At 40.4% G+C, this 223,548-nt stretch overlaps 15 protein-coding genes across 21 annotated transcripts; 4 read left to right on the forward strand and 11 right to left on the reverse strand.

Moving 5' to 3' along the window:
* Positions 1-1,569: 1,569 nt before the first annotated feature.
* Positions 1,570-7,268, reverse strand: si:dkeyp-77h1.4 (uncharacterized). Its single transcript, XM_053326953.1, has 10 exons — positions 7,223-7,268; positions 6,883-6,903; positions 6,488-6,763; positions 5,069-5,189; positions 4,742-4,917; positions 4,168-4,310; positions 3,237-3,384; positions 2,877-3,058; positions 2,348-2,440; positions 1,570-2,256 (listed from the first exon to the last, which is right to left on the reverse strand). Exons 1-10 carry the CDS (start codon positions 7,266-7,268, stop codon positions 1,570-1,572), a joined length of 1,893 nt encoding a protein of 630 aa, XP_053182928.1.
* Positions 7,269-13,953: 6,685 nt separating this feature from the next.
* On the reverse strand, positions 13,954-23,630 carry mdc1 (mediator of DNA damage checkpoint 1). Its single transcript, XM_053326388.1, has 11 exons — positions 23,495-23,630; positions 22,780-23,391; positions 22,611-22,689; positions 21,189-22,456; positions 20,967-21,029; positions 17,106-20,839; positions 16,492-16,620; positions 16,145-16,327; positions 15,902-16,027; positions 15,298-15,408; positions 13,954-15,167 (listed from the first exon to the last, which is right to left on the reverse strand). The coding sequence occupies exons 1-11, from the start codon at positions 23,628-23,630 to the stop codon at positions 14,964-14,966; spliced, it is 6,645 nt and encodes a 2,214-aa protein (XP_053182363.1). The 3' UTR covers positions 13,954-14,963.
* Positions 23,631-27,628: 3,998 nt separating this feature from the next.
* Positions 27,629-32,047, reverse strand: tubb5 (tubulin, beta 5). The gene is made up of 5 exons (XM_053326458.1): positions 31,953-32,047; positions 29,293-29,401; positions 28,957-29,067; positions 28,618-28,862; positions 27,629-28,519 (listed from the first exon to the last, which is right to left on the reverse strand). The coding sequence occupies exons 1-5, from the start codon at positions 32,007-32,009 to the stop codon at positions 27,707-27,709; spliced, it is 1,335 nt and encodes a 444-aa protein (XP_053182433.1). The 5' UTR covers positions 32,010-32,047; the 3' UTR covers positions 27,629-27,706.
* A 5,362-nt stretch (positions 32,048-37,409) lies between these two features.
* flot1b (flotillin 1b) lies at positions 37,410-46,281 on the forward strand. The gene is made up of 13 exons (XM_053326460.1): positions 37,410-37,508; positions 38,815-38,877; positions 39,563-39,638; positions 40,122-40,212; positions 42,905-43,048; positions 43,217-43,336; positions 43,705-43,800; positions 43,960-44,112; positions 44,205-44,386; positions 44,570-44,615; positions 45,287-45,424; positions 45,866-46,030; positions 46,142-46,281. The coding sequence occupies exons 2-13, from the start codon at positions 38,835-38,837 to the stop codon at positions 46,169-46,171; spliced, it is 1,284 nt and encodes a 427-aa protein (XP_053182435.1). The 5' UTR covers positions 37,410-37,508; positions 38,815-38,834; the 3' UTR covers positions 46,172-46,281.
* Positions 46,282-49,701: 3,420 nt separating this feature from the next.
* Positions 49,702-88,129, reverse strand: ddr1 (discoidin domain receptor tyrosine kinase 1). 2 transcript variants are annotated; one of them, XM_053326402.1, is made up of 20 exons: positions 87,812-88,129; positions 75,550-75,707; positions 72,897-72,999; positions 69,865-69,940; positions 69,376-69,528; positions 68,515-68,662; positions 67,156-67,258; positions 66,196-66,382; positions 62,232-62,481; positions 58,234-58,386; positions 57,580-57,636; positions 56,372-56,538; positions 55,395-55,602; positions 54,287-54,388; positions 52,634-52,935; positions 52,416-52,543; positions 51,427-51,624; positions 51,064-51,331; positions 50,681-50,830; positions 49,702-49,866 (listed from the first exon to the last, which is right to left on the reverse strand). In XM_053326402.1, exons 2-20 carry the CDS (start codon positions 75,647-75,649, stop codon positions 49,726-49,728), a joined length of 2,994 nt encoding a protein of 997 aa, XP_053182377.1. In that variant the 5' UTR covers positions 75,650-75,707; positions 87,812-88,129; the 3' UTR covers positions 49,702-49,725. The 2 variants fall into 2 exon arrangements, with proteins under 2 accessions (XP_053182377.1, XP_053182378.1); XM_053326403.1 differs by lacking the exon at positions 57,580-57,636.
* A 10,865-nt stretch (positions 88,130-98,994) lies between these two features.
* Positions 98,995-108,944, reverse strand: gnl1 (guanine nucleotide binding protein-like 1). The gene is made up of 12 exons (XM_053326429.1): positions 108,761-108,944; positions 107,388-107,535; positions 106,658-106,794; positions 106,380-106,531; positions 104,721-104,792; positions 103,898-104,090; positions 103,636-103,734; positions 103,314-103,493; positions 102,616-102,794; positions 101,470-101,656; positions 100,106-100,246; positions 98,995-99,997 (listed from the first exon to the last, which is right to left on the reverse strand). The coding sequence occupies exons 1-12, from the start codon at positions 108,831-108,833 to the stop codon at positions 99,732-99,734; spliced, it is 1,827 nt and encodes a 608-aa protein (XP_053182404.1). The 5' UTR covers positions 108,834-108,944; the 3' UTR covers positions 98,995-99,731.
* A 1,268-nt stretch (positions 108,945-110,212) lies between these two features.
* On the reverse strand, positions 110,213-119,993 carry znf384b (zinc finger protein 384 b). 5 transcript variants are annotated; one of them, XM_053326433.1, is made up of 11 exons: positions 119,908-119,993; positions 117,213-117,280; positions 116,869-117,097; positions 116,099-116,209; positions 114,624-114,778; positions 114,447-114,538; positions 113,480-113,704; positions 112,174-112,341; positions 111,974-112,052; positions 111,696-111,854; positions 110,213-111,551 (listed from the first exon to the last, which is right to left on the reverse strand). In XM_053326433.1, exons 2-11 carry the CDS (start codon positions 117,276-117,278, stop codon positions 111,165-111,167), a joined length of 1,671 nt encoding a protein of 556 aa, XP_053182408.1. In that variant the 5' UTR covers positions 117,279-117,280; positions 119,908-119,993; the 3' UTR covers positions 110,213-111,164. The 5 variants fall into 5 exon arrangements, with proteins under 5 accessions (XP_053182408.1, XP_053182410.1, XP_053182405.1 ...); XM_053326435.1 differs by lacking the exon at positions 113,480-113,704; XM_053326430.1 differs by having other exon boundaries at positions 110,213-111,854.
* Positions 119,994-122,644: 2,651 nt separating this feature from the next.
* si:ch211-154o6.3 (uncharacterized protein LOC563854 homolog) lies at positions 122,645-131,163 on the forward strand. The gene is made up of 13 exons (XM_053326440.1): positions 122,645-122,866; positions 125,901-126,019; positions 126,473-126,723; positions 127,105-127,228; positions 127,512-127,633; positions 128,177-128,263; positions 128,444-128,533; positions 128,826-128,914; positions 129,574-129,796; positions 129,914-130,036; positions 130,185-130,350; positions 130,557-130,642; positions 130,800-131,163. The coding sequence occupies exons 1-13, from the start codon at positions 122,777-122,779 to the stop codon at positions 130,898-130,900; spliced, it is 1,671 nt and encodes a 556-aa protein (XP_053182415.1). The 5' UTR covers positions 122,645-122,776; the 3' UTR covers positions 130,901-131,163.
* An 808-nt stretch (positions 131,164-131,971) lies between these two features.
* pianp (PILR alpha associated neural protein) lies at positions 131,972-140,696 on the forward strand. Its single transcript, XM_053326488.1, has 5 exons — positions 131,972-132,291; positions 132,491-132,900; positions 133,979-134,057; positions 138,857-139,003; positions 140,208-140,696. Exons 1-5 carry the CDS (start codon positions 132,281-132,283, stop codon positions 140,227-140,229), a joined length of 669 nt encoding a protein of 222 aa, XP_053182463.1. The 5' UTR covers positions 131,972-132,280; the 3' UTR covers positions 140,230-140,696.
* A 2,379-nt stretch (positions 140,697-143,075) lies between these two features.
* cops7a (COP9 constitutive photomorphogenic homolog subunit 7A) lies at positions 143,076-155,359 on the reverse strand. The gene is made up of 8 exons (XM_053326478.1): positions 155,298-155,359; positions 150,723-150,845; positions 147,428-147,503; positions 146,612-146,700; positions 145,584-145,786; positions 145,381-145,486; positions 144,964-145,133; positions 143,076-143,627 (listed from the first exon to the last, which is right to left on the reverse strand). The coding sequence occupies exons 2-8, from the start codon at positions 150,843-150,845 to the stop codon at positions 143,588-143,590; spliced, it is 807 nt and encodes a 268-aa protein (XP_053182453.1). The 5' UTR covers positions 155,298-155,359; the 3' UTR covers positions 143,076-143,587.
* A 2,802-nt stretch (positions 155,360-158,161) lies between these two features.
* Positions 158,162-169,172, reverse strand: cldc1 (C-type lectin domain containing 1). The gene is given in 9 exon segments (XM_053326954.1): positions 158,162-158,197; positions 158,199-158,328; positions 160,073-160,238; positions 160,322-160,418; positions 160,420-160,460; positions 163,191-163,301; positions 166,754-166,796; positions 166,798-166,842; positions 169,155-169,172. Coding segments are annotated over 9 exon segments (687 nt in total).
* A 2,622-nt stretch (positions 169,173-171,794) lies between these two features.
* Positions 171,795-175,751, reverse strand: cd4-1 (CD4-1 molecule). Its single transcript, XM_053326477.1, has 9 exons — positions 175,691-175,751; positions 175,432-175,599; positions 175,161-175,313; positions 174,596-174,844; positions 174,115-174,495; positions 172,952-173,209; positions 172,703-172,803; positions 172,480-172,523; positions 171,795-172,255 (listed from the first exon to the last, which is right to left on the reverse strand). The coding sequence occupies exons 1-9, from the start codon at positions 175,746-175,748 to the stop codon at positions 172,225-172,227; spliced, it is 1,443 nt and encodes a 480-aa protein (XP_053182452.1). The 5' UTR covers positions 175,749-175,751; the 3' UTR covers positions 171,795-172,224.
* A 14,621-nt stretch (positions 175,752-190,372) lies between these two features.
* Positions 190,373-194,531, reverse strand: cd4-2.2 (CD4-2 molecule, tandem duplicate 2). The gene is made up of 9 exons (XM_053326955.1): positions 194,424-194,531; positions 193,334-193,375; positions 192,560-192,730; positions 192,298-192,435; positions 191,286-191,522; positions 191,137-191,202; positions 190,870-191,015; positions 190,659-190,726; positions 190,373-190,445 (listed from the first exon to the last, which is right to left on the reverse strand). The coding sequence occupies exons 1-9, from the start codon at positions 194,437-194,439 to the stop codon at positions 190,382-190,384; spliced, it is 948 nt and encodes a 315-aa protein (XP_053182930.1). The 5' UTR covers positions 194,440-194,531; the 3' UTR covers positions 190,373-190,381.
* A 449-nt stretch (positions 194,532-194,980) lies between these two features.
* usp5 (ubiquitin specific peptidase 5 (isopeptidase T)) lies at positions 194,981-209,352 on the reverse strand. 2 transcript variants are annotated; one of them, XM_053326413.1, is made up of 20 exons: positions 209,129-209,352; positions 208,493-208,621; positions 208,270-208,333; positions 208,038-208,165; positions 207,471-207,616; positions 206,900-207,084; positions 206,689-206,783; positions 205,549-205,742; positions 205,243-205,314; positions 203,781-203,868; positions 203,513-203,638; positions 203,274-203,427; positions 202,495-202,657; positions 202,313-202,401; positions 199,526-199,654; positions 198,913-199,056; positions 198,670-198,812; positions 197,452-197,602; positions 197,219-197,303; positions 194,981-195,831 (listed from the first exon to the last, which is right to left on the reverse strand). In XM_053326413.1, the coding sequence occupies exons 1-20, from the start codon at positions 209,234-209,236 to the stop codon at positions 195,738-195,740; spliced, it is 2,487 nt and encodes an 828-aa protein (XP_053182388.1). In that variant the 5' UTR covers positions 209,237-209,352; the 3' UTR covers positions 194,981-195,737. The 2 variants fall into 2 exon arrangements, with proteins under 2 accessions (XP_053182388.1, XP_053182387.1); XM_053326412.1 differs by having other exon boundaries at positions 208,270-208,336.
* Positions 209,353-211,564: 2,212 nt separating this feature from the next.
* On the forward strand, positions 211,565-219,764 carry p3h3 (prolyl 3-hydroxylase 3). The gene is made up of 16 exons (XM_053326419.1): positions 211,565-211,853; positions 212,580-212,764; positions 212,874-213,032; positions 215,019-215,211; positions 215,293-215,424; positions 216,008-216,150; positions 216,254-216,343; positions 216,423-216,475; positions 216,567-216,646; positions 216,741-216,868; positions 216,955-217,050; positions 217,184-217,334; positions 217,483-217,600; positions 217,693-217,768; positions 217,864-218,004; positions 219,378-219,764. The coding sequence occupies exons 1-16, from the start codon at positions 211,565-211,567 to the stop codon at positions 219,534-219,536; spliced, it is 2,193 nt and encodes a 730-aa protein (XP_053182394.1). The 3' UTR covers positions 219,537-219,764.
* The last annotated feature ends 3,784 nt before the right edge of the window (positions 219,765-223,548 follow it).

A 223,548-nucleotide genomic window follows, 5' to 3' on the forward strand; every position in this document is an offset into this window, starting at 1 on the left:
AACATGAGGTAGAGACATGCATTGTGTCACACGAAAATGTATTTGCACACCTCCTCTGTACTATACAGTTTCAGGTTTAAATTGTGTTGACTGAACATCTACATATTTCCAAACTCACATGGAACAGCTCTGGATAGACAATGTGGTGACAATGAGAACGACCTCATGGGACTATTTTGGAGCCATTAGATGCTAGGTATTAACATTAGCCTTATAAGCCATTGCCAAATTTCAGTATAGGGCCAAAGATACAAGAAGTTATCTTTTTATTGTCAACAACACCTAAAAATACATAGGAGAAATTAAGATTTAATCTTTGATATAAGTTAAACTTAAGTATTTAAGAAGTCTAAAATGATTCCCAGCAAAGGAAAGGATAAAAAAGGGTCAAATCAAGGAAGGAATGACGGAAAAAGGGGGTCAGAGAGTAGACAAGGACGGACAATGAAGTAGAAAAACAAACTTGTTCTATCTATTTGAACTTACCACATATATTCAGTCAGTATTTCTGCTTGAGAAAGCCCAACATACAGCAGGAACACGACAGTCCTATTAAGAGTTTCTGCCGCCATTAGCTTCCTATTAAATTGCAAGAATAATGGGATTTTTATAGAACCACTGGAACTCCAGATCAAAGACAGTAAGTGGTTGATCCAGACATGAGGGATCAGTCTGTAAAACACATTTTAATCATTGGAAATGTCTACTGGGAATCTCAATCTCAATCTCAGAGACTATAAATAGTAGCGTTAGTGTTATTAGTATCTTTCCCTGTGTGGTTAAAATTATGCAAAAACGTTTTTTTTCTTTTTTTATGTGGGACGTTATATTGTAGATGTTTTTGAGGCCAAAAGGCTGGCACAAGTATTTCATAACATCTACATTTCATATATACAAACTGACAACTACAGAATGCTGTTCTGTGGACAAAAGTGGCTTTCATTTACAATTTTTGACAAGAATGTCATCACACACATTAGTAAGTTTGGGATGACATGGGCTCCACTGTGGGGGACTGAAGATTTCATGCATTTTATTAGTTTTAATCACATGCGGATAGAGGAACAAGCATTCATATGGAAAATGTTAGTTCAGGTCAAATACGGACATGTGGTGGTTTTAGTTGTAATGAAATGTTGTAAACCTTTCTGGCTGCCTCAGTATGTTAGAAAATACCTTATTTGGAGTCAACATTTTAGTTGTAAACTCTGCAAAGGATTTCATTTGCAGTCTGGCAGTTTTACTGTGGAGTTACCAAAAAAAAAAAAAAAAACACAAGGCTGCAAGTTGTATACAACTAAAATGTTTCACGAACCAGGAGCCGCATTGGTTTTTATTAAGTATTTCAGAATCAAAAAGTCTCAAAGGTTATGTGTTTGAAAAGTACGTACTGTTATCTAGGTAATACTGTGTTCAGGCATTAGACAGGTCAAACTGAAGTCCTCCCTCCCTCCTCCGCCCCAGTTTCAGTGGTTTCTTCATTATTTGGTAGGGGGTGTTCGATTGTCTACTGTGGTGGTAGATGGAGAGGATCTGTGGGGCATCCTTGGGTTTTTGCAGGGGCAGTTCTCAGGTTGTGGTGGTTGAATCTTCAGCCACAGTGCCCTCTTTGCTGGCATCCATTTTGGCCTCTAGTATGGCACCACTTGATTTGAGCTCCACTTCTGGGGTTTTAGGAGGGGCTGCTTTTGGAGCTGAGCCTTCGATAAGATCAGCATGATCTGGGCCTAGCTCAGGTGTACCATTGGTAATAGGTTCTGGTGTGGTCAGTTTGGGGGTCTCAGGTGTGGGGGTCAGGGCACTCTTACTTTCAGGTGTTGGAGTTGTGGCTTTAGGAGTAGCTGACTTGGGTTCCAGACTTGGGCTGGGTGCAGGCTTTGGATCAGCTGGACTACGCTTGGGTTCAGGGCTTGGGGCTGGGCTAAGCTTAACATCTGCTGGTTTGGGCACATCTAACTTCACTTCCACAGGCAGATCAGGGGTTATCTTGATCTCAAGTGCTGGGCTGGCTTTAGTTTCAGCTACTGGACTGGGCTTCATTTCCATCGCTGGTGGAGCACTTGGCTCAGCCTCAGCAGCAGACGGTGGACTTGGCTTAGCTTCAGTGGCAACAGAGATGCTTACAGCCTCAGAGTCAGGGATTTGGTCAGGGGCCTCGGTGTCAGTGTCCAGAGGCAGGGCGGTGTTAAAGCCAACACCAGAGTCACTGGTCTCTAGGTTACCAATGCCAACCTCTTTAGAGGAAACCTCCAGACCCTGAGTTCAGAAAGAGAACAAGAAAAAAAACTCAGACAAATCACAACTTGAAACAGTTTCAGTTTAAGAGAGAAATGTTACATCTTCTCACTTTAATGTCCACCTCGGTGCTCTGAGATTTCTCTGTAGTGTCAGCCTGGGAATGTTTGGATTCCTCACTGAGTTTGGTGATGTTCTTTACCACCTGGGAAGAGACACACAGATAAACACAATAGTCATTGATTATGTCAGCGTACTACTGATTACTCTTAATATTAACTGTTAACTAGATAATTTCTGCATTACAACTTCTTTTGAAACTTGGCTAAAAGTAAAAGAACAGGGGAACCTTCTTCGCTGTGCCTTGGTCTACCGCCACAACAGTTATTAGGTCCTCTTCACTATCTTATTTGCAGCGTATCAATCTGCCAAACCAAATAAGTACTAATGCTACTAAGTTCCCCATCTACAAAATAATATGGGTATTCTGAACCAAAAATATATATAGATAACATAAATTAAATCATCCCAATAAATACTGAAAAATATCGGAAAAATTATCCACAAATATGAATTGAATTTTACATCAGGATACACATCATCAGCATCAGCATTGCCATTTGTATATTTGTCCCTCTGACCTGTCTGAAGGCTTCTCCCTCATCCTCTTTGCCAGCGTTCTCGGCAATCTTCTCCAGGGCAGAAGACCTCTTGGCCCTCTTCTTCACTTTGATCAGACAGGACAGCAGGCAAATCAGCAGAAGGAAAACCAGCAGGCCCAACAGGGCGATGATGGCCACATACAGTGACTCCAGCTTGTAGGCTGCATGACGGGAAAGGGGAGAGAAAGGCAGAGGTGGGAGCGTAAATATTTCAACTGACCTTTCATTGACTTGTTGAATGCATGAATACAACAGACACAAGGCTCTTCTTTTGTCCCAATGAGTCACAGCTTTAGTTCAGTTTTTAATCAGTCCTTTCTCAGCCCAACCCATCCTTACGTTGCACTTCCAGTTGGATGATGGACACAGGGAACCCCAATATGTCAGTAACTTTGAACTGGCCTGCATCTGCACCCTTGACCTGATCCAGAAAAACCAATGAACCCTCCATCGACAGACGATCCTCAAAACCCAGGTCTGTTTGGGCCTTGAGAGAAAAGACAGACATTCATATCCTTACCTTAAAGAAAATAATCATGATCAGAACAGCAAATATAACTTTAATGAATATCAGATTAAATCTGTGATATAGATTTTAAAAACATATTATATATTTGGCACATGGTAGCTTTCTGTTTTCTAACCACACAGAATTTTGTAAGGATATGTTATTAAACTATGATATAGAAGAAAATAGTTGTTATTATTAACATAGTATAGTATACAAGATTTCCTCCAGGAAATTATTTAGTTGAGGTTGTAATTCTGAGACATGTCATTCTGATCCATTTAGACAGTAGATGAGACTCTAATTAAAAAAATATATATAAAAATAATGATAAATAATGTGTGAGACAGCGTCTTATGTCTATTGCCCTAAAGGTTAATGTCATATTTCACAATAGTGTATTCATCTTTTATGATGTTGGCAGAGACAATTTCTAGCCAGGTGGCCCTCCTCCACTATGAAACACTTCAGGCAGGAAACCCTGGCATAGGTTTATGACTAAATATAAAATTACTTATTAAAGGGTAACATTAAATATTTACAAAAGCGTATAGCTACATTTTCCAGTACACATTATATAATTTTTATACATGTATTTGTGTGAAACTAACCAACACAGACATGGAATCTAATACTTTTGTTGTAACGTTTGTGATTAATATTATTATTAGGCTCTTTTGATGACTTTTCTATCCCCACTATTAAATACAGAAAACAAATAATACCAAGTAGGACTTAAAGGAAAATAGAGGCTACAATTACATTTGTGAATTCTCCCTTGTCCATCAGCAGATGGGGTGTGGGGTCACGGTCGCGGCTGTAATAGAGGCGAACCAATGAGCTGTTGAGTATCAGGTTGATCTTCAGTCTTTTTCCATAAGGCAGGGTTGGAAAGGATTGATGCTCTGAGAAACGCAAACAGAGAAGCGAAGACATAGAAGAAATTCATCACAGCTTTACAAGCCCCTGAATCATCTAAAATACATTAGCCTTGTAGAGCCCATTAACATTTAGGTCTTTAAAAAGCCATTATGGCAGACGAGATGGGCGGAATAACTAGCAGGAAAAAATACAATAACATCCTGATGGAAGGTGCGAGTCGTTTAAAATAGGTCAAGCATGCAATCCAAAAAAATATGACCTGTCATTTTTTTTTAGGATGAGGCAAGTTGCGTGTGTGTGTGCATGCGTGCGTGCGTGCGTGTGTGTGATCGTATATATGTGTACTAGATGTATTGTATGTCAAAATGTTGTATTGTTACTGTGTTACAGTATGTGTCTTGTGGGGAGAAAATAAGAAAATGACAATAAACAATTGTGAAAAGTGTGCTCTCACCTCTGACGTTGAGACATACTTTCCTTGTAATGTCACCTTCTTTATCCCTGACAGTGTAACTGCCCTCATCTGCACCTGTTACAGTGTTAAGAATGATGTGGCGATCGTTGACAGTAATGCGACCCACGTAGCCCTCACTGGCTACCCCTGTGGTGGTCAGCAGCATGTTAGCAGGTCTACAGGACAGAAAAGTCAAAGAATATGAACTTTTCTCCATTTTCATGGTTAATCTGAGACAAACTGTCTCAGTGCATGGACATCATGGTGGGAAAATGTCATTATAGATTCTCTTTGGTCAAAATATTAGTCTAATTTTGTTGACTCTACCTAGATGTCAAGTTGGCCTCCACAACAATGGACCTGTACTCCAGGGTGAGGTTAGGAGTTACCTCCGACAACGGAATATGGAAGTCATCTCCATATTTAACACTCACTTCATGAGAGCAATCTAAAAGGTAAAAGCAGGGTGGTAAACGGGTTGTTCTTGTGTAAAAGGAAGCAACAAAGTTAATTACAGTGGGCAGAAATTGGCCTGACATTTGAGTAGAAAAGAGTGAAGGAAGAGAGAGAATTAATGTGCTTCAGGTAGAGCAAGAAATGATAGAAACAGCGATCTAGTGAGAGAAAGGACAGTTAGGGGTGAAGGACAGAAGAGGGACTGCTTGACAGATGTGGCGAAATGGGGACAGACTGCAGAGAAACAAAGGAGCACTGATCCAAAAATATCGGGGTAGCTAGAATAGGAGGGTAGGGATACAAACTGTGAGGGAAAGACATAAAGACATGATAAAGACAGGAAAACAGCAGGGAGAGAAGGAAAGAGGAGTAGGGTGGCAGTTAAAGAGCTGCATAATTACTGCCTGGCAGCTTCTGCATGCCCTCACACTCAGAGAACACATGTGATTGCACACACAAACACACACATTACTGGCGCCATATGGCACATCTTCCACATATTGCTACACTACAGTCGCCTTTATACATGCTCGGTTTGAACCCACTCCTCCCTCTTTGGTCTTGAACAATTCACTCCTTTCATCATGTTTGTGTGTGTGAACGTCTTGTGTCACTGGTTTAAGAATTACAAGTCAAAGTACCAAGTCAACACTGCATCAACTTGTTACACTTGCAGGACAACAGGATGTTTAACTGTGAGGTTTTTTTTGGCTGCTGACTGTAAGATTAAAGCAGGAGAAATGACAGCTTCTATAGACCAACTCCTAATCAGATATAAGAGGTCTATTCTTTGAGGTTTTATCTCTGATGTCACTCATTTATTGTACATGTTGGCAATTACAAGTTACAGCTTAAACAATTAGACAATTAATGGATCAACAGCAGCCATTTTGATTAATAAATAATGTTATGGATGATTTTTTTTTAGTAAAAATAATGTGATTTCTTTAGACTTTTATGGTAGTAAACTTCGGATTTTGGACCACTGGTAAGAAAAAAACAAATTTAATAGGCAGACTAATCGATTCACTGGCAGAAGAAGTTTGACTGTACTCGACTGGTTAATAATTTGTCAAGTGAAGAAAATCACCAAAATCAAACCTTGACCCGCCCCCCTCACATTTATTGTTGTTTGAATAAATGCAAACATGACTGCCTCTTTTTTTCATTATAAAGTCCAGTTCACACATACTCCACGCAAACCTTAAAAACAGATTCATTTATTCTAGTAAACCTGTCTGTGGACTCATTACCATTCCTAATGTATCAAACATTTATGTCATCTCATACCTCGGACTATAAGGGTAATACGTCTGATGTCCTCCGGCTCCTCAGGGTTCTTCACTGTGTACACACCCTCATCTCCCTCACCCACAGAGTCTATAATAAGGTGGCTGAGTTGGCGGTTGAGTTTGGCCCTGCTGTGGACCACGGTGCCGCCCTGCATCAGGATCACATCAGGTGACCGCGGAGAAGATCGGTTCTGAAATGTGACCTCCGACCCAAGTGTGGGCAGCATGATGTGGAAATCCTCCGCATGGAACAAGGTCTTGGAGTCGTCATTGACTAGTTTACATTATGAGGACAGGAAAGTATCGACAAACACATAAGAGGGCAAAGAAAGTTCATCATTTGTAACTGATGAGTGTTGAACTTATATGTGATGCGCTGGTACACAGTCTTACCTTTCACTGGGGCAGAAAGAGCTGTAAACAAAGATAAAAGAAAATATTAATTTTGACAAATATTCTCAGATAAAATGATCCTTTCTTTTCATTAGTTTTTTCTGAAGTGGAGTGTTATTGTTTTTTGGTGCCTTCAATGCAGTGTTGTCTCCTTTTGTAGATTAATTACTTCATTATCTGCTAAATAAATTGACTGTGACTGCACCACAAACTGATCCCAGACTACTAAAAACGAATTTCAATGTAACACCTCAGTAAATTACAAGGAGTGGAAAAAGACATGATTATATATGAAAATTATTTTAATAGGAAACAACATCTCTCATTTTCCTCAACATACCTGTGGTGAACAGAAAGCTGAGTGCGATCACACTGACTGTCCACATCTTGGCAATTTTTTTGTGTCTAAAGAAAGAAAGAAGAATTAGGCAAATTAGTTTTACTGCCTCCACATCTGTACACATTCATCATTATGTTGTTACTCATTTTGTGCCCTTTGTTATCCTCTACTTAATTCTTCTTATTATTAATCAGTAGAGAGGGAATATAACAAGGCACACAGGCACCCTGATGTATGAAGTGAAACTGATGTATGACATCATCCTTGGATGATATCACCCCTGGTGAGACATTGAATTGCAGTGAACCTCCCTGTCTTTTGGAAACTGAATGAGTGCTTTAAAAAGAGCTGGCTGACCAGTTAGCCTTTAAAACCATAAATCCCTCCCCCCGTTTACACCTGGCATTACCATGCATTTCGAGCTGAGGTCATCTGGGATGCATTTGACCACCTATCGTTTGTAGTGTAAACCCTAATATGTCTTGACGCATCCCCGAAAAGACTGTAATAGGAAAATATGAAAATGTATGCAGGAAGTGGTGGTTATTGTAGTAAATGGTTGAAATAGTGGAGATGAGCACAGATGTATGTGTAGACGTATATTACTTCTTGAAACATTTGTCTTCGTTCTTAGCTCTTTAGCCCACACAAATCTGGTGCTTGTCTCACTTAATAACGGTCAGCGGAGCAGCGGGGCCATTTGACCTTGTCGAGGAAGTAAGTTAGGCAGCAACCATTTATGTACAAGACATAGTAATATCTTACAATGTCTTATAGCAAAATATTCTAATACATCCACAGCAGCAACAGAATCTGGATGCAAGTGGTCAGCTCGAAATTCCTCAAGACACACAATAGAGACAGGTGTGAATAGTAATGTGTCTTGGCTGGCCACTTACGATCAGACCACATGAGACGGGTGTTAATGCCACATTTAAACAGGGCCTCTGAGATAGGATTTTCAGTTTAAATATTCTCTACGAGCAACAGTGTTAAAGATCCCCTCAAGACATGTTTTAAGAAATATAAAAAATACTCCACTTTGAATCATTTGTGTCCAATTACCTGGGTTAAATCCCTAAAATTACATCTCCTCCTTCTCCCTCATTAAAAATCCTGAATCTATGAATATGCAAATATTTTTCACTTCAAAGTTTAACTGCTGGCTGCGAGATGTCTCCTACTTCATTGGGAAGTCCATTCTCACTGTGTGTGCACTGAAGGTTTCAAGTGTTCACATCACACCTGTTTGAGTTGTACACTGGACCAGGATTAGCTTTACTAGTTGTGATGTCATGAATCATGCTTGTAGGTGCAGATTTTAAACTGAGATTTGAGGTGAGCTCAGAAAAACCATCTCTGTGCATACATTCATTCTGCAGAATGAAACTCAAGCATCAGAGTTTCATTCTTTCATTCTGCACCGATTGACACATCATTCTAAAGTGGTCCTCCATTTAGTAAAGCCCCTGTCAAAAATATAGGACTGTCAAATATAATAACATAAGCTCTGACAATCGAGCTATAAGACAGACATTAATCTCTTCAACATAATTTATTCTTTGTTACATTCAGTATAAAATGTTACGAGTGGAAAATCATCTATAAACATTCTTCTCAGCAGGAAAATACTAAAATAAGCCTTTGCTTAGGTGAGCTTCAAACAGGAAACGTCCCCAGCAAAGAGGAAACATAATTTCTGGCGAGACCGTGTGAAGGTTCCTGAGAAGAATCCTGATTAATTGCAGCACTGAGGGGATACTGATGATGTGAGTGGCGTTCTTCTGTGCTGAGACATCAGAGGCAGCACATCAAGGGGTTTGTAGCACAAGAAACTTTCCTGTGGTTTCCATTTTAAAGGCCCAGGAGGGTACCAGGAGGAAACACCTGCAGTTCTCACAGTCAGACGGTGATGCAGCTAAATGACATGCAGTCAAGGCTGTCTATATGCAGCACATGTATCCTTATAAAGTGCTGTGATTCAGCCTCATAATGCTTAATGCACAATACTTCATTATTCATGCAAGACACTCTCTTTCAAACTACCACGTCTTTGAGGCCAGAATTGTATTTCTTTCTTTCATCTTATCCTATACATGTACCGTAAGGTGCACTAACAATTCAATTAGACTATTAATCACACACACAAAATAAAAAAAACCTTCCTGAAGAGACAATCTGCAGAGAATCTTGCAGTCCGTCTAAATTCAATTTATCTGCCACTGCCTGCAGGTTATTATTGGACTTGAGACAACTAAACTGCTGCAACTTTTGTTGAAAAAGTCAATGACAGTGCCTGAGCTCAATATTAAATCAGGTCATTAGTTGATTTCTGAGTAAAAGTGACTGTTGTTTAAACACCATACCAGCAGGAATTTATGTGTTAAAGAAGCCCAGACATTGTCAGAGTATGTTCATGTTTACCAGGGCCACCATATTTTGGATCGCTGTCAAGGATTATCTATTGATTATGTGCCTGAATTAAAACACAGAATAATTAATGAATCTCAAGATAATTCAAATGACAGTGATCTGAATAATGACTTGGCAGAGTTCACAAGGGAATGTGCAGAATGAGAAAACATACAGGAAAAACATCTGTACCACAGGACACTATGATGCTTCCTGAGAAGAACGCTGATTTAGTGCAACATTCGGGGGATTATAATGATGATGTCAACTGTCTCCTGCTAAACTTTAAGGCAACATCTGAGGAAACACATGAAGAGGTTTGTGCAAAAGAGATTTTTGCTGCAGTTTTCATTTCCAAAGCCCAGGTGGGGCCTGGGAGGAAACACCTGCAGTGCTCAAAGTCTCACTGTGCAGCAGCTAATAAACATACAGTTAAAATTAGAGTGTCTCATTGCAACATAACACATCACATTACTGCAGGAAACGATAAAGCACTGAACCATCTTCACACTGTAAGATGCGTATGTGCACTGTCACTATGTCTGCCACCTGTCTGTCTTTGTATGCATGCAACAGAGAGGAGGGCCGCCATTGTTACTTGATATTTAGGGAAAATAATTAACATTTCACAGAGTCATAATCTAACAACCAGCGTTTGTGTTTCACAGAAGGCCCTTAAACAAACCCGCTTCACTGTGTCTGTCACATTCTTGCAGCACACATCAGGAAGACAAAGAGCCTAAAAGCTCACTGATTTCATTGTAGCTGAAACAAAATATGGAGCAAACCTGCGTCACACAGAACAGCGTCTCTTGGAAAACAAATGTTTTGTGTCCTTTGTTACAGTCATCTATATAACTCAGATTACACTGTAATTTTATTACTGCAGTACTCATCCTTTTTCCAGTAAATTCACACCTTCCTAAGAGTTTGAACCTTTCTTTTTGGCCACTGCATCATCATAGATAATACAATTTCAACAAATAAACTGTTGACCCCTGTAGCCATCTGCATTTAATTAATGCAGCAGTCTGAGATGTGGGATTGATTGGCCATGAAGAAAAATAAAAGTGAACCATATCCATCTGCTTGTCACAGCAGTAGGCGTCTTGGAGTCACTGCAGCCAATCTGGTGTTTCAATGCAGAATTTGTGAAGCGAATAGTTTTTCTTCCTCTTACTCTTTTTTCCTTTGTGATTTGGAGCATTTTGAGCTAAAAAAAAAACACAACCCCACATGGTTCACTTCACTGAGCACAAACATGCAACCGTATGAAAACTCATGCAAACCCACGAACATGCTTACTGACACATTGTCCTTTGGGCTGTAAACCACGGGCTGCAGGCACAGACAAATATGCCATCTGCTATCCTTCTTTACTCCCCTAGCCTCAGTCAGTCTTCATTCTACCTCACTGGGTTTTAACTCTTTCCTCTTTTCCTTTTCTTCCATTTTTAACACTTGAACATCTCTAAAACTCTCATATCTCCAAGTTTTATTATCTACCAGCATCATGTCTCTATTCTTGTCTCCTTGTCTTCTATGTCTCAGTTTGACAGCTCTGCATCATCACTCAATTTCTTTCCCCTACATTTCGACTCCTCTCAACCTGAAACCCCTGGTCCCTCATTTCGGGCCATCTCTCTTGCTTCCCTTTTTCTTTACGTTTCTCTCTATATCTTGCTCACTTTTTTATCATGTCTCTTTCATCCTCTCCTCCTCCTTATCTTATATAATCCAAGCCAGTGCATCCCACTCTGAAATCAAAGCCTGTGCCTGTGTTCCTTCTAACTACGAACTCACTGGTTACTGGAAGGACAGACAGGTCTTTGTCCGGTGCTTTAAAGAGGCGGAAATGCCTTCAATGACTGCAGATGTGGGGGACTTACAAAGCTATCTCTGTGTCATTATAGCCTTCATCATTTCTCTTTCATTTTCACTTTCCTCTCTTTTCTTTACATAAGCACAGTGATGAGGACAGATGACTTCACATGAGGTAAAGTCCCTCTGACGATTAGGAGGCATGCTGGAAGGGAGATGCAACACACACACACAGATGCACATATTGTACACTCCTCTTGCAGCGCTAGACATTTATAAATCATGAGGCATCAAAAAAAGAAAAAAAAAAGATCTTTGCACCAAGAGACACACATGTGAAAGTGTTTACTTAGGGTGTGCATACTTTCAAAAATGACAGGGTTTCCCTTTGCTTAAACGAGGTGCATTCAAAAATTAAAAATTAAAAAATGTCCACCGGTATGATGTTAGTGGCCTAAACTAGGAAGCATTACATCCATAAAACACATCTCATGTTTCAGATTAACCCAGCAGAAAGAGTTAAAACAACCAGACAAACTAAAGACAACCAGACAAAATCTAAATGTCTAGCCTAATGGTTAATGTTCATTTTTTGAGATGTCGCCTGTAGCAGCTGACTTTTTCATCTCACAATATTTTTTTTCCCCCACCTAAACTGGCTGCAGTAGGATATAACATGTTTTATATGGCTTTCATCTGTCTGATCCATTAAAATCAGTGGACATGAAGGAATAGGGAGTCAGGACGTGGGTGGAGTAATGTACAGTATTGACAATCACACTGGGAGAGGTGATAAGAGCACAAAATAAAGAATGTGTGGATGATAATGATATTTATGCAAATTGGAGTGGATCTGCAGACAATATCCGACACTGTCATGAGTTGAGGCCTTTATGCAGCTCCGGCCACAGTCTATCAGCAGCACACTGCAGGCGTAGGCAATACAGCCATAGAGCATCCCATCATCTAATGGATGCTATTAAGCTTTTAAGTGAGAGCATATAGTCTACTGGACCTTAACTTCCTTATATAAAGATAATATAGCCCCTGGGGAAGGAAATGTATGAAACATCATTTTCTAATGATTGACAATGGTAGCAGGACTAATATTAATGATTTCATTCTTTTATTCAAGATGGACAAATGCAGCTTAAAATGAACCTGTTAACATAGGTATTGGGCTATAACAAACAATTAACATCATCTTGCATCCTACAAGTCTGCATTATATTTTTTTCATCGGTTGAATCCCACCAGGAGGCTGAGACATGAATGAAATCAGCCTAAAATACCCAATGAAGGCGATGCCGGCTCCATCCCGGGACCGTTCAGTCAGTTAATGGATGGATGTATTTTAACACCTTTCCTGACTATAACTATGACAGTCTAATGTGCAGCTGGCGATGAAACCTCACACCCTAAAGTCTAATCAGTCACAGGGATAGCAGACAAACGCATGAACCAAAAAACTGCAGAATTTAACCCGTAACGCACCGGTCACATTTAGGGACCTGCGTCCGAACAGACGCACCGATGTGAGAGAAGAAAAATCAGCGCTCAGGAGCTCACCTTCCTTTAATTGGCCGGCGGGACGTGCGCTGCTGTCCGCGGAGGTGTCAGTGATGCTTTCAGGGGCGAAAATCTGCGTGAATGTCGCCTGTTTCTCCTCCGTCCTTCGTCTCCCTCCTCCCTCTCAACCTCGCCCCCCTCAAGAGCAGCACTTCACGACTCGGGCTTAACATTTGGAAGATGTTCAGGATATGTCGGGCTCGGGGCCACTCGTCTCGTGTCGGGAAACACCGGCCACCCCTCGCCCTTCACAAGTCACCTGACAGTGAGGTGGGGGTTTATTTAACGAGACTGGCAGTTCACAGACGATGCGGATAGATAAGTTCATCCCAATATAAAGTGTGTAGACAACAGTAGGTGTGTATAAACTGCAGGGATGCTTTGATGCAATTACTTCAGCTTTGCATCATTTCCTCAAAAATAACACAAAATATGTTGAATGGGCAACTGAAAAACTACAAGTTTAACCACACTATAAAATCCACAGGGTGCTCATTAAAGGAACTAATTTGAAATCTTGGCACTAAACTTTAAAATGTTGAGTTCCCTGCACCTGTTCAGTACAACCCAAAAACCCACTAGAACCTTTTGAAGCAGTTTTCAAGAAATAAATAGGACTGACAGTGATGTTAGAGCTTATTTAATGACTTTTAAAAACTGACTGACTTTAAAGGAATACAAGAGATGTTCTTCAGTCAAGAGTCTTCATTGATGAGCCCCAAACCTCAAAAGAAGCACAATCTTTACAGTACACTGTTGCAAAAGTGAACACACATCTGGTTAAAGGTAAAAATAAATGATTTCATGTTTTCATTGCTAATAAAGACACATATCATGATTTGGTACACAATTTAGCAATTCTAAAAAATATAGTCCCAAAGACTATATAAGAAGAAACAAAATATGACTTCTGTATATATTTTTTTTATCAGAAGCACATGTGGTTGTGGACGTAAAGGTTTATGCAAAAAAAAAGAAAAAGTGAACAGACAGTGGACAAATGAATGGCAAGGACAAACGCCATAAGATATTGATGGAGAAGCAGCATCAGCAGTCAGGTGCATATATTGTGTCTTGTCCCCGACGGTAATGGGATTGGATGAAGCCTTAATGGAGTAGGTGGTGGTGCTGGTAAATGGAGATAGCAACAAACACACTGCTAGGTTCATGATTGCCTCAGTATGAAAAGCCACTAAGTGCTTCTTATCAGGATGGAATAAGCTTTCTCATCTACTGGCCATCGAAGATTACAGATTTCAACACACCTATCGTTTCTACCGTTGAATGTTTTCTACATTTTTATCATATTTCTTATAACTCCCACTTCATGTCTGGTTGCCAAAATAGTTGATTGCATCAAACCTCTTGCAAAGTGTAGAGAGCAGCAACAATTCAACAATCTGATAATTCCTATTCCGCTTGTCATTGTTGTACAGAGGGAGGGGTGGAGCACAGGGGAGGAGCAGAGGGGAACGTGACATGGATGGTTAATGAGTAATTATTCCTCCTCTCCCTTTTGCTTTAGTAACTTCAAAAACTACATTTTCTTGGCAACAGAATACATGAGAAAAGAGTGGATTTGTCAAGGCTAGAGACAATTTTGTCCTTTTATCCCTAAATTTCATTTCTCACATCAGTCTCTTGACAACCAGGCTGCTGTGCATATTAAATGAGATTTTAACATTAGACACTAACACTGTAAAATGACATGTACATACAAAATGTACAAAATGCAAGTAGACATTCAACATTTTTGCTTCATATGGCTGATACATTCTCACGTCTTTCATTCAGACAGAACAACTGAGTCACTAGTGTTTCTACCGGTCTCTGATTGAAAAGGGAATCTATCTGTGATGAATAAACCCTGCTAGCGCAGATTTCACACACATAGACGGTGACGCACAATTGCACGTTTTCACAAGCAGCCTTGTCGACGCTATGTCTTCTTCCTGCCCCTCCCTTTGCCTCCTGCAGGTTGCAGGTTAGCTGTAGGGCCAGAGAGCTTATGGGTCTCAAAGTCAAGTATCTGCTGGAGGATCCCTGTGAGAAGGAACTCCGCAGTGACGACTGGGAGAGACGCCAAGACAGCCGGGCCGCATAGCGACCAGTCGTCCTCGCAGGAAATCACTACAGTCTGGGGCTAAGAAGGGAAGGAAGTTTTACAATTACAATTAAGATTTTTCAAGGTTTAAGATGGGATGACAGAGTACCACAATTTAATGCTAATCAAAGTGAGACCTGAGTGACAAGGGTCTCAGTTTGACTGGTACCTTGTGTGTAGAAGGCATCTTGGGAAGAAATTTGGCTCCGCTGCATGAAATGATGTCTTTCATTTGAACTGGCTCTGGCTTCACTGACTTTGTAACGTGGATCTCATATCCCTGAGAGACAGACACATGGAAAATGCAATATGTAAACAAATATGATTTATCTCTATTTTTATTTAAAACCTCAGAGAAAGATTCAGAAAATCAATACTTTGCAGCTTAGATGAAACAGTACAGGCTTGAAGGAGTATGTAACAGAAGCAGAAACATTGCCTGCTCTAATATGAAACATAATCAGCACATTAACAGTAAATGTCAAATCACTTCCCACAGGCTGCAGTGTAATGGTAAACAATCAACAATGTGCTCTTATATTGCACTGCGTCATCAAGTACAGACATGAGCCTGTGCAGTATCAAAGAGGCCGGGCTACGAGCCATGCGGGGACATAAACAGTCAAGGTGTTAAGATCTGTTATGAGCCGAGAACGATTCAATATTACCCACCACACTTGTGCCATCTGCCATGGGAAATACCACACTGACAACCTCTCAATCGGAAAAAAAAATTGAGCACAGATATAAATGGAATGAGTGAGTTAGAGTACCTGTAAGAGAGGCTGACTGCTGGCAACCCTCAGAGATTCCTGCAGGCAGAAATTGAACTTCTTTTCCTGCTCTGGATCATTCACAACGAAAGCACTGGGACACAGGAAGCTCCCAGCTTTACCACTCTGACACAGAGAGAGGGGGAGGACAGGAGTAGTAAGTGTCTCTGTATGTGTGTAGAATTTGTGTCTGTACTTCCACATTCATTTTTTTCAGTTTTTACTGCTAATATAGGGGCTAACCTTTTCCAGCCAGTGTGTGGTGACAATGGGGACTCCTTTAGCCACTGCACACAGGAACTTGACAGTCCGCCGCACCTTATCAGTGACCAGACAGTTCATGTCCGCTACGCCTTTAGCCATGCAGCCTCCTAAACGTGCCAGCACTCTCTCTCCTGCTTCATCCATGACCCCAGTGAACAACACCTGAATGAACACAGACAGGTTAACCCACAGGAGCCTAATTGGACAGATTCTGATAACCTCTCATGTAAATTAGTTCAAATTAATCGGATTCTGGTCCACTTAACTGTCATGTGCATCATTTTTCTGACAAAAATAACCACGGGTTTACAAGGACAGACACAGACCTTGTAGGTTTGGCTGACAGCTCGTAGTCGACCTCCAGCTGCCGGAGAAGCTGAGGAAGAGCGAGGGGTCTTTGCCATTGGAGAGGAGTCCGCAGGGGCCTGTCTTTTCCGGCTGGTTGGAGTCTGAGGCTGCTCAATAGGAGAGGGGAGGGGAGGATGGGGGATAAAGAGAAAGAACCAAAATGGAGCAAGAATGAAGAAAGATGAGAATAAAAATGAGGTAAAGAATAAAAACAGTAGAAACAGTCTGTATGACCACTAAACTGCTGAAATCATTAGTGTATTAATGGTGATGCAGAGCAGGTTGTACTTCTCCTGTTGCTTAGAGAGAGAGTGGGAGAAACCTAGAGAGTCCCTGAAGGTGATTGTAGTGCATTATGGTAGTTGGAAAGGCTGACTCAGAGAGAAATGCACTAGGGCCTTTAGCCAGGGTAAAAGCTTTCCTTCTCAAGGACAGACATTCCTGGACACTAATTATTAAGTACTAAGCTCTTCATTTTTTCTTACCTATGATGTATGCATGTGTGTATGTTCCTTGATGTATTTTTTGTTTCAAACAAATATGAAACTACAATATTTCCAAAGCATGTGGAAAACAGAAGTGATTAAGTTACCTCTGATGTCGTATTTGTATCCTGGTTGACACTTTTTTCCTGCACTTCTTTCTTCTTTTTTTGGACCACTGATGTCTGGCCTCTGGCTCTCTTCTCAACAATCTCCACCTCCGTTTTCTCACTCTCATCTTTCACCTCCACTTCAGGGGGGGCATTCTTACTCCCCTGTACACTGGATGCTCTGCCTCTTCTCATAGCTTGTGTGGTAGCCACTTTTGCATCTCCCCCTGCTGCCTCAGCTGTCTGGGCAGCCTCTGCAGTTGCCTCCAACTCTTTCTTCTTTCCTTTTCTTTTGTCTTTAGCCTCACCTTCATCACTGAGTGCAGGAGCGAAAGGTACCTCTACACTTTCACCTTTTAATGCTTTTTGGCTTCTTCCCGTGACAGTCCTTTTAGCCAGAAGTGAGTGTTCGTTGGCTCGTCCTTCCTCCTGACTTGACTGGCCTTCCTTATATGCAGCTGTAGGTTCAGGCTCATTTAAATTAGCTCGCCTCCGCCCCCTAGTGGTACTAGGCTGCTGAGACGGTGCCTTCTCTTCATCACCTTCATGAGAAACCTCATTGGAGGACACCTCTGCTTTCCTGCTCTTCCTGCCTCTGGCTGCTGTGGGTTTGGGAGGTGAACTCTGATCACTCTGACAGCTTACAAGAGGAGTGGGCTCGGGCTCTGTTTTCCTCCCTCTTCCTCGCTGCCTGCTTCCTCTTCCTCTGTTCTGAGAGCTGGTGCTGCTGATGGAAATCTCAGAGTTGAGGGAGTTGGAGGAGTTGGACCTTGAAAGGATTCCTTGAGGAGAAACATCATTGCTGTCCTGTTCTGATGTTTGTCCCTGGCCAGACAGCTCTGCAGCCACTGTCCTCCTCCTGTTGTTGCCTCTTGGGAGGGGGGCCTGTACTGGCTCACTGGTCCTCTTTGCTCCTCTACCTCGGCCTCTCCCTCGGCCTCTCCCTCTACTCCCCTGGGTGTTGACACTTAGAGCGGACCTCTCAGAGCTGACAGAGCTGACAGAGTTGGAGCGAGATCTGGTCCTCCTTGCTGGATCATCATCGTTTGGTGTTTTCACTTCTTCCTTGATATCTTGAAGCTCCTTTCTTAGTTTTTCTTCTGCTTCCTTTTCTTGTTTTTCTTTTTCCAGTTTTTCCCTTTCTTCTCTTTCCTTTTCTTCTGTCTCCAGCCTTGCTTGGTGTTCTCGTTCTTTCCTCTCCCTGTCAAGTCTCTCTTGCTCTTCTGCTGCCCTCTTTGCTGTTTCCAATCTTTCTTTTTCCTCTTGTTCCTTTCTTTCCCTTTGTATTCTCTCATTCTCTTCTTTCTCTAATCTCTTCTGCTCTTCTGCTGCCCTCTTTGCTGTTTCCAATCTTTCTTTTTCCTCTTGTTCCTTTCTTTCCCTTTGTATTCTCTCATTCTCTTCTTTCTCTAATCGATCCTTTTCTTCTCGCTCTGCTTTTTCCCGCTCTAATCTCTCCTTTTCACTCTTCTCTTTTCTTTCTAATTCTTCTTTTTCCCTCTGTATCCGAGCAGCTCTTTCCCTTTCTTCTTCTTCTAGTCTTTCCCGCTCTATTCTCTCCTTTTCTGCTCTCTCCTGTTCAAGTCTTAACCTCTCTGCTTTTTCGGCTTGTAATCGTTCTTGTTCTTCCTTTTCTTGCCTTGTCCTTTCTGTTCTTTGCTGTTCTTCCCGCTGTCGTCTCTCTGTTTCCTCATTAATCTTCCTCCTTTCCTCCTCCATTTGTTCTCTCACTTGTTGTCTGGGCTCTGTAACATCTTTCTCCTCTCCCAACATCCCTTCTTGTTGCTGCTGCTCATTTCTTTCAATATCAAGCCTTTCTTCTTCTTTCCCATCATCTCTCTGTTGCCTCATGGATGCTTTCCGTCTAGTCCTCTTAGGCTGCTCTACCTTCTCCTCTTCCTCACTCTCATCAGGCCTGGATTTTTTCATCCTTCCTCTGGTACTTGGAGCAGCTTTATTCCCTCTTGTCTGTCTCCTGGGAGGTTCAGAACTTTCTGCCTGCTTCTCCTCTTCTCTTAATCTTGCCCTTGTCCCTCTTCTACTTGTAACACTGATGCAACTGGTTTGAGCTTCAGATGGTCCCCCCTCTCCTCTCTGAGTTTGTGGGTCAGTATTTGTTCTCACTGGCTTAGATTCAACTGTAGAGGACTCAGAAATTGTGAGCGACTGTGTCTCTTCTTCCTCAGGTTGCAGTGGCTTTGCCTTTCTTTTTCGTTGACCTACAATTGACTCCTCATCATCACTTTCCACATCTTCACCTATGAGCACGGCTTTGGTTCCATCAGCAGGAACAACAGACCTGGTGAGGGACTGTGTCTGCTCATCTTCCAGCTGCAGCGGCTTTGCTTTTCTTTTTTTTCGAGGATCTGGAATCAAGTCCTCATCATCACTTTCCTTATCTTCACATGTATCCATGGGCTGAGTTTCAGCAGCAGAGAGCGCAGAATTTAAGAGTGCCGGCGTCTCTTCTTCTTCAAGGTGCAGTTGCTTTGCGCTTCTTTTCCGTGAACCTGGAATCAAGTCTTCATCCTCACTTTCCTTATCTTCACATGTATCTATGGGCTGAGTTTCGACAAGAGAATAGTCAGGGCTAGTGAGGGGCTGTGTCTCTTCCTCAAGCTGCTTTGCTTTTCTTTTTTTTCGTGGACCTGGAATCGAGTCCTCATCATCACTTTCCTTATCATCACATGTATCTATGGGCTGAGTTTCAGCAGCAGAGCGCTCAGAATTTACAAGCATCTGCGTCTCTTCTTCTTCAAGTCGCAGTTGTTTCGCTTTTCTTTTCCGTGGACCTGGAATCAAGTCCTCATCATCACTTTCCTCATTTCCACTTGTAACTACGGGATGACTTTCATCTGCACCTACATGCATGGGCTGGGTTTCAATAGCAGAATAGTCAGAACGAGTGATGGGCTGCGTCTCTTCTTCAAGCTGCTTTGCTTTTCTTTTCCGTGGACCTGGAATTGAGTCCTCATCTTCACTTGTACATATGTGCTGAGTTTCAGCTATAGACAAAGCTCCACTCACAGGCCTCTCCTCAGGTTGAGCTGCCATCCCGTGTACCACCATTGCTTCTGTTTTAGAGGAAATGTGACTCACTGTTGCCAAACTCTCCTCTTCCCTATAGGCACACACTGGTTGGGTTTCAGCCATGGCAAGAGTAGATGAGGTGGGAAAGTCTAAAGGTAGAGTCTCAGCAGTAGTAAGGTTTTTTCTGTCATCTTCCTCCGTTTCATCCTCTGAATCACTGCAGGGCCCAGAAATGTATGCCTGTGTTGGTTCTAGAGCCAAATCTAGCTGACCTTCCTTCTCAAATGTCACTGGACTGCTGGCAAGCTCCTCATCCCCTCCGTAGGCCTGGGTGGCCTCCAGGTTTGGATCATTCTCCACTGATGTTCTGTCTGAAGTTGAGGTGGCTGCATAAGCTTGGGTATCTTCCAGATTCACACCTCCATCCACCGAGACAAACGATTGGGTGCTCTCCATGGCCAGAGCTGCAGCCTGACACTGCAGGTGGCTGCTGTCTGACAATCCGAGCTGGAAAGACCCTCCTCTACTAGGTTGTCCATCTCTTTCGTCGCCAGAAGACTCGAGACAAAAAGCTTGGGTGGGGTCCATGGCATGGTCATTACGGGTCTGAAGAATAAAGGATTGCGTCTCAGCCACAACAAAGTCCTCATCTAGGCTGTCTGAGCAGGAAGACACTACAGGTCTTACAACAGGGCCCATTGCACCTGGACGACAGAGAAGACAAATTAAAGATGGTTTATCCAAGGATAACATTTAAAAAAAAGAATCCCTCTCTTTAAACACACAGAAAATCAGGAGTAATTAAACTATATTAAAAGGTAATCTACTTACGTCTAAATGGACCTGAAGAGGGACTAAGGAAGGCCTGAGTTTCCATCTCTTCCACTTCTCCTTCTGAAACCATCCCAAAGTGAAATTCACAAAATGTAACTTATGTTTAATTTTATAATTAAAAAAAACCTTTACTAATGATCAAATAATGTGTTTTGAAATAATAACACAATATACAAGGAGTACATCATTCATTCCATTCTGTTCTCATTTCAAGATTACCTGAAAATTGCACAGGAGTAGAGCACTTTTGCCATAGAGAACCCGGCAATCCAGATGTGTTTTTTCTGTGTAGGCTAGGGATCTGGTCCTCTCCTGCCCCTCCCAGGTCCACCTCCTTATCCTCCACATTTGTATCACTGTCCAGTTTGAGGTCAGCTGGATTGTGCCCATCTCCAGCAGGGGGCACGCTGGGCTCATCCACATCTGTTTCTGCATCAGAATCTGACTGAGCGTCTGCTGACGTGGAATTGGGAGTGCCTGACAAAGCTGTGATATTAATGGGTATAACCAGAGGAGAATCCTCTTCTGCATCTGTATCACTGTCACTTGCTCCTGCAGCTGCAGTGGTGCATGATTCTGTAACAGCAGGCACAACCAGTGGTTCATTAATAGCAGGGTCAGAGATCACCTCATCGTCTGTGTCACTATCTATGTTCAGGCTGTGAGGAGCAGCAGGGGCAGATTCAGACCCAGTGGGCTTTAAATCTGTCCTGGTGGGTGCTTCATCAACTTCAGAACATGTGTTATTAGTTCCACATTCATTTTCCTCTTCTTCATCAACATCTGTGTCACTGTCTAGGTGGAAATCTTTTGGCTGCGTTAGAGGAGCAGAATCAGCTGTGTGTGCACTCAGTAAGGATGTGGGTTTTGCTTTTGCAGCAGTGTCTGACATATCAGCATCATCATCCACATCAGTGTCACTGTCCATTGTGATGCCCTCAGGCTGAGTAACTGGGACAGCATGAGGAGGTTTGGTATTGTCACAAGAGAAAGGCACCGATTTGGGACCTTTGTCAAAGGTATCTTCATCCTCATCAACATCTGTGTCGCTGTCCATGTGAAACTGGGCCGTGTTTGGTGGTTGATCCGCTTGTTGATTTGCATTCAAGGTCACAGGAGCCACAGAAGCCCCGTTTTCCTCCTCTCCCTCCACATCAGTGTCACTGTCCATGTTAAATGCAGGGATCACATCTGTGGAGACTGCTCTTGTGGACAGAGGCAATTCCTCTTCTCTTGTAACACTGACAGTGTTTTCCTGCTTCACTAGCACATCTTGTCCACTCTCCTCAAGCAATGTCCCTCCTGGTGTTGCTCTTTCCTCCTCCCTCCCTCTCTCCTCTTCACTGTCGTCCACAATCTCAAATGTCCCTTTTTTCTTCAGTTGCTGTCGCCCCACATCTATGTCTGGCAGCTCCTTGCTGAAGCTGACATGTCTGTATGGCCTATTTTTAGTGGAGGAGGACGGTGTGATGGGACTTTCATCCTCGCTGTAATACAGTGGGAAATAATGTGCCAAGCATTATAGTTCAGATATGCAATAATGAATAAACTTTATAGAAGCACATACCCAGAGGATTTTGTTATGTCTGTGTTATATATACACAAACAAGCAAAGCAATGAGTAAAAAGTTACTAACATACCTTTCAGGAACAATTTTGTTTGTGGGACTCAAGAATGTAGAACAGGTGGGACTGGATTTATGAGAGTCAGCATCTGATACTGTAAAGGATAATGAACCCATAGAACATCAGGACGATTAAAAAAATAAACGTAGAGATAAATGCCTGTATGTTTACAAAATGTACATACCTTGACACTTGCGCCTTCCATCTTCTCGCCCCCCTCTTTCTCCATCTGAGTCTGAGTCAGATTCTGGGACCAGGGACCCCTGGGGCTGGGTCGGAGTTTGTTCAAGAGACAGGCAAGTGGTTCTGGCAGGAGTCTTCCTTGTTTCCTCTGGATCACATAATGACACTATAGCTGATGGGTTTGTACCTCCATTGACACAATTCTCACTGCCTGTACTTGTGTCAGCTCCGTTTTTTCTCGGGGCATCTGGCAGCATGGCTTTTACCCCTGAATCTCTGCTCGCAGGAGTCCTCATGTCCCCTTGAGAGGATACTGTGTTTACAGCACAACTCACATACTGACATGGGATGTCTGCTACCACCAAACGGTCACCTTCACTAAGGGCGTAGCGTACATTTGGGGTCAGCTTTAAGCGGCCCTTGCGGGTCCCATTCATGCTCCCTATGTCCCAAACCAAAGCCTCCATATCCACTTCACTGTGAGATCCTCTTCTCCTGTGGACAGAGATGCAGATGACAGCGTGCTGCTTTGATACGGAAGATGCTGGAAAAGGCAGGGTGCAGGTGTTGGGGTCACGACCAAGCACGTTTTCCCCCAAAAACAGGGGCAACTCTGGGTGAAGAAAACATCCATCATGAGAAATACATAAACAAAGCCTGTTCATGCAAGTCAGAAACAAACACATAGATGTAATAATAGCAGATTAACTACTCACCTGCTGCAGGGATGTGCTCATTTTTTAGGATGCGCAGTTTAGCCAGTGGTTGCCCCCTCTCATCTTTATTCTCCTCTTCATTTTCTTCTTCATCCGACTCCAAGAATGAGTCACTGATCATCTGAGTAGCCTCCATTCTTCATACAGAGACAAGATGACACATAAAAATAGATAGAAGACTATTTAGGAGGTAATAGTAACATCCAATCACACCAATGTTAGCTTTGTAAACTTAGCCAGATGTGCGTTAAGTAGCATATGTTACCACGGCAACTGCACGCAGCTAACGTCGCAATTTAACGTCATAACAAAACGTTGCCATGTTGTATATTTTCGTTTTCTTGTTAATGAAAATACTTGATTTCAACTTTTTTTAAAAACAACTATTTGCTACAACTCATGGCAACTGCCTTGCAAACCATAAAGGAAGTTGACGCGATTATGGGAGCAGATTGACTGTAATTCACCCAACTGCATTGTTCAAAGAAGCTCAGAAATGTATTAGCAGTGTGGGGGTGAACTGTGATTCATTTTAGGCTGCAGATTTTAAGGTAAACATTACAGCACAACACTTACCTCGACACCCCTTGCTCATTGGAGATCATGCATGTATCCTCTTCCTGTGTAGAAATGACCACGCCCCTCAGGAGGCGTTTTAGCCACAAGCTATTGGTCAACGCAAACATCACTCAATCCAAGATGTATAGTGATTGGGTATTTAAACCTCAATCTGAATTTTAAAAAGTCTCTGATTGGACCAAAAATCCCCAACGCGCCAAAAGATACATATTCGCGCCGCACACCCCTTAATGCCCTGTAGGCTTTCTTTGTCAGCTGATTTGTGTATTAATGGATATATGCAGCACTAAAGTACCCAAATCACCTGCCATAATAAGGTGGCTAATGCTTCACTGTCAGACTGTATTTACTTTACCACCATGTAAATGTATACATCTCAGATTTTCTGCACACTACACAATTATTTTTTATCTGTATATGAGGTATTCTGTATGTAAATCTCAGGAACATTCACATGTATTAATCTCAGGAACTTCTGCAGATTGCACATTTATATTTATTATTTACATAAAGATCCAGTTAACAGTATTTTATTCATTTTATTTCATCCTATTTATTGTTGATTTTATTTTTAGTACACTTTCACCCTCACACTGCTACTTTTTTCCTCTGTACTGCTGTTTCAATTAGAATTTTAATAGCCTAAAGATACATTTTATCTTATCTTGGACCATGTGGCACTGTCTTGTGCTTAATGATGTATGCCCTCATGAATATGATCAATTAAATTACTACATTGTGGGAGGAACAAGTGTTTATAAGATCCCTTTATGCCCCTATAGCAAGTTAATTCTGCCACCTGCAACAGCCTGAGGTCTTCACTGACCTAACAAAGTAACATAACCACTTGTTATATCGAGTACCACTGTAAGGAATCTGAGAGTTACCTTTGAGCCGGATATGTCCTTTAACCCCACATAAAACACATTTCAAGGACTGCCCCTTTTCACCGATGTATTATCTTAAAAAGATGCACAAAAACAAGTCCATACATTTGTTACTTCTAGGCTGGATTGTTGCAATTCCTTTATGTTGCTGTCTTAACAGGACATATTTCTCCCATTTTAGCTTCTCTTCGCTGGCTCCCCTACAAAGCCCTAAAAGGTCAAGTGCCATCATCTTGAAGAACTCATACCCTATTACCCCGCTAGAAAACGGTGCTCCCAGCATGCATGCTTACTTATGTTTCCTAGAGTATCTAAAACTTTCCTTTTTGATAAAGCTTATGGTTAGGACCGGCCCAGGCTTGCCTTGGACCAGCCCCTAGTTAAGCTTCTGTAAACCTGGACTGCCAGGAGACTTCCCATGATGCACTGAGCTCCTCTCTCCTTATCACCTTCTCCACCTGTATGTATTTATGTACCATTGATGCAGGTTGCTAACTTGGCTTCTTCCCCTTTCATGCTTTCTCGTCTCACAGGTTGCCCATGCCTATTATCATTAGTCATATTTCTATTATTATTATTATTGTAATTGTTTTTTACTGTTGTTATTGTTGCTTCTCTATCTCACATTCCCCTCTTCCCCTCCCTCTTTCTCTCTCAACCCCATCAGTCAAGGCAGATGGCCGCCAACCCAGAGCCCTGTTCTGCTTGAGGTTTCTTCCTGTTAAAGGTGTTTTTCCTTGCTGCTATTGCCAAGTGCTTGCTCATGGGGGAATGTTGAGTCTCTGTAAAATAAAGGTTATGAACTCTGAGTCAGTTACCTTGGCAACATACTCAGTGAAACTAACCTGCTCACTGGCAGGTTTTATTCAATTAACCCTGCGTTCTCTTCTATTTTAGCTGGAACGTGCAGACTGAAGGAGGTGTCAGACTGTGAATAGACCCCTCTGGGATGTTTTATCATTCTCTGATGATGTTCTGTTTGAGTGTTCCCATTTTTCTGTACAGTCAATCATTTATCTGAACAATATTTTCAGCCCTCGTATTGTCTGTACAACACATTGTGGATATGCTCTCAGTACGGAACAAATTCTTTGTCTTGCACATTGTTTTTTTGGCAGTTTTATATGTAACATTGGTGACGCTGACTGAGCATGTTTCCAAGGCAACCCTCTGTGGGGCTGTCAGAAATAAAACATTTGGAGGGTCTTGGTAGCCAGGTGGTTATTGAGCATTCCTCATAATAACAGTGTCCCTGGTTCGATTCCAGCAAGGGACTTTTGCTGCAGGTCATTCCCCCCTCTCTCCCTGTTTCCTGTCGGCCCCTAGCTATACCAGCTACTGTTAAATTAAGGTGAAAGTCCCAAACATAAATCTTTTAACAAAAGAAGAAGAAAAGAAATTTGACTCTTCCACTGAAATGTTTATTGTACACTTTTGTAGTTGTTGTATGTATAAAGGCATTTAGGTGTTGCTTTCAAATATTATATACTGGCAGTGCTGGGATGGCTTAGAAGATTTCACTAACTACTGAAATATATCACATATTGAATAGCCACTGAATGCTGTTTAATGAGGTAGAGCAGGCTAAACAACATCACAGTTGCTTGTAATGAAATTATACCTTTGTTGTTTGAGCTATATTTTTACATTTCATCATCAGTTGCTGCCAAGTAGGCCTACATTTTGTACCTGTTGGGGTCTGCATTAATATTAAATGCGCTGCGCACACACACGTACTCAGAATATAAATGTTGAATAAGTGAATCACTCAAGACAAAATGTTTCTTTTATTCATTAATACTCACACACTGACTTGGTTAGTCGCCAACTCTGAGTTTCCCATCTCTGAGTCAGAGTTTGTTGAACCTGCTTCCTGAAACAGGCCCATGCTCTATGTGAAAAGTGCCCTGAGATTTTGTTTCTTTTGATTTGGCACTATATGAATAACATTTAACTGGATTTAATTGTTTGGTTCTCCTGCATGCTCAACCAATTAACTAGTGTGCCTAAGCTGATGAGTTCAAGAAAACAGCATGAGAAAGGTCCAACATTTCTATATGAGTGTGCTTTCTAATTTTAATATTTCCCAAAATAAACACATACAATTTTGAGAGTGAGATTTTAGTAAAGAAATGCCTTGCTGAACTTTCTTCTTGAGTTGTACATTAAATTCATCATCATGAATGTTGTGAGGTTTGACACACACCCAGCCCCGGGATAGTTGTGGTAATATGGCCAGACTCCCCTGTATTGTAATTGGCTGTGCACCCTTAACAATCACAGTGCATGCCAAGTGGTTAAGTAGAAACATATGTGTTATCTATTACACATAATTTAATATTCCAATAATATTTGGTAACCATGTGTGGTCTACAGCATGCCTTTTGAGTTTTTAAGGAAACGATGTGTTCATATGTAACAAAAATGCCATGACGCAGTTATTTTTTCATAGCTGTAGGAAATAGCACATTAATGCACCAATACCCTCTACTACAGAAACTGCTGACTGAAATGTAAAAGCTGGATTGTAGTTTGTTTCTTGTCAGACAACACATAATCATATATATGCAAGCATTAATAACAAAGAACACAAGTTTTAATTTGGCAACTTTATTTGAAATGAATGACAAGGGGTATCTAATGTACTCTAAGGTTTTATTCTAGTAATACTGACACTAGGTTTGTTCCTTGCTTAGTCGTGTGCATGTTCCTTTATGATCATTTGTGTTGACCATCACAGCTATCTTCAAGCATCGTCTTCAGCCTCCTCCTCAAATTCACCCTCTTCCTCAGCAGTGGCATCCTGGTACTGCTGGTACTCAGACACCAGATCATTCATGTTGCTCTCCGCTTCAGTGAACTCCATCTCATCCATACCTTCACCTGTGTACCAATGCAAGAAGGCTTTACGACGGAACATGGCTGTGAACTGCTCAGAGATGCGCTTGAACAGCTCTTGGATAGCTGTGCTGTTGCCAATGAAAGTGACAGCCATCTTAAGGCCACGGGGTGGAATGTCACACACGGCGGTCTTCACATTGTTGGGGATCCATTCGACGAAGTAGCTGCTGTTCTTGTTCTGGACATTGAGCATCTGCTCATCAACCTCTTTCATGGACATGCGCCCACGGAACACAGCAGCAACGGTGAGATAGCGGCCGTGACGAGGGTCACATGCAGCCATCATATTCTTGGCATCGAACACCTGCTGGGTGAGCTCGGGAACTGTGAGGGCACGGTATTGCTGGCTGCCCCTGCTGGTAAGGGGGGCAAACCCGGGCATGAAAAAGTGCAAACGTGGGAAAGGCACCATGTTGACAGCCAGTTTGCGGAGATCAGCGTTGAGCTGACCTGGGAAGCGCAGGCAGGTGGTGACCCCGCTCATGGTGGCAGACACCAGGTGGTTAAGGTCTCCGTAGGTGGGTGTGGTGAGTTTGAGAGTACGGAAGCAGATGTCATACAGAGCTTCATTGTCAATGCAGTAGGTTTCATCTGTGTTCTCTACAAGCTGGTGGACTGATAGAGTGGCATTGTAAGGCTCCACCACTGTGTCTGACACCTGAGGTAAAAAAACACACAGAACAAAACCTTTCTTCAGCCTTATGATCTAAAATTACATATAAAAAGCTCTCATGTTCAATCACAAGGGGATCATACCTTGGGGGAAGGCACCACACTGAAGGTATTCATGATACGGTCAGGGTACTCTTCACGGATTTTGCTGATGAGCAGTGTTCCCATACCAGATCCAGTTCCACCACCGAGAGAATGGGTGAGCTGGAAGCCCTGTAGGCAGTCACAGCTCTCTGACTCTTTGCGGACCACATCCAGGACTGAGTCTACCAACTCAGCACCCTCTGTGTAGTGACCCTTAGCCCAGTTGTTTCCAGCACCGCTCTGACCTGGAGGGGAAGAAGTGACATACAGGTGAGCCATGCTTTTCTGTGTTCATAAAAGACATTCAGTAACATGAGAAAACAGGTTTATTCCACCCACCAAATACAAAGTTGTCAGGCCTGAAGATCTGCCCGAAGGGTCCAGACCTCACAGAGTCCATGGTGCCAGGCTCCAAGTCCACCAGAATGGCACGGGGCACATATTTCCCTCCTACACAAGAAAGTAAATTAGCGACGACAAGGAGAGAGAAAGAGAAAGAAGAAGAGGAGAGAAAACATAACTCAGTAATGCATGAAAACAACAGTCTTCAACATGAAGAGAGAATATCCATGCCTGACGACAGAAATATGTTGTTTACTGCTGTATATCTAAAATATATTAAAATAAAAGTGTCCTTCATGTGTGTATCAATCAGTTATTTGATAGGTAGCTTACCTGTTGCCTCATTGTAGTAAACACTGATCCTGTCCAGCTGCAGGTCACTGTCTCCGTGGTATGTCCCTGTTGGATCAATTCCGTGCTCATCGCTGATCACTTCCCAGAACTGCAGACACAAAATGGAAGGTATCACATGACAGTCACTTGCACTGGAAGTACACATATACCCATTAGCACTGTGGTTTATGGAAGTCAGAGCTTAAAATGAGAAAAACAGGAGTGGGTTTGCATTTTTGGATTCTGATGAAAACGACTGGATTTTTTCCCCTTCTCACCAAGCCATATCTTAACCCATTTATTACAATGCAGCTGTTAATATTTCCATAGTAATAGACTGATGACTGAGCAGAATACAGTTCTTTCACATTTTAAATGCAAAGGAGGAAAGCACAAAGGAGCCACAGATCCCTCCATAGGCAAAACTAAAACTACACTACAGTGAAGAAGCAGATTGTCTTCAGATCTGTATTCATGTCTTGTTCACTCTTTAAAGACCACACTTGGATTCTTAAGAGGTCGCATGTGCATTAAATCCCATAAGCAGGCGTGACGTAAGCAGAAATTTGCATGTACATATAAGACCTTCCAACTCATTTTTTCCCTTTTTTCGGGTCGTATACAACCTCTGATTTTCTCCTAACAGCAGCAATAGGAGGATTTACAGTAATCTGGATAAGCGGGTTGTATTGCAGCTCAGTACTTAAGAGATTGGGAGTCATCTGTGGACTGAATATCATGTAATTTAAATAAGACCATGTAAGGCAAAAAATGACCAAATGACCTTAATATGGGAGGGATTGCAGTACAAAAAGCACAAAGAGTAGTACAAAGAGTTGATAAGGAGCAACAGAGAAAATTAGAAATTTGACAGTGACACGATAGATAGCTATCAGTAAGGGCAGAAAATAATCATAGTGAAAGAATGAGGACAATAAGCAGGAGAGATATGCCACACCCTGACCCAATTCACCACAATGTAGCCCTTCAGCGGTTCTGTCAATCATATCCACTGGACATCTGAGTCAATGAGTCCTTGGGGAATGGAAACAAATGAGGATCTTTACTGCAAGGCCACAAGTAGTTATTTTGACATCATAATGGGAAGACACAAAGACAAAAAAAGCATTGAGCAATCAAAAAAGGGAGATGTATATATAAGCTTTCTGCACAAACTGTGATGTATGGATTTATTAACTGCAGATGGCATTCTCTGCAATAATGCAGTTAAATTTAAGAATAACTGTTGTTAGGTGTCGTATATATTTTATACAGCTGCTGTGCAACCAAGACATCGCCAGCAATTGCACATTAAGTCAATTGAGAACCCAGTGACTTCACCCACTGTGCATCAGCTGTTTCCTCCATTCCTCCCCCACCCAACCCCTAATTTGGTTAGGAGAGGACAGACCTTGATTACAAAGCCAGGCCTAGCTTTATTGGACATTACAATCTGAGTCAGCAGAGCATCACAGCCATAATGATGCATCCTATATTATATGGACCATTGTTAATGAGGTCTCCAAACTATGGTTGAAGACCAGGGCAAGATTACTGTGTGTGATGAAGTCCTATTTAAACATCTGCTGCCTGTAGCAAATGATCAGTTGTAAAACAAAAGGAAATAATAAGACAGCAATAATAATGGGCCAAGAGGATGTGGACTGTAGCAGACTGCAGTTGTTAGGCTGGGTGGGTGGTAAATTGATGCGAGCCAGACTATGTGGCCCTTGTAAGCAGAATGGTACTGAATGCATGAAAATTAGAAATAAAATGACAAAAGAAATGAACGGGTGTATTTCATTGTTCAAGTCACTGATGATGTACCTAATAAAATGCACGTTATCAGTCTTTTTAAAAGGAGAAAGTCTTTCTTTGCCTATATTATCCATGCCACACCCATGCCACAGATCCTATTTCTCACCAGCTGAAACAGAACAGTCTGCATCTACAGCCTGCAGGAATAAAATCTAATCGATGTTGGCTATTGATCCATCATTTGAGTGGAAAAAAAGAACTAGGCCTATTCATCCCAGCTCCCACTCATTGTCTGAAATACCAGTCATCTCTGCCTGTGCCAGACAAAGGGGCTGTAGGCTTGCGCAAGACACTGAAGGGCTCTGACAAGTGAAGAATAGACACTTTTTTCCCCTCCTTCTTCGTCTTCTTCTTCTGCCCAGACAATGTCTTGAGGTCTGCTGAATGTGCAGTGTTGAGACGCAGAGACACGCCCGGTGTTGTGTGAACAAAAACCCGTCGAGACACAAGAGCCCCGTTATAACGTTATTTCAATGGGAGCACGGTCCGCTGCTCCACACCCACCCACCAGTTACCGCAGTGCATAATATTCAGACAGAAAAGCACATAAATGAACACAGCAATAACTATATTACAGTTAAGCTTCACATAATGTCTGGTTTATATTCATCTTAAACTGTTGTGTGTGATAAACTAAATAAAACTATAATGTAAGAGATGGATTTATTTAATTATGCACACAAGTGAGTCCTTTGTCTTTATAGGCCGATATATCATCTGCTAGATAAAGTTGTTTTTTTTATATAGGAGTGTCTCCTGCATAATCTATCTTTATCCACAATGAAAATGAAACAGATTTATTTTAAATCAATGAATACATTCTCAATACTTTGTTTTCTTACCTTGGCACCAATCTGGTTACCGCACTGGCCGGCCTGGATGTGCACAATCTCCCTCATTGTGGATGCGAAACTTGTAAAAGACGAGCAGAAGCAACACTTGGACCGCACGAGGAGCCGACCGCAGACTTCAGCGTAAGTGCCGGACAATGGATTTATAACCTTGGAGGTTTTCCAGAACGAGACTGGGGCCGGGAAACAGGCGTGGCTAGACCCATACCCAGCTGCTGTGCGTGGGGATTGGCTGAGAGGACTGATCCGGGAGTTGAGAGGAGGGGCCAGCTGCACACAGGGAGTGGAAATGAGATGGGGAGATTGACCAGAGGTTTTACCAGCTGGTGTCCAGAAACACCCCATTAGATGTCTTTAGTTCTTTATGTTTCAGATAAAATTGCAATCAGACGAGAAAAACTAATCGGCAGTTTTATATTACTGCCAGATGACTTCAGATTTCAGTCTCAACAACCAGAGACAAGATGTAGACAGTCAGCTGAAGCGCTGCACTGCTGCTCTTAGCATTGCATTTCGTTGGGGGTAATTTGATTAGCTAATGTCTATCTATGATATTCCCAGAAGAAATGAGCTGACACAGCATTAAATTAGAGTCAGCAACATATATAATGTATGAAGCAGCATAAAAGTTACCCATTTCAGTTTCAAGATCACCTTCCCTGAATTAATACAATACTGTTGGTGCAATAGAGTTGTGTTACTACTGATGCCAGTTAGCTACAACTCTCTTCAGAGCATTTATTCTCACTTTTTGTTGAAAATAGTTAAACCATGAATGTAGTTGCAGGGTTGAATGTTAACGCTCAGAATACTAGCCAGACAGCTGCAAACAAGGCCTCTTAGTGCAGGAAGGAGCCTTGAGTAACCGCACTCATGCTGACTCATCCTCAAAGACACATGAACAAAATCTTTGATCCAGGAACAAAACCACCCCTGTGACTCAGAGCCTGATGTGATGACTGATGCCTGGTCAATCAGGGGGACAGGGTAGGTGACCCAGGCCCCTGTTCCCAGTCCAGCCCCCATCAGACATTAGGATGGGCATGAGCAAATCCCAGTCCATGCATGACTTCAAAATGATCAGATTAAAATTTTAACAGTGGATTAGAGAGTATGTAGTATAAGTGCACACCGCTGCTCTAGTGAAAGTGGGTGTTTTTTATTTGTATGAAATAGTCGACTTAGATTTAAGTAGTTTAATAGCTGTGTCTTCAATATAAGATATAATGTAGTGAGTGATGCTTTTTTTTCAATGTCAGGTTTATCTTTCTAATAACAGTAACAAAGTGATGTATGCGCTGTAATACATCAATAAAGAATGAAAAAGCATTAGAGAAAAGATTAGAGTAAAAAGTAAAAAAAACCTAAAGATTCAAAATATTATAGAACCATTAACTTTACATCTGTGCAAATGGATGGAAAAGATTTTGGTCTGAAGACTTATAGAACAGAGAGGACTAATAGCATCGTATCAGAATGGATTCAGAAAAGGAAGATGTACTAAGGATCCTGTAGTTAAAGTTAGTGTGATGAAGTAGGAAAATCACTTAAGATAGAAGAATTGATGGCGATTGTCTTCTTTGATAATGAAAAAGTCTATGAATCCATGTGGAGGGAAGGAATATTAATTCAAATGAATAGGACTGGCATTGGTGGAAGGTTATATTAGAGTTTATTTTTATCAGAGAAAAAGACTTAAAGTGGGGCAGGAGTTATCAGATGAACATGATGTAGTCACTAGTCCAGTGTTATTAAACATTATGATTAACAATATTTTTTTGAACAGTTTTGTCCGATACCTGCATGGGATTGAAAGATAAGAGGCTACATTTGCAGACAGGGTGGCTAAAAAGTATGAAAAAAGTATTTATAAAGTATTGGAACAATGGCAGAAAAAATGGGATGAGGACAGTAAGGGGAAACACAGAATACAAATGACAGAGCACAGAGTGTTAAAAGGAGAAATTGAAGAAAGGAAGTAGTATCCAGATTAAGGTTTGACCACATTGGTTAATATTAGACTATGTTTCTGTTGGGGAAAGTAAATTCACAAGTATTCATGTACTGTAATATCGCTGAAAAATGTAAAATACATAATAAAGCATTGTGACAAATATTAAGAAGAAAGGCTAAAGTTGCAACAAAGGGTGAGACAGGCTGGGTAGGGATTGGACTTGGAGGGGATATTAGGAGCAAATGAAGATAATGTAATGAATAAATACATGTTTAATAGAATTTAACATAAATTATTTGATTTAAAAAAAATCTGAATAATGTAATTTAATTTCTATTCTAAGTAGGTGGCGGTATGCATCTTTAAATTGGGAAGAAGAACAACAGGTGAGAGGACACCTGTGCGCATGTGCAGTTTCCCAAACGTTATTTCTCGCTAGAAATTACTAGAAATTTCTAGATGATCGGTCATGAAGCCATATAACTCTACTCCTGAGATAGGACTACCACAAAATGCACAGTATGTATGGTAAAGTAATGTTACTTTTATATTACTACTATTTTCGGGTGCTCATGGCCGCAACACCTGGTGAGTTCTGTTGCATTTACAGGTGTTTTATATAAAATGTCTGAAAATAATGAAAATCGTGTTATATTATTAGAGCTCATGATAACATTATCCCGTACAGTTCAATACAATCATAGATATTCTGTATCATCAAAGCATGAATAAATGTGCTATTAAATAGGCCTAGGCATTATTACCGTTATATTGCTGAAGGTTGAGCTGGTTTGAACTACTTTAGTAAAGTTAGTTTGGTCCAGTTGTTCGATATTATATCGTGAACGATTAAAATGTCTCTACTTATCGTTAATATCGTAGTATTGTCCCAAAGTTTACATTGTAGGCCTATCAGTTCAGCTTCGTGACGCACCGACTCGCATCTCCAGTTTGGTGGTAAAATCTGCAGCAGTTTTAATGTCCTGCTAGGAAACTAATCTGCTGCACATTATCTTAATCTGACAGCTGGGTTGTCTGTTTCCCTTTTAGCTGGCCTGCTAGCTGTTAGCACTAACATTGTGCTCGTTAGCGTGTTGTCAGTGCTTTGTGTTGGGCAAACTATCAAAAACTTTTGCTTTTCAGCTGTGAAATGAATTTGGTTTTACAGCAACATTCATTTTAAACAAGTCCAAATAGTGCAGCTTTGTTTAAATGTAGGTTTATGTGAGTCTTTCAGTGGTGTTAATATGTTGTTTGTGAGCCCCTAACCTAGGATACATTTCTGTCATTATGTGATAGACAATAATGTTTTTAAAATCTTGAGCACTGTTCATTAACAAAATAGCAAAATAGTAAACCAATATGGAAAAGAGTCATAAGATCCTGGATCATGATCCTGCCTGAAAAAATAGTGATATAGTTTTTTCATATGGCCCAGCCCTCCAAAGGGTCAAAAGGAGCACATCCTCACAGCCCTCCCTCACCTATTGACTAACCGTTGCAGCTCAGTATAGCTTTGTCTAAGAAACAGTCACAAACACAAAGATGTTGAGTTTGCTTTCATGGAAAACTGAAAAAGTAAAACATCTTCAGATATGAGAAGCTGCTAAAAGATGTTTTTTTCTAGCACTTTTACGTGAAAAAATGACTTAAACAATTAATCAGTTAACAAAATTGTTAACAATGAATTTTCTGTTAATATAGTAATTGAAAAAGTTCTACCATGTGTAGTGGGGCTCCATGGGAGGACATGTGCTGTTGAATTTTGAGTTTATATTTCCAATGAAGATTTTGGTCTCTGTCTTCCAGAGGTGGGAACCAGAAGGCTGTTCTTGGAGAACCTGTCTGGCTGATATATAGGTGTGACATCAACAACAATATAATAAAAACACATTTGTTCATTTCAGAAGTGGTGCTCTGTCACGACAGAGGTGATGGTGCATAATCATCTAACCCCTGCTCAGCCTGGGTGGGTGGGGTCATCACCTTGGAGACAAGCGGGTAATTTCCTGCAGTCAGAGGAAATTATAAAGAAAATGGAGATAATGTATCAAATATCAATAATCTGAATTGATTGATTGGGTGTTGCTAAGTATCTGTAAGGTGAGTGCATTATTCAGAGCATTACCTGTGGCCCTTGATATAAAGACACCAAGAGGAGAGTGGAGATGAAGTACGGACAGAACAACACTAGGTGGCAGATCAGCCTGAACATGAGCTGGAGAGGAGCTGAGGCAGGGGATGGAGCTATAGAGACAGAGGTCAGTTGTAGGTTTACCTACAGGGAGAGTAACGGTCAGGTGAGCATGTGAATGAAATAAGTGGTGAAATCAAAGGTAACATCCTCACTTGTGACAGTAATCCAGCTGGGTGGAGACTTCCCATGACTGCTGCTGTGACACGCCTTCATCAGACTTGGAAACATGGTGGATAGTCATGTGACCTGTAGGCTCAGTCCTGATGTGGGAGCCATCTTTATAGAAATCAGCTGAGACTCTGGAGGTCTTTGTTTTACAGTATGACATCATCTCTCTCCATCACAGGGAGGACAGGACTCTGCAGGATCACAGATCCACCTCAACACAGAGACAAACCACAGCATTTCATCATATACATTCAGCTTCATCAGTGCTAACTCCAGACTGATCTGACCAGTGATAGTAATGCTGATGCTGTGTGAAGGCTCTTGTAGTCTTATACTAACGGTATAATATTCACTGACATTGAGCTGTGATAATATGATACTGTTTAGACATGCAAGCAACATTCTGCACACAAATAAAGCATTAGTTTAATGTGTTAGTTTAATTGTATGACATATTCTATGAAGTTCTATTAATGATGATATGTAAAAAAAAAAAAAAAAAAAAAAAAAAAATCAGGGCCCCTGTCAGTCACTGGCCCTAAATGTTCACCCTCTTGAGTATATAATTAATGTCTCTTGGAAACCATTTAGGAGATAAAAAGGATTTGTTTCTCATGAGTATGTCAGAATTATTCCAGATATCAGAATTATGTTGCTTGCATGTCTAAACAGTATTATGTTACCACAGCTCAATGTCAGTGAATATTATACCGTTAGTATAAGACTACAAGAGCCTTCACACAGCATCAGCATTACTATCACTGGTCAGATCAGTCTGGAGTTAGCACTGATGAAGCTGAACGTATATGATGAAATGCTGTGGTTTGTCTCTGTGTTGAGGTGGATCGGTGATCCTGCAGAGTCGGAGGGAGATGATGTCATACTGTAAAACAAAGACCTCCAGCGTCTCAGCCGATCTCTATAAAGATGTTTCCCATATCAGGACTGAGCCTACAGGTCACATGACTATCCACCATGTTTCCAAGTCTGATGAAGGCCTCTACAAATCTCCTGTACATCACACACGGTGGAGCTGCAGTTCCCCGCTCCGCCTGTAGGTGGCGGTAGCAGTGGGTTTAAATGGGCGTGGTCAGAGACACTCTGTTCTAAACATTTTTATCATTCCAGTTTGACGGCTGACGGGAAACGGCTCACCGTGACCGTAAATACACAAACCCGACACCTCAATACTAAAAAGGCTTTGCGTTTGTCTATTGGCCGAGTATCGGTAAGTTGAACTTTATGATCAACTTGTTTCGCTGCATCGTTTGGTCGGTAATAGCTGTAGTATAAACACTGGGCTCTGTTTTTTTCCATAGACAATCTCGAGCCCTTTTATATGCTAACGGCTACGCTAGCTAACCGAGGTTGATGTTGCTTTGCTGTAAAACTGTAGCCCGTTATTCGGTGTTACACATTCGGACCGAGATGTTTATTAAAGGTCAGACTACTATTTGACAACATAGTTTATCTTATATTGTGCGGTTTTGCACACGGAGAGCGGTTTTTGCCCCACAGTGGCCCGACTGCTCCAATGGAGATGAGGGAAAATGAGGAGGAGTAATGATAATTGAGGCTTTCTGCATGAATGAGTGACACAGACATGTGTTCGTTGTAGTCTACTAATAGACATGTTATTGTTTGCACAGCTATTTTACACCCAGAACAAGCAGTTTGTCAAAAAGAGCTTCATCTAACTCTTTGGATTTAATGTTTGAATGTGGAAAATGCAGGATTGTTGTAGTTAGTTTATTTTATGGGAGTGGCATCGATTACAAATGCATTTCAGATGCGCCAAAGTCAAGAAAATAGTGCGTGATACTGTCATCAAAGGACGGGTTCACAATTTTTCAAGTCTGTCAGGTGCCCATATGATCACCTAAAAGAGGTTTTCCTCTCTGTAATCATTCATCTTGTTCATACATGGCTATTAGAAGATCCCCTTAATACAAGCTGTCAATGTAAGTGATAAAGGACATAATACGAAGTCCACTCAAGTAAAAATACTTTAAAAAGTTTATTTGAAGCTTGTAATAGGTTTCACCAGTCTGAGTTAATCATGTTGATATCCGTCACATTGTTTTAGCATCAGATTCCCTCTTTGTGTTTCGCCAGACAGCGTTTCCTCTGTTGAGCTGTGGTAAAAGTATAGTAACAAAAAGAGGCACTAAAAAGACTGTAATGTACAATATATCTGCTTAATTTGATTCATTTGGATGGCTGAAGCTTCATATTAGCTTCATATCAACTTTTGAATACGTTTTTGCACAGAAAGGGGCTTGTGGACCCCCCCCCCCCCCATAACTTACACTATAAGTGCATTATGAAGGGCAAGAAAGCAAGAAAAATCTGTTTCAATGTTCATTTGCACTATATGACTATTGTTTTAAGACGGACTTAAAAAAATGTGAACCCTTTCTCGAACCCTTTCTTCAAGTTGAACACACAGCTGTGCACAATTAAGCGTATTTTTATAAGAGTACATAGTTTTCCACATCTTAGTTAACTGTTGTTCATTTGTGATAACATTTCAGCCTCAAAAGCTTGAACCAAGATGTTTTACACATGTGGACCTAATGAAGCCATGGTGGTGTCCGGTAAGACATTTGCTTGATTTATGTTGCAATTATACTTTCTCACAATAACACAGGATGTTTAGAAATACAAAAGATTCCCTGTTGGGCAGTGAAATTGTCCAGCCTCCACAATGCTGTAATGTCGTCACAAGCTTTCAGGAGGTCACTGTACTACTATGTAATGAGTCATAATAATGTTGTAAAAGAGATGTTTTTAAATAGTACGACTTTGTCATGCGGGTGATTTAATCATCATGTGTCCTGTGATAAGATGTTATTGAGCAACACTTGCTGTCACTTTTGAGTAAAATCAGTTTCCTTTGTGTACTTAGCATCTTAGGCTCGGTATGATATGTGGGAATATTGGATTGGATCGCCCTGGGCAAATATTTTATCCTTCCAGGCAGATAGTGGACATCTGTACATACCGCTGCTGGAATACCAATTTTAATAAGTGACTTTTCCTTTTAAAGTTTCATAGGAAACACTGTAAAGATATCTAGAGATACATACAGAGTGCTGAGATTACAAACATGGCTACAGTACAGTAGGAATGTCCCAGTTAATTTGTTCAACTGGCTTCAATGTGTTTCACAAAACGTGTTATGATGAATTGCGGTACTTACATTTTTTATAATGTGAGATTGCAACTTTACTGTGACCTCTATCTGTTGTGTTTACCTTGACCTCCTCTCTTGCCCTCCAGGCTTTGGCCGTTCTCCTCCTCTAATGATTGCTGGAGGACGAGTGTTTGTCTTTCCATGTTTTCAGCAGCTCCAGAGGTGATCCCATTTCCACTCTCTTATTGATATTTACCTGTACTATGACGGTACTGTAAGCTGCCTGATTTCATGTACTGGAAGGGAGGGATCATTTTCAACAAAAGGGCACATTTGTTACTGTTAACATTAACAAGTAGATGCATGCCGTATCTGTTCTGTTACTGGGCAGCTGCTCATATTACGAGTAGGGGAGTGGCTTCTGTGGCAGATAATTCACTTACTTTCCACTGTCTGTCTCTGTTGCTCTACTTATTATATTACATCCATTTCTCCCTTCCTTTCAGTTTTAACATTAGGCATGTATTCTGTAACATAATTGTGTGACGCTGTGTGTGTGTGTGTGTGTGTGTGTGTGTGTGTGTGTGTGTGTGTATGTATTTTTGCTACACATGAGTTTTTTATCCGGTGTATACTGTGTGAGTCACGGTAAAAACTAATTTCCATCAAAGTTTAATGACTCCGATTTTATGCCCTTCGTTTTAGGATCACTCTCAACACCCTGACTCTAAATGTGAAGAGCGACAAAGTCTACACCCGCCACGGTGTCCCCATCTCCGTCACTGGTATTGCACAGGTATGATTTGAGGGCTGGATGACTGAATAATACAGGGTGTACAGTTGCAATCAAAATTATTCAACCCCCACTGCAAATGAGGTTTATTGGCAAAATGTACAAACTAGCAGCTGTTTGCAATAAACAAATCAAACAAGAACTATTTTAATAGCCCAAAACAACTCATATTACAAGTGGTTTCTCCAAATTCAACACAAAATACCACTTTTAATGACTACTGCAGTCTCAGAATTATTCAACCCCCTCATGACAAGCATCTTTAGTACTTAGTAGAACTAGAGCATCCTTTTGCTGTTATGACCTGCTGCAAACGTGATGCATAGCCACACACCAGCCTCTGGCAGCGTTCCTGAGGGTCTTGGCCCCTTCCTCATGGGCAAAGGCCTTCACTTCACTAATATTCTTGGGTTTGCGTGCTGCAACTGCCTTTTTCAAATCCCACCAGAGATTTTCAATGAGGTTCAAGTCAGACGACTGTGATGGCCACTCTAGTCAGGACTTCTTCTGAAACCAAGCCTTGGTGGACTTTGAAGTATGCTTGGGATCATTGTCCTGTTGGAAGGTCCAATGACGTCCAAGCTTCAGCTTCCTCACAGACGGCATGACATTTTCTCCCAGGATTTCCTGATACTTGATTGAATCCGTCTTGCCCTCCACACGCTGCAGGTTTCCAGTGCCAGAGGAAGCAAAGCAGCCCCAGAGCATTGATGCACCGCCATGCTTCACTGTAGGCAGGGTGTTCTTTCCAGTGTGTGCTTCATACGCTGAAATGTTTTGGACACTTCTCTTGATTCAGCCATATTTCTAACATGCAATGAATTTGCTGATTTGCAAATGTGTGCTCTTATGAGGAATTCTATTGGGGTTGAATATTTTTGAGACTGCAGTAGTGATAGAAAGTAGGATTTAGTGTTGAATTTGGATAAAATCCTTGTAATATTAGTTTTATTTAACTATTTAAACTGTTCTTGTGTCATTTGTTTATTGTAAATTGAAAAAAACTGAAAAATTTAAAATTTTGCCAATAAACCTAAAATGCAATGGGGGCTGAATAATTTTGATTGCAACTGTATAGTACCACAAGATAAGATATTATAATGTATTGAAAATACTTTGTATAGACTGAGAGAAGAGAGGCAGCTTGTAGAGCCTGTCTCAAGAAATCGGCTGTTGCATGTCAGACCTGGTGCTTCGTGTGTGACCAGCATATTAATGAAGGGTTTATAGTCTGTAGGGGTAGGAACCAGTTATGTAGTGTGTAGAGCAGTAGAAGCCAATAAAATCAGTTTAAACAGTACTGTCTGGCCAGTACTACAGTACTACAGTACTGGCCCAAAGATAAGACAGCTCTCCACCCTTTACCAACACCTGTCTTCAGATAAGCACATTATCACATTTCCTTTTGGCAAAGTTCCCCTAAGATGCTATTTATATAAGGAGAGTCCTAATCCCTGAAGCCTTTTCTCTGTCTTTCTCTTTTACCATTAAAGCAGAATGTAAATTGCACATTTGTGTAGCTTGTCAATTAGTCACACTCTCTTCTGTCTGTCTGTTGAAAACACTGAAATGGATTTCTCTCGCATATTCAATTTTCCAATCCAATCCTTTTGTCTTTTTGAGCTCCTCATCATCTGGGACAGAATTCAAGGCTGCTTGACAGATCGGTCCTCAATTCATTTCTGCAGTAATGATGTGGGAATATGTTTTTATTATTTCCAGAAAAACAGGTTATGCAAGCCTTTGGACACTCCTGCATGTTAAAACGAGCTAACAAAGCACTTTTAGGGCAGACTGACTCTAACAGACGCACTATAAACTTAGAGAAACCTGCTAGCCTAGCAACATTAAGGCTACATAATGCAAAACTCTTTCAGAGAGGATCTTTGATCTTATGAACATGTCATTGTCTTGTCCTTAAACATGAGACAACTCCCATCTTTTTCTAATGTAATTTTCTGAATGAAACATTGTCCTATATTTGAGACAATAGAGTATTTGCAGTATTGGACACCCCCATAAGTAAAGAATTTAAATGACTAATTGATTGTTTATATAAGGAAGTTGCATGTTGATTTTTAAACAACTTGTTGAGTTTATTAAATTATAGATGGCTTAAAGATGTTTATATTTCTGTCCCTGTTGGGATGGTTTTATGTTGTATCATTGTTCGAGCTATCGTCTTTTTCTTGCCTGATATCAGACACAATTGTAACTCGTTATGCTCTGTTTCCATCTTCAGTCTGACATTGCCTCCGCTCTAACTGGTTTCTGTGGTGGACAGGGTTTCAATTTGATCACCACTAAAAGCGTTGGCTGGTGGTGACGTACTGCAAATTGGAGCAGTGTCTGGTTTTGGCTTGTCTGTTTTCAACATGGGTGCTGGGTCACAAACTTTCTCAGAGCTAAACAGTAACTAAAATTTGTTTCTGAAAGCATTTGAGGTAAAATAAATAGGCAAAGTAGTAACAGAAGCATGATTCATACTTGAACAGCACTGCCTAGTTTAGTTCTGGCGCACAGCTTGACAAAGACGTAAGTTGGCTAATCGTTAGTCCTCTCAAGCTGCTCAATTAATGAAGAAACCGCTGTTTTCATGTCATGATGCCAGACCAGAAGACTCAGTCAATTTGGTGGAGTGGGTGGATTCAAAGGTCTGGACTGAGCAAACTTTTGTTTTTTCTTTTTTTTGCAGGTGAAAATCCAGGGCCAGAACAAGGAGATGTTGGCCACTGCCTGTCAGATGTTCATGGGCAAGTCTGAGGCTGAGATTTCCCACATTGCACTAGAGACACTGGAGGGACACCAGAGAGCCATCATCGCCCATTTGACTGTGGAGGTTGGTGCAATGACACATTTCCTGACCCTAAAATATAGGGCAGGAGCGATCTTTGAAGTGCATTTCCTGCCCATAAAAGATGTTTCAGAGGCTTTATGATTCAACACCATGTTACCCACTGAGTGCTGAGGTGTGCAGTGACAGTAATGACTGTATCTTGTTGTGCAGGAGATCTACCAGGACCGTAAGAAGTTCTCCGAGCATGTCTTTAAGGTCGCCTCCTCTGACCTGGTCAACATGGGGATTGGTGTTGTCAGCTACACGCTCAAAGATGTTCATGATGATCAGGTACTTTATGTCTGTTTATGCCACTATTAATGACAAAATTCAGATAATCAAGACATCAGAATTATTGGGGCAGCAGGAAGCTGTGTGTCAGCATCTTTTTCATATGAAAGCTTTTAGTCTTCAATTTGCTCTATTAGAGTAATGCATTTCAGTGTTTGCTATTGACTCACTGTCTCTTACTCAACTGAACCCCCAACTCCTCTGTACATTAGTGATGAATCAGGCTTAAGTGCTTTTATGGTAACCATACCATCTCTTGTTACTGTTTGTATGATGTGTCTCCTCCCTTTTTACTGCTTGGTCTGTGTTGTCTCATGGTGCACCATCACTTTTCTTTTTCCCCCTCTCTGTCTCTGTCGCTCTCCCAGGACTATCTTAACTCACTGGGTAAAGCCAGAACGGCACAGGTGCAGAAGGATGCCAGAATTGGAGAGGCTCAGTACAAACGAGATGCTGTCATCAGGGTAAAATAAGTTATACGTTAGTCTGTATGCCCATATGGTCAATGTATGAATACTTACAGAAGGGATAATTATGTTTTCTAATTTAACTGTGCAGTATAACTTCATCATCATAGTGATAATCCAAAGTTTGAAAAAATCCCTCTGTTACTGACCATACAGGAGGCCCAAGCCATGCAGGAGAAGGTTTCAGCTCAGTACAAGAACGAGATTGAGATGGCAAAATCTCAGAGAGACTTCGAGCTGAAAAAGGCAGCCTACGATGTTGAGGTCAACACCAAGAAAGCTGAGTCAGAGATGGCCTATCAGCTTCAGGTATAGTGCTCTTGTGCTTTTGTTATGCTGGTGAAATTTTGGCTTGATTAGATTAATAAAGGAATTTTCCTTTTCTGTGCTTTGCTCGACAGGTGGCCAAGACCAAGCAGCGCATTGAAGATGAGAAGATGCAGGTTCAAGTGGTTGAGCGAGGACAGCAGATTATGCTGCAAGAGCAGGAGATCACCCGCAAGGAGAAGGAGCTGGAAGCTAAAGTGAGGAAGCCCGCAGAAGCAGAGAAATACCGCCTGGAGAAGCTGGCTGAGGCGCAGCGGTGAGTGCAAGAGCATAATATTGTTGTCTTATATACGTAGTTCTGATGAGAGTTGAACAATTGAACTGCATTAAGAGACATAAAGTGAAACGAAAGAACATCAGTCATTACAGTTGAACAATATGCAGCCACAAGAGCTTCAATTTGTACGATTCAGCTCAGACTTTTCTTCTCTCCTGGCAGCCTGCAGCTCATCATGGAGGCTGAGGCTGAGGCCGAGTCCATCAGAGTGAGTCCTGTATTATATTATGTTTCCCTTCTTTTCTTTCACTTCTTACTGCTCTTTGTGAGAAGTGTAAATAATGCTCACCCTTTTCTCGTTTGATAGATCTCACATTGCATTTGTAGTTTGTCACCACTGTCAGTGCTTGTAGTTCTGTTGTGACCGTTTGAGTGTGATTATTCTGTCTTTAGTTTTTTTTTTAATATAAATCTGAGGTGCCAGCCAGGTCTCTCTCCTGGCATGTAAGATTTTAATTCTCAAAACGTCACACAAGGATGAACCTTTGTTTTAGTTACACCCTTAAAATAAACCACAGTGATATTTATATACACACAAACTTATTTTTGAAACAGAAAACCACAACAAAATTTCTTTTTCTTTCTATATATTATAAGCAAACAAAGAAAAAAATAGGCAGTTTGTACTCCCCAATTCAGTTCTTCAAAAAACTTTTGTTCTGGAAGGGGGTATGAATGATGTCCGCGGTTCTCCTTTTGTTTTGTATATATCCATGTAAGAAAGTTATGGCGTGATGAGGTTTTCTGCTCAAACTGCCCGGTCCTCACAGCTCCTCTCTCTCTCTCTCTCTCTCTCGCTCTCGCTCTTGCTCGACTCCTGGAAATATGTCACACTGTGCACGTGTAATCTTAAATTTGTAAATGTATGTGTGTGTGCAGATGAAGGGCGAGGCAGAGGCATTTGCTACGGAGGCTAAGGGCCGTGCTGAGGCAGAGCAGATGAGTAAGAAGGCAGAGGCCTTCCAGCAGTACAAAGATGGAGCCATGGTGGACATGCTGCTGGAGAAACTGCCACTGGTTAGTATAACCTTTATGGATGGATGGATGGATTTTTACACCTACCTATATCCTCCTGCGTCATTATTATTTTTTACATTATTTTGTCATTAAGTAATATTAAGGTGTTCGTTTTTTTTACTTTTCTGATATTTCTAAAAATACATTTGTTTGTCTCACAAATTCCTCTCTTGCTTCAATGAAGCCTTGTAGCTCTCAACATGTCAATAAAATGTTCAGTTCTAGAAATGGTTTCCCATATTAAACCCCTTTTTTCTATTTTCATTCATACAAAATTGAAATGATGTAATTTCATTATGTCAAATTATGTCATTTCATACATTGTTCTCATCACATCCTTCATATGGGAATAATTTAGATTTTCTCACATATTACAGTAATCTGTTCTCACATGTAACCTCTTAGAACATCCTTTTCATTGTGCTCTTTCTTGTCCTGCAGATGGCAGAGGAGATCAGCAAGCCACTGTCGGCTGCCCACAAGGTTACCATGGTGTCTAGTGGCGGCTCAGAGGTGGGAGCGGCCAAGCTGGCTGGAGAGGTGCTTGAAATCATGACCAGGCTTCCCGCCGCTGTGGAGAAACTCACTGGGATCGACATCTCCCAGGTACATTAGTGTATGCATTTGAGTGTGTGTGTGTGTTTGAAAAACAGATAAAGTATCAGACTGAGAAATGAAGAAGGGATTCATCTCATATTTCTCTTGATGACTTCACAGGTTTCAGGAAAACCCATCCATGCACGTTAAGGAGAGAAAGAGAAGAGGTGTCACCAATATTCAGACGAAGAGCTCCACATCTCCTCTTCGTGCCTGTAACCACTGTTGTTTCACTCTTCAACACTGTTCATGCATGTGTATCCCTTGTGTGTCCTCCTCCATCCTTTTCCAGGGATGTGAGTTCTCCTCCTTTACGTGGTTTCTAGTCATGTCCCTGATGAGTGCTGGTGTGCTGTGGGTGATAGCAGAAGCAGCTGTAAGGGATATGATTATTAACCACTCATAGTCCTTGTGGGAAATCATGTCTTTGTCGCTTTATACATAACCTTCAATATGCAAGATTTTATTTTCCTATCGCAACCAGCCTCATTCTCCCTGCATAGGGACTGGGTCAAAAACTATCGTTCACTTTAGAACTTTTTTATGTAGAAAATGTTTATGTCAGTTTCTTTATGTGCCTTTCAATTCATAAAATGCTGCTGAGATCTCTCACCAAAGCATCACAACATAGTGTCTGCTAGTTCTTTATACATAGACAAAGGGGGGTGATGCTAGTTTCTTTCATTGGTTATATTGTAGTCTCCAGTGCACTGCAGATTAACTGACTACATTATCGAGCCCCGAAGTCATATCAGCTGTCCTACATTTAGAAAGATTTTGTTTTGAGTTTCAGATTGAAGGGTAAGGAAGTGGTCGATGGGAACAAGAGTATGCTGCAGGTGTACTGTGTGTAGGGGTTTCCTGTTGAAAGCAATGAAAGTGTTTTGTGGTGGAAACATCTGTTGCAGTGTCTTCTGGAGTTTCAGCTTTTATATATCAAGAGTAATGAAGGAACATCGCAGACTAACCAACCTTCTGCTTTGATTTGCTTGCTGCCTGAAGTTTAAACTAACATAGAGGATAGTATGCTTTTTGTTTTCTTTTGTTTTACTAATTGTCCACGATATTTGTGATATTGTATATTGTAGATTCATTGATGTGGGAGATTTTGAATGACAGTCTAAGGGACTTCTTATCATGTTCTCTGCCTCTTTTATCCATTATTTTCACTAACAGTCCAAAGTTTGACAGCTGCCAAGCCTTTTGCAACTCGTTACCGCCAAGTGCCTGGTTAAGATACTCCAGACTCTTCAACTGTTAAAGTAGACTTCTCAAGTTAAGCCTATTGTTACTCTGTCAGGGAAAACGTCTTTATATCCAACCGTCATAAGCCATGTTGTAGACGAAAGCCAAATCAGTCTCTACTCCTTTCGTATTTTCTTGGGACTAATCTTACACCTTTATTAATAAAACTGTGTTGATGCATATCTATCCTTTTTACGTTGACCTAAGTAGTTAAGTATGAAAGCTGTATGCTACTGCTAAATACTCAAGATGTACATACAGTATCTGTAGTGAAAAGCTAATGGAGACAATAAAAAGATCATTTAATTACTCAAACCTTCTGCTGTCTTTTGTTCTGTCATTCAGGTGACTGATTGAATACACTGTGGAGCACATTTGTTTTTATTTGAAAAGGTTAACTTTATTAAAACATCTACAAAAATAGACAACACAATGAATTACAATAGCATCAAGGTAGCAAGCATTCTACAGAGATACAGAAGACCCCAAATGTAGCAAAGAGTTTTCCATATATTAGTAAAGGATATTACAATTCTGTCCTTAAAATATGTACATACTATTACGTTCAGCTTCAAAGACAAAAAGGACAAAATCAGACATCAAGGAGTGTCTAAGTACATACAGTATATATAAAAATATGGGTTTAGTTGAACTACAGTGTATCAAAAATGACTCAAATGGCACAACCATTTGCAATCAGTAAACATGTATTACTTGATAATCTCGATCATGTCAGGACTGATTTACAGTGCTATACAATCAGTAAGGTAGACTTCTGATACTACCGCAGTCAGCTTAATGTACTAATGTGGGATAACGCCAAGGTTGATGTTGACTTTCACACAAAAATTAGGACTCCCAGCATTTCCTGTGTGAGTAATGCAATAACTTTGATTTTAAAATACAGCAATGCATGTGGATAAGCAGAAACAGATTATTCGATGAGTAAACATGTCTCAGCACACTGAAAGTTTCAGAACAAAGTTCGTCATACATTTAAAATGAGATGAAATGGTGCCATTCCATTTTTTTAATAATATTTTACATCCAATGGTTTGGCGATGCCTTGTAGGGAAGGATTTTGAAATCAGACTGTGTCTAAAATACATCTGAGATGCGTATAGATATAGATCTCCCTTGGCAAATATCTGAAATCACTGTGAGCAAAATGCATTAAAATCCACATCGACAGGAATCATATCAGGCCCCTCACAGAGAAGGATTTCATCATGGCCGGGGATATGCATGTAGGATTTAAAGTGCAGCTGGTTGTGGAATTTTTCATCTATACTTTGTGTCTGGGTCACAGCCAGATACAAAAAATTGCCAAAACACCTGAGCAGGCGCATCTGAAGATGTCCCGTCCACTGCCCTCGCTGGCAGCAATGTCTCTGCTTGGAAAATCCGTTCCAGTTTGTGGGTCATACCTCGTTGGCAGCAGCAGACTCTCCTCTTCTGTGCCTGATTCCTCAGGTTCGAGAAGTCCATTAGGCACAATGGATGCAGTTTTTTTTTCTCTCTGGCTCAAAATCTTGAACTTTTTGATGGGGGTCGGTGGTTGAGGGGCTGCTCTTGTCTGGTCCACACCATTTCACATTAGCCCACTTAAAGTTACAATTGTGGATGTGGGTCTCTATATAAGGTTGTGGGGCTCAATAAGTGGATTGATAAAGGGTAAAATAACATAAGATCTGCTGTCACTCAGGTTCAGCAGAGTAAACCCGTCATTGATGTCTGATAAGATTTTTTTTTTGCAGTGAATGAACATGTTTTTTGTGTATGAGATGGGCCACAGGGGCTGAAACTGGGAGTAATTTTACTGAAATACGTGGCTTGAAATGTGCACAGTAGGCTGTACATACCATAAATACTAAGACAACAATCCTTGTGTGCAGTTTGTCTCTGTACCACAGGTGCACTGCTCAGCCACAACACTGCATGTGCACCATCAGCTGTTACCCAGCATGTAGCATTTGAGATGTTGAGTGGACAAAGTCATGTACCTTCAAAACTGTACATTTTCTAGTTTCCTATGGTCAAAGTAATTTAGCCTCTGCAACATCCTGTTACATTAATTTAACACAAACTCTCCTCATATGTCAAGTGTCTGTGAAGATAGAAAGTTCCTATGCAGACTGCACCCACCACCAACCACTGTGAAATGTAGCTCGGCCTGTTATCTATCTAAAGCTGGGTTTAGTTTGGCTTTGGAGTCGGGGTCTGTCATGGAAATAAACCGAACCAGCGGCATTTCAGCCCCATCCACCCAGTATAAGAAGTATAAAATATGAAAGCGAGCAACCCACTCTCCCTCCTCATCTGCTTCTGCTGTGCAGCACCTCCACCACACTCATTCAGACACCTCCCCGCTATAGCAAGGATTCATGAACGTGAAAGACCATTTCTGCTCTTAATGTTGTCTCTCTCATTGTGTTTCTGTGATTCTTCTCTTTGCATCTTTACACCATGTTCATGGCGTCCTCGGTGAGAAAGGAGTGGATGTAGCCAAAGGATGGGCGGAGCTTGCAGTCTCTGTTCCAGCAGCTCAACATGAGCTCATAGAGACCCTGAGGACACACAGCCGGCTTGCTCAGATACACCTGGAGGGGAGAGAGGGAGGAGGATGCATGTAGGTAGGGATTAGTGGCATAGTTTGATGATAAGACCTTTTTCATACTTTGTGGCATCTTTTCACCTCTTTCATGCCAAGATAAAGGGGTCAAGACTCAACCAACATAAATGATGTAGTATAAAGAACAACTTTTTCATGAGATCAACATGTTTCAACTCTTGGTCTTCACTAGTGTCAGGCTAAGAGTCTTGAGTCTTGCTGGAGACTTGACCTCTTCAGACTTGTTTCTTTCTCCACCTTAGCAGTAAGTGACGTCCCAGAAATCCCTATCATGCCATGATAAAGGCCATTAGGCCAACACGTGGTTGGTAAATCTGGGAAACCACATTAAACAATAACTTTAACATCAAATTATTACTGAAAAGAAATATGTGAGTATGTATAGTAACAGCTGAATAGGAGCTGTGGGTGTGAAACAGCTGCCAGTGGGCCTCTGGTATCATGAGCCTCCACACATTCTGTCATATGTTGTTTGTGCTCTGGTTGCTACTTCACTTTCAGTAGCATATATTACATTATGAAACCCAACAAAAGTTCAGTATGAGAAAGTCAAACTTTTAATTAGTGCAGTTATTATCTGAAAAAGTGACTGACAGAATATCTTAACAAGGCAGTCAGTGTCAGTTTGAGCTTCAATATATTTTAAACAAATATCTGATTAATCCGTATTTAAGTTATGTCTACACGAGAAGCAAGAACATGCCTTCTGTGTACCCTTACATACTAGAGTGTGTGTGTGTGTGTGTGTGTGTGTGTGTTTGTTTGTTTGTTGTGTGTTGTACCTGTCGGCCCTGGTCTCTGAAGAACTCCCCAGCGTTGTCGATGACTTGTTCATCTGTCAGGTTTGAGTACGGCTGCTCCTGACAAACGCTCAGCATCTCCCACAGAGTGACTCCAAACGCCCACACATCACTGGCTGTGGTGAATTTTCCCTTTGAACACACATCAATCTCCATCAGTATCATCATCATCAGCAGGATTATCATAAAATGGCAAATAGCAGATTATTTTAATCAAAATTCCTCTGTTGTTTTGAATTTTTAATAAAAAATAATGAGCTGAACTTATTATCAATATAAATGAATCTATATTTTTAATTCTCATTAACAATTAAAATCATCACACACCATCAGATGCACAAACACACACGTTTCTGTCCTCTTACCATGAGTATACACTCCCAGGCCATCCAGCGTATTGGCAGCACAGCTCTGCCTTGGATCCTGTAGTAGTCTCCAGCATACAGATTCCTGCTCATGCCAAAGTCAGCTATCTTAATATGACGCTCGCCGCTCGGATCCCCTCCGCTCTCACCCCGCTCACCCCCAACCAGGCAGTTACGTGTGGCCAGATCCCGGTGGACAAAGTTGAGAGAAGAAAGGAACTTCATTCCTGATGCAATCTGGCTGGCCATGGAGATGAGAGCCGGGTAGCTGGGGGCAAAGATTACAGATAAAAGGAATAATTAATAAATCTGAGCTCTGTGTATGTATATTTTAATATGTGTACATTTGTATGAATGTGTTACCTGATGGTTGGTGTGTTGTGTGAAGGCCCAGACTTGTCCAGAAGCACTCGGTGGGACAAGTACTGGTTCAAGTCTCCACACTCCATGTACTCTGTGACCATGCAGAGCGGGTCGCTGCTGACACACACTCCCAGCAGTCGGATGATGTTCGGGTCTTTCAGGCGAGACAGAATCTTTACCTCTTTCAGGAAGTCATTTCTATCACGACAAAAAGGAAGAGTGACGTGTCAGAGAGATGGAGAGAATGTACCGAAGAGGAAACTGGTGGATTTGGACAAAGAAATAAAGTTAAGAAGAGGTAAAGAGTGACAGATGCTGATCTTGGGCTCCATTCTGGTCCTGGTGTAAAAATAAATCACTTCAATATTGAATGCATGGTGCATTTTTTAAAATATTTCAATCAAATGACTCCCTGCTAAGTGAAATGGTTGCTCATTCCACAGTCTCCACAGTTTTCACCTCATTGATCTGTTTTGCTGGTCAATATGTTTGTGTTGCTCCGGCTCTCACGACCCCCTGCACATGCTGATTTCACCTGGCCAGCGCAAAAGGGGCTGAGAGCCAAAATAAACAAGCAGCTGGCAAAGTGAGTCAAACAACTAGAAAATCACAGAGGCCCCAAACATTTTTACTGTGGAGCTGAGGGACTCAACCAGGGATAAAATGTGAGAAAATAATTTGTGCTCTGCTTCTTCTGGCTATGTACATAACATCAGGTAATTACTTACTAACACAGCGGATATAAGAAACTGACTGATGTAGAATTTGAAGGCCAGCTGCTCTGAGTTTGTTTTGGAGTCTAAACTCTGCCCTCTAGATATCAAAACGACCTGAACCTAAAAAGTAACATTTCAGATTTTAAAGCTTAAAAAAAATTGTTGAATGGTGAATTCCTGCAAAATTACCTTTTTTTTTTTGTACCAGGACATACACTGTAACTGTGAACCGAGTTCAGGCTCAGCTGTATCTGATTACAAGTGAATACAAACCTGGCGTTCTTGGAGGCGTCTGGGCGCAGTATCTTCACTGCTACCAGCAGAGGGCGACCTTTTCTCACATTGAAGGGGAACTCCAGGTTGGGAAGGTCCTGAGGGTTCTCGATTTCACACAGGTGCACCTTTCACCAACAAGACAAAGACCTTGTTACAACACAATCACCCTCGCACCCACCCACAACACAGCTGACTTTTTCCATCACATTCCTCACCTCGCCAAACTGTCCTTCTCCCAGTTTCTCCTTGAAGATGAGAAACTGTCGAGGCAGCTCTGGCAGCGGGGAGGCATCAGCCCCAGGGCTCGAAGACGCCAAGGCTGGTACAGCGTAAGTGTTGTTTCCGCTGACACCCTGCAGGCTCACAATGTCTGCCTCAGCATAGTGGGGGACGCTGGGAGGCAGTGGAGGAGACACGGGGGGAGACAGGGAGGGGTAAGGAGGGGAGCCAGGGTAAGGGGGAGGCTCATCTTGTGTTGGGGGGAAACCCTTCTCCATGTCCATGTCCAAGCCACAGGCTGGAGGGAGGAGGAAGAGACAGACAGGGTGGATTTTATAGAAAGATTACTTTAAAAGAAGAACTGTGAGATCAAAACAGCTTTGTTTTCCTTTAAGCCTCTTTTGTGATTGAAAGGATCACCTGATATCACTTCTAGACAACTTGTTGTAAAGAGATAGTTTGGACTCGGGGAAATTTTATTAGACTACAACAACAAAATACCTCTTTGTACAACTTAAAAAAGAATAAATACAACTTCTGTTCTACAAAAATAAACCTAATACAATACATCAAGATGACAAAGTCTTGGACTATAAAGCCTAAAATAACAGCTAGAAATTTGAAATCAAACAAAATTGAGAATGAAACTAGATCAAATGGTAAAAACAAACTTTTAGCATACATTTCTCTACCAGTTCAGCCTTTCTAACCTTGTATAAGGTTATTCATCATTGCTTCCTTTAGTTTTGAGCTTAATGGTGAGTGTCAAGGAAATGCTGAGAGCTGGTTAACCCAAAGTGAAGAACTGGATGTCTTCTGTAGGAACACTGTGCAGTGCCACTCAATTCTGCTGTCTAGTAAAGAGTATTTAAACCCCTCACCAGATCCTTCCCCTTACTACCTCCAAACTCACACATCTATGCCTCTGTTGGTTATTCAACTATAAACAAGACACTATGACCAACATTAACATCCTGTAGTCTGCACACAAGTCAATTACTACCCATTCTATGAAAGGATCAGTCTGACTGTATGTACCAAGCACAGCTCATCTTCACCTGACCTTCGTTACCATAGGAGACAGACAGCCTCATCACAATGGCTGCATACCCCAGCTAACCTCAGTAAACAGTGAGACGAACTGCTCTGAAAGAGACAGGTTATGACCTACTGCTCCCAGGACAGAAAATTACTAGTGAACGACCTGGTGAATACAAATATTTCACCCACAGCAAAAAAGGTTTGGACTCACTGTTGAACATACTACAGACAGAAAAAGACATGTATGAGTTTGTCTCACTCTGGGTAATCAAAAATGCATCATTCCCCAAAAAACAAACTATCCCTTCAAACAAAGCATTGTTAGTTATTTTGAGAGATGAGTGGATGAGAGTGATTAATGATGTGAGTAGCAGAAGGGTTGATAAAAATCATAAACATGCAAAATAGACTCATGATATCTGAGAAGTATGTTTTTTTAAGCTCGAGGCTTCTAGGTTTGACTGTGAGAGTTCTTCTACTGCCCCGAAACCTGATAGGTAGATAGGTAGGTAGGTAGGTAGGTAGGTAGGTAGGTAGGTAGGTAGGTAGGTAGGTAGGTAGGTAGGTAGCCTCTCTTGACTGAGCTGGCCCAGTCTGAGGTCTCTTACCCTGGGGCACATTGAGGCTCTTTTCCTGAGCCTGATTGTTGCTGGAGTCTTTTCTGTGATCTGACAGGAGCAGGTGATAGGCTGGGTTGTTTAACAGCAAGGCTGGGAGGGCACACACACATAAAACATACACACACACACACACAGGGGGTAGGCGGGGGACACGCAGGCACGACAATATGGATCATCCACACCACACAAAGTGGTACGTGAAACGAAATACACACAAAACAGAACACAATAACAACCATTAGCACGAGACGGTTAGCACATCCATTATAATAGGGGGAGGGGTTGCACTGACACATGTAGCACAGGATAGAAGAAGACAGCAAGACAAGCAAAGTTAACAAGACTCAGGCAAGAATCAAACATGAAAAATAAAAATGGATGAAATAATGTTGTTGTTACTCATGTTATTCAAACTCACACAGGCGCCTTGTAAAGACGGCATGCCAACCTCCTGTGGTGCAATGCAACTTAAGGAATGCCTTTTCTCTCTATACTCCTCCTTTTCTCCTCCCTCCTTTCTTTTTCTTCCATTCCCTCAGAACAATAGCTCTTTTGTGGCCCCTCTGTGTTGTGCATCTTCACGCAGGAACTTTTTCTTGCAAGATGTTTGGTTTAATTTACTTTTGTTTGGTGTGGTGAATATCACTGTAATACCAGTGTTTTCTTGATATGAAAGACACATTTTTCCTCCCGCTGTTTCCCTTTTCAAATTAGTTTGCTTATTGATATGATCAGCAGACGGAGGTTGCAAAAGCACAGAACACAGGCACGCAAGATGAAGCAATATATACAAACCGCATAAAAGTTTGTAGAAATTTAAATTCTGTACATATGGAAAGTTTATTGTTTCACATTTTCCACTGTCTCCATGCTGACTGTATGTGGTTGACTATAGATTAGCCTATGTCCCCATGTATTTGGAATATGTGTTTTTTGTATTTGTTTTACTGCATGTCAGCATGTTTTATGTCACACTACTAGGCTACATGTATTTTTTGGGGCTGAACTCACGCTAAGACAGAAACAGAGAATCCAGTAGGTATATGTGTTCTAGGTCATAGAGTATAAAGGTTGTCAAATTGTGTTTATCACCTACCTGTGCTGTCTCGCTGATCCCTTGGCCGGAGCAAAGCGCTGGGCTCCTGGTACTCTCCTTCTCCCTCCCTGTCATGGTCGCGGTCGTCGGGGAACGTGTGGATGCGTTGGTAGCGGCTTGAGTAGCTGTGTGTGTTGTTGATGACCACGTTGTCTGATGGGACTGACAGGTGAACCCGCAGCTCATCACTGGACAGGCTACCCTGAGCCTGAGAGGACAGAGGCTTCACTTGAATACAGGTGATATAACTGGATTATCTGAATGAAGCAGACAGTAATCAAACTGTGCAAATGGCCTTATGACCTGCCCTGTGGCACATCCAGATGGAGACATGGTGGAACTTTGCCAAATTACTTGCAGTTGTTATTTTCAGGATGCTATCAACCTTATGGGGTTAAAGGGACAGTTCACCCGAGACACAAAAAGGATATTTTTTCATTTAGGGCTATTTATTCTTTAGAAATAATGTAGTTCAAATAAACAATGCTGACAGTCAGAATAGTGGATTATCCAGATTAATTGAGGCACTGTTTCTGGATAGATATGCTTTTTCTAACATTTTTTAAACATAATTTTGCAAACAAACTTTATTTCTCTGCTGTTGTATTCTCATGTATTGCAAGTAACAGAAAGATCAAAGAAAGATATTCTTAAACTTTGGCAAACAAGACATGACTAGATACCTAGATATTTGATTAGATAACTAAATGTGAATATTGTTTTTGTTTTTATTTTTATTTCATTATTACCTTACTTTTGCTCTATTTTTATTCTTTACTCTTCTATGTTGACTTAGTTGGAGCTAATGCCAAGACACATTTTTTGTATGCTTGCACAACTGGCTAATAAAAACACATTTCAATTCTTGCCTCCCCTCCCACAGGGATGAATGAACAATTATGTTCTTGTGATGAAAGTAAACTAACCTCTTAATAGCTGCTTTAAAACAAAACACTACTAATGACTTCTTGACTCACCTTCCCCAATATCTTTTTCCAGTACTGCCTCCACAGGATTACAGCTATGACCGCCAGCAGCAGAAGGATGATTCCCACCAGGCAGCCAATCAGAATAGCAGTATTGCTGCTGTCATCCTTGGCTACAGGAAGACCTGCCCTTGGAGTCAAACCAGTAGCATCTGATCCTGCAAGAGGAAAATACAGGATGAAATGTTATTTATGGGCCCGATGTGATGTATATTGATTGCTGCGCATTTATCATGTGTGCGTATGCCTACACACTGGTGTGAGTTAATGCACTGTCTGTCTGTGTTCAGCACACTCCTGCACTCGCTGGAGTCACAGCAACACAATTTCATCAGGCTTACTAAAACTCTGATGGGGATTGTCTGTGTGAATGTGGTCGCTCATACCACAACAATTCTCAAAGCCCACTGTATAGAGAAAAGAATGTGAACACTGTTTTGCTACTCAACAGCTTTGAAGTCAACTATTAATCAGAAACATCCAGTTATTTTTTTCTCTCTTGAAGGTTAAATGTAGCGTGTCATTTGAAAGGAGGATGAAAGAGTTTCCTCAGTATAGTTTACTGTAAACTTTGCCCATAAACAGCTTCATAAAACTTTAATTGACAGAACAAATGTCTCAGTTAAAAAGACCCAGAGAAAAATCATACATGGTGCACTTATGTGCATGTGTCCACATACAGTAACACAAATATGCACCTGCAAGCACACACACAGTTACCAGATTTACACACCACACAAAAGACTCCCCCTCACACCTCTCTTTCCCTCTGTCAGTTCAAAACCATGCGGGTAATAAATAAACCCAAACAAAGCTGTTCAATGACAGCCAGTAACAAGGACAAAGCAGCATACACGCCACAGAAAACCATTTCCAGCTTTTTAAAAAGCCTGTTATTGTTTAGCTGTGTAGAACAGACCCAGATCCCCAGAAAAACATGCAGTTTGTTAGACCACAGGAATCCACGATGTTATTGTACATAAACATAATGTACTATATGCTGTTAGCGTTTCCCCTGCAGCCGTATATCTTCAAACCCAGGGGGGACATAGCCCAGTGCCAAAGCCTGCCCCTGTAATCCTTCCGCCATTATACTTCATACTTTGTCCTGAGCTGCAGGACAGTTTTAAGATGCTGGAGGAGAGCCAGAGTGGCTGTAGCTAGCTCCCCTCCCTCGGTTCATCCTTTCTGTCTCTCACCTGACAGTGTCCAGTTACCAGTGGTGTCCATCATGAAGGTGGTGGTGGTGGATGGTTCTGGAGAAGCGAGGGATGGACAAAGGAGGAATGTGTGAGAAGAGAAATGATGAAGACTCAGAAGCGAGTGATGAGGAGAAGAAATCATAAAAAGCAGGATCCTGGCTTATTTTTCCTTTTTATCCATCTAATAACTTTTTTAAAGCCAGACTACAAATTTAAGATTTATAACATTTGACCTTTAATGTTACATTTCCCTTGCCCTTTTGGTGCAATAAAATCTGTGGGTAAGCATCCTGCGTTCACTTTGGTTCAGCAAATTTTGGCTTGAGTCCAAAGGATTTCAGAGCTTGAGATACACAGAGGGAGACTAGTCAGACGTGGGCCTCCTTTGGCACTGCCTGCTTTGGCTCTGGTTTAGACACATGGCTTAGACACACTGCCGACATGCTCACACTCATCACAACTGGAGAAAAAGAGACGGGCACAGAGACAAGAGATGACGAGGGAGAGATCAGGGGAATTATAGAGAGCAGAAAAAGGAGGGGGAGATGGAGCGGTATGATGGGCGATGAAAGGGGACAGTGGAGAAAGAATGTAGAGTGGAAAGAGGGATAGTAAAGACAAGAAGATGTGGGGGAGAAGAGCAGGGCTCACCAGAGGCATTGGACGTGGCGTTGGAGGTACTGTGGCTCGATGTTGGAGAGGAGGAGGTGTGGTTGACACGAGGAGCAGAGGAACTGGTTTTGGGAATCTTGGGGAGATCAGGAGGAAATGACTGTGTTTCTGTAACATCCTCATCAAAAGGCTCTGGATAAGAAGAGAAAGAGACAATTTAATGAAAATGAATCATGATTTTTAAAAGGGTTTTTTGCCAACACACCTTCTGTTTGCACTCATCTGTTGAGAAACAGTGGTTGTGGTCACAGCTGGTTGTGTTTTCAGACAATAGAGTATTCATCTTTGGAGACAGTGTTGACCTGTTCTCTATTGACTAATCTGATTGCATTAGCTCACGGGATAACTGGCAAACTAACCATCACTATCCTGTTTTAAACTTGCACACTAACCCAACATATCTAGCAGAAGTTGTTTGTGATGTGAACTACGGCTGTCTGATATGATGATATACAATGTGTGACATCTATTGTTTCATATTATCCACTACCATTTATTTTGTTGTGTCACACACCGTTTACAACAATATTTTTAATCACTTGGGGTATGTCCATCTTTTGTGCAGATTACATTAATAAATTATTTTTCTTGACTTTTTAACTCACAATTTTACACATATGTATAGTACATATAGTAATGTGATGAGTGTAGACAAGACCAGAAACTATTCATTAATTGAATGTACAGAAAATGCACTATATTGTAATAGGTATCATCAGGATATAAAAAGACCTATATCAGGATATGAGAGTTTGGTCATATGGCACACCCGCAATGTGAACAGTAATATCAGCCTTTCTTAAATTAGCCTTCTGGATAGTTTGGCACATAACAGTTTCATACCTATTTATTAAAAAACGCATTTGAAATATTTACTTTTCAGCTGAGCGCTGTGAGAACGATCACCACCGAAAGAGACATTGGAGCCACCTCAGGTTACGGTACTCATACTTTCTGATTACCCCAGCTGATTCATCCCACAGTAACAACATTAACACTGATAATCTACATACACAATCTTATTCACCGATGGCCTAACACAGCATTGGTTATGTGGATCTAATTTCAAACAACTATCTGACTCAATTACAGATAGATTATAATGTACTCAACTGCATAAAAAACGCACTTTAATATTGTTCCAGTCTTAATAACTGTAGATCTGAGTGTCCTTCACCTGGGAACCCAGTTGAGCCCAGGTCTGGTCCACACAAAGATATGAGACTGCAGGATGTGGCTGTTTTGGGGCACTCATACAAGCTTTCTGCAAGTTTCTGGTTGGGACACTGAACCAGACCACTGTACAGGTGTGACAGTTTTGGTGCATCTTTTATCAATCTGGCACGAGTCCAGCAACAAAACAATGCAGGCCACTGTTGGGTTAAGTCATTTTAACTACCAGAGTCTGGTGTGATTACTTTGCTGATTCTTATCATGCTTGGACTGATAGTGTTTTTGAGTAGAGAGGACAGTTTAATTAGTCACAGCAATCTCTGTTGGAGAGCAGCAGATGAGTCATCTATCTGACTTCCAATCAGATAGGCAGAAATCCTATCTTCACTGAGGATATCAGGACTCTCTCTCTCTGTCTGTTGCAGTCTGTAAACAGGAAGATATTAAAACCTCCCTCCAGTGTATTTTGACATTTTTAAGATATTTCATATTTTTCTGAGTCATCTCCTGATAATGTTTACATTAGCCACACCATGTGCCAAATTAAAAGTTAAAAAAATATAAGCTCTTATAAGCTCTTATTAAAATGGAATGATGACATATGACTTAAGTCAATGCTGCAGTCGTAAGTCATCCTAACAAAATCCCTGAGTTCATGTGAGCATCACATAGGCTACTGATTCAGTAGTTTATCAGTTGCCTGTGTTTCAAACTAAATACATGTTGCAGACATGCTTCAACAACAGATTCAATTAAGCAAGAAAGTCAGTAAATCATTCTGCACTGATCTATGAATGAATGTGTGTTATTCTTACAGTATCTGTTGTCCACAGCTGCTTTATACTGTATGAAAAGCTGCTTCTTCACATCATTAAATTCCTGCAGCATTTGAAGGCAGCAGGACTGATAAGTTGATAAATCCACAGCGTCTGAGAAGTGCCGTGCCAGACCACAGTACCGTTATGCACGGCCGCTCACTGTTTACCTTCATTAAATTTCCGATGTCACCAGGCTGCTACACAGTAACCACACACACACCTTTACACACATCCAACTGGTCGGTTATTAGTCGATATTCTGCTTTTTTATGAAGGAGACGTCAGGTCAGCACTGCTCAACAGCCTCTTCTCCAACTTTCTTTTTAGGAAAAGTAGTGCTTCTTGTTTTATTATTAAAACACATGACTGTGAGAAGGCACCTGTGTAACATTAATTAAACTATGTGATTATGTACGAAGTGAGATACCTTAGAATGAATGGAATAGTCATGCTCTGACATAATCATTAAATGGCTTTACCAAATGTATTTCTATATTTCTTACTTCTATCATTATTATAATAATTAAGTGATGAAAAGGACTAATCTACATCTGTCCTTGGCTGCAGATTTGTGGTGATGTGTGTTCATGTCATAACGCTCTGAACCGTCCAGACATTTCCTAAAGAAAAGCTTTCAGTTTGTTGAGTTGTTGTTATCACGCTTAACTGAGATTGGCACAACTGATTCAGAGCTATGAGAGCAGTGATGTAACCGTATGAGACAGTATTTAATAATCATCACATCTGCTGATCTATATTCACCTTCACTCAGCCCTTTTAGACTTTGAGCTGCTGTAGCAGGTGTGCATGGAGACACAGTCTGTGCACCCAAGGCCTTCACTAGTGCATTTATTATTAAAACTTCAACAAAACATTAAACTGAGGTTTCAATGCATGCTTTTGCACCCTCCTAGAATCAGGCATGACCACTGAGGAGGAACATTTACAGACATTTACTATGACATTTACTATGACACCATTGTGTAATTTCACCTGTATGGATTTCTGTATCGGTTACTGATATGCAACCTAGTCTATATAGGTAATGCTGTAGTAAGTGGCCAGGTTAGGCTATAATATCAACACATCACCAGTTCACTAGAATGTCACTCTGGTTACCATGGTAACAGATTACATCTGACTATTAACCACAGACCCGCTCTCTGTTTGAGAAACAATGTTAACCATTGAACCAGAAGTAACACTGGCGGCTGTGGCTCAGGAGGTAGAGCGGTCGTCCTCCAATTGGAAGATTGGCGGCTCCTCGAGTCCACATGTCGATGTGTCCTTGGGCAAGTATGAATGAGAATGAATGGTTAAATTCCTCCTGATGAGCACGTTGGCTGACCCTGCGTGGTAGCCCCTGCCATCAGTGTATGAATGGGTGAATGACATGTAATGTAAAGCGCTTTGAGTGGTCGCAAAGACTAGAAAGGCGCTATATAAGTACAGTCCATTTAGGCTATAATATCAACACATCACCAGTTCACTAGAATGTCAGTCTGGTTACCATGGTAACAGATTACATCTGACACAGACCCGCTCTCTGTTTGAGAAACAATGTTAACCATTAAACCAGAAGTAACACTGGCTGGAGTTTTGTTTCTATTAAATATCTTAGACCAGACCTCCGAGACAATGTCCTTGACTGTAAAAAGTGTTGAACAATTTAAAACACACAGAAAGGACAAAAACTGCATTTTAATTTGATTCTGTCTGGAGATCATCACTGTAAGTCTGGTAAAAAAAAAAAATTGTCATCAGATTTTACCTTGAGATTTTAAGGAATACTGACAGCACTTACACCTACAGTACAAACATCTTTTTTCAGGTATTTTTCTGTTGCTTCAGTCTAAATTCAGCCAGTGTTTGGGAGGCAGGTGTAGTGGATATCTGTGATGAAGGTGTAAACCCTCTATAGAAGAAGAACTGCCTGTCAAAGCCAAACAAACACACATCACTCATCATTTCAATTCTGTTTCCTACCAGAGAGGAATGATATTTCACTGATGAGCAGCCAGCGATCAGTGAAGTAGAATTTGCAGCGGAGTATCTGAGCCGGCCGGCCGCCCAGTGGGAGGGAGATGGTTCGAGAGGAAGGGTCCTTTAGATCCTCCAGGGGTACAGGCAGGCTGAGGGCAGGAGAGGACCAGGGCTGGAGGATGCCAGGCTTAAAAACACACTCCACCTTGCTGAAAACCCTGACTCCTTGTGTGTGACGGTTGTTACTGTGCACCTAGAGGAAGAAGACAAGTGTGTGAGTGCAGACAAGGAAAAAGAAAAATAACAGATGAAAAGATGCAAGAAAATCCTTCAACTATTTATCTGAATTAGGTCAGCCTTTGTGCAAACATCTGGACAACTCCGGGAAAATCCGAGCCTCACTCATTCATTATGCATGGAGAAGCACGAAGAGATTCAATTAACACACAAAATGAATGACATATTTTCATCCTGTTCAAGCTTAATTGCTTTGGCACGACGTAGAGCGGAACAAGACTACAAATGAACAAAATGAAAACACGGGAGGTAAGAGAAGGGATGGAAGAAAAGAAAGTGCATGACAGAAGACTGATGGAGGAGAGCAGAGGATATGTCTACCCTGTTTTTGTTACAAGCCAGGAAAGGCCAAAGAGAGAGGAATCCATAAAACCTGATCTAATATACGAGGCATTATTGTGGCTGGAAGCAGGCAGAGGAGTCTGAGGACGGCGCAGAGAAGAGAGAGAGATGTAGAGGAAGATGGAGCAAGTGAGAGGTCAAAACTACAGATCTCAGAAACAGAAAAATAAGGAGATGGTGAGAGAGGGAGGACGGATGGCGCGAAGGCTGTTTGGACTGGTTAGCTAATAACCTCAGACGTACTCCAGGGCCAGGGTCACACTAACCTAATCCACATGTTAGTTCAAACACACACATGCAAAATCATGCTGCCAGCCCAAGACACAGGAACAGCTGCACCAGATGCTGAGTTGACATGTAACTGACTCTATCTGGACGGGTACTGTATGTTGGTAGTGGTGGGGGTCTGGTAAGTCAACAGAACAAAGGTAATTCATTACTCCTTTCGGGAATACGGCTCTGATGACCTGCACGAAGCTTAATTTGGGAGAATAACACTGCATTCATTATGTTTTCCCTGTCTCATCATAAATCAACCCTCCGTCTTGAACTCCCTGCCATCTCGTTGTTTCCTTGCCACGTCTTCCACATTAACCGACAGAGAGTTTTAAATAAAATCCTACAAAGGCGGATCAGAGTGCGTCCCCTGTGATAGAAGAAAACCTGGTGTGTTGAAGGGCTTTTAGGAAGTGCAGGTTATGACTGACAAAAGGGCAAAGAGCAGATTTCCCTTTGGGAGGGTGATTAGGTGCAGGATAATGAACTCTGGCCTGCAGAGACAAGTTGAGCCAGATTTAGGTTCAGGTTCCAACGCTGTATTTATTTGACCTGTGTGTGTGACATATCCGCTTTGCCAGGCCTGTGTAACGGTGTATGTCAGCTGTGGTTAGTGTGGTAAAACCACTGGGGAAAAGGCAGGAAACACAGGATAAGCCTAAGAAAAACACTGGGAATACCGCTGGGAGGGATTTAAAAAAGGTAACTTTGAAACATTGGGGCAATAATGAATATGTGGAGGGCTACAGAAAAAAAGGCTGGGAGAGAACATACAGAAATTTTGGAGTGGAGTCAAAACCAGAACTCCAAAAGATTACATATCGTTTTTTAATGCCGACTGGGGATTCCTGTAGTCCAATATGCACATGTATAGGGTGAATCCCGCCCAAACCGACATTCCAATCCACGTCCAATGAGACAACGCAGCTATAATTCAAACTGGGTTACCTCATATCATTATCTTCTGTTGCTCCACAAATTAACCCCAAAAACCACGCAGACTCACAAACAGACTATGGCGCAATTCTGTCGCACCCGAAGAGCCAATCATGTCCCATGATAAACGGCACATAAAAACTAATTAAATGGCTTCAGAGCTATTCCAGTCGAAGTGCTGCTTCTCTGGTGAGATTGTTTGCACATCAACTGCGCTACAGGAATTTCTTAAAAATTGAATCAGATGCAAAAATAAACAATCAGCCTAATGTCCTGCTGCAATCACAATGACACGGTTGGGTTGCACTCATGAGGTAACCAAATCAATATCGACAAGTACTCTTTGTCAGTATGCTTTCTTCACATAACTCATTGGAAGGATTGTAGGGTAAGAAAAAGAAAAAAAAATCAGTTTTACTTAATTAATGTACAGATTTATCAAGGTGCTCCGAAATCTACTCGGATCATGGTGTATAAAGAGAGTTAGCATTGTGTACCGTTCTTGTTGAAGAAGAATCCAACTAGAAATTGAATGGAGGATTATAAAGTGCAGTAAGCATCTTTACCACTAAGCTACATGCCCTGTTTACTGTTCTTGAGACATTGTGCTTAAAATATGTGTCGCACAGACAGAGATTCCAGTAAGATAACAATGATTGGCTCGCAGCCATACCACCCTGGGCGTGCCCCGATCTCTGAAGCTGAGCAGGGTTGGGCCTAGTTGGTACTGGGATAGGAGACGGTCTGTGGATACCAGACTTGCAGCTTTTTTTCTAGAGTTATAGCGGGTCATCTACTTATTGGAAGACCTTCAGTTCGATCCCCGGCCATGGGAAGATACGGTGTGCCATCAGTGTATGAATGTTTGTGTGTAGTGTAAAACTGTTCTGAGTGGTTGGAAAACTAGAAAGGCACTTTATAAATATAGTCCATTTACCATCTGCATAACCATCTTGCATTCATTTACACACAACACACTTGAGGACCGGAAAGACACTCTGCTGCTATAATATCTGATACAGGATGAGATGGAAGAGTGAATGTGCATAAAACTGGAAAATTATGTGGATTCTGCATAATATCTGACAGGGTTCCTGCACACTTTTTGAAGTGAAATGAAATATTTTTAAGATGTCTACAGAGAAAATGTAATACCTTTTCCACAGCAAAACAAATGCACATGAGAGCGGAGCTTCATGTTTGACATAAATTTGAAAATATCAGTAGGGATATCTTTCAGGGTAATTTTGTATCTCCAGATAATAATCATAAAATCACATAAAGTACTCAATATATAGTTATCAATATATTTTTGGTTATCCACATTTAGACATGTCTTTAGATTTTATAGACTTTAACAGTCCAATAAATCTGTGAACTCCAGCTAAGCCGTCACCAAATAAAAAGTCCACCTCTCTCCTTCATGTTGCATGTTGGCCTTTGGCTCCGCATTTCAAACATTATTATCCAGATTGTAGTAACTATCAGAAACATCAGAGAGAAAAGACAGAGCTGTGCGTCGCAACCAAACACCAAACCATATGTAAATTAGTGAGTCCTGTGGGGAAATATTTCTCACGCAACTAGACATCACATTCAAATTTAAGATCTACCATAAGTAAAAATAAGACTTTAATATATTTTATTACCTTGAATCCCTAAAATCTTATCTAAGATTTTTTTAAAGATATGTTTTTTTATTTGACGGTTGAGATGAAGAAGTAGATAAAGAACAATGGGGAGAGAGGGGTATGACATGTAACAGGGGTCCCCAGGCAGATTCAAACTAGGGGCATTGTGGTTATGTGGCATGAGCTGTAACTACTCAGCTACCAAGTTGCTCCTTTTAAGGCTTTTTAAAAAAACATGTCTGGTTTATGGATGAACTGAGCTACACTGTCTCAGAATCCAGATTAGAGCATATTTAAAGACATGCTCTATTGCTCTCCCTGAAGACACCGACTGGGATCTGAAGCTTTTAGCCTCTGTGACAGCTCTGATTTACAGGCAACCCGATGCTGTCTAAGATTCCAGTGGGGATAACATTGTCCTGCATGACCCACTCACATTAATTTACAACACACCCACAAACACAAGCATATCTTTCACCGCCTACCTGCATGTTGTTGAAGAGACGCGGCTTCTCAAAGTGGAACTCGATATCTACACTGCCTTGCCCAAGAGCTTCTCGGCTCCAGCCCAGGTAGTCATATCCCGGCCACACCCTCAGCTCCTTTGTTTCTATGAAGTCGTCTCCTCCCAGGACGCCATCACACAGCTGACCCAGGCCTCCAAACTGCATCCTGCAGGCACACACACACACAGCATTGTGGGGGTTAACATGTGGCTCCTTGCAGAAATAATGGTGCACGCTGCAGACTGCCGGTCACTTTCTATTTACAAATGCATTCATGTGGCTGCATGCAATGTGCATATATAAGCATTCATACATAGATTCACTGACAAAAGGAGCTGGTATACATATTCACATGCACACACATAATAACCTCCAAGCATCATCTTTCTCTCTTTATATACAAACACACCTCAACAGAAACAAAGCGACAAGACAGGGTCAGCAAAAGGGTCACTCTACTCCCAACCCTCTCAGCCTCACACACTCATGTGTTACAAATACATCTGGATTACATCAAAAGTGTTAGCTCACTCACAAGCAAAACATTTCAGGCCCATTAACCACACAACCCATGCAAGTGTGGAACCCCCCCTGCCAGTTCCTAGTTATCCCCTCTTTAAGCTCCCTGCCAAAACATTACGGTCAGGAAACACGCCTCAAACCCCTGAGAAACTAAAAAAAAAAAGTAATTCTCTTTCGATTAGGCAGACAACAGAATAAACATTCAAGCTTTAACAGATGTGATGAGCACAGTGGAGAAGCGTTTGATTGAGCTGCATTTCATTCCACAATGTTGACTGTAACATTTAGGCATTTTTAGCATGTGCATGTTTGCCAAAGCAGTGTTTCACAAATGAGGAAACACTCTTTCCATTTCCATGAAAGCAAAATCCATGGGAGCATTTTAAGCATTTATATGTAGGCGGCTGAACATCTTACCCTTGTTCTGTACTCCCATCATAGGTGGAGTCATTTAGATAGACAGGCATGCCAGACAGGTGCATGACATGACCCACTGGAGCTGCATAAGCCTTGAGCCCATCTGAGAAACAGAGATAGAGAAGGATGAGGATATATGCAAATCAATAGTCATGTAAAAGATAAAATATGCTTTTTGTAGTTTTCTATTGAACAGGCAGACTGACATGCACAAGTTGCATGGGAAGCATTCTTAATTTGTATAGCTTTTCACTTTCATCGTGTGTAGCTACACATTTACTGAGCCAACATTCAATAGTAATCACTGCCGCAGGGAAACGGCTACAGCTGTTTTTTAAGTAGTAAAACAAACGAAGAGGTCCACTGCTAAGGGCAGAGCAACTGTTAACTGGTGAAACTTAAGCCTCTCTGCTTCAATATACAGCTAATCAGCCTGCTCCCTGAGAACATGAGTGACGTAAGCAACACTGACTACAGCCCACCGCTTTGCTAACCATAATAAACAATGCCTCACGTACGATTTACTCTGTGTGTGTGTGTGTGTGTGTGTGTGTGTGTGTGTGTGTGTGTGTGTGGCTGTGTTTGCACATAAATTAGTGTCTGTGTATATGATTATGCACTCAGATGTTTGTCTCATGTACCTGTGAGAGACTGTACAAGGGTGAAGTGGTCCAAAACTTAATTTGAAATAATAAACAAAGGAAGGACGTTGTGCCGCCATACTGTGTGATCTGATACAGGATGAGACTCAATGTGCATTTGTGTAGAGTCCGCATAACCCCTGGCTTGTGGATGAACTGGGCTCAACTGTCTCAGAATCTACATCAGGGCATTTTTTAAACAGATGGGTCTCCCTGAAGACAGACCAGGAACTAGGGCTTTTAGTCTCAGTGACAGCTCTAATTTACAAGGAGCCCGATGATGTCTGAGGGAGGGCAGGAGAGGAGGTGAACCAGTCATAAATACTCGGTTAGTCAGTGTTGTGCTACAGGAAACTGTGTGGCTTCTTCCATCCAGCTAAACCCCCACTGAGGCTATAGATTTGATGTAATGCCTCAAATCAATGCATGGGATGTATGGTGAAAACACGCACTCGTAATCATCGCCGTCAAACAAATCCCTCCTTTCACTTCTGATATCGAGGGAGATCATAGACAACAGTGAACTTCATCACCTTTGCAAAGTGAAATGTGATCTGATATATCAACGACTGAAGAGCATGCCTCAGAATATACAGCTCAAATGAATACCTAAGTAACCACAAAAGCAGGCCCATTTTTGCATATCTGCAGTCCATTCATGTCTCTTCAAACAAACACACACGCACACACAAATGCACGCGCACACACACGCACTTACCGTTCCACACACAACCGTAGAGTTCCACCCGAAGGCAAACACTCATAACCCTGTCAGCCAGAGGGTAAAAGCGCACCATGCGGGCCACGATGGGAGGGCCGAGGTCCTTCAGCACAACATCGTATGTGTTCTCATTTCCTGACACCACCTTGGAGAGACAATACAAATATTCAATCACACAATACATCACCCGTCTCCTGTTATCGGTATTGGGTTGAACGAATAATCGCCTGAGGACTCTGACTTTTTATTCAGTGTGTGTCTTCAAATTCTGTTAATCTCAGACAAGCTCAAATTAAATAACTGAACTTTAATTTGAAAGTTTAAAAGTTGAACATAAACATATTTTAGAGTTTGGACCAAGGCTAATTTCTGTAGGAGAAACCTTGTTCCCATGACATGATGTAATAATGGTATTAAACATAGTCCGAAACTGATCACCAAAGACAAAAATGGAGATTGACCACACACAAAAAAGATTTTGATCTGAACAAGGTATGGCTGTTATTGCAAAATATTGACTCAGGTAGTTAATGCTGCTTTTGCCTGAAAAGAAAATCTGGCAGACAAAAATGAAATGGCTCAATGCCAAACTGTTCCTAATAAATAAGCCAAATACAAATGTATAATACAGCTGTGTATGTTGAACACTGCATTTATACTCAACAGCCACCAGATATTCAGTCATTTCCTTTCAGTAATGGAGAGTCAACCTCAACTGTATTATTCATCTGCTGGAAGCTGATTTAATAACATTCAAACTGTGACCTTGCTTCATTGTGGATACACAAACGGACAAGGAATCTTCATTATTATTATGATTATTAACAACAACAACAACAAAAAAAACATCCTGTTTACCTCTTGGCTCCAGCGGTCCTTCCATGTGATCCATTTCACTCCATCTCTGGAGTAGCGTAGGCGGTAACTGCGGGCAAACTCCTGGCCGTGCCCATCGGCATGACGACCCTGGGTACCAACCAGAGCCAAGAAGTGGAGTTTGTGCAGGTCCACCTGTAGGAGACAATAAAATGCAATACACACCCATTAAAGTTGAGATTAAATGAAAAACTCTTTAAACTCTTTAAACTCTTTAAGATCACATCTCTGGTCAAATTGTGTATCTATTTAACAATATAAGCAAAAAATAAAAAATTTACCATACAAACAATTTATTTGTATTTTTATATCAAAATTCACCTGATGAGACAGCCATAATAGTAATTTATTTGTTCAGTGAAGCTTTCTACTTGATAATCATAAAATAACCACTGAAAATAATTTAATACAGAGGCTGGACTGAGCACTAAATCTAAATGTGACTGTGCCAAGTTAACGTGAGTGTCTGACCTGAAGGTATTCTGATCCACTGGGGAAGACAGATCCTGCAGGACACCATGCGCCATCCCCCTCTCCAGTGCTCAACCTGAGAAAGACACAGAGAGAGAAACTTATTTTGTTACTAAACAACGTGGGGAGGAACACAACCTAAAAATTTGAAAATAAGACATTACTGAAAAGTTCACAAAATCCCAGTCCCACACCAAAACATTCACACAGAGAAATAAACACAAACACATTCACAAGAAGACTAACTACATCAAAACCCGGCACCGGCGGCACGCAGAGGTACAATGAGAATTCAATACAAACAGCCTGAAACCTCCTCTAGGCTACTAGCATACATATTGGATTGCGCAGCAGCAGAATATTCACATATAGGGCAATGCTGTCTGAAAGAGAGAAAAACAGAGAGGCAGAGAACTGGCTACGGGTAAAAGCACAGTAGGCAACAGAGACAGAGACTGCACACAGATGGAAAATGCAGAGAACACATGAGGCTCATGAAGAGAAGGAAAAGAGATGAAAGGAGCAGAGAGATGATGACGAGCTCTTCCACATACTTCAAACCTCACAAGATCTGTTGTGGGACGTCAGGACCGATCTGTGCTCAGTTTTACAGCTTCTCGGGCCTGCCATGACCACACACATGCATCACTGAGAGATTTTCACTCAGTGTGACCTTCCTCGATCGACTCTGAAAAGCTAGTCCATACTACCACCACATATTGGCCGCATCGAGACCACAACTTGGCTGAGTGACTGTGACGTTGGATCAACTCGGATGGGAGGCTTTGGAATGGACGCCAAGCCACAACCACGTTCTGACCACTGTGGGGGCTTCTCTCAAAATGAAAGCTGCTGCTCAGACTGCCATAAACAAATCACTATATCAACTCTGTCTCCCTGACTGTGGCGCTAGGATTTTTAAATCAATCCCATTCTGCCCTCGGTGGGTGAGATCATGCAGCCGGAAAACTCAAGATGATATCAACACATTAGTGCTCCATAAAGTGTCCTGTGATGGAGGGAGGTGGAGGGAGGAGAAGGATGAGGAGGGAGGAATGTGGCTGGGTAGAGTTCAGTCCATCGTGCACCAGCCAGCAGGATTAACATTATAGTACACTGTTCTGCCAAGTGCCTCATTTTCCTCCTATTTCTCTTTCTGTCCTTTGCTTCCCACCTAAATACCAGCCAACTCTCCACTCCGCCCCTTGATATCAATTCCCTTATCCCCTCCATCTTTTCCCCCACTCTCTCAGTCCAATATGCTGATATTTCACTGGAGTGTGTGGAATTTGGTGCACTGAAAGCAAATATTAAGTACATCAGTTCTTTAAAAGGGTAAAAGTTACTCAGTTACTAGTCATATGAAATGGCCATTGTGACATCCTAACCTTAACTGTTAGAATATAAATCAGCTCATGTCCCACTCAGTACTGCCTAAGAGTAACAGCAGCAACAGCAGCCATAAAAAAACTGTTTTGCATCCCTCAATCCCTCCCTTCACCCAGCACCCGCCCTCAAACCTTGTTTCCAAATTAAATTCTCCACTGCTTTCAGCACAACATCACACTGATCCACCTCTCACTTGTTTTCCTTTTTTTTTTTACGTCTGCTGCTCACTCTGTTTTCTCTCTTTCTTCCTCAGTGTGTCCCCGATGTCTCTTAAAAAGAGCTGGAGCTAATAATCATTTCCACATGGTTAGACACTCAGCCAAGAGACCCAGCCCAGCAGACTGGTGGAGACACATGAACACACACCGTACAGTACATGACAGGCACACATACAGTAATCCTGTGAACACTCTTACACATGGCTGTAGCATGGGGCAGGCCTAGCTTGCTCTCATGAATCTGACCTCGCTGCCGGACAGACTAGGTGGTAATATGATTACCAAGTGGGTTTAACAAAGACATAGACTATCATTTTCTACTATAATCTAATAGACTGTAGACAAATTACTTTAGCATGGTGCCAACATACTGACAAAAAGACACGCAGACTAACACATCAGTCCTCTGTTACTCCAGTAGAAGTACTGTTACTTTTTAATTATTCAGAAATATATCGGACTACTGCATTCATTTCACTGTAATGTCCTCAAGACTGGAGTTTGTGGGAAGTGTTGCAATGAAAACAAATATTAAGTACAACAATAGCTTTTTAAAGACTAAAATGTTTGAATATAAACCAACTCATGTCCAATTCAGTGCTGCTATTCAAAATGGGGACCATCTTTCTTTTGGAAGAATCCAAAGGCCACACCTGTCGTTTTGCACATTTTAAACCATTTAATTGAATCACATCGCTTCATTTTGCACACCAACGTGCTCTGTTTCTGAAATGTGAGTGCTTTTCAATTGTTCCATAGGTATCCCCTGGTGTCCATTTATTTCTGTATGGTATGAAAATAAATGAGTGCACGATTGGGACTTATTTGAGTTGTGTAATCCATCACAGTGACTATTAAGTCTGTATTCATTTTTGTCACTGTTAAATTGGCACTGCATGCTGATGCAATGACAATTTAATTGCAGGCTGATTTGGAAAGTCTGCAATAGCCCACAACAACAAAGCAGTGGCTGCCAGCAACTGTAGGAAAAATAAATCGTAAAATGTGAAACTACAGCAAGCATCTAAAAATGGTCTAATTGTAACAAAAATAAGGCTCTGTGATTCTCAACTATACAAAGTAAACAAACAACCTACTTAAAGATCAACTTATCACCAGCTGAAAAACTTTGTGTTTTTGCTGACATCCAGTTGTTTAACTTGTCAGCCTTTCTGCAGTGATGTCTCAGTGTACTCCAGGGTGTTAGCACACTAGGTGGGGTTACAGGTGCAACAGAGCACACGTCTGACAACACCAACACACATTGGAATTAGAATAACAGTTTATAGACTGTAACCAACAAAGAGCGAGTACATGAAAAACTATTCGCTTCTAGTAATGAAGAATATGTAATTTGTTACTTTCCACCACTGCACACACTCTCACACACACACACACACACACACACACACACACATCTCCTACCGTCCATGTTTGGCTTCAGTGGAGTCTGACCAGGCGCTGGAGGCAGTGATGTCAGAGTCTGGGATGGTGCCATCCTCCATCCCCAGGGCGTAACGACACTGAGCTGTAAGAGAAGGATGTACGAGAGAGAGAGATAAAGAAAGAGAGAGAGAGAGACAGAGACCGGATAGAGACATGAGCAACATTCTCATCTGTATGAAGTCCAGGGAAAACCTAATATTTCCATTAGAGACTCAGCAACCATCATTGGTCACGGAGCATAATGTTGTTATGTCATATCTGGGAAAACTTCCGGACTTCATGCTTCATAACCCACACGCACACTGAGAAGGGGGAGAAGAAATACCAAACTCTCCAATAAATTGTTCCTGTCCTCTCATATTTGTTCCTAAATCTCTTGGGGGAGGTGTGTGTGGGAAGGGGGAAGGGGGTCCGTACTAATGAGCTTGTGTAAAACATAATCAGTGTTTTGCATCATCTCAAATTCTCCTTTGTCCTATAACAATATCAAATATATTCATTAATATTCATATCTGCATCTTAAAGGGCAAACACATACTTTATAAAGAGCTCCTTGTGTGTGTGTTGGAACCTGTCTTCTCTATGATAACACCTTTCCTTTTTCTTTTTTTCCTTTTTGTCTTTCTAACTAGCTTTCCGTACCACATAAAGGACTTAGGGCTTCAGTAACACTGCACAGCCCCTGTTCCAGTTACCACTGCTTGGGGATTTGCAGGAAGGGAACAAAAGGGAGACAGAAACGAAGGGCGAATGAAAGAACACAGACAGGTCTCGGATATCTGCGCTGACTCCGCTCCAGCGACAGGCATTATCAAGTGATCCAGATAGCATGGTCCCAGGCAGGGATTACCCAATGACCCAGCTATCCGTTCTGAAGTCAGTCCTCAGGACTGGGTGGAGGGGGGGATGTAGAGGGGCAGTGAGAGGCTGAGGGAGGGTTTAGGTAGTGATAAAGTAGAAAGGGGTACTGACAGTGATATGGAAGGGAGGGTGACAGAAAGAGGCGGGGGATGCCTCACTCAGTTTCTGTCATTGAGTCAGCGGACTGGAATGTTGGACTGGATGACAAACCCTAAAAGCCCCAACGGGTGCAGCATACACACATACACACAGAGCTCATCCACGCCCTGTGGACAGGTGCCCATTTCATTACGTCATCATCATCACACCACCAGTCAACACCCCCGCCATCTGCAATCTTCTCACCTCTCTGTCTCCATCACCCCTGATGTCCTCTGCATTCACTTTCTCTTTTTGTAATTTTTCATAAAATTTAGGCCCACATACTAAATCTTTCTGATTGCACCATCAAGCTTGATTCTGTTAATTTAACAAGACAAACTGTGTGGGATTGGGTGGGTGAGCTCAGCCAGAGTCTATTCATCTATCTAATGACTTTTCCATCAATCTAGCTTCCCATCCTAGTCTCATTAAATGTGGAAATGACAAGTCAATAAATCAGTTAGTCGTTTAACAGACAATTAATCCACCAGTTTGGATGAGGGTTTACAATTATTCAACTTTTCGATCTAATTATTCTCAATTAAGTCCAGTAGTCATTTAATCTATAAAATGTCAAAACGTGGTGAAAAACCACACTTTCCACACTCCCAGTTTCTTTTAACCTAATATGATAATTTCAACAGTCCAAAACTCAATGATATTCTGTTTACACATTAGATCTTAAGACATCAGATGAAGAAAAGCCGAAAATCCTCATAACTGAGAAGCGAGAACCAGAAGATGTTGGGCATTCTTTTGAATTGAATGATTGATCAAATATCAAAATCATGTTTATCAAACAACTAACTATTATAATGATTAACTGACAAATCATTTCAGCTCATTAAAGTCATTTGAGAAGCAGAAATCCCAAATACTGGTTTCAGTTTCTCAAATGTGAGGATTTGTTGCTTGTTCTCTGTTTCATTGCAAGCTTAATATACTTGGGTTTTGGATAGTTGAATAGACAAAACAAGCCATTTAAAGATGTCACCATAGAGTGCAAATGTAAATGTGTAATGGGTATCTACAGACTAAGTGATAAATCAAAAGAACATTGACTGACAATGAAAGTAATCATTAGTTTCAGCTCTAGACTCATTTGAAGTTTGGCTACTGCAGTCAGGAGGTTGACTGTGCTGCAAACAGTCTCCTCTGGTTACACCTGGCTGGCTCACATTCAGTAACCCCACATGCGCTCCCTTCCCCGACATTTTGACTGACACTTTCATGAGCTGCCTGTGCATTAGCGGTCTTGACGAGCCAGGGGGAGACGGCCCAGCTATCTCACTCTCCTATTACACACAACCGGCTAGCAGACAGGATAGGACACAGGATAGCCTGTTGATAGCGGACGGAGAATGAGCCTTACTGATCTGAGAATGTGAGAAGAATGTCAGCTCATTGGGCTCGTGGAGAAGGGCAAGAAGTTTGAAAATACAGTTGTATCTGATTTTAAAGGAATAAAAAAAAAATAACCTTGAAATGTGCTAGGCTGTTTCAAATGTGGCAGTTTTTTGAGAGAAAAACAGTCAAAGAGAGAAAGAAAATACACAAAAATGGGGCAAACAATTGATCCATCACCTATTTAGATGTTCGCCTTGTCTTGTGTGTGTTTGTGACATCCTACCTGGGTTAAAGTGCCACTCATGGTCCTCTGAAGACGACACCAGCACCACCAGGACTGTGACCACAGTGATAGGCAACAGCTGCAGGATTGGCAGAGCCATGACAGCAGCAACACACCTGGTTACCTGTCCGGTGACACGCTGATGACCACAGGCATACCTTTGGAAGAGAGGAGAAAAGGGATATAAGAGTATATTTAGGATTCCTGTCTGTGCCTGTTCAAACTGCACCAACCACCATCAAAGCACCATTGATTTTAAACCCACATACACATTACACATTCACACATACAGCTCTAGTCTGGGCCTGCCGAGCTCACAAGCTTTCCTCCTCCATCGATAACTCAACTCTCTCAATAAAATCCTCTTAGTCCAAAAGCGCACAGCATGTCTCACAGTCATTTATTTCTCAACGCTTTGTGTGCAAGCTCAGCAATGGGCCAAACCCCAGAGGGGCAAGCACAGAGCCATATAACAAAGGCCACTTTCACACGTTAATTTGTTTTTCTATCTGGCAGCAGAATGTGGTGATACAATAATACTTTGCCGCCTTTAGAGCGTGGTAACTGAAGATGGTATAATTTGCCTGGCCCTATTTACTCCCAGTGAATTGTATTCCTTCTGTATTTGAAATGCCAATCATCTCTCCAAATTACTGATTTCAAACCTATTTTCCCTTAATAGGACCGAGCGTATATGGATCACCCAGTTGGAGATGCTTGTTTGGAATAAATAACAAAGAGATTAAGCTGTACAATTGGAGAAATGAAAACCAATAAGTGTGATATAACAAAAAGAAAGATGTCAATGTATTTTTAGATTAAAGACATACACGTGGTCTGTGCTAGGTTAGTGCAAAGTTACCTCATCACAGACTTTAAAACATCATTGAAACCTCTATTCATTTGTAACAATGACATAATGTTCTATGATTTCTTCATTGAAACGTTTTTGCTTTTTGTCACACAACACAAACATCATTTTACCAATATATTATGTGCACCATAGAAGGGGAAGAAAAGGAGTGTATTTCAAAGGCTTCTCCCTTGTGCATATTTTATTTTTTAACGTATTTGAAAAAGACATCTAGTAGTGAAGCGACAGGGACGAAAGAAAACTTGTGATAAGTGGAAGTCTGAAGTGGGAGTGACAGCTGGGAGAGACAGAGAGGCTATGCAGTCTTCCCTGTGGACCCTCTGTGTTTCGACTTCATCTTTGACTAGACTGGGACGGGCCGACAGCTGACACACAGCTGTAGTGACAGAAGATCGGATGGAGGAGGACGGGGTGGGGGGTGGGGGGGTGTTAGAGGAGTAGAGTTAGCTCAGATGCAGAGAACCAAGAGGGCAGAGATGGTAGAACAAGAGCAGCGATGACATGGGTACATGTGTGTGTGTGTTTGGGTGGAGGGAGGTGGTGTAGAGAGGGTGACTTATGGCCTCGCAGAGTGTGCATGCATTGGTGCGTGGGGCGCGTATGTGGGTATAGAAGAGATCTTAGGGATAGCCAGCCAGTGCAGCTGTCCTGACTGGGAACACAACGCAATCAATACGTGGTGCATGTGTTCCAAGTGGGGAGAGCAACAGAGGGGAGAAAGAGGGGAGAAAGGGGGACGAACATATTTTCTTTGTTTGGAGAAAAACACCCAAGTCGTCCAAATGAGTAAGTAAGTGTGCGAGTATGCCAGATGATGAAATGCTGAAACTTGAGGCTTACTGGACTACAGTAAAGCTCAAAGTCCAAAAAACAGAGCTGAGAATCTGATGATCAGGTGTTTTGGTACACAAACGCGAGTCAATCACCATAACAACCATCCTAATGTCAACAAACATGATCTTCAACAGCACCTTATCACTGTTTTGTCAAACAGGCAGAAACGGAAACAAACCTTTATCCAACACATCACAAAGGGAGAGAAGATTGTATACACAAGAAGAGAAAAGCAGCTAGACAAATGTTTTAGGAACAGAAGTGTCCACGGCCATAGGAGAACTTTGTTGTTGAAAAAGTCAAGTGGTAGAACAGCTGTGGTTAGAGCTCAGAGAGAGGGAGAAGGGCCCGCTGTGTTCTGGAGGAGGCAGCACAGTGTGCAGCCCAATCTACACCCTCACATTTTGTCTCAGCTAATCTATGAGCAGGACTAATGAATACTTATGAGCAGCTGCTGTTTCTGTCCCACACAGTGAAACACAACTGACACCAGAGAGCCAGAGTCGAGAGGAGAGGAAGCCGGAAGAACTTTTTTAGTTAGCAGCCATTGCATCATTGATGATAGTTTGCCAAACTTTCTATAATTAGATTACTTCAGTGAAAATTGTCAGGACAGCCTTGGCACTGGTTTGCGTCTTTTCTAGGGTGCTCCTCATGTTGGAAACAAATGTTAGCATGCGTTGTTCTTTCCAGTTGTATAAAGGCTACCAGTCCAAATGTGACCTAAAGGATTATTCAAGTGATTTTACATGTTTTGGCTCATTAGCTTAGCTACAAACTATGCATTATTTACATCACTGCGGACCTCTTTGCAAAGCAAATCATAACTTAAAAGTACCTTCCAGATAACCATTACTTTCACTCTATGTTAGTAAAGTATTAATATGTAAAATCCAAGAGAAGTAATAAATCACAGTTAATGTTTAGTCCACTTTTTTCAGTCAGTTATGTAATCAACATCTACTGTACGGCTCAAGAGAACGGCTGAGCAGCAACATTTTAAAAGTGAGAAACTACTTTTGACAATTATTATGTTTGCTTATTATTTCAATTTCTGGGCTTCATTTTGCAAGAACAAATTATGTAATTCACAGGGGCTTTTTAAGTCTATCAGCTCTACCAGGAAGTAGATGGGAACTAAAGCTAAAGGCTAACATCAACATGCTAACGATGATGTTTAAAAGATTTATTTACTAAAAAGCAAAAATGTCAACCTCATGGTGGCACTAAAGGAAACGTTGGGGGTCAGCCAGGCTTCATTCTCTATGGACAATGAATATTTTTACAGTCTGTCATGCCAATTCATCAAAACATTGCTGAGATGTTCCAGTCTGGGCCGACATGATAGACTGACACTGCCATCCTTACAGATTGCTGCTTTATCGGTTTCGTATCTCACTTATAGCTGACACAAAATACTGGTACCTAATGTGAAAGAACATTGTTTTCATTTCTTCAGGGGTGGCAGACTATGAACTAAAAATAACATAAAGGGAGGAAATGTATTTAAATATGTGTTCAGCAATAAGGTTATAATGTATATGATTTGCTACGTACAAAACCTTCCAGCCTTTTATCTTCACTCAAATGTCTCTGTTGTTCTATACACAGACCTCAACGTGTGAAGTCTCCGGTAACAGCCAGATAGAGCAACACATTGCCTCAGTTAGACATGACTAATGGCCGCTGGGGAGACTGAGAGTAGTGAGCTCTTTGTTTGGATTTCCGTCAGCAAGAGGAAACTGGTAAAGTCGTACGCACCACTACCCTGCCAGTCCTGGAGAGAAGGAAGGATGAATTAATCTTCCACCCTCACAACACTTTGAAGGGTGAGATGGTACCAGCTACGGAAACAAGGTCATTTGATGGCTTTCCTGAAAATAGGCTTGTTTCTGTGTGACTCAGTGGAGTGCTGATTCCTGAGGGGGGGCTGCATTATTTTCTTGTTTTAACAGAACAACCGCTCCAAGGACAGTTTCAAGTTGTTTGGCTGCACATATCTGTGCCACAGGGTTCCCTTTTTCATCTTAGAAGAATTTCTTTTAGCTTACTGTGGTGAAATATTAAAATAATATCACTTGGTGTAATATTTCTTTTACACCGAGAGAGTAAACAACAGAGTTGCCCCCCCTAACAGCCGGTGAAGATGGAAACTAAGCAGGTTGGAGATTTCTGGTCTTAACACTGACTGAATACAAGCAGTACACATGTAATGACTACCTGCTGTAGTGAAAGATGATGCATGATATGTTCGGAAGCTATGAGTACACTTGGTGTTATGACTATTGGTCATACCGCTGGTCATTCACTGGTCATCAAATTGTAAAGCTGTGCATCATCGTATTCATCTATTCAAGGAAGTTCGAGTCACAACTGTGGAATCTGCTTTCACAGAGTTTTATCAGAGGTTGAGGAAACAGAAGGGAAGAATAGTGATGAGTCACTTAAACAAGGTAATGAGAGTCGAAGGAGAAGACAGCAACAGAGGCCGAGTCAGAAAAACAAATTAAACAGCAGCTTCCCTTAGAGCCAAAGCCAAACGAGAAAAGGAGAAAGTGTAGCATGTGACTGAGGGAGGTGGTGAATCATAATGAAACACTGAAGAAAGGGGGACTGTAAAAGTGTTTGGAGGTGCTGAAAAGCAAATGATTCATTACGACAACTCAGTTTTCTCCCCAAAAAAAAAAAAACCCCAATTCAAAACATACCTTCCTTGTGGCACTGACATAGCAGAGCTGTGTCAAAACGCTCATAAGGGAACTAATTCACAGGCTAGCATTGGCGACAGTTTGGCACAGAGACCCATGAGCTGAGGCTCAGGGGTAGTAGAAAAACGAGTAAAAAATGAATGCAGTAAAGTTGGGTTCATTAGCGTGTGGCTACAGAAAGCTGAAATCAATCATAGCCAGAGAGTGAAACTTGCATGTTTTCCCTGTCTACTTTATACTTGGAAACAGGTCCACTTGGCCCCTCATTCAATACCAGTTGCAGCATTGCTCAGCAGACAGAGACAAATGGTGACTGATTACCACAGGTTGGTCTGGCAAATGAAGAATGCTTTCATCAACAGCAGCCACACAGACCTATTTGTAAGTGCAGAAACAAAGCGTTACACCAAGCTTGTGGCAAGAAACCCATTTTCCTTTTGGTTCCCCTCTGTTTTTTGTTGGTGTGGTCATGAAACATCGCTAATCACTTTGTTTTTCTGTTAGAAACTTAATTTGTGGAGGCAGCACATAATACAGCCAAAAAACACACACGCACTAGTTTAAGACCCAAAATGAATGCAGAGTTTAAATGATTATCAAATTAATCGATACATTGATTGCCATTAAATTAGTCAGCAACCATTTGAGTCAGCAACTATTTTAATAAATGATCAGTTGTTTAAGCATTTTTTAAAGCAAAAATGTTTAACATTACCCAGTTCTTGCTTCTGTGACAGTGAAGTGAATGTTTGAATTTTGAACTTGTGGTCAAAAGAAATGTTATTATTATTTTAAGACATGACCATGGACTTTAGGACAGTGATGGCCATTTCTTACTATTTTCTAACAATCTATAATATAACACAATCATAATATAACACCACAGCGTCTTTAGAAAAGGGTAACACCATAATATATATCTGGTGGTTGGTGACCTGTACCTGTGACTATAGAAGAAAAGGTGTGTGGGTTTTCTGTAAACACTCCTCAGTGGTTCCTGGTCTCTCCTGACAATTAACATTCAGTATCCCAAATTATGGCAGTAGAATATGTACGTTGACAAACTAGGTATTCTGCAGAAAAAGTCAAAGTCATGTGACTTTGACTTTTTCTGCAGAATACAGTTTATCCATCAGTTTGAAACTCTTTGCTCTGAGGGCAAAGCTGCAATAAAGTTGCCCTTATATTCCTGCCCTGACAAGTGACTTGTTCAACCTGTGAGTCATTTAAAACCTTATGAAACATTTAGAAAAAAAGGTGACGTGTGCATGTTTGTCTCATATCAATCAAAACACAAAGTCTTAACCACGTGGACCTAGGGCTGGGCGATATGGCCTAAAATCAATATCACGATATATTGAGCAGTTCACCTCGATAACGATAAATGGACGATAACTACCACCAGAGTTTTATATATATATATATAAATATATAAAGTATATGGTTTGTTATTTGTGTTATTACGTTACGTGTTGGACTAAATACATGGACATATTGAGGAAAATATTTCGGTTTTATGGAAACGGATTCCATATTTCACAAGAATGGATACTTGGCGAGCTGTACAGAAAGTCCTGTGTCATAAGATGATCGTTGTGGATAAAGGGAAGACTTTGAAGGTATGTAGCATTATAGCTTTTCTCACTTAGCTGAGTGGCTAGCCGTGCTAATCGATAATACTATTACGGCTGTGAGCAACCATATAAGTCGTGAGTGGTCTTGAATGAATCAGGGCAATCTAAGCTTTCCAGCAATGTACGGCATGAGTATATATGTTTAAGGGTTGGTGTTTAAAACATTCAGAAGAACGTGTGGCTACCTCCTAACATCCGTCCCGTCCCGTCGACGGAACAGCGTGCGTTAAGAGGTTAAAAATCGAATATACCGACATGGGCAAAATGACGTCGGTAATCGTCGTAAATTTCGGTATCGATAAATTTTCGGTTTATCGCCCAGCCCTACGTGGACCTAAAATATGTCGACCAAACAACAGACCTGCCGTACAAAAACAACATTTAGTCTGGATTGATTTTTAATGATAGCTGTATTATTTTGCTCCAGTGTAATGGCATCTGCTGGGGAACTAAGACAGGTCAGATACTTCAACATTAAAAACACAACCCAGATAGATTTGGATTGTCTGACATGCTCAACAACAATTCCAAGTGAGCTAAAATAAAACAGCAGTAGACAATATGTTAATGCTGTAATATGACAAAAAAACAACAACTACTGAACAAAGGCGTTATTAACACCTCTGGCATTCAACATGACTGACACAGAGATGGCTGTTTATTAGCTGTATCGTGTGAGTCCTCGCTCCTCGTGCATGCAAAGGAAAAACACTAGGACAGTGTGTTTTACTTTCTTTCGGGTTTGACTGACAGAAACTGAAACCCTGTGTTGGTTCTCAGAGCTTGAAGCTTTACACATGTCAGTACATGTAGATAGGCTGTCCTCGGCTCCTATTTTTCTCTCTTTCTTCTTCTGTATAATCTATCTGGAATGAGAGGAGTGCCTTTTCACTTTTCAGTGAAAGTAACTTCAGAAAAAGATCTCTTTCTCCTGTGCTGAAAAGTGAACCGCATTTATCTGCTGCATGAAAACGAACCCTTGTTGCTACAGTGAGGAAAGATTAGTCCTGAGTTTGACCTTAGTTGGAGCGTGGGTGTAAAAGTCGTAATGAGAATCTAGATATGTGGTGGCATTAGCATGTTAATATGACAGTGTGCCAGCAGAGTGTATGTGGCTCTCTGGGATCAAGTTTGACACAGACGCCGTTTTAGGGCTGCAGTGTGATAGCAAGCCACAGCGCCCATTTCCCTGAATTCAATTTGCTCTCCCTACCACCTGTCAGAGAGTGAGAAGCAGAGGGGAGGATGGGGTGAAAGGAGAAAGGAGAGGCATGTGACAGCATGGTGTTACTCTCACAATGAACAGAGAGAAAACGGCTGAGGACAGACAGACGGAAAGTCACGGTGGAGAAAAAGTCTCTTCGGAAATCAAACAGTAAACCTCCGAATGACAGTGTGAGTGTGAGACAAAGGCAACTCTTTGCCCGCAGGAGGGTGAGAATTATTCATCCAGTGAGCAGCTATTGAAATACACACAGAGAGAGAGAGAGAGAGAGAGAGAGAGAGAGAGAGAGAGAGAGAGAGAGAGAGAGAGAGAGAGAGAGAGAGAGAGAGAGAGAGAGAGAGAGAGAGAGAGAGAGAGAGAGAGAGAGAGAGAGAGAGAGAGAGAGAGAGAGAGAGAGAGAGAAGGGGGGGTGGCAGTTGAAGGGAGGAATAGCCCAGAGAGAAACAGAACAGAGCCGAAAGAAAACCTCAGAGATCAGGTCAAACAGGAATGAGTTCAGCGAGACTCAGCATTTTGAGTCCAAGTGAGAAAAACAGAGCCTAACCCAGCCCTCTAACAGATGTCTCCTTCTCTTTTCTAATGAATGACGGGAAGAGAGAGAGAGAGAGAAAAAGCTTTTCATAAGTCATCTTGTTTAGCTACTGCAGAAGACAAACAAAAAAAAAAAAAAACTCCCACACAAAAGAAAATTAGGAGCCAAAATTGCTGTGATCTCATCAACATAAAATCTGGAACTGTATAGACACACAAATGAACACAATCCATCTCTGTTAAAAGCCTCGGGCACAGGTTGATACCTCTGTCACACTTACAGTCCTCCTCCTCCCCCTTGGGCTGAGAAAAGCCTCCTAAAAAGAGTTAAATTACACATCACACAACAGTTTCCTGGTGTTAATGTGCCCCTCCAAACCTCTGGGAGGTGAAGACAGACAGGTCCACCCTACTCAAAGTGGATGCTGCTGCAGCTAAAATTGATCATACGAAGTGAAGACATATTAAAAAAAAAAAAAAGAAGGTAGTCTTTGATGTTGAATGTAATTTTCTTCCATGTTCCAGCAAGGTTTCAAAAGCACTTATTTTGCCAGAAGCCATTAGTAATTGTTAGTGGTGTACAGAGCCACAAGAGGCATGATGTGTGCGAGCAGACGAAAAAAAACACCACCACAGTGTGAGGATTGGATCAGGATGAAAATGAAAAAAGAAAAAAGAAAAGAAAAGCGGGAACAGAGAACAAGCTGGCTTTTAAGTTTGTGAGAGTTTCCATCTTTCATAAGGTTTGCCGACTTTTTCCAGAAGCGATAACTTGAACTGCCAGTTGTTGGCGAGACGTGTGAAGGAGGTCGATGTGATTCACAGTTGGATTCAGCTCACAGGATTCAGCATTAGCACTGAGGCTCTGTCGTTCCCTCATTAGATCATTAAGTTGACTTAACATCATATGATTTAATGAGAGTATTTTATTATTGGACTCAGCTCACAGGATTCAGCATTAGCACCGAGGCTCTGTCCTTCCCTCATTAGATCATTAACTTGACTAAACATCATTTGATTTAATGAGAGTATTTTATCATTTCTAAGCCATAAAACATGTATTGCAGTTTTTAAAAAATGATACATTAGTTAGATAGCATTATTTTATTAGAAGAAAATACTGTGCCACTCACTGATAGTTTAGTTTAGGTATGTTTGCAGGTCTCCATGCAAAAATGAGGCATCAAGCCAAAGTATGCGATACCTCGATAAGATAATGTGACAATTTCTTTGAAGAAACCTCAGCAGCCAAAACATAACCCCAGCTGCCTTCCATCCAAGCAGCCACTGTGCTTTCTAACCAGGGCACCCTCGACGAGAAGAGCAAACAGATAAATGAGGAGAGGAGACTCAAAGGGACGATAGGAGAAGGGAGACTGAGGATAAAATGGAAGAGCGGTGCGAGAGGGGGAGGAGAGAGGAGGATAAATGAAACATCTAGCACTGCTTCAAAGGGAATGGAGAGATAGAAGATGAAGAAGGAGAATCTGTGCTCCATGTTAGATGTAGGGAGAGAGACAGATTGCCAGAATGATCAATTAGCGGATCAAAGGTATGCTGGATGTCAGGGAGGGATGGAGTGAGGAGGGGAGGGCTGATCTGAGAGACGGTAGGACTTGGGAGATGCAGATTTCAGAAAATTGAAATAAAATAGAGATTCGAGAACTTACTGACAACTAAAGTCCAAGAACAGCCAGATCCTGCTTTGAAGTGTCACCACTCATTACATGATTAATTTGCTCCTCTGACAGTCTTGTCAAGCTTGCTGTGCGTGTGACCACACAAACTAAATGCAATTGAAAAGTCCAGCTGTCTAGACTTTAGGGGAAATTAGTTTAGGAAAACAGTGGTGGACAGTGGAGCCCTGCCTTCAATTGGTTTCATTTCCCATTAGACTGGAACTGTAGAGATGGGAAAGTAAGTAACTGTGTTGTGACTTTGCACTTAAATGAATTCTTCTAGTGGCCTCGAGGGTCGCACTGAGTCTGTCGGCAGCCAATTACGGCCAAATTCAAAAATTGAGTGAAGCTGCTGTCTGATGCATGCTTGCTGTGAGGAGTCGCAGAAAAGACAGTTCTATCTGACTGAAAACACAATTATCACCATTGTGCTCTGTCATGTGGATAACTAGACATGTTAGCCGCATTGCCATGAAGATCAGGCAACAGAGCAAAACATGCTATGCAGTCATTGTGCAGGATTCGCCTCTCTACCATCCACCTGCTGAAGTCTTTTCAGGAGGGTCAACAACCAGAAAGAGTAACAAAGATGAAGCCACAAAGCGTGGCTGCCACCAAAACAATGATCCAGACAGAGAACAACAGGCTGAGAGGTCAATGATCAACCAGGCTGGACAAACAAGTGTTCTCATTGTAGCACAATGTAGAGACCAAAACCTGCTTCAGAGCTTGTGTGTTTTCAATCAAGAAGCAACAGCAAAATAATGCAAATCTACCAAACCTCAATTCATGCTTTCTTGTCTTGTGCATAAAAACAACTTCCAAAGACTTCTGCTGCAGAGTCTTCAGATCTCTAAAGACAAAAACAGAACAAAGAACCAACAGCCAATTCACAGACAATATCAGACAAATGTCTTTGCCCTGTGCATACCTCTGCACAAATCATGTAATGCAATTCATGTCATTTTCTCCAAGGCCTGCCAAGACTAAGACAAATCAATAAAAAAACGTCCCCCAACTGTGTGCATGCACCATTATACTCACATAACTCGTCTATCCAACTATTTAATATATTCTGCGTCTCCTCTGCTGGACAACACAGCTGATAAAAAGCAGTTATGCAAGGTCGATGGCTCTCGTGGGACCTTGTGGTAGAATTAGCAGCCAGATGCCCATTAGATGGGGATCCAGCAGACCAGTGCTTACCATGAGGGACTGTGTACCAACACTAAGGACGCCTCCTCACTTTATGCTCCTGCCTTTGCTACAGAGGCAGAGGGAGGGACACAGAAAAAAAGTGCCTTTTATTGTCTGTCTATCTATTGGCAAATAGCACAGGCAGCCTCTACCACCTCCTCCTCCTCCTCCTCCTCCTCCTCCTCTTCCTAACAGTCTAACAATGCTGCACCTCCTCTGAACTGCCTGCTCGGTCCCCCCAGCCAATAACTCACATGTACTGATTTCAAGCGGTGGGAAAAGGTGACTGCCCGCTGCACTGCACACCCACTGAAGCCCATTGTTAGGTCCTCCATCAGGCCACCCCGCCTTCCTGCAAGCAAAGAGGCATGCACAAACACACAGGACCATGCTGGCAGCAGAAACACATAAAATCACATTCTCATCTCTCTCATTCGGTCTCTTTCTGTCACACGCAGAAGCAGAAAAGCTTAAATTTGTGGTTTCAGCACGCAAACTTTTCCTTGATTTGTAAACCACCGTTATTACTCCGCCTCATGATTGATTCAACTCTCAACAGCTCCTTCTCTTGGCTCATGCAAACACAAAATGTATTTCCCTTTCAAAGTCCAATGCTTCTGGCAGCTCATCCCCCGAGTGTGAGAATGTTTTCTGTATCAACACACACTGTCCCCTGCCAGGCTGCCCTGTGCAGAATTCAGTTTTTCTGGAGACTGATTAGCTCCCCAAAGGAGAACCACCTCATTTAAGGCCAGAGGTGAGTGAAACCAGAGCTGATGGTCTCACTGGAGGTCACCTGTGGAGCTGTGAGGTCACAGGGTTAATAGCCGGTGTGATGACCACCACCTGTATGCATGGAGGCGATGCTGAACATTAGCCATTTCACTGACCCATCATCATCAGGTTTTACAGCTTTACGTGCCCGAGATGATTGACTTTTGTTTAACTTTGGGAGGTCTGTGTGTGTTTTTGTGAATGAGGTGCAACGTGAAGCAAGTGAAGAATGACTTTAACAGACTGTGAAGGGGGGTTATGACTTGTGACAACTTAACCAAAGCCATACAACAGTTTGGGCGATGATGAAGGAAAGAGTGGAAGAAATAAAAGTCAATTTTGAGAATATATGAAGTGAACATAAACGTGTGACAGCGGTATTCTTGGCACAGATAAGGACTGAATGTTTCCTCCGCCGCTAAGCACCCTACATTTAGCGAGATGTTGAGCCGCACTGTTTGCAATAAGTCTAGACCATGATATAAACTGTCCGGATATTTCAACCACGCAGTCGGGAAGTGCAACAACGTATCAGCCACAGAAACGTGCAGGGACTAGGCGCAACGTTACACCTCATGCGCGCTTCCCAACAGTCCGTGGCCGACGTCCAGAGCTGCCGTGCCCGCCTCACACCGAGACTTACAGACGCCAAACCACAAACAGACAGACAGACACACAGATATAACTTACACACACACACACACAGAGAGAGACACAGAGACACACAGACATACTGCTGGAAATACCCGCTGCAATGTTATTATAGCCGCTGGTTGAGTGAAGTGACATGAAAGCAGTTTACTTACCTAAAACACGCGAAGAAGTGCGCTTTGACACCAGTCCAAACTTTTTGGAGGAACTCTGTATTAAACACAACGACGCTGCCGTGAACAACACACGTTTACTGTTGTGTCTGTAATCCAAATAGTCCCCCGGAGAGCTCAGTGAACGACCTCTGCCAAAACTCAGAAAACAACAAATTATCCGATATCAGTATAAAACGCTGAACCGGACTTTCACTTGACACTGTTGACAAAACTAGTTATGAAACTTGTCGGGATATATTTAAAAGAAAAAAAGGTAAGAGACCGTCCAGGGTCCCTACGCCTCGGCCCCTCTCTGAATCTGAGCCCCAACCTCAGTCCGGGGCTCCGCAGCCGGGCCAGCAAGCGCCACCAGGTGCTCATTTACATAACTGCACCGGCTGTGTCCAATCACAGCCCCGAGCAAGGTGTCTGATTGAATATTTCAGTAGGCTCACCGTCCAATCAGAGCCTCCTGTGGGCGGGAGCTGTGACCTTAACAACACTGTAAGATGAAATTCAATGTGAAGCCTTTAGGGGCGATGGAGTTTCTTTGTTACAGGAACACTGAGATTTGGGGTATGACACATGATACGACAGCATGCAGAGTGGTTTCACCTTATTAACCATTTGTATGTAAGATAAAAATGCTGCTTTAAAAAAGAAATTCTATTTGATAATAAAACATGTAAACTCTTTGAATGATCAGCTCTGCCTTTCAGCATCTGGCCCGGGCCATTTAATGTACACCCACAGCACTCTGCCTTGGTATTTACCTCTCAAGGAAACTTTATTACAGAGTATTGGTGGTGTAACTGTATACCATTACTGGCCCTGGGCTATAATGACTCAGATTGAAGGGTTTGCAGTAAAACACAGCAATGAAGCTGGAACCTGGAGAGTTGTTGATACAGGACCCAAAGGCAGTGCAGAGAAGTGAGGTGGGAATTTATGTTTTAAAAGAGCCTCATGTGTGTTAGTTTTATGCTGAACTACATCACAAGTTGAAATAAGTGAGACACAGACTGGCTCTGCAGCAGTTACTGTATATGTTAGTACTTGCCTTTCTGACTGAGAGGAGGGAAATTTTAACTGGTGCTCAATCAGCAACGAGGGACAATAAAGGTCATTAACACACTCGGAGCTCCACCTTGGATAAACACAGGAAGAGGAACGCTGATAAACTGCTGCCTTGTGTTCACTCTTTGTGTGTTTTTGGACACATGCAAGTGTTTGTTTGAGTGTGTCAGCTTGCATGTCCACACTTTATCTTATGATTGCCCTAAATGAGGCAGTTTAGTATGAAAATCAAAGTGATCGATTCTTCGGAGGTAAGAAAGTAAATAAGTACATTCACTCAAGTACTGTACATTTAAGAGGGATATGTTACTTTATGTACCACTACATTATTTAACAGCTATAGTTACTTGTTAGTTTTCAGATTCATGTTATATAACAACACATAAAAGCTGTTTAATAATTGATTTATACATTCCTGATTTTTCAATGAGGGATAAAAGAGTAGATGTCATTTTAAGGGTTTTAACAAAGTTATTGAACTTTTTTAAATTTTAGAGCTGAAAAACTATCAGGCTCAAATTATTTTTCAAAGCAGAGTACTGTTATATGGTTAATACATGTTGGGGGAGGTCTTTAAATCAATTATCTGAATCTGAATATTTCTTACACTGATGCAACAAATGTAAGAGGAGAGGCTACTGAGCATCTGTCCTTTTTCCAGAACTAACAGATGTACAATATGAGTGTGCTTCTAATGAGTAGTGCGTGCCAATGGGACTGAATTTCTATAAAAAAAGATGATAAATGATAATTAGAGTCATTGGGCTGCTTGTATAGTCACACAATTACAAACATGCTTGTAATCAACTTGTTGGACATTTTACTGATCTGATTCCTTGTTCCAAAAATAATCACAGTTAGCACTGCTCAGCATAATCAGAGATGTAAAAAAAAAAAAAAAACTATAAATGAAGAATTGAAACTTGTAGTTGATGCAAGTCAGCATAAGTAATATCCATCCATCCATCCATCCATCCATCCATCCATCCACCCATCCATCCATCCATCCATCCATCCAATCCAATAATATGAATTATTGTGAATCAGAAAGTTTAAATGATCAATAATCAATAGAAGCCATGTGCCATTTTATTATTTGTATTTTCATTGCAAATGAAAGCCAGAAATTGTGATAACTCAAAATGACTAATGTCTGGAGTGCTGCCAATACATAGCAATAGTGATGGTCACTTGTGACGTTGTGTCTGAGACAAAGGTCTGTAAATAATTGTGAAAAATCCCCAAATTTGTGAAAATAAGGAAGAGATAGTGAAAGTAGGGCAAAGATAGTGAGTATCACCCCAGGTGGAGCGCAGATGGGTAGCCTATATATGACCACTTTTCTCAGGTAGTCATGTTTTGGAGGACTTCTTTTAATCTTAATCAATTTTTTATTGCACTGAACTCTGCCCGATTCAACTCCTTTTTGATATTTGAAGTTCTTTTTCCTCATTATTTGAAAATATGTGTTGTGGATGTCCTGGTGTTTCAACTGGCCTAACTGAAGGTTTTTTTTCCACCACAAAGTCTTGAGCTGGACTTTCATCTAGCCTGGCCTGATTCTCTCTAGATTGAAATTAACATTTTCTTACCACTTTCCAATACATAGCTAAACCAAACCAAAACACCCCCCCCCCTCTCTCTCTCTGTTCTCTGTAGTCTGTAGTCTGTTTTACACAAGCCTTTCTTTCTAAATGTTGTCTTCCATCACGCTAAACAAAAAGAGAGATATATAGTTAAGCTGAAATATAAAGGCTGGTGAAGAAATCATTTCTCAATATTTGAGAGTTATTATCGGTGACATTCACCAACAAAATGTTAACTGATTCCCAGAAATTACTCTGCTGATGAGCTGAGTAATTCTCCGCTCTTGTTCTCTCACTCTCCAGAGCCTTGCCCATCTCTTTTCAGCCTTTTCTGTTGTGCACATCGTCAAACTGGCTCTGCTTTGTTGGTTGTCTGGGCAACTGCAAATCCCCTGCAGAAATTATGACCTTTTTCAGTATTATTTCCTTTCTCCTCCATGCTTCCTCCCCTCCTGTTCTTTTTGTGCCTCACTTTCTCTTTGCCCTGATACTTTTCCCATTTCTTTCCCCTTTTACAAAATATGCTCAGTCGCTCCGTGGAGTTTTAGTTTGCTGTGCCTAAACCCCTCTTTTCTCCCTCCTCCCTCTATGCTCATTCTCGCTTTGAGTGAAAACCAGTGGAGCATAAAAAGCAGGTCTGATCCTGTGAGGAATTCACTTGGAGAGAGAGGCAAAAACAGACAGAGAGTGAGAGAGAAGTTCAAGTCGTACTAATCTTATGAGTCAGCAAGGACAAGAGAACACTGTGTGTGATAGGTAAAAAAAAAAAAAGATAAAGAAAAGGGAAAAGATTGAGTTGCCGAGAACATCAATGGCCTGTCAACAGGAAGAAAGAAGATTTTAAACTGAGAAAAAAAGTGTGGTAAAAGTAAAAAAAAAAAAAAAAAAATCTCACTTTTTAGAAAGGTTATCACATTCAGAAGAAAATTACCATTTTCATCCAAAGCTCCTATTCATGAGACATGACAGATGATCTATTGCCTGTCATTTTGAATACACAGGATGAATTTATCACTTCACTGACATCACATTAGTCAAAAAATACAAACATCTGAATTAGAAATGGAAGTTTTCAACTCAGAGGCATTTCATGGGACAACACACACACACACACACACACACACATCAACAGACTCGGGCAGCTTGTCCACCCCCTGTCGTGGTCTGACAGCTGTGCAGAGCTGCAGGATTCAGACAACACAGATCAGTTGCAGAATGCGAAGCTTGCAGTATGTTGGGAACCGGCGTAAAACCACATACCAAGCATACTACCCACTAAAACATCTCCCCCAGTGTGATAAATGTCTCAGATTTGCAACACTAAACCTCCAGGGAGCTCCATAGGTCCATTTACCACAAACCACTCTCTCTTTGCATGCATGTTTGAAGTCAGGTCCATGTTTGGTTTGAACATACGTGTATATGTGTGAGAGTGTGTGTGTGTAAATGTACAACTCTACATGTGACCCTAACGTCTGTTTACTGTGACGTGTCGGGGCTCTGTCAGTATCAGTGTCACAGGCGTGGGGAAGGTTGTATTTGATTGGGCCCTGGAGAGGATCTGAGAGCGGTGGAGGTGTGTCAGAGGTCGGAGGGTCAGCGTCTGCCCCAGGGGGAGGTACCTGGGTGGGGGATCGTGGTGGGTGTCACAGCCCTGGTGCTCTCTTTGTAAGTGTTTGGTGAAGAAAATGGTTGTCCGCTCCTCTCACTTTCTCTGACATACAGTATATACTTTTCTGTCCTCTCCGTTTGTTTGTTCCCTACTTTTAGATTCAAGACAGTTAATAATAAAAAAAGAAATCAGTACATTATAGTTCTAGTGTTTTAGTGAGGCTCCACACATTGAACAGAATCATTGCTTCCTCTTACGTTTGTTTGTTGTTAGTGTTTTTCATTTTCATCATTTTTAAGAGGAATTAAACTGTCACTTCAGAACCAAAACAGTGCTTATACACACAGAAGAGTACTTTATCTTTTAACAGATTAATTGTGTTGGCTGACACCAAGCGGCCTCCCTTTAAGATATCTGCTGGATAAATCCAATCCTGCCTGGAGTGTCCTTGTGATCACGCAGCTGGATGTGTGTGAAGTGGGTTTTGTGCGATGAGCTCAGTGTTGTCAGGGGAATGTGGGGAGAGAGGGTTAGGGGAAGAGGGATTGTCGGGCGTTCCAGATGACCCCTCACACAGTCAGGAGTCCCTAGAGACCCTCTCAGCTGTAGCAGTGCACTTGTGCCCCCTCCTCCTCATGGCTGACGGAGATGGTGGAGGGAAGGGGCGGGGAGGGTGCAGGCTCTTTTTGGGTGTTGGATCCCACCCCCTCCTTCCACACCAGAAATCCCCTGCTGTTCATCTGTACACATGCACACACACACATCTGACAATGTGGAGGACTACAGCCTCTGCTATGGCATTTGGGAGGCTCCTCTACAACTGTCGCCCTCTGTTCAAACTGTCAATCCAGGCCCTCTAGGATTCTGCTTCCCTCTTCCTCCCTCTGTTCCTCTCTGCCCCCCTCCTCTCACCTGTCCAAGCCAGCCGTTGAATGAAAGGCCTTCCTTTCTTCTACAAACTCTGCCTTGCTAACAATAGCACTCTGGGAATTATCTACAGTAACCACCATTGGATGTGCTCTGATCTTCTTTGTTTGGCCCTCCACCCTTCTGTCTTTACCAATTACATGTTTAGCCTCTCCACACCCCTGGTCTTTAGCAAACAGTAGTTTAACTTGGCTCCCAGGGTCTGTGTATGTGTGTGTGTGTATGAGTGTCTGTGTGTGTGTGTGTCACTTTCAGGGACACCAACCAGGCTTGACTTAATACCAGTTGATAAGGGGCTGCTTGTGCAATTCGAGACAAAAGCTGTGTTCCCAATTGGTAAAACGGTGATTTTTGGGTCAGTGGGTAAGGTAAGGGTAAGACTTAGATTAGACAATTAGTGTTTATGGTTAGGGTTAAGGTAAGTCTACAGGAAATTAATGTTAAATCTGTGTAAATACCCCAATAGTGACTTAAGTAAACCAGTGTGTGTGTGTGTGTGTGTGTGTGTGTGTGTATGTGTGAGTTTCTGTTTGTAAAGACATATAATTATAGCTATCCTTTAATTATTTTAATTAATATTCAAATCGGCCAAAGCCCAAGGGAGGAACAAACTGAACTAATTTACTGGAGTAATTTCGAACGCCTTGCCTGAGGACGTTATCGCCCTGGTAACCAAAGTCTGATCTGCTTCCTGTCTCCAATCGTAGATCTCAAACTCTCCCTCTCCTTTCTAAACTTTCAGGCACACTGTTGCTGGCTCCTTCCAGTGAGAGTGAATGTTGTGGCGGATTGGGAGGCGCTGGTGAGGAGGGTGAGGAGAGAACTTGGAGGGGTGCGAATGAGTGCCATTGCAATGCAGTGAGAGGTGGTGCTAAAAATACCTATTGACACATGGCCTCCAACTCACAAACAGGGTCACAGACAAACACACACAAGCCGATGACCAAAGAGGTGTCATTCATGCACCACTGCGCACGGAAACACACACAAGAGCACAGAAACACAAATCCTACACAACCTAGACACACAGAAACGATTAAAATACATAAAATCATCATTATTATTTACAGTATTACTGAACTATAAAATACTGAATCCCTCTGAGTTTACATTGGCAGTGCTTTGTGTTTTAGAGAGAGCAATGTCAGGCCCTTTCCACACTCAAGCACAAGTTCTCTGTGCAAACAAACCCAGCTGCCATATTGTGACCCTCGGCAGGAGGAATATGGGAAAGCTGCTCTGTACACATTGTATTGAATGCTTGCTGTGGCAAATATTGTTTTTCAGTTTACCACACGCTGACACACTGCTGGGACAGTTTGCTGAGAGTTGATCACCTGAACAAAAGAGTCTGTTGACAGAGCAATTACCATTGCTGGGTGTGGTAACTGGGTGGGTTTTTCTGTGTCAATGGTCTGTTTCAACCATAGTACAGATGGATCTATGAACACTGTCTACATGCCAAGACTGACAAAGGAAGATATGACCTGAAGGGACCTTAAAATCAGTTTGTGCTTGGATGTCACCGGCAGTTTGCCACCAAAAACTTAAATAACTGTGGCCTTGACAGATTATATGTGTTGTAGAAAGCACTCAGATCAGATGTAAGTAAAAGTCCAAATTCAACCACTGAAACATACTAAATTACAAGTCAAAAATCCCTCATTGTGAGCATTTTACTACTTAATTGCCTGGCCAAGGTATAGTCACTATATTATATAGTTAGGTGGTTACCTAGAGGTTATGATTCCTCCAAAGGGTCGCCAGATAAATCTGTATCCATTGTTTGGATCTTTCTTTAATCTTTTTTATGACACACTGGATAATTTTACCTCTTTGGGCTTTGAATACTATAAATACTATACTATAAAATCATCTGCGATGTTAATCAGGGAAATCACACAAAAAGTAGAATATTTCAATCTGAAATGTGGTGGAGTAGACGTGCCATACAATTTAAATATTCTCGTAAAGTACCTGAAAATTGTACTTGGGTAAATGTACTTAGTCATTCTACATCACCACTGATCATGGTGTTGAAGCCAACAAGAGAGGAAGCTGAAGAAGACATCCAATCTGCAGGGCCACGGTCTCGGCACCCCCCACAGCGCTGCTGGAGCACCAGGACGCTGACTGGGGGGACAACTGTCCGTGCTGTAAATCAATGTGTGCGTGTGTGTGTGTGTTAGTGTGTGTCTGTCTGTGTGGTCTTTGTATATGAGTGAAAAGTGTGTGACTCTGCTAACATAGCAAGATTTCTGGCACAATTTAATTATTTACAAGATGCACAGAGAAGGAAATCATAAGATCAATACCAAAATGCTCCTTTGGATCTCTTCAGACTTTGGCGAACATAACAGACGTATGAAATCTGTTCATGAGAAACTGCATGCAAACTGATCCAAACTGGTCCATCCTCTTAACAGTTTTTAAAAAAGGTGATATAATTTAACCCATACTGCACATACACACCATTATCACCACAAATGAGAAGCCTGTGCACAATAAGCTTGGTGCACCTGACTATTAACAGCTGCACCATTAGAGAGCTTTGATAGCCCTCTAGTGACCACAGAGGTGTACCTGCCAGCTGAGATATAGAACTATAATCTTCTATAATCAGACTCGCTGCAGTTTGGCAGTTTCAACATATTTGACGTTTGATTATAGTATTCGTCTTTTAAGGGAACTCAAACACACTTGTAGATATTACTGCTCTACCTCATCCAGAAAGCTTTTTAAGACTTCCCATTCACTCTCCGTCTCACCTGCATGTGTGTGTGTGCATGTGTGTGTGTCTGCAGTGCCCAAGGGAGCGTATAAACCAGACTAATGAATTTTTCTGCTCTGCTTATGCTCTGTCTCTCATATGAAACCAATTCATTACTAGTCGGTCTCACCAATGTAAGCAGGGGTCACACTGGGAGCAAGAATGGGGCAGAGTGCTGGGGGGGTGTTAAGGTCCAAAGGGGGCAAGAGTCCCCACAACAACGTGATTGCATCATGAGAAAGCTTTCCAAGAAGAAGAAGGGGAAAAAAGAAAATATCAAATTTGAACCACATGGGCATGACGGCGTGACCGATGCTGGCAGCAAAGACTTTTTACACACCAGAATTTAATTAACAGTTTTGAAATTTATGGTGTCATGCACCAGTAAATCTGGCTGCAATTACCGCCAGGCAGGTTTGAGGGCCACAGTATAGTTAAGAGCACAAGCTGGGGAAAAGCAGCTCATAGCTCTGAATGTGGATAGGAAACAATTCCAGATGATCCCCCCCACCACCACCCTTCAGAGTTTATGTAGTTAGCAAACAGCATTTCTAAGTACAATACAAATTGGCACAGTATCCAAATTATGCAACATCAGGGGATTTCCACCTACTTCCATCCCATAAATAATGATAATGGAAGTGATCAGTGGTGATTATCATCATATCATCTCAGCTCACTCATGGTACCCAACGGGTCACGATAAACATAATGAGATAATAGCTGGAGCTAGATTTACTTTGACAAGAGGATTGAATAGGCGTCAAGAGTGTGAATGATTTGACAAACACTGTCAATACAGTCATCTCACAATGACAGTGAGAAACAGCACTCAAATGGGACATAAATCTCAAAATTTTTAACAGATGACTATGGAAATCATTTTATTAGCGGCTGAGGGAGGTGATAATTCATTCCATATGCTTCACACTTCATAAAATCATTGGCACACTGGACAGTACGTGGGCTTATTTTTTATTGTTTGAGCCACTCTCTTCCATCCGTGCGAATCCTGCTCTATTAAATATTGTCATGTCAGACACAAAGTGGCATAAAAATGGAATTTGGAAGTGCTTCGATAAACAAACATTATTGTAAGCGACTTACAGGCTTGCGACATGCGACTGCAGCAACATCTTAATAGACTGCTGATTCTTTTCTGTATTCTTCAGGGAGATTAAACGCCTCTCATGAGGGAAAATAAATCACAGTGTATTTAGTGTATTCCAAGTATTTCCTATGATGAAATATGAGATAATTCAACTATTTGTTTTCAACATGGTTTACATTGCAAAAGCTAAAACGTTATGAAATATTCATCCATCAATATGCGGGTCCTCCTACACAGGTTAATATGATGCTGGAGTCTATCCCATAATGCAAAATGCAAGTTAGCACCATGAATATCATCACCACTAATAACGCAGTATGCCCACATGCAAATTAAGTTAATTATAACAGCTCCATTTACAAATAATTAAACTATGACAGCTTAGGCTTGCAAATAAGTTGAATAAATTGTTTCATGATTTTGTGTTTGAGCACAGTTTACTTAACTCCATACTATCTGACTCAAATATAAACCATCTGGAAATTTACCAATTAAGTCGTTTAAGAGGACATTAATTAGATCGGAGTGTAGTGCAGCTTATCGATAGCATCACTTATTCTCATCATTGCAATTATCTGTCTTTGATACTCACACAAAAGGAAGTCCCCTAAGTAATTACAAGACAACTTAAATGATAAAGCAGTAAGATATCCATGGGAATACATTTATCTGAGTCTATTTGGCATTCAGTCGGTATACTAAAAGTAATTAGTCTGACACAGCTCATCCAAACATGTCCAATCTGTCCACTTTGATCACAAGCTTCCTCTAAAGTTTTGTCAAAACATTTAATGGAAAAGCTCATCTGTTCTTGGTTTAATTATATGCATTTGAAAAGAGTGAGAGTTGCTTTAGGCATACTGTGTGAGTGACTTTCTTCTTAATGAAAAAGTTAGAGGGGATTATCCCTGAAACATATTTTACTGACAATGTAATTATCTAATTATTATGCATTTCCTCACCAAAGTCCAAGCAAATATCTTCCACATAATACAAAAACAAGCAAGGACACTAGAGGATTATTTTCTTTTATTGCAGAAAGCAGTCCAGTTCATCATGAAGCATACTAGGAATGAAATGAGGAATGCAGCAAATATCCTGAACACACCTCAAGCCTTCACACTCACACTACACTCTCCAGATGCTGTCTGTTTCAATATTTCCAAAAAAACAACAACACAAAAGCCACATCAACACAACTGCAAGTCTATTGTGTTTCTAACAGCGTAGTAGTGTTGAGCTTTACATTGTACCGACGGTAGAAATGACTGCAGTGTGATGTATTACATGGTAACACAGCACTGTGCTGTAGGGTTACCTCAGTGAACACAGGAATGAGGCACAACGACAGCACATAATAATACAGCACTCAGGATTGTAGAGGGGCCGTCACAGAGAAGGAGAGACAGAGAAAGAGAGAGAGAGAGAGAGAGAGAGAGAGAGAGACTGGTCAAACAGCAGTGATGTCAGTTTTTTCTAATTTCAGAAGAAGTTAGAAAAAAGATCTTAGTGTTGACTGCCAATGAGGAAAGTCTGCAGGTGTTTAAACATTCAAGATCAGACCTTGAAATTGAGTGTTATGTCAAAGTTATGTTTCATATACTCAACGGAGGAGCAAAGGTGGAGTCGTAATGTTATTTACAATGATGGACAGATGGAAGCTGCAATGGCCAGTCTCCCTCTTTCTGTGTGGTTAAAGGAACAGTTCCACATTTGAGAAATATTCTTATCGCTTTCTTGGAGTGATTCAGATGAGAAGATTGATACCACGTTTAGAAATGAGAACTATAGCCATTTTTTCTTTTCTGTCTTTGTGAGAAAGAAATGAGCAGATTTCCCAAAATGTTGAACTACTCCTTTAACTGATTATTAAGCAGTCTCAATAGGATCAAAGCCAGTGTACTGCCATTAGCAAATAAACTTGCTGAATGACTGTAGCCAAATCCTGCACTAAATATTGTAGATCTCGATCAGCATCGACATTTTTTGTGTAGTAGTTAAAACACTACAGGTTTAATTCCTGAAACAGCCTCGTCCAGCAATGCAAGGATTCACCCCCCCCCCCCCACCCCCCCCCACCCCCCCCAAATCCCAGTGAAATTTACTGCTTACTGCTTACTACTGAGCAACAGAAAATAAAATATCACTCTCGTATACAGTATAATCTAAATCAAACCCTAAGTCAGATAAATGAACCTGTAACACAGCGATCATACAGCAAAACTGTGTGTGAAATCTTGGGTTTTATTAGCCATATCCCATCCCACACACCTTCATCAAAGTGTTGATGTACTCTGGTCTATAACGAAGATTTAGAGTTGTGTTGATCTCCAGCTGCTCTGAGAGCCAAAAGGCTGCCCCAGTGAATGACATCATATCAACAGTGCATTTGATTGTTTTTTTAATCATCCTTTCCTGAACTTTGGCATCTCAGCTGTGAGGTCACTTATCAATAAAGAGATTGGAAACCAGCTGGTTGATTATTCCAGACTGAGGGAAGTTACTTGTTCAAACGTCTCTGAGAACAACATGCAAAAAACCAAACCAAACCCATTCCTCAGAGCAACAGTGAAGAACAAGCGTCATGTATGAAGAGGCAGAGCAGAGGCACAGCATGGAGTACATGAATATGCTCTGTATATTACCGGGAGAAGGAAACGGGGTTAATGAATTAGAATAGATCATGTTAATGTAGAAGGTGATGACATGAGGAGTGTAGAGGCAAGAAAAAAGGAGAAGGAATGCAGATTTAGGGGATAAACAGGAATGAAAAGTGCACCGGGCTCGACGGGGAGAAATCAGGACAGAGGAACATATTATTTCTTCCTGCTCGTTCATCACTCGCACTCATTTTCCCGAAGGACATTGTACATGTTGACAGTGAAGCCAGATGGCTTTTCCTCCTTTCGCCTTCGTTGTCCGAACCCCTCATCTTCATCGTCTCCATCCTCATCATCATCTGCATCCCGGTCTCTCTCTTCCTCGGGCTCGGTGCTGGACTCTCCATCCTCCTCATCATCCCTGTCTCCTGTCCCTTCCTCCTCCGTTATCCTTCCTTGTAGAGCCATTATCTCTGGCAAGTCTGGGTGATTTTCCCAATGGTCTGAAAATCATTGACGATTCAAACATTTAATTAATTCAATCCATCGACCATTTTAACATTTTAAAAACACTTAAAGCTGAAAGTATGAGTCATATCCTCTTGTCTCACCTTTCAGGCAGCTGTAACTAGGTGGTCTGAGGCAGAGACACAATCTGCCATCAATGGCCAACCTCAGGAGGCTGTTTGCTGCACGGTAAACATCATTGCGAGCTGCTTTTGCTGTTTTATAGCCTCTCCTCTCTGCCCAAGCTGAAGGATATTACATGATAGAAAGAAAGAGGCTTAAGTAACAGGATATGAAATCAAATCATGGTAGTAATCATAATGAGAACAGAAAAAGTATGAATCTGGACAGTAAGTGGCTTTTCACATTAGACTGATAAATGTTCTTGTCTTTTATAATCAATAATAGGCCTATCAAGACAAGTTGGCAATTTTAAGATGGATTTATAGTTTATAGTTGCATTCATAAAACTAAAGAGTAGTTCAGTGCTTTTTGCACATTACCTATCACAGCAACAACAGGCGAATGTATCACTTATGATCAGGATAAATTGTGCTTTCGTTGACCCTGTTCACACCTGACATTAACATGCATCTTCTATCTTCTATCATTGAGGACCGTATGTGGCCACATCCTACTAGCAGTGGGGACGTCAGTGTGTCTCAACTACTCAACTGTTGTTTTCTATTTTCCGGCAGACTAGACACAGAAAGTGTTGCTGCCTCAGTGTACTCTCAGCTCAAAGCTGTGTTCAATTTGTTTGATAACAAAGGCATTATTTTGTTTTTCTGAGTTAAAAAAACATAATCCACTTGTGTGTGTGTAACAGCTGACCTACTGGATGTGAAGAACACAGAACATGAATTAACATTAGATCCTGATCGATCCTGTCAGCATGTTGGGAGACTTAAATAATCAATGAAGTTACACTGTTTTGTCTCATATGTAAAATGCACACAGCGTCTCTCTCCCAATGAGGAGACGCAGCTTTAGGAGGACCGTTGCATATAACTCTGTATTTGTTAGAGGCTATATATTTGTTCAAACCGGGCATTAGTGCAAATCAGTAAGAGGGGACACACTTTGCATTTTATATTTGTTTATCGTGCTTTCAAACAAGTTCAACACAGCTTTGGATGGAGAGCAAACAGACAATGCATTTGGTCTTTACAAACTCAAGGGATGTATGTGTTTATTTGCATATAGAGTGGGGAAGTGATATCCAATCACAAGTAATCGCTCAAGATGCATGTGGACACATTCTGATGCCAGGTGTGAACAGACATACTTGGAGCTGTCCACTTGTACTTGTGATCAAATCATCCAAGACGCATGATAAACCAAGGTGTGAACAAGGCCCTTTATTTACTTATTGATTTCTGTCAAATTAATAAAAGGCAGCAAGTGAGTCACTACACAATTAATATTCTAAAACCCTTAAATGAGATGCTTCCCAGAATCAACTTACCCTCACAAACATCCCAGGCAGTCCAGCCGGGCTCTTTAGACCCCTGGCTTCCTTGCTGAGGTTTATTGTCTTGTAAACTGGGATGCTTAAGCTTCAGAGCAGAGAGGAAAGGAGTTCTCTCACACAGATAACCAACTGAGCTGTAGGGCTCCTGCAGCTGAGACACTGGGTAGATTCCTGCCACAATCTGGAGAAAATGAAAAAAACAGGCAAGATAGTATCCAAGAACTGTTTGAAATTTGAGCAGCCATTACACACAACTGTGGGAATTCACCAAGAGCCTTTGAAAGATAAATGGGAATGTATAAAATCAATAATTCATCTTCTCAGAGGTGTGTGAGTGTGGGGTTCAACACAGCAGTGTTACTTTTGACAGGCATTTCAATTTTTGTTCCAATACAGCCTCTAATTCAATAAGCATGCTGGTGATTCATTAATGGAGATGAAATGCTACCATGCAGTACTTGTTGACTCTACATTGCACATATGTAAAATTTGTAACAGTACTGTGGAATCAATGGTTATTACACAAACAGTCAAGAAACATTCAACATTCTTCCTTTTCAATATTGGCACAGCCAGACATTGTGTGTTTACAGCTTTAGCAGTAGCAGCAGAGTAAGTGCCATCAGGTAAGTGTTATTTTAATAAACTCCTGGTGTACTTACAAACTTTCCAGTGCATCGATTTATGAGTAAAGACCCTATTTGTACTACTGTAGAAGTTTGATAACAATCCAGGCATTATTTGTGGGGTAATTTACGAGATACACTGGTGGTTCCATTAGCGCCTGTACTTACACTGCACATACCGTATCCATGGTGACATGGTATACGTAAATAAATTAGGCTGGAAGCGTGGTTGCTGCACACATGAGCTTTTGCTCAATAGACTGAATGATTATTCGCTCAAAAAATGTTGTGTATTTCATTCTGTCCATTAGTCAACCATTGACATTTTCGTCTCGTCTCACCATGACGAAAATACACATACAAAAAAGGTTTGTTGACCAACATATTTCGTCATCATTAACGTCAACGAAATTAACACTGCAACACAGTTAAGTATACATTATTATTGAGTCTAAACATGCAAGTAAATTCAAGAGTCACGTCTGCTTTCAGGTACACAACAGTGAGCTCATACCTGTAGTTGTTTATTGACACGGGAGGGGAAGACTAGTCCGGGGCAGTCGCAGAGTTTGACTGTCGGGGCGAGGTAGTAGGTCTGGAAGTATTTGGTGTGGCCTGGAGTTCGAGACACGCTCACCACCTTCTTCCCAACCAGGCTGTTAATGACAGATGACTTACCAACATTTGGAAAACCTGACAAAAAGAGGGTGAAGATTAGTCTTCAAAAAATTATGTTTTTAAGTCAGTTTATTGATGCTAACATAAATTCAATAGTCCAGTTCAATGTTATTCTTTATTAATCTGAATTCTGAAGCCATTAACTAACGTATATCTTAGACTGAGAGATAAAGTCTGATTCATTTATTATGGACATGTTCTCCATCAATCAAGATACTGGTCTCTTGGTGCATTATAGTGAGGCAAATATACTCTCTTTTTTATTATTAGATTAAAGTATTGCAGATTGTAAACAAATACGAGCATTCAACAAACCATATAAAGGGATCAGATTAAAATTATACTGTATTTACTCCACAGACACATTTTTAAAGTTGTTCACTTGGTGTTAAAACCTTTTTAAGCCAAAAACCAGTTAGAGCTTGAGAAAACTTCCAGTTGAAAAGATGAGAGGAACTGCTCTGATTTCCTTCATGAGAATTTGTTTTGAATTGATTTTAAGAAACGTTCACTCTATTGTACACAGATATCTACCTATGCAGCCCAGTGTGAGAACTCCATCTTTGTAGAGTTCCTGGGATGGACTGCTCATCTCCATAGCGCTATCACTTTGATGCTCCATAAGCACAGACTCCACTCCTTCTGGCTGCTCCTCATCCAGTTGCTCAGCAACAGCATCTCTGTGAATCTTCTGCTCCCAGCTGGACAGATCAACTATAAAGAACACAGTATAATTTACAGAATCAACAAAAATGTACACATATACTAATAGTCACGTGCACAGAGTGAAAATGTCTGTGTTATTATGAAAACTTTTATTATTAACGTGTAAGATTAATAGTAGACACAGTCTAACCTCTCCCTTCTGTGAGCTCCTGACAGGCTTTCAGGATGTCTGTGGGACCTCCAGCTTGACTCCAGTCAGCCTTCCTCCTCATCCTCTTTTTCTGGAGAACTACAGGCCAGCAGACAGACAAAGAGACAGCCAGTTATTCCTATCCCAATGACAGATTTCCATGTCAGTGAGATGATATCTTTTATGCATGTTACTGAAACCTCTTCCTATCACTCTGATGTCTACTGACTTCTAATCCAGTCCCCACTCTCCCTCTCCTCACCTGTACTGTAGGGCTGTCCACGATGGGAGGTGAAGCAAACTATTTGCAGGTGAGGGAACTGAGAGGTCATGTAGTGTTTCCAGGCAATGACCAGCGGGGGAGGACACAGATCGACTTTGTTCAACACCAGGATCATCTGCTTCTGGAGATCTCCAGTGATGTAATGGTAAATGGCTGGAGGGAACTGCAGCATCTGGGTGGTTTACATGAGGACAAACCTTAATGAGACAGTTAATTATGGCCAACTCAGCAAATAAACCCCCTTGATCACTGCATTATTTATAGACGAGTTGAGCTGTTTTTAACCTTGCATTAAAACTGGAGGCTCTAAACTGAGGAAGTAAATTCACATCACGTAAAGTATAACTGGCATCAAAGTTAGAAATAAAAACTAAGTGTCAGAAGTTGATGCCTTATAATTAGATCTAAAGAACTGGGTTTCATTTCAATGTGGCATGAAATCCTTTGTAGCAAATCACACTGACATACTGCACCTTGAACATAACTACTTTCCCACAAAATTACAATAATATGTAGAAGATTAAATAACAGTATGTAGAAGATTTAATAAGTTACTCTGTTTTATGTCTAAGAGTGCAGAGTGATGTTAAGTTTAAATGTTGCATGGTAGAAATAACATATGGGATCAGTTGACATCTATGATATATATAATAGGTATAATAGGTGTCAAGAAATATTTTGATCTCTCAATGTAAAGAAATTGATAAATAAACACAATGTCAGGAATGCAGACGGATGTTGATTGTGGCTCCATCTAGTGGCTTAATCCTTCCTGCAGGCTTTTGTTGACAGGATCACCTACCGGGTGCCTGATGTCCACAATGAGCAGGATGACATCTGACATCTCCAACACTCTCCATAGCTGCCTCCATGTCTAAAAGAAAGAAAAAGGAGAGGGGATTAGAAAATAGAGGTTTATTACTGTAAATAAAATGAAGTAAAAGTCTATGGATACACAACTGACACATTGTTGATAACAACTGCAAAAGTATAAGATTTAAAACTACTTTTTCTATTTAATACTATAAAATGATATCCAGTACAAGTAGTTTTTTCATGTACGTTGAAATGCTATCAACTGTAGATTAGAGTGAGAGAGTCGTTTATTACACCACCAGCTGCTAAAACCATGCTTCTGCCGCAATGTTCCCGTTGAGCTCAGCCCACACTGTGAAATTAAATGATCGGCAGGGTCTCTGATTTTGAAAATAATGTTATCATTTTATGAGCCTAAAAACTGCAATAACACAGTGTGACAAAATATAATAATACTTTATCCTCATTGGAAAGTACCTGACAATATACAGGTATGTCATATAATTCTTTCTGATCCACCGTGATCCAGCTTTGTCAAAATGAAACATTCGGTATACGGAGCCTTGCACTGGATAACAGCCTCAACAGTCACATCTTTTAAAGAACCAGCGTGGGGCATTTAGTGGCATCTAGCAGTGAGGTTGCACATTGTAACAAACTGAATACCCCCCCACACATATTTCCAAGCGTGTAGGAAAACCTACAGTGTCCACAAAACTCGCAAAAAACACAAAAGGCCCTCTTTAGAGCCAGTGTTTGGTTTGTCCATTAAAGGATACTATAGAAACATGGCGATACAACATGGCGGGCTTCCCCATGTAGATATAATGGGCTCATTCTGAGGTAACGAAAACATAATGATTCTTAGTTTCAGGTGATTATACACTCATTTAGACATACTTGTGAATATTATATTCCAATTCTGCCAAATATGTTACACTAGATGCCACTAAATTATACAAACTACACCTTTTAGACAAAAGAGGCAAAGCCAGGCGGCTGGTAAATCATCAGTTTACAGGCCACTCATTAACAAACAGGATTACTTCATGTTTCATGCTGTCAACAGGTTCAACAGGATTTATAAATGCTCATTTTGAAGAAAGGTGCTGGTGAATGATGAGCTTCTGGCATTAAAAACCTGGTTCTAACTGTTTACAGTGAGGGTCAAAAGCAAATGTGTACACTGAAGATTTGTAATAAAATGACTAATCCTGGTAAATTATCAAGAAAAAAAAAAGAAAAAAAGGAAAAAGGAGTACAATTCAAAATCCTCAAGATTTAATTCTTGGTTTTGCATCATTTGCTGGATGAAGATTAGAGTGAATTTTGACTTGTTGGATTTATTACTGGAAATAGACGACTCATCTGAACTGGGGCATCAAACTTAGAAACCACTGTGTTTCAGGCAGATGCAACAGTCCAGCAGCCACCATGATCTTTGCATTTCATCACCACTGTTTTACTTAGGTTGGCTTGCTCAAACATCAAATGTAAAACAAAAATTAGACTGAATATTTGTTGCTAGTAAAGTCTCAAATCTGATCATCTGATTTTTTTTACTCTGATGGCAATGCTGTCAAACTCCAGCACTGGCATTTTGATTTTTAAAAATTCTTACAGAGAAGTGGATCAGGTCACTCACCTCCAGATTGTGCTCAAAGTGGCTAAGAGAGCCGGGTGGGTTTCTGGAGTGCAGGTCATCCAGATACTCTCTGTATGACTTTTCCTCTTTCTTCAACAAGTTCTCCCGTGTCATCTCATAATTCCAGGACGGCCGTCGTGGGAAACCAAGACCTGCCAGTGAATAATCAAGTTTCAACGTGTCACACAGCGATCCACTCTATTAACCTACTCAGCTCACTCGTTTGGCTTATTTTGAGACTGTCATGTGAAAAGCATTAAAAAAAAAACCAGCCGTACCTTTCTCGGAGGGGTAAGTTTCATTAATACCCATCTCAAGTTCCTTGTCGGAGACTGGCTGCAGCACCTTCTCCCTGGCAATCTTCTTCCTCTTCTCCACATCCTCTTTACTCTCTTTTTCAAAGTGTAGTCGAAACCTGAAGAGAGGCAGATGAGGAGGGTGTCGGTAAAACTACTTTAAATATTTGCCTTTGTAAGACGGTGGGTCTTATATTTTAAAAGTAAACATTTTGAGGACATGAAAATTACAAAGATGATCTACCTTTTCTAGATTTAAACTTTACATCACACAATACATAGCATGGTGTCAAATTAGCCATTTTAAAATATCTGAGATCTCTATTTAGATTTTATTATTTACATACTCTGATATATTGCTCCAATCAATTATCATACAGTAGCCACTTTTCTACTGTGCTTTTTTTAAATCTAATCGGTGTATCAGTGCAGGAAAAATGAGAAAAAGTCAAACTAAATTTGTGTTAAACAAGTTTAGAATCAAAAAATAGGAATGGTGTTGTAGTATAAAAATACTGATATTGACCTCTTAGCCGCTTCACATTTTTTAACTTTTAATAATATTATCAGTCACAACAAACAGATCTGTTATTGATCTTGAAATTCCATATCCGTACATATGTAAACGATGCCCAGAGCATAGTTTAAATGTTTCACAAAACCACCTTTTAATCAATCTCTATAATTATAAGTAATGAAACTGACAACTTACCTGTTGGGATCATATCTACCTTCTCTGCCAAAGGGCTGCTGATTTATTCTCCTAATATCAGTGGTCTCGCTGTCTGAGGTATCTGACTGCCGCTCTCCTCCTCGCTCCACACTGGCATTGCGGCTGCTGGGCCCAGAACCCGTATCACCTGGGGTAGTGGCAAAGGTCAGAAGTCACAGTCAAATACAGGAGTACTTCACCCACTAATAACCTTTCTTTGGACTGAATACTGAGAAAAAGATCTATTTTTTCCACTGAATCTGGTTATTACAGATATTGTTATGCTTATGATAAAGTGTCCTCAATCTCATCCCCATCCGGGAGGCAGTGTGGCATCTTTACGAGAACAAATGCTGATAATTTTATTCACATTAACCGAAAAATATTTTCAATGAAATAAATAATGAAACCATATCTCAATTTGTTTGGACATCTTACCAACAAAATGACATGCCTACCACAATTTTAAACTAATGATTTGTACTTCAGAACAGGCTGTTTGACCTACTTCTGCCCATTCTATCACTTTTGATACACAATTAACTAAAAATAAAATCCAAGTTAATCTTAGAAGAAACTAAAACAAATACAGTATAGTGAGTCTCTTAAGTGTTGAAGAGATTTGAGTTGAGAAATGGATGTTATTTGACCTGTACAACAAAGACTGGATGAGACTCACCTAAGCTTAGTATGAAATTAAATAAGAGTGAATGTATGATTGGACACAGAGAGATAGAAGGACATATTTAAGGTATGTCCTCAAGTCTTTAGTGAGGTAAGAAGTCTACTGTTTCAAATAACACAAAAAAATAATCTTTTAATGGATTAATTATTATAACTTTAGTGGCTTAAGCTTCAATTAGTCGCAGAAACGCATGTTAAATTGAATGACTAAGTCCTTTGCTGGTACTTAATAAACAGTATATCAAACACGTGGAAATCTTTGAGCCAAAATGTCATCAGTGTTACTGTTTCTTTGAAATTGACCTTTAGGTGAGAACCCACTACCCTCGGCCTCTGCTAATGTGGCAGTATACCTGACATTATTAAGAGCTTAAAAATCATACTTAATCATATTTGACTGATTTTTTGTAACGCTGAAGTGACAAATACCTCCGCACAGGCTATATTCAGTAACATTAGGACACTCGTCAAGTTATATCACATTGCTTAATTATTACAGCTAGCTGCCACGAAACAACGAACAGATTTAACAAGCTAAATAAGTGTCTGCTGCTTTGAACATCTCACTTAACACCACACAGACACACATTTAGCTGATAAACTAAGGCTTTAGCTCCTTAACGTTTAAGAGCTAGCTGCTAATGTTAGCACGACAGCGCTAACGGCAGATGTAACGATGGTAACGTTACCTCTCTTTCTCTCCCGTTTGACTTGTAGCTGTTTCTTCTTCTGTTTGTTGCTAAATGGCTTTTTTCGGGGCATACTTCTTGTTTTTAAAAAATAGCTGGTATTAGATAAATATGTAGCTCTGTGTTATATATTGCTGCCTACGGCTTGTCACAGTTTTTATTGGCGTTATTTACATGGGTGAAGTTTCTCGACTCCTACACTTTTTCAGTGACGCCATATCCAATGCAGACTGCAGAGAATGGCGGATCAAACCACTCTTCAGTTTTTTCACAAACAAGTCGAGTTTTAGACCACTTGGGATTTATATGTACATAATCCTAATAAGATTTAGCTTTACGCCGAGCAAACAGCCTTCCTCCCGAGTATTATATACAGGTACCGAGAAAATGTTGGCTAAACTGACAGTAACCTCCCTCTCCCTCCTCTCTAATGGTACAGTCGACTTTTGTAAACACCTCGCAAATTTGCACATTCCAGCAGTGCAGACATACCTCACAAACGAATATACCTGCATGCACAGTGGCATCATTAAGAAGGCCCATATGTTATTTTTCTCAGACATCTTGATTAGGCAGGTTTTAATGACAAAAACTGGTGAGGAAAGGCAGCTCTGTGAGTGGGGATGGGACTGGACAGTGTGGAGGCAGTGACAGAGTCAGGTGAAGGGGATGAGAGAAAAGCTGGAAGCTATCATGGACAATCCCTCTCATCCTATCTATGTTGAGTTGAGGCAGCTCAGGAGCACGTTCAGCCCATAGACAGACTCGTCCAGCACTGTGCCTCAAAGCGCTTGGTGGACTCTTGCATACCATCAGCCATCAGACTGTACAACACCACAGCTCCCAGTACCTCCCACTCCCACTAAAAAGACTGATGCTGTCCTTACTATTTAAATTCCAGGAACATTGCACACATGTATATAATCTCAGGAATTTCTGCATATTGTCATTTATTTATTGCAGATTTATTTACACAGAGATTGTTTAATATAGTATTGTATTTTATTGTATCACTTTCACCTTTACTGCTACTTTTTCCACTATATTTCTATGTCAATGTTGAATTTCTTCCAAGGGGGACCAATAAAGACACCTCTTATCTTATGTATTTACATGGAGCTTAACGATTAGTCGACAAACGCTATTTTGATCATTAATAATTTGGTCATTTTTTAAGCCAAAAATGCCAAAACTTCATGATTTATGGCTTCTCAATTGTAAATATTTGTTGCCTTTTCTTAATTTTCTGATAGTCAACTGAGTATCTTTGTAATTTATGAGATCTTATAGATCAAACAATTGAGAAAATAATGTGCATATTAATTTATACTAAGAACAATCACTGGCTTCCAGTGTTGTGAGTGCCCCTTAATAATACCACTATGGCACATTTACTAATATAACTAATATTATTGATGTGCTGAAACAGAAAAATGCCAATGAGAAAGATTTCAGAGGGTTTATTGTATCATAAGCAGAAAAAAACACAAATTTCAGATGTGTAAGTATGTCTATAAAGAGGTATTATCAACATTTTTATCGTGGAAGTATAATAGCAACAACACATTTGGATAACATTACTTTTAGGACATACACACAAAGCAGTACAATAAGATTACATGAAACATGAACCTGCTGATCACTTTCCTCAAGGTCACATGAAGGCCTTCAATTGGATCTAAATATGTTGTAATATGGATTACCACATCCTTTTAACACACAATCATACTTTATAAACTGGTAGTATATATCTATATATACTAGATTGTTATTTTTACCTTCCTGAAAAAGCAAATAACCTCTACATCCCTTTTAACATATATTAAAAAAAATAATTGCAGGTATGTATTTTACAACATAGTAGCTGTAATAACACTGATGTAAAAACTGAAAGTCTCTGTAAGAAAGTATAAAAATTTACCTTCATGTTAACTACCAGTTTCATCAACAGAGAGACCATAAATTGCTATGACCAAAGCTGTATTTGTAGGGAAGAGCAGAAGGTGATAAAACAACAATTAAGAGACAAACTGTCTCTTTTACTCTCTTCCATAAAACCATCAGTGTGATGGACTGGAACATATTTTATTGCAGCCTTTACATGCACTTTCTTCCCAGACAGGACAGCTAAGCAAAACTTATCACACAAGGCAGAAAGAAAAAAAAAAGTGACAGACTAAAAAAAACCCAACAAAAAACAAAATCAGTCTTCAGTACATTGTGTCACCACATTGTTTGTCCTGTCTGCCTCAAAACATTGTTCAGGCACAGGCACAATCATAAGTTCCAAAGTTCTTGTATCATCCTAATATTGCTTTTATCCTTCGACTCTCCATCCTCCATTTTATGTTTCCTTGAATAATTCTATCTTCCCTTCCCCCCACAGTACCTCCTTCCAACACCTCTAGGAGTTGAGGTGCTCCACTTGAATGGTGGATGCTGACACAGTGAGACAGAGGTCCTTGTGGGAAGTAATGTCAGACACAGTGACTGGTTTGTACTGGATGTCACTGGCAGACACTGTTTTATACTGGTGCAGATCAAATGGACACGGGATGTTTTCTGTCTGCGGGTAGTTGCCCTGGCTCTGTCCCTGCTGGCCTCCGCCTGCTTCTCCGCTCCCAGCTCGGCTCGATCCACCACCTGCGCTCTCCACCCGACTCTGAGCTCCAGCCTGGCCCTGGGAATGGCTTTGGTTCTGGTTCTGTTGTCCCGCCTGTGCTGCCACGACTGCTGGTGCAGTCAACTGATCTGGGTTGTGTTTCTCCATGTGTTTCACCAGATACGTCTCCTGCGATGAGGGGAGGATAGGTAGAGGGGAAACAGTGGACACATGACTACACGGTGTAAAGTAGCTGCCAGATGTCTGATGCCAGTGAGGCGATTCATAGTGTTTCATGTAGAAATGCTCTTCAGAAATGGACATTTGTCTTACTGAGGTATAAGTGCGGTTGCAGAGACCACACGAGTAGATCCTGGCATGTTTGACTGTGTGTGTGGACATGTGCACCTCGAGGCTCGCTGCATCTATATATCCTTTATTGCAGTTGGTGCATTTGTAGGGCTTGTCTTTGTTGTGTTGACGTCGGTGGGACTGAGAAAAAATGGTAATTGAGAAGCAAAGTTTTGCAATACAGTGAAATGTGATGCAGTACTGTTAAAACCATCAACATGAGACGCATTATTTGAAAAGAGAATTCAATTCTTTCACACCTGCAAATTTGACAGTTGCGTAAAGGATTTCTCACAGCCTGGATGGGTGCACTTGTATGGCCGATCTCCAGTATGAATCCTAAGTAAAAACAAAAGCACATGCATGTATCAAAGCACTCCCTCACTTTCATGATGATCTAACCTGACCGCAGGAAGACACTTGAGGCTGATAAGAAACACAAGCTTGGTGATTCACTTACCTGTTGTGCTGCTGAAGGTGACTGAGCTGTCTGAAGCACTTTTGGCAGTAGGCGCAGGCGTAAGGTTTCACTCCTGTGTGGATGCGGACATGTTGGGCCAGGTAGCTAGAGTTGGCAAATGACTTGGTACAATGGGGACACTTGTGAGGCTTTGACTCTGTGTGGTTCCTGATAAGGGCAGACAGGTAAGTGAAAGAGAAAGGGAAACAGGATTGTAAAAAAAAACATCATACTGTGCTTGAGACATATTACAAAGTGGAAACTCTCACTAAAGTCTATTAAAAATCTACAACATATAAACTGTCTACTACTCTAGGCGATGTCAGTAGTAATTGATGTTCTTTTAAATTACATGTTAACAGGGATGTCCAAGAACACATAATCACATAATGATAGCATAATAAAGCAGTTGTTTTGAAAATGGCAGTTTGACTCATATCCATGTGGACCTACTAAAGGATGCTTGATGTCTGAACAGAAGAGGTTACAATTAAAATATATTTAAAATAAAACATAATAGCTGGAATTTAAGCATTTTACTCATACATCCATTTAGGACAACATGACTCCAGAAATGACGATTTGAGAAAGCAAAAAAAACAACATGTTCAGGATGAATGAGTGCAGACAGCCAAAGCAGAGCATGGTAGCAAAAAGATTTCACATCGTTATTTAATGGCGAAAATGAGAAAAGGTATTGATGAAGCAAGTATACTAAACAATAACTCAGTGGTTTAAATGGTGCACAGTGGACTCTGGTCTCCCCATAAATCTTAATATTAACATACATTTCTAAATGTGTTTGCATGTGTGTCAGTGGAAGAAGCACTGGCAGAGGTAATGACAGAACATGCAGTCAGAGGAAACATGTCAGGATATATAAAAGCAGAAAAATATGATTTAGCACGCAGGAAAGCAAGAGTTGAGCACACACACAAATGAAAAAGAAATGGTTAAGTATTTACATTGCATGAATTATTATAACTGAACCACATGCATTTTGAATGGCCATTCATATTATTGCATAAATTATGGAAAATCTTCTTATTTTGGATAAGTTGCAATTTAGTGCAATCTGAATTCAAATTTTCACTTCTGGGTGAACTGGTAGCATGCCAGCCAAATTCTACATTGCAATGTAATATGCATCTGCACACCACCCCACTCTCTTCCTCAGCATGAAGAAGACAGGAGTCAGGGTTTCTAAAAAAAAATAAAATAAAAAGGTACTTGGCAGGACACGTTAAGAGGACAGGGAGTATGGCATGTGGATTGGTAGAGGGAGGGGGGGGGGGGTCTGCAGTACCGTGTGTGCTGCTGTAAATGACTGAGCTGCCTGAAAGATTTCTGGCAGTAGGAGCAGGTGTAAGGCTTGGCCCCGCTGTGGATGCGGATGTGCTGGGCCAGGTAGCTGGAGTTGGCGAATGACTTGGCGCAGTGAGGACACTTGTGAGGTTTGGCCTCTGTGTGCGACTTGGAGTGGATCTGCATGTCAGACTTACTGAAGAAGGTCGCCGCACACATCCGGCACCTACAGGCGGAGAGACACAGAAATGGGAGGGCGGGATGGAAGAACAAGAAGGAAGAAGACGGACACATTTACAGAAAAAAGGAGGTGCAAGAAAACGGGTGGAACAGGGGAACATTAGGAGAAAGTGTTGGGAGGAGACAGAAAAAGGCAACAATGACTCACAGAAAGAAATAAGACATGATAGAACATTAAAAGAAAAAGTAATAATAAAAGAGACATAAATGAAGACAGAAGGGGGGTAAAATTAAATGTTAGAGACACACAAACAGGGAGAGATGTGAAGGAAGAAATCAGTGAAAGCTGACGGGGAAAGGTACATAGATACTATAAAAAGTGAAAAAGCAGGACACAAGTGCTTGAGAGATCAAAACTCAAAGAACATGCTATATAAAGACAAAGTAGAGGGCAGGTAGCGGTTCACGTCCAGAGTGTGCAGAAGCAGAGAGAGTGTCTTTGAAGCACACATTGCACACAACTTTCTATGTATTTGTTTCTCAAATACATGAAGGGAAGCAATTTCATCCATCAGCTACAAAGCAGGCACGTTCTGCCACAACATGCAGTGACGTGTGTTAAGAAGGGCCGTCAGATGCCTAAACTACATCCAGCAGCTCCTAATGCATCTGTAGAAGCTGAAAACTGCAATGCTGATTTCGACAGGACACAGAGGAACAGGTGTGCTTGCATTCCACAACTACAGCAAAGAGAAATGGGGATGCACGCATGTTTGTTCACACTATACCTGTATGTCTTAGTGCTATCTTTCGGTCCATGTTCTTCGTCTTCATTTGACAAGTCATATGGGTCTCCTGGATGATGCTGCAAAGATGCCACCTACCAAAAAAAAATTCAACGTATTAGTTATTTGATTACATATCCATTGTCTGACATTTCCCTTCCTATATCAATATTGTCTTACCTGGCCACCAGCTGTCAGGTGAGCCAGTATTAGTGTTTCATTTCCTGGTCCACCCAAAGGACCAACCCTGGACAGTGTTGTCTTCTTCTTTCTGCCTCGTTTGGAGGGGGCTGGCATGACCACCACATGGGACGTCCCATCACCGTCTTTTTTGTCTAAGATAGGATCAACAGTAGGTCAACAGGAGAGGATACTTTGTGAACGGTTATTAAGAGTTTCTAATGAATGCTATTTGACATGATTTGCCCTGTATATGTTGGTCTGTATAAATAGTATAGTGCCATCAGGTTAATAATGAACTGTTCATTCTTTCAGGAGTAATCAACATTTGAATACGGACATATCTAAATCTGGTTTAAACTGGGTTAGGGTTTGGAGTCGGCTTCTTTTTTTCCTTTTCTGAAAATCTGCAAAAGTTTTCCTATAAAAGCACACCAAAAAAAAGCACACCAATAATGTTATGGGCAAGCTGTGTGATTCTCTTGTGTGTGTGTGTGGATGATAGTTTTGGTTTTCATTTAGAAGAATGAAATGAGCTCCTGCAAACTGCCTCACCGCATCGCAACATTCTGACCCTCATCAGGCACGATGAAGGTCGCACTGACCGAATTGCTGTGATTCAATAGATACACAATGTTTTTTTCATTGTATTATTGCACTTTCCTCCTGCGCACCTGCCACACTCAGGCATGCAGAGATTTCTCTCATACATTTTTTGTTTTCGTGTAGAACCATAAGTTACAAACAGCCTGGGTGAAAACATTTAATTATTTGCTGCTTATTCTCTGGTCTGTTGTTTTTTACCTCCTGAGATCAATCTCTGCTTGAAGAAAAATGCTCATTAGAGCTTATATCCTAGAGATACCATTAAAAGCAAATTGAACCAAATCTAAATTTATTTTCTCTTCAAAAACGTTGAGAAAAATCACACTCACAAAACCCCATAGGTCTAATTATGATCTAAAGCACTAAAACAACATTAAATGTTACAATGTTTACTTTATTAGCTCCTGAGTCTTTATTTAAAATACAATTTGTGTTTGGTTCTGCTGATTCTTTCAGCCTCAAACGTTTAGGTCCACAAAAACAAATTAATTAAACCAATAAAACCAGTAAGCACTGACATTTGTGAAAATGTGAGTCATTAGTGATGCTATGATATAATGTTCTTACTGATTTCTGCAGGGCATGTTAGTCAATTATTATATTCCATTATCAACTGAGTACTTTTGTTGCTATTTATATATTCATAGTAACATTCAGTACATTTGAGGAACAAAAATGCTATTTTCTACAAGTTACCTTTTATTCTTATACTACATAATACAGTAGGCGTGGCTGCACAGAATCATTTGATAAAGTTGAAATGTATTAAGTTTGTAATGATTATGACTTAACCGTATTCTTTTAAGGCTCAAGATATGTACAGGTTTTAAGAGCCATATATGAGATATCATTCAGTGTGTGTGTTTTACCTTGAGAATGGAGAGCTGAAACAATCATGGTTGTTGCTGGATGACCAGAGACAAAAGACTGAGAGGAAGTGGGAGAGACTAGTGTTCCCGGAGTTGTGATGACCAGACCAGCTGCACAGATAGACGGACAGAATATAGTAATCATTTTTTTTAAAAAGAGAGAAATAAATCACCTTTAACAAAAGGAGAGCACAGCCAGTACAAAATATAATAATTCAAATATTATAAATCGAGAATAAAATTTGAGTTTGAGATGAACAGAAAAATCATTTTGGCAACATTTTAGAATGCTAAAACTGGAAGTGTTAAGACAGTGCTACAAAAAAGTTACAGCTTTTCTACTTCTTCATTATTTGAGGAAAGTCCTGAAGTTGTAGCATAGATTGAGACAGACAGGTGTTCCTTTCTGTCAGATGTTTTACTGGCACTCTTAGCTTATAGTGCAGTTTAGAGGCACTACACTATGTGACTGCAAAGAAACCCAAGACTTTCTCATTATTAAATACATATATAAACATATATCACACATGTAAAAAAAATAAATAAATAAGTGTTTTGTGAGGTCACAGTGACCTTGACCTTGTGCCAAATTTAAAGAAATTCCCTCAATGCATTCCTGAGATATTAGGTTTACAAGAATGGGACAGGCGGATAGATGGACAACCCAAAAACATAATGCCTGCAGCCTCACGGCTGTTGCCGGCTTGAAGGCATGAAAACTGTCGCAGTCCAAAAAGCCCAGAGGCTTCCCCATCCAGAATCAAACTTACCTGCTGTCATGATGCCTGTGGAGGGGACAGGCAGCACCGTAATGTTCTGGGTGCTGTGCGGAGGGTGGAGGTGAGCCGCACTAGCACCCTGCCCTCCTCCATCTGTCTTGGCCCCAGGAGTCGGGATGGTGAGCAGAGCTGTTTGGTAGTGGGATGCCGAGGAAGCAGAGAAGGAAACACTCTTTTCTTGTTGCTCTTTCACTTTGTTCAGGAACATAGCATTTTCAATCTGCAAGTACACAGGAGATACTCAATCAATACTGAAATATTACAAGTTTGAAGAATGAGGACTGATGTCTTTATACAGACAGTCATATTCACATTAACCGTGGCTCCAGTCTTACCTGCCCTGGAACAGTGGGGACGGGAGACCAGAAATACGATGAATTAAAATGAGAATCTTCCATCATTTCTGCAATGAGACAAACACAAGAACTGATTAGCCCGGCCAGTGGTTTGTGGTTTGCATAAATAAATATAACATAACAATACACACATACAGAATCAACAGTGCAAAGGCCAAAGTACAAGTTTAACAACACGTACCAACTGAACTGAAAATGTTGACAAAAGAGTCCAATGAGACAGGTGACTTCCTCTAAGATCATAAATACTACAACAATATCTGACTCTCAGTTGCAAGTTTAATTAGGAACACCGAGCTACAATAAATCCTACCTTCAGGAAAGTAATAAAGCTCAGCTTTTGTTGAAACTGTTGAAGACAGGTGTTGGTTTGACTTTACTGGAATTTTGAATGCTGCAGTTTGTGGTGCTGTTGACTTTTATTGCATTACACTGTTTTACATTTACACCACTTTCACTGATCCCTGGGCCTGGAGGCCATTTCATTCCCTCTCTGTGCCAATGTACATTATTTCTGAAATATTACATGTCTCCATGTTTTCTGTGTGCTTATTTCATTAAATATAAATGAAATTACTAATATGCACCGTATATGCAAAATACTGCTGCAATTATGAAGGTCTTAGAATTTGATTTTAACACAGAGCTGCGCTGAAAGACTGTTTCTTAATATCAGGTAATAAAACAGAGCCTACCTTGAGGCCCTCATCATGTCATCTCATATCATGCTATAGTGGTGTATGTAAAACTAATAGAAAAAAGTTTGATTTGATCCCAGAGGGCCATTAGACTTTTGAACAGCTGCAGTTAAAAAAACAATCATTTTCAATTTTGCATATATTTTTTAAATTTAAAACTTTAACATTATGTGTAAGGCTGGGCAATTATCCGAAAAACAATCAAACTGACATTTAGAAACTGTAATCGACTTAATGGAAGGAATTTGAAAACTTGTCTCCAGTGATCATTTTAACTCAAACCATGATCTTTACATAGTTCTAATCAAGTAAACTAGACATTAACCACAGCGTCACACCTTAAAACATCCTTATTTTCACTCCCTAAAGATACTCATGTGCAAAAATATCACAAAATATCGTGAGGGCAGCAGTGGAAAATACAAAACAAAAGAAACTGTGAAAATACATAATTGTTCATTAATTGTAATCGAGGTTAAAAGTTCAATTAATCGTGATTTTGATTTTTGCCATAATCGCCCAGCCCTAATTATGTGCCTGCGTGGTGTTTGATGACTAAATAGCTACAGATTAATCACTGGCCATTAATTCTTGTTTATTCTAACATTGTTATATTTATATTTTCAAATACTGTTTGTATGCAAATGATTTATCTGTGTGTACTTAATAACTGAATTTAATATTCCAAGAAAAAGTTACTATAGACCTTTTTTCCACAGCAGACATTTTGACTTGTAATAGAGGGGAAAGCACAAGTGTTACTATAGATATTAATAATGGCTCTGTTCCAGTGTCTATATAAATCATGACAGTGCCACAGCGAACACATTGCCAGGACCCCGAAAACTGATAATGGCATTCAGCCATCATTAACTTTAATACTTACACCTGTATTTTTCTTACTGTGTCAAACTGCCTAAATGTCCTGTCCAACTAAAAAGGGCATGTTAATAAAATCACCACAAATCAGCCCCCAAACAGTGAACCTGAGGGGCTCTGGGTGTCTGAGATAAAACAGCAATGATGCATCAATTTCTGAAGTAGTTGATTGATTTTTGTTTTAAATCTGATAAATTGTAATGATAGAGAGATTAACCAGCAGATTAATCGATATTAAGCTAAAAATAATAATTGATTGCTGCCCTAGAGTCTGATCTGGGACTACACAGACAGGCAGGATACTTCTGGAAATGCTCAATTAAAGAATAATAAAACATGTGCAATGAGTGATATATAAAGATTGAGTAACTAATTGATTACCGAGGCCTATAGGGGACACTTCTTATTAGCCGGACCATCCACAAGGGTCGAAAAATAACAATGTGGCTCTTCATAATGATATGGATTAGTGCTACTTTGCTTTAGCACATTTCTAAATGCACAATATACACCCCAGGGATGTTAATGACACCGATTATGTAATATTACCTTCAACTTTTTATACTTGACTTCAAATGTGAGCTATGGATTTGAGGCTATTGACCACAAAACACACAGTAGGTGAGCCCAGTTTTATGGCATTTACAGCAGATCCAGTCATTTAGCTAGAAGTTTTTGAACAGCCACGTTTTTGCTGGTTGAACTACAAGAGACCACATATCGCTAACTTTCGATGAAATTATACAAATAAGATGTGTGTAATGTTAGCTGTAGCGACTCCATTTCGGCTCCTTGCATCTTGTAGTTAATCAGGCCCGGCGTGCTAATTAACATACAGTTAGCAGACAGCAGAGAGTGCCTGCAGTGCCCTCCTGCTCGGGAAAAATAACAAGCAAAGGGAAGGGAAAAAAAAAAAAAAAACTCCAAAAGGATTTACAAAAAAAAAAAAAAAAAAAAAAAAAAAAAAACTGAAGCGAAGAGAAAAAACCAATAGACCATCCTCACAGACTTCCGGCTGTAGAGAGTAGAGAGGAGGCAGCAGTCATGCAAATGTAGCAACAAATAGCAGCGACTGCATGAAGAGCAGCGACGATTACCGGAGCAGACGACTCGGTCTCCCTCCCCGGAACTCCCGTGGGCCGGGACGGTGTTTCCAAATCTGTCCAAATTCCTTCAAACAGATTTTTGCTTTTTTTTTTTTTTTTTTTTTTTTCAGGGTTCTTTTTTTTTCCCTCCGCTGAGGCAGCTGCTTCGTCTGAGCTTCACTTCCTCCGGATAAGGTCGTCAGACAAAAGGAGCCCTGACGTCACTTCCTTTAACATTAAATGCTGACTGACACAAACAGGTATAGATTATTTTCTTGTCTTATATCTCACAGGTGTTTTGAGCTATCGTTCCCATTTTTTCACGACTTTGTTAATCAGTTTGTCCTTGATGATGTTATGTCATTGTTTTCTGTTTCCGGTTTACTGACGCTGTCCTTACTATGTTAATCCCAGGAACATTGCACTATATACATCTCAGGAACCTCTACATAATGCACACACATATTGCAGATGTATTTGCACAGAGATTGTTTACTGTATATATCATTTTATTGTATTGTATTTTATTTATTTTACCACTTTCACCCTTACACTGTTACTTTTGTATTGCTGTGTCAATTTGAATTTCTCCCAAGGAAGATAAAGAAAGATACATCTTATCTTATCTTAGTGCTTTGTAAAACATACTAACGTATTGGGGTCTTTGGGTCAAAAGCACCCAAGAGGTGGAACTATTTACTAAGTTCATGTTTGCCATGTGTCTTAATTTAAAGTATCACATATTATCAATGGGGCGGAGGCACTCTGTCATTTTGAAGGGTTTGTGGAAAGGTTGTATTTAGGGTAAAAGCTGCAATTTGTCCAATTAAAAAAATAAAATAAAAATAAACTTATTAGTTGACATTTCACAGTGGACTTGTGTTGTAAGAAACAACATAAAAAAACAAGAGTAATCAATGTCATGTCATGTCAGCAGCGAGTAAAACGATACTACAATAATAAACAATAAAATAAAGGCAATATATGAACACACAAAGTGGGAAGGGCCAAAGGGGGGCTCCAAATAGTGTCAGGACAGTCTCAGTGAATGAAAATGAACATATATTACAGTAACCAAAAGGAGAATATATGCGTAAATGTTCAAAGTGTTTGAGATTTGGTTAAAGAGATGGCTCAGAGTTTTGGGGAACTTTACTGTTAAGTGCCTTGATATGTATTTGGTATAGACTGAAGTATGTGAAACAGCAATATCAGGCTGTCTTGGCTTAAGTATTGCATGTCTAGGATCAAATAACATGATCATGATCCCGTAGGCTTTTGGGAATTGAGCGAAACAGAGCAAATAAACTGTGGAAGAGGGGGCTTTGTCTGAGGCTGACAGTCTCTGATGTGGAAACCCCCTGACATAACTCATAACTAATAATGTTTTGAGAAGAAATAACATTTTACTAAGAGGGTTGTTTGTACATCTAGAGTCTCACTTCTTCAAAGCTGCTAACTCTGTCTAATCTTTTAATCTTGAAGATGTTAGTTTTTACTATGATGATTCAGATGATGGTGCTCTTGAATATCTGATTTCATTATTCAATATGCAGTTTTTTTATTCACAAACAAACCATTTCTACATCACAAGATCTCACCTTTTCTCTTATATAATACATTCTCTATTTCAAAATAATCGTTTATTAAACAACAGCAACAATATAAGATTTTTTTTAAACCTGAAACCTATATACTTATATGTAATATGTTCATATTCTGTTTATATATGTACTCCTGCTTTTTTGTAACTGTTTTTTAATATTGTCATTTTATGTCCTCCTTATGTATTTATGTTATTTAAATCTGATTTGTATGTGCTGTTACTGTTTACCTGAGTGTTTGTATATTATCCTTGTGTTAATAAAAAATAATTCCTGCAAGACTAACAAAGAAAATGTAACTCATCTGTTCTTTATCTCTGGTTGCTCATGTAGTGTATAACATTTAGATATTTTGAAATGTAGCTATTCCCAATGGCAAAATGAGCAAATTTGCACTTTTTCACTCACCAAAAGTCAGAAAAACAGCATGAGTCACCGGATACAATGATGGGAAACTATATTTGTGGACTTTTTCATGAAAGTGATGTAAATCTAACAGCTCTAATATTTTGTGTTAATTTTGATTCATATCTTATTTTCTGTTGAAAATGTGAATGAGAATGTGCAAACTAAGGATCAGTTCATTGGGAATTGCTTGTGTAATTGGGGAGAAAAGCCATGTCCCAAAAGTTGTCAAATGCAGATTTTTGGGTCAGTGGTTAAGGTCAGGGTTAGACAAGTAGTGGCATGGTTCTGAGGAAATTCCAGGAAATTAATTTAAGTCTATGTAAATAACCTTAAAGTGACTAATAAAACCCTAAAGTAAAGTGTGTGTGGATGTGTGTGTGTGTGTCCCTCAGGTTGTGGCTTGTTGATACACACTGGGTTCGTTTCTGATTTGAGAGCTGAGAAATACGAGCTGAAGGAGGAGCACTTTAACGCAGCATAGCTTCACTGCCCTCTCGTCCTCTGGTTGTTGTCAGACTGATTTTTAGCTCCTGCTTTCTTGAATGAACTTTATATAATATTAAACATGTCACACGCTGTTAGCTCTGCTGAAATAAACACCCTTGGAGACGATAAACGCACAGTCGTTATATATTTATCACCAGTTTTACGGCAGTTATCTAACCGTCCACAGGATGGCGCTGCAAGGACAGTGAAACACATTGACTGTAGCTCGTCAACATCCGGCGACACGTCTTCCCAACACACCGCCGATCCAAATATCCAAACACCTCTCCTACCGGTCCTGTTAATGTTGTTTAGCTGTTGTTTAGTCAGAAAGTGGAGCAGTGTAAAGTTAACTTGCGCTGCTTTAGACTTAAGAGCTGCAAATGGGGGAGGTGAGGAAGCTGCAGAAGAAGTTGAGGCAGATTGGGAATCTGGAAATAAAAATCAGTCTTACCCCAGAGGAGAGATTAAAGGTACAGGAACACTTTATCTCCCTTCTTTTAAAATAGATGTGCTCTGTGTCTATGACCCGTGTGACATTGTGACATCCTGAATAGATTTCCCTCAGGTGTAACAGCAGGTTATGACTGCACCTCAGACTTCACCACAGCACAGGCAAGGATTTCATTTAAATGCATAAGAATAAATATTCATCTTCAGCATATTGAATAATGACACACAGGCTGACAGACAACCTGAAGTGTACAGCTTCATAAGCATGCACCAAACACACCCTGCTGTGAGTAGGCCTATTATACTATCAGATTTGGCACATAGTTTGAATACTCATAGTTTCATAAAGATAACATTTTAATGCGGCTGATATAAAGTTTTGAAGAAAGTAAGGCTCCTTAAACTTGAAATAACAGTCTAGATACCATAAAGAAGAAAAATGTGATTAAAATGAATTAATAATAATGGTGAGATGAATTATTTGACAGTTTTTCTGCAGGAATTCAGTAGATCAGAGGCTCACACTTTGAGGAGAGTGCATCATACAAAAATAATTACTTCAGGAAAGCCTCAGTTTGTTAAAGGGCACTATCTCAATTTTATAAGTTATGGCTGTGCCCTACAACAGTTTTTTTTCTCCTTTTATGAACTTTCCCTACGTCTCCTAATTGGACAGAGGAAAATAAATGCATACAGTGTTGCCCACACATCTACAGTAGAGGATCATTTGGTGCTGATGGTGAATGTTACTGGTACAGCACCCAGAATGATTGCTCTGTGCGTCAGAATAAGCCGCTTTTTCTCAGTCTGATCTAACAGCACAACAGTAACAAGCAAGCAGCTAACCAGAACACAAAATAATCCCCATTTCAGTTAGCTGACAATGGATTATGTTATTATTAAAGATCCCCTCCAGACATGATTTATGATGTATATAAAGTACTCTGCTTTGAATAATAATTTGATATGGTTTTTCACATAAAACTTCAATTATCTTATTAAAATCCTTATAATGCAATCTGCTCCCTCATTAAAATAGCAGGATCTATGAATATGCAAACATGTTTAATTTCAGAAGTTGAACTGCTGGACACGAGATGTCTCTTACTTCACTGTGAAGTCCATCCTCAGTGTTTGTGCACTGGAGGTTTGATGTTTCCACATTACACGTGTGTATGTTGAATATTGGACCAGGGTTGGCTTCAAAACTAGCTGTGTCACAAATCATGCTTGTACACCAGCCACTTAAATCTGATTTCTTATGATCACAGAGAAATTTTCCATTTTCAGGAGATGAATGTCAAAACAGCCTTCTAGTCTTCAAACTCTGCACGTACATCATTCTGCACAGTGAAGCTCAAACATCCAGCTGTAGGAACAAGAAGAAAAACACATTTATGAGTCGAGGGGGACTTTAAAGTATGATAAAGAGTAAATTTCCCATTGTGACTGAAGGTTTGTGGATTTAGACTCATAGTTGAAGGTGTACTCCATTCATTTAGTGTTGCACTTCAATAATGTTGGTTTTCAAATTGCTGTATTTTGAGTATAATTTGCTTGACTTGAGTGTTGTGTTACACTACTGAGCAACATTTCAGAGGAAGTTATTGCTGTTTCTACTCTACTACATTTGCTTGACAGCTAATGTTAGGTAGTTACTTTTCAAAATTCAAATTTTACATAAAAAAGATTTCAATTTTACAAAATGTGGTCCATTGTTGTATATTAAACTAACTAATAGAATGGATGCTGTAGTTAGTTGCTGTAGAACTGGCTTAAACAACAACCTGCTTAAAAGTTAAAATGCTGCTCCCACAGTTACACTTCGGTAATGACTATTCAATAACATAACTATACAGGGATGTGCTACCTAAATAAATAATAAACTGTACTTTTACTGAAGTATGAATTTACTTGTTAATTTCTTTGCATTGAAGTATTGCTGTTTTTGGCTTAAAGTCTCCCTCCACTCAAAAAAGTGTTTTTCTTCTTGTTCATACAGTTGGATGTTTGAGCTTCACTGTGCAGAATGACACTAGAAGGCTGTTTTCACATTTATCTGCTGCTGTTTCTCTGTGGTCACTGGGAATCTGATTTTAAGGGATGGTCCTACAAGCATGATTTGTTACATCACAGCTGGTTTTGTAGTTAAGTTTGGTCCAACATTCATGTTTCCACATGAATGTTGGACCAAACCTGAAGCCTCCAGTACACAAACACTGAGAATGGACTTTACAGTGAAGAAGGAGACATCTTGTGACCAGACGTTAAACTTCTGATATGAAATATATTTATAGAGTCTGTCATTTTTCATGCAGGAGACAGAGGAGATTTACCCTAACCATAACCCATTTAAAGAATTTTGACATGTTTATTATACTTTTTTCTGGAAAAAACACATCAGGCACACATTATTGTTAGCATTATTGTAGCAGAGTAGTTTTGCATGTCTTAATACATGTCTGGGAGAGATTTTTCAAACATCTGCCACCACTTCTCACAAGAGACAGATTTTTTAATGATCAAAATCAAAGCAGTATAGTCTGTGATATCCTGAGATTCAGTCCCTAAAATGGGTCAGGCTCCAAAAATACTACATCCTACATGTCCCACAATGCAATTCAGAGGTGTCTTTTGTTTTGTGGTAAATGTCAAACTCCACGTCTCTGTTTTTTCTTAACAATTTGTTGTCTCTGAGCCCAAACTGACAACACCCTGAAATGTTTTTTTTTCCTTTCAGAACCACACATGAGATTAAACAGCTGTTTTCACAGGCTGAGTAGTACTTCTTATAATGAGTAAACTGACCTTTAGATGTAAAAATAGGTGGAGTGCTCCTTTAAAACAGGAAACAGCCACTTGATGTCAAGTTGACATGCCTAATTTGCTCATTCATGCATATTTCATATTTCACAATCAGACAGGAATATGGCGTGTGTTGCGAGTTTGGATGTAATGAATCAAGACAGGCAGAGTATGTTGGTTGTGCATATAAACAACTTGTGGATTTAGTAGCTTGGTTTACAACCAATCTCGTGTCTTCTTCCCTCTCAGATCTCAAGGAAGGCGGAGCTGCGTTCCAGATTGGCTGAGCTTCAGCTGCAGCTTTCTGGCCCGCAGCAAACTCTGGGGATTGTGGGAGACGGAAAAAAGGAGAAGATGAAAAGACAAGTGTAAGGAAGTGAGGGAGAGGTACCAGCAAGAGGGGGCAGATGGAGAGAATCATAATTCTTCAAAAGCAACAACATTCACTTTGAAGCCTTTGATCTTTTTTGTATGTCTCCAAACACACTGGAGGTCAAATACTGTCACGCTTTAAGAAAATAGGAAGTTTCTACTGTTCATAATGTGTCATGTAAACATCATTCAGGGATGCCATCCTCTCTATTTTGAAGCCCTTCGGGGTGTTGTGCAGATTAAGTCAAATTGGCATGTTTGGATATAAACATCAAACTAAATTAAACATATTCTTTCTAATACACAGACTAGGTGCTCATAAACAAGCACTGTTTTTGTTTGTGTGGGACTTGAAGATACTCTACAGGTATTCTCTCTGTCACAAAGGATGCTGTGTGCCATTTGCATCTTGATTATTCATCCGGCTCTTGCTTTCTACGCTGGCACAGGGACGATGCCCCTGAGGCCCTTCCATCACAAACGCCTCCAGCCTCCAAGATCCTTAAGGGAGAAGAGAAGTCCAAAGCTCGTGCAACGCCAGCGCCGGCTGCCAGGCAGAGGGACACAGAAGGGAGAGCAGAGATAGGCAGACAGCGGGAAAGTATAGAATCCGCCAAGGTGTCAGATCACTGCCGAGACGTGTCAGGAGGCTGTCCAGCCCGCACAGACTCTGACAAGGAGCAGCAACTGCGACAAGAAGGTCGGGTAATTAGGAAAAGAGGCTGAAGAATGTTGTCACAGTTTCTCGTAGGCACTTAAAAGTACAATACAGTGCCCTGATTTGCGATTATTATCTAAAATCAGATTATTCATGTACTGCCTGAGGAGTCCTAACAAGCTCTTGTGGCTGCCTGTATTAAAAAACAACAAGCTGCATTTGCTTCACTGAAAACAGGACCCACGTTTTGCATCCTTGGAGCTAAATTAGCCCCACGCTTCACAGCGGCAGACTAATCCATATTGAAGAACTCTGTAGATTAACAAGCCGGGGTGCTGATGAGTCAACATTGCTAATTGCACAAATCATTTCTTTCTGTTTTTTTATTTTTTCTGTTGTTTCTTTTTTCTTTTTTTTTTACAGAAGCCGAATTTACATCCCTCAAAGCATCTTGGGAGAAGGCGAAGTTCCGCTTAAGGCTGTTGGAGGGTCACAATGACATAATCACCTGTGTGGTTGCTGTTGACAACCTGGTGGTTTCTGGAAGGTAAAGCTGAAGTCCTGGCGTCCTGATTTGCATAATGGATGCGCAAAGTGAACATTTCACTTAATTTATCACTTAATACGCTCCCGCTCTCTGCCTCGCAGTCTGACATCTATTTGTTTTTTCTTCCCCCACCCTGATCACTCTCCTCAAATCTCTTGTGGTTTATGTCGAACGCCTTTTAACACTTGTTTAACTCCTTCTGCAACCTCTTGGATCCTCTATTTCTAACTCCGTTTAATCCCTCTCTCTCTCTCTCTATCTCTCTCTTTCTCTCTCCTCTAAGCCGAGATACCACAGTGAAGGTGTGGCATGTTCCCACGGCAACAGAGCACAAGAACCTGGGGGGTCACACTGGTGGGGTCACCTGTCTATCTGCCCCTCCCCCTGAGTACTGCAAGAGGCTGGGTGAGGACACACACAATCACACACATACATATGCACATCCACATCTCGCATGCGCCCCGACTAGAACTGAGTAATGCCTGTGTCCTCAGGTCTGGTAATTATAAGAGCAGTTCATCAGATCAACCCCGGTGAGAGATAACCACAGTAGACACTTAAGAGAGTTCACTGTCTGTCTGAAGCAGGCAGCCTTCAATCACTTGAACTCCAAAGGCCTCTCTGGCTCGCCTCCTACACTCCCTCCCCACCTGCTTCCTCAATTTAAAATACCAAGTCGAGAAGTGCACAGCATAAATGATGCAGCTCTGTCAAACTATAAGCCACACTGTGTTCATCAGACTCATTATTTGATGATTTCTTTTGATGAATCATGTGTATGAGTCTTTTTTTTAAATTCTGTGCACCATCACTTATTTACATTTTCCTCTTTGCTTAATCTTTTTGTCTTCATCTCTTTTTCTCTCTTCTTTTCGTGTCCCCGTTCCTTTCCCCCTCCTATTCATCTGTCCTCTCCAACCCTTTTGTATGTGTTTGCCCTCCTGCCAGCCTGGTCCCTGTCTTTGTCTGACAAGGAGAGGTTTATTTTAAGCGGCTCTGCAGACTGCTATGTGAAGATCTGGGCCCTGAGCATTGGTATGCTAAACCACACAATAATGCACATATACATATATATATATTAATTTTGAAAGAGCCTCTGGGCACTGTCTGGGTAATGTGTTTCTGTGTGTTTATGAGTTGTAATCAATGTAAGCCTTTGTGACCGGTAGCCTGTGTCCTGTCAATTGAATTAGTATTTTTTCCCGTTACCTCCAGGGCAGTGTGTCAAGTCTATCTACACGTTCAACGCTGTGACTGCTCTCTGTTTTGTGCCAGAGGGAGACGGCTACATCATCACTGGTTCAGGTGTGTTTTTGTGTGGAGCGAGCAAGAACTAAGAGCTACTGACACAGTGGACAAAGTAACTGGAGCAAGAATTTGTTGTATCACATTTTTACCTGATATCTACTTCTATATTTGCTTTAGAGCAGGTATGTATGTTAACTTTTGTATAAATGTGTTGGAGGCAGAATCTCACACAGTGGCATCATCTGCCAGTGAGTTAGTGAGTGTAGCACAGGGCTATCAGGCTGCATCAGAGAGATGGAGGCCAGCCGCCTGTCAGCACATATTAACCTCACACTCTGTCACTACTCAGACGGGGGGAAAGTTCAAGCCTGGAGCTGGCACACTTTCGAAAACTGCCAGTCAATCAATGCTCACCAGGAAGCAGTCACCTCCATCCAGGTGGGTGGGTCATTCGCCTACTGGTCATGATATGCTGTCAACACTGACGATGCTCAGACTGTTTTCATTTTCAATCAATGATGTAAAGACACAACAATGTTTCTCTCTCTATAAAAACTGTTTAAAGTTTAAAGTAGTTTTAGAAAAAAGCTACTCCTCAAATCAAATAGTTATATTTCTACACTCTTATTCTCACACCAGCTTTCCTTGTTTATTGCTTTCAAATGGAAATCAAAGATATTTGTTGAGATGTAAGCCGTGGAGCTCAGCCAATTTTAGAGAGCATACTGTACATATTTTCAGCAAAAAGGCTTTTTATGAATATTGAAATCCAGAGCTGCATATTCACTTTTTTTTTTCAATTTGCAATCATCAAAATATGCCTAAAGCATTAAAGCGTAGCGCATCATTGTCATCCTCTTTGTTGTTTATCATGCAAAGCGCACAATCCATTTATAACCAACAGCAGCTCAGAAGCGTTTCACTCTAAAACTGTTCACACACTTCCACACATTCTTCCATTTACACAAACATATATGCTCTCTCTCGCTTTTGCTCTATCTCTATCTCTGTGCACACACATGTGCACAGACATACACACACAAACTGGGTAAAGACTCATATCACCATGACAACCGTGTCTCCTGTGCCCTCTGCAGTCTCAGGGTCCGCTGGTGTTCAGCGGCTCGGCCGAGGGAGGGGTGTCTGTGTGGGAGAACCGGTGTTCGGATCGAGACCCCCTGAGGCTGCTGCATCACTGGAGCAGCCAGGTGACGGGCTGCGAAGGGGGGTCCGGTGGGCGTTTGACCCTCAGCCCCCGGGGCGACCGAGTGCTCCTGGCATACGGTCGAGCCTGGCTCAAGATCCTGCACTGGAGGACTGGTGAGCCCTGCAGTGGGAGTGTGTGTGTCAGAAATAGACAAAAAAGATTAGAAAAGGAAAGTACATGTAGGATAATTTGCATAATCCTTCCACCTAACATCTGTCCAATTATCATAGGAATAATGTCCAGACTGACCAATCACAGCAGCATCACCGGGGTAACAGATTGTGTTCACCAGACGGCAGGCCTCCTAATTGGTTCCTGCTATGATCTGGCGAATGGAGAGAGCACGCTAAATTGTGAGTCACAGGGTAAACCAAGTGCAATCTGAAGTTACTCACTTCACTCTGCGAGCGTGAAAGCACAATAAAGACTTAAGACAAAATCGAAACCACTTCGTTTTCCTGGTCTGACCCTGTTCCCTCTGCCTGCCTCTCCTCCCTCCAGTGTTCTCTCTGCCTCAGTGTCGATACCTGGCATCTCTGACCTGGCCGGAAGCTCCCAGAATCCTCTGCTTTGCAGCGTGGACCACGGGGAGCGGAGACCACCGGTGGGTCACTGGAGGTCATGACCTCATCGTATGGGAGCAGCTCCCCAGCTCTGGGAAGCAAAGGTGTGCACAATACCCATTAACACTGCTCAGTAAAAACTGGCAATTATATTCATTATTTGCATATTCATTATTTTTTTGCTGAGGTCAACTGTATAGCTAATCCTGAAGATACACTGGGATTTATAATGCACTACAAGATTTTAGATTTTGACACACATGTGCATTGATATGAGGTGTTTTAATTAGTGTGGGTGAACGTATTACAGGGGTGACGTCACGGTGAAGAGAGACAGTCGATTGGACTCCTTGCTGGAGTCAGAGGGGGACACAGAAGATGACGAGGAGACTGATGGTAGAGACACACTCATCTCAGTTTCACACATCCTCACGTCTTTATCTCCTGACTCACGTGCCTCATTAGTAACCGTGGAATTGAAGATTACACTGTCATGTTAATTTTAGATGATGCGTGTCGTGACGAATTCTTACGACCTCCTTGTTAAACTTAGATTACGAGGATGGCGATGACGAAGATGAAGGAAAAGACGGCCTGCCTGACAACACGAAGGATGAGGGGTCCGACTCGTGGCTCCGCTGTGTTCTCCAGTGAGTGCTGGTTTCTCACGGACACCGCTGGGCTAAGGAGACTGTGGCCCGCAGCCATGAAGAAGAGGAAATGAGAGGGAGGGAGTGCAGTGACAGCAAAGGAGGGTGGTGGAGAGTGAAGTGTGACAGAGTGAGTGTCAGTGTCAGAGGGGGAGCATATGGATGGAGAATGTGTGTGTGCGTATGATAGACAGATTGTTTTCTATGTAAATAGTATTTTCACATACAATAAAGCTGTCACACTGTGACACTCACCTCCAAAATTTGCATCTCTTGTTGTTTTTTTATTGTTATTTCAATCTAACCCTGCCTCTTCTTGAAACAGTTTATCACCCGCTCTGCCGGTGCAACCTGCACAAATTAATGTAAATTAAATTTTATTCTGTCTTTATTCCCCTCCTTTCTCCTTCCTCCTCCTGCTCCTCTTTGCTGTCTGTATTCCTGCCTCTTTCCTCTCTGGGGTGTCCTTTCTGTTTTTGTAAACATAATTGAAGAGTTTTTTTTTTTTTTTAACCTCCCGCCTCTAAAATGAGCTTATTAATGTCGTGCTCAGTTTCATTTCTGTTTGCCTCGTCAAATTCATTTCTTTTCCTCTGTGTCCATTTAATTGAACCTGTTTTTTAAAAAAAACACACATAATTAGCATTTAAATCTCTTTCCAACAGTCTCTTGCCCTCCCTTCATCGCTCTCTCTCCCCTCTCTTACTCTAGCAGACTCTACATGTCTCAGTCGCTAAGGCAACCGATGCTTTTTTTTCTCACTTGCTCTCTGTATCTCCCTCTTTCTCTCTGTCTCCCTCTCTCATTCCCTCTCTCCACTGCCAGAGGTAGGCATGATAACTGATATGTGTCGGAGTGCATGTTTGTATCTGTCTGTCTCCCGGTGTGCTCGTGTGTCTTTAAGTGACATTTCTGTGGCATTTAGGCTGTTGTAGATAGGAAGTTAGCGCTTTCTGCTCAAAGTGCCATATAGAGTATTGGCTCTGTGCATGATGCCTCTAATGATGATTAATGTACCGTGCTCAGGTGTGTGCACTTTAAATGTGTGTGGGGGAGCCGAACAGACAATGAGCGTGTACTTTTGGATGTTTTTGCATGCAGATGTGCATTCTGTAAAAAACGTGGCGCATAATTGAGCGTTAAATTTAAATGCCATGGGGAGTCTGGTTATGATTTTTTGAAAGAAGGTGACAGAGTTGGAATGCAGCCAATACTATTACTGCTTTCTCTGTTTACTTGCTTTTTATCTGCCAACATAAAAGAAGGAAAAAAAGCTGGACCCTCCTCCTTTCCCTCCCTCTCTCTACCCCTTTCTTGCCCCTCTGTCTTATCTTACAGAGAGAGATGATCGGAGGAGCGGAGTCTCAGTGAACAGAGCGAAGCGATGGAGAGATGGTAAGATGGATAGCTTCAGAGGTGAAGTAGGGATGTGTGGGGTGCAGATGCAAAAAATGTCATTCTGAGTGATGTCTGGCATGGAAATCAATGTGTGAGCAAGAAGGTTGTGCAGGGCGCCTGTGGACAATACATTTTTACAGCTAACTTCTCTGTCAGTCCACCACCTCTCATTCTTTCTCCTCTACCTCTCTTCCAGCTCCATCTCTCCTGTCGCACGACTGACTGCCCTCGTCTCCCTCCTCTTGGTTGCTCTGGTGACACAGCCCTCCACCTGTAATCGTGACGACAGTGAGGGTGAGGAGCAGGTGGACGCCCTGTCAGTCCAACTGTCCGTCACAGCCCAGGTCACACCCACCCCTCTGTGGGCGGTGGTCTGGGGACCAACGCAACCTCTGGAGGATGAGACCTACCACTTCCTCTCCAGCCAGGAAACTGAGCCCCTGCACCAGCACGGGAACCAGCAGGAGGTCAGCACCACCACGTTTGAGGACTGGCCTTATCCTGATGCAGGCGTGCAGCCCCGAGAGGAGACACCACTGGAGTCCAGGAACCAGGAGGGAGTGGAGGATGGAGGAACAGAGGCGGAGGAGACGGAGCCTGAGGAAGGTGGGCATCAGGAGATGCACATGAAGGATTTATAAAAAATTTAAAAAAGAAGGTGGCCACAAGCCACCCAGTCCATGTGAACACACACACACATGCCAGGAGTCCTCCTTGGATTTAGCTGTCACCAGGGGAGGACTTCACCATTAGGCAAGGTAGGCCACTGCCTGGGGACCCCAATGAAAAGGGCCCCAAACAACTATAGATTTATTATGATGTTTATACATGAACAATATTGAATTATGTGACTATTCTAACTCATTTTACACTGAAATAACTCACTAAAGGCTCCCAGAGCACTTAAAAAATATACAACTGTATATTTCTACTTCTACTTCTGGGGAATATATTGCGACACTACGTTTACAGGTAAATGTTACTGTTTACACTGCAGATTCAGATTTTACTCCCAAAATATAACAAATAAAATATGAAGCATTATATTTCATTAAACTAATCAGTGTTTTATAAGATTCAAAAGCTTCACCTTGAATGTAAGTATGTTTAAGTACCTTGTGCTGATAATGCTTCTCTTCTCTGTTGTTCTGGACACTTTAAGTAAACATCTGAATGCAGGACTTTTACCGTATTTTACTGTGTGGTATTGATCATTTACTTAAGAAAACAGTTTTGTGTATGTGTTCTACCACTGCCAATACCAACACTCCGAGTTAGAGAATGGGTGAACATAAAGCAAGACAGTGTTTGCCTGAGGCCTCCAAATCACTAAATCTACCCCTGGCTGTCACCAGGCTGAAGGCTGACACCCTGCTGTGTGCAGCCGGCTGTGTCTGTGTTGAGGAATGCCTAATAAAGTTCTCATCACTCACAAGGAGAAATTGGCCACTGTCAAACTGCAAAATATGGGGATCACGTCATTGGATCGGTGTTATAGTTGGAGGCCAGAGTCTTGCTCATCCAATTTCATGTTCAGCTGGTCTAATTGATTTCTTCTTCTTTTGTTCTGGACACAATTATACATGGTCACGCTCTGAGATTAGTAACTGCATGAGTGTGTGTGTGTGTGTGTGTGTGTGTGTGTGTTTGTGTGTGTGTGTGTGTGTGTGTGTGTGTGTTACAGTGGACCCTCAATTCTACGTCACCGTGACCATCTCCACCTTGCTGATCCTGACGGCAGTTGTCATTACAGCCAAACTCTGGTAGGAACCAAAACTTGATGCTCCATAAATGTGTGTGTGTGTGTGTGTGTGTGTGTGTGTGCGTGTGTGCGTGTGTGTGTTTGTACATGTGTGCGTGCGTGCATGATGATCTATCATGTGCTAATTTTGGGGACAAATTCCAGACTACGGACCAGTTAATTGGGGACTGCTTGTCCAACAGGGGACAACAGTTTTTGGTCAGTGGTGATGGATGGAGTTAGGATAACTCTCCAGGAAATGAATATAAGTCTATGTAATGTCCCTGAAAATGACCATAATCTAATGGTTGTGTGGTATTCTAAGGTATTCCTAATGTTGTGGGGACTCAGCAAATCTCCTTAATGTAATAATTATTTTTAAGGTAAAGATTTGGTTTCAAGTTAAAGTTAGTTATGTTAAGGTTAGGGTTTAGGGTTTAGGGTTAGGTTTGTGGCGGTTATGGTTAAGGTTAGGATAAGTCTCCAGGAAATGAATGTAAGTCATTGTAAGTCCTGGAGTGTGATGGAAACACAATTGTGTGTGTGTGTGTGTTTATGTGTGTGTGTATGTGTGTGTGTGTGTGTGTGTGTGTGTGTGTGTGTGTGTGTGTGTGTGTGTTTATGTGTGTGTGTGTGTGTGTGTGTGTGTTTGTTTATGACCACATGAATGTTGCTGCCCCACAGCAGCGTATTATTAGTTCCCTTAATTAACAGGCGACAGGGCTTTTACGGTAAAAGTTATGAAATGGACAATTTCTCATTATAAGACACACAGCAAGGTGCAGAACAGTGTGAGCTTCAATACAAGATGAAGCTCAGACCTGTGAGCTTAATATGGCGTCATCATGGATTTCAGGCACTTTAAACCTGATAGGGTTAAATGAGGAGACAGATCTGAAAATATTATTTTTAGACCTCCTGGATTACATTAGTTCTGAAACACTTTTTTAATAACATGAATTCTAATTAAAGCAAGAACGTGTCGAGATCAGTTTTAGATTCTCAACCTAAGGGGTCATGAGATAAATCTATGTGATTATTAGTGAGATAGAAAAGTTTGAAAAAAAAAGAAGCCTGCTGCACAGTTAGGTTTATTTTTTTCACACCCTGCTTGTTTTGAGTCAGTTATTGAATTGTTCTCAGACATCTTGAATGTATTAAAAGAATCCGATAAAGACTAATCACACTCTTTGCTTGAGTTAAAACCTGTAGACAGTGAACAGGGGTTGCAAGTAGTTTTGTTGTAAGTGGTCAAAACATTGGAAACCATCAATTTAGAAGTCAATCTGTAAGTAATAAAAGAATGTTCTGTGGTTAAAACTATATAGAAATGTCCATTTTGTACTGAGATGGAGACTCAGCTCTTCTAGAAGTAGATGGATAAATATGGAAAGTTATAGATTGGAGTTAGATGTGAGTTGGATTAATGAAGAAGAGAACTTGATAGCTGCTGATATTTTTGCATGGACACGTTGGTCTGTGTTCATGTTGTTCATCATTATGTAACATATTGCCCCCCCTTAAAGTGCGAGCTGAGTAATTGCTTACTAATGGCTTTATTAACAGCCCTGTGTTCCTGGAAGTCACAGTTGGTACAGATGTGTCATTTTATGCCATTTGAGTTACAATAATTAAGCATTTTCTATGGCCATTAGGGCAGGCTGAGCAGCAAAAGCAGATATTTTCCCTTCCAGGTTTGAGCAATAACATGGCTGTGTCCGTGTGTTTTAACAGCCCACTGGTCATTAAACGTCCCTCAGCATGTAAACAGAGGGTCCTGTATGATAGGTTTTCAGGGTCTGGTAGGACGTGCTTGCTTGCACACGTAGCCATTAGCTGGTAAATGGGGACTCATCTATGTGATGTAGTGGAGCACTTCCATGCTTTGCTGATCAAACCAATAACACCTAGTTTATTTGACTGCTGGGACTTTCTCTCCTTCCCTTCTGCATCTCTCAATTCTCTTTTTTTCTTCTTCATTTTTTGTTTAATTTCACCCTTTATACTTGAACTCCCCTCTTCCTTACTGTATCTCTCTTATCTGCTCTTCTTGCCCACATTTCAATTGTATCATAATTTCTCATTTCATTGCCTGAATCTGTATAATTTGTTCTCCTTCATATCCCTTTATCACACTTGCTCTTAATCTCAATTTTGCTCCCACACTCTTACATTATCTCACTGCTCTCTCTCACTCTCACTCTAACCATCCCTCCCTTCCTCTTTCCTCCTTCCTCCCACTTGGGCCTCCTTCCCTCGTCGCCTCCCAGGGATTTTTTTCCCTCTTTCTCTGAATACCTGTGCCCCCCCCCCCCCCCCCCCCCATCCTACCTTTTAGGTTCTTTGCTTACTCTCTCTCTCTCTCGGGGAGTGTACCTCCTATAGGCGGCAAATATGGCTTCTTAAAATTGCACCCAGAAAGATAAAAGTGTTCATTGATGAGTGATTATCGCATGCTTGAGTTTTGATGATTATATAACAAGCAATTACTTACTTAAGCAGTTTTACTATGTGCCACAATGAGCTGTGGTTCACTTGCACCCAGCGCCCCTATCAAATGCAGTGGCGTTTTAAAGTAGGAGATGTCATGTGATAGGTTTTAGTTATTAAGGCATGTGCTTTGTACGTTTCCAACAAAGTGCTTTTTTGTTTTATTTAAAGTTCCATTTAAATTATATTCATACTTAATCTCTATATTGTTTATTTATGGTTCCCAAGTGTTAATGTTGCATGATGTGTTTTAGTCATGTATCCTTGGTCTAATTGCAATTAGATTTGTTTTACTAAATATTAGAATTAACAAAAGGCATGTTTGTGTCTTTAGAGCCATTGCTGCACATTTCAGTCATTTATCTATTTGATTTTTCGAAGGGTGGGGGATCGCCTGAGGCACCAAATGTTCTCGAGCCGGCCCTGCTCTCACTTATCGTCATTGCTTTGCTCCAGCTCTGCCGTCTTTGCACAGCCGGTACTCCTCTTATCTCCCTCGGCAGTCTCCTATCTCTTCTAGCTCTGCCAGTCCGGCTGCAGATCCACAGATAATCCTCCAGCTTGCCGTGAGCTGATACACGATAAGCCCCCCTTTCTCTCTGTTCCTGAGACTGGCCTTTTCTGTTGTTTCGATAACTTACTTCACCGGGCCCCCGCTGTGGAGGAAAACCCACACTGTTGGTGGATCCAAAGTGGCCTTATAAATTGAGAATTGCAGGGTTTCTGGAGACATGGCAGCAGCCCCTCTCTATTTCTCTGTCTCTCTATGGTGCTATAGACTGGCACGTGCTTCAGTGTCATAAATGTGTAAATAACACCATGTGTTAGATGGAGACACATGGGGGGGGTGGGGGGTACAGATGGACTGAAATGACAGCCTATAGTGGAAATTGGCCACCGTCCAGTTCATTATGATTATAGAAGAGTAGCATATGTGCTCAGTGATTTTCCCAGCCTTAAAATCATCAGTGTGGTTAATGGCATCAAGCATAGCTGTGTTTTTGTGCGTGCGTGTGCGCGTGTGTGTGTGGGTGTGTGTGTGTTTACGGATATGAAGAGGAGAGGAGTCAGCCAGCCGAGGACAGGTGTTACTGAGAGAAGATGAGGTTGCAGAATCGCTTTTATGGCTGCAAGAACAGCTTTGTTGTGCATCAAAATATTCCCTTGCAGTGACACATATTTATTATATTTTCAAACAACCAACAACATAATTCACGCTGGCAAACAAAACATAATAATACACACTAGGGACAAAAATTGATACAACACCAATGTGATATGAATAAATAAAATAATACATAGGCCTAGATTAATAGAATTATAGTAAATATACGCTCGGATGTCATAACACTCATAACACACAGCACAAAGAAAGAAGAGAAAGTGTTTATATGCATACCCATATACTGACATACATACACTTAATACATACCCTACATGCACTCTTGTATGCTCTAGAAGTACAATCCACATTATAAGAAATACATCTAATGACCAGTATAACACAAAGATGCACAAAGGAACCAATTCAAATACTTTTTCATGATTCTTGTATCTTGAGTTATTATTGATTCTATCTTTATCAAAATATTCTTAAGAGCCTGAACCGGTGACTGTTGATTGTGCCTTCATGTCATGTCATGATTCTCACTCTCCTCACTGAAGTAAAGGCACATCACCTCAGTCATGTGTGTCTCTGTCCATTTCTTTATCTTATTGCAATCTTCCCACCTCCCTCCCTCCCTCCCTCCCTCCTTCCTTCATCCCACATTTCCCATTTCTCACTCTGCCTCCCTCTCTCCTCTGACAGCGTTTAAATGACTCCAATGAGTGTACTAAGCCATTCAGTGTGCTAAATGGCTCGGCTGTTCTTGATGATGCTCTCTGACTTTGTTTCTTTGCCCCCCCCCCTCCTCCTCCCTCCCCTCTTCCTTCTGTTTCTTCAAATCTGTTTCTCTGTCTGTCATTCCTCCTCCTCGTTGTCTCGCCTTCTTCTACTGTATTAAAATCTGTCTTCCTCAAACTTCAGCTTTCATCTCTGTTTCTATTCCTGTCCTCTCTTCCTCTTTGTGTCTCTTCTTTCCCATCTGTTTTTTTTACATTCCAGTCTGTTAAATGCCTTTCTTGTCTCTTTTTCTTTCTCTCTTCCTCACTCTCCATCCCTCTTTGTATCCTCCCCATCATCCTCATCTTTTTCTTTCTTCCTCTCTTTCCATATGTTTTCCCTTAATTTCTTTCCTCCTTTTTACCCTCTTCTCTTCTTCTCTGCGCCCCCTCCATCTCCGTTTATCTGTCTCACTATCTCTCTCTCTCTCTCTCTCTCTCTCCCAGTTACGATCGCAGCTGTTCCCAGCATCCGCCCCCGCTTTCCCGTGGCGTGGCACCCCCCCTCTCCCTCGCACTCCCTCGTTCCCTCGCTTCGGAGGACAGCCGGCAGACGCTGCACAGCACCTCCTCCTCCTTCACCGACAGGGAGAGGTAATGAGTCGCCTCACCAGTCTAACTGACAGTGTTTGTATGTGCTAGTCTATGACACTGATGTGCTTTGGGGCAGGGGCGGATTTAGTGATTTGGGGGGCCCCAGGCAAACACCATCCTGCATTATTTTCACCCTTTTCTCTGACTGGGAATGTTGGTATTGCCAGTGTTTGAAGAAGAAACCAAAATTATTAATACTGCACAGTAAAAATAATGTCATAGTCCTGCATTCAAATCTGTATTCAAAGTGAAGAGTGAAAAAGATTAACAGCACATGTAATTGAAAATCTGTTCAAGGAGGAGCTTTTAATTCTATTTGATGTGATGCTGGATAGATTTATTAATAGAATAAAATGCATCATACTTTATTTGTTTTATTTTGTGAGTAAAATCTGAATCTGCAGCACAACCATTGACAAGTACAGGTATGCAGTTGCATATTGGGGACCTTTGTAAGTTTTGTAGTACAATGAGTAAGAATAGTAACGACATAATACAATATTTTTCATATCTTAATACCATAATAAATGTATAGCGGGGCTCTTTTAGTTGGGGGCCACAGACTGAATGGTAAAGTTCATCCCTGCGTGTCTCCTTGCACGTCTGGATTTAAGTTTCCTTCCTTGTGTTTGTGTGCGTGTGTGTTTGTAGTAGCCCTCTTACCTCTGTCGGGTGCATTGTAACAATATTCATGGAGCATAATTGGACAGTAGTGCAATTCTCTGTGGAGTATTCAGACCTAGAGTGTTGGTGCTGCTGAAAGATGTATCAGTGTTTTAAACTCCCTCTCCAGATGACTCACTGTGGGCGCCCAGCCGGCGTCCATGAAATGATGCTTTTATTCCAGGGTATTTAAAGTTAATCTCAATCATGGTTAATTATAGTGCTGTATTACACTGCTCCCTCTCACCCCCCCCCCCCCGTCAGCTTTTCCTCCACCTTCTTCCTCTTCCTCCTTCTCTTCCGTCTACCCCCACCTCCCCCGCCGCCCTCTCAGTCCCCCCTGATGCAGTTTTCTGTTTGTGTGTTTCCAGCTCCAGGCCTCTCTGCTCCACTTTACCTCTCTACTTATGCCTTCTCTCTTCTTCCACTCCATCATCAGAGCTCCCAAGCTTCCCACAACCCCCCCCCCCCCCCCCCCCCCGCCCCGCCACATCTTTTGTTCTCTCTCACTCTTCTTGTCTTGTGTGTCTTGCTGTGTCAGGATCCCAGTCGTGAACCTCTGAGGTGACTGTTTCTCCATATGGTAAACATTTCTACGGGGCCTGAGGAGGAGCATCAATGTGACCAGAGGGTGTGCCCGCAGCGCATTTTATTTTTTGTCTGAAACTGTGAAATGAATTCAGGGATCCCAGGTATCCAGCCATCACAAAACATCCCCGGCTTCCCTGAGGTCTAAAAAACCCAAACTCATCTCCCTGCTGCTCACTCGCTCTTTCCATCCTTCCTTAATTCCTTCTTTCCTTCCTCTGTGCTCGGTGTAAATTTCTTTCATGTGGCTCTGCGTCACTGTAACCTGCTCCTTGTTTTCCATCCTCCCTGTATGGCCCCGAGCACTGCCAAGCTACCCAACCACACTGTGTGCTTCAACCTGCCATGACTAATTCACAAACAAACAGTTTAACAGCCATGCAACATCCCATTACCCCTGAAATGCCCTACCTGTGCTTCCACAACTGTTTCCAGTGATCCAGCTGCACATCTGAAGCTCTTCAGCAGTAATTCAAAACCAGGAGGCTGTTTCTTTCATGGGATGCCAATCAAATTCAGCTTGGTTTAGTGAGCCCGTATCTGGCTTGTAAATGGTTAAAAAAACCCCATCCTCAGCATCTCCAAACACTGAACGGGGTATTTCACAAAGCTGTTTGGCACGGCTGTAGCCAACAGGCAATGTGTTTAACATGTCACGCTCCAAAAACTGCTGTTTATTCCCTGCTTTGGGCGCCTGAAATGCAAATAGTGTAGCTTTTTTCCTCTGCAGTGTGTCGAGCGCTCTGTTTTATTTCGGTTTTTCCTCATGATTTGTTCTCTTAATTATCTGGCTGACGTTCGACTCTTTGTGGGCACCCTTTGTTTCTGCTGGACTGTGTTGAGGTGTTAAGCATAGAGTCCTTCCACCAGAGGAGATGAAATATTCAGAACATGAATGGATGGAGGAGGCATTCCTGCTGAAAATGAGTGATTCCCCGAGGTTGTGGAGATTTATGACATCATGGAAACAAGCATCAGTGAACTGCAACGAGTGATCAAAGGACTGGTGTTACCACAAATAGGATTTTTTTTTCTCACCTGACAGCCAAGTAGCTCAATCTGGAAACAAAACCAGCATCATCTCCCTTCATATCATTCTCAAGTCACTGTATATCAGCTGTCCTGGGTGCACCAAAGGATAGTTGTACATCAAGGAGCATTATTTCTGTCTCTTCACTGAATCTGCATGTATACAGTAAAAAAAAACTGTGAGTTGCTTCAAATCTATTATTTATAAATGTCTATTTTATCTATCAGTGAGTGATGTCTTATAGAACCTTCTGAGCAACTTTTATAAGCAGCTTTGAGATATGACCCCCCACTTACACACATTTCCACTACAGACATAGTACTGGTGACATCATGCGTGGCTCGTGCAATCCTCCAGATATTCAGTCTTGTGATTTTTTGGTAGCATTCCTGTAGAAAATGTGGTCTTTCTGTACCATGGAAGTTCAATAAAGACTCAACACTGGCGTTTTAGCTTTGTGCCTATCTGTTTATTCCTGTGCATGTTGAATGAATTCCCCTGGGAGCTGCAATGCTTTATGGGAAGGATAAAGCTTACACTGTGCATTTTAATAGCTACCCTGTATCCTAATCTTTTTCTCCCTGAAGTGAACATTTAGTCCACCGCCTTGCATTGATCTTGAACCATGGGCTTGGCATTAAAAAGTCCTGCATGTGCCAATCATGTTTTTGCCAGTGAGGAGTAGCTGAAAAGGGGCAAAGAATAAGGCGGCTGCATGTGTGTGAAGCTTTTCCTTATCTCCTCACCTCATATGGATTCCTCTCGCTTCAGAAAGATTAGCAGGATGCTATGCAAGAATTTCCTCTGTGTACAGTTTTTCAAACAAATGTCAATAAAGTCAAGGCGGGCTTGAGAGAAAAAATGCCACTCGAGCTGTATTGAGATTCGTCACCAGCCTGCTGCACAGCTAGTGTTTCCATCTCCTCTGGGCATTTTATTGATTAATCAAAGTAATTGATTGGCTTGGTTCCACTCGGAAGTTTTAATGACCGTCTAGTTATGAGACACATTCACCAGCAGACTCTGCAGCAGTGTGTAACCACAGTGAACAAACAACAAACACTAATGCAGAAGTTAGCTGTGAACTCACTGGATGCTGTTCATGCGCAGTCATCGCTCACATGTTCACACCTTTCTTTTCCCAAATACACCAGCAGACGCTCTTTCACTCACAAACACTTTGAGAGGTGTACAGCTGTTATAATTCACAGCTCCGTTCCAGTAAAAACTGTGAACCAATGAAGCTCGATCACACTGACTGAAATTAACACCACTCTTTAAGTGGGGAAGGAGGGAGGTTGGATGGAGAAAGCATCATTTCCTTGACTATTTCCTCCACTCCATTGCTGCCGGACCACTAATTGCCGCCATTAATGTCATGCAGGATGAGGAGCGAGAATTTAGAGGAAACAGAATCAAAATAGTGAGAGATGGACAGGGGTGGGAATGATGAAGGCAATTTTGACTGCGTGATAGAGGTACAAGGGAGGGTGGCAGGCAATTTCAACAGGCAATTTAGACTTTGAAATAGAAGCTCTAGGCAAAACATATGAAATATGAATGCACTTAGTGTGTGTGTGGATGTGTGTGTAACCATGCTGGTTGCGCACACGGGAAGCCTCAGCTCTATAATACATTAGTGTCTTTGGGGACATGCCCTAATTAATGGCTTGACCTCCTAACGGGTAGCCCCCTTCTGCGAGTTAACATTTAGCAGTGCACCCTCCAGAGATGCACTTTGAAGTGCATTTAATAAAAGAAGTGACAGTGACATTAATGAGACAGTAGGGATAAGTACAGGGCTTCTTTTTATTTCCTGACAATTCAAATTCAGATTTTACACATGTCTCAACTCAGCAGAGAAAAAAATACAAAGTAACACAGAATTAATCAAAACCAAAAGAACATGTTTAAACCAACAGAGATACACACACGTACGCGTTAAATACACTGATCCTGTTTCAGGTCAACGGCAACTGACTCCTGCTGCAGACTGCTCTGTCTGGATGATGTGTGTTTGTGCATATACTCTAAGAGTCTGCCTCTTAGACTATTATCAACTGCAAGAGTGGATGTCACACCTGTCATTTCCATCAGTCACTGTGTGTTTCTGAATCTGTCGAGGTGAGATTAAGTGACAAGAAAAGTTCCCATGAAGCTTCCTGGTTTTGGTGTCAGTGTGACGAGGATGTCCACAAACGTTGGTCACATTGTTTTGTACATCAGTTTATCCGACAAGGTGTCCACGTGTCCGTTAATCAGTGAGAGTGTCCATCAGTGCAGCTGTCTTCAGCCTCCTGTCTTCAGTTGGACTTGGACCAAATTTTCCCACTACCACGCAGCCTGAGGAGGACACAACAAGTAAAGGATAAAGTTAGGATTTCTCCAGATGATTAATATCTTAACACTGAAGCAGCATTACTGATGCAACCTGGGTGCAAACGTGTCTTTGTGTTAAAACATCTAATATTAGTGTTGTTGCATTGAAATTGATCTCAGTGGATTTTCTATTTCAGCAAATTAAAAAGATTTTTTGCAAATAACCCATTTCTAATAATAACTTGCTGCACTGTATCAACCCCATCCTTTAAATAGCTTTGTAAAGAAATGGTGTCAAAACTCGTTTTAATTCCAGGATTGAGGTTAAGCTATCATTAATTTGGATTTCAAAACATAAAGTGGATCTTCACTTGAATGAAGTGCAGTGCTGAGTGAGGAAAATTATAGGGCTCTATGCTTCATCAAAATGTGACAGGCAGCCAGAAAATAATTACTGCTTTCTGTTCAGCGAGTACAACATAAACAGCAGACAAGCAACGCATCTCATGTGATCACTGGAGGGGGAGACGGTTCTTTTGGGAGGAGGGTACGCGGGGCATTTGTATACGCAGTGACATTTTACAATCCAGGACAGATGTGAAATTAGCCACTGGTAATTGGGCCGGATGGAAGCAGAACAGGAAAAAGAGGCTCTGATAGTAGGGTTAGAGTACTGCTGCAAAACCCTGGTGTGCATCTGATAATAAAGCAACTTCATGCAGATGCACGCACACACACACACACACACACACACACACTGACAAACCACTTCCACCAGCAGCTAGCTTTTTAATGTTTATTGAAAAAAATGGAAACATAGCGGTTCTCTGTTGAATTAACTTTGTTCTCTACAAGAACATTGGGCTAATGGCTTTAATTCAGTGTTTGATGTAGAGTCTTTATAGTGCTGTGGTTATAACTAGGTAAATTCATATGTATAAAGCACATTTCAAAAAACACAGTTACAAAGTGCTTTACAGAACAAACAGAGAAGCAGCAATAAAAGAAACTTAATGGAAAAAACCTCCACATGCAGCTTTTTGTGCCAAGTTTGTGACTTGTAACAATAACAAGAATTTCTTGCTTGAAAAAACACAAACTTGATTTAAGAGTGCGCCAACAATTCTGAATAAAACAATTTCAGCAAAGTGTCCTACACGGCCAAACATATTTTATGTGTTCAATTTCTGAAATGTTTGTCCCCATTTTGGAAAAATGAAGGTAATTTCTATGCAAACTCTCCGTGGTTCCTTTTGTATAAAAAGCCTGTCGACATTCGAAATGCTTTTGAGTATACCCCCCCCGTGTCAAATCACATACCTTCACATACTTGCAGTAAATACAAATTCACTGCACTCACCCTTTCACCTTGGAGCTTTTTTTTCCTGGTTGTCGTGGTTCCTGAGAGGAAGCGGGGTCTCGTGGCTCGGCTGGCTGGTCTGCGTCCTGATTGGAGGCGGCTCCGGCGGGGGCGGGGCCCGATGATGGAGAGGCAGCGCTGGCCTTTAACGTTTTCTGTAGGTTTGACACCTGAGGGAAAAGTGAAGAGAGATTAAAAATGAAAGATTAAAGGAGAGGGACGTGTTCAAAGTGTAGGTGTGGACAAGCTGCTGTATGAGTTACTCTCAAGATGGAAAGAAAAAAAAAGGAAAGTGCAGACGGGGAAGAAACTAAAATGCCACAAGTAGCTAGAAGCTTAAAATCAGAGATGCCGAAGATGGAAAAGTCACATTTACAGGTTTTACTGCAGGGAAAGACTCTGTCCTGACAGACTGACCTCAGTTTCCACTTGAACTTTGACCTTCAGCTGGCTCTCTCTGTATTGGTTTGCCCTCGAGACCTGCTCCTCGATACCACACAGCACCGCCTCACACCCCGTGCACCTGCAAGAGCGATGAGGAGGCAGATGGTGAGTTAGGGAAACAGATAATTGACACATAAATATAAAGTGAGTGCAGACACACAGGGGGGGATACTGACCACTCCTGCAGTGTGTTGATTATGTTTGGGAGCTCATTGGGGCCGAGGTCACGACCCACGCTGCAGTCTACCTCCACCTGCTGGTTCCTCTGGTCCAGTTTTCCCTGGATGATGTCACAGTAAACGGCCTCGATCAGCAGGTCCTCTAGCTCCCGCACATTCTTCAGCTCCAGCTGCTGCAGGAGCAGCGAGTATGGCAGGCACTGAGAGGAGGACAAAAAAAAAAAAAGATTTCAATCTTCATATCCATTTTTTAAAATAATTTAGGTAAACAATTTCCACTTAAACGCTTTGATGGAAAATGACAAAAATGTTCCGGTAAAATTGCTCATTTGCCTAAATGTCACTGCCAGAGGAAGATGAAAGGAGAGTTTGGACTTTAACAATCCTTCACTGGGCAATTACAGAGTTCAGACTTACATGGAGTAAGAGGATGTGGATGTGACATATTAAGGAGAAAAACAAGGGCGTAATGGTAGTGGAAAGTGAGATTAAGTTACATAAAAAAGGAAAGGACAGCACTGATGAGAAATAATGAATCAATGATTTATCATGAGCAGAGAAAGAAAAGGGCAATAAGAGAGGTACAGTATGGCTGGAAGGTGCAAATGAGCGATGCCTTAAAAAGAACATTTAACACTTTATCATGCCGATGGCATGAAGGGTAAGAAATCTAACAATGAGAGGAGTTTCTTTTTGTTCAGAAATCGGAAGCTTGTCTGTTGCTTTACTTCTAATTTAGCTGATATAAATACAGCCTCAAGCTTTGAATCGCAGCCAACGTCACACAAACTTCTTTTAAAATTTTGGATTATGTGTCTAAATAAAAGAGCAAAGCCGTGTTTGAAAGCAGAATTATGCATCCATCATTCATGTAGATACAGCTTTATGAAGCCTAAAGAATGAGTGTAAAATGATGGAGGTGGAAAAAAACCCAACTCATTTTCTATTTTTGGGACAAAAACAAAAATATTACAACATATTTTAACAACACTCTGAAACTGGAAGAGAAGAGAATAAACCAGTACCTTGAGGTTGGATGCCAAGCTGATGATGGACAGATGGCGGAGTTTATTTCTCTGTGCGGGGGTCAACTCTGGAAGAGAGGCTGCTCTCTCTGAAAGAGCAGAGAAAACGGGAATAAAAAGAGAAAACGGGAAATTCATTCAAGAGCAGTGTGTGAATGTCACTTCGCTGGGGGGGTCAAACAGTCATATATTATTGAGGCACTACTTATTACTCTGAAGTGTAAAGTTACACCGAGACACACAGATGAGCGTGGAGATGTTTTAACAGTCAGAGGACAGAGTCGGAGGAGGCCTGTCCCCTGCTGCCATGCTCCCCTGGTGACGGGCCTTGCTTCGTCCCCTCGAGATGGCAGCTCTGACAGCTCCTCTAAGGGCTCCAGCACACAACTCTATGAAACTAAATGTGCTCTGTTGGCGTGACTCGGGAAGGAAGGGAAAAATAAAGTAGGCTACATTCTTTTTTCAGGCGATTGGTTGATATTCAGCATAAAATTAGACATAATTAACATTGCACTTCTTGCTGGAGCTTTCCAGCACATTACACAGACGCCAAATTTAGACCTAAAAACCATAGTTTATTGCTAATTTGTGCCTGCTGCTGTGACACAAACTGCAATCGGCCAATCACAACGCTCGATGAAAAGTTGCCTCAACAGATAAAAGAGTTGGAATTAAAACTAGAGTTACCTGCCTGCAGCGTTTCAGGTGATGATGTATTAAACCTCTGTGTCAAAGTACCTGCCTCGCAGCAATGAAATACAGCTCAATAAAAGAGTTGCCCTATTACTTATTTACACTGTGCTGCCTCTGCAATACCTTTGTAGTCGCAGTAGGTTCCATAGGCGAAGAGGTTGAGGAGCTGGTACACCGGTGCATGAGGGCCGTTCTCCAGCTGTGGTTCAGAGGGAGGAGGAGGAGGTGAAAGAGAAAATGACAGAGCAGAAGTAATGAGACTCTACATGGAAACTGCTAATGCATTTTTATCTATGCAGAGTGAGCAGCTCTAAAGAGATGTCTTGCTGATAGTCAGCAGGAGTAAAAGAGAGAGAGAGACCATAAGTAGACCTGCCTACTTATATTCACGTGTTTAAAATGTATCTGAACATCAGCATGTTTCTCAAAATCAGCTGCACCTGCAGAATGATTCTGAGTTGACACAACTTAGACAACTGAGCGCTTAAAAAACTAAAAACAAAACCAAACTAATTACACTTATCAAGCAATTTACAGCCAAGTAAATGAGGAACATTAAACAGCAGCTCTTAAATGGACATAATTAATCACATGTACGCTCAGAGCTTAAATTTACCTTAAATCTGTCCCATTGTTCATTCTTAAAAAAAAAACAAAAAACAACTTACATTTTACTTGAAATACATAAGTAACTTCACTTTTATGAACAACCTCAATCTAATGGACTTATAATAAATAAATAGAATAGGAATAAAAGGAAATTGTCTGACAGGGAAACAAAAAGAAAATCAAACTGGAGCAGGAAGACGTCCTGCTGCCTGTTAACGACGACGCTAAATGAGAATTTAGCACCACATTGAGTGAAAACAATGAAGACACCACAAACCACAATGAATGAACTGTTTTAGCTAATGAATCATCCATTATGACCAATAACACATTGTTCAGTCCTCTGGAGCTCTCTACAATGAGTTTCTATAAAAAATAAAACACCATTTTGAAGTCATAAGGAAAGTGATAAATAGTTTGGATCAAGTTTGAGATTAGCAGTATGGAAGATGTTTACTTTTATCTTTCACTGAAGCCCAAATATTCACTTTCCACTGTTAGTTGACAAATATTAGCAGTTTTTTCTTTATCTCCATCTTTCCCTCAACTTTCTTTTAAGGATTTAACAACCGCAGACTCTACTGTCTCAGCAGCGTTTTACTTCTAAAACTGAGCATTAAATGTTTAACATACGATAAACAGCGGGCTCCAAATATCTGAGACCACACTGAAAAATGTATTATATTTTCATGTAAACCTGGAAATAATCAGAAAGTTTGTGGATTTAGAAACATTTAAAAAACACAAGAAGTTATGATAACATGTAAAATTAAGATTCTGTACCATTTTGAGTCCAGTAAGAAATTTAAGCCCATTTGTTGCAACTCCTTTGTACATAAGGTCAGATTCCCTTGAACTAGTGTTCAGACAACATTTGATCTACTGGTCAGAGGCTCGTTCAAGTGATTCAATGTACAGTCTGTGTTCACCTGTTATAAATATGGCGGAGCCTCAAATTTCCAGTAGATCACTGTTTACTAAGCAGTACTGTGACAGTGAGAGACATGGCGTCAGAACCAAGTGAAAGTGTCAGAAGTCAAATAGTTATTCTAAGCAAAGAGCGGCTTTCTCAGCATCAAATCATGAGTAGAGTAAAGGCTTCTCAGGGGCCCTGCATGGAGCTCTAAAACACTTTACAGAAACTGGATCAGTTGTATCCTGAGCACGATCAGGCAGACCAACAGTGACCAAACCATCAGAAGATCAATAAATCAAGCTTAGATCCCTGAGAGATAGAACAACAAACTTCATCACAGATACAGAATTTGCAAACTAATGAACGTAAGACTCCAATCAGCCAAATTACCACTGGGGCTGCGTTTGTAGAGGTCTCAGAGGACGAGGAGCAGTTTCTAAACCACTTCTCAGGAGGGGAAACAAGGCCAAACGCTCTGGGTGGGCTGAGAAATACCAACATTTGACAGTGGATGAGTCTGATTTACTGATGAATCCAAGTTTGAGATGTATGACAGAACAGAAAGGTCTGTGTGAGAAGATGAACAGGAGAGAGAAAAATAAGGCAGTCTATCGAACCCAGAGTGAAACCTTATTGAAGTCTGGGGATGTTTTACCTACTATGGAGCTGGACACCTGCACCGACTACACCCTTATCGAAAAGGTCGCCGTTCATCAGAGACATATTGAACCCTCTGGATTAGATCTTTATGGGGAAGGACTCATACTGCAGCAGGATAAAGACCTCAAACATGCCTCAAGACCAAAGAAGACAGAGGGTCCTGACTGTCATGGACTTTCCTCCACAGTCACATGACCTAAACCCCACTGAACATTTTAGGGGGATATTTGAAGACTGAGAAAGCAGAAAGCTCTTTGGACCATTGTAAGATCCTGCTGGGTTAAAATGGGTCACCAGGTTTTGAACACACTTACAGAGTCGATGGAAGCTCATTAAAGCAAAAGGTAGACACACAAAAATCTTCACATATTCTGAAATTCAACGTTTCCATCAATTGTTAAGCTGATTGAATCATTTGTAAAGAAAATATTTAGTATTACATTCAAAACAAATGTAAAATGAAAGTATCTTGACGAGTAGTCTCAGACTTTTGGACGCGGCTGTATAACCAAGATATTGGTAACGAACTCTTTGATACTGACGGCACCATCGAGCTTATGAATTCTATGAATAGATGTGTTAATTGGGATTTGAGTTGTGATTTTCATTACGTCAATCGGTGCACAAATGCAGACACACTTCCACTTGTGCGAATGTGATCCAATAAATAGAGTTTGATCTCCCCATTCCACTGAAAGACCACCTGGGTGAGACGATTAATACGGCGTAGCAGCCAAATCCTCGATGCTGGCAGTATGCTGAAGATCCCCCACCAGCTTGCTAAAGCACTGAAGAACCCAAACAGTCACATGCTGCACTTTCCTCATTTTAATTCTAATATATTATTACTGTGTTTGTGTGAGGTGGAGGGTGAAGGTGGGTTAGGAGGACGGGTTCTTTGTTGGTGGTTTTATATTGATGTACTGTAACGTGACGATCCCTAAAATGCATATAAAATACGTTTATAAAAAAATGTGGTAAAATGCTAATCTTACAGTGTGGTCACATGCACCTATGAACACCTCCTCGATACCACACACTTCTACACTACAGTTCAGGTGATTAGAGTCTCAGTGTGTCTTGGACGCATTCACACTTGAATGATTACTTTTTGTTGTGGTCGTGATTAAGGTGGACTTTTTTTTTTTTCTCCCCTTCTTCATACCGGGTCTGAAAAGGTCCCACGAGACAGAGAGAGAGAGTGAGAGAGATAAAGTGTGAGGGAGTATTTACCTCTCTGACATTAGGCAGCTCCAGGATGTCGGAGAAGACATAGAGGCCTGGGGTCTCCAGCAGAGAGCTGATAGCCTGGGCCAGCGCCGAGCCTGACAGAGACAGGAGCTGCTCCACCTCCATCTGATGCCAGGGGGACACAGGTGAGACCGTTAGTACAACACAGATACACATGAGACCAGCAGAGTTACACAGAGACCACAAGGCTCATAAATAAGGAAATGTCTCTATTATTACAAGAACTCTGCCACTTTATTATAATTACACGCTGATGATTATCACAATGCTTCGTTAATAAATACAAGCGATCCACACTGTGTAGGAGGTCTTTGTTGCACCCTTCAAAACAAGGTCTGACCACTTGTGCTCTGTTGAAAGGACATCAAACTGCAAACACAATACTCACTCTTCATTTAAGGTCTAAAAGCCATGAACTCTCGACCGAAGCACATAATCCTCCAATTACCTGGAGAGCCCCTCAGATAGTGAACGAGTAGCTGCACTACGGCGGCACCAACGCGGGCAACAAGTGTAATGAATGCAAAGCGGGGGTCATGTATATTCATCAAAACCTCATTCCCTGCTTAGAAACACGATGCAAATGCACCTCAGCCTGAGGACAACACCAGAATAATTACCAAAAGTAGTGACAGGAATCAGTCAGTGTGCCTCCAGCAGATATTTAAGACTCCAGTGAGTGCACTCCAGCAGAAACCAACACCAGGACCAGTCCCTCAAGTGGACTTTAAATCTGTTACCCCACAAGCTTTACAAGTAAAATTAACCAAATGACAAAAACACAATTAAAAAAAAACACAATTTAATGTTTAATTTTCATTTGCCTGCACTCTTCTGCTCCCTCTAAATCAAATATTGTCTGTGTGCAATGTCCTTTTTGACTTTGACGGGATATTTTAACATATTTACCCCAGAGGACACATCCTGGGACGCACAAGGGGGGAAGTTTAGTTAACACAGACACACGATAAAAATATTGCAGTTGCATCAGACCAGCTTCATTACTGGAGGCCATTTCCTAAAATTAATGCAGTAGAGAGTCGGAGACAGAGATTGTTTGTGGTAAGACTGCTTCTTATTCATCCTAATAATAAATGCTGATGGTTGCTACAAAATATCAAAAATAAACAGTTTTGCTTAGTTTCATCCTAAAAATCTGATAAATTTGCACCTCATCCATATGTTGTCCCACTGGATCCGCCTCCACTGAGATCTACGGAGCGTATTAGCGGAACAGATGAGCAGGCATGTGTCGCAGCCAAACAAATTAACCTGCAGTGTGTTTCAGAGACACAGCATCTCCCTTTTAATTTCAGGAGGTTTTTTTTTTGTTTTTTTTAAAGTCAAATCAAGTCCTGAATCTGAGGCTGGACCGGATCCATGTGCGTGTGTATTTCCATATCAGTGGGAGACAGCTGGAAGACTGGCTCACATTAGGCAGCTGTCCACATACGGCGCAGCATGAAAATGATGCCGAAACACAAAATAAATACAAAATAAAAAACACTTGCTGTAACGATTTTAAAACTGAAGACGACTTGTAACGATTATCAGGACACGGCGGCGCAGAGGGAAGTGTAGTTACTCACTGTGATAAATTGTTTTGTCACGCAGTAACGGTCTTAGATAATGACTGCATTGTTGCTCTGCCCTCTCCTCAATTCATTTAACCTCTTATTGTTAACGGTAATATTTTAATTTTAAATGTGAAACATGGAGGAGAAAAAAATTAATATAATAAACACTTCATTTCACATGAATAAGGACGGAAGGGAGGGAGGGAGGAAAGAAGATGAAAGTAGACAGGGAGGAAAGAAAGAAAGAAAGAAAGAAAGAAAGGAAAGAGGAAAAAAGGAAGGAAGGACAGATGTAAGGACAAAAAGACAGAAAGGACTTCAGCTGCTAGCGGGGCTCCATTGTTTGTTTTTAGTCTTTCTTAAAAAGTATTTTTATATTTCCTTTTTTTAACAGATCGTTCATTGTTGCTCCAGCCTCTGTAAGTTTCTACTGACATTTTTCCTTTCAACTGATTTTCTTGCGTCTTCTTTATGTTCTTCTTACAGATAGCATTCAATGGCTCTGAAGGTAACGGCTCGCCACCTCTAACACCTGATATCTGAAGAAGTTTCAACAGACACACAGACGGATTCAAGTGAGTCCAACTTAACATCCTGAATATAGTTTTAACTTAAAATCTCTTCATACAACAGAGAGGAAACTCCACCCGCCCCCCGATTCAACCCTCCTGCCAACGACCTCCTGCTGTGCAGCCAAACATTGTTCAAAACCTACAAAAAACACTGTTTGAGATCTGTTTTGAGATTTCCACACCAAAAATATGTCAGGTTGAAAAGCTTTGGAGATATGTTTAAAATGTTGAGAAGATGATGCACAAATATTTCCAGTGGATGAAATAATGTAGTCCTGGGTTTGAATATGTCACTCAGACAGTGGGGAGGTAAGATGATTTCAACCTTAACGTTTCTTGGGTTGGGTACATGCTGGTAGAGGTGATGAGATTAATGCATGGTCATGGTCAATAAAAGTAATTTTACCTTAATGATATTTGACTTGAACAGAACATTAAATATACTTGAGTAAAGGTCAAGAGGAGCACTTTTAAATTATTCAATGAGTAAAATTCACACAGAGAACACAGCTGGATGACATTCAGTACAAAGTTCAAACTGTTTTAAGTGGCAAAAACTGATGGATCATAAGGCTGCAAATAAGACTTATTTTAATTACTGATAATCTGTTGATTATTACTTTAATAATTTAATTCAGTAATAATACATGAATGGTGAAACACAAGCTCAAAGGCTTTTGTCTTCAAGTTGATTATTTAGTCAGATAATCAATTATCAGAATTGTTGCTTTCATGTAAATCAAACATATAATGAACTGACTCTGTATTTCAGGTCCAGTAAAATCTCAACAGGGTCTGAGCTGTGAGTGCAAACTAGACCCAGTGCTCCCACTTTTCCCATCAACTGGAACCTGGTGCTGATATTGGGCCAGTGCCGCTTCACAGTCGGTTCAACTTACGAACCAGCTAAGAACTAATTGGCTTTTCCACAGCTCGAGGTGGTTAGAGAGTCACGTCATTATATCAGATACGTTGCTGCTTTCCCAGAAACACTGGTTCCAACTTCAAGGCAACAACAACGAGGACTTCGTGTTTATACACCTGGCATCTGGACACGACTGACCCAATGTGTCCATAACTCCTCTCTTCATGGTTTTTTTTAAAAATGGCAGTTTGTGTGGTCTTCTTGTTTTGGTTGGTCATGATGATCCCCATGATGTACTGTTTTACGATGCAGTAAACTGAATGATTAAAAGTCTCAGAGGCTTCGAGAAATATCTTCAGGGCAGCGTTAAATGTTATTTAACAACTTTCTAGGATTTTTAGGATTTTTTAAAAATGACTAAATATTCATATTTCAGACAAACAGATGCTCAGCTGTGTGAGAGGCACAAACTACAAACTATTATTTCATAATTTTATATTTTTATTAATCTTTTATTATTTTTCATTTTATTCAGGAATTCTTAATTTGTACATTTATATCCAAACTCTGGTGTTTCCTCACTGCAGATTCATGAGAGTTATGATAGCATTTCCTCAATTTCTGTTTTTATTGATTTGCTGTTTGTTTGTTTTTTGCCTTTGTAGAGCACTTCCTGTTACATTACGATGTAGGATGTTCACAATTCTATATTAAAATAATAGTCTGGACCCCAAATGAACATTAAAACAGGATATTCTCTGAGAGGTAAATGAATACCACAAAGACTGAAAATGTGTCAGATATCCACTTGTATCTGACTAACTCAGACTGCTGAAGCCTCACGATTACTTTTATTTTCATTACATATTTTTACTGTTATTGTTTATCATACTTTATATTTATTGTTCTTTATTCTTAACTATCCACTGCAATAACAAAAACTTCCCAATTGTGGGACTAATAAAAGGAATATCTTATCTCCAGATACACTTTTAAATGCACTGTTGCACAAAGCAACTGTGTGGACACACTGTGGATTTTGTCTGACTTCACTTTGACTGAAGAGGACCTTTTATCAGCCAGTATAAACAGGAGGAATTGTTACAGCTCTCTCAGTGTTTATGAGTAGCTTGTTCAAAATAAACTGTGAACCTGTCCTTTAACTCACTGCCCCTGTCTTAACGCTACACCGCTGTTACCAAGCTATCATCACCATTACTAGCCTTACATGTCAACATATGTTAATGCAAGAGCCAAATGAACCGCCGGGACTGATATCTCAGTTTTCTGATAGTCGGTGTAAGTGAAATTAAATGTTTACTATCATTCAAACTCAATGTGTCATGCTAGCATGGTTGCTAACGGCTAACGTTACCCAACAGCAGGGCTGCACTTAGCCGTTGACGTTTAGGCCTCAGTTCATTTTAAGCCTTTCTACTACTCTGAATCCAACGACTGTCATGCATAAATAACCGGGAAATACGACATGCAGGCAACTGCTTTCACACAGGTGTTAAAACGAGGCTGCGTGTGTTAAGTTTACCTTGTTGTGTTGATTTTGTTTAGCAAGTAGCTTCCTCCACGACTACTCAGCTGCAGTCAGCGCACGTACGACAACAAAGCAGCGTGATCTGTAATTGGTCGGTAAGGGGAGGTGGGCGGGACACGCGCTGCTGTCAATTAACATCTACAGCGGCGGCTCAGAGAGAACAGCGACATCTAGCGGTGACGTCATGTTACACTAATACACTCCCCAGCCACCCACGGGACAGCACGGTCAGAACCGGATCTTTGTAAAGTATGATGCCAGGTTTCAGGCTCAAGTTAGACTGTGAGGAGGCTACTTCATGTAAAATGCTGCTTTTGGAGGTTTTTCCACCCTTTTAATATGGCTCTATGAACAATGTCTCTATGTTTACCTAAGAGAAATTTAAGGTTAGTCTGAAACATAAAGTTTGAGATCTACACACTTAACAATGCTAATATAAATGTAACAGAAATTTCTGAAACACATTTGGATATCTCAGGTAACAATCCATACCTGATAATAGTTTTTTCAGACATACCAAAAATAAACATGATGGAGGCGTTGTAGAAAACTACATCCCAGTTAAGGTCAAATATGATCTGATGAATCCTGTTAAAGAAGCCCCTTGACTTCAAATTCACCAACCTCACATAAAACTAGTACTATGTGTATGTTGTTGTTATAGCTGAAATACACAATACACTGATAACATTATGCACTGTGCTTCATAAGTTACATATGCGGATAGATAGATAGATAGACACACCACATTTACACTGAGGCTAAATCCATCCCTGTTGATTTTAGTGACCACAATATAGATGCTAAGTAAGAAAAATTATTGTGGTGCAAAGATCTTATGGATCGTTTTGTGAAGGAAAAATAGTTAATGACATTAAAAATCTACAGTGGGATAGAGTATGTACAGAAAAGAAACAGATATTGCAACACAAATGTTCTCAGATGATGTTAGACTGTTGCTGACAAGTATGCACAAAAAAAAATCACTGTGAGAACTGAGTATATACTCCCTGTGGCTTGATGAGGAATTGAAAACGTGCATGGCTGACCAGGGTGAAATTAAACACTGCAATCAAATTATGATACTCTATTCAATGGATTAAATACTGTGATCTCAAAAACAAGGTAAAAAAATGAATAGACTGAATAAGTCTGAAGTACCCTTCCTTTATTGAATGGCGCATTTATTACAAAACCCCTTGAAATTGTCAATTATTTTTAATGATTTCTTTATTAATAAAGTTGACAGTATAAGCTTGAATAACTGACGAATTATCTGTATAACTAATTAAAGAATTTATCATAGAAAAGAAAGATTGCAGATTTAACTTCAAACAAAACAATAAACAGTCTGAACTCGAGAACACTGATGGTAAATTAATAAGAATTATACTTTTGCCTGAAGGAAAGTGTTTTCCCTCAGGCATGGAAAGTCATTCCAATACCTAAAAACCTTCAGTGGGATGAACAGGAGACCTACAGTATTAATATTCTTTCTGTTGTTAGCAAACTTATGGAAAGATTAGTCTTCTGTCAAATTTTGAATTATTTCTCTGTCTCTGTGTCTGGCCTTGATGTTTAGTTTCAACATGCATACAAAGATGGCCACTGAACATGTACGGCCTTATCACAGATGACTGATGACTGGCTGAGTCAAATACATAATAAAAAAAAATTCTTAGTGCTGTCTTATGTGTACTTTAATGGTAGTCTGCCTTGGTCCTCTACTCTTCTCAATTTTTACCAATGACCTACGCCTGATGTTAAATAAGTCATACATGACACTGATGATTCTACCTAGTATAAGTCCACCAATAGTCTAAATTAACTACTTGAAGTTCTGCAAAGTGAACAAAAAATATCATCTTTGGTTTGAATCATGCATTGAGGAGTGATCTGCTTCTTTCCCTATCAATGAGGGGTACAGCTTTAGAGCAGGTCCATGAAGTGAAACTTTTGGGTGTCACTCTGGATGAACAGCTTCCCTAGTCAGGTCATATTTATAAGACTGCAGCTAAAATAGGACGATCAGTGTCAGTCATGAGGAAGTGTGATTATTTCCTGACTGACCACACAAGTTTCACAATCACTCATATTTCTTGGTACTCTGTCCTTACTAAATTTTGAGGACAGATTTTTAAGCAGCCTCCTAGTTCTCTTTCCTAATATGTGTTCATTGTCCAAGCCTAAAAGTCTACACTCTAAGATTTCATATATTAATACCTGACATGGTCAAACTAAGCAAACAAACTTGTGCTATGCAGTGAGAGGTTTTCTACAGAGCTACCTTATATTGGAATATGCTACCATGTTTGTTAAAAAACCTACCAGAAAAATGTTGTTTTAATGCACTTGTTTGGTTTTTGACTGTGTGTCTTTTGTTCTTGTTTTCCAATGCAGACCTTCAGAGTGATCTTATTTGGTTTGTTTAGTTTGAGCCTTTTCTGTTCTGTTTGTTTCAATTTTGCGCCTGAGTGCTTTCCTTTCGTTTGGAAATTGTGTTGTGGTTTGTTCTATTTTATTTTGTTTTATCTCTTTATTGCTATTATAATTATCATTGTTGTTATTGGAGTGATTTTCTTATACATATTTACAGTGTTCTTTTAGGATCTGAGGTGAATCAGGGTTTGGGATGAGAGTTATGATGGTTGTGTTGTCTGTTGTTTCTTGTATGTAGTGTGTTGAGGTTGTGTTTTTTATGTTTGGACCCCAAGAATAGTTTTTACCCCAGGAGATCTAGTGGAGATCCCAATACACAAACATTAGTATTTTTACACTGCCATGTTGGTATTTTAGTTAAGCAAACTATCTGAATACTGTTAAATTGATTCCAGCAGAATATTCAGTTGAGTGGAGATTCAAATAAACTGAATGGCCTCCATCTGGCAGATGTTTTAACATGTATATATGATCACAAGGGACATCTAACCATGTCTTTGAATCAATGTTTGAGGTGGCACAGTCCTCTTCACTTTCTCCTAGTGACTGGTGGTTAACTGGCTCTGAGCTTTGACGATCCCAATATCTGTGACAGAGAGGGGAGAAAAGTGCTGTAGACATGGTGAGCTATGAATAAAAACTGTGATAATTTTTGACAAATGTGAAAAACAAGCTCACCTCACCCAAGCCCTGGATTTATTGATGAATGATTGTACTTGGCTCCCAAAACTGTGATCTTAGGTTTTAATTCAAGAGTGGACAGCATCTGTCTTCAAAATATGATTTTTACATTAATTTATATGCTGTAAATGTTACTTTGCACCTGTTCTACATCACACTGCTTATGTTGTTTCCTCTAGGACTGTTTTCTGTAATTCTGCTCTGTATTCTCCAGTATAATTAACATTTAATGTATCAACCCCAAACGACCAAGGCAGATGGCCGCCCACTCAGAGCCTGGTTCTGTTCAAGATTTCTTCCCATTAAAGGGGAATTTTTTCTTGTTGCTGTCACCTGTTACCACCAGGAAATGTTAGGTCTTTGTAAAATAAAGAGTTGTAGACCTGCTCCCTGTGAACAGAGCCATGAGATAACCTTTGTTGTCATTTGGATTATCTAATTACAATTTGATTTTACTTGTGTAGTATGTTTTGCAGTATTGTGTTGTCCACTCATTTCTATTTCCCATCCGTTTCCTTCTAGTCCCATCAAAGGGACTAGCCAAAATAATAATAATGAAGTACTTATCAATAACAGCAATTACAAAGTACTTTTCAAGACAAAAAAAGGAACAAAAGATAGAAAAAAATATCAAATATTTACACATATATATACACACACACATTCCCACTTATATATTAATAAAAAACTAATATAAATAAAACAATAAATAAAGATGATAAGAATGCTTTACAATAAAAGTGAGTTTTGAGAAGCAGCCTAAAGGGAGTTACCGAATTTACAAGCCTGAGATTCTCTGACAAGTTATTCCATAATAGTAGTGCTCCGACAGAAGAGGCTCTGGCTCCTTTAGTCCTCTCTTGACATAATGCATCCCCATCCCTTGGGGCTGGGGATGTGCTGAACATAATATGTGTTTATTGCGAAAGCTTGCTCACTGTCACACTGTCATGGCTGGCTGGGACGCTTCAATAAAACAGAGCCATCTTTAAAGTTATTAGTGACACCTGACAAGTCAGAATGTCTGCTGTGGAGAAAGTCTTATCAACTTAAATCTACTTTATAATCTCAGACTGTGCCTTTGCAGAAGTAAACAACAGGTAAAGTGACCTTGACTCACAAAGATGTGTTTATGTTCCCATCAGTACACACACACACACACACACACACACACACACACACACACACACACACACACACACACACACACACACACACACACACACACACACACACACACACACATTCATTATCTAGAAGCTTTCCCTAACCCCAACCATCACCTCTACTTGCCTAAGCCTAAACTTAATCACTGACCCAAAAAATCAGCTCTTTTCCAATTGTTGATACAACTTTTGTCCCCATTTAGACGCCATCCCCAATTAACTGGTCCTCTGTCTGAAATTTGTCCCCAAAAGTAGCCTATGACAGACCACACACACACACACACACTTGAATGCACGCACACACAGACCCTCATGTTTTTAGTTTTCCTCTCTTGCAGACAGCAACAGGCCCAATTAAGGGGAATGAGAACACCTGTGCTGGTCAGCAGGGCACCACAGACTAAGTGCTACTTTCTGTCTATGCAGTTTGTGGATAAGCTGTGTGCATTTCAGTGCCTGTGTAGCCACACTACACACACATACATACACGAACTCTCATGCTGCTGCACTGTGTGCAGTATGGTAAGATGGTCTCCCGTCTCTGCACAGCTGTCTCTGCTTTTCAGCCAATCCACCTTGTCCCTGCTGAAGTAGAAACACTGATCCCCAACATAGAGCCATCCCCCTGGACACTCCTTACACCACCCGACTGTCAATGAGGGAGAGTGAGATGAAAAGATGAGGGGAGCATTAGATGAAGATCATGCACATGTTTGATCTACATCCTGTCACCTGTCTCTTAGCAGCTCTGTCCCAGGGCGGTGTCGTCCTCCTCACACAGCAGGATGTAACATCTCTGTACAGAGTTCAGCTTCAAACCCACAGATGCATACAGAGTTCAGGGGAACACCTGCTACATGCCTGCCAATCACTGACGATAGATTGAGTCTGTCAGGCAGTACAGTGATACTTTGAGCTAATTAGCACTAAACACTAAGTATAACTGAGGATGATGGAAATGTCATTAGCTTTTTAGGTATTTGTTCATAAACCTACAATATGGCGCTCACTGTAATCAGTCTCTGCCTTTTTGCTTCAATCAGCAGAATCTCAACATGTTTCCATCAAACTATTTGACAAATTATACATTTGTCATGTTCAGGGTGGCAATAGATGAAAAATCAGGTGATCACTAAAGTCAGTAGGATTCATGATTTTGTGGCAATCTGTCCGGTGGCCGTTGAGATATTTCAGTTTGGATCAAAGTGGTGGACTGACAGACATCCCCAGAGCCACACTGCAACTTCTCCTTCTTCAAACACATGGTGCTCTTTGGTCCAGTCTGTGAATCCCTTTAAGATTTTATTGCTGCTGTTGCTGGAATAATTTAGTTTATAGCTCCCTTGCGGCTGAAAGAAATTATCATTTACAATGTGAACTGACTGTGGTTTCGTTGCCAGAAATTTCACACGTTCGAGTTTTTTATGTGGCCACTTCCTCTTACAAAAAAATAATTAAAAAACATTTCAGTTATGCTTCATAAGAAGACTAACATATACAACATTGATCATAAATAAACAGTCATTTGTGTGGCTTTCAGCTCGATATACCAGCATGACGACATCATATAGACACAAACAACATCTCAGAATGAGTTGGAAACATGACAAAGCATTATCAATGGTCAGGTTCAGAAGAACTCGCAGTCAAGTTTACTGTCCTTTACTTTCTTTTCACATAACCTTTATGATTATGTCGATTAACCGTAAACTGAGAGTGTCATTGTGGTTAGTGAATGATGTCAACTGTGCATATAAATTGTGAAAATTACTGGTAAAATTACTGGTAAAGCTAATCACATTAACATTTCCTGGAAAGCCCACGAATACCAAAACACAGGTGCAGGTGCTGTGGTGAGACTACAGTGTGGTTAATTTCATAACGTAACACACCACTGCTGTGAACAGATTTTTAAATTGTGCTTACAGACTGAGTAGACCTTAGAAGCAGCAGCTAAGAAACAACCCCATGTCCACTTACTATTACTTACAATTGTTCTTGAGCTTTCTACAATATCATATGGCCCTCATCAGTAAAATGAGTTTTCTCAGTGTAGATGCATGTCCAGTATAAGTAAGAGTACCTTAAGTCAAAATGTTTTCAACATCAAGCTAAAGTGTTGAGTCAACAAGAGTCTAACAGAAGTCCAAGAAGTCCTCAAAATCATGGAAAGTTTGAAAATCTGCTGGAAACCAATTAAACTCCGAGCTAAGTGTTTGATCAGATGTTAAAATGTGCAGAGATTTCAAACAAAGTGTTTACAGTGCAGCTAATAGAGCAAATAAAAGCATGTCTTCCTGAAATAAGTGAAAATATGTGTATTACCAGTATTGGGTATAAAAATTACCATACCAGTACAATACCAGTACCCATAACGTCAATAATGTGAATGGAAACAATCAGTTGCAAATAATGCCGTCACTCCTCTCCATAAAAATAATTTAACATAAAAATATTTTGAAAGTGTTCAAATTATTGAAATATTTATTATTTAACTGTACAAAACTGTACAGTGAAGAATTATCACCACAACCTATATGGGTTGAAGCTGCAGCAGTAGTTGGCCAATCACACATCATATGAAATCAAAGAACGCTTGGGAATGCAGTGTGACTGGGGGGACTGCAAGCAAAATCAAATAGATGCAATTTTTTTCTAGATGTGGGTACAAAAATGTTATTTCATACAATACCTTTAAGATATCAAGTACTGATACCCGGCCCTAATTATGAACTGTTGGCCACTACAGGATGATACAGTGCATAATGTGTTAATGTGTTTCCTACACCATATTCATAACATCAAAATAAATCTGTTTTTTCTCCTTCAAGAATAAAATATGTTACAGATACAGAACAGAAAGTGTTAGCCATTTTGTTTTATTTAGTCTTTTAGTTGCAACATGTGCGAGTCATCATTTTCAGATAGTAAAATTGTACTCAATACCCTCTAAGTGAATGTGAGTGTGTATGAATGCGTGTGTGTGTGTGTGTGTGTGTGTGTGTGTGTGTGTGTGTGTGTGAGGAAGAAGGCTGGTGGTGGTAATAGATCAAGCACGTACAGCCCCAGTGGTGTTTGTTTTAAATGAGAGAGTTTCCTCACAAGCACATTATCAGGCTGAGCTGCCAGAGACGGCTGGCCCTGCAGGAGAAATATTTCACAATTATGGACTTTTGTGCTTTTTCTATTACATGACCCTCACTGGACTGGAGAGTGCGCTTTATCTTTTTTATTGCCAATTATAGGTGTCCAAAGGCACACTGAGCTGAAATAAAGAGAGAATAATCAGCAAGAGTGAGAAGTAGACTCAGACTCACGGACAGGCAGGCAGACAGCAAGACAGACGGACGGATGGATGGACAGACTGACAGACTGACAGGCTGACAGGCTGGCGGACAGGCAGGTGGACAGACAGACGGAGGGACGGACGGACAGACTGACAGACTGACAGGCCGGCAGACAGGCAGGTGGACAGACAGACAGACAGACGGATGGACGGATGGACGGACGGACGGACAGACAGACAGACAGGCAGGCAGGCAGGCAGGCAGACAGGTACACCACACATACTGAGAGGTGGTGAGACAGTGTTTATACTTACACAGCACAGTGAGGATGATATTGGCGCAGACAGAGGCTAAAAAGCCAATATGCATCAGGAGAGCACGCTGACTCCTCAAACACTGAATGCCCCGGTTCAGTCCCTGGGAGCCTGATTAGACACAAAAACAGCCCACAGCATGGTAGCTGTCAATTCACCATTTTTAATCCTCTGGTGTGGCGTTGAGTGCAGACTTTGAGGAGATTGTAGAGAGAAGCCATTTTACCAGAATTTAGCTTCACAACATTTATTATTCCCAAAAGGTCCTTCAAGAGTGTCTGCTGAAAGTTACGTCAAGTGGATATTATTTTTTATTTAAATCTCAGACTAATACAAGAAATAGATGTGATGAGATGGCATGGTCTAACATGCTTTTACTGGTGCCAAAATTAGTTCTTAGATCTTCTACTTGAGTAGAAGTGATACCATGTTGTAAATATACACCATTATACATAAAAGTCCTGTATTCAAAATCAAAAAGTAACACCACAGATGTATTGTCATAAAAAGAAAAGTATATTAGTATTAGTATCTCATTATGCAGAATGGTCCTGAAGCGTTATATTATTATACATCATAACATCAGGATCCAAAGATCTATTTGCCACATACTCACATTTTCAATATGTGCAGTGAAGTGTGGGACGTGCTTTTGTTAAATAAGTTAACATCAAACATTATTATTGATGCATTAGCATGTAAGCAGCATTTTAATGTTGTAGCTGGTGAAAGTGGACCTACTGTAATCTTGAACAACTTTACTACTGGGAAGTTTAATCTTTAGCAGTGTGTTATATTCTATAAGCTGATCATGTGGTCCATGTGTAAAATCTTAACTGAACAACAGCCGTCACATCTGTAGAGTCAAATTTACTCTGGTACATACTTATGTATGTGAGTGTTTTCATTTTATATGACATACATACTTACATACATACCTTATATCAGGGGTTTACAAATTGGGAGGCGGGCCTCCCCAGAGAACTCCAAATAGCTTCAGGGGAGATAGTTTAGAGATACATCAGTTTTGAGAAGTTTTATAGATTTTTTAAATCACTTTTTCAGAGTTACAAACAAATGAATGCCTTCAGACAGACTTCTTTATGTATTTGGTGTAGTCTGAAGCATGTCAAACAACAATATTAGGCTATCTTGGCTCAATTGTTGAGTGTCTATGGGATTAAATAACATCACGATCCCATCGGTATCTAGGAATTCAGAGAAGCTAATCAAGTCAACTAAGAGGGGGGGCTTTCTCAGACTTTGAAAATCACTGACTTACATCATTCATACATTAAAAAAACATAAGGTCAATGAAATCAATAAGCCCCCTACAGCTTACAAAACCAGTGAAATCATATTGCACTAGTATTGCGCATTGTACCAGAATATTGCACTGCAACACAAGAACAACAAGTTAAGTGTTGGACATACCGATGTAGACCAACTGCAGAGTGCTCCATGTCGTGTTATACCAACACAGCTTTGAACTGCTGCTGTTTAAAATCCTAATGGATAACGGGACAAATGAGTTTTTATAACAGATTAGTCTGCAGTTTGCTACTCAAAACCATCAGCCTGAAGGCAAGGCAAGTTTATTTGTAGCACATTTCATCAACAAGGCAGTTCAAAGTGCTTTACATAAAACATAAAAGGCATCAAGAGAAGCACAAGGCAATATAAAAAGACATTTAAATACAATTAAAAAGTGTTCAATTGGAAATTTTAAAAAATAAGGTAAAACAGAATCTAAAAAACAGGGAAATAAAAGTTACAGTGCAGTGTAAGATATTAATGAAAACCCTCATGTTTGATTTAATAAAAGACAGCAGCAAAGCAAAAAGTCTTCAGCCTTGATTTAGAAGAACTGAGACCTGCAGCAGACCTGTATCTTAGCCAGAAGGTAAACGCTCATATTCAGAATGAGGAATGTTACAGAAATCATTAATTATTTGCTGTGCCTGCCTAAGCACAGACTTCACACATTTAAATTTTTATGCTGTTTTATATTTCAGCATTCATTTTAGAGCAACTCCACTGCATTTATTTGCCAAAGATAGTTACTTGTTACTCTGCAGATTCAATTGTCTAAACCATATAATGAGCAAATGAAATGTGATACACTGTAAATAAAGTAAATTAAACAACCAAAGTATGAAAAATAGGTAGAATTATAAAACAGTTAGGAGTAGCAAGCAAGTGGACCACAGCAGCCAGTCTGAACTGAAGAATTGTCTTTATTTAGCCTCGGGAGCAGAACAAAACTGAACAATACAGAACAAACGATCCAATAACCCTAAATTGAAAACCAGGACTTAAATACAAACTAAACTGATGTGTGGATGAGATGCAGGTGGAACAGGAGAACAGGAAAGGAGCTGATTAGCTGGTGAAGAATATACAAGAATAAATACATAAGTACACTATAACCTGCAGTCTCTTTTATACACAATTTCATGATGATGCGGTTTTGGTACATGGCACCCAGTGGCTGTAAATGCAAATTATTCAAATCTACACAAACAAATGTTAACAAACTTATTTTTTCATACTGTGTTGAGGATGAGTTATGAAGAGGTCAGACATTGAACAAACACCTGTCAGTCTCTGGATGAGAACGTCTGCTAAATGCTCTGAGTGTAAATATAGAAGACGCGTGGAGTCAACTGCCTGCTGTATAAATTGCTGTATCTTAGACGTCTGACTATTTTATGACTTTAGAGACTGAGGCGCTGTTTTATAGATTGTGTACACATGGCGAAGGGTTAGGGTTGGGTTATAACTTCTGAGTCATCGCTTATTAATTCTCAAATTACCATTGAAGTACACATTCTAGGTATTCAGGGTTCAAAATTAGCACCACCCACCCACCCACCAGTCTAATACTGGTAAAATATGCAAGTGGCGGGTAGATTTGCTTCAATCACCAGCTCAAACCAATAGTCATCTACTGAATGGATAAAACATAGTTTGAGTTCAATATGTATTATTGTTTGGGCTGCATTTTGTGCATGAAAGTTGCTATATGTGTTATTAACTTATGTGAAACTCCTCTGACACATTTCACAGCTAGTGTGAAATCAAACTTCCATTTCCTACAACAAGGCCCTTCTCCGCAGTCCAGTTCAACAAACAGAGAAACAGTCTAGAGCATCAGGTGGGATGGTGGAGGGATGTATAGCCAGACTGGGACAGAAACATGACACCAACACAACCACCCATGAGAAGTAATAATCCAATAATATATAATAATTTGACACTGAGATGTGTAATTCTGCTGCAGAATGAGGACTTTTACTGTTGATGCTTTAAGTCAATTTTGCTGGTAGTACTTATGAATTGACTTTTCAAAGCAGAACTGTTACTTATCTACTGTATCTTTGCATTGTGGTATTGCTACTTCTGTCACCCCTGTGTGCAGTAAAGTACAAGTGCACTTCTCTCTGATACAGTATGCCATGACCTCAAGTGAAGCACAAGCACCATTCTTGGGTAAATGTACTTAGTTAAGTTCCACCTCTGGCTCTCATACACACGACATTTCTCTTACACACCCAATATACCATTTCTCTGTTTGAGGATGGGTCTGTTTCCTCCAGGTTCTGGACTCCTCTGTGATCTCCTGCAGGCTGGAGTAGTTTTCTCCGTCCTCCTTGCCCGTGGTGCCCTCGTTAACACACTTTCTCACTTTGTCTCTCTTTTACTGTACCTCCTCTGGTCCCTAAAGGCTTTGGTATCTCTTTACACCAAGCAGCAATATTTCTCCTTGAAATTAAATTTGTCCCTGCTGGTTGATTTATCGAGGTACGTCCCTCTGCCTACACCACTGCTGCAGTGTTAAACAAATTTGTTCTGAGAATGGCTGTGGTGTTAAACTATGATTTACCTTCAACTAAACAATTTGACTGTGTTTTCTGAAGGAAAGGAGACTGATAATCAAAACTTTGGGGGTCTCTTCTCTGTTTTGTTGGCCCAGTGTGCTGTATTTCTGCTTGTTGCTGTGGTGTTTTACTGTTGCCCTGCATTGCATAATCCCTCTACTGTAGTTTCTTCGTTCCCTAACTCTGTTAAGAGAGAAAAACCGATAGTGGATATGACAGATGTGTGATAGATGACACAGCACATTATGTAGGCGTATGAGTCAGAACTGGAGTTTTTTAAGAATAGATGGAAAAACAGCAAGTAGCTTCCACTTCCTGACATTAATTAAAAAACTAAAATTGGAACTGTGACAAGGTTGTGACGGGAACACAGCAGGGAGCTGTGTGCGTGGTGTTTGTGTTTGTACTGTAGTTGAGAAAGAAGAAAGTACACTAATACAAATGATGAGAAACTGTGGTGATGTGCAACCACAAAATCCAGCTCCCTAGTCACTGAAACGGACACTGAGATAAACACAAAACACTCCAAACACTCCTCTGCTTTAATTAATTTGGTTTGAATGACAAAATACCATGAAGTGAAATAGCTGAGAACGGCTGCGGGAGTAAGGTGCCAAGAAAAAAATTAATAAATGGGGCATATTCTTTTTTTAAAATGTCGACAGCCTGTTGGAGCAACAGGGTGGGCATCTGGTGTTTGTGTGTGTGGTGTAGAGGTGATATTGTTACAGCTGTTCTAGTAACGAAGAGAATTCAAATAACTCAAAACTCAGCCACATACACACACACACACACACACACACACACACACACACACACACACACACACACACACACATATGCTGTGCTGATTAATGATGAGTCACAGCTTTTAGGCCTCCATCTTTCAATTTTAGGAAAAAGTGGCGCACAGGGTGACAACTTTGACGGTAAGTAACGCCCAACCTGCATGCCAGAGCTCCAGCGGCGCCATCATCAAATGTTTGTTTATCTAATCCAATATGGCAGGTCGTCAATGCTTTGGCTACAAGACATTGCACCATCTGAGTTTGCATGCTTTGACGATCACGAACACTCCAATCTGTCTGGTAGATTTGTGCAATCTGTGCTCAGTAAAACACCCACAGCGTCAAGAGAAGAAAACCAAAGTTTGTGATATTCAGCAACCTGACAGATATGATGAACCTCATCAAAAAGACAGGTGCATACGTGGGTCTGTTTGCTTGCATTAATACTGTGTTTGCCTGTTTACCTTCTTCTATGTCTCATCAGACACCCTGAACATCAGAGGCCTGTTGGTCTCTGAAGCCTCGTTTCAGGCTGCAGACAGTCCAGAGGAAAAGCTTTCCTCTGTGAAGCTGGGACTACACTCTTTGATGCTACACTGAGCTCTACTGCAACCTGGCATCAAACTGCTCAGCTGCAGGTACTGTACATCCCTCCTCCAGGCTGCAGCAGATGGGCGATAACTCATCATCTGCTTGTACACGTTCGTCAACAATCCCTCATGTGTTCTGCATCTTTTTGTAAATTGTTAACTAGAACTTCGGAAAGTGTTTGTTTGATTATGACCTTTTTTTGTCCATTTCTGCACAGCTTCAGTTAAGGGATTGGTGCTTTTTCTTCAGCAGTGACAGGCTGGACTGGTTTAATGGTACAGACAGATGTGCAACCATTTGCCATTTTGCATACCAAAGAACAGAGTGTAAGTGTGTGTGTGTGTGTGTGTGTCTGTGCATGTGCGTGCGTGCTTAATTTATGTTTTTTCCTGTATTTGAATGTTGTTTTACATTCATGAAGTGCTACAGTATAAGTTTGAATGCATAATATTTTTAGAAGGCAGTGGAAAAAGAAGATACACAAACTAGTGCACTAGAATGACAATAAGAAGACACTGGAAACAGGTACACCCCCCTATGTAACAAGAAACTAAAATGAAAACACTCATAGTGAGACAGTACAAGCATTATAAACACTGTCCATACATGACTAAGAGTTAAGCAAGGAAGCTTCAACACCTGCAACAAAGATTTACAGATTTACAATAAAGGCTCTTTTGGGGTTATCACACTAATCAACCAACCATTGCAGATGAGGGCATAGACCCAGTCAAGTCCTTGTTAATTAGCATTTAACATCATTCCAGTTATCACATTTTCTGGGAAGTTCCCTGAAGATCACTGTGTTCCACTTGTAATGGTTATACAGATATACTTAAACATTAGGTATTTGAAATCAGTTAAAAAATGTAATGTATCTAAAACTTGACTCAGCACTTGCCTGTGTTGTGCAGTTATGTGTAAATGAAAACATGAATCAAACATAGACATCAGAATTAATGTCTGTGAACATGTCGGATATATTACAAATAAATCAAAACTATTGCTCGGTTTTATTCAAAACAATATCAAAAATATAAGTAGAAAATATAAATAAAACTCAAAATCAAAATTTTAAAAAAGTAATCAGAAACTCAAAATAAATCACACATATTCAAGATACACATCTATAGAAAACATTGGAGTTTTTACGTCTTTTATTTAAAGGGGACCTATTATACTGTACTTTGCCTTATTTTCAGACATACATATGTATATTTATGTGCATATGTATATGTATGTGTGTGTGTGTGTGTGTGTGTGTGTGTGTGTGTGTGTGTGTGTGTGTGTGTGTGTGTGTGTGTGTGTGTGTGTGTGTGTAATGTCACAGTGTCGGATGTTGATGTTAAAAGTGGCTCTGAACACTAAGTTAACAGCCCAAGCTGATGTCGGCTTGTGACAGATTTCTTTATATGGTCATCTGCTCCATGCACGTTACTGCTCTGCTCTGCTCCGCTAACATTATGATGTTTTTCCTTTATTTTGGAGGTAGTCACACCAAGCTATGACTCCATTACACAGCATGGAAAAGTAAAATCAGTAGTTCAGCTGTTGGAGCTATGTCGTCTGCAGCTCTTCATCAGACATCATCATCACTGTGGCTATTTCTGCTTGCACTATTCCTCCTTGCATTACTTCTAATTAATCTGCTGAACAAAGAGCTACAAATCATTGTAGTTTCAATCTGTTTTTAGCGCAGCTAACGAAACTAATTCAGTAAGGAACACTATGAATTGTACAAAGCTACTCTAATGGAGACCAAAAATAAAACAAATTAGAGCTGGAAATAATTATCACATACAGCAAATGTAGCATTCAGTGTCACGCCTACACAAGATCTATTTTATGCATGTTCATATGTTAGGGGTTTGCTTTAAAATAGAGGTTACCATTTTGGAAACATGAAAGCCAGCCAGACATGAGGACTGAAATTAGTAAATACAGTGGTGTTCAGTGAGCCTGCCAAAAATGTTTCCATGTGTTAGATTTGACCTCGTTGAACAGATGCAGTGTTAAACAGAAATGTCCACTGTTGGTGTCTCTAACCATTTCTAACAGTGAGTGTTCACTGACACACCCAAAGATATGGAAATGTGTCTGCAACCTAATAAAAGAATTACTTATAATAGCAACAAATATTTGGTTCCCAATTGACTGTGAATGTCATTTTCTGAACTAAAGGTATTATTGTAGATATAACTAAACTTTTTTTGGTTAGGATTGTATCTACAAGTAGAATCTCATCTAGGAAGAAGTCTTTTTTTCTTCCATGCTCTGTGTAGGTCTGATGAAAACATTGTATGGTGATACATTTGTGGCATGCTTTGCAATATTATTAACCACTGCAATCTTGCTGTTAAGTGCATATATAATGTAAGCAGATAGGTGGTGAGGTACCAGTTCAGTGAAACGTTGAACTTTTTTTTTTTACCATATTTATTTTGTGTTGAACACATATCAAACATAAAAAACATAATCAAAAGAGAGAAAAAAAGCAATCATAAAAACAAAGGTAAAAGAAAATGACTGAAGCTGTCCAGTTTGTCCAAACTTCCTTAAGTCACAATATATTTGATATATTATATTTTAAGATAGATAAAATTACAGCATTAAGAAGTCTGCCAAGGAAGTCCATAACTTGTTGTCTACATCTTCTCAAAGTCCTTGGATTTTCACTTGAATGCAAATATAAATGTTTCTGTGGACAGTGAGCTTGACAGAGATGCTTTGGAATCATAACCAAAATATCCCATCTTTTACGTCACATAACTTAAGTTACATATTTATATATATAGTATCAAGTAAATGTAACTTGGAGCGCAAAGGGAAATCATAATTAACAATATGGGAAACAAAGTCACTTTCTTCCAAAAGTCTTACAGAAACAGGACATTCCTATGAACAGTGATATAGCGTCCCTTGAGAAGCTCACATGAAGTAATATCTCATTAACAACTTGTACAAGGTTGGATCAGGTATCCATAGTAATACAATTGTGACTGTAATTAAAACGTTAAAATGTTTTAATCTGTGTGAATGATGTCCTATTAAAAAATAACATCCAACATCCTTTTTTCTTTGAGTATCCTAAAATCTGTCAGATGATGACAAACAGTTTCACTGAGCCCACCACTCAAGATACTTTATTGAAAGTGCGCCCAGGTAGCCTTTCGGTTAAGATGCATCATCTGCAGTTTGAATCAAGTTCAGATCATTGCTGCATGTCACATCATCACTCTTTCCCTTCAATTCCTGTCATCTTTTCACAGTCACTACAATAAAGGCACAATCCCACCCCCGACCCCCCAAAAAAGATACTTTATTGAGAAAACATAATGGTACATTAATGACAGGACAGTAGGGAATGTTTTCATTTTAAGTAATAAAGTATCATCATGTCTATACAAATAATAGATGTGTGAATATTCATAGAAGCAAGTAACCAAGCCTACCAATGCAATACCATAGAAATATATACATTACATGACAATAAATCTACAAAAGGTTAATCTGAAACGATGAATTAAATCAAGCACTGTAATAATTATAAACAAGTTAAAATGCTAATTAAATCGATCATCAGTCCCTATTTGGATTATATTACAGATATAACAATGTGTGAAAGGATCCGAGCTGGCCGATGTGTACAACTGTAAGACGTCTTATATGATGTTTCAACAATGACTCAGACATAAAAAATCTGTCTTATCTGGACAGAAATTCAATTGTTTGCGATGTCCTCTTGAGAAACGTCTTTCTTGTTTCTGGAAGACATCACGTTCTGTAAAATCCTTTTGGTTTGGGACTGAAACAGAAAGGTCACATGTTTCTGTTTGAGTTTTGGAAAGAAACACAGAGCTACAAAAACATAAAAGAGGAATGAAAATAAAGCCTAAATGCAGACGTTTATACAATAGTTTTTATCTGCATGAAACACTTTATGGCTCGAAGTATCCAGATTTTAACCCTGAGGAGTGTGAATGGGTTTTTGGAGCCATTTCATCAAACCAGGAAATGGTTGGTACGTACTTTTTGCACTGGCAGAGTCGTTGCCTGGGGAATCTCATCTTGCGCTAAGAGAGAGAGAGAGAGAGAGAGAGAGAGAGAGAGAGAGAGAGAGAGAGAGAGAGAGAGAGAGAGAGAGAGAGAGAGAGAGAGAGAGAGAGAGAGAGAGAGAGAGAGAACAATCTTAATGTGATACTAATAATCCAGTGTGATTTGACAGAGAAGAACAAAAACAGTTAAAACTTACTTGTCTGTGTCGGTGGAGGATTAAGGCAAGGATGCAGATGAGGATTACGATGACTGCGGTGCTACATATGGTCACAACCATCCACACACTCAGCTTGAATTCTGTATACAACAGAAACAGGCAGCCATCAAACACAGTGTGAGTACAGAGAGTGCATCATGTCAAAGCAAGTTTCTGCTGTTAGAGATTGTGGCCACAAGGTCATGCCCATGTCATATTTCCTGCTCTCCTCTCACTTCCTGCACTCACCGATTTTCAGTATTATCATAGCTGATGTCAGTTGTGTATGATTCCGCCACAGCTCACACCTCCACTTTCCACCATCGCCTAAACCCACTTCCGGGATGGTGAGATGGGTTGGGTGATGGTCAGATCCCAGAGACTGCACGGATGATGATTGAGGTGGGATCCATTTCACTTGCATGTCGGGAAGCAGCGCATGGCCAGTGGTGCAGCTCAGGTTGAGCTGCTGGCCAGAATTTAACTCTATTCCTGGAGAGGAGATGACTGCCAAGAGAAGAGAGGAAAAAACGTTTTAAAAGCTGCCTTTTTTTGACAGGCCGGTGAAATTTGGTGGTAAACTAAGAAAATCCCCTTCCCTTTCTTTACATACGCTATATGAATTTGACTGAACCTCTGTTTTCTACTACCATAGTTTGCCAGCAAAACAAAGTCAAAAATGTTAGTACAACCTCATTCACTTACACCCTTAGACAACAATATCATGATTATTTTTACATTTTTATGTCCAACTTAACATTAACATTAAGTAACTTTCACCAAACCAAAAACTGAACTAACTAACAGCCCTGTTTTCAGTAACCCAACAGTCTTCTGACAAAATGACTCATTTAATTTCGGTGGTGATGAAAGGGGACCTCGGTATGATCAAGTAAACTGAGATCCCAAAGCAAGTGTTCTTAAAGGAGGCCCCGATTTGATAAAAACAACCCTGCTTGGAAGAAATCCACAGAGCTACTAGATTTCTTTGCTTTTAGTTCAGATAAAAAAGACAAATCTTAGTTTTACATTACAAACACTGACAAGACAGAGTCCAATTAAAACTCATTATGTTCGCACACTCCTCTTGCAGAGCAAAAAAGAAAGCTTGTTACACCCTATTAAATCTAGTTGAGCTAAACAAGAGTATTAGCCACTGAATTAGACACATGTCAAACCTGAGACACTTCCAAGTAAACTGCAGCAGAGAGATGAGAACAGTTAGAGCAGAAGCAGAGAGGTGGCAAAGAAAGGTTTGTTTGCAACATGTTATAAATAACAATCAGGAAAGAGCAAAGAAACCGGACATCAAAAAGATAAATGAGGACACGGCTATAACTTAACGACAAACATACAAACATTCATATGACAGGTGTGAGCTGATTTCATGCAAGGCAATTGTTTCCACTTACTTTCAAGCACCTCAACGCTTATAGTCCTACTCAGCGTTGTTATATCACTACTGAATTCAACGCTACACGTGTAGTTTCCTCCGTCACCTTCTTTTGCTCGATTTCTGGTCAAAGACAGATTTCCATTTTTGAGGGTTGGTACGTGACTCAGTCCTCTGCCTTGGTCCCCCATCCAGGTTGTATTTTCCACAGAGAGGGAGAACAGCCTTTTTACTTTACTTGACTCTTTACTTGATGAGAGTTTAGGGGAGAAGTCCCAGTGAACTCCTTTGATGCCCTTGCTTTTGATTTTATCCCAGGTGTGAGTAGGAAAGAAACAGGGGATGGTGAGAGGCGAGGATGTAGAGGTATACAGAGGACCTGAAGGAGCTGGGTTGAGGTCTAAGTAAGGAGGAAAAGAGAAATAATGGTGAAGTTATGTTCAAGATGAGATGTAAGACATGGGTATACACACTCATCATCGACATGCACAGTAACTTACCCATAACTTTAACAGAAATTTTGGCCCTGTTTTCCTTATTATTGTTAGTCACCACGCAGGTCCACAAGCCATTGTCTTGGTTTGTGACCTTTTTTGTGATTGTTCCTCTACTGACGCTGTTCGTATCATCTTCTTCTCCCCGGGGGTTTAGCCAGTGTATCTTGGGGCTTTGACCCCGAGTAGCCTCTACATCACAGGCTAGTTTCAGATTTTCTCCAAGCACCAGAGGAGAGGCTGGGGACATGGACGCTAGCACAAAAAGGGTAAAGAAGACAGAATGGAAATTATAATTATTACTGTTATGATTTGTTCTTAATGTCAACAAGAAACATTACATTTTGATGATTTACAAAATTTAAAAGTTGTGGAGTTAAACCAACAAGTCTTTAGGTTAAAATTAGACTTGCTTTGCACAACACAATGCATTAAAGCAATCAATATATATCTGCCTATAGATTATGTTGAAAACTACATAAAGTACTGTTGTAAAATGTGTAATCACCCTTTGAGATGAACATTTATCAGAGTGAATGAAACAAGCATATCGCCTTGTTTTTACTCTTACCATTGAGTTTGAGGACTTTATATGTGATGAATGTGTCTTCTCTATTCACCGTCATTTTACAGATGAAAATCCCAAAGTTTCCTTTTTGGATGTTTTTAATTGTCAGATCATTGGTAGACACGGTCAACTTGCCTTGCCATATGCCCTCACGATCTGCAAAAGCAAGAATGACGGTCATCATCAGGAGTGCCTGTATTTGCAATTCATAGATTATTTCATTTATTGATGGTGAAAAACATTTAATCTGTAAGTAACTCAATGAACTGTTCACCATTGTTCCCGTTAATATACTCGGTTCCACCGAGGTAATTGCACCGGGCAATTGGAGGGCTACTTTGTGTGCCAAAGTACCAGGACACATAGATGTCTTTTTCCTCAGTTGTTGGCCGTAGAAGTGTAACCGTGCCTCCTTCCTCAACATATTCTATCTCCTCAGCTCCTAAAAGAGAAAGACGAGGATATTAAGTATCAGTGCGCAAATCTGAAGCACCTTGTCCCGAGTGCAAATACATAAATGATCTGCATCCTACCTGTTGTTGACATGAGCACAGCAATGGGGATGAGGATGCACTGAATTAAGTTCTTCATTTTGGTCACAGGTCTGAAAAAAACTGGTCACATATATATAAATGATTAGTTATAATGATAATAAACCCTAATTATACTGTTTTGTTTTGTCTTATTTCATTTCAAAAAGTCATCCAAGTTGTTATACTATTTAAGCTAAGCGTAAATAATTTAGGTTGTTGGAGTTATCAGACAAGAGGACAGCAATGATTTCCACACCTTGTTATATAATTTGAGGTGGGAGCATGAGATTGTGATTGACTGAGAAAAATGTGATTAATAATAATAAGTAATATATCTGAGGAAGCTACTTAATCGTTCAAAAACTGCTTTCTCTATGATTTTGCTGATGAGCGGTAGATTGGAAACAGGTATTGAATCAGTATAGATGAATCAAAACTGTTTTTCTTAAGGGGGATCTGACTGATGCTTTAAATTTGCCAGTTTATTAGGCACACCTGTACACCTGTTATAATCCATTTCAAATGCTGTTTAATGAATTGGAGCTTATTAAGTTTGGTTTTCTGTTGGAAGTCAGAGAGGTGTTTTTTAAAAGATGTGTATATTTATTATTATTTGTTTGAAGGTTTAATTAGTGGTCATATTGTACTAGACTACATTGTATTATATTGCTTCTAATATTCCGTCCATCCACTCACAAAAATGAGGGGGACAATGAAGATTATCATCAAGACACCATAAAACTGAACCTTAAAGATGCGCAAAGCAATTATTTATTGCCGGGCTGCTAAATTGGATTGCAATAGATTTTACTGGTGCACCCAATAAAATGGTAACTGGGTGCGGCGCACAGAAAAAGTCAAATCTTTCTTCATTGTCTCATTTTCATAAATCTTGCTGCAAAGTGAAATTATTCGGCAGGAAGCAAAGAGGGGTTTGTGGTGGTCTCAGATTTGGAGAGATTTGAAAAGATAAAAGACAAAGAGTTCAGAGAGGTGAGAGTAGGCGGCCTGTGGTGGGCTTTGGATGAGAAGACACAGACACAATGTTGAAGGGAAGAGACACAGCGTACACCAGGTTGTGGTGGGCCTTGATTTAGTTAAGGTGCAGATTCTTATCCCAGTCCTCCCCTCTTCTGCTCCCCTCTGCCTCTCACACCCCCTCTCTTCCTCCCCTGTTCCACGAAAGACGGATCTCTCCTCGCTTAAAAGGAGAAAAAAAAGAGACCACAGCACCAGAGGCACACCTAGACTGTGGTTTACGGTAGATGTTTCTCTCCTCTATCTCCCTGTCTCACTCCCTTATCTCTCTCTTTCTCTCCCCTCCCCCCTTTTCTCTCTTTACGCTGTATAAAGTTTCATGATTCATGACAAAAAGCTTTTTCAAAGACGTTTCATTGTTGCTTTCATTGTTGTTTTTATATTGATTCAACCCTTTAAAAGAAAAGTTAGAGCTTATGGATCTGAACTATTTATTAATTTAATGTTGAGTATTTTCCCCTAAATTCAAAATCCAGTGACAATATCTAAAATTTGAGTAATTGCGGAAGCAGCTTCACAGGCCAAATGATACCTTCAAACTGTTTTAACCATCAACATTACTTCACTTGAGCTAAGTTTGAATCCCGATCGAGGCCAAAGACGAGCACGAGATATTACGATTAAATAATAATTAGCTAAGACCTTATTTAACATCAGGAAATACAATTTAATTTTACATTGATACATTTCTTAATAATATTTAATAGTTTAATAGTTTTGCATTAGTGTTATTTATATTACATAAAGAAGAGACAGTGGCTTCTGAGTCTTTAATATTATTTCTACTATCTCAACTAAAATGACACAAACTGACAAAGCTTACTGCGAGATGTTTAAGTCCAGCGTGAGATACATTTGGAATATGCTTCGATCAAATAATTAACTTTGTTATATTGTGACTACACTTTGCAACAGTGTGCATTCATAAAGGTGTGTGCCAGGTTTTGATAAATATTTTTGATGGCATAAAAGTAAATTACGTAATGTCCCTTTTTTTGCAGGTTATTCCTTGTGGCTCTCCTCTCATTTCCTGTCCTACTTCATTGTCAGAAAAAGCCCCTAAAATACTTTTTAAATTATAAATATGAAAACATAAGAATGAACAAACTGTGAAAATGTGTAATAGCCCTTTAAATGAAAGTATCAAGATAAATATTTAAGATTTATTAAGGTCACCAAGTCCTTTTTATTGCACTTATACCGACGTTAATCACAACGCACTGATCAAATTTTGCTCATGGTCTTAAAATGTTTACTGCCTTCTTCAGAAATAATCATCAGCCTAGGGCAAAATATAAAAATGTTAAAGTTTAAAAGTGCAAGTCTATTAAAAAGCAAAAGTGCATTTGCTGCATAACTCATCACACTCACAGACAGACCAGGCAGGCAGAGAAAAGTGGTTTTAAACATTAAAATCGGAGGCGATCTGCTCTGCGTGGTTATGGATGTTATAACACATTTCAACCTGTCAGATAAGATTTGACAGAAAATAAATCATGTTGCATTATTGATTTCAACTGAGATCAGAGTCTGTAAGAAAGAAAAGAAGAAAGGAAGAAGACCAGAAACAGAGTCGGACTGATGATAAACAGACGTTTCGAAGTCATTGCACCTGTGGAGCTATAACCCAGAAACCCAAGACGAGCGTGTCTGTAGTCAGGATGGAGGTTCAACAGCAAGCAGACAGAAATGGAGGGGGAGGGGAGGATGAGGGTCACACACAGAGGAGGTGAAAGAAGGAAGGAGAGCGAGCAGAAAAAGACAACACAGGATTACAGTATCACACTAGTTACTGAAGTGTTTTCACTATTTAAATTGAGTTTTGGGCTTCAACTGGACGTACTGGGTGTTACTTCTCAGTAACTTGTGCACGGTTACATGCACTTTGAGTAAGAAACTAAATTCTTGGACTGTTTGTGAAAATCAGTGGTACACAAATTAACGTTAACAGTATTACAGCATTCAGATTTTTCTATTCATACTGTAATTGTATTTAAAGTATCGTATTAGAAATAAAAGCACTTATAAAAGATTATATGTGAAAATACATATATTTCACATTTATACTTTGTAAATTGCATCTATAGCGTTCGTCCATTTTGCAGCGGTCAGCTGCCCAATACATTTATACATCTTAACAAAACATGATGCAACAATGAAGAAATACAACATATAATGCTAAAAAACATTATTAAATGATTTCTTGTGTTTTGACAATTTTATAAAACTCTAAATATTGATGACACCATCTCATATTTACCATTTAATATTTTATGATTTCAATTTAATTCAGAACATTAATTTTGCACTTTTTATATTAATACTTTATAAATATTGTCTTCATGCTGTAATTAGATACATTTATAAAACTCACAATGATATTTTGACCCTGCTCGGCCTGCTGCAGTCTGACAGGTTTATGTTTCAAAATCAAGAATGAGAAAACAAACCAATAACACTGATATGTGTTGTATACATCAACACATACATGTTTCTATATTTTAAATATATATGTATATGAAGCTACAATTAAACAAACAGTATACTTACAACTGCTGATGCTCTGTGTTCAGCAGTGATCTGCAGTCAGGTGGAAATGTTGAATATTTATCAAACGAACCCTCTTTTTAAATGCCGTTGCACCTCCCTCACCACTGATTGGTCTGGAAAGAAAACACGCAGTCATTGATCAAAGCCAACATCAGAATAATGACCTTTGATTGGTTGTCGCCGGGACCGAGATCTCGACCCTAACTTTTCTTAAGTAAACTTAAAACTGTTTAAGCTCATGGCATAATGTGTTGTTTTGGACAAAGAGGTAAATGATGTAATATAATATCAGATTAAACTGAAACGCATCATTTAGCAGCATAATGGTGCCATATTTTAATCCGTATATTATAAAGTATTTATGCCCTTTTTTCTTTTTAATCTTTCTATTAGCTACAACTAAAATTATTATTTGAATTGCTTCCTGATAACATAAGTCAAAAAATTTGAGAAGGGTCTCACTGGACTCATTGTCTATCTTTAGCACGTTTTAAAGAGCACACAAGCGGCTTACGGCCTAATTTATCATAATTGCTCGGTTGATTTTTTCCCTTGTCATATAATTGGACTGATTCAGATACATAATTAGTGTTCAGAAATCAAGCCATGAACTGCTGGAACAGTTTTGGCAAAAGCTGTTGTGTAAAGTAAATTAAAAATGTCACATTTCCTAAAAAGAAAGACTATAAAGTGTTTGTTTTGGGTAAACTGTCTCAATGGGATAAGAACAGAGAGATGGGTTTAGGGCAGAAGATGAATTGAAAATACATATGATGAAATAATTATCAGACGACATCAAATCCTGGAGACGTATCCACTGACAATGTTTTTTATATTCCTTAATAAGATCTCCTTCTCACAAGCCGAGTCTCTCTGTTTGACCTGCTCACGCTGAACTTTCTTTCATGCAGATTGTCTTTGTTCATTTATGTTAACAGCGATGAAATCTTTAGATGTCTCCTAGGATACAGGCAGGGTAAAACACTGGAAGCTACGCACATCAATTTGTAGTTTTTCACAACAGGATAAAGATATTAAAGTTGGATGAAACCTGCGCAGACAATCTGGAGCTCATCTGACAAAACCAGAGTCTTTATTGGGCAAGAGACATTTTCTTTCTTCTCAAATAGTTGAGTTTAAGTGTGAATGTAAAATAGCTGAAAATCTACAAAAGAAACATTTCAAAGTTGTTTCATAAGATGACATATATAATGTGTATCTGCGTGTTCCAGTGCGCTGCTGACGTTAAACCGTATATAACACTTGTATTGAGTGATACGTTCATATTTAAAACTTTTCTTTTTTGGTCTACACATCCTGATAAATTCATTTTAGAACTTTTTAAATTGTAATTCTCGCTTCATGTTTGAATCTTCAGAGTCATTTGACTACGATTTACAACAAAGATTTTCAGGTCTTTGGGTAGCGTCCACACGGCGACCCTCCAAACTGTCCAGGTCAAACAGATCAACAGTGCTCATCAAGTAATATTGTATTAATCAAACTCTTGTCATTCGTGTTGTGAGTAATGATTAATTAGTACTGATCAATACACAAATATACACCCTGATAAGAACTACCATGCAGATGAAGGACCGCACGGGGATTTCACTTTCACAAAAACCCATTAATGGAAAGTGCAGGTTTTATATTTGAAATGACATTTGTCCTTAAATAAATATACTAAACTACATATAATCTTGCATCTACTGTCTTGAGTGACGCTGTTTTTGTTGGACTCTTTCTATTTGATGTTTTTTGTAACAAGTTTGGCTTTTGCAGCACTATACAGTCCAGTCCAATTTACAAAAAGTACACGTGTCCGCATCTTGTTCAATGTAGAATCTGTTTCATTTCTTATTTCAGTGAATGTTCTCATGATATAAACAATATCATCCCGTGTACAGTTCAGATTACACCCTGAAAAACATAATCATGCTTTCAGTAGTTTATGGGTGAATGTACACCTGTGCCGGAGCCATACATCTGTTTGTGCTTATCTCCACTCTTAACCTGCTGTAGAGTCTCGCCTGCACTCAATACAACAGTAAACGTAACATCTGTGGATCTCTTAAAGCTTATTGTAGTCCTTATTGACGTTGTACACAGCTATAGTTGCAACTGTTGGTTGATTAATCGATTAGTTTCCAATTATTAAATTAATCACCAACGATTTTTGATCTTCTTCTTTTTAAGAAAAAGTGAAATTCCTATGATTCTAGTTTCTGAAATGTGAATCTTTTCTGGTTTCTTTAAGCTTCATTGACAGTAAACTGAGTATATTTGGGTTGTTGACTTTCGGTCAAGACAAAACAAGGCATTTAAGAATGTCAGCAAAGGCTTTCGGAAACAATGATCGACATTTTTCACCATAGACCAAAAGATTTATCGGAAAAAATACGTCGACGGATTAATTGAGAGGAAAAATAGTCAGCATTATGCACAGCTGCAGGGATTGTTACTGAAACAATTTCCCTGTACAACTTTGCTGATGAATTATTATTGAGGTTTGGGATAATGAAACTGTAAAGGCTCTGATAAAAATGTATAGAAAAAATTACGATTTGATCGTTTGTGAGAAGCTGAGGGAATCTAAATTAAAGTGGAATAGCAGTCACAGTCAGCATGAGTTGAATTTAGTGATCAACTTGAGAAAACATCTCTGCACTGAAATAGCAGTTTTAAAGCATCCAAACATGCAGTGATGAGATGATCTGTCTATTGATAGCATATTGACTGTTACAGCTACAGGGATCAGTTCGGGACTAGAGCTGTAGAAACACGCTGCCGAGGTGGTTTAGAGTCATGAACCACAACAAGGACAAAACAAACATCTCGCACACGTCTCATGTGTCTCTCTGAGGTTTCTCTTGCTCTCTGCCTGTCTCTGTACTGCCATCATGAAGGGCTCACATCTGCTTCTGTTCCCTCTAAACTCGAAATGAAACGAGCCTTTTGTTTCCTCCATTGAACAAAACCTTCATATAATGGCTACTTGAATCTAATGTGCAGTAATATTTACTTCTAAGCCTCGTTTATATGAGTAAAGACTGTGTGGATTTAATATTTGTCTCAAAGTACAGGTCCTATTTGACTCTGTTTTCTTTCTCGGTGGATAAATGCTTGTTTTTGGGCTGTGATTCTGGTGGAAAACACCTGAAAGTGAGGACTCCCTCATTAGTCACACACCTAACGAGGGAGTGAGTACCACACTGTCATTACTGAAAAAGAAAAAGGCAAAAAGTGTGGGCCACAATGAAGAATGTGGGGTGATTCACTTTTATTATGTATATCTCTTGATTCCCCATCCTCCATTCTCTCCTACATAGGGTTTCCCTCAGCATGCAATCTCTACTTTCTGACTCTCACAAGTCTTTTTTTTGTTTCTGTTAGCCATTTCAGGTTAGATTCATGGTGTGTAACACAACAGAAAACTGGAGGATGTTTGAGGCCCAGCAAAGACGGAAAAGGCATCAAGTTTATACTGTCACTTCTGGTGTCTGCGACTGCTCTTGTGTTTAAGAAATAAACAACATGTCAGTGGAAAAGACATCAAGAGTCAGAAACAAGTGACATTCTGCTCAATGACTGAAAACATTTTGCCTGTTATCTCGCGACAGGAACTTCATTCAAGTTTCTTTGAAACCTCTGAGTTGTGAAACAGTAGATGAAGACAGAAAAGTTTGCTTTCTTTGCTGTCTCTCCCACTCATCACTTCACCTCCATCATTCATATGCACTGATGGTTTAGTTATTTCCTTCTGTTTGCATAATCACTTCAACAAGATACTACAGTTAGTGTAGATTTAACCACAAGAGAAGCATCGTACAGAGACTGAATTATACTGTTACAACATTTATACGCCATGTCTGTTTATTGTTTATGAGAAATGCATTTTTTTTTACAAAGCAAGCAGAATTATTTTAGTCTGTAGGAAAACTGCATCGTGGTTCAACAAGCTGTTACTGTAAAGCTGTGATTGAGTTAAAGTGAACAAGCTCAATGATGACGTTGGTTTGGATGGAAAAACTGCTGTACAGTTCCACAGCGCCTACATACATGTACTGTTTGTGTAGTTGAAGTAAATGAATTCAGAATCCCCAAAACATATTCACCACCAAAATGAAACAAACACTGTCAGCTATAAACTATTTATCCATAAAACAGACAGAGTAAAAATCCATTTCAATGTTGTAGCGTCTATAAACATTACCTTCCTCTTCCATCATGGTAGCATTCTCACTTCTCTTAATTTCGACTAGTAATGCATTTGGACACACAAATGTTTTCTTACTTTTTCTTCACTTCAAGTGAAACAATATAACTAGAAACTGGGGAACACTCTGAAAGTGCTGAAAGCCACTGCCCGTCTGTGTTGCTAACCTCTGGAAGTTTAGCTTAAGCATTCACAAATTTAATTGGGCAAAACTGCTTTGCTGTTTCATTTTAGTAGCTACAATATTCATTAATTTTTCATTAGATCTGAAAAATCTTTTGTGTCTGACCTTGCAGACCTACATGCTGTCTTGCATAAGAAGCTTTGTGTTGAATAGACGTGAAATTCATTCAGCAGTTCATTTCTTTGCTTAACGCTCAGTCTCAGACATATGCAGGTATGTACACAGGCTATCCAGACACTACATTGAATAGTTTTTCTAATATTATATCCACTACATTAATATACATGAGGGGGGCAAAATAATAAGAACACTCTTCAATATAATGAACTCCAGTATGTTCGTGTGCGCATGATGGCTGCCTCGCATATCCTGCGTCCATTTTGAGCGTCGGTTGTTCACATTGTCAAAAATGAACACTACATGGCCACAAAATGCATTATGACATAACAGTAGGGCCATAAAGGGATGTAACAGTGTCAGAGGTCAGTAGGAACGTCAGCAGCGACAACGATGGCAGAAAGTTCTGAAGACAAGTTAATAGACCAAATATTCAATTACCAACATCTGTACGCGTCATTACTGCTGCGAAATGACAAATATGCTTATCAGAATAGCTGGTGTGAGCTCGGTACCACTTTAGAAATCTCTTTTTCTGTAGTGATCAATGAGAGAGCAGAACCATCATTTATGTTATTAGTAACACCTGTGCTTTTTCCTGCTATGACATGATAAAATGTCTACTGCAAAAAAAAGGTCCATCGTGTTTCATTTGCTGACATGTTGCACATTACCTTTGGCCTAAAGAGAACCCATCTTCCCTTTTAGCATTTTTACATTAAAGTTTACACACATTAGGGAGACCGTGAGACCGGAGGGATCATCACTCAGCTGACGTCGCGTCAGAAATGAGATGACAACTTCGACAATTTAGAAAATGCATCATTTCAATGTCAGGCTGGTCAGCGATCAATCACAATGAACCAGTTATTCAAACACTGACTCCACTCATCAGACCCTGCGCTGACAACTGAAACCTGCGTGGAACCCAGCACACGAGGGGAGTTTACAGGATGGGAAATCACCTACAGGTAATTATTTTCAATTGAAGAATTATGAGAACAAAAGCTGTCTAAAATGTATAACAATCATTCAATTTACACCTGTGGATGGAGTATGACTTAAGATGACTGCAGCTCTGAAAACTCACATATAAACGCACTGATTGTGGCACCGCTACAGTGTAGTAAACAGGTATACAGGTACAGGTAACAGTATTGTCTATTTATTCAAAGGTGATCATATAGTATAGAGTTGCTTAAATCATATGAATGCTCGCTTAATTAAAACTGTTTATAAGATTAATCCAGATTTTCTCAGATACTTAAAATTACTTTCAATGACCTGAATGTGGCTCCTGATGTTTTGCATTGACAACCTAAGTGGAAATACAAGAGGGAGGGATACACTTGTTCAGAAATTTCAGTTTCACTTTGCATGATTGTGTGTGTTCATTTGTGTCAGACAGATAATGAGAAAGAGAACTGAGTAATGCAGTCTGTTATAAAGCCATGAAAAGGGAATCCTAATGTCTCATAAGAAAACACCCTCAGTCCAACACAGACGTTATATTTTCATAACAGAGTCAAGGAAACACTTGCTGATCGCCTACAGACTACATATGACACAGTCCATAAGTGACATATTTTTGATTGTTTTGGCTGTTAATTCCTGCATTTTAGATCTGAAGAAGAACAATGACTAAGTTTACTGCTAGTCAATAAGAGAGAAGCCTCTACACACAGGAGCCCTCTCAACCCCTCCACCACTTCTCCCAGCTACTGGAATCGGCCCGTCGCTTTAAGGTTCCTCCTGCAAAGAGGAACATCTTTAAAGTCCTTCATCCCCTCCACCATTTCTAAATTCTTATATAAACCACACTAAGCACAAACAAATATATTCACATCTGAATTGTCTTTTAGCAGTATTGATAGAAGCATTCATGAATTATTTTACTGTGATGTTATTACTGTTTAATTGTTCCTACTTTGTTACTGTTACGTTTGTCTTCCTTTGTCTTGGATGGAGCCGTGTCAAAGAGGGATATCTGCTCCTATATGATAGCCAATAAAGTTTCTTGAGTCTTGAATCTAAAGTGCTGACTTCAAGCAGTATTGGAGCAGTATTGGACTGTACTGTACTTTCTTAAACATGGTACCCTGAATTGTAGGGAGTGAAATAATACTACAGATACACTAATGATAAAGCAAACAAGGGACAAAGACACAAATGTTTCTGACCATCAGCTGAACCCTAACCCTAACCCTTCAGCAAACTGATGGTAAGAAGCCCCCAAAACCAAGCGAGACAAGAAGATCGCCGCAGCACAGGTCCGACAAAGCATCACCAGGTAAGATATCAAGTCTCTGCTGATGCCGGTGGGTCGCACATCAACTACAGAATACTAAATATCTATCATGATTATATTGTTTGAGCTTATTTATTGATTTATTCTTACTTTGTCAAATGTATTTTGGTTCTGCTAAAATCATCATGGGACTAAAATGTACTAAAAAGGATCCTGTATGGTTCATCTCACGTGAACACCCCTGAACTAAAGCGCTATGCCAACTTTTGAACCTCACAGTCGTTTTTTTATTTCAAATCCAACCTGGTTGAGTCTCAAGCAAGATACGTGTCACTGTCCCATTTCTTATGGACCATACTGTACCAGTATGTCGCCACATGTAACCTGATTCCCCAAAAAGCACGAACCATACAAAGTACAGTACAATATTACTTAACGCAGTGCTTCTTAAGTTACTTCTTCTAAACTGATGAGTATTCAGGCTCGACCTTGTAGTGAATACAGCATGGACTCACACCAGAGAGTTCAGCTGGTGTCTCCTGTTGTCGTCTGTGGTCATCCATGGTGAAGAAACACAACTATAAGCGTGTTATCTTTTACTACATTAAACAGGCTCGGATACACTTTATCAGTAATTTTGTGTTATGTGTAATGTGTGATTTAATAGAATTACAACATTTCCTAAGTGTATGGTCTCTGAGTAAAATATAAAAATCACACGAGTCACAATGTGCAGCCTGCTAGCCTGATTTGTTCAGATAAAACATTTTTAGCTGATCCCAAACTCCATAAGTTATAATATTTACTTCTTGTGTGTACTGTTGTGCTTTTATTTTATTTTTACAATGCATATATTTAACATCCAGTCCTTCATGTGTTTTACTTCAGATTACATGTCCTAAAAACCCGAGAGAGACGACGGCATTTGGGAATAGGCTTTAGATGAGCCCTTTTTTCACAGGAGACATTTTGACATGTAACAGTAGGAGAAGCTCAGCTGCAAATGATATGCAAATGAATGCTAGCTGAATTCAATTTAATTAATGTTTAGTTAAAGTAACACCTGTGCTTTTCTTTCTACAACTAGTCAAAATATCGTCTTGGAAAAATACTTGGGCTCTGAATTTGTTTTAAAGCTTTAGTGTTTCCCTAGTGGTACGTTATACTTAATGAAATCACATGCATCAGGCTCCCACTGTTCAAATTCTGATGCTTGTGTCGCATTTATGAACACTGTATGCCACATAAAGCATGTGTATTGCGTCAAGCACATATGAGAATACTGTACAACACACTATATTCCGCATTTCTTAAGGTAAACGTATTTGTTCAATCAGCCCGGTGTTGATCTACGATGCTATGAACCTGTAAATGCTCGGCCTTCACTGTACAGTCGTGCAGGTGTTGTTTATTCGACACTAAAAAGTTTTATGAACACTATTAGTATCCCACAATATTTAAACAAGTGGTTATCTCTCTTTTTATGGTCATGGTTTTATATTTTTAGTCAGAAACAACCATCAAGTGAACAATTTTAATATTGAAGTAATTACTGCTCTTCAGATAAATTCCTTATTATTTAATGTAGATTAAGTCTCCCACATGGGAACACTGTTCTGTTAAGATCATTTTCAAGCGCATCTGAACAACAGTGAAACATTTAAAACTGAAAAAAAAGTGAAAAGTGAAAAATTTTAAAACTATTGGGACTCAACGACAATGTACTGCAGTGGTACTTCAACAATTAGGCTTCATATTAGGTGGTCTGCAGAACACAAAGTAGCAACAGCTGACCCAGGCCGCTAACAGGGACAGCACATGAACTTCTACACTTTACTGAGTTCAAGTCATAATTAAATTTTCAGATTTATCCCTTGAGAACACAATTAGTTTGTGTTCCACTTGTGTAAGATAAGCAGAAACAAAAGCACCCCCCGTCGGTGTTAACAATTGCAAAATCAGCTAAATGTTTCTGCCGTTATTGCATAAGCCTTTATCGTCATACTTTAAAAAACTGAGGAACAAACTATTCTATTTTAGGCTTTTCTGTTTCAAGATTTTGAAATCCTCCTACGAGCTGTCATCAGGAGGAACACAACACAGAGACCGGTAGAGTGTGAAACATGTCCTACAGAGGGTCAAACCAGAGTCTGGATAGAGAGTGAAGCATTTACAGACTTATTTACTGCTAGTGATGAAGCAAAGACACCATTTTTCAACATTCTTAAAGTTGATCAAATACATCTGTCTGTTTAGCAGTTCAAATATCACGAGGCATTCAGCTAGAACACGTATACGCACAGTCGTTTAGCTGTTTGAGGTCAACTGAGTCCGTTTTAATGGAAAAATACAACCAATACATAAAAGACCAGACTACGGCCAAGACAAATCAATCAGCATGAGGAATGTTAAAATTGTGGCCTTGGATAGTTTTGACTAATACAGCTTTGCCCCTCTGCCTGAGATCTCAGACAGCAGCTAGGAGGTTTGTCAGTATTTGTACAAACTATTTGTCCTTTCAGAGTCAGACATGTCGATATCCTGACCTATACATCTGTAGAAATCTCTTAAATCAGCATTTGAATAATGAACTAAGGAGTTTTTATACACAACACAACATGTTCAGGAGTACTCACATGTGATGTGATCAGTGCAGCGATGAGTTCAGCTCTGACATTTGGTGAGATGCATGTATGCACGGCAGATGTCTCTTTCATACACACACACACACACACACACACACACACACACACACACACACAGGAAGTCAAACAGCACTGCGATCCTATCCTCCCTGTTATGAGCTAATAGGATAGGATTACATAGAATTTACACACACACACACACACACACACACACACACACACACACACACACACACACACACACACACGCACGCACACACACACACCATAATGCAAAAGTTTTCATGACTTAAGAGTTTGTTAACTTGTTAACTTGTAAGGCATAAAAAACATTTCACACATGTGAAGGATGGTTGGTGGTCTTGTGTGACAGTCGTGTGCTGCTGTGTGAAACAGGTGTTTACTGTGTGTTTAATGACATGTAGAGCTGCACTGGTCTCAACACCTGCATACTGCACCAGTTGTGGCAAATACGGAGTTTTTGTACCACTAATCCAGTGCAGGCAGGGTTGAAAGTAAATTACAGAGCAAAGACATTGCTGATATAATGTTGAACAAGATCATTGATATTGTAAAATAGTAGATTCATTCTTTAGTTGTCAACTATTAAATTAATTGTCAACTATTTTGATAATCAATTAATTGTTTGGAGTCATTCTTTAAGAGAAAATTCTTAAATGTGAATATTTTCTGGTTTCTATGCAAGAAAACGGATCATCTTTGAGTTGTGGAGTGTTGTTTGGGACATAAGAAGATATCTGAGGTCGTCATTTTAGGCTTTGGGACACATGATTGACATTTATCACCATTTTCTGACATTTTATTGACCAAACAGTCAAAAATAGTCTTATTTATTAGTCTTAGTTATTTGCAGCCCTCATTATTTCACACCCATTTTTTGATACTATTCATTTGATCCTTTATTATATACCATCAGTAATTATCTTGCTGTATCTTAGTTTTCCTGCTACTGGCAGAGTCCGCCTCTCCCACACTGTATTAAAATAACCTGAATGCACAGGGGATTTAAAGAAAACAATGTAAATATATATGTATATATGTATATATATGCATGAATGCACCTCAAATGTTCTCTCCTACCTGCCTCCCTGTTCTGTCATAAGGATAGAAATCATTTTAGAAATTCAGTTGGGTTTGCTCATAGTTTATTGACAGCAGGAAAAAAAGACATCAAATTCAGTGCAGTACTGCAATCCTGAAAAATCAGAACAAAGAATACATAGAAATCTTTTTAGCAAATACAAACAGAAGCACAGGAAAGAAGATATATCTGTAATTTAAGATAAAAGCAGAGTACAAGAGTTTTACAATGCTGAATGTATTGATATGCTAGGCTGAACATGTTAATATGATTCATAAATGTTAAATAAGTACAGACTGTCGCTGTTCTTGCTTCCAGTGGAGGCATTCAGGTCCATTTGCATTCAGATCACTGGTTATATTTGGTGGGAAAAGCTCAAAGTGCCCACATCATTACATTTGATTTTTATTTTCATCAAGAGCATTCAAAAGCCCATTTACATTCAAGCCATATTCGCACCGTGGTTCTCGTTCACCCACGCTCTTTTTACACTTTATCTCTATCTGTTCCTCTCTTTCCTTCCTCTCCCCCTCCTCTCCCTGCCTCCTTTTCTTTCTCTCTATCTCTCTTTTCTTCGATCAGTCTTTCATGTCACTCCATTAGCAGGGTTTTCTCTCTTCGGCGTCCTTGCTGCGGTTTCGCTGCAGCTGTTGGGCTGTGATAAAGAGAGGAAAGGGGAGAAGTTTTCACACTAATTACGGCACAATAATGAAGTACTGGGTAAAAGGCACAGTGAAAATGAAGGTCAAACAGTCATTAATATAAAGTGAATAGAGTCTATTAGAAAGCATCTGTAAAGTGAACAGAGATTACTGGAGAGGGGATAAAGGGGTTTTTTACAAGATAGAAAAAAGTTAAGAACATTTACTGGTCACACTCGCAGTACTGCCTGGGCGTCAGTGGTTGTCTGGAATTCTTCAACCTGCGGTGTCTTTCCTGTAGTAAAAAAATATAAAAAAATATATATATATATATATCTTTTTTTTTTTTTCGGGCAACCATACCTCCTTCATCCCACCTTCTAATTTCAATCCACAAAGCACCAAATGAGGATCACCTGGATATTTGTCTTGACTTACCTTCCTTCTTTTGATCCTCTTGTACAAGACGATGACTACAACCATCAGGGAAATTGTGACCAGGCTGCCGACTCCAATTCCAACCCACACCCACAAGCTGAGCCCCAGCAGCACCAGCAGCCCTGAATCATTAGAGGTAGAGTCGCCTGGCCGAGCAAAGAAAACAAACCATGGCAGAGAACAACGCTAATGAGTCAATGACACACGTTTGGGTAATATTTGATCATGATCAGAGGATTAACACAATCAAACACAAGCGGCACGCACAGTTGTTGCAGGTCTTCTTATTGCCCTCTGAGGTTTTGGAAGGGGAAACTGTAGTTGGTTCAGGAGCTGAAAAAGACATACAGTCTTACTTTTCCCAGTGGTCACACAGAGAGACTTTGTTTTGGTAAAAAGCAGATACATAGTCTCACCTTTAACTTTGATTTTTAGGCTCACATTTTTCGTCTGCCCGTCCCAAGGGAACTCACACACCCAGGTTCCTGCATCTGACAAGTCCACAGGATTGAGTACAACAGTGTGTGACTCTGTTGGTTTATCTACACCTGGCTTCATCCACTGAACTTTGGGGACTGGGTTTGGATCGTAGACCTGACACTTGAGCGTAGCTTTGCTGCCCCGCTTGAGCTCACCGGAGGGGCTGACTGAGGCTGGCACACAGAGGGACAACAGACGGGAGCGAGGATACAGTGAGAATCACAGAGAGAGAGGTTTCATCAAGATCATCAGGACTGTGACACACCCGTATTACACGTTAGAAAGAGCAAAATGGAAATATGTTATGATAAACAAATTAATTGGAGTGGAACAACCGAAGTTTAGAAAATTAAATCATGAACTTAAAGGGGCACACCACCAATTTCAAATGTGGAAGTTAGTTCAATCATCAAGAGGAGTACAACTCAACTTGTGATGTCAAGTTCTTAACAGGAAGTCTGCATTACAAACTGGGGGAGGGGAGATTTATAGATGTGGGTGTTTGCCAAGCAGAGAGGGTCTAATGGAAGACAATATCAAGTTAAAGGATTGGAAATGTAGGATTCACTGTTTTTGGAGTTTGACCCTCACTTCATTCTGGACTCATCTCTTATCTAATATTTCTGCTGTGTCTCTCCTAACTTTATGAAAGTCCAATTAATCTATTTATTTTTAATGTGTTTTAATCATTTGCTGCTCATTTCACTTTTCAAAGGTGACATTATTGCTCTCTAACTCTAACTCTTGTAAAATGAATCAGTGATGCTGAAATCTTTGTTTGAAGGATCAAAGCTATTACTCTTTTTTAATGTTTTTCTCCTTCTTCCTTATTTGCATTAAAGAATTTTTTAAAAATGTGACTACAAGAGATGTATGATGGGTAGGGTATGAAGTATTTAATACTAATAGTTATTTGCAAATACAAATGATTTCGGCTCTGCTGCTTACCTGACACCACCAAAAGTGTGTGAGGGTACGTTTGTCTGTCTGCCAAACAGGTGAGCTTTCCAGCATCCTCTTTATTCACGTCACTAATCACCAAATTAGCCTGTCTCAGCGATGACCTTTTCGCAGTATCACTTTGGCCTAAATGAAAAGAATACATGTAGTGTAATTACAAACAGTGAAGATTTTATAACAATGTTGTCCTGTAGACGATCAAGTGTTTTGTTTTTCGAAACATTAGACTGAAGTCTCTTTTTGTAACTACCTTTGAGAGGGGTGCCACGCTTAAAATAGCGAATCAATGATTCCTGTCCACGTTTCCAATCCACGTTCACAGGGTCCATTCGTGGGTCTGTGTTGCCCCCACAATTGATGATGGCTTTCTCCCCTTGTTTTACAACCACCACGTCGCCTGCAGCAGTGAGTGGACCCAACACTGAAAAGAGAGGTTAACATTCATGAAGCACACTTCATTTAGTGTGATATATTCAAAGGAGAATATTATAATCTCTGTGGATTAAGACAAGGACAAACTGATGGTTTTTATTCTCAGCACTTTGAAACTCTTCCTGTGAATAGGACTTTTTTTTCCCACTTCTGGACACAAATAAAGCATTACACTTGAAAAGCTAATAATACACATTGCCCTGTTTGGAGCTGTGGTGAAAACTCAACCAACCAAATTAAAATGAATTCAAGACATTAAGGTTTTTCATGAAAGTGTTAAAGGCTGACTGAAGCAATATCAGAGCTGTATGCATTTTTGATATGCCATGACTTGTAATGTGTTTAATTGTATGTTTTCAATAGTGTGTCACCTTTATACTTTGCTTTATACTCTTTCTTTCCGTTACTAAAAGCCTTACTAAGATATAGCTAATAGTTAAAACCTCTGTATGCAGAACATCAGTAATCCAACTTGTTTTCAATGAGTGGAAATGCTGCTAAGTTAACTTGCACTGTCCGTATCAAATAAACTGAATACAAAATAAAAGAAAAATCTAGTTCACTGGCAAATCATTAAATGTTTCTCACTCACCTAACATAAACCATACGATAGTCTTCATTTTGAATGTTGGATCTGTGGAAGTGATAAAAATGTGAGTACAAGGGACAGAATGACAAAATCATGAAAAAAGACTATTTTAAAACGGTGGTTGATGGTGTGAAAGCAGGGTTTTAACCCAGATTAGAGACACCACACATTGCTACTGTTTGAGCACTTTACAAAGAAGCATGTGATACATAACCACCAAGCTACGTCTCTACTTCCTGATTCTCTCACTTTTTCTTCTATTAAAAAATGTAAAACTTGCTTTGGAGACTTGCATAAAAAAAGCTGAAACAAATGTCCCAGGGAAAATTCCAGCATACATTTTGGTTGTAGTATTTAATTAATGTGATCAATTATGCATGTTAAGGTGCTTTGCTGTAGACCCTGTTCCAAATGTATCTAATCGTTCATCAGAAATAAAATGTCTATTTAAAAAGGAATTATTTCGCAGTGCACTCTGGTGCTAATAAGGCAATAAATTACAAAGAGCCATTCATGACTCTTTGTCCCACCATGCATTTAGACTTTGATGTTTCATGACAATTCATTTCAGAAAACTGAAATACTTGAAATTGATTAATCAATTTCTCATTTTTGAAGCCATAACTATGTTTTTAATTTAGTAACTTCAGATAGTCAAAACAAAAACCTGACCAGATGACCAAAATAATTACAATTATATCAAAATTATTTTTTGACATATAAAACATACATCTTAATAATCTTACACTGAGATAATAACCCATTTAGATACAATCAGATTGACCTGGCAGTAGACAGTAAACGCTCGATGGAACCGTTAAAAATGTTCTTCTTAGAATTTGCTAAAGAGTATTATTTGTAGACACCTCTACTTAACCGTTTCTATATTTTGGGATTACAGTCACAGACATAGAAAGAAAAATAACTTTAAAAAGTCATGAAATTTAAAAAGTTATGTTTAATCTGCCATGAAGTTTGAACTACGCATTTTACGGAAAACAGACAAATGGCTCCAGAATGATCACATTAAATCCAAAAATATATAAAAACAAATATACAAACCTTCATTTCATAATTTGCTATGAGATCTTACCTGAATTTGGAGGCATTGCTGCTTATTTGTGCTTTTATTAAAGGTCGAAATCTTTCCCAATCCTTTGTGCTTCACTTCAAGAACAAGACTGCAAGGATGCAAAAGTTGTAAAGGCGGAAGACATCGAAAAAGAAAGTGGCACTTTAGCAAGTTATAGGCCACGCAAACCCCAGCCCTTTGTGGGTTTGCTCTTCATGCCTTCGCTTTCTTGCAAACAAGGCCTGGGATTCTTCAAACTGTTCTCTTTCTCGTATAAAGCTCAGGAAAGATCTGTACAATGTATTCAAAACACTGACATGTTAATTCTGCATGCACTTTGTAGGAGTGCCACGTATATAATGTCAACCCATCACTCGGGCTGAAATCACAAGCCGATTGTTCTTATAAAACCAATTTCATGACAGCTCACTCAAAAAGAAAAAGGCAAAATGACAGAAAGACAATTCTTTATTGTTCCACAGCAGAAGTAACAAAGGATTTGTTTGCAAAATAAAAAAAAGAAAATCAACAAAAAATATCACCCAGTTATCACCCTCAAACTTTTCAGAGAAAACAAGTTGATTTTGGTGTTTGACATTTTTTTTATTTCCTTTTGTAACACACACGTGAGCTGTTATTTATTTGTTTCACTTACTGACATTTCCTCTCGTCGTGAACTGTTATTACTTCCTCACTGAATAGGCTAGAGGAGGAGTTGGTGCTTGGCTGAAGAGGTGACACTAAGCTGCAACCGTCCAATAAAATAAAAAGAGGGGGTTGGAAGCAATAGACTGTATTTTGAAGGAGAAGGGCAGTGACCACTGCTGGCAATGGACGTCAATAGCCAGGACATGGAACGGTGATAATAGAGCAAACTTATTAAAGAGTGAATGGACTTTGCAACAAAAGTCCTGCTAATGTTTAGGGCCTGTTCAATGAAGCAGGTTTTCTGAGTTACTGGATAATACTGTCGAGTGAAACCTGGAAAAGGTCTTTTAACATCAGGCAACGATCCAGATTTCAGAGTTTTACTCAGAAAACTTGTCCAGATAAACTATCTGAACCTGCTTCTCTGATCAGGCCCACGCTTTTGTGCTCAGTGGATGAAAATAAAACATCTCCCCCCCCCCCCCAATACCTAATCTGTACATCTGCACCAATTTATTTAACTGGGTATATTTGCAATCTGAGAGACTTATTTACAGTTTTGTCAGTTGTGAAGCGTGCCAGGGCGTTTGTAAGAGCTTGGTGGGGTGCAGCTGTGGATGTTGTGTTGTGTGTTTGTGTTAGCGTCCACGCCCTCTTCCTTCACCCCGAGTGTAGCGCTCCTTTGTCTCATTCGGCAATTCTCCGGTAGAAGTAGAGGTATCCCAGGTCTTTGGGAGGTTTCTCTGAAGCGCACACCTTCTGATCATTGAAGATGACCCACCTGTGAAACACAGAGCACACACACTTAATAACGAACTGTTTACAGACAGTCTATTGATCTTATTATGAGTGGAACGTGGGTCTTATCTGAACATAAAACATCCAACATGATCCAAATGACTGAAAGGATAATATTAGAACACATGATAGCAAAGTTTTGGGCTTATTCCAATGTGGATATTTTGAATTAATTAGTTCTACAAAGTACAATGTAATACTGTGTACACATCAGATGACATTTAACAAACCAGACTTGGAGTATGGTGCCCCCTGCTGAGCATTTCCATTAGAAAATCATTTTTAAAAAAAGACGTTTTTTTGTGTCAAAATGGATACAACTCTAACTACTCATCAAAGAACAGAAAGCATGTGATGTGTGAGACTAATTTTTTTTTTGTTCTATTTGGAACAGATGAGACCACTAGAGCCAGAATAAGGGGGACAACGAGACTTTCTGTCCCCTCACTTTCAGGCATTATGGTAATAAAGTGGCTTAAAGTCTAAGCCAGGTTGTTTTGACTGTAATCAAAACAATAACGTCAAAGTCTACTCTAAGATGTTGAACCTTTAAATCCAATCCTAATCAGAACACAGAAGGAGCTGCAAGTTCAAACTAGTTTCATCATTTGACCACTAAATAAAATATTGGGCCTTATTTTTTATGATGCAACCACCAACGCAAGAACAATCTAAATACTAGCTGTAAACGTGTTGCAATAACAAATTAAGGCTTTAAGTATGAATAAATGATTTCAATTAAACACCCTCTGACCAAAATTGGCACAGAATAGAACATTTAATGTGATTAAAGCAACTGTATTGATCTGTAAATGAATGTGGGTGATTCTTAAAGTCATCCACAGCTGCTTTGTACTGTATGAAAGCCTTCAGCTCATGAAATCTCTGCAGCATCTGAAGGCAGCTGCACTGATGTGTTTATAAATCTGCAGCTGTGCCAGGGCACAGTGCCGTTATGCACGTTTGTTCACTGTGTTTGCTTTCATTAAATCAGCTGAAAATGACACCAGGCTTCTGCAGAATAACTACAAACACCTCTACACACATCTGACTCAGTATTGTGATTCTTTTGTTTTTTTTAATGAATGACACATCGGGTTAGCAGGGCTCAGCCACATGGTAGTGTCTTCTTGAGACACACTGCAGTGCAAACACTGTAGTAAAACATTAATTACTAAACAATGTGACTATGAGGTGAGACTTTAGTGTTCTGGCTAAAATATCATTGATCCAATCATGACTATTATTATTTAAAGCTGTATGTGTTTAAAAAAACAACAACTTTAAAATATGATATTTGAAGTTCTGAAACAGTGAAATATTCCTAAAACTCAGAAACACACTGAAGTGCCGTGCAAAAGAACACTTACTGCTGATCCTTCTTGATGTGACAAACATAGTGGCCACACATTGTGCTCGTCCCCATGTGACTGATGAATGCCAACAGCTCATATTCTGGAGAAAGGAAGAAAACCACATGTTTCAGTACGAAACGTCCCAATGAAATTATGATTGTTAGAAGATGATCGTGTCACATTCTTCTGAATCCTGAATGTATCCCTCTAAACATCCTCTCTCTTTCCTCCCTCTCCCTGGGACTCACTGCCTGATCCGTCTCTGACACGAGGTCCGGGCGGAGGGTCCCTGCCACCCTCGCTCTCTGCAGCTGAGCGACCTCCTTCAGAAACATCCATGGACTCCAGGTCATCCAGGTGGGAGAAGATCCAGTCAACTGCTCGGTCCAGCACATTACTCTGATTCACAAAGAGGAGTAATACTGTCAGTGAACATCAACAACTGGTTTATAAGGATTATATGTTTTTTTTAAATTATACTTATCTAAGTTAGAAGACCAAAGACAGCTGATGTCATTTCTTCAGAGGCTGAACATCACAAAGTTTAAACATTGCAAAGTCCATTTAATGGATGAGACTAATTGGTCAGATTCATTTCTACATAGGAACAGCTTTCACTTGTATTAATTAGGTTGTAATGCTTTCATGAAGCATTCAATGCACTATGAAAGGCCACTTCTACAGGGAGCCAAACGTTTAATAATGTCTTGATAATTCAACTGTCAAAAGCAGTTACAGGATATTTTCTAAGAGGAGAAAAAGTGGAATCACCCTGCTGATTCAACGTGAGACTGAGACAGTAACTAATAAGAAGAGAGCAGCACAGTAAAAAGCTTTGTTTACTTTCATGTGTGGTGAAGGTTTGAGACTCTCCTGCAGCTCATTGCCTAACTGATTCACTTTGTACTTTTTCACTTTGTGTAAAACTGATCCGCGGACAAATATGCAACAAAACCAAAATGTTTGAAGTCAGTTTCTGAAGAGCGTCTACTTCAGTAAAAACCCAACATGTAAATTAGGCCACCACAACTGACATCATCTCATAATTGGCTCCTAAGCTCCATCACAACGAAATCTGAAATCCTTAATCCATACAGAAGTGTTAAGTCAGTCACCCGTTGTTTTTCGACAACTTTTAACAGCTATTCTTGTTCTTCAGCAATACTTGTTATATAATACACTACTTTTTTCTGCATTTCGACATGCCAGCAAAACAATAAATCTACGAGTACAAGCAAGTCTACGACAAATGCCTTATCAGATAATAATGAGACAGCTTTGCTTACTGTGACTTTAAACTGACACTAATTTTGTTGAGCTATTAGAGTAAAAGTCTCTGAGATTCATTACGGAGTAAAAAGGGCACAGCTGTGCCTGCCTGTATTGGCACAGTTCTACTTTTAGACTAGTGGCCTGTGAAATTAGTTAAATCCCAATCTTTAAATTGGACAGAGATTGATTCTAACCGTGGCTCGAAGTGCTTTGGTCGCCTGGTCTCGGCTGAAACCCATGGAGACGATGGTTGCCAGGTGCTCCTCAGAGAGGCTCTCTGTGGGTGTGGTCCCGGCTCCAGAGCTGCAGCCTGGCAACACCAGCGGGGCAGAGAAGTCTGCAGCCAATTAGAAAGAGAAGAACATGAATACTGAGAGGAGCAGTCCAATTGATTGATGATGATTTGCTCACTGGTTTGTTCCCACTGATCTGCACACCTGGGTCATCCATATGGCCCATGATCCAATTCATGGCAGCATCGATTCCAGTGTTCCCAGTGTAGTACACTGCTTTCCTGCAGGCCTCCAGTGGGAATCCCATTTCACATAACTGGGACACAGTGGAGTCATCAAGAACTGGAGCTGAGAATGTGTTGAGAGGAGAGAGTTGAATTACTTGGATGTACCTTGTGGAAAAATCAATAAAGATGTTTGTTCTTCTGTTTTCATTTTTAGTGGAAATGTCTGTCATTAACAAATGGAAGAACAAAGTTTTCTGGTTTTAAAAAGTTGACAAAAAGGCAAAAATCATAAAAAATATATATTGAAACATCAATTCATAAACCGTAAAAACGGAACCAATAAGTTATGGCTTCTGTAATCCAAACCTACTTATTCCTACTATGAACCTCACATGATGCAAAATAAACAAATAATAAGGCAACACGAGGACAAACAGAAAAGGCAGAAAAAAACAAAAGGAGGAAACAAGGGTGGACATATAACAGCGTCACCAAGGAGGAAGGAGAAGATCAGAAATGACAGACAGACTGACACAGCAGTGGGGAGTAGAGCGAGTCGTCCTCCTCGTTGCCATGGGAACCCAGGATACCTTTAACCTCCACGTCTGGGGTCATGAGTGGGGGCGGGGCCACCTCTGGTAAAAGCTCCTCTCCCGGCTGCTGTCCCATTGCACGTAGCGCACTCAGGTCCAGAGTATCAGGAACGTCGATGCTCACGTCTGCATAAAGCAAAAAAAAAAAACAGTTTTAAAATATTATTTCATCATCCACCATTGTCTAGGATCCTGCACCATTTCAATTTGAAAGTACAGTACATTTTCCTCACCCCTAACTTCTTGACATTATCACAAAAATTGTAGCAAGTATAAATGATGAAGTATGACAAAGTGTCTCAGTTGGAGCCGACCTTCATTGCTCAAAGACTCAAAACTCCCACAGCAGCACAATGTTGAGTAATGTTAAATTTGATGCAATTTTTCCTTTTTTCAGCTCTTTTTGATCCCCTCACAAAACAAAAGCAGTTCATCCAACTGCATAAAAAGCACTTTAAACAAAATGGAGGAAGCCGATCAGTCAGCAGCTTCCACATTCTCCACAATTTGACGTCAACAAGCTACCAGAATGTGAATGAAAACAACAAAGTGTGCAAATCCATTACTCAGGAAATGGACTAAGTTGTTGTGTGCCAGTATGATAGCAACAGGAGGAAATAACTGCCCAGTCGGAGTTGAGTGTGTAAATCACACACTTGAGTTCATATGCACAGATATGAATTAATACCTCTCATCTCTCCTTAGAAAACCTAAAACTTCTTTTGGCTAATGTTGGTCGTTTAAGTTCAATCATTTTGTTCAACGAATAGCTATTTTATATCCAAAAATTCCAGGAACTACAGAACCAGAGGAAACAATCTCAGGAACTAAAATTCCCTTCTGCACATCCTGTTTGTTTTTCCACCACATCTGAAGAACCATGAAGATCAGGCGATTTGGCCCACGCTGGATATAAAAATGACTTTTTTTTCACACATGAGGAAACAACAGCGCAGAGCCATCCCATTGTTCTCTGTATTTACCGTTGCATGACTCATGTTTGAGTTTAATGTCATGAATGAATAAAAATGAGATGCAAAGGGGGAAAATGACACAAAACTTCAGCGTGTCCGTCTCGACAGTGGACGACCTGTTGAGTGTTTTACAGTTATTATTTCTGCTTTAGAAGGTAACCACAGTGAAATAAATTTGTATTTCTCTTATTCACTCACGCTGCTCTACCGCCACTCCCTCTCCCTCTCTCATACACTCTGTAGCTCGCTTGACCATCACTGCTGCCTGTACACATTCACTCTAGTTTGTGATGGAAGAAAACAAAACTTTCTGATTACTGTACAAGAGAGATTTTATGTATTTTGCATCTTGTCTGTGCTCTTCATTTCTCTTGCAGCTTTCGGTTGGGAAAAAAAGTGATGTCATGTATTTCCATGCATCAATTACGATTAAGTAACATTTGAATCAGAAGACGAGGACAGCTGTGGAGTTGTCTGCACGTGTTACTGGGCCACAACCAACCAAATCTAAGCTCCGTTTCTGTCTAAGTTTGAGTATTTTCATAAACAAATTATATGTACAATATTTCCAAACCGTAATTGTGATAGTTTTCTTCTTCATTCATTCGTTTGTCGCTTGTCCTCTGGAAGCGGGGGCCATGTCTTGTTTAATGGTGAAAAATTTCAGCTGCTCTCAGAATACAAATTTAACATTTAAAAAAACGTGTAAGGAAGGTCAACCACACCGTGAAGTGTGGTCTTGCTTATTTCCGATTCTATATGTACACAATAATATTCTCACATCTGTCGCATCTGTATCACAAGCAGGATTAACCCCTCTACATCAACTCTAGTCCCCCTAAAAACAAACACTTAAAATCATGGACAAGAAGACCCACAGATATCACCACTGCCTCATTATTCATAAGTATAATGTCCTCACACTTTACAATCTCAGACTGTACAATGACGCCTGCCTTGTTTTTAATAACCTACACGGTCTGGCCCCTCCACCACTGAGCCGGTTTGTGGCCAGAAAGGACTATTATAGGAGGGGATTGTGTTGTTCCTTTACAAAAGGAGCACGTTTGGATGTTAAGCCTTCTCTGTCAGAGCCATACACTATTGAAACACTCTCCCCACATATACGGACTTCTAAAACATTTTCACTGTTCAAAAAACAACAACTCTGAACCAACTCAAAGAACACCAGAGCTGGATTTATCACTAAATCTCCAGCTTCTGTGTGTTTCACTGTCAGACCTTATGTGGAAATAGGTTTTATTCTCTCTTTTTATTAATGATGTGCTTTTTATATTTCAAAATGTCATGTTAATTTAATTTCTTTTTCATTGTGCTTTGCTATGTTGTTGAGCTGCCCAGGGACTACAGGTGTAAACCAGCCTCTTGGCTAACTCTGACCCATTTACATTGCAGTGTGAACTAAAATGCTCATTGATGTGTACTGTCCCTGCCAAATAAATACTAAATAAAAATAAAAAATGATTGGAACCAAACTACAATTTTAACAGACACCGTTAGGTCCATCAGGATTAAGTATTTAGTCTGTTGCTGGTATCAGCATCATGAGCTTCGACCTGTGCTGTATGTGTATCAGGGGTGAAGACATTCCTCCATTCAACCTTTAATTCAATCCCAAAACATTTCAACACCTGGACGTAATCACTTTATGTATTTATGTATGTATGATACTTTTTCAGATCCTCCAGATGATTCTGTGGCCTCGTTTGTCTCAGTGATCTGATTTTACAACTCTGAGAGGAAGTGAGGACCATGTTCGTGTCTTCAACAAAAACACAGTTTTACTCACCCAGTTTCTTGGGGACCCAGTCAAGGCCAAAGGTGAACTTCTTGATCTGAATAACCAGATGGTCGGGAAAAGAGGCAAAGCGGGTCGTTCTGACAAATGAGACAAAAGCTGATATTAATATTAAGCTTCTATTGCTTCTAATTAATCACTTTCAGTGTGTGAGTGGATGTCTCTTTCCATACTTGGTAGCAGTAGTCTTTGTCTGCACAGCTGAGCTCCAGAAGTCTGTGAGGATCTCTGGTTCACTGAGGGCCGCCATGCAAGCTGTGAAGGGAATTTGCGCACGTACTGTAGGGGCTGATGCATCCCCTTCCTCACGCCGACGGTCTGCCTCCTGCAGCTCTTCTGTTAAGACAAAAAAAAAACTTAAGTACACAGCACTGTGTTCAATCAAAGCAATAAAATGTATTAAAGATCCTCTCCAGACGTGCATTAAGAGACATAAAGATACTTGCTTGGAACAATAACAATGTGTGTCTATGTAGTGTTGCTGGCAGGGAGCTGGGGAGCACTTCATCCCAGCACTTTTTTGATGAAGCACTGTTCACGGGTTTTGTTTCAATGACAATATCTTGACAACACATTACCACTCTAACCACCGCTGTATAAAATACTAGCATCACCTTCTTGCCATTTATTATCCATTTGTTAGGCTTTTTGTTCTCCCCCAGAAACTTTTTGAAAAGTTCAGAGATTTTCAACAAAAGTGCTCGGAGTAGCTGCACAAAAAAGATAACTCTTCAGTTGCAAGGCAGAAAAGCACAGCTATGGCGTTGACTGGTTATTTAGACTCCGATATGTCTATAGCCTCCTTGTGGCATATAAAAAACACCACATGGACATGGTTAAAAACTTGATTTTCACTCGACACAATTCATTCAAGTATACATAGTGTGTGCATCTAAAAAGGTATGGGAACCATTTTTACCCCATTGAGGGAACCTAGCTATCAACCCCTCACCTGTGTTGGTAGCCTGGTCTATGGGCACCGGCAGTTGGACGATGTAATCCACCCGCTGTGTATACTTGGCTTTCTCTGATTGCTGACACACAATCTTCTCCTCCACCAGGAACCTGAAGGCTTCAGATGGGTTGGCCCCGGAGCGACAGTTCCTCTGTGAGGGAAAGGAAATAATAAGATCAATAATATAAAGGAAAAGAGTTGAGGACAATGAAGAGAGAGTGAGAGCACAACTTTACCTCCACCATGTTTATGAAGTGCAATAAAAACTCCTGAGCATCCTGTTGGCGATTGGTGGAGAACTCTGGGTGGCCCCGCCCAACAAGTGCTTTGAACATTCGTGGTGCTATGCCAATTTGGTCTCCCTGCAAACATGAATAGCCAAGTTTGTCAACGATAAGAGCTTTGGCGGACCACATTCTCAGAAATTTCTGAGAGTAAATCCCAAACATTGCAATAGATATCTGTAAAGACTTTGAAATCCACTGGATGATTGTTTCTTCTTACCCTGGGTTCAGATGCACCATTTTCATCTCCAGGGTCTGGTGCTGGTTTGGAATAGTCTCCTGACAACAGACCGAAGCCGAGTTTGGCTCTGCGATAAACAAACAAAGCTGAAATCACTGCACATCCAACAACACATCAGAGCCTCACACAGAAGGAGGATTTGGATATAGGCCTAGACATATTTTAGTTTTTCAAATAACAGGGTACAATGTCTAATAAGGGAGAAGACTTTGATATCTCTCTTGAGAGGACAAAGGTTTTTGTGCAGGAAGAAACGTAGAAGCTGTGTTTGATTCGGCCACATACACGTCACCTCTGGCAGATTTTAAATTGAATTTTACAGGTCAGTGAAAATATGAGATTCTTATATTTGTGAACTTATAAAAATGACAGACATGAAAAAGGCCTCAAGTCACTTTGTAGAACATACCGGTGCAGCTCATATCAGACTACGGTTTCACTTTTGTTTTCACAATAAAAGTCTTTGTCAGTTTAAATGAGAAGTTGGAACAAATCTCCTTTCTTCTGCAATGGCATAGAGCTCAAATGGCAAGAGGCCAAGTGTCATTATAAGTCTGGCTAAACTCTGCTGATCAATAGAGCGTTCTGATTCAGGAGCAGAACCCACACTCAAAACAAAAATCACATTTGAACATGGATCTGCCTGGAGAGAGCTCTGTAATTGGGTTTGTGGTTGACAGCTGTCACGCTATGAGAATGTCAATGTTTATGTGAATGTTTTCTTTAATCTTCTGTGTACGACAGCAACATTTCAAGTCAAAATGTGAAAAAATACAGAATGTGTGTGTGAAACATGTGCGTAGGAAATAGGGCTGGGCGATACCATGATAAAATGTCTCATGTCAATCAATATCAATAATTATTTATCATTTTTAATTACCTATTTTTACATACTTTGAATTTAAACTACTTTATTTATCAAACGGGTAATAATTTTTATGTTATCACAACAATGAAAAACACCCACAAATAAATAATTTATCCACAACATCTGTGCTCATTTTCTCACTCTATGCTGTCGATGGTGCAACCAAACAAAACATATGTTAAAACAATTGAATGTTTGACTCGTGGTACACTCCTTCATCAAGGATATAATAGGTTGTTTATGAGCCAGGGAGGGAGCATGCATGGGGTTTGTTCATGAAACTGAGCTTTGTGTATTTGCCATTTGCTTTCAAGGCAGTTTGCATTTAAGTAAAAGTATTGAACAATTTTCTTATTGCTACTGATGAAACGTCTATCGCTGATACATAACACAATTGTTTTATCGCCCAGGCCTAGTAGAAAGTGAGCTATAAAAAGAAATCACTTTGGAGTGTCTAATAGTACTGAGGATTGTTTTCAATCATATATAGGTATACAACAGCTTCTCATAAACAACCAGTTCAACTTCTTTAAGCTCTGTTACATTAGGTAGAAAATTGTAAAATATACTCACACTTGGACTTTGAAGTCCTGAGTGGGGTCACTTGGAGCATCATCAATAATCTTGTCGATGTTAGACACATACCTGGAAAACATGGATAAAAGGTTATGAAACAAATTTCTTTACATTCAATATTCCACTAATACTATTATTGCTCTTGAGTTGAAGAACATTTAAGATTCACCTCTACAACTGTAATATAATTGTTTTTGCAGCGAGACACAGGGATGAAAATTGTGCTTTTAAATTAAAAATGATTAACGTAACAAGCTGACAGTGCAGGAAGATGGAGGTTGTAAGAAAAAGGGAAGTACTGACTTGCTCTGGAAGTCTGGAACGGTGAAGAGCACTTGCATGACAGAGTTGAGGTAGCAGCTGTTGCCCAGGTTTTTCATGCCGGTCAGGCCCGAGCCAAACAGCGGACGTAGGGTAGTTCCAGACTCCTGGATCACCTCCCATTCCCCCACACGCTGGTTCACAGCAATCTCCAGCTCTGTCATAGTCCGCTCAGTCTGATAGCAGAGAAGTAAAAGGGATAAGAGACTGAAGGATGCAGAGGACACACAAATAGAATTCACTACGGCAACCTTCATATGCAAAGGCAAGTTTTGAAAATGATGAGGAAGATCAGCCAATTTAAAAGTAGTAAAGACACCAGGCAGAGGAGTAAGAAACTACAAAAGACATCATTGCAGTTTTAAGTGCTACACTCTGTCTTTTCCTCCACAGTAGAACAATTCCTCCACCCCCTGCCTGTGCCACATCATTAAATGTGTGTGCAACAATACATTAGCCAGACAAGAAACAATGCAGTACACAGTGAGAGGTTCAGAGATCTTAGACTTCAACAGCTGTGTGATTTGCACTTTGCGTAACAGAAGAAACAAGTGGCAAAGAAATGAATGGCAGCGGGGAATCTGAAGACAAACAACAGGTACGGGGGAAAATATGTGAAACAAAGAAAAATATACTAGGCAAATATGATACAAGAAATGTGGTGAAAAGTAAGAGCACACAAGGATAGGTATTACTGTACAATTATAATCCAGTGATCATACTAGAACAACAACAACAACAATAACAATAATAATAACAACATAATAGAAAAGTTGGCAAATTATTAAATTAACTTTTTTCTTTTTTGCTGTGGTATTGGTTTTATAAGTGTGACTGACGCTCAAACGCTGCGACTGGATTTTATAACCATAGTAATACTATGTAATCAATGACGGCTCTGTGAGACACAGATAGCTATAACTGTATGGATGTCTGCCAACAGGGAAAAATTAAATATCTCTGGCTAAATTTGTAACTGTCCAAAGGTGAATCAGAGGGCTGAGCAATACCTCTGTCTACAAGATCTTGTTCAGATGCTGAAGATTAAAATGACAGTAGGTTAAGTGACACAAAATGAAAATAGTCTTGTTCAACCACAAAAATCAGAAACACAGAACTTGCCTTCTCCATGGTCATCATGTCAATGCCGAAGTGAGATAAGTGCTCTGGTAACTTGGAATCCAGTACCATGTCGTCCTCATCATAGGAATACACATCTGGACAAAACAGTGGTGGAAATTGAGGGCAAAGAAGCAGTAATAATTCACAGACTTGCATGTCATGTCCTGATATTTCAAATTTTCACCGCAGAAAAATGATCATGTTTTCTCACCTGCACCGTCGGGAGTGATGGTACCGAGTTTGACAGCAAGTGGGTACCCTGTTTCCTGGAAGTGGAGCAGGGCGTGGTTGTTGCCCCCGGTGCCATCAAAGTACCTGCGACCACAGAGCACTTTGCCATCCGTCAGGTTCATCCAAATATTCTCCTGGAGGTCACACACCTCACACCGCCAGCCACTAAGATGGAGAAAAGACAAGCAAGTCCTCTAATATAGATGTGCTCTGAGGTTTTGACAAATAAAACTTAACAGCTACACATTTTTTATTAATGGAGACACAAAAGTATTAAAGGACGAATACAATCATGGATCAATGGATCCTAAATATAAAAAGCATTACTGTCTAGACATTTCCTTCACTGAAACTAATACACTTCTGCCACTGCTAAAGGTTGTGTAGTGTGTATGTGTGTGTGTGTGTATCTTGTGTATATGGAAGTATCATATATGCATATTTTGTACATTCCTTTATCAATCATCATACGCTCCGTTTATAAAGACACTTATCTGTGAGAAACAGCATGATATTTGTATGTAAGCGATAGCTGTGAGCTCTGGTCTCACCTGGGAGGGATCTTGAGCCCATTGTCCAGCTGTTTAAGATCAGCAGCATGCCGTGACTCCTGTCTCACCTCCCCGTCCCACTGTTGAACTTGTAAAGCATGAGACACTGAGTCGGCTGCCATGATACCCGCCATTGACAGGGACACCTTGAGGAACACAGAAAATCAGTTTTCAGACACAAATTACACCTCAGAAAGAGCTCATGATGAAACTCCTGAACTAACTGGTCACCGAGAGTAACACAGTTTAGTGTCCATATATCTGTGTGCCTCCCTATGTGCATGTGTCTCAATATTCTGATATTAAAGAATATATTTACAACATGAGCAATCATTACATTTATTGTACAACTATTTATGAGATGTGCGATGTGTATTAAACAAGCGGGAGCATTGTGCATCCATAGCAAATTCCCCTCTGGAACAATAAAGTTCTTATCACATCTTTTTATTTTTCCTGAAAGTGTGCCAGTGTCAGTTCTGTAGAGTAGCCTACTACGATTGTGACAAACCAGAATCTGAACAAATTGATAGCATTTCTGTGACCAGACTACACACAAAATCTCACCCGCTCTCTCACAACGTCAGGCATGGTTCCAAGATCCTCTGCTGTCACTTCCTGTCTGTCAGGTAAGATGACAACCTTTACATCCTCCTCATACAGCTCCTGCTCCACATCAAAACCTCCTGCAATCCCTGGACAGACCAGAAACAGAACAGTAGATAAACACTATAGATGACAAACAAAAGATGACGCCCATATTATTTATATTTATGCAAACACTCTTCAACGCACACACCAATAGCCAGTCTGGTGGGCTTCTTCTTAGGCGGGTGTCCAGATCCGGAGTTGTTGTCGTCTTCCTTCTAGGAGAATTACACATGTAATGAGCATTGGGAGTAATTTAGTGTACATGGAAAGAGATGGTGCTGCAAATTACTGTAGGTGTCCACAGGGATACGCAGAATTAACCACCACTATAAGGAAAATAAATCATATAAATAGGAAGATATGGGGTCCACCTTAGCCTTGCGAGTCCGGGTGATGTGCAGGTAAGCTCTCTGGCCAGCCCGAGCATGGTGCCTGTCCACATACTGACTTCCAAAGCCCAGGAAACTGTTCATGCACACATACAGGCCTCCATCACTCTCCTGGGGACAAAAAATGTTGTAGTAATGTCTCACCACCCTGAAACAACACTGGGAAGTTTAGGTTGGGAGCAATGTGGGTATCTGTCCATGTCACAGCATCAGTTATCATTACATTTCAACCTCTGACGTTTGCTAATCAACTCAAAGCGTCAACTATGTAACGTTAGATTGAGAGAATAGGTAAGAGATAGGTACTGCCACAGCCTCCTCAATGGACCACAGCTAGCTTGCTAGCTCGTTTTGACAGCATACCCGGTTTAAGGAATACAGCTAGCTAGCAGGCTACAGCAGCTAAGCTTTCATTACAGTGCAGTATTAGCTTAGCCTAACGTTAGCTTGCTACTCAGTCGAAACAGGAAAATCTAGGAAAGCCAGTCAGTTAAAAGTAGGACAGCGCTGACAAAACGTTAAGTGTGACAAATATAAGAGAATGGAAGAGAGTGGGGGAATGAAAGGACGCTGTTTGTTAGCTGACGGTTTTATTTGCAAGAGGTAAAGATGGCTCACCGGCGAGGAAAATGACAAGGCGCATTCGTCTTTGTGGACACGGTCCCCGGGCTTCGGGACCCGGATAGTGGACAAAACCGACATCAGAACCTCTCCAACGTCCGCCATGACTAGCTAGCTAGTTCCGCCTTTCAGTGGGACACTTGCTCCTCTTGAGTTTGGACCCCCAGCCTCTTGATTCACCGGCTCGGAGAGTGTGTCCGTTGTCTAGCCCGACTGTTGCTGTGTGTGTTTGTCTGAATGAATCATGAGCTGCTGCTGCTGCTGAGGGAAGGCCCCGTTACCGTAATGTCTACAATATGGGTACCCGTCGTAAATTTTTAAAAGCAACTGGTTTGAAATGTGTTTGAATGTAGGGAATAGACACAATTCAGGTGGCCTAAAAAACACTGAAAGGGTTTTTTTTCTTATGCTTTTCTTGCTATAATCGATCCTACTGTTCATGTACTGATTATGGCGTACTGTTACAACAAGAACTGCTACTGTTTGCACCTTTTTATATTTGTTATCTTTGTTGCTCTTATAGATTGTTAATGTTGTATTTATGTCTTAAGTTGTTTTTAATTGTATTGAATGTCCTTATGGCTCAGGGAGTGCTATATAAATTTCGTTATATTGTTTTCTGTTCCTCAGTATAATGACAATAAAGCTACTAAACTAAACTAGAAGATCCCTTTATAAAGCACTTATAATGTAAATAATCAGAGACAATTTCCGGGAACGTGTCTATGTTCCCACAGCCCCATGTTCCCTCAGCCCTATGTTCCCCCAGTTTAATGTTAAAATAAAGAATTTCATCTGTCTTTCAAGCATTTTCATAGATGAAAAACAACAATATGTTATGTGCATTAGGGAATGGCCATACCTGTGCAGTGGGACTATGGCTGACCCCCAATTGCCACAAGTCCCCTTCTGTGCAAAACATGTATCTAAAGGTGTATCTGAAACTTATACAGAGCTTCAGTTATCTATTTGGTCAATTCAAGTTGATAACTTTCAACATTACAGACTTTTTAGTGCCAAAGTCCTTTTTTATACTTCTACTTCAGTTATTATTAGAGACACAAGCATTAATGGGACTAATAATCATGGCTCAATGGATCCTAAATGTAAAAAGCATTACTGTCTAGACATTTCCTACACTAAAACTAATATACCTCTGTGACTGCTAGAGGAGTGTATATGGAAGTATCATATTTGCATATTTTGTACACATAATTTCTCATGAGCTTTGTTCATAAAGTCACTTATCTGTGAGAAACAGATTTATGCTAAAGATACTTTAAATGTGGTAGATATCTAATTGAAATGACTAACTCAGACTGTTGAGCCCTCACATAAACTTTATATGAACTTTTTTATGCATTTTTTAACCTAATGGACACACACTGGATTTTGGCCTCCATCACTCACATTGAAAGCACATTTGAAGGTGTTGAAGAAAATCACTCAAGTCCTTGTTCAAAGGACCTGGGGTCTGAGACAGTAGACTGAGTGACCCCGAGCAAATGGAAGCATTTTATACAGTAAGACCAAGGCTGTGATCAGCAAATGAAAATAAACAAAAGGGCAGGAAGGGAGGGCATTTGCATTCAGACGGAAACCAGGGCCATCTTAGTAAGGGGGAAGGTGGTTCTCAGTCAGATGTCAATGTTAATTGAGAAGGTCCAAAACAGGAGAGGGTACCGTAGCAAAAGGTAAAATCATCAGGGGTCAAGCGTGACCAAGGCTCTGTTCCCAGACATCATTTGATTATCATGTCTCTTCCCAAACCAATTTCTTCCTCAAACGGAACATCTTAATATATAGTCTGTATGGGCATGGGGAATGACATTTTTTGTTCACATGGGCATCTGACTGTTGTTTTAAGACAGACTTGAAAAATTGTGAACTAATCCATGGATAGTGGATCAACCACCTTTATTTGTACATTTACGGTAATGTCCGTTGATTTCAACTGACGTCTTCCTCTCACAACCGTTTTATTTTTTCTCCCACCCGCATTCTGAAAAGACCCGCCCTACTCTGCCTCTGATTGGCTAGTACTCGTCGCCTTCGTAGGGTTAGAGCCAATCAGAAGTGGAGTAGAGGTGGGTCTGTTCGGAATGCGGATGGGGGAAAAAATAGCGCCTCTCCGCTCTCCGCCACTTAGTGGTATTGCAACCATGGTAACGTGCGAGGAACCAGGTCACCTATCCCTGTTATCTCAAACAAAATTATGGTCAATTTAGCTGTAATCTCAATTTAAAGGAATTTAATAACCAGTCAGAGTGATAACGACAAGCTGTAGTGAGTATGTCAAATTAATTAACTCTTTACCCTGGAGGAAACTTTTTAGGGCTGCAAACTCCTTCGTTCCCCGAATATTTTCCTAGTTAGTCCCTCCTCTCTCCTCCAAGCTGAGTCTCCTCCACTTGAGGGTTTGCTTCTTGGACCATGGCGCTCCTCTCCAGCTACTCCTCTGTATACGTGGCGTTTCATATCTTTATCTTAGCATTATTTAATTTAACCTCAGTCAACCAGGTTGGCGGCAGCGTCGTGTCACTGCTGCAGCCGTATGATTTCTTGTATTATAAAGGGGTCCGTTCATACTTTAATGGGGAGTGGGCTAAGTCTGCGGAGCTGCTGGAAAAGTCCATCGTAACCAAGGAATCACTGCTTAAAATACGCAGGCAGTGTTATGATGACTGTGTAGCAGCAGGACTGGATGCATACAGTAAATTGGGTAAGTTATGAGGTTTAAATGGTGTGTTTGTCTGTCTTTGTGGTGCATGGTGTTGAAGTGGAGTCAGTGAGTGGTTATTTATTAGCAATTCATTCAATTATATGATAAATGAGTTAAATAATACATACAAATTGGAGACATAATAACATGCTTAGCGAGTAAGTTCATAAATTACTTTGCCATAGCCTATGTAATGGATACAATTCTTAATTTTTTTGAATTGATATATTCAAAACCACTTTAAAATGTTACATTAACTTGCAGCTATCCCTTTGTTTTCCTTTGCTGTACCTAGAAATAGGCCTAGCAGTAATCCAGATGTTCATTTGGAGTAATCAAGTCAAAACTAGTTTACAAACCCATGCCTGCAACTGCCCTGGGGCCACAGATCTCCAGGGGCCCCAAAGCTGAAGGTTCACTGCCTGTCAATTGAGTTGTGGTAATTTGATTAATTGCACATTTGTACCACAAAGAAGGCTGTATCAGCTAAGGTGAGTACTGTATTATTAGCTAACCTTATAAGACACAAGGTGTTCAGGAGCCTCTGGTCAAAATCTAATTAAGAAATACTAAATTGTAAAGTAATAGGAAAACATGAATGTGAACTAGATTGATACAGGTATATTTTTTTATACAAAACAACTAAACAGGGAAATGTTCAGTTGAACTGTTTGTTTGATTATATGTATGACTCCCTATAATGACGCACATTTTCTGTATTGTCAGACACTGCAAAGGGGAGTCTGTGGGACCTGTGGGCCTTGGATTGGGTGCAGCAGAAGGCTGAGTGCTTGAGATTCTGTATTGGACGCTCTGTCACCCCTGTTGGACAGCTTCCTGTCTCTGCAGACATTGAGTATGAGTTCAGCAGTCGCAACCCCTACAACTTTCTTCAGGTCACATACTACAAGGTGAGCTGTTCTTAAAGCACTCATGAAGGTCTATGGCATACTAATGATGATGATTTATTGTCAATATTATATATGTAGAATATCATGTTCTGCTCTTCCTCCACATCAGTTGGAGAAGTTGCAGAGGGCGGCATCAGCAGCTCAAACCTATTTTGTGGCCAACCCCAGTCACCTGGAGATGAGAAACAACATTGAGAAGTACAGAAGGATGCAAGGAGTGACAGACGATGACTTCCAGGACAGAGAGCTTGAGAATGAGAAACACTGGGTGAGGAGCAGCATGGGGGGGTTGATGGGTTTGAAACGAAGAAGGTAGTTGTGTATGAGCAAGTAATTTTGGCCACTGTAGGTAACTGCAGTGCTAAAAGTCTAACACACACACTAGCAACTTACACACTAGCAACTAACACATATTTTTATTATCAACCAATCAATCGATTATTTTCTTAAGTGGTCATTCATGCAATCTGTAAAATGTCAGCAAATTGTGAAAAATGTCCATCACAAGTGCCCACAGCTTTTCTAAATGTCTTGTTTTGTCCCACCACAGTCCATACGAAACCAAAGATAATTGATTTATCATTATTGAATAATATGAAAACCAGAAAATATTATCATCTGTGAAGCTGAAACCAGTGAATGTTTGCCATTTTTGCTTAGAAGTCATTTAAAATGATTAGTAAATTATCAAAATTGTTGCTGTCTTTTGACTATAATTGTTGCAGATCTATAATAGACTGTCAATAAATTCACTGGTTTGCTTTTCAAATACCAAATCATTCTTGACGTAAAACAGAGACAAAGTATATAATGATCCTGCTTTTCATGAACAGAATATTTTCTCACTATTTTGTAGAAAACCGTTTGATGTTTAAAATTCAGTTAATCACTTTCTGTGGATTTAGAATTTTCTAAACCATTATCCAGGTTTTATGTGGATAAACAGAAATGATTTATTAGGTCAACATCTACAGGAGGGATTGGACAGTCCTCTCTTGCCTGTTTACTGTTCATTCACTTTAGCTCAGTGTTTAATACCGTCATTCCTCAGACCTTGACAAATAAGCTGAGCTCTCATGGACTGAGCATCTTGTTGTGCGGTTGGATTTTTAGACTTTCAGAGTAACAGGACACAGATGGTCAGAATCAAAACACGGACATCTTTCAGTGTTACTGCAAACACTGGAGCCCCCTGAGGATGTGTGCTGAGCCCACTACTGACCCACGACCGGGTCACCATAAACCAGAGCAACCACATCATCAAGTATGTTGACGTCAACACAGTCGTGGGGCTCATCACCAACTATGATGAATCTGCTCATAGGGATGAGGTGAGACAGTTTGAGTCTCTCTGAATGTCTACAAGGAAGGAGATGATTGTTGACTTCAGGAGGGCTGAAGAAACTCACTCCCCCCTACAGGTTGATGGTAAGACTGTGGAGATAGTGCATAGTGTAAAGTTCTTGGGGGTGCACATCACAGACAAATCCTCTTGGAACCCTCTTACACCACAGAAAGGTGTAAAAGAAAATCCTGTAGCGTCATGAATGACTCCTCTCACCCCTCTCAAGGTCTATTTGACCTGCTGCCTTCTGGAAGAAGACTGAGCAGAGTCAAATCCAGAACCACCGCTGTCAAAAACAGAATTTTTTTTACGGACTGTTCGTCCCACCTGACTGCAGGGGGACAGTTCAGAACTCCATAAGCACCTCAGCACTTGGACAATTTTTATGTATCTACACTTTGATTGAAGTTTGCTGCTCCTATTGTCCTATGTTTGTTTTTATTGCTTTGTTTTTTCAAATATTTGTATGTATCGCACTATGGCTGCAGGGACATTATATTTAATTCTTGCTTTTTTCATAACTTGTAACGAAAGGAATGACAATAAACTTGAACTTGAACTTGAGGACCAATAAACACACTCACTCTGCACACACTCTGATGTTAACTAACTGGATACATAAGAGAATTATTTTGGAGATGTAACTGAGGAGTCAGCTGCAGCCTGAGAGTCTCTTTTCACTTTCTGTGATTCAATCATGTAATTCAAACCTTTGTCTTTTCAGACATTCACACTTGTTACAACATGGTTAGGCTTGTCTGAAATGGGCTTAAATGTGTAATTACATGTATTAAAATAAAGTGGAATAAAGTCTGTGTTTCTACTTTTATTTTCTCTTAACACAAGCCAGTCTAGCAGGATCTGCATTTTGAATCTTATTGTTGTATCTTTACTTGCCCCCAAACGCAGGTCCTGTATGATTCTGCAATGCAGTATGAGGCCTCCTCTGACTGGGTGCAAGCAGCAGAGAAATGGAGAGCATGTGTGAATGAAACACTGCGGCAGACAGAGGAGTGCAGGGCACAGTGTGTGGTGGCCTCCCAGCGGCTGCCTGAGGACAGAGGAGTGGACAGCGTTAGTGGCGTGTTTGAGAAAGCTGCAGGTAAGAAAAAAACGTAGTTTTACTCTTTCACTTTGAGTCAGACAAAAAGAGAAAGAAACTGTTTTTTTCTTTTCCATCTAGCTCTTTCTCTCTCGCTGCTCTCGTGCCAGCAGTCCTGTGTCACTCAGGTCGCCACACGTCCCGGAAGGATTTCTGCTCAGGAGGAATTGTTGCCCACACAGCTGGAGCATCTGCACATTGTCCAGTTTAAAGGTTGGTGTTCAGAGGTCAAACTGAAGATCATTTAATTTTGAATGAACAGTGCATGTGCCTTAGTGACTTGTAATATGTCTTCCTCTAAATAGTCTTTGCTTCATGATCACGCTACATTCACTCCTGAATCCTAAGTGTCACTTCACCTTATACAAAGAAGAATAAAGGGTCCAAGTTGCAAACTCAGTTTCACATGCAGGAAGAACCTCTTGCTGCATGTAAAGTGCTCTTGAAGATGAAGACACTGGTCACACTAAAGAAAACATTTTTCAGGAAATTCTTATGCAGCGAAAAGAGAGTAACTTTGAAAGATTTATATTTTAGAATTAATAATAATAGTAATTGTACTTATTGATGGGACTGCACCATCCTGAATGGTTTGTATTTTCTTTGATATAATTTGTGATAGCTCTTTGTCTGTTTGCTCCCTGTCTGTATAATATTTCTGGTGTATTTTCCATTTAGAGCACAAAGTGCAAACAATCAGTTTTACACTCTGAAGAAGAACCTGTGTGGTCGATATCAGTTGCTGTTTTAATCAATGTGCCGCTTCTCCTCATTTCTCTCTCCTGCTTCCCCACAGCTGGAGATATTAGTGGAGCAGTGAAGACACTTCGCTCACTGCTCCTGTTTTATCCCTCTGACAAGGACAACATAGACAACCTGCAGCTCTACTATGAGACACTAGGAGGAGACACAGAGTCACAAGGCACACAGCCTGATCAGGTACCTTTCACCACTATGGTTGTAACATCACTTGCAGACTTTCAACTTTTCTCACTTTTCATACTTTTGTTCATGCAGACTACATATTTTTTTTGTCCTACAGGAGATTGTCAGATATGTTAATCGGTCTTTGCAGGAGAAAAAGCTTCTCTACTTTGGTATGGAGAGCTTAGAGTTCAGTTTCATCGACCCAGTAAGTACTGATTGCAAATATATACTATCGTGATGCACAAGTTGAACGACCGTAAAGCGAATAATTGTTTTCTGGGTAGGATCTTTGGACTCCGGAAGATGTTGTTCCTGAATCACTCAGGGAGGTCTGGAGGTACGACATACCGGAGGAAAAGTCATTCGGTAACTTTAGTTTTAGTAAAAGTTAACGTTATGTCAACTCTGAGTCTTTTGTGTTCCTACAGAGTTGAGAAAGACAAAATGCAAGAAAAAATGAAAGAGGGAGAGCTGCTGGAGGAAGTGGATGACAGTGGGTTTTTTGCAGGTAAGGCAGTCCTTCCACCCTTTTTTTCAGTTTGTAACAGTGTAGAATTCACCCATTTTTTTCTCTCACCGTTTCCTATTCATCCTTTCTCCAGGTGGACCGATCCGTGAGGTGGGGGTGACCATCGCCATGGACGACGAGGTTCTGAATGGGACCAATCGCGTTGTACTCGACGGAGTCATGACAGAGAAGGAGTGTGACAGAATAATGAAGTTAGCAACAGTAAGTTCAGGCTGTTACATAATTGATGCATGGTCACACTCTCACCTTACATTTATTTACCCCATGACTCCTCTTGTCTCTGATAGGCTGCAGCATCTGCTGGAGATGGTTATCGGGGACGACGGTCTCCACACACACCTCATGAGACGTTTGAGGGCCTGACCGTCCTCAGGGCTTTAAAGGTGGGTGAAGAGGAAATAATGCAGGCAGATATGTTACACATTTTTGAGTGAATTTCATCATCGTGGCGTGCAGTGGTATTCTCATGAAGATGAAGTTGAAATTTGTTGATCCTCACTGTTTTTTCTTTCACAGTTGTCTCAGGATGGCATGGTGAACCAATCAGACGCCAGGCTGTTACATGAGCTGGGCGAAAGAGTGAGAGTCCTGCTTCATTCCTACTTCAGGAGCCCCTCAGGACTCTTTGTCTCTTTCACACACCTGGTCTGCCGCAGTGCTATCGCAGGTAACACCAGCAGTAAGCTCAGGGGAGAACACTGTTAAACTTTATTCCCATGTGGATCTACACAATTTCACAGAGTTCTGACTTGACTCTGTGAACGTAAATGTCTTCAGGGAAGTGAGATTGTCTGTTTGATTTTCTGTGCCCTCAGGGGACCAGGAAGGCCGGTTGGACCTGTCTCATCCTGTCCATGTTGACAACTGTCTCCTTGAGCCAGAAACCAACCAGTGTTGGAAGGAACCTCCAGCCTTTATACACAGAGACCTCAGGTAAACAAAATGCTTTTGTCTTTATTGTCTTTATCATATTCATTTTTCTGTTTTAAACAAAACCTAAATTGAAATTACATTTCTGTCCACAGTGCGATTCTCTATCTGAATGACAACTTTGATGGTGGAGAGTTGTTCTTCACGAGCAGGGATGCCAAAACAGTAACAGTAAGTGATTATCTAAGACTTTCACTTCAATTCATTTCATGATTTTTTTTAAGTGTATTTGCTCTACATGATGAATTGTTGACCTTTCCCTTCAGGCTCGAGTAAAACCCACCTGTGGCCGAGTAGCAGGCTTTTCCTCAGGTCCAATTAACCCCCATGGTGTCACTGCAGTGACAAGAGGCCGGAGGTGCGCACTGGCCCTCTGGTTCACCAAGGAGAAGCTGTACAGAGACATGGTGAGCGTTATGATGACACACTGCACTGACTTCCTCCTCCAGTCTGACCTGTTGCCTGCAGCCATGTGGTTATTTGTGTTGTGATGCCAGTGCTGGGAAATGAGACCAGCTGGAGACAATGCAAATCTGGTGGTGGTTTGTCATCCACAATGCCCGATCTGAAATCAAACCATGGCATTGTCCTTTGGGTTGATCATACCCACTTGGAAAAAATGACTCATTCAGATGCGTTGAGGATGTTCTAGTATCATAATTTCTTGTAAATGTATGCCATCAGTCATTTTGTAATAAATTGCAGTGTCCGCATTTGGAAAATAACATAAATACCAGGGACTCTTCTGAAGAGTGGGTGTTTATTAGTTAAAGGTGCAGTGTGTCAAATTTTGTGGCATCTAGTGGAACAGACTTGGCAGAAATGGAATATAATATTTCTAAGTTTGTTTAATCAGTGTATAATCACCTGAAAATAAGAATTGTTGTATATTCATTACCTTAAAATTAGCCCTTTATATCTACATAGAGAGCGGGTCCTCCTCTACAGAGGCCGCCATGTTTCACAGCTGTGAATGGACAAACCAAAGACTAGCTCTAAAGAGGGCCTTTTGCAAATTTCATAGCCACCCTAGTTTCTCCTAGACTTGAAAATTCATTTGGCTGCAATCTGCAACCTGAGCTATAGATGCCACTAAATCCTACACACTGCACCTTTAAGAAAAATAATAACCTTTAATACTTACAGTACAGTGGCTTACCCACTTCAACGTTGGCTAACCTTTAGCAGTGAGTTTATCTTTTCTAATATTCACAGTGAGATAACATAACCTTTAAAGGAAGAAATAACATCCTGGTTCTTGAAAATTAAATGTTGAATTCACAGGATTAGTTCAGTGTGTTTTGGTTTTACTGCTACTGTACAGCCTTACTTGGTCTTTTATCACCACAAGTGCATGTTTGCTATGTTAGAAAAGCATAGGTTCAATGCTTACAACATTTTAATTATAATAATAACTTGATTTATGTAACACACAACAGATTTTACAAAGTGCTTTGACAGATAAAACAAAACCAGGATACTGAGAAGGGAAATATAAAGCCAAACAGTACGGCCCACAAGACAAAGTAAAGATTAGTTAAGTTAAAACATGAAGACAAAAGACAAAAAAACATATTGATATCAATTCATATTCCACATATTCCCCGTTCAGCAAAGCCTACATTGTCTCAGTGTAATACAGGAAAGATTACTAGTTTCACAGTTCAAGGATATAAATGGACAGGAACACATGTAATCAGCTTCATCCAAACTTTTCCTGTCATAGTGCCCTCTGTGAATCAATATTTTGTCATCTGTTTATTCTGTCTCTCTCCTCCAGGAGCGAGAAGAGGCGGAAGCCATGTGGGCTGCAGACGGACAGAGTGTGGTGAAAGCGGACGAGGAGAAGGCGGACAAGAGCGGCAAGGCTCGAAGCCAAGCATCAAAGGAGAAGAGCAGAGCGAGAGGGAGGGTGACAGGAGGCAAAGATGAGCTGTGAGAGCCTGAGCAAACCCAAAACCTAGACTCAACCAACCAAACTGGAATACATTTTCATCTACGTCAACTCAAGTGAAGCATGACCGACCTCCCTACCCATTACACCAACCACAAACTCCTCTCTGTTTTTACATGACTTTCCAGTTGGTCACACTCTTAACTTAATGCCTTAACACTTCATCCATCTTTTTTTTTTTTGTAAAACAGCTTGCATGAGTTTGTATATATTGTATTTATACTGTATTTATACACTCTCCATTTCAGTCTGTGTGTGCCTTATTGACTGTTAAATAAAACCGATTTAATTCCCTTTTGAATATGAAGAGAATAAAAGAAGAAATCAATGTGACTCTTTAACAATGTTGCATGAATAGTGGATTTCAAATTGATGAAAAGAAAGAGCATTAGAGCGAGAGAGAGAGAGAGGACAAAAAGGGGCAGAAAAGTGAAAGCAAAGGCTGTGTAATCTATCTATCTGTGTAATCTCTGTGGCTGTCTGCTGATTGAAAAAATAAGAAATAAAACTTAAACTTCTCTCAGCCTGCTCCTGTCTGTTAAGAGGAGAAGCATGTGATAAGATATGCTATTAGTTACATTGGGTTAGTGCGTCAGAAACTACAGTTACAAGGCAGTAAGAGGGAGAGGAGGGAACAGTGAGAGAGGTGCGCAGGAGGAAAAAAAAGGATAGAAATAGAGAGATTACTGTTAATCCCTCATAAATGAGTGCATTTGTTTATGAAGCTTAAAAAATCTCCCATTTAGAATATGGAATAGTAATCCAGCGAGAGATCATTTAATCATTCATGTCCAGTGGAGTGACACTCTCGATCACCCACTTCCATCTTATCCTTCCCATTACAACCAGTGCCTCCCTATCAGCCCCCTCCTTTACTTCGTCTCGTGCATTAGGTACCCAGTCAAGTACTGTTTATGGCCCATATTAACACTCTCACTCCCCCCTGTGTTATAATCCCTCGCCGCCACAGAATTGGGTCGGCAAGCCTGTCTAATGGAGCCTTGACTTTAACCTTTTCCTTCCCTCATGCTGAAACCATGCAGCACCCTGAAAATGTACATTAATCTTCTGTTAAGTAGGTGTTATGTCTGTATAATGCATCTTAGATATCCTCACACTAAGCATCGTGACCGTCTACTGTTCCAATTACACAGAAAAGCAGTCTGCCAGCCATGTGATGTCACCTTTCCATCTTTTATATGATTAGCAGAAATTATGTAAGGCCTAACGACATAGTTACAAAACTAAAATCACAACATCCTGTTGTCGCTATAACTGAGTGTTGTATTATGTGAGTAGGTGACAGGATCACTCATCTCTAATGTTGCACTTGCTCCCATCCTCTAGCTTACTATTTGTGGCCTGAACCACTTATTGGATATCTACACAGTTTATGGCCTTGCTGAAGGGTGCTTACCGTCATTTTTAAGAGTAATGACACACTGAGAGTAAAAGGGAGGGATGAGGATCAAAATATAGGTCCTTCTTTTGTTCATTCATGAACAGAACAGTTGTTTGTGACTGACCGATTTTGTCACTTAATCCTGTCACCCCACACCCCCTTCATGAAAAACAAGGCCAAGAGGTCAGACACACTTCCTGGGGCCGTATGTCCTAAACACAGTCTACTCACCTCTTTTTTTCTCTGTTGTGCTGTACAGCGATATGGCTGGTGTGAGTCACTTGAACAAAGACTTTAATCTCCATTGTCGCCCTGGGAGGGTTGCTCACATTTTTTCTGTCTTTATTTATCTTCTATTACTCTCCATTTTGTCTATTTCCATGTTCAGTTACACTGCCATAATGTCAAATGAGGCACCAATTGATGAATGAATGATGAATAAATACTTTATATATACTTTATATGTATATACATATATATATATATATATATATATAAGCAAAATATTGAACACGATGTTGAAAATGATGATGTTAAAATGATGTAAGCTTTCATCAAAGTTACAAAGCAACATTATGGTAAGGATATAATGCATCATTGATCTTTGTAAGCCAAAGTCTCTCTCTTATCGCTCTATCCTGGCCAGTGTCTGCACTCGAGCGAGCAGAGGTCAGAGGTCTTTGAAACTACAGAGCTGCATTTATGCACACACTTACTACATACTTACATAAAGATGTATTAACGATGCAAACACACACAAAGGAGACCACATTGTATTAGAAGCTCAATAAAAGGTTGTGATCAGCTGTAGCAGCGTTAGGGGCACTGGTGAGAACTCAGGCTCTGTTTCATTTGAAGATAATGTGTACTCCTCTATTTCCTTACATGACTGATTATTTCAAGTGTGTCCACTTAAAAAGCAGAGAGCAGAATGAAACACACTTACATACCTAAAACTGCATATATAAACAATAAGTAACATTAGCTTACAGTATAGAGATAGTATAGATGTGTAGCTTGTATTTGTTCCCAGTAAACCACTAAAAAAAATTCATATTAAACAGTTTGTATGAATGATGGCCGACTGACCTGCCTGTCAAAAGTTGGATGTAAAGATTGAATAAGATTGAAATGGATTTTTTTTAAAGCAGCAGGAATTCACTGAATGAGAAGCCGAAGTTATCAATGAAAAATAGTCTCACTTTCTTACTCAAGGCCACTTTTTAGGTTTCATCTCAGGTCCTTTGGGTGAAATGCTCTTTCTACAGGAACTGAGCCACACTACTGCCTGAAAGTGCTGTCTCATGTTTGCGGACGTGCTGCTATTTCATAAGCAAAACAATTCATTCACTTTGTTAGATGAAAGGGAACAACAGTGGCGTGCAAACTCTCTAACAGACAGGGATGAAAATAAAAATGAGCACAGACTATAGTGCGAAAGCCAGTCATGCTATCACCTATGCTGAACACTGCCAGTGTCCATGCCTGGACTTCCTGTACCTATGAACTGCAGTTCTTCCCTTCATCACCACTTCACCCGGTCTGATCTCTGTTCTGTCAATCTCCCTCTCTGCCCATAAACTTTCTAATATTAGCTTCACCTCAAGTTTACAAAACAGAAACCCTCCTGCCAGTCATGGATCTTTTAAAGGCTACCTCAGCACCATAAAAAGTAATGTTCCCAAGTGCTCTATTTATCTTCTTTGCCCTCCCCTCTGTGATTTCCATCTCTTGGTTTTTGATTCGGATTCACCCCAGCTCATGTCTTGTGACCCCACAATCACACTCTGCACCTTGCCCCCCCCCCCCCCCCCACCCCCACCTCTACACTCCCTTTCTGTCTCTTTTACCCCCACTCCATCCCTCCACCCCCCACCCACCCCTCTTTCTGTCCATCCCAGGGTTTATCCCCTTATCACTGATCTCCCTTCATCCCTCCAATCCTCATCTGTTCCTCATAGGAGCAGTGTAGAGAGTGAGCAAATATAGGAATATCACGCTGTGTGTGATACCAAAAGTGAATAGGCGGGAGAAAGTGTAGTAACAGGCAGGCTGAACTTATGACAACGACCAGAGGGAGACTCCTGGAGGAAGAGTGATTAAGAACCTGCCTAAACACCCTGAGAGGAGTCTCCTAATTGGTGAGTGCATAGTAATATGCTACTGTTTACATTTTTGGGTCTTGTGTGTTTGTGTGGATGGCTCAGAGTCAAAGGGTCAGATTTTGGACTCAAGGATGAAATTAATTCATAATTTGGCAAAGCTTCCTGCAGCTTAAAGACATTTTTGACTCTCATGATGTTATAGCTTATACACTATTTAAAATGTCCTGAGTTAAAAAGTTATTTTAAGCACACAGCACACTTTGAACATAGTGTACTTGTAAGCTTATTTATGGCATCTTTTAAAATATTATAATAATATTCATAATATTATCAATATATAATATTTGAATACTGAGATGCCATTCAGAATTATGTTGACACACATTTAATGTACCTATTTGTGCTTTATCTTGTGTATACGGCACACACAACAGAAGGATTTAGATCAGGGATCAGCATACAGTGCTGGTTTTGTCGTATGGACTGATAA

This window comes from Scomber japonicus, chromosome 10 (genome assembly GCF_027409825.1).
Source record: "Scomber japonicus isolate fScoJap1 chromosome 10, fScoJap1.pri, whole genome shotgun sequence".
In the NCBI taxonomy this organism is placed as follows: Eukaryota; Metazoa; Chordata; class Actinopteri; order Scombriformes; family Scombridae; genus Scomber; species Scomber japonicus.

What these genes read in the sequence shown, in the direction of transcription:
- si:dkeyp-77h1.4 (XM_053326953.1), bottom strand. Translation starts at nt 7,268, where the DNA reads ATGTGGACAGTCAGTGTGATCGCACTCAGCTTTCTGTTCACCACAG. An exon ending in GAGGCCAACTTGACATCTAG is followed by an intron (nt 4,918 to 5,068) that starts GTAGAGTCAACA and finishes TCTGTCCTGTAG; the next exon opens with ACCTGCTAACATGCTGCTGA. An exon ending in AGGGAGAAGCCTTCAGACAG is followed by an intron (nt 2,441 to 2,876) that starts GTCAGAGGGACA and finishes GTCTCTTCCCAG; the next exon opens with GTGGTAAAGAACATCACCAA.
- mdc1 (XM_053326388.1), bottom strand. Translation starts at nt 23,630, where the DNA reads ATGGAGGCTACTCAGATGATCAGTGACTCATTCTTGGAGTCGGATGAA. An exon ending in TACTCCTGTGCAATTTTCAG is followed by an intron (nt 21,030 to 21,188) that starts GTAATCTTGAAA and finishes GGATGGTTTCAG; the next exon opens with AAGGAGAAGTGGAAGAGATG. An exon ending in GCAGTCAGCCTCTCTTACAG is followed by an intron (nt 15,409 to 15,901) that starts GTACTCTAACTC and finishes TCTGTCTCTCAG; the next exon opens with GGATATGAGATCCACGTTAC.
- tubb5 (XM_053326458.1), bottom strand. Translation starts at nt 32,009, where the DNA reads ATGAGGGAGATTGTGCACATCCAGGCCGGCCAGTGCGGTAACCAGATT. An exon ending in GCCTGACAACTTTGTATTTG is followed by an intron (nt 28,863 to 28,956) that starts GTGGGTGGAATA and finishes CTTCCCCTCCAG; the next exon opens with GTCAGAGCGGTGCTGGAAAC. An exon ending in GTGTGGTGCCTTCCCCCAAG is followed by an intron (nt 28,520 to 28,617) that starts GTATGATCCCCT and finishes TTTTTACCTCAG; the next exon opens with GTGTCAGACACAGTGGTGGA.
- flot1b (XM_053326460.1), top strand. Translation starts at nt 38,835, where the DNA reads ATGTTTTACACATGTGGACCTAATGAAGCCATGGTGGTGTCCG. An exon ending in TGAAGCCATGGTGGTGTCCG is followed by an intron (nt 38,878 to 39,562) that starts GTAAGACATTTG and finishes CTTGCCCTCCAG; the next exon opens with GCTTTGGCCGTTCTCCTCCT. An exon ending in AAGCTGGCTGAGGCGCAGCG is followed by an intron (nt 44,387 to 44,569) that starts GTGAGTGCAAGA and finishes CTCTCCTGGCAG; the next exon opens with CCTGCAGCTCATCATGGAGG.
- ddr1 (XM_053326402.1), bottom strand. Translation starts at nt 75,649, where the DNA reads ATGGCTCTGCCAATCCTGCAGCTGTTGCCTATCACTGTGGTCACAGTC. An exon ending in AGGACCGCTGGAGCCAAGAG is followed by an intron (nt 68,663 to 69,375) that starts GTAAACAGGATG and finishes TGTCTCTCCAAG; the next exon opens with GTGGTGTCAGGAAATGAGAA. An exon ending in GGAAAAAGATATTGGGGAAG is followed by an intron (nt 55,603 to 56,371) that starts GTGAGTCAAGAA and finishes CTGTCCTCTCAG; the next exon opens with GCTCAGGGTAGCCTGTCCAG.
- gnl1 (XM_053326429.1), bottom strand. Translation starts at nt 108,833, where the DNA reads ATGCCCCGAAAAAAGCCATTTAGCAACAAACAGAAGAAGAAACAGCTA. An exon ending in ACTTTGAGCACAATCTGGAG is followed by an intron (nt 104,793 to 106,379) that starts GTGAGTGACCTG and finishes TCTTTCTTTTAG; the next exon opens with ACATGGAGGCAGCTATGGAG. An exon ending in GTGTCAATAAACAACTACAG is followed by an intron (nt 101,657 to 102,615) that starts GTATGAGCTCAC and finishes CATTTTCTCCAG; the next exon opens with ATTGTGGCAGGAATCTACCC.
- znf384b (XM_053326430.1), bottom strand. Translation starts at nt 117,278, where the DNA reads ATGATGGAAGATTCTCATTTTAATTCATCGTATTTCTGGTCTCCCGTC. An exon ending in TCCCCACTGTTCCAGGGCAG is followed by an intron (nt 117,098 to 117,212) that starts GTAAGACTGGAG and finishes GTGTACTTGCAG; the next exon opens with ATTGAAAATGCTATGTTCCT. An exon ending in CACAGGCATCATGACAGCAG is followed by an intron (nt 116,210 to 116,868) that starts GTAAGTTTGATT and finishes CTATCTGTGCAG; the next exon opens with CTGGTCTGGTCATCACAACT.
- si:ch211-154o6.3 (XM_053326440.1), top strand. Translation starts at nt 122,777, where the DNA reads ATGGGGGAGGTGAGGAAGCTGCAGAAGAAGTTGAGGCAGATTGGGAAT. An exon ending in GATCTGGGCCCTGAGCATTG is followed by an intron (nt 128,264 to 128,443) that starts GTATGCTAAACC and finishes CGTTACCTCCAG; the next exon opens with GGCAGTGTGTCAAGTCTATC. An exon ending in AGATGACGAGGAGACTGATG is followed by an intron (nt 130,643 to 130,799) that starts GTAGAGACACAC and finishes TGTTAAACTTAG; the next exon opens with ATTACGAGGATGGCGATGAC.
- pianp (XM_053326488.1), top strand. An exon ending in GGAGACGGAGCCTGAGGAAG is followed by an intron (nt 132,901 to 133,978) that starts GTGGGCATCAGG and finishes TGTGTGTTACAG; the next exon opens with TGGACCCTCAATTCTACGTC. An exon ending in GTCATTACAGCCAAACTCTG is followed by an intron (nt 134,058 to 138,856) that starts GTAGGAACCAAA and finishes TCTCTCTCCCAG; the next exon opens with TTACGATCGCAGCTGTTCCC.
- cops7a (XM_053326478.1), bottom strand. Translation starts at nt 150,845, where the DNA reads ATGGAGGTGGAGCAGCTCCTGTCTCTGTCAGGCTCGGCGCTGGCCCAG. An exon ending in AGCTGCCTAATGTCAGAGAG is followed by an intron (nt 147,504 to 150,722) that starts GTAAATACTCCC and finishes TCTGAACCACAG; the next exon opens with CTGGAGAACGGCCCTCATGC. An exon ending in GCTTGGCATCCAACCTCAAG is followed by an intron (nt 145,787 to 146,611) that starts GTACTGGTTTAT and finishes TCCTCCTCTCAG; the next exon opens with TGCCTGCCATACTCGCTGCT.
- cd4-1 (XM_053326477.1), bottom strand. Translation starts at nt 175,748, where the DNA reads ATGAAGAACTTAATTCAGTGCATCCTCATCCCCATTGCTGTGCTCATG. An exon ending in TAAAGTCCTCAAACTCAATG is followed by an intron (nt 174,845 to 175,160) that starts GTAAGAGTAAAA and finishes TTTTTGTGCTAG; the next exon opens with CGTCCATGTCCCCAGCCTCT. An exon ending in AAGCGTTGAGGTGCTTGAAA is followed by an intron (nt 173,210 to 174,114) that starts GTAAGTGGAAAC and finishes TTCTCTTGGCAG; the next exon opens with TCATCTCCTCTCCAGGAATA.
- cd4-2.2 (XM_053326955.1), bottom strand. An exon ending in TAAGAAGACCTGCAACAACT is followed by an intron (nt 191,016 to 191,136) that starts GTGCGTGCCGCT and finishes TTGCTCGGCCAG; the next exon opens with GCGACTCTACCTCTAATGAT. An exon ending in CAGTACTGCGAGTGTGACCA is followed by an intron (nt 190,446 to 190,658) that starts GTAAATGTTCTT and finishes TCTTTATCACAG; the next exon opens with CCCAACAGCTGCAGCGAAAC.
- usp5 (XM_053326412.1), bottom strand. Translation starts at nt 209,236, where the DNA reads ATGGCGGACGTTGGAGAGGTTCTGATGTCGGTTTTGTCCACTATCCGG. An exon ending in CCCGGACTCGCAAGGCTAAG is followed by an intron (nt 208,337 to 208,492) that starts GTGGACCCCATA and finishes TAATTCTCCTAG; the next exon opens with AAGGAAGACGACAACAACTC. An exon ending in CTGGGTCCCCAAGAAACTGG is followed by an intron (nt 199,655 to 202,312) that starts GTGAGTAAAACT and finishes TGCTTTATGCAG; the next exon opens with ACGTGAGCATCGACGTTCCT.
- p3h3 (XM_053326419.1), top strand. Translation starts at nt 211,565, where the DNA reads ATGGCGCTCCTCTCCAGCTACTCCTCTGTATACGTGGCGTTTCATATC. An exon ending in GGATGCATACAGTAAATTGG is followed by an intron (nt 211,854 to 212,579) that starts GTAAGTTATGAG and finishes CTGTATTGTCAG; the next exon opens with ACACTGCAAAGGGGAGTCTG. An exon ending in TCACTCAGGGAGGTCTGGAG is followed by an intron (nt 216,476 to 216,566) that starts GTACGACATACC and finishes GTGTTCCTACAG; the next exon opens with AGTTGAGAAAGACAAAATGC.